This window comes from Poecilia mexicana, unplaced genomic scaffold (genome assembly GCF_051168715.1).
Source record: "Poecilia mexicana isolate PSO_F unplaced genomic scaffold, ASM5116871v1 scaffold_14, whole genome shotgun sequence".
Classification (NCBI taxonomy): domain Eukaryota; kingdom Metazoa; phylum Chordata; class Actinopteri; order Cyprinodontiformes; family Poeciliidae; genus Poecilia; species Poecilia mexicana.
In genome coordinates, this window is record NW_028263383.1 from 1999184 (window position 1) to 2274871 (window position 275688).

The 275688-nt window shown below is 39.5% G+C and overlaps 24 protein-coding genes and 1 non-coding gene across 35 annotated transcripts; 15 read left to right on the forward strand and 10 right to left on the reverse strand.

Annotated features, from left to right (window-relative positions):
* Positions 1-8103: 8103 nt before the first annotated feature.
* On the reverse strand, positions 8104-20056 carry cchcr1 (coiled-coil alpha-helical rod protein 1). 2 transcript variants are annotated; one of them, XM_088012546.1, is made up of 19 exons: positions 19725-20056; positions 17966-18266; positions 17714-17881; positions 16256-16373; positions 15828-16010; positions 15409-15572; positions 15190-15304; positions 14894-15004; positions 13203-13346; positions 13021-13131; positions 12773-12879; positions 12572-12684; positions 12399-12471; positions 12092-12210; positions 11799-11987; positions 9149-9250; positions 8837-8976; positions 8641-8758; positions 8104-8519 (listed from the first exon to the last, which is right to left on the reverse strand). In XM_088012546.1, exons 1-19 carry the CDS (start codon positions 19783-19785, stop codon positions 8386-8388), a joined length of 2571 nt encoding a protein of 856 aa, XP_087868672.1. In that variant the 5' UTR covers positions 19786-20056; the 3' UTR covers positions 8104-8385. The 2 variants fall into 2 exon arrangements, with proteins under 2 accessions (XP_087868672.1, XP_087868674.1); XM_088012548.1 differs by lacking the exon at positions 15190-15304 and having other exon boundaries at positions 15447-15572.
* Positions 20057-33987: 13931 nt separating this feature from the next.
* nlgn3b (neuroligin 3b) lies at positions 33988-54948 on the forward strand. Its single transcript, XM_014994362.2, has 6 exons — positions 33988-34549; positions 38596-38655; positions 39454-39603; positions 41811-41996; positions 45201-45990; positions 52823-54948. The coding sequence occupies exons 1-6, from the start codon at positions 34069-34071 to the stop codon at positions 53613-53615; spliced, it is 2460 nt and encodes an 819-aa protein (XP_014849848.1). The 5' UTR covers positions 33988-34068; the 3' UTR covers positions 53616-54948.
* Positions 50307-50379, reverse strand: trnav-cac (transfer RNA valine (anticodon CAC)). The gene has a single exon. It is a non-coding gene; the product is annotated as a tRNA-Val (tRNA).
* Positions 54949-60580: 5632 nt separating the features above from the next.
* plp1b (proteolipid protein 1b) lies at positions 60581-66548 on the forward strand. 2 transcript variants are annotated; one of them, XM_014994370.2, is made up of 7 exons: positions 60581-60791; positions 62641-62827; positions 62921-63077; positions 63296-63473; positions 63734-63807; positions 63926-63991; positions 65757-66548. In XM_014994370.2, exons 1-7 carry the CDS (start codon positions 60788-60790, stop codon positions 65826-65828), a joined length of 738 nt encoding a protein of 245 aa, XP_014849856.1. In that variant the 5' UTR covers positions 60581-60787; the 3' UTR covers positions 65829-66548. The 2 variants fall into 2 exon arrangements, with proteins under 2 accessions (XP_014849856.1, XP_087868678.1); XM_088012552.1 differs by lacking the exon at positions 60581-60791 and having other exon boundaries at positions 62018-62827.
* A 9-nt stretch (positions 66549-66557) lies between these two features.
* LOC106922165 (uncharacterized) lies at positions 66558-80412 on the reverse strand. Of its 3 annotated transcripts, none has more exons than XM_014994367.2 (9): positions 80253-80412; positions 79737-79768; positions 79558-79648; positions 79330-79407; positions 69372-69464; positions 68221-69276; positions 68080-68142; positions 67833-67935; positions 66558-66945 (listed from the first exon to the last, which is right to left on the reverse strand). In XM_014994367.2, the coding sequence occupies exons 2-9, from the start codon at positions 79744-79746 to the stop codon at positions 66841-66843; spliced, it is 1599 nt and encodes a 532-aa protein (XP_014849853.2). In that variant the 5' UTR covers positions 79747-79768; positions 80253-80412; the 3' UTR covers positions 66558-66840. The 3 variants fall into 3 exon arrangements, with proteins under 3 accessions (XP_014849853.2, XP_014849852.2, XP_014849851.2); XM_014994366.2 differs by having other exon boundaries at positions 79737-79867; positions 80253-80409; XM_014994365.2 differs by lacking the exon at positions 80253-80412 and adding an exon at positions 79953-80221 and having other exon boundaries at positions 79737-79867.
* LOC106922166 (uncharacterized) lies at positions 72056-78444 on the forward strand. Its single transcript, XM_014994368.2, has 2 exons — positions 72056-72358; positions 74839-78444. The coding sequence occupies exon 2, from the start codon at positions 74845-74847 to the stop codon at positions 76138-76140; it is 1296 nt and encodes a 431-aa protein (XP_014849854.2). The 5' UTR covers positions 72056-72358; positions 74839-74844; the 3' UTR covers positions 76141-78444.
* Positions 80413-82650: 2238 nt separating the features above from the next.
* On the forward strand, positions 82651-85183 carry cwc15 (CWC15 spliceosome associated protein). The gene is made up of 7 exons (XM_014994371.2): positions 82651-82694; positions 83091-83232; positions 83535-83647; positions 83760-83863; positions 84353-84463; positions 84603-84730; positions 84816-85183. Exons 2-7 carry the CDS (start codon positions 83102-83104, stop codon positions 84943-84945), a joined length of 717 nt encoding a protein of 238 aa, XP_014849857.1. The 5' UTR covers positions 82651-82694; positions 83091-83101; the 3' UTR covers positions 84946-85183.
* Positions 85184-85605: 422 nt separating this feature from the next.
* mtmr2 (myotubularin related protein 2) lies at positions 85606-93096 on the forward strand. Of its 2 annotated transcripts, XM_088012550.1 has the most exons (17): positions 85606-85879; positions 86871-86973; positions 87071-87094; positions 87273-87339; positions 87472-87566; positions 87649-87753; positions 87865-87969; positions 88047-88130; positions 88211-88360; positions 88437-88625; positions 89056-89241; positions 89328-89534; positions 89628-89720; positions 89815-89928; positions 91334-91510; positions 91598-91678; positions 91813-93096. In XM_088012550.1, the coding sequence occupies exons 1-17, from the start codon at positions 85803-85805 to the stop codon at positions 92005-92007; spliced, it is 2052 nt and encodes a 683-aa protein (XP_087868676.1). In that variant the 5' UTR covers positions 85606-85802; the 3' UTR covers positions 92008-93096. The 2 variants fall into 2 exon arrangements, with proteins under 2 accessions (XP_087868676.1, XP_087868677.1); XM_088012551.1 differs by having other exon boundaries at positions 91598-91956.
* A 1166-nt stretch (positions 93097-94262) lies between these two features.
* Positions 94263-99976, forward strand: fam76b (family with sequence similarity 76 member B). Its single transcript, XM_014994374.2, has 10 exons — positions 94263-94793; positions 95720-95784; positions 95876-95930; positions 96057-96212; positions 96305-96504; positions 97235-97285; positions 97383-97460; positions 97577-97712; positions 97833-97934; positions 98852-99976. The coding sequence occupies exons 1-10, from the start codon at positions 94707-94709 to the stop codon at positions 98939-98941; spliced, it is 1020 nt and encodes a 339-aa protein (XP_014849860.2). The 5' UTR covers positions 94263-94706; the 3' UTR covers positions 98942-99976.
* A 758-nt stretch (positions 99977-100734) lies between these two features.
* Positions 100735-115946, forward strand: taf1 (TAF1 RNA polymerase II, TATA box binding protein (TBP)-associated factor). Of its 4 annotated transcripts, none has more exons than XM_014994375.2 (41): positions 100735-101065; positions 101240-101354; positions 101466-101589; positions 101680-101796; positions 101979-102098; positions 102238-102479; positions 102603-102818; positions 103137-103379; positions 103448-103688; positions 103827-103934; positions 104021-104188; positions 104280-104407; positions 104874-104981; positions 105083-105256; positions 105551-105724; positions 105825-105929; positions 106024-106224; positions 106302-106443; positions 106620-106750; positions 106846-106926; positions 107010-107159; positions 107250-107369; positions 107568-107743; positions 107842-108074; positions 108154-108361; positions 108463-108634; positions 108789-109000; positions 109116-109224; positions 110213-110311; positions 110395-110572; positions 110674-110741; positions 110821-110943; positions 111056-111148; positions 111265-111349; positions 111431-111498; positions 111950-112066; positions 112371-112478; positions 112660-112755; positions 113284-113494; positions 115073-115238; positions 115351-115946. In XM_014994375.2, exons 2-41 carry the CDS (start codon positions 101241-101243, stop codon positions 115571-115573), a joined length of 5952 nt encoding a protein of 1983 aa, XP_014849861.2. In that variant the 5' UTR covers positions 100735-101065; position 101240; the 3' UTR covers positions 115574-115946. The 4 variants fall into 4 exon arrangements, with proteins under 4 accessions (XP_014849861.2, XP_014849862.2, XP_014849863.2 ...); XM_014994376.2 differs by having other exon boundaries at positions 108463-108628; XM_014994377.2 differs by lacking the exon at positions 112371-112478.
* A 1322-nt stretch (positions 115947-117268) lies between these two features.
* On the reverse strand, positions 117269-122404 carry LOC106922177 (SLAIN motif-containing protein-like). The gene is made up of 7 exons (XM_014994382.2): positions 120128-122404; positions 119683-119816; positions 119471-119590; positions 118567-118665; positions 118142-118429; positions 117808-117924; positions 117269-117711 (listed from the first exon to the last, which is right to left on the reverse strand). The coding sequence occupies exons 1-7, from the start codon at positions 120535-120537 to the stop codon at positions 117461-117463; spliced, it is 1419 nt and encodes a 472-aa protein (XP_014849868.1). The 5' UTR covers positions 120538-122404; the 3' UTR covers positions 117269-117460.
* A 147-nt stretch (positions 122405-122551) lies between these two features.
* On the forward strand, positions 122552-134991 carry slc6a7 (solute carrier family 6 member 7). The gene is made up of 14 exons (XM_014994381.2): positions 122552-122808; positions 125237-125474; positions 125933-126064; positions 128018-128228; positions 128976-129114; positions 129247-129381; positions 130341-130444; positions 130518-130642; positions 130725-130837; positions 130912-131049; positions 131913-132012; positions 132160-132278; positions 132842-133015; positions 133656-134991. The coding sequence occupies exons 1-14, from the start codon at positions 122737-122739 to the stop codon at positions 133824-133826; spliced, it is 1971 nt and encodes a 656-aa protein (XP_014849867.1). The 5' UTR covers positions 122552-122736; the 3' UTR covers positions 133827-134991.
* A 902-nt stretch (positions 134992-135893) lies between these two features.
* rb1 (retinoblastoma 1) lies at positions 135894-160332 on the forward strand. Its single transcript, XM_014994380.2, has 27 exons — positions 135894-136161; positions 136555-136675; positions 136865-136968; positions 137801-137935; positions 138010-138048; positions 138378-138427; positions 138665-138775; positions 138968-139113; positions 139196-139273; positions 140269-140378; positions 140468-140545; positions 141676-141763; positions 142154-142270; positions 142346-142402; positions 142502-142533; positions 144580-144656; positions 144775-144980; positions 156108-156223; positions 156478-156635; positions 156992-157137; positions 157232-157336; positions 157438-157551; positions 157647-157795; positions 157887-157917; positions 158562-158704; positions 158947-158993; positions 159110-160332. Exons 1-27 carry the CDS (start codon positions 136049-136051, stop codon positions 159178-159180), a joined length of 2742 nt encoding a protein of 913 aa, XP_014849866.2. The 5' UTR covers positions 135894-136048; the 3' UTR covers positions 159181-160332.
* LOC106922179 (lysophosphatidic acid receptor 6) lies at positions 146102-147113 on the reverse strand. Its single transcript, XM_014994385.2, has one exon. It carries the CDS (start codon positions 147111-147113, stop codon positions 146112-146114), a length of 1002 nt encoding a protein of 333 aa, XP_014849871.1. The 3' UTR covers positions 146102-146111.
* Positions 152477-154408, reverse strand: lpar6b (lysophosphatidic acid receptor 6b). The gene has a single exon (XM_088012554.1). It carries the CDS (start codon positions 153985-153987, stop codon positions 152935-152937), a length of 1053 nt encoding a protein of 350 aa, XP_087868680.1. The 5' UTR covers positions 153988-154408; the 3' UTR covers positions 152477-152934.
* A 1808-nt stretch (positions 160333-162140) lies between the features above and the next one.
* On the forward strand, positions 162141-170557 carry LOC106922173 (short transient receptor potential channel 2-like; the record flags this gene model as incomplete). Its single annotated transcript, XM_014994379.2, has 12 exons — positions 162141-162848; positions 163654-163854; positions 163944-164108; positions 164210-164384; positions 164459-164659; positions 165328-165490; positions 165574-165666; positions 165835-166027; positions 166101-166228; positions 166344-166416; positions 166495-166609; positions 168721-170557. Coding segments are annotated over 12 exons (3090 nt in total), but the record flags the coding sequence as incomplete, so codon positions are not given.
* Positions 170558-171150: 593 nt separating this feature from the next.
* LOC106922180 (ribonucleoside-diphosphate reductase large subunit-like) lies at positions 171151-178504 on the reverse strand. Its single transcript, XM_014994386.2, has 19 exons — positions 178339-178504; positions 177581-177669; positions 177324-177501; positions 176867-176967; positions 176727-176786; positions 176609-176648; positions 176338-176500; positions 175710-175851; positions 175547-175630; positions 175280-175441; positions 175116-175195; positions 174817-175018; positions 174552-174701; positions 173615-173836; positions 173432-173508; positions 173194-173329; positions 172270-172365; positions 171989-172177; positions 171151-171904 (listed from the first exon to the last, which is right to left on the reverse strand). Exons 1-19 carry the CDS (start codon positions 178355-178357, stop codon positions 171713-171715), a joined length of 2382 nt encoding a protein of 793 aa, XP_014849872.1. The 5' UTR covers positions 178358-178504; the 3' UTR covers positions 171151-171712.
* Positions 178505-179313: 809 nt separating this feature from the next.
* rnf121 (ring finger protein 121) lies at positions 179314-189913 on the forward strand. The gene is made up of 9 exons (XM_014994389.2): positions 179314-179480; positions 181398-181435; positions 181764-181905; positions 182283-182437; positions 182567-182674; positions 186255-186375; positions 186455-186588; positions 188433-188534; positions 189541-189913. Exons 1-9 carry the CDS (start codon positions 179403-179405, stop codon positions 189659-189661), a joined length of 999 nt encoding a protein of 332 aa, XP_014849875.2. The 5' UTR covers positions 179314-179402; the 3' UTR covers positions 189662-189913.
* Positions 189914-191394: 1481 nt separating this feature from the next.
* Positions 191395-193119, forward strand: LOC148155426 (interleukin-1 receptor type 2-like). The gene is made up of 5 exons (XM_088012556.1): positions 191395-191652; positions 191733-191774; positions 191844-191906; positions 192039-192168; positions 192275-193119. Exons 1-5 carry the CDS (start codon positions 191607-191609, stop codon positions 192435-192437), a joined length of 444 nt encoding a protein of 147 aa, XP_087868682.1. The 5' UTR covers positions 191395-191606; the 3' UTR covers positions 192438-193119.
* Positions 192172-200020, reverse strand: nlrc3l1 (NLR family, CARD domain containing 3-like 1). 2 transcript variants are annotated; one of them, XM_014994390.2, is made up of 7 exons: positions 199789-200020; positions 198568-198818; positions 197388-197483; positions 197174-197251; positions 196977-197082; positions 196649-196886; positions 192172-196202 (listed from the first exon to the last, which is right to left on the reverse strand). In XM_014994390.2, the coding sequence occupies exons 2-7, from the start codon at positions 198720-198722 to the stop codon at positions 194653-194655; spliced, it is 2223 nt and encodes a 740-aa protein (XP_014849876.2). In that variant the 5' UTR covers positions 198723-198818; positions 199789-200020; the 3' UTR covers positions 192172-194652. The 2 variants fall into 2 exon arrangements, with proteins under 2 accessions (XP_014849876.2, XP_087868681.1); XM_088012555.1 differs by lacking the exon at positions 199789-200020 and having other exon boundaries at positions 198568-199762.
* A 2970-nt stretch (positions 200021-202990) lies between these two features.
* Positions 202991-240444, forward strand: LOC106922183 (connector enhancer of kinase suppressor of ras 2-like). Its single transcript, XM_088012581.1, has 21 exons — positions 202991-203054; positions 210273-210436; positions 213532-213734; positions 214729-214834; positions 216041-216082; positions 216174-216293; positions 219045-219104; positions 219515-219583; positions 224019-224165; positions 225954-226087; positions 227414-227616; positions 227780-227869; positions 230326-230510; positions 230611-230659; positions 230771-230949; positions 231051-231124; positions 232771-232842; positions 233073-233140; positions 235316-235416; positions 235502-235982; positions 238974-240444. Exons 1-21 carry the CDS (start codon positions 202991-202993, stop codon positions 239234-239236), a joined length of 2874 nt encoding a protein of 957 aa, XP_087868707.1. The 3' UTR covers positions 239237-240444.
* An 856-nt stretch (positions 240445-241300) lies between these two features.
* LOC106922184 (olfactory receptor 52D1-like) lies at positions 241301-242261 on the reverse strand. The gene has a single exon (XM_014994398.2). It carries the CDS (start codon positions 242259-242261, stop codon positions 241341-241343), a length of 921 nt encoding a protein of 306 aa, XP_014849884.1. The 3' UTR covers positions 241301-241340.
* A 7001-nt stretch (positions 242262-249262) lies between these two features.
* On the forward strand, positions 249263-256038 carry rnf167 (ring finger protein 167). The gene is made up of 10 exons (XM_014994399.2): positions 249263-249669; positions 251160-251285; positions 251367-251447; positions 251544-251672; positions 251751-251838; positions 252122-252212; positions 252374-252479; positions 253069-253162; positions 253494-253574; positions 253718-256038. The coding sequence occupies exons 2-10, from the start codon at positions 251181-251183 to the stop codon at positions 254116-254118; spliced, it is 1176 nt and encodes a 391-aa protein (XP_014849885.2). The 5' UTR covers positions 249263-249669; positions 251160-251180; the 3' UTR covers positions 254119-256038.
* A 3544-nt stretch (positions 256039-259582) lies between these two features.
* Positions 259583-269116, forward strand: srrt (serrate RNA effector molecule homolog (Arabidopsis)). 2 transcript variants are annotated; one of them, XM_014994403.2, is made up of 20 exons: positions 259583-259978; positions 260567-260685; positions 260826-260954; positions 261033-261179; positions 261415-261603; positions 263337-263506; positions 264109-264290; positions 264365-264475; positions 264572-264731; positions 264813-264961; positions 265059-265120; positions 265794-265872; positions 266056-266244; positions 266361-266531; positions 266660-266813; positions 267911-268104; positions 268234-268390; positions 268469-268561; positions 268646-268748; positions 268821-269116. In XM_014994403.2, exons 2-20 carry the CDS (start codon positions 260567-260569, stop codon positions 268873-268875), a joined length of 2613 nt encoding a protein of 870 aa, XP_014849889.2. In that variant the 5' UTR covers positions 259583-259978; the 3' UTR covers positions 268876-269116. The 2 variants fall into 2 exon arrangements, with proteins under 2 accessions (XP_014849889.2, XP_014849887.2); XM_014994401.2 differs by having other exon boundaries at positions 259587-259978; positions 268843-269116.
* A 461-nt stretch (positions 269117-269577) lies between these two features.
* Positions 269578-274218, reverse strand: mogat3b (monoacylglycerol O-acyltransferase 3b). Its single transcript, XM_014994408.2, has 8 exons — positions 273823-274218; positions 273287-273377; positions 273032-273139; positions 272648-272718; positions 271605-271809; positions 270773-270947; positions 270492-270676; positions 269578-270418 (listed from the first exon to the last, which is right to left on the reverse strand). The coding sequence occupies exons 2-8, from the start codon at positions 273366-273368 to the stop codon at positions 270264-270266; spliced, it is 981 nt and encodes a 326-aa protein (XP_014849894.1). The 5' UTR covers positions 273369-273377; positions 273823-274218; the 3' UTR covers positions 269578-270263.
* Positions 274219-275688: the final 1470 nt, after the last annotated feature.

A 275688-nucleotide genomic window follows, 5' to 3' on the forward strand; every position in this document is an offset into this window, starting at 1 on the left:
CAGGTCAAATCCAGCAGACAAATCTTTTTGTTATGGACTTAGCCACTGATAAATAAAAAAAGCCTGTTGAGTTTTCTTAACCTTTCTTTGTTTGATTGCCAGTTGATGGAAGGAAAAAGGAGGCATCATCCTTCCCCATAAATGCACACAAACAGCCTTGTTGAAGCAATCTCCCTTTTGCCCCCTTCAAAAAAAAAAAAAAAACAGGAGCATGTTAGATTTGTATTCCTTTGAGAACCGCACAGATCATCTCAAAGTTTCTTCGCACATCTCTGTGCATTCACAAACACTAATCTTATCTTCTGAAAAGCTGATTGCAAGCGCTGTTATAATCATCTACAACAACAACGACTGTTCTGGAAAACACAAAGCAAACCATTTCTGCCGGTAAGTCCTTGACCCGCCGCCGTGATGCGTTCCTATTTCATCTCATGCATCCTTTTGCTGCATTACTACAACAAACAGCAGGATATGCGAAGGGGAGCCTACGGCCACGTTTTTCCTGCGCAAGAGTGAATCACAGTCGCCTGTTATAGCAGAGCTCATTTCTTCAAATCTAATGCTGACAGATATTGTGTGCAGATGGTGGAGACGATCCTCCACATCACCTCGGTTCAGTGTGCGGTAAACTATGTCTGTTATAATAATAATAATAATAATAAAAAGTAATAATGCGCCACTGAAAATGGCAATAACACTCCAAGCTGTAAGTGGCTTCAGAAGACAAAATAGCAGCTTAATAAAAAACAGATACTTTGAAAAAAAAAAAGAAAAAAAGATTTGGAGTAATTTTAAGAGGAATAAATCTGTCAGCATCTGCAGCTGCACTTTAAAGCCTTATTTGAGACATAGAGAGAACTAAGTGGTGAAAAAGAGATACAGATGAAGGATATTATATAACAAATTGACAGAACCACAAGAGAAATTGCTTAGGTACCAAAATATAAAATGACATTTTCTGTTATCAGTGTACTAATCTCTCTTCCTCTTTATTATCTTCAAGGCTCATGAAGCCCGGCAGGAGGTGGGATTTGATTGCTAAGATTCAATTGTACAGCATTCCCATTTTAACGCGCCGGATACATTTGATTGAAATATGTCTTAGGTCTCACGTTTAAAAAGAAGCATTATTTTTACACTCACCTCAAACCCTGATTTCTTGTGCAGGTTTGGGTTGGATGTAAAAGTTTGCGTCCTGCTGTTAAACCCAGATTGGTTTTACTCCCAATATTAAATTTTACACTGAGAGTTTTGTACGGAACATGCCAGATGTTGATTTGGACTATTTTCCTGATCAGAGCAAACACGTCTCTGTTTTTAAGCCCAGATAGGCAGGTGACATAATGAGATAAAAAAATAAATAAATAAATGGGCTATTATTGTGTTATAAACAAATGAAGCTTAGTCATAGTCCTTCAGTTCAGCCTCTTAACAGGGTTGAAGCTCAGACATCTGCAGACTTGCCTGCAGCAAACCAACACAGCAGCGGCAAAAATAAATAACCAGCTAAATAATTAAAAGTCAAACAACCCCAGGAAGGGAGCGGTATTATAAACCTTTGTAGTGACTTGAGATTGGACAGTTCTCCTTACTGTAAATGCCTGAAACAATGCCCCACATTGCCTGGCTGTGTCTATAAATAGGACTCCTTGGCGGCCTTTTCTCACACAGCCACTGAGGCTGCTGTTCTGCCCCGCAGCACAGCCTTCCACGGCAGCACACAAAGCATCCACCGAGGATCTCATGCAGCACGCAGCTCTGGTGGTCTGCGGCCCTGACTCGCTGGATCGCATCAGCTCGGTTTGCCACGACCCCGAGGTCCGGCAGAACTTCACAAGATATTTTGGATTACCAGCGACACTTCGGCAGAGCTAAAAAAAAAAAAAAAAATCAAATCAGAAATCTGTGGCTCAGCTTGCAAATCGCAGATGGATAATAAGCAGCAAATAAGATCAGATGCTTTTAAATTAAACACAGCGGTGTGAAAAAGTGTTTTAAGCCTTTACTGACTTTCTGCTTGGTTTTTTGCATGTTTGTCCAGTAGAAGCAGTGAACTCTGAACTCTGGTGTGATCCGAGGGGCCTTTACTTTGTCGCACAGGGCCTTGTGGGTTTGGATTTTTCTCCTTTCATAATAAACGCCTTCATTTAAAAACTGCATTTTGTCTCTGACTGATATTTAAACTGAATTAAGTTTACAGGCTTTTTCACTCACACATGCCTTCTCTCCCCTGTCTAAACATTTTCTTTGGGGCTGATGCTTTGTGATGGGCAAACATTAACTTTGTCCTTAAGACACTTTGTAACCGATTCAACTAAGTAATCTTGGTTGTTGTCCATTTGGAAGACCGTTTTGTAGTCCAGTTTTAACTTCTTAGCTAATGACTTAAAATGTCTCCTCAATATTTTCCCCCCTGAAAAAAAAATCCTCTTTCAGGCTGTAATGTTGCTGTTGGAACAGTGGCTTCCTCCTGTCTGAGTGGCTAATCTGTACTCACTCCTAATCTGTGCAGAGCCTCATTCGTCGTGAATAACGACACTTTCTTAACAACAAACACATCCAACTCTGGGACATGTCTATTTCCTGAAGGCTGCACATTTCCATGGTGTTTTAACTTCCAGTATTTAAACACATATAGTCATCTGGAAATTGCACAAAAAGGGTGAAGCAGATACACGTTTATCTACCTTGTGTATTAGCTTATGCTGTAAATGTTTTCCAAGGAGGCAGCATGGATGTAAAAAAAAACAAAAACATTTTACAAACCCATCACATTTTCAACTTGGGATTTCCCAAATTGCTAAATGCAGATGAACTTTAATGTTTGTAAACTTATACATGTGTAGAAACTTTTGTATTATTATTATTATTATTTTACATCTCATTATTTTGGCATTTATTGTTTTCATATTCCCAACCAGCCTGACACAGTAAAGATTTAATCTCATTCAACATTAAAAACAGGGAGAATAAAAATGCTGTGTGTCTGTTTTTATACAGTGCAGGCAAATAATTCTGTTTCAGCTGTAGGAGAAGTATGAAATAAAATTTAGAAAACACAATAAGATTTTAATTCCAACATCTACAAGAGCTTGCGGTGGTAAAAGGGAAAAACAGCTCATTTAAAGGCTTGCCAGACTTAAATGAGGACTGCCCCCAAGAGGAGTCTGCTTTGGGGATTTTTGACAAAGTGTGACAAAATGGATCGCAGGTGGTGTCATTTCTGGCTTTCGCTAAAATTAAAGCTCCAAGCGCGACTTTGGGTAAAGTAGCCAGCGTTACGGGAAACATTCGATTTCTGATGAGAAGCCCTGAAAGGTAAAAGTGAAAATCACAAGGAATAAATCCAAAAGACTGACACTCATGTGTATGAACAGAAAATTAAATCAACATTGTCTGTGGGACATCTGGCCTAAATGTTTTCAATATGATCTCCATAGATTTTAAGGTAGCTGGTGATCGTTAACGTTTCACATAGCAAGATAGTTGTTTGTGCAGCAGAAATACAATTTTTATTTATTTTTTTTTTTACAGGAAATATAATGTGATTTATGTGACTGATAGTAAAATCTCCTCCTGGGTGTTGATAACACATGTCCTGATTTTACACTGGTGATTGCAGAAGCAAACACCACTGCAGACAGCACAGCGCTTTCCAATCGTTTGATACCAACATTAGTCAGTCAAGCAGGAATTACACAGCTGGTTTGTTTAACGCCAGAGGGAACACGTCTGCAAGTTCTCCATCACTTCGTTGGACTTTTCTCTTTTGGGCTCCTTGGAGTAATTTCTTCACACCTAAATCACTAACAAAATTTGTCTTTACTTTATTACCTTTACAATCTAATTTTCCCCAGTGGACTGAAATGCTAATAAAGTATTTATGAGTTTCCCCAAACATGATGCACTGCCCCCGTCTCTTCCCTGCTCTCTCTAAAGGCTTATTAATGCGTTTCTCCAGGCTGCTTCATGCAACGTTCGTTTTTGTCCCACTCAGATGCAGAGTTTGAACAAAAAGATAAAATAAAATCAACTTGATTGTAACATGATTCCATAATAAACATGATTTTCCTATTTGTTTGTAAACAAAATCTTTGGCAAACATTTGCATTCCTTGAATCTAACGGCGCCAATTATCTTCAGAAGTTAGCTAATTACTAAATGAGTTCAACTAGACCTAATTTAACCTCAGTGTAAACCCAGTTGTTCCGTGAAGGCTTCAGAAGTTGACTATAAAATATTAGACAGCACCAGCAGGAAGTTCAAGGAACACAGCAGGCAGATCAGGGAGAAAGTTTTAAAGAAGTTTAAAGTTAGGTCATAAATATCTGAAGCTCTGACCATCGTAAAACCCATCATTGCAAAACTGAAAGAGTGTGTTACATCTGAAAACTTACCGAAATAAAACTGACAGCATGGAGAAGGAGAGCATTAATCAGAAAAGTGTCTCATTGCGCCTCCGGAGGAGGTTCAGAAATCTGTTGCCAAGACAACCAGCAGTGACGCTGCTCATCGCTCTGAACACACTTGCAAGAGAAAAGTTGAAACCGATGCAAATACAAATGCCTCTCTTCACGTCTGCCATCGTACCAAAAAAAAACAACACAAGAATTCAGTATATTTTTCTTCTTCTCCCCTATTATTTGCTACTTTAAGCTAGTTTGTTCCATAAAAATCTCAACTTTAAAGTTTGTGGTTGCAATGTAACAAACGTGAAATAATTAGAGGTTTAATTACTTTTACGCGGCCTTTTGTTAAAATCTTTTAATTTTAACATGACTTTGAAAAGGGGTCGCTTATACCACTATAATGTTGTTATATAGCTGAAAAACTAAATGAAAAAGTTTTAACAGAAAACCAGAAGCAGGCTAAATTAAGTTGACACTTCAAAGAGAGAGAGGGAAAAAAAGGACCTCAATAATGGATTTGCAGACATAAAAGCCTTGAAGTTATAAAGCTTTAGTTGAGCTGCAGGCAAGAATAGCAACCAGTAAAAACATACTGGTCCTACTGGAATTCAGATTGAATTTCAATAATATCCAGAATCCTCTCTTCAAACAGGCTTAGACCGCTGTACTGTTTTCGATGCTGACAGTTTTGACGAGACTGCCCTCTGGTGGATTTGAGATGCATAACAGGACAGACGGCGTGGTTGAAGCGTCTCTGCAGGAGCAGCTGCTAACATGACACGGAATTATTAATCTTACTGGGATATTTATGACGCTGCCTAACATGTATGGTACACCGCTGCTCGCAAGATGAGATTTTAAATACAAGCCACAGTATTACCCCGACAAGCAAAGGTTAAATATTAATTTTGGTGACAATAAATTATGCATAATCTGGCACAGGTTTAGACTAAAATTGCTTCACTGTTTTCTCTTACATCTCTCTGATCTTGCAAGTCAAAAGTGAGCAGGACAAAGTTTCTCAAACCAGATTATTCTTCCAAACTATTGCATGTGATGCGTTTGTGCGCTGCTTGAAATGATGAATCACCACCTGAAGTAATAAGTGTCCCAGCAAATTATCTCAGAGAAGAAGAGTCAGGAGTTTATTAGTGCGCTCACTCTCACCGGGATCTCCATTAGCGGGCTTTACCTGAGGCCTGAAACTTTGAACTACTGAGAAATTTACCAGAACCCATGACAACATGACAAATAGCACAATTACCTGGTTTATCATGAAGTTTATCATCATCATTCCGCATGACTGCTCTGTATTAAAGAATTTTGAATAGAGTGTACACACACTCTATTCACACACACATACACACACATTACACCTTTCGGCAATATGTTTCCCTAGAAAATGTTCACAAATCGTCCAAATCTGCTACGAATGGTCAGGAGAAAGGCTGTACATAAATGTACAAAATCTGTACAAACACTCAAAAACGCAGATTAGGGAATAATGTCTGCAGTACGCCGACTTTCAAAGTCCAGTTAAAGTTGGACGTAACTGTTTGTCTGTGAAGGACTTGGTGGGACTTTCTGTAACGCCAAAACTCGATGACCCGTGGCAGAGAGGGCATTTCTTCACTTAGTTCCAGAAGAAAAATAAGCCTTCAGTTGTGGTAGAGGGGGCAAAGCATTAACATTCAGTCTCGAACCAGGATCCTGGAGATTTTTTCAAAGGTCAGTGGTCACGCTGTCCCTGAGGTAGCTTTTTTTCTCCCCAAGGGAATCTGTGTTCACAGCTCACTGATGAACTGGAAGTGTCAAGCACACAGATATAAGCTTACGGAAGTCTAAAAATGCACCTTTTTTTTTTTTTTTCAACAACGTCTGAGTCTTGTTGATGGTACCATCCAGGCACTTATTTGCTTTGCAGCATCTTGGTAACTTGGAGGAACTCTGCCTCCTAGTTCTCCTCGCTGACTACATAGTGATGCAACATGAGCAGCGTGCGTGTTTTGGCAACTTTTTTCTGAAACCTCTCCTTTGAGTCTCAAACAGACATGATGGATGTTTTTGCAGAATCGGTCTTTCTGCCAGTATGTTACCAAGCAGTCCAGCTCTTCCATACACTGGTTAGAAAGGGAGCTGAGGGGATTATATTTAAAATCAAGTTTGTTTATTTTTAGCTTTATATCATGTTATAATGCTATTTCTTCATCTAAAACATAACAGGAGTGCTGCTTTGATTTTCTTTCTGGCATCCCCCTTTCCACACCTTCAGCTCCTCCAGACTAGCGGCAGCAGCAATAAGCAAACACCTGGAGGAACTGAAAGCCTGCTGAGCTCATCATAGGAGCTACTTCTTCTAAGAACAGGTTGCTAATGGCTTAATGGACAAACATTGTGGTGATGATGTGCTGAAGGCAGAATGTCGGAAAGAGCAGGAGCTTCTTAAAGAGACAGAGGCGCGATTTGAAGGCGCCAAATCTCTTCATGTTTGATAAGTCCAGCATTTTTAAAAGTTGATTAATTGTGCTATAAAATCACACTGTGCCTTGAAAATACAAAATACCAGCCTTTTTAGAGGATGTGAAATACAAAGACTCATCAGTTTCCCATTGTCCTTTCCTTTTCGTTTTTAATTCATTTATAATTGACTGTTTATTAGGGGGTGCCACGTCAGATCTAAGGTGAGCTGTAGCACCCCCTAGAGCCGCCACTGATGAAGACCAAGGGACAACACAAGGCAGGTCAGGGAGAAAGAAAAAGGCATTTAATGTGAGATCAGGTTTTAAAATGTCCCAGGCTTCAAACACGGAGCTACTAATCTAAACTGACAGATCAGAAAAGGTGAACAACAATCAGAGAAACACCAAAAAGAACCATGATAAATGTAGAGCGGCTTCAGAGACCCACAAACCAGGAAGGCGAATCCTTTAACAAGACACTTAGACATGCAGACCATGAATCTAGCCTTTAAGAAAGCCATAAGACGTCCAAAGTACAGTTTGCCTCCAACCACGATGTAGGGGACACAGCAAACATGTGGAAGAAGGTGCCGTTTCATTTATACGCAGTCTAGACTCCAGGTTTGACGTAAAACAGCAAAGACAGGGCAATAACGAAACCAGCCAGATGTTGCAAGAGACTTGCATAGTAATGCCAAAAAAATTCACACACATTTTTTCTGATGTGTAAATATGAGATGAAGACAAATCATTCCTTTCTGATTCAATTTAATAATTGCCTTCTTTTGCATCCCATGTAACGGAATGACCGTATCGCCAATGCTTCCGAGCAAAAGTTCTCCACCATCCCCCAAAAGCTTTTGGGGAACTTCAGCCAGAGGTGGATATTTTCTTTGGAAGAAAAGGATTCTCTATTTCAACCCAACTTCTTAGACCAGACATGGAGAATATACGTAGCTGTTGTCACGTGTGGAACTCAACCTGAACCTGAAATCCCTGCTTCTCCTTCAGCATAGCTATCAGACTTCCATGTTTTAATTTGGAAGACTTCTCTTTAGAATAAATTATGGGAAAACATTCAGTGTTACTTACTTTTTCCAATTATTGATGTCTGTCTTATGGTAGCAGTGTGATGAGGCTATTCACCTTTTGATGCCCTTGCTCTGACAGTTACCTTCGACAGTAAGATCGCTTAGATTATTTGGAAACTCTCAAAGAAAAACTCTATCGCAAACTATACTTTACGTAGTTTTATTGAAAAAGGAACTACAAGGATTTAAATACATATATTCGGTAGATAAAAACCCAGTATGTTTTGACAGATTTATAATTTAGCAAAACACATCTACACAGTCCCAGCCCACCTCGGCTGTTGCATCCCTATGCACAGGTTTTCTGATGTCTGGCTCGTCCACCTGCTCCAGTCGGCTTTAAGAGGCATCAACACCACTTCCCACCTTTTTGTACACATGCAATGCGCCTTCTCCTTGGCTTCTTCAGTGACTCATCTCCAGGTATTACTTGTGCAGACTGTCTGCTGATGGTTTCACACCGCCGTCGCTCTGTCCGTCCTCCTCTGCAGAGTCCTCTGAGCTGTTTACCACGGCGGCACTGAGCGTATGGAGCTCCTCCAAAAAGCTCAGCAGTCGCTCTGTGAAGATACAGACAGGCTGCTGGTCAGACCGGAAGCACCTGTGTAAATGTCAGAACTTCAAAAAAAAAAAGAAAAGGTGCCTGTCAGACACATTCAGGATTAGGACATTTATTAATACCTGTAGGTAGATGGGCTCCTGGGGGGTTTTCTTGGTTGAGGTGAGGAGAAGAGTTTTGTCCAGCTGTTGTGTGACCGTGCCTGTAGTCTCCTGTCGGCCATCTTTCAATAACCCTGAACTGGAACAAAGTTAGTTTATATGGTGAAGCAAAAATAAAAACATTTCAAATGTTTTTTTTTATTTTTCTGTTTCTTACAGAAGCTGAGTCGTTGCTCTGCTCCATCTCCTTCGGTTGTTTATTAAACGTTTCAAGCTCGTCAACATCCAAATGTCGGGTTCCTCTCGTCTCGTCACGTCTCCTCGCTGCCTCTCGCTGAAACTCCCGCAAAGTCATAACTGCAACAGACAACGCAGACATCTCATAAACCAAAGGGACAAGCTGGTGTATTAGGCCGCTACGCACTACGCAAACAGATCCAGTCGCGTTATATCGCAGCCTGCATTAAAAAATATAACCTCCTTCTCCTTCGTTGAGGTTTCAGGCGGCACTGGGGGCCGAGTACAATACCTGCTTTGGTGTGTTCTCTCCTGGCCACATTAACTTGGACCTCCATCTCTCTCAGTTTCTCTCCACATCGGCTCTCGACCTCGGACACTCTTTCCAGCAGGGCTGAACGAGAAGAAATAATAAGAAAAAGCATAACCCAAAGCACCGCAGCAAAGAGGTCAAAGAAAGGCACCACTGTTTCATGTATAAATCAAACTGCTTGTGGTTGCAAGCATGTCTCCAGTTGACTCCCTGTGATTCCAGCCTTCCCTTTCCCCTTCCCCTTAAAATCTGTTATTCATGTCAGCTTCCGTGTTATGAGTGCAGCATGGATTCTCGGGTCTGTGCCCCCGTCATTATTTTTTCTTTAGAGCACAAACACCCACGCATTTAAAAGAAATCTAATATGACAGAGCATCACAAAGCAGTGCTTAATTGTGAAAAGAAAAATTGCAAAAAATCTGAAAAGTGTGGGGTGCATTTGCATTCCACCCTCCTAACTCTGACACCCCAAATAAAATACAGTGCAACCAATTGCCAAATCTTACACCATTTAGTCAAGTTGTCAACCTTAATACCTGCAACATAAAATGTATTTAATAGTGAAGAATTAGGTTTTTAAAATTATACTCAGCTTTTAGAAAAGTTACTAAGAGCGTCTTCGCTCTTACAGCCACGTTTCAGGCCTTTGACTTAAACGGACAAATTTGTCAGTGAGAGCATAAATCAGAGCAGCGACCCCATGACAACTGTTTTTACAGCCTCCTTATAAACGTGCAAAGAATGGATTAGTCAAAGTATTTTAATGCGTATTCTGTTTGAAAGGTGAATTGTAATGGCAAGCTGAGACTGCCACCAATAAATGATTCAAACTCATTACAGGTCTGGCCCCACAATAATAAGTACTGGAAAGAGAAGAGCAGGAAAGATTGTTTAAAGAACCCCACGTGGAAACTGAAGAGGGCCTCAGAGAACCAGGAATGTAAGTGATTACTAAAGCAAAATGCACCTAAAGCAGCAGCGCCAACTTTAGTCTCTGTATGTGCCACTTGCTTGCAACAAAAACAGTGCAACACAGTGAGAGAACGTTCATCCTACATTTGGATTTGGTTGTTTTGGGACAGAGGGAGAGTCAGAACTGTGCGCTAGTGTGTGTCGCATGTAGAGATGTTTGTGGTGACGTTTAGCCGGAGCTAACAAGCAGCACGCAGCCATGTGAATGGAGAATGACCGACTCTTTATAAGTTGGTACGACTCAGCAACCCGATTTAACTGCACCAGAATTTGAGAGCATAATCTGATGCTACCCAGTCAACAATCAAACATAATTATTGTTTCATTTAGATTGATCATAGCTGAAAAAAAAAAAAAAGCTGGGTTCCTACAAATTTTTCATTTCCATATTCCAGATTGACTCACCCGAATTTCACTCGGGTTTTCTGTCATTCTGAAGTCCCAGGCGGCTTTTATTGTGTTTATGTGCAAGAGAATCAGTCATAATGACGTTCTTAAGTGTAGCGTGTTGTTGGGTCGTCCTCTGAAGGAAGGTTTGGCAACAACTGCATTAGGTTACTGTTTAAGGCAGTGTGGGTCATCACATGTCTGCCTGCCAAACGGTCATCCAGCCGTGCCTGCACATCTGCGCCTCATCCACAAGAGTCCTACTTATTCAGAAACAAGATTCTGATGCTTTCTACCTTCTGAAGTACAAAATAAACCAGTGAGAAACTAAACATTTAAAAGGTGGTATGATCATGTAGCTTCGGTACATTTACGGCCGTATTAAAGATACTTAGGTTTTTGTGCATTTTTGGATAATTTAGCAATAAAAAACTTTTTTTTTGTCTCAGAATCAAGTGGAAAACAGGACAGAGATGTTGGGACTGTGATATTCAGATATATGTTTTTTGCTTAAAAAGACTAAATTGTAATAAAATATTGTATGTAGCATTTATTTATCATCCTATAAATGACTTAAAATGTTGCTCTTGAACAACTGCATAAAATGGGGAGAGGATAGTTTTTACAAAGATACTAATTGTGTTTCCATCAATATATTTTATTACAGTTTAAGAAACAAAACTGTAATAACGGCTTACATAATTGATAGGCTATATGTATAAATTATGACTTGTTACATTTTACTAGGTTAATTAAGAATAAATTATTAAATTCATTAATAATTAATGCATATATATATTCTGCTGGAAGCATACTACAGTCCCTACAAAATCCTTTTAGTGCAAGTTTTGGCCAATTAAAACAAAAAACACGACGAACAAGACAATTTTACCCTTTTTATGCATCTATAAACAAGACACATTTACATGCATTTTTTCAAGTGTATGTTTACTGGTGGATATTTATTTTTGCTTAGGGGACCGGTTCTTATTTTCCAAATCATTACAGCTGTTTTACAAGAAGCATCTACTCTAAGCTGCTTCTTAACAAAGAAAACAGTTCATTTTCTTTGATTAACTATTTAAATTAACTATTTCTGACTTCTTGAATCCAGTGTGCTTTTAAGATTGTCACAAACCCTCAAATTGTTTCACTACAGCTCCTGATTACCTGGGTCAACATGTGTGACCAGAGGAGGAAAAACAAGGGAGAGAAAAAAGAAAGAAAAAAAAAAGGGCAGTGAAGGATCCTAAAATAGCCGCTGCCTCACCATGCTCGCTTTGCTCTTGCTGGCGAAGCAGTTCACAGCGGAGTCTCTCCAGACCGGCGTTGCTCTCCTCCAGCTGGGCCTGGATCTCCTGCAAGCTTTGCTCAGCCTGCTCCTTAGCAGCCTCAGCCAGCCTGACCTCTGTGCAGCTGTGTTCCCGGTCCTGCTGCTGCTGCCTCACTTTACTCTCATCTGTGAAGGACGTTTAAAAAAAAAAAAAAAAAAAAATCACATTCATTAGCTTAAACATGGATTCACAGTAAATTATAAATGACATTTTATCAAAAGGGTCTCACATTGTTGTTTCAGGTCGGCCAGGGCTTTCTCGATGAGCTCTGGGGTTCTTCTGAGCTCTTGAGCGAGTTTGTCTCTCTCTTCGCACACTGATCTGTGCTCGATCTTCAAGTTACTGATGCTGCCAGGCAACAAGAACCAAGATGGACGAGACAAGGGGTAGAGACTTTAGGCTAAAAGAACCACTGCGAGAAAGTGACTTTCTATATGCATTGCTTTGCAAAAAAAAAAAAAACATCAAAAAATGTTTCACAATTCTTTACAACCATGAAATTCAAGAAAAAAAACCCCTAAAATTTCAAATCCTACCTGTCGTTATCCTGTTCCAAATGTTTGGAAGCTAGCTCTACTTTCTTCAGCGCTGTCCTCCTCATGACCAAACCTGCAAAGCAAAAAGTGTGACGAACTTTCTCTTCCACACAAATGCTACCCACATTGAGCTAATAACAATCAACAACTGCCTGCAGCGGTAGCATCGCTACCTTGGATTATCTCCACTCTCCTATTAGCAAAGCAAAGTCTCTGTGCACAGCTGCTCAGCGTCGCTTTAGCTGCTTCCACTTCCGCCAGCTTGGTTTCAAATTGCTGTTTGAACCTGAAAATCAGGAATTAGCTGCATTAAAAAAAAAAATAAAATCATGTTTGATAAAAACGTTTGAGAAATGCCGATGATGTCATTGTACCTCTGAAGAGCCTCTGTCAGCGTTTTACTGTCAGCCTCCACCTTCATGTTCTGTGACTTCAGTTCTGTGTTTTCTTTGTGAGCCGTGGCGAGGTTCTGTTTTAATGTCTAGTATGAAAAAAAACAAACATTGCGTATCACGATGCTGACCGCGCTCGTGATGAACACACCTTTTCTCATTTCCTAACTAGACCCAAATGTGTGGCGTGTCATCAGGTTTTCAGGCAACAACGTAAATCACGTTCTCACCTCATTTTCCACTCTCTCCAAGTCCAGCTCAGCTGTTCTGTCATGCAGACTGTGCTGAAGCACGCTCGCTCGGTGCTGCTCCTGCTGGAGCTGCAGCTCCGTGGAGCTCACCTGAAACGAGCAACGACTCCCGTTATCCCCCGTTCGAACGTTCTGGATTAGACGGAGAAAGTTTCACGTACTTCTGAAAGAAGTTTGTCCTTCTCTCTTCGTATCTCGATGTTTTTTGAGCGAAGCTGGACGCACAGCTTGAATACTTTCTCCCTCCACAGATGAAGCACCTGAAGGCCCCTGCAGCCACTCTTCATCAGAGGATCTCCTGAGGTCTGCAAGAAACTCAAACATCAGTCACTGTAGCCGAAGCTCAACGCAAATACAATAATTTCAGAGCGTTAAATATTATTTCCAAAGGTAGACATTTATGAAGTTCAAGAAGTTTGTTTTAACGACTGTCTTCTCCACAGATTTATGTAGCATCTTTAAATATATTTATAATGTTGTATAAGTAACCTTAACATTTGATTTAACTGTTTCCCTTTGACTACAGACCTGTAGTTCCTTGAACTTCCACCAGTTTAAAGCTAAACTTTGGTCATTTAAGGCTGTAAGTAAATTGGTTAAACTGCCACTATGTCCTGACAGATAATCTGTAAAAAAAAAAAAAAAAAAAAAAAAAAAAAAAAAAATCCAGCTCCTCTGCCTCCTCTCTGTGGTCCAGCAGCCATCGTCAGAAATACACCGCTTGTTCAGAAACAACCAATCAGAGCCCGGAGGAGGGTCTTAGAAATGTTAATCAACCTCATGTACGCAAAACTCAGACCCTCCCCCTGACTCTCTGCCACAACATAGCCTGCCATGAAAGCTAAGCAGCATAGCATGGCCACTGATAATGGCGAATCAAATGGTTTTCCTGGAACCCTGATGTTTGAATCCATCCACTGACACGTGTTTCCAGGAATTGAGTCTTATGGTCAGTGCTTTTTTTATGCAACAGCGCATCACTGAAGAGCAACTTCCTCTTTAGAAGATGAAAATCTCTTTACACTTAAAATTTTAAGGCATTAAGAAATTTTCAAAGCAATGTTTAGCTTAACTGCCTGTAATGATGGCATTCAAAAGTTAAAATGCTGAAGACGACATATACATAATTTTTACAGCGCCATTCAAGTCAGCTGAGGGAATTGGGGTTTTGTGTTTCTGTCCAACATCGTTCCCACTTAAACCCTCTGTGACCTCCAATGGAAAAATGAGAAAGTGGATGATTTATTTAGCCTCCCTCCACATTTAGTGCCCCCCCCCGATAAGGATGTGTGAAAAGCTCTGGAAATGAATTCATCTTTTATATCACTAGTTTAACCGCACCAAGAAATTTTTAGAAAACTTTTCATTTGAGCATATTTTTTTAGCAGGTAAAAATCTAAAACACAAATAAAATGAACAAATAAAAAGAAAAAAAAAGGATGTTGGTTTTGTTCTGTTTGTTTCATTACAAAAGCATTGCTAGCATAATATTTCAAGGTGGAAGAATACAGAGAAAGGGCTTTTCGAATCTTTTTTTAAGCTTGAAGGGGACTTTTAGAAGAACAACTATTTGTGGCACTTGTAACATGACGTATTGTAAACCAAATCAGTTTAATCAAATGAAATGTCAGGGGGAGATTTTGCTGTTGCAAAAAAATACACGTTTATCTTTAACCTTTTTACCAGGGGTGCCAAAACATTTTCCTTCACACCTGGATGTTCTAGTAAGACTTTCTTTGAAAACATTGCAGATGGCTACAGAGATGCAGCAGATGCTGCTCAAAGTCTTCAGTTAAAAGGCTTCTGACCTGCATTGCTGTGCAGAAGGGGGAGAAAAAAACAAAACACTCACACTTTTCACTATCTCCTCTTCTTGGAGGGCGAGAATCTCATTCACAGAGTTAAGCCTGACTGTCAGAAGCTCTGTGGTCGTCTCAAGAGCTGCTTTCTCTTTGCTCAGCCTCTGCAAAATAGACAAGATTAGAACAGAAAAGCTGCGGATTATTGTGATACAAGCGTTGCTGCATAAATTAGGTTTTCACTTGCTTAGTTACTGCTTCTTTTAATAATGTGAGAAGAGAAAATAAAAGCGTCACGCAGCAACATTGCGGAGGTTCATTCGATCAGTACTGCTTGGATTCTCTTCACCTCAACAGCTTCGTTTAATCGCTCTCTCTCTCCTTTCTCGGGGGCGAGCTGGCCGATGTAATTTCTGAGGCTGTGCAGTGTTGCAGATTGTGTCTCAAAGGCTTGTCCCATTTGGCTGAAATATAAGCAACATTATCAGACAAAGAGGAAAACAAGGGAATCTCTCTACAAAGCGCTTTGGATTCTTTGCTCCATTTAGTTTTAAATTAATTGTGGGACCTTAAATGTTCTCTCAGCCCGTCTCTCTCTGTAGATACCTCCACCAGAGCACTTTTCAGCTGCAGCACTTCAGCGGTCAGTGACTGAAGTCTGTCCTGTAGGTCACTGTTTGCTTTTCTGGCTGCACCCAGCTCTGCACAACGGGATACATTCAACTGCTGAAGCTGAGAAAAAAGAGAGGCAAACATGGAGAATTTCAGGGCACCAACAAATAATGATGCAATAGCTTAAGGTGAAGGTTTCACTCCACTTGCTTCACCGTTTCAGCTCAGCTGAGCTGATGCCACCTAATGAGCATTTGTTAGTCACATAGCATTCGCCTACAAGGAAGATAATTACAATTTGGATATGAAAAAGTTTAGGATTACGACTGTTTATATTCCCTAAACAACAACAAAAAAAGAAGATTAATGTCATACCTCCAGTTCATGTTTCTTCTTCAATTCTTCACTTTGCTCCATCAGTCTGAGACCGTGCTGTTTGGCCTCCTCTTCGGCCAGCAACCGGCTCATTTCGGCCTTAAGAGCGAGCTCCCTGGATAACTCCTCACTCCTCTCTGCGTCTCTCCTTAGCTCACTGGACTCTATTTGCAGTTTTTCAACCTGCAAAAGAGGTTTCAGCCCAAACGACAAAGCAAAAACAACAAAAACACCCTTAATTTCTGAGTCTCATCATGTTTAAAACCTGCTAAATTAAAGGTCACCGTAGGCTATTAGTAAGACTGAAAGCTGTATTAAAGCAGCAGAGTGTCTTGCAAAGATGAGTGTTACAAGAGGAGCGTAACTCTCCGGTGGCTGTTGTCTGCTGGAGTGTCGAAATGAAATGTTTTGTCAGTCAACATCATTACCTGTAAGCTCATTTCCTCCTTCTGCTCACTGCTGAGACTGAGCGCCTCTCTGAGTCGGTCGAGTTCAATCTTAGCCTTTGACAGTTCGTCGTGCATCATTTCCATCTCCTGCCTCTGTCTGCTCCCACATTAGGTTGATTGAAAAGAAAATATGTATTTACGGCTCATAGTTGATAAATGTGGAAGTTCAAAAATGTCACAATCCCCAAAAAAAGAGACTATAATTATAATCATTTTTACAATTAATAATTAAAATAACATTTTGAATAAATGAATATATCAATATTTAATTAAACGTAATTAAAATGAGGAATAAATACCATTTTGAATGCAACTGTAGCTGTACGTAAAAGTGTAGACACTGGCTGGTCAAAAGTAAACACAATGATTGACCATTTTATTAAAGAGGCAGAATAATGTATTTTCCTGACACATAATGTCATTTTATACCACAATCAAGTAACTGTTAAATTCAGTTGTTAAAAAATGTAATATATATATATATATATATATATATATATATATATATATATATATATATATATATATATATATATATATATATATATATATACACACGACTTTTAAAAGATTTGACTTTGAAATTTGAGGCGTTGAAATTGGGGTTGTCTCTTTAAGAAACTCCTACTTTTTCTGAAACTCCGCCTTCAGGAAGTCACAACAGCTCTCCTCTGTTAACCCTTTAAAAAAGTTTTTAACCAGCATTTCACTGAGAAATGGTTGTCTAATTAGCTCAGCAGATGTGCAGTTCCAGCAGGTGTTTGCTAATTACTGCTGGCTAGTCTGAAGGAGCTGAATGGGGGGAGTCACTGCATTGTGATGCGGAACCTCGGAAGGTTGGAAACTGCGGCTCTGAGGAAGAGCTGCATCTCTAAGCTGGCACTAGATCCACCATGGCATTTTGCACAGCACCATGATGCTTTGTGAATGGCTGAACAGCTAACTGTGTAAACATGGAGTAGAACAGGTCTGTGTAATAAGGTAGTAGGTTATTTTATAATTATTTCAGTTTGTACGACTTAGTTTTTTACACGCAACAAACCTACTTTAACTACTATACGGAGGAGCTAATTGGTTAAACGGCATAGCAACCTCACTTTCGATCAATCGTCTTGACTGGAACAGTTTTAGCCCCACCCATTGACTTTAAATGGGCAAGACTGGCAGATTAAATGAACTCTTCACGTGCTGCATGGAATATTTAATTTTCCAGGGATACTATTTGCAAGCTATTAATTTAAATAAATATTTAAATTAATATAAACTTGACACACTATTTTGCAATTACTTTTTACTTATAAACAATTTATGAAACGTAAGAATCTATTGCTTTATTTATTAATTGAATTGTGGCACTTTTGACACTCCCTAAAGTCAAACAAATGTAAAACTAAACTACGACAAAGTTTAATTGCACAACATGAACTGTTCGGATACCTGCTCAAAGTGATGTCCTTGTCTCTCAGTTCTTCCCTGTACCTCTCTGATGTCTCCTTTAGGGCCTCCACTTGACCCTTTGACCTCTCAGCTTCAGCCTTGAGCTTCTCTGCCTCCCGTAGCCACTCTGAGTCCCATCGAGACCACTGGTCACTCCTCTCTCTAGATCTGCATTAGAAGAGAGTATAACATCCAACCCACCTGTGCTTATTTTATGTCTGACAATATTTCAAAGAAACACAATGGAAATACCCAGTTCTAACATCTGACAGGGGATCTGCAGACATCCTTCCTCTTCTGCTGTTTCCTTGTAGCGTCATGATTCTCTGATTTTCCTTCTTCATCTCAAAAGTTTCCTGCTGGGTCTGTGTGATGGCGAGCCATGGTTTGAGAATGCTGGGAGCCCCTGGTGGTGTTCCTGTTATTGCTTGGTTCACCCAGCGCATGTGTGGAGGATGTGGTTGGGATGTTGATCCTGAGGCTCTCTGAGCTTCAGTCGATGGGACAGTCGATGCAAAATGTGATGGAGGCACAAGATCCTCCTGAATATTCCCTAAATTAAGTTACACAAAGTATACATAGACGTGCATTAACAAGCAGGACGAACCATCACTTGTGTTTCAAAGCAAAACCTGATAAAATCCACAGCTGTTCAAGATGCTGTCTCATACTCTCAAATTAACCAGAATATACCAATAGGGTTTTCAAAGAGTACACAGGACAAAAAACTGCTAATTTTGCTTTGTGTGGATTTCAGTAGATGGCATCCTAAGGGGCATCAACATAGTGGATTGAAGCTGTACGAAACATTGGACTCCTAAAAATATCTTAGTAGAATGATTTAACCAGATAAAATGTTTTTATAGCAGCTTGACTTGAAATGATAACTTTTTGGACAATAAAATCTGCCAATTCCTGTCTGAACTTGTTCTCTTCACAAACTGCTCTACTGTAAAGGGCTTCTGCAAAAAGATTAATTTAAGAGTTAAATATAAACACAGAGATGAACCTATGTCAATTAATAATTTATATTTAGCTTACTTGAAAAATTAAACATGATAACTCTAACTTTGTCAACTCAATTGTTTGCTTTTATGTGTGACTTAAATTATTTTAGATCCCAGATATGTAACGTTGACACTAACAATATATGGTAGGGTAAAAAAAAAACTGGATTCAATGTTGAAATTTCCGTTTTCAATTCAAACCTTTCTACATACTTGAATGGATACTTTCCTACGACTAAGCAAATGATAGGGAATAACAGAGGAACATTTTGATTTTAACTGCCTAATGTTACAGTAAGCCAGTTTCAGAAGCAGATTAACAGCATTATTGTGATGCATCATGGGACTTGTAGTTTTGTCACAGAGTAAAACAAGCCACATTTCTAAGCCAAAGCTTAAAACAGCCAAGAAAATAATAGACTGACAGCTAGATCAACAGATATACAGAAGCAATGATTGAGCAAATGTACAAAATTAAGACTAACACAAATATTATTCAAGACATAGTCTTGAAAAAACTGGCCATACTACTAAATTGAGATTTTTAAATTTAAAACCTTCGAAGCTGTTATATTTTCTGAAATCCAAATACCGTTCATAGACTTGGTTCAAAGAGCAGCTGTTGTTCGGAGTACAAATAAATATCTTTAAAGGACGAATGCATACAATATATATATATATATATATATATATATATATATATATATATATATATATATATATATATATATATATATATATATTCTTTTTAAATAACAGCAATTGACTTATCATTTACGTGATGTCACTAGAAGCATGTTTGCACTGAAGCACTTTAAAGGATGGGGTGGGTTTTATCGAGGCTAAATAATTTATGAACAAAACGATACAAAATCTGACTGTGACATGATATTTTTAAGAGATACCTATTAAAAACAGACAACTAGGGTAGATAGGACCCTTCTCCTGGGAGTTAGTAGGACAAGCTAAACCGAGATTAATCTAACATGAAGTACGGAACATACTTGGTGTCGTGAAGTCATTTGGCACTATAAGCCTCTCCTTTCCGAAGATTTGGTTTTCCATGTGCAACAGGAGACTGAAAATCCTACAGAAAACGGGACACTGTTGGAGTTGTTCGGACGAATGTTGCTGTTTTTACTCTCCGTCGTGTTACATCAGTCCTCGTTGCCGTAGTAACGAGTTATAGCATACTAGAGGTGACCGTTAGCATTACATTTTAACTTTAGCTTTACTTCACGCTCAAAACACACTTGACATGAGGACGCTTGTTTTGCTGCATGTCTTAATATTTTAACAACGTTCAAATGCTTCTTCAGCAACAAGCGCAGTGCATCACGGGAAAGTGGAAGGAAGTAACCCAGAAGTAACTTCGGGTGTTCCTTTTCCCTAAGTACTGTCTCGCAGGTTTTAGCCTCTCAGTAGCTGAAGTGCTTGACTGTCATGGTTCTCACAGGTACTGGTAGCACAGTTTGGACTTATTTTACGGGCACTCTTAAGATATTTGCATATTTATTTTGCCCTTGGTAAATATAAAAGTTTACGTAAAGCTTAGCAACATCAGGAGCCAGAAAGCTCAAAACATTGGTGCGTTACGTTATCATACACTTTTAAAGGAATGCAATAAAAGTTATATGTATATATATATATATAGACTGCTCAAAAAAATAAAGGGAACACTCAAATAACACATCCTAGATCTGAATGAATGAAATATTCTCATTGAATACTTTGTTCTGTACAAAGTTGAATGTGCTGACAACAAAATCACACAAAAATCATCAATGGAAATCAAATTTATTAACCAATGGAGGCCTGGATTTGGAGCCACACACAAAATTAAAGTGAAATGTTCCCTTTATTTTTTTGAGCATCCAGATAGTGTATATCGCCAGTTTAACAAACAGCAGATCATTGTTTATATATATATATATGCAGGCCCTAAACACCAGAGCAATAGAGGCTCAGATCTACCACACCAGACAAGACCCAAGGTGTAGGTTGTACAAGGAGGCCCCTGAGACAGTCCAGCACACAGCAGGGTGCGAGATGCTGGCAGGGACAACAGCCTACATGGAACGACATTACCAAGTGGCAGGCATAGTGTACAGAAACATCTGTGCAGAATATGGACTGGAAGCCCCGAGATCAAAGTGGGGAACACCTCCAAAGGTGGTGGAGAATGACCGAGCTAAGATCCTGTGGGACTATTCATTCATTATGCAATTCAAATCAATTCAAAACATTTTATATAATACAATTGAAATGTTGGATAATTTTGAGTAATTCCAATTCAAAAATCACCAAAACTATAAAAGAAATACATTTCCTACAAAAACACAGCTTAGAATGCTGAGCTGAATGTATTTGGTGAAAACTGGTGAATAATCTGAAGTAAATTGCAGAAATGTAAGAATTGGGCAAAAATGCATATAGGAAACCTGTTGAAGAGGAGTGAAAATTTTCAGCAGAACACTGCTTTCAAAACTATACTCAGCTGGGTAAGATAAAATTATCTAAAAAGCTAATCCTGGCTGAAATATTAATGATAGCATGTAGGCTATCTCTAGCAAGTTGACCTACATGTGGTGTGAAAAAAAAAGTAAAAGTTAAAATTAGCTAAAGTGGTAAAACTAGCTAAAATACTGACGACAATATCTAGGCTACACTAGCATGTTGACCTACTGTGACATATTTAATGCTGTGTGAACAAACCCATGTACAATCTGAAACTAGCTGATTGCTAACACTAGCTAAAAAACTAATGATAGCATCTAAGCTAGCAATAGCATGGTGATCTATTCATTTGGTAATTGGCATGTAATCTGGCACATGCCAATTCAGTGACTTACATGGCATAAACATTACCACTCTGGTCTTTGAATCTAGTTATCAGAATTCAAGTCTCAGTAGGATTTTCAGGCATTGCTCCTAAAAGTTTACACAAAGTAACATTTTTCATACAGTAGCTGCTGTTAGACTTAATTTATGGACTCTAGAAACCAGGCAGCAAGAAAGTTTTGACACTGTTACTGTGCTCTGTGAGAGAATCATGTGCCTTATAGCATGCTCTGCAGTATTAAAATTTGGCACTGTCTACAGGCCATAAATAAATTAGCCTTTGACAAAATTTGGAGCCTCTCCCAGGAACTATCTAATTGTCATATAAAATAGGTGATGTCTAGTCTTAAATTTCCTTTGGGTTGTAAGCAATTTACATTTTATGTAGAAACATTTTTGACTTAAGCCGCATGGTTCTCTGAATCTATGCAGCAACAGTCTTTAAGAAATGTAGATTTCTTTGGATCATATTATTACTCCTTTCCTGGGAATGTTCCAACAACCAAACCATTTCTGCTGTACAGACACATAGCAGGAAGGGATAGTAAAAAGCCACATTGTAAAATTTGAATACAAAAACTCATAGAGCTGTTTTCTGTTTCTAATAAGTTTTATGATTCAATCTTGAGTGCTGGTAGGGTGCTATTGATCTCTGAATTTATCTACATCTGTTACCTACACCCATTGATGCCTTAAATTGTAAATACATCTCCCTCTGACTAAAAGATCAAAATCCTAACTTCATATGAACAGGATAAACGTGTTTCTTGTGCTTTATATTTTCCTCTGGCAACAACAGTAGCCATTTCTATCTGCACTTACTAACAGTATATCCTGTTCCCCACCGCTGCCATGACCCACTTTCCCCCTGGGGGTTCATTAAAGTTTAATCAAATCTAATATATTTATGCTTTATTCAAGGGACAAAGAGACATTTTAGTTCAAGTCATTTACATAGCTGATCACATATAGATTCAAGGGAGGGGGAAAGAACAGTTGCAACTAATGAATAATTACCTTTAATAAAAACCAAAGTATTGGGAACCATAAAGAGAGATTAGGGGTGGCATAAAGGCTGTGGATCTTATATGATTTAGTAATGAAGTTCAGCACAAGAGGTGCTTACCGAACACAGTAGGATTGCTGGAAATGTTAATAATGCACCTTTGAACTAAAGCTGTATCCCTCTGGCACAGGGCCTCTGCAGAAGGTCCTGAAGTACAAAGCAGAGGAATAAAAGAATTAGAATGAGCCATCAGGAACAGAATGAATAAGATCTCTCGCTCATCAAAATCAGGCCTTCTGCTGAGGACAAACGATGGCTGATTGGAGCGTCCTGACAAAGCCAAACATCAGATAGTGAACTGTCAACAAAAATATTCACGTCTATAGATCTGAAATCAGAATATCTCATCAGACAGCTGATTGTGAATCACTTCATGTCACCATGAGTCTCTTTCATTTTTATGACAGGTTTTGAGAAAGCAGTGTTTACAGTTCTTTTTTTATTCTATTTTAACTATCAGCTCTACTTATTAGTCTAACAATTAGTGTACAATGGCAAAATAAACGCAATATAAATATGTTCTTACAAAAAAAAGGTTCCATAAATCATGTTGACTGTACATGAAAAATCCCAAATAAAAAGTATTAATAAATAAGTGAATGCTCCAAAATGTGGTGTACTATGGCTCTTAAAGAAAGGTTTCTTGATCGGAAAGTCACACATCTTCCTTTAACTGCACCAAATCAGTGATAAAACTATAAATTAGTATTGGAATACAGCTTTAACTGATACATGTCTTTATTCACATAACAAAAAAATCCTACGTCCTCAATTCAGCTTACATATTTTCTCTCGTTTCTATGTTTCAAAAGAAAAAGGCTGCCAGGAAAACTTGTTATTCCGGTGGAGTCCCACCTTCACTGTGTTCTCTGTGTGGAACCTGGAGACGCCCTCAGCAGATCTCCTAACACCAGGAGGTTGTTTCCAGTTTGATGGAAGAAGTCCTCAACTTCCAAGCTGTGAGCAAAGGAACATCACATTTGAAGAAATGCAAATGTTTTCATGGCACAGTAACACAGCACAGTAGTTCCCTGTTTTGTGACAAAACTACATTTTACGAGGGCAACAGAAAAATTGGAAATAGTGGAAAGGAAAATGGTCTATGAAATTAAAAATAGAAATCTAAATAGAAATCCAAAACCCAACACGTCACTCCACCCCTTCACCACAGCATGCTCCCAGCGCTAGTTTTGATTTATCGTGATTATACGATGAACTCTATTTGATGGCGTTTAATCAGCCTGTTATTGCTGAGAGAAGCGATAAAGATGCTTCTCTCAGCTCCAAGATGAAAGCCTTTCCCCAACAAGAACAACATAAAGGTCTATTTTCTGCTGTTTAGCAATACAATGGAGGTAGCCAAAGTCCCTGCAAGTTATTCTTTTTTTAAGAGCCATATTTGTGTTTGTGGGGCTTTCACTTCAGTGCTTTACAATCTCAGTGTGACGTGACAAAACTTTAACAAGTTCACAGGGTCTCAATAGTTTCACAGAGAAGTCTAAAATGCATGTGAAAACATTGCAACAGTCGTCACGGTTTGATCTGTGTCTGTCATTTTGACCCTTAAAAAGAGTGTTTAAATTATTAACTGCTACTGTGGAGCTTATTTCTTTTCATTAGGAAAGAAAACTTCAAAACAAAGAATACGGGACGTGTTAGCCAACCCTTTGGTCACGGAAGCTGCTTTAGCTTTATCCCCAATCAAGCTGATTCAGCCTACACTATAGGGTGTGTGGAGAAAGTGTCAATGGCTGCAAATATGTGGACCGGAAAGTGTGTCTTTAATTAAAATGTCTCAGTATGCAAATTAACTTGGACCCTTTATATGTGACAGGGGTGCTAACAAGCACCGTGCACACATAAAAAAAACCCCAAAAGGAACAATATGAAACCGCAGGGAACATGTGCCTAACTTGCTTACAATCAGCCTCATGCATTAATCAATGTACTTCAGCCATAGCAGAAATGTTATAGAAACCCATCTTTCAAACAGTGCATCAGATTCTGAGAGTGTACGAAAAAAAATAAAAAAAAATAAAACAACCCAGTTTAGCTTGTGTTAAAAGCTTTTGTACGGTAACTGAGCTTGGAAAAAAATGTTGGCCAGCATTTCTCCCAAGAAGTGTGAAAATCTCTCTTCACTTATGCATCACATCTATGACCACAGGGCATTATTAAAAAAAGAAAAGTATATGGGGAGAATGTCTGCTCTGTCAGCAACTGTGTCTGGCCCACACAGACTACTTACTGTAGGTTAGTGAGTAGTTGCCGTGGATCTTTGATAGCATTTTCTATGTTTATACTGGGAGAAGAGCGGAGGCTTGAACCAAGTGGAGCGCTCTATTCTGGGCACAGTGCAAGAAGCAAAAATCACTTTACTTTCCTCACCTTTACACCTTCTTTTAAAACCCCAACACTGTCATGACAAGGCTAAATTAATACCTGAATATCCTACTGTGCAGATAAAAATAATCCATAATACAGCAAGGGAGTTCAGGTACAGGTAAAACTTATTATTTCTTTAATAGAATCTTGTAAAAGTATTCTCACCCCTTGGACTCCTTTCCATTTTTTTCTTGATATCACCACAGACCTTAGTGGATTGGAAGATTGCAGTGAGATATTAAAAGCTTGGGATATTATTATTATTATGCTTTAAATTTCTCCCTTATCTCGGTCTTCGTGTTGCTTTTTAGGAAATTACGCAGTTGAGCAATATTTACAAATGTGGTTATTTCTGAAGGCAAATGATTGGACTGGATTTTATTATGGGTATCTCATTAAAGAAGAGGAGCAAGCAAACGCTTCCTTCCTTCCTATAAGTTCAAGAGTTATGAATGCTGTCACAAAGTAGCGAACACTTCATCTTCAATATTACCGTCCTTATTTTTCTAGGGTGTATTCATTTTTCTTCATGGTCACAGTAAGCAGAAACGCTGTCTCCAATGCAAACCGTGTATTCCAAATGCACGGCATCATCTCTCCTTGCAGACCTGCTCACCTCTTGAATAGCCTCACTCTTTTATTCTCTCTCTCTCTCTCTCTCTCTCTCTCTCTCTCTCTCTCATTCGGTCAAAGGCAGATGGGTTGCACCCGTCAACAAAGCGCTGGGCTCGCATGAGTGCTGTCCGAGGTCGAAGGTGTTTAGTTGATGGTTTGTAAATTGGAAATGAGTCGGGTTTTTTTTCTCTCTCTCTCTCTCTCCCTCCCATACTGTTTTATTTATTTTATTATTATTATTATTAGTTTTTGGGGATGGGGGGGGATTTAATGCACTGGCGTATCCCGGTGGTTGCCTGGTAACGCGCTGGCAGTGGGCGCCGTAGAGAGATCTGTGTGGTGGGCGCTCCATTAAAACCGTTGGCGCTCCTGACCTTGGCGTCGTGAATGCGCAAAGCACACAGGCTGTGCGAAGCGGCAGATAAGAGCGAAGATCCGTGTGTTTGATATCCTAAAACCGGAGGAATATTCTATACAGATCCCCCACCACCACCGCCACTTCCACCGTCACCCCCTTCTCCCCTTTCTCCAGCTCCTCGTCTTGCATCCTGACTGACGGGAATGGTATGGAGGAAAATGTTGGGATGGAGCGCGTTTCAGCTGGTGTAGAAGCAGGTGAGTTAACCTAATGATGCTGTTTTTTTCTCTCTCTCTCTCTTCCGAAAGACGAATCTGTGTCCTGATTGATAGCTGACATCTGGGCTGATTGTTCCACAAACCCATTGCTCTCTGTTATGTATTGGTTTCCTTATCACTCTCGATATTTTCCTTCCACGTTGTCCGATTTTTTTTTTCCACCGTCCTAGACCTAGATTAAACAAGCTTCCCAGTCACACCGTGAGACACCGCGCACACACACTACAGCAGTTTTGTCGATGCTACGTGGGCTGTGGCTTGGTTTTCTCTGTGGGTTTGGATCCTTGCGTTAATTTATGAAGCAGTGATTATTATGCTGAGTGCTCCCTACATGCTCCCCTTATCCAATGCATCCATCCCCACTCCTGTCTAGTCCACTGGCAAATTCAGGGGGTGGTGGTGGGGGGGAGAAAAAAGATTTGGGGACACCGTTTGTTCCAAGCCAGTTGGATTACAAGGACATTGTGCAGCCTGGTCCCGTTGTTTGAAATCATCTCAGCTGCTTTCATTTCTAGCCTCCCCCTCAAAGGCATCAAAACCCCAACAATCGATGAGATGTCCCACAAATTTGTATTTGCACTGAATAGGTGCTGAACTGTGTGCTTGTCGTCGATGCTGTAGGTGTAGAAATGGCATTGGTAGAGTGAAACATGATTATAGCAATCCCTCTAATAGGTTTGTAACCCTGGATCGAGTCAGCTAAATTGGAGTTTAAGGGTTTAAGGATTTTCCTATATGAAACAGGGGCGCCTCCAGAAAGTTTACAAAGGGGTTGCTCGTACATTCATTTACCGACCGACCTCCACCTTTCCGGCCCCCCCAGAAAAAACAAAAAAACAAAAAACAAATCCAACAGACTTTCAGAAGCTTTATTATGTTGTTATTAAATGTTGGCTGTGAGGGGGCTGGTAAGTGATTAGCAGACATTCAAGTGAGCTGCTAAGTAAGTAATGAATAAATATTACATTAATGAAAGCATTAATACGTTAATAAATAAAGAGTTGTTGAAGACAATTGCTCCAGCCATCGCTCTCCTTATCCCGCTCCCTGTGGGCACCACTGTGGGAAGTAATTCCCCAAACTAACATGGCATAATTATAAACATCTGGCTGTAAAACATTAAGATCTAGTTTTTTTGGGGGCGGGGTATGCTGTTCATTCAATTCTGGGCATAATGTCTGTCTAAACCCAGTCAACTTAACCCGTGCAATGGTCGCCATAAAGCTTTTTAACCTTCTTTCCCATTATAGATGAGTAAAGTGCTTCTTTCAGCGTGTGCTGTGGTACATGTGAATAACGTCAGAATGCTTTATAATAGATGTACTGATAAAGCAAACCATTTGAACTTAACTAAAGCAATTGGTAAATTGGTACACCTTAAAAAATATGTCCGTCCATGTACTATAACGAATGGAGGATGCAAATCTTCAGTGGTCAAAGAGGTGGGGTACACCCTGGACAGATCTAGTTCAGCTACAATCATTTAAAAATGAAAAAAGAAAATGACAAAAACAAAAAGAAAAATGTCCAAGAGCCACATGGTAACTGGAGGAGCTGCGGAAATTGGCAGCATCGTGCTGCGGGAATGTGCTCATTTAGCATGGACAGGGAAACTGGTCAGTGTGACACCAGAGGAACACAACACACACACACACACACACACACACACACACACACGCACACACACACACACACACACACGCGCACACACACACACACACACACACACACACACACAAAGCTTTAATAGAATGGCTTAGATCTATTTTGGAATGACCTAGTCAAAGTCCAGGCCCAAATCTAATTGAGAATCTGAGGCAAGACTTAAAGATCACTCTTCATCTAATCAAACTGAGCTGGAGAAAGTTTGCAGAGATAAATATGCAAGCAAGTCTCTACCTCTAAACATGCAGTGTTGCTAGTTACATACCTAAAAGTAATTGCTGCTATAATTGCAGCGAAAGGAGGTTGTAAAAGATTATTGAGTCTGTGGGATCTAATGTCTTTGCATGTTTTGATTTTCAGATGTGAATTTGTAAAACATTTAAACATATTTCTTCCATTTGTGTCACTTTGTGTTGGTAGATCACGCAAAAACCCCTCAGCCGTTTACAACCAGTTTTCAAAATGTCAACAAAATTCTAACTTAAGATAAAGTAGGTCTATTTCAATAAAGTTTGAAGTTTAATGATCCAAAAATTTTCATTTTTTTTATGTTTGTATTTTCTGACATGGAGAACACAGCAGATATGACAGAAACGGAAAACATGCTTGTTGGTCACAGTTTTTCTGCCAAGTCGCACCAAACAGAGGTTTATGTTGATTCTTTATTGTCTTACACGTTTTGAAGCCTTACTTTAATATCCGCTTGTATTGTTGTTCTGTATGCAACTTTTTATGATTTTATTTTCCTTTGAAAATGAGAATTTATTTCTCTAAATAAAATTAAAAATTCACGACTGCAGTTGTGAAACTGGATCTTTGGGATTATTTGGTGCAGATCGATCTGATCGCGGAGGCTTTAGATGTCTGCTATATTTTGTAAGGTGATTCGGGGTGGAGAATATTATAAACATGCTGTCACTCTTTTTTTTTTAATTCACAGTTGACTGGAAAATATTTGTATCTGGATTTATTTTATAAAATATAAATAGACAGATAATGCATGTCAATGATTCTTGAATGATATTGAAATCTATTTGTGTAAAAGGACTTAATGTTAGTTATAGTTTTCAGATCTATTTTAACACGATGTCTTAGCCTGCTAGCATAATAGCTGGATTAGCACACTTGCTAATGTAGCTCAAACTGGACACAAGTTTAAATTCTTACTCCAAAATACAAACTTTTGGAACATTTGGTGAGAGTAGTTAACTTGTACTGTGTTTTTTTCACAATAAGACCAATTTTAGCGTGTATATTAGTAAGCCTCAGCATTTTCTATTGGAAACTGGATTTGACAAACGGGAATATTGGTGGCAGACAAACCAACATCGTGTTGTAGGTTTCAATCAGACATATGATTTAACAAAACAAAGCAGTTAAAGTTGTCAGAATTTAACCTTAATTAAATATTCCATTTACAAACTAATAAGTTTCATTAAAATTTAAATAACTCCACTCTAAAAAAAAATCCTGTTTTACAGCGTATGCCTCTGAAGTAATCCACAATAGCTTTGCACGGCGAGTTAGATGTTTATTTTGAAGTCAGTTTGAAGAAAGGCGCATGCTGACTGATACTTGCACCACGTCTGTGTAATTTAAAGGGAAATCATTTTAGGAATTCATTTAAATTTTCTGGACCTCCAGTTGTTTTTAATCTCTTCTGTCGCCGCTTCCTCATAAACTTCAGGCAACTTACCATTACAACATCTTTTCCTAATAAAGCAATTGTCCACAACGACTAAAAATGAATCCTTTTGGGGCACATTACCCACGTTACCTACAGAAGACAAGTCCCTGTCTACACAGGACGAAACCAGGTTCTCTGCTACTTCCTTGTTAGTGTCGTAGGAGCTTTACATCATTGTCATGGCAGATAGATGACAAAGGAAAGCCTTGTCCTTTTCTCTCTCTTTTTTTTTTTATTGGCCGTAGGGAACATTCATGACTGTTAATTAATACAGACAAAGCTGGACCCGGAGCAGACGAGTCCAACTCCTCTCACATGAACCTCTGTGATAGCGAGAGAGGGAAAGTGATCTGATTTGTCTCATCGCTCACAAATTGGCAGGCAGTAATGATGTTGTTGTTAGCTGATACACAGCACCTGTGAAAGATAGACAGAGCCACCTTTTTTTTTAAATGAATGTGTGTGTGCGTGTGTGTGTGTGTGTGTTTACACTCCCCATAGTGCATACAAAATGGTGCAGAGGCAGAGGAAAGCTGGGTGCATCAGAAATATGGTTAATTACTTTAGCGAGTTAGTCGGGGAAAATTGTCCCCTCTGTTGGTAGGTTCATCAGATTAAAAATTGAGCTTGTAGTAGCAGTCTTTTTGACGAAACTCATCAATAAATCTGATTAGGTTAACAAGCTTGTTTTGCTTTGTTCATTGACAGGCTGGCATAAGGCAGGACGCAGGTTTCTTTCATCACAAACCAGCTAAATGGAAGACAAGCAACGCAGCTGTTCCTTTCAAGCTTGTTTTAATGTCCAGCTTGTTAACAGTTTGGGTTTAGGGTTGTGGTGGTGATGGGGGTTCATTGTCACAAAGAAAAAAGCAAAAATAAAGAAAGTCAGTTGTTAAGGGCAAGCAGATATAGATGATGGGTGGATGATTTTAAAGCAAACTGTCTGTCCAGGTAGATCCCAGTGTTGGCTGCTCACCAGATTTGCTGTGTTTTCTTGCAAACTGTGGTTTTAAAACATCATTATTTGAAAAATATTGTTATAAAATTCTTTAATTTACACACTAAGGTTTTCCATGTTTCTCACGACTGGAATAATCTCCAAGTTGCCAAATTTGTTTTGGATGTAAGCAAAGAAAAAGTATATCTTTTTTAAGCCATCTGACCAGCAGTGTGCAGGAGCAGGTGTTGAAGGACAGTGCTGGATCACTTTATGTGCCATACAGCTGCAGAAACTGACCATCTGTAGAAATGGCTCGGCGAAAGTTTTAGCAGGTTTTAAAGTAACTTTCTAAAACCTTGTTATTCCCCAATACTGGTAACCAGATCATAATCTTTCTTAAAGTCTTCAATAAGTTAAAGTTTTATTGCAACATTTTAATATGATGTGGATCTTTTAAACTCCCTAACTCTTCACAATCTTGGTTGTTTCTACTTAAGCATTATTCATACTTCAGATGCGGGCAAGTTTAAGCAGTTTTGATTTCTTTTAGTCATTTCCTGACTTTTATAAATCAATACATGGAACATAAATAGCATGGTCTCTTGTCTTTCCCATTTTGAAGAGCAGTTAAGCGTCATAGTGCCCTATAAAGTTTATGTGAAGACCAACTAAAAAAGTTATGCTATATTTATTTTGTAAGAAATGTAGGAATTTGCTCTTGCATTTGCATCTAAACATTGGATTTTTTTTTTCACCCAATGAATAAATGCTCTCAGATTAAAAGTTGGATTTTACAGAAAAAGCAAAAACAAATGCATAATCAGTGACATCTATTCATGTGTTTGACTTAATAATGTTATAAGGTGTTATGTTTGAAACCGGAAAATGATTAGATTCATAGATAAATAAAATCTTTCTCTTTGGCAATCAGTTTGTTGTTGCTGAAACGGGGACAAATCGGAGAAAAGTAAAACAAAACCACATATATTTTTTTAAATCCACCACAAAGAGACCTTCAGCACAGATTGTTTCAGCTTTCTGGAAGATTTCATCGAATCTTTCAGCAAGCCTAAATTTACTCTGCTGTATGTGGAGGGTTCGGTGCCTGTGTGGTCCCATCAGACATGTTTATTCTGGGAATGTGCAACACTTCCATTATGCATCTCCATGTCAGCCTCTAACAGCTGCATAGATCTACAGAAAGATACACGAAAGATACAAATAATCTATTTATCATGCAGAGGTTTTGAAAATTAAACAGTGAAAGCATCGGCAGGTCAGAAGCTTTTTTCTTTTTTTTTATTCCTGGAGAGTGTGCCTTTTATATCTGAAAGAATTTTATTTCATTTGCCGTTTGTCTTGTTCCTTTTACCAAAAAATCAAAAGGAGCTTTTAACGCCTTTTATCTTGAGAAGTGCTTTTCAGATTTCGGTTCGACTGATAAGATAGATCAGCGGAGATTAGTATTCTGCAGTACATTTGGACGTGTTTTTTTTTTTTTTTCATTTAAGGGTAAAAGTGTGTGTATATAGCTTTGGATGCTGGGAAACATTAGGTTCTCAAACTCAAACAATTCTCAATTATCTCCCCTTTTCCCTCGTATTAAACAAAGACAGAATTGTGTGCATAATGTGATTAAATTAAAATGCATTGATTTGCAACTTGGCCAAACGATGTGTTTACATTTAGAAAGAACAAGCTGAAAGCTGGAGCTGAAAAATGTAAACTTTTAACAAAATACGTGCTCGTTCCAAATTGGATTCCCACAGCAAAGCTTTGAATCACTTTTGACGAGGATTCATCTGTCGCCGCGTGGCTTCGCCTCTTCCTGTAAAAACACTCGGTGCGCTTTTGAGAAAAGCCGATGTTAATTGCTGTAAGTTGGAAAGTAAATCACACTGCTTGATACGCGGATCCTGTTGCTGATAATACATAGTACCGTGGATTTTATTTTTATTTTTTTACAAAGGTTAGGCACACAAAGTTTGAATTAATAGTGGATTTTTTTTTTAAATCCACACTGGATCAAAGTTTTTCCAATGCATCCATGCCACACCAATGAATTAGATGTTAAGCGTAGTACCACGAAACTTCACAGTAGGTGCCGCCTTCTCAGGTTTGAAAGTCTTACCTTCTCCAAACATACTTTTTTTCATTGTTTCCAAAGAAGCTCAATATCTGCCTCGTCTGGCCTCAAGAAGTCTCTCTATTAGGCACCAGAGGTGTAGTTATTTAGAGCAGAGACGTCTTTCTTCCGAGTCGTAGCTATAAATTATATCAACACACACGCTACTTTAATAAAGCCAGCCAGCAACAACGCTGCAACCAGCGACTTTAACTTGAGCGTAGTATATCAGAGTACGATTTTACACCACTTAATCTGCAGTTTAAATTTGTGATGACTCAGCACCGGCTGCGGTTCAGCCTCTCCAAAGACAGCCGCTCTGCATCCGCTATGCGCCTCCTCCGGTTCACACAAACACGCTCTCCCCACCTCCGCGCCCTTGACATAAGTCTCCACCTTCGCTGTGTCATAAGCCATCCAGGTCAGCTGCCCTGATATGTTCTAAACACCCTCAATTATCCTCTCGAAATCCTTGCTTGGCTCAAACATGTCGGCGCCGTGGCACGAGACAAATCCTCCATCGTCGCGGAGTTCAAAGCTCAGAAGGAAAGTTCTTGCAAAAAGTACAACTGAAATGCAGAAGCAAAAGCTGAAAAATCTAAACGATCTCACTCGGACCAATGAGAGTCCGTCACTGCATGCTTGTGCTGTGAACTGTCCTTCTGACGTAAAGACAAGGCTTCCGGAATAAAATCGTCATACTTTGGAAGCCAAACCAATGTATCATAATAATGATTATCGCTTGTAAAGTGTGTAGCTTACTCGTCCCATGAGCAGCAGAGCACCTTGTTATAGCTGCAGGTTATTGTTTCTTGCGCCGTTGCATTGATGACATCCTGTCCTCCTCTTTAACTGAGAGGGAAACAGACCATAATTTAAAAACAGAATCCCAGAGTTCAATTTGTCACAGGATATTTTTTCTGCCTCAGTCAAAGAGCATCTCAGACATCGGTCTTCCCTTTTTATTATGCTCACATTTGCAATAAAACACATACAATATGAATTGTAAATTGTAGACTCTCTTCTCGCTTTAGAGAATTTTTCCCGCATTAGCGTATTCATTTTTGCTGGAGATTCAAACTAAGTGCTCAGTTTTCTAAGCAAAAGTTTTCACTTCAATTTCTTCACTGCAAAGATTGCAAACGATTATTAAATGCTGTGTGATCTAATTATATTACTGATCTCTTCTAATTTTCAGATCTATACGCACTGCCATGAAAACACGCAACAGGGCAGATCCATTCCTGACCGAGGCGCATCCGCATTCGATAACTATTGGATTTCAAGACGAATCGAGTGATGCCTGTTTGACTGGGTCAGTGCAGCGGGTCTAATCAGACACTAGAGTGTGCATTTGTGTTGTGTAACAGCACTGTCCTGCCCAGACCATGTGGCTGGCTACACTCAAAGGCCATCTGGCGCCTGCACACCTGCTCCATCAGCAAGGGACTGCAACCGTCGCTCACTGTGCTCTTCTTTGGTGGATGTTATGCTCCTCCTGGTCTTTGACCAAAGCCACAAGCCAGAAATTCTACCCGACTGTGACCACCCAGTTTGGGAAACTGCGGGGCCTCCGGGTGCCCGTGCCCAGCGAGGTCCTCAGACCCGTCGATCAGTACCTCGGGGTCCCCTACGCCGCTCCGCCCGTCGGCGAGAAGCGCTTCATGCCCCCCGAGCAGCCCTCGCCGTGGTCCGGGGTCAAGAATGCGACCCACTTCATGCCCGTGTGCCCGCAGAACATCCACAACACGGCGCCGGAGATTATGATGCCCATATGGTTCACCTATAACCTGGACACAGTAGCCACGTACATTCAAGATCAGAGCGAGGACTGTTTGTACCTGAACATCTACGCGCCGACGGAGGATGGTGAGTGGGTGGGGTAAAAAAAACCCGAGAGCCGTGACGGCCCATGTCTGCCGCTCGCCGCCGCTGCTGCTGCTCGTTGTTCTGTGATCACCATGACCTCTGCGACCACTGCTCATGCCACTGCTGCCACCGAAAGGCTGGTTTATCATTCTAAGCAATGCTGCCATTTTTCTACATGATGCCATCATCTCACAAGCAGAAATGTTTGGTTTGTGAGTTAACATGATGCTCTAAAACCGACACCTAACGTGTTGTTATAGAAAGTAAACAAAGCTGCTTTTATGGATTTGAAAATAATTTTTAAAAGATCACAGCCTCAGCATCAAAAGTGTTCAGAAGGAACAGGAGCTGACCGGTTGCCGGCAGGTTATAAAAAGTTATATTTTGAAAACTTCCTGCAGTTTAGAAACCTCTTAATGAGATGTCAGAGAAAGAGCCCGAGTGACAGCTGGGGTTTTTTTCGTCCTGTGCAAAACAGAGAGTAATGTAGCTTTCAAACCAAAAGCATCATAAAGCTGAGCTTGCTGTGGGAGTCAGTGGTGGACCCTGTTTTCCACACAGCAGAGTTTTATGTAGTAGAGCACAAAAGAGACAGGGTGCTCAATATAAAAAGAGTAGATAATGGATGTGGGGGGGTTTTGTGCAAAACTGCAGTTTTATCAGCTATGATGGTGCATTTGTTTCGTGTTAAATTTAACAATAGGAGGACCAGTTTTAGTGAGGCAGAGGCTCATCTTGATGATCAAACCGAGAACATTTGTCCACGGGGACGTATTTTCCTAAAACTTCCATTTATCCTGGTTGTTTTTCTTTTGTGAGAAGTTCCCGCTGTGGAGGCAGGAACAGGACCATTATCTCCAGAGAGTTTAAGTGGTGACTCCTTACAATTCAGCAGTTTTTTATATATATATCCAGTTCAGCCACTGAGCATGGGTGAGCTGTTCCAGGCCTCATACTGCAACCAATGATTGTGTCACAACTTTAAAACTTTAATACAGTCACTACAAAATCCAACCTAACACTGCCCTTCCCTTACATTTTGCTGCACACTGCCTGTCAGCCAGCAGAATGAAGGCTACTAAAAAAAAGGGGGAAAAAAAAGAAAAAATGTGGCTGTATGGAAAAGCAATTGTGAAAAACACAGACAGTCATTGTGCAAAAAAAAGCAACATGCATCAGTCTTATTAAAGGCCAGCAAGCTGTGAATGGCTGGCCTGCTTAGTCGTGCATTGCTGACTTGCTGCCAGAGCAGATAGCCTGACTAATCAACCAGCTTGTAGTTGTGCTTCTCAGGCGCAGTATGTTACTTTGATAAACAATCTTTTGTTACTTTTACATATTTGTTAAAACTTGTCATTATATGATGACAGTGTAACATGAAACAATCTGTGAAAAAAAAATCAAGCTCCTATGTCTCCTCCCTATGGCCCTACAGCCATCTGCAAAAATATGCTGCTTCTGATCAAAAACAAACTATCAGAGCCAGAAGGAAGGTCTTAGTGCTGTCAATGATGCCCGTGTATGTGTTGGCGGAGAAACAACTCACCGTCACAGGAAAACTGGTTATCCACCATCATCAGTAGCCATGCTTACTAACCTGTGTATTCTTGACAGACTCTGTTGTGGGAGGGTGTGAGCAGTGCATACACATGCATGATTGACAGTGCTAAGTCCATCCTCCTGGCTTTGATTGGTTGTTTTTTAACCAATTTCTAGAGATGACTGTAGAACCACATGGAGAAGACAGAGAACCTTTATTTATTTTCCGTCTCATGTTACACTGTCATGGTAAAGTGATGGTTTCAACAAATATGTAAAAAAAAAAAAAATCTTTATAAAAGTTACATACTGCAACTTTAAAACTCCACAAAATATGTAGCAGGTGTTAATTTTATATTTTCTTTTATCTAAGACTAAATACCAAAATAACAACAACAACAAAAAAAATACACGTTGTCAGTCAGATAATCATTTTCCCCAGTTTACAACCAACAACAGCAACTTGTTCTAAACATATTATAATAGATATTACAGAACAATAGCAAGGCTGGCATTTCATCAGAATCTCATTCCAGCCCTTGCCTTGTAAGGGCTGCTTAGAAATAACTTTCCTTTATTCAAATCCATTTCTTTTTGCCAAAATCGTCTTCTTATTAATGAGTCACTGCTTTGTTCAGACAGTGTGTCTGCTGGGGGCCAATTAAAGAAGCGCAGGAGTCAACTGACTATTGCATGCTGAATCCTTTCCTATTTCTGAGCTGTGAAATGAACCGGCGAGGGAACACTTTGTGTGTCTGCTGTGAATCTGTAGATTAACAGAACATTGTAATACGGCTGCAACGCTGTGTGATTCGGAAATCCTTCGCTGACTAACAGTTTTCTCCTAATTCCCGTTACTTCAAGGTGCTAATTAAGCACAATTTCTGAGAGGCTTTCACCTCCCCTCGCAGGCTCTCGGTGCAAAACATTCAACATTCAGAGCTGAACTGGGTTCTGTTTGTGTTATTTGCCACACCGCTCTTTGAGACAGGTTTTTTTTTTTTTTTTTTTTTTTTTTTTTTGCCCGTGGTAGCATAGCAACAGCCGATAAACAGCCTGCTTGAAAGGTAGCTGTCCAAAATGGTGCAGGCTATGCATTTCATAAATCCCCTCGCCTGAGATCCCTACGGGCCTGGCCACCTGGCACAAAAGCAGGTCAATTAAATTTCTCCTTTTCAAATGCATTAGAAAAGCAACATGACCCTTTTGGTCCTCTGGTTTTTTTGTTCATTTGAAATGCACCTCATGCATTTTGTGATTCAATATTTATTCGCTTTTGCTCAGATGTTTTCTCTAAGACTAGTCTCCAGCACTTCCAAACGAGGTATTTTCCCGATTACTGTTCTTTTTAAAATGCGCTTTCTGTCTTAATTATTCATTATGCTGAACAATAATACACTTTGTTTTTTTTATAATGTATTCTGCAGTGATTTACTTGAGCAATCGACATGGCAGTTGCAGGAATAATGAAGGATTCACCTTCAGTCACTCCTGTCTAAAGAATCATTTCTGTGTGTAATCCCGTCACCTGCAGCAAAGATGTGAAGATGCTTCTCACAGATTTCTAACATTTTTGAATATTTTTGTCACACTTAGATGTTTCAGATCATCAGCAAATTTCAATATTAGACATGAAAGATCAGCTTTTAGGTCTTTATTTAATTGATTCATTTTTAAAATGCTGTCCAAACCAGCCTGTCTAAATGAGTTATAATTTTTTTTCTTTTATAGAAAGCTGAATTCAGTTTCACCAGACCCAATTACTGTCAGACCTGTAGAATCAGGGAATCACTTAAACAGAACTTCCTTGAATTAGGCTGAAACATCTCAAAACAGACGAATGTGGCGTCAAGGCTAAAGTAAAGCTTGTCTGTCTGTTGCCTGATTAATAGACATTTGTGGAATTAATAATATAATTACTCATTTGGGGGAATTAAAAAATGATCTCATTAACATGCAAATTATGCTCTGGATGGAAAATCGTCTTGGAATTCATATTTAAAACGCAGAAGAATTACCAAATCACATCGACTTGACATGTATAGCCTGTAGGGGATTTATTTACAAATGCAGCTGTGCTTGACAGTGTTATGAAAACGATTTCCTGACATTTAGAGTGAAATTATGTTGAAAAGTCATTAAATAGGGAATCAAAGTTTGTAAAAGCTTGGAGAAAATAATGCAAAAGTGACCAAATTAACATCTTGGAATTGATGTTGAGTTTTAAATTGTTTGAATCTATGACTATCAAACGTGATGGAGATCTATTTTTGTACATAAAAAACAAACTTTTCCTTGTTTAAAGCACCAGTTTGTCCATTTTTTTAAACTGCCTTACTTAAAACTGTCTGATGGTTTTCTTTTGCCAGAAAGAGATTCTGGCTCTTTCCTCTTCATGCTGCCTCTTTGATTGGAGCGGTAAATTAAATAAGAGGCGCAGTCAAATCTACATTGCTTTTTTTGAATTTTGTACTTCTTTTTTTTTTTTCCTCCTTTCTGAATCCCAGGAAGCCAACACAAGAAAAGGGGGGCGGCTTTCTCACACGCTGAGATTCATGTATCTGAAGGTATTTTTTCTACCAGCTCAAAACTTTTGATGCATGGATTCTTCTTGTTCAAATCTCTTTTTTTTCCTTTTCCAAACAACTGTGTTCTCTTTTTTTTTCTTTCTCTCTCTTTGAGTGAAATAAAAATAAGGCCATCTGATTTATGACTGCATAGGTTTTCTATTAGTGCATCTCCTGTCCTGAATTGAGAATTGTTGCAGTCTTTTCAGTAAGTGCACCGTCTCTATTGTTCCACGCATTGATCCGCAGACTGAAATATCTGCTTATCTCCCTTAAAGGTCCGTCTAAAGAAACTCATTTGTCAATATAGTGAACTGAATTTTTTCCTTTTCTGGTTCATACAACCAGAGAACGTTTAATGTTACCTTGTGCTTATAAGTTCAAATATGGATAAAAAAAAAAAAATCATGTGTAATTCTTTGATCAAAGCCTTCTTCTCTCTTTATGTCTAATAGAGAGAACTTTAGATTTAGTGCATATGGCAAGTCTGCTTGGGCCGACACATCCATGCCTCATAAAAAAATGTTGATTAGTTTCATAACTCTTGTCAGAGTGTATTTACCATGCATTTTTTGATTGTCATTACAGCTTTTATGCCACAGGCCTACCACTCTGGCTTGCTTCCAAGCACATTTTCCTAGCAGACCTCTCTCATACCTCATACTGGGCAGTTGTGATATAAAGTTTCAGCAACAGTTCTCGATTAATTCTCCACTTCAGCGCTGTTGTCCCTGCACTTGTTTGCTGAGCATGTGTGTGTGTGGGTTGTGCGTGTGCGTGTGTGTGTCAACTTTGCAGATATAAGGGACTCTGAAGCCCGACCTGTTATGGTTTACATCCACGGAGGCTCCTATATGGAGGGCACTGGGAACATGATGGATGGCAGCATTCTGGCCAGTTATGGGAACGTCGTTGTCGTCACTCTCAACTACAGGATTGGAATATTAGGTAACTATACCGTGGGTGTGTGTGTGTGTGTGTGTGTTTGTGCGTTTGTTTGTAATACCTTGTGGGGACGATTTTCCTGACATATGCTACGTTGTGGGGACCAGTCGCTCCTCGTGGGGACCTGAGCCTGGTCCCCACGAGGGGAAACCCTGTTTTTGGGTCAGGGGTCAGAGTTAGGGCTAAGGTATGAATTGAGTTTTGGTTAGGGTTAGGGTTAGGTATGTGATGGTTAGGGTTAGGAAAAGGGTAAAGGTAAGGTTTAGGCTGTAGAAATGAGTAGAAATGAATGGAAGTCAATGGAAAGTCCCCACAAAGATAGCAAAACAAACGTGTGTGTGTGTGTGTGTGTGTGTGTGTGTGTGTGGGGGGGGGTGTGTGTGTGGTAACTTCAAAAACGCAGTTTAACCCTCTTTAGTCTTATTAACGCCTCAGTTTCCAAGCAGGGCCGATCCGAAGCACAGTTTAATCCCGTCCTAAACGGAGCGCCGGTGTTTTGTTTATCTGTGCTACCCGTAAATCCGTCCTACCAAATCTGACGAGGTAGCACTGACAGAACACCGGCGATCCAGCCTAATTTGCTGTACCGTAACTCCACCACACGTTGCGCTATCTGAAGAATTCCAACGGTTTATGAAAGAGGAGACGTTGCGCTTTCCAGCCAATATTGAGTTATTACGGTAATTTCTTTCCCGCCGTTGCAGGGAGTGAAATTAATCTGAGGGGCGCTCTTTTAATACGGTAAATTGCGAAAATAACTCGCTAGATATTGAAAGTTTCAGTTGTTATGGATAAACGCGCAAATATATATCTACTCACAGGACACTTAAAGAACTGTGTACAATTAAAATAAGCAAAAATATCCTGGCAGAAATTTTAACACAAACTCAGAAAAGTCAGGAGTTTTGGCTACGTTTAATTAGCTGTGCTTGCATATGTATGTAAACGCATTAGTAAAGAAAATAAAAGAAAGAATCTTACAAGGTTACAAATTTGCTAACAATTTCTGTCAGTGTAAAGAGTTTAAAGTTTCTTTCACCAGATGCCAAAGAATTAGCTGGAATGAGTATAGATTTCCCTGCAGGTATATTTAGTATAGGGAAACACTGGCCATAAACACCAACAATAAACTGGTTGAAAGGAAGCTATTGCACTTTCTTCTCCACCTGAAAGAAAAGCTAATTTTGTCTGTCTAGACATATTTCCTGCTGTGAAAACCCTTAAACATCATGGTATGAAACCTGAAAGGAAGCAGCATCCATTAGACATAATTAATGCTGTTTTCAAAATTTAGTTTTTAAGCTTAGAGCAGCATTCTCTCAGGCAGTCTACCTGAACTTGACCTACTAACAAGCTAATATTACGACACCTGTGTTTCTTTATAAACAGCAGATTGTCAAAAAAAAAAAAAGCTATAATATCCTACTAAGACTCAATGTCAAAATCAAAACGCCTAATATCTGAAATAATGAATGTTATGGTATTTTATCAGGAGTACAGCTTTACCTCTCCACAGGAACCACAGAATTACCTGCCAAAGTGGTCTTTATTTTCCACTTTTCACTATAAAATAACACGCAAATGCATGGGAAAATCTAACTAAGGTAGAAATGCTTTCTGTCATTTTATTTGTGGAATAACAATGCAAATCCTCATAAATGCTTTTTGCACAAAGTCCTTGTTACCCCCAATTATTTCTGTTCACCGTATATTTATCTAATCGGGACAAAATTATCAACCTGTATCGTTCTTGGGAGTGAAAATGCTTTAAATAATAAATGCTGCAGCATTCACAAGGTCAGTGCTGCTGTCGCTGTTGCTTAGTCTGCTTCCTATCTGGGAGTTTTGGATGCAACTAGACAGGGAGAACAAGCAGAGGGATCAAGAGCACCTCTGAATTTGATGTTATTTTATCAACTTAATTCATGCACATTACATGGGATAAAGTGACTATTCTGAGAGGAGATTTCAGGTTTGATGAGTAGCTCATTCACAAAGAGGGGTGCGGTGCTGAGGGACTACCATGAGGAGCTGACTAAAGCAGAGAAACAATGAGGGAGAGCGTAAAAGCATATTTACCCCTGAGGGGAACCTGTCTCTGTTCACTGGGATTCCCTGCAGGGCAACAGACTTGGATCAAAGATGTGACTACCCTGTAGTACATAGCCTTAATCTTGGCTTTGCCTTTGTTGCCTCCTCGTATACATCAGGATTCCTCAGTACCGGTGACCAGGCGGCGAAGGGAAACTATGGCCTCCTGGATCAGATTCAGGCTCTGCGCTGGATCAGTAAAAACATCGGTTACTTCGGAGGAGATCCAGGCCGCATAACCGTCTTTGGGTCTGGGATCGGAGCTTCGTGTGTCAGTCTGCTGACGCTGTCCCACCACTCAGAGGGTAAGAATGTGCAATTCACCACGTAAGCTTCATCAGTCAATATCTGGGTCATTCATTTCAATATGCTCCGACTGTGCTTTCCCATGTTTTTTGTTTTTGTATTTTTAAAAATAATAATCATATTCAAACCAAGTACTTTTATTTTATAACTTTCTTCATGTTTTATGCATAGCTCTACATGCTCCGGCGGGGAGATGAAGTGTTATGATGACAGGGGTGGGGTAAATGGGTATTTGTTAAGTAAGTGATTGCTTTTGTCCCTCTCCACACAAACTAATCAGTCTGAAAGCTCTCCCTTCCCCTAAAATGTGAATCTCTTAAAGAAGCCTGTTGTTTTTATAAAGTTCTCAGCATGCCGTTGGGTCCATCTGAGAGTTTTTTTGTTTTTTTACCAATATAGCTGATTTGCTTTTCAGATGCGCTGCAATGGAGTTGTTTACAATTGTGTGCATGTCAGCAAAGTTGAATAGTTACCAAAAACAGCAGTGACTTTTCACAAATCGGTTTAACTTTATTGCAAAACTTTAAAGTAAGGAGTATGCTTCACCTAACAGATAGCACTGAAATAAAAAATAAAAAGTCTTTAACTGTTTGAATGGCTTGTAAAGGTATTCATATAATATTTTGTCACTTTGTAGCCACAAAGTGTAACTTGTTGGGATTTTACGTAATAAACCAACACAAAGAAGTATATTGCATGGAAATTAAAATTATAAATTGTTTTAAAAATGCAGAAATAAAAATCTGAAAAGTGTGGTGTGGATTTTTTTTCTGTCCCCATAAAATAATAAAATAATAAAAAAATAAAAAAAACATTAGCTTAATTTAGAGCAGCAAATCTTCTGGGCTACATCCAGCTTTGCTCATTTGGAGACAATAATTTTTTTTACCTTTCTGATCACAAATTAGCTCAAGACTAGTCAGACTGGATGGCTCTGGACATCACGTTTTTAAACCTGGACACAGATTCTCAATTGGATTTAGTGTTTTACTTTGACTGGGCCATTAAAACAGCTGAACATGCTTTAATCTAACCCAGTTATTTGTAGCTCAGGTTACAAGATATATTAAGACAGTTTTTCTGGACACTGCAAAACTGCCATGTTGTCTCGAAAACGGCCCGTTTTGGTCATTTAATGATATTACCCAACGAGACAGCAGATACAACCCACCGCACTCGGTGATTGAAACTCCTTGAAATGCCGGTAGCACACTGCCGTTGCGTTTGACAGATGCCCTCTCAAAGCCTCCCTGCGAGTCTCAGATGTCTGTATTTCAGCATCTGAGACTTGAACCCTCTTATTGTTGCTTTACTAATCTTCCAGCACACTCAATGATGCTGCACAAAATCAGAAGAAGGGCAGAGATTGTGTTTTCATCAGTGCCAGAGAGGTTGCAGCAGCTGTCCTTTGTAGGAATTTGTATTGGATGTGCTCTCTCTCTCTCGCTACAGCCAATGCACAAAGACCTCCAGCTGTCTTTGAAGTAGACCCACTCACTGCTGCCCTGAAATTGAGAAAAATTTATTTAAAAAAAACCCTGCAAGAACACTACTGCTGCAAGATTCTTCTGTTGAATGTACAGGAGATTCAAGCACCTAGGTAGAGTCGTGTCACTTTCCATGCAAACTCCCCAGAGACGGAGGTGATGCACCACATGTAAACAATTCAAAAGAGCAGCTTGTTTCCTGTATCAACATTGAAGGATCAGGGTTACTGCATATTCAGCTCTCTGCACACACCCGCCCCCTGTACAGTTGGCGTCAGCAGTCTGTGTAAGCCCCGCAGCTTGTTAGAGACACCATATTAACGATTCTACAATTACAGTATGTTTGCAAAGAACTGGTGGAGTAAAAACGCAACGCCTACTCGCTGACACAGTGTTCCAAATTGACCATTAGTTTGACATGCCCAGACGTGATCTGCATAGAGAGGCACACGCATGAAAGACATGAAAGGAAGAGCAGACTAAATGTTGGACATTTTTATCATTACATTTAAAAAAATAAAGAGAGATAAGTTCTGCACACTTCTATACTTACCAACCTTCCATTTGCTCTGCTTTCATCACTCTTTGCTCCTCTATGCCTTTCTGACCAGTTATCAAAGCACATCACAAATTTCCTTATTTGCTTTCATCTGTCAATCCCCCAATCTCCTTGCTGTATATAAATTTGGGGTTTGCTTTGGCCAGATTCTTTTTTTTCCGGGGTGAATTTTATCTTTTTTTTTTCTTCAACTTCATTTGTTCAATATGCCTGTTCAATTAAATACAATATTCGGTTTACCTTTCTGCTCTTTTTTGTGTGATGAACTCCCCTTCAAAACACATTTTTAAATGCACCACAATTGCATTTTGATTTCCCCACATTTTTAAAAAATTTCCACTGTTGAAATCCCTTTAACATTTCTTGTTTTTAACAAGGTCAAAATATTTTTTCACATATTACCAATCTACTAATTTGCATACACTGACTAGATGGAAGAATAAGAAGTGCAATAATAAAAACAAACAAAAAAAAAAACAACAAAGGACTTTAATTATTAAAATGAGGATTTTACATTTAAAAAATTCACAAATATTTTGTTTGCATGGTGAGGACATTAGTTCAAGGTTTCCCCCAGTAAACTTGCTAAGCCCGGTGGTTGGAGGCTAAGGCAGTCCATTCATCCAGCGGCCATTGTGTTTTTGAGTTAAAAATGTTTAAAGTTGACAGGAAGTTTTAAAATATCACTTGATAATTATGTGTTATTGAAAGACTGGAAGATCAATATCTGAACACCAACTATAAAATCTTTAAAAAAAAAAAAAGCAAACATTTTAAAAAGACTTAAATAAATAAGCAATGATTAGCCTGGTGGGGGCACAAGTAAAGCCTGGTGGCCCGCCAGGCTTATAATGTACTGGGGGAAACCCTGTAGTTAATACTCATTCATGAAAAAAGATGGAGAAGCTTACAACTATACACATAAATTAAATTGAACAGAATCAGTATGATGTCAGTCACCATATGTGCAAACCGTATTTATGGAATGTATTACCAAAAACAATCATAACTCTGAATCTACATCAGTGTGACATGAATCAGGATTTTACTGAGGACTCTTCTGAATGAATCAGAAAACATTTATTAGGTTAAACACAAGCTGTTATCCTGTGTTTTCTTTTTTTGTTTCTTTGTAATTTTGAATTTTCTCTTCCCAGGTCTGTTCCACAGAGCCATCATCCAAAGCGGTTCAGCGCTCTCCAGCTGGGCTGTCAACTACCACCCAGTCAAGTACACTCGCATGCTTGCAGAGAGGGTTGGCTGCAATGTGTTGGACACCGTGGACATGGTGTCCTGCCTGCAGAAGAAGAGCGCCAAGGAGCTGGTGGAGCAGGACATCCAGGCCGACCGCTACCGCGTGGCTTTCGGCCCCGTCATTGACGGCGACGTGATCCCGGACGACCCAGAGATCCTGATGGAGCAGGGCGAGTTCCTTAACTACGACATCATGCTGGGCGTGAACCAGGGCGAAGGGCTGCGCTTCGTGGAGAACGTGATGGACCTGGAGGACGGGGTCTCCGGCAGCGACTTTGACTTTGCCGTGTCAGATTTTGTGGACAGCTTGTACGGCTACCCGGAGGGTAAGGACACCCTGAGGGAGACTATTAAATTCATGTACACGGACTGGGCCGACAAGGACAATCCGGAAACCAGGAGGAAGACGCTGGTCGCCCTCTTCACTGACCACCAGTGGGTGGAGCCGTCAGTGGTGACAGCCGACCTCCACGCCCGCTACGGCTCGCCCACGTACTTCTACGCCTTCTACCACCACTGCCAGAGCCTCATGAAGCCCGTGTGGTCCGACTCGGCGCACGGAGACGAGGTGCCGTATGTGTTTGGCATCCCGATGGTGGGCCCCACGGATCTGTTCCCCTGCAACTTCTCCAGGAATGACATCATGCTCAGCGCCGTGGTCATGACGTACTGGACCAACTTCGCAAAGAGCGGGTGAGTTACATCAGCACCTGTGATTTGCTTATTTGTTGTAGTTGACCTTCTGATTCCCATCCAATATCTAATTTAACCTTCCCGGTGTGACTGAGAAGTGGCGTCAGCGCTGGTTTCTCTCTGAAGTGGAGTCCACTAATTAAGTTCAGCCTGAATTCCCACTTACGCCTCTCTCACTCTTATCTCGTTTTTTTTTTTCTTTGTTATTAAGCTGAAATTCTCTCGTGGAAAAAATAAAGCTTCACTTTTTATTAAATTTCTTAAAGCCTAAAAACTGAAACGAGGGTCTGCTTCCTGTGTTGTAACTAATTTTAATTAGGATACATGTCAACAAGCTCTTTAATTTTATTCGGTTTTCATTTTTTTCATGTCACTATTCATGTTGTACACAACCAAGTGTGAGATTTTTTTGTATTTAGACGTCAAGCAGATGCAGGATTTTACTTATCTAATTTATTTTCCAATTCAATGCAGTTCTAATGTCAGTGCATTGTTGATGGATGGATGGATGGATGGATGGATGGATGGATGGATGGACCTTCCTGGTTCCATTTATGCACTAAGTTTGCATTAAATGTAACACAAACTTAAGCTTTATTAAATATTTAATAAAATGTAACGATTTAACCATAAAATGTATAAATTTCTAACTTTACAGAAGATTTTCTCTTTCATATTGTTTTCATGATGCTGATGTAGAATCATAATTCACTGATATCAGTTTAATACCCAAGTGCAGAAGCAAAGGATCTCATAATGTTTCCCTTTGGGATCTTTAATTTGTTATGAAGATCAATTATTTCTTTTGATATGACTAAAAAGCAACAAACATTTATCTGTCTGTCTCAATGTTTTTGTAGATTCCTTCCCATTTCATCTTGGGGAGATTTGAAATCGCATCAAAAATTAAATTTCAAAAAGTTGTCCATGGAGTGCAAAATGATGCTTATTATTCGAGACAAGTTTCAATTTGATGCTGACGGTTTAAAAGGAAAAATCTTGTTTCTCAACAGTGCGAAGCTCTGCAGGCCTTTTTCTAAAGCAAAGCCTTGCTGGGTCTTTTTTTTCTTCTTCTTTCTTCTTTTTTTCCACTGAGCCAAGAGACACTTAAGTGAGTTTCACTTTAGTGGAGGACTCCTCTGCTGCTTTGCTGGAAGCACTCTACAGCTGTAATAAATCTTTGTGTAGGTTGACCCCGGCAGAAGGCAAAAGCACGGCGCGGGTCACCGTGGGCTGCTAATGCTGCTGTGTAGGAAAAACTAAAAGCTGTTTCTTTGAGGAGAGATGGGAGTATCACACTGTGTGCACCAATTTGGCTCTTTCATTTGTAGAAATCTGTCTTCTGTTTTGGTAGAATTTCATAAAGGCCTTCCTTAAATTAACATGGCACCACAGCAGTGCCTTACAAATGTATCAACGCTCCACGGATGGAGTTCTGCCTTCAGAGATCATATTGTTTGTGAATGGCATCCAACTGATCTAAAAGACCCCTAGATATATGTTGGAGAGTATTTGTGAACATTGAGCAGTTCGTGGAGCACTCTTCGATTCGTCATTTTCAAACAAACTATGGCGCAAAACAAAATCAACAAAACATGGCCTCTAGGAATGGTGGAAAACGTAGTGGTGGCAGCATCATGCTGTGGAGATCCCTTACTCCTGTTCAGCAGGACAGCAACCATAAACACGCTGTCAAAGCTGCAGTTTAGGGATTTAGATCCTAAATTAAATCCATTTGTGAATCTGTAAAAAGGTAAGATAATTTCCCTTACCCACACTCTCTATTTACTCTGAGATTTTTTTTTTTTTTTTTTGCAAAGAAGAATGGGGGAAAAAACATTTCCCTAAAGACTCGAAGCTGTAATTACTACAAAATCTAATTCTACAAAGTGTTGACTGAGAGGTTGAATAAAATGCACACCCACTCTTTTCAAATGGTATCGCTAAAATTAGGTCTACTTCTTCTTATTCTTCACAATTATGCTCTACTTTGTGATCTATCAAATACATTCTCAATCAAAACATTGAGAATTGTTGTAGCATGACATTATGTAAGAACACTCAAAATGTATGAATACATTTTGCAAAGTCGTGTAAAAATTATTATGTTTTTCCTAATGCAGCTAAAATCACTATCAAGGATCATATTTCAGGAATAGTTCATAATGTGGGAATTAAAATCATTATTTTCTCTTTTAGATGTTTTAATATGCTATAAAAGGATGACATCAGAATTCCTTCTGTATTTTATTACTTTATTCTGACTGATCATGTCATCTATGCTGTGCATAATGTGCTTGCTGTTCTTTGCAGAACTGCTAAGACGCTAAACTGTATTTTGCCACGTTGTATTTATAGATGTGTAATGACAATAATCTTTAAAAACTGAAATGTAATCTTTGTCAATGTCAGCTTTCTTTATATAGCACATTTAAAAACAACATTTAAAGTGATTCTGCAATCATAAAAGAGCAACTAGAATAAGCCGTAATAAAAGTTTATGAGACACAGAATTAGGATTTCAAATAACTAGTTAGCATCTCATGCATACATAATCTAATCTAATTAGTGACAATTACATTTTTATTGAGTTTATTGCAGGATCTGTAATTAATTAAAGCAGCAGTATTGTCCAAAATCATCTTTTTTAGCTTTACATCATGTTATAATGTTATTCCCTAATCAACAACACACCTATAGTGCTGCTTTGCTTCTTTTATGCATGTTTGAGAATCCTTTAATCTCCATGGCAACCATTCAGCCGTGCAAAACACCTATGTGGACCGAGAGCCACCTCTGAGGTGCAGCTCCTCTTCGAAGCTTCCAGACTTTCGCTTCACAGAAATCCCATATGTAAATGGAGAATATATGAGATTTCTGGGATTTTTATAACAACTGATGGTAAGATAGCTACTGGATTGTGCTATAAAACAGCCCCATGTGCCTGAAAAAGATATAACGCTGCCCTAAAAGCAAAATTAATAGCATTTTCATCAAAAAACATGTATCCACAAAATAAATATTTTCAATTCAAAAACTGATGAATATGAGCTCAACAACAAAGATTTAATTGTTTTAATCTGCACTTGCAATCATCATATTGATGCAAAGTGTTATTAGGTCTATTCAGCTTCCAAGTGTCTCCAGAACCTCTAATACAGGGGTGTCAAACTCAATTTCACTGAGGGCCACTTTAGCATATTGGCCACCCTCAACGGGCCACATTGACGGTACAAATCAGGAGTGCATCCCTGCTAAAACACACCCCAGACAAAAGGTTGACTTCCCTCATTCAGTCCTGTAGAGGCTTATAATGAGTCAATGGTCCAGGTGTGTTAGAGAAGGAATCCATCTAAAGTTGCAGATGGTAGCTCTGGAAAACTAAACTTGGGCACCTCTAGCATAAATGTATAAAAATACAATGTTAAAAATGAATTAAACACCACCTCATATTGTTAAATAACTGATTTTATGTATTGAAGTTTTAAATATTACATTTGAGTTTCCATGGATGTAAAATTACTGCTCAGTTTAAAAATTACAATATTTAAATCAGTGTTTAAAGGTGAGCAAACAAATAATAAAAACAAGTCACATGGGCAGACATGATAGACTTTATGCAAAGATTTAGTCTCAGAGGCAACTGAAATCAATTAATTTAAAAAATCCTTTCTGAATATCATCTCATGGTCTCTGAACTAAATGCGTCTTTCTGACCGGGAGCTGACAGCGTGTTGAAGAGTTATGGACCGGACGCTTTGGAGCGTCTGGTTAGGAAGCGCATTGCAAACCTTTGGTTGAAATGTAGTTTGTAGTCAATTCGTGCTCAAAACCTATATTAAGTCAATCATTGGCCTATAAAATGCTGGGGGGCCACATGTGGCCCGCGGGCCTTGAGTTTGACACATGTGCATTACGCCATAGAGCTGCCAATTGGTAATTGAAGTAAAGTAGCTTCGATTTCAAAGAAGCCTACATTGAAGTCGATTGGCAAATGAACCATCACAAAAGAGGAAGGCTCTTGTTGTCTCACTGCACCCCAAGAGATGCATAACCTACAAAAACCATTTCTGGCTGGTTTTGAACCAGAGACCTTTTGCGTGTAAAGCAAACGTGATAACCACTACACTACAAGAACTGAACTTCTCTGCTTTGTTTCAGTTTGAGGTTCCAAAGTTGATGATGTGAGATGCAACGCATGAAAATTTCAACTGAGGCTTGCACTCAGATGCCTGGATTCAGAGTACAGACCATGACACCACAGTACCCTTGTTGACCTTTAGTAAACACCTGTGATGAATAGAACATGCAAAATCTGTTTCTGTCTGGTTTCGAACCAGAGACCTTTTGCATGTGAAGCAAACGTGATAACCACTACACTACAGAAACTCATGGTCTTTGGGGTGTTCCTGGTAGATGATCCACATTTTGTTAGAGACTAATGTCAACGATGGGCATGGAACAATGTCAAATACTTATACCACAGATCCTCTCAGAGAGCACAGTAACTTAACTGTCAGACTTATACTTGTGCCTAATTTCACATTACAGTCCATAAACTAAGCCTGGGATCAAAAAATTGTATTGAAGATGTCATTAGCAGAAACAAATGGTTCTACAGAGACTTGGCTAAATGGCTATGAAATAAAATCAATACTTACAAATAAAAGAATAAAAAATAAACACATTAAATTAAAAAATATCTGTGAAATACAATCAACACTTAAAAATACAAAATCTCTGGAAAATAAAATATTATGTATGTTGTTTTGAAAAACATTGGAATATAAGCACTTTTACCAAATCTCCATTGTGGTAAGATCATGTAAGTTCTTAAACCCATGGAAACTCAACACTTTGTAAGGTAGGTGAGTTAGCTCAGCAGGTTAGAGCACCGTGCTGGTAATGCTGAGGTTGTCGGTTCAAACCCTGTATGGGGTAATTCATGTGTAAGGTCTTTCAGACATCAACACTTCAAAAATAAATAAGGGTTCAAAAATAAAATCAACACTTCAAAATAAATAAGGTTTAAAAATAACATCAACACTTTACAATTAAAAAAATGGTTCAAAAATAAAATCAACACTTTGAAATAAAAAATGGTTCAAAAATAAAATCAACACTTTACAATAAAAAAATTGTTCAAAAATAAAATCAACACATTACAATAAAAAAAATGGTTCAAAAATAAAATCAACATTTTACAATTAAAAAAAATGGTTCAAAAATAAAATCAACAGTTAAAAATGTATAATGGTAACTGTTTCTGTCTGTTCAGTCCATAAACTAAGCCTGGGATCAAAAAATGTATTGAATTTGTCATTAGCAGAGACAGAGGCTTGGCTAAAAAATAAAATCAATACTTACAAATTAAAAAATGGTTAGGAAACGCATTACAAACCTTTGGTTGAAATGGCGTGTTAAATTCAAGTCTCCATTACAGACCAGAGAAAACTAAAGAGAATGCAACGTTGTGTTAATCCATTTGAGGAGCCGGCAGTTTATCTGGAGGAAATAAATGACGATGCAAAAGTTAATTAGACTGTAACATGCGCAGTCCGCTGCTCAACCACTGCGGACGAGGCTCCGCCGCTGCAAAGACTTAGAAACCGCTGGGAGAAACTCATCCAGCGGATTTAACAAATGGAGCCTTCTGGGTTCACGTTACCCAGTTAGAGCGGCGGTCTGGAGGAGCTGCAGCGAAACCACGCAAAATAAATAAATAAATAAATAATCCTGGTAAAAGCGCACAGACAGATTCAACTGACTGATGAATTAGCGCAGATTTTTCTGCAGATGGGAACCAGGAGGAAGTGCGTTCAGACCCCAGCGGGTGAAGTGATGCTAATTTAAGTGAAGTCGCTTAATTTAATTTATTAAAAGTTATTGGGGTGGTTTTTTTCACTACGAGAAAAATGTAGATGCATTTATCTGCTTAATTTGTGATGGGATCTGGATTCACGGTAAATATTAACTAAAATGCGACTAAATAGCCGATGTTAATATGATTGTAATTTCACGGATAAAATAGTACAGGACCGATTTTTTTTTTATGTTGTCGGTCAAGATAACGTCTAGCGCGACCTGCCGCCCTGACACCAACTCACACACATCTTCATTCACAGTCTTACTTGTAAATCGATGTTTCTTTTCTTGGACGTTTTGATGTTAGCTTGTCGATGTCTCAGTTTTATTCGCTGGGAAAATCAATAAGCTTGAGGTGACTCTGCTGCTCTCTAGTGGCGAGAAGCCGTAATGTTTGGCTGGTAACAATCGGAATGCATTGTGGGAGATGTAGTTTGTAGTCAATTCGTGCTCAAAACCTATTGTAAGTCAATGTCGCCTATAAAATGCTGCGGGGGCCACATAAAATGACATGGCGGGCCACATGTGGCCCGCGGGCCTTGAGTTTGACACATGTGCTCTAATAGGTCTAATACATCTGTAGAAATGTGGACACTGACATTAGCATTGGAGGACGTTTTGTTGGGGATGATGTCTTTTGTTTTGAGGTAGTACTTTAGGCTTTAATAACTGCAGTAATTGACTAACTCCTTTTTTGCACAAAAAGTACAGAACGATAGTCTTTTTCGAAGCAAAAATGAACCTCCATCGGGCCAGGAAAAGCAACTACTACCACTGTTGTTTGTGGATGTATATACAAAAGTTTCAGTTCAGGGCTTTTGTACGTGGAAAACAAAAGTGTGATTAAGTGCACTGAAAATTTTTCACACATAAATCTAGGTTCCGATCCTAAATCTAATCTAATCTGATCTAATCATGAATCTACTGTTTATATCGTGCGCTAAAGTTCTCTGTGTTGTATTTACAGGGATCCTAACAAGCCAGTGCCGCAGGACACCAAGTTCATCCACACCAAGGCCAATCGCTTCGAGGAGGTGGCCTGGTCCAAGTATGACCCCTACGACCAACTGTACTTGCACATTGGCCTGAAGCCTCGGATCCGCGACCACTACAGAGCCACAAAAGTAGCTTTCTGGAAACACCTGGTGCCCCATCTCTACAACCTCCACGACGTTTTCCACTACTCCTCAACGACCACCAAAGTCACCCCTCTGGACCCCACCCAGTCCAGCGGCAAGAGGTCCGGCAGCACCGGCCGGCCTCCCGTGTCCACGTCTCATGGTGACGGTGAGGCCGGTAGAGAGATGGGCCCCCTGATCATGCCCAACCCCAGGGATTACTCCACAGAGCTCAGTGTCACCATCGCCGTGGGAGCATCGTTGCTTTTCCTCAACGTCTTGGCCTTTGCCGCCCTATACTACCGCAAGGACAAGCGCAGTCGCCAGGAGACGTCCCAGCAGCCCAGCCCCCAGCGCGAGAGCAAAGGCAACAATGCCAGCCACACCAACACGGTGGACGAGACCCTGTCGTCCCAGCAGAGGAGCCCATGTGAAGCCCTCCACAATCCTCTTCACGCCTCACCCAGCTACTCTCTAAGCCAGCGCCGCTCCCCCGATGACATCCCCCTGATGACGCCCAACAACATCACCATGATCCCCAACTCTCTGATGGGCCTGTCCAACATGAGTCCGTACAGCACCTTTCCCGCTGGCTACAGCTCCACAGGCTTGCCCAGCACCCACTCGACCACTCGGGTATAGCCTGGCACGAGGGCGGATGTGACAAAACGCGAAATGCGAACATTTACAGCTGTCTTTAGAATGTGTACGTAAATTAGGATCGAATATGTTTGTTTCGTCTTTTTCCAAAGGTGTGCAGCCAACAACATCCTGCCTTTGCTCTCTCATAGTAGGAAGTCTTACTTGCAGAGTCATTTTATAATAACCATTGTCGAAGGCAGTCTAAAAGAGAAAAGAAGTGCATTTCATTTTCCACTTTCTGGAACTTTACCTAGCAGGAACTTAGTATAATGTTTATACAGTTGGATTTGTATGGGAAGCTTTTTCTTACTCTGTGATATCTATTTTGCTCTCGTGGAACAAAGTGACATTACGACTCACGGCGGCCGGAGGGGAGTTCTTGGAAAAGCGGAGAAGCATTACTACTGTTGCTATTATCAAGCTATTTTATACGCATTTCTCATGTCATATTGCTTATTATGAAAAAGTATTTTTACTGTAATTACTTTCAAAAATGCCTTGTAAATCGCTTAAACACTGATTTACTGTGGAATCTTAGCTGCAGTGAATGAATGATGGCCACACTTGATGAAAATGTCCAACTTTAGCCAAAATGTTCCGATCCGGTGGTGCAAATATGGCATCCGCATGTGTGTGTGTGTGTGTGTGTGTGTGTGTGTGTGTGTGTGTGTGTGTGTGTGTGTGTGTGTGTGTGTGTGTGTGTGTTTGAATGTGTGGGTTGGCGTGGGCGTGTGGATGTGCTGGAAATCTGTGCTACAGAAATGTAAATTAGGCATTGGTTAAAATTAACCTCTCAGTTTTGCATATGTAGTGTTGTGTATTTTATTGTAGTCCACTTGAGTATCCTTGCTATATTTTGGCTCTATGTGATTTTCATTTCTTTTCAGCAAAGTACACTGTAGGGATATAACTTCTGCTTCACTATAAACAAAAAATATTGCTTAAGATGTGTTTTCCTACTCTAACTAACTCATGGTTTTGGCTTTGGCTTGGCTTGTTTGTACAGAATAAACTTAGACTGATATTTGATTTGTTGTTTGTTTATGAATACTGTAAGCCCTTCAGAGAGATGACTGTAATTACTTTGTAGCTGTATGTATACCACTTCAGTTATCCATCATTTGAAAAGAAAAGAAAGAGGAGCTCTTTGACTCTTTATGGCAGAACACTGCTCCTTCTCCAAGTGGTTTGGACCCACGCTCTTGTTAAATACAGGAGTTTTCCAACGCTGAATGGACTTGATGGACATGAAGAATTGAGCTTTGATTTCTTTGAACCTACTATAACATTGTTTAACCTAAATGAGACAGCTATTAAAAGATTTTTGAAACTACATGCGAGTTTTGTCAAACATTGATATTTGACTGTAGATGGTCGTTACTCTGTCCTTATATCATCATTCTGTGATGGATCTGCATTGGGATCTTAACGTCAAACACCTGTGAAAGGATGAATTATGAAGGAGGTTGAATTAAATTTTATGAAACAGGAGTGTATAAAGGCTTAAAGGTTTTGAGGTTTAAGAGCATATTGATGTGATTTTTTTCAACGTTCTTCCAGAAACACATTTATGAGGTCAGGCACTGATGTTGGATGAGAGTGGCTAGATTCACAGTCACTAAATCGTCCCAAAAATGTCCCGTCAGACGCTTTTTTTTGTGAACATTCATGTTGGAGCACAAAGGGGACATCCCCAAGCTGTGCAAAATTGGGAGCATGAAATTGTTCAAATGTGTTGGTATGTTGAAGCATTAATGATTTCTTTCTTTCACTTAAATTAAGGGTTTGAGCCCACACTCCTGATGAAGAGCGCCACAATTATTTCAACTCCTCTATCTCCGTCAGACAGGTGCTGTTCTCCTGGACACTCGCAAATCCAGATTCATCCATTATGTTGCTCAGTCATGAACCTATTCAATGAAGATCTCTGTGCATTAACCTTGAAATAATCTGACAGCCACATAAAGTTTGGAGGTCTGTAGTCACTGATGCTGTAGAACTTTGAAGACTTTTGCACATTTACACAGCTCAGCTTTCATTGACCTCACTTCTTGATTTGACTGACCTAACAATTTGTTTCTAAGTTGCTGTAGTTCCCAATTGCTTTCACTTCGCTTTAACCCCACTATTCCAGCTACTGGTGGAATATCTAGTTGCAAGATCATTCCACAACTGGACTCACGACTGGATTTCACACATTTGTGGACATGGAAGTGACAATCTTTTGCTTTCTCGTCGAAAACACGAGCGTCGACGTCCGGAGCGAACAAACAGCGAAGTGAACCCGTTTCATACTTACAGGACGAGGAACGAGTTGAGGCAGAACCGGGAACCTTTCACTCGCAGTGATCAATGATTTAGAGGGGTGAATAAAAAGCAAAAAAGTATTCGACACCTCCACCAGACTTCAATAAACATCTTCCACTGGATGAAATAAGAAATAGTAAAATAGTAAAATGGTGCTGTATAGTGAGCTTAAGCTTTTAGCTCAAGCCAGTGCTAGCTATGTTCAGCATTGACACTTTCACCAAAGTATTAGTTATAAGTCAATACAGACAATATTTTTATCCAGATTCAGTTGCACATAAATGTGTAATGTCAAAAGGATAGTATTATGTACTTTCCAGACACCATAAAGCCATTTTATAGCACAATCAAATAATGATGTTATCTTCAGTTTTTATAAAAATGCTGTATTAGAAACTTGACTTAAAAAAATGTGACTTTGCAATTCAACACCTTGAAATTGGGCCTCTGTCTCTTTAAGAAGCTCCTGTTCTTTCTGACACTCCGCCTTCAGAATGTCATCACAACAACCTTTCTCCATTAAGCATTTATAACTATATTGCTAAGTTTATAATAATAATAAGCTGTATTGAGCTCAGTGGCACTTTAACCAGGTGTTTCCTAGTTGGCGCTGCCGCTAGTCTGAAGGAGCTGAATGGGAGAGTCATGTGGGAGGGCTGCTCTGTGGGACAGAAAGCTGGTCTTGGAGACTGGAGGAAAAGGCAGCGTTTGCTGAGAAGAAGCATTTATGCACAGCTAAATGGCAGTCACGTGAGATTTAAGGATTACTCAGACATGCATGAAAGACTCAAAGCAACACTCCTGGTATGTTTTTGATGAGGGAATATCATTGTAGCATGATATAAAACTGAAAAAAAAAATCTATTTTTCATAATACCTCTTCTTTGACCCAAAGCAAAATGGTATGTGTGATGGAAGACTAACACTCTCCCTGAACATATCACCACCATGAAACATGGTGTGGAAATTTAAGTGGATAGGCAAATCGTGTAAGAAAACTTTTTTTAGAAGCTGCAATGACTTGAGATTAAGGGACAGATTCTCCTTCCAGCACAACAATATCCCTAAACATAGAACCAGAGAATCTGTAGCAAAACTCGATTTCCATAGACTCTCTCAACCCTTCAGTCTTTACATGTGCAAAGCTGCCGGAGATATACCTCAAATTCATGTCACGTTTTTCATTTGTTTTGTTTGGCAAAACATTTTTGAAAACCATGTATCATTTTTCTTACACTACACAATTTATTCTGTGATAGTCTACCAGATGAAATATCAGTACAATACATGGAAGTCTTTGGTCATAACGTGACAAAATGCAAAAAAAAAATTTTTAAAAAGCATAAGAGATATGAATACTTTTGCAAGCACTGCTCTGAAGTGGCAACCAGTCATTTCTTTGACAGACTCCAGAAAATTGCATGGTCTCACTGTCAGACTACCAGACTACACGTCTGATAGTGCAAGCAAAACGTGAAGATTTTTTTCAAACTGTGTGACTACTTGCATACCCTGCAGGCTTCAAACACACAGCCACACACAGAGCCTGTAATAATCACAAAAGACAATCAAACACGCAGGCATATAGACACCCAGCTGGAAAACAGCTCCGCCTGAACTTTCCTTCATCACTCAGCAAACCAAATAATTTCAACTCTCAACACGGGAGGTCATCACAGCTGAATTATCAAGGGTTTGTTTGTTTGTCTGATGGGTGTTTGTCTGGTTTGCCACAAAAAGATAACATAAGAAGCATATAGGCCATGATCACAGGGTGAAAAGGAGGGTGCAAACACAGCGAGAGCCCATGCATATTGCTGCATTTAGTGTGCAAATATTAGCAAGTGCATCTGCCTCACGGCAAACATCCACAAAGACAACTCACAGAGATCCCACGACCTCTACACGCTGTCCCATGCATGCTATTGACGTGTGGAAACGCATTTACATAGCTGCTTATGCAATCAAACCCAAATTTGCTGTGTAGCTCATATGAAAATTCTCTCTTTTTTTTGTCAAGCAAGTGAGCAGTTTTTTCGATAATCAAAGCTAATGCTAATTTCTCACATGCAAAGTCGACAGCCAATGAACTTCCTCTCGGAAAGAACAGAGGTTAATTGATGCTCCAGGTCTCTCCTCTGTTTTATTGCTCCATGCTTTTCTCTGGTATTTCAAAGGCATCATTCCCACTACAGCATGTTTCATTAATGCTCTCTTCTTGATCTATAACCACTCTGTTTTTTTCTTAGGACATAAAAGGATTGAGAATGGGGAAAATAGAAACCACTGATATCTTTTTTTCTTTTTTCCTCCCTTTTCTTTTCTTTTCTTTTCCTTTCTTTTTTTTTTTTTTGAAGATACCATCATAAAATAAGTCAGTTAATGTTGGTGAGCATGTCAGTCCCCAAAAGAGTTAATCAAACAGCGTTGCATCAGCGGCAGTCTGAGATAATTGTGGTGCCTTGCAAAGAGTTAGATTGTTTAAAGAGTGATGACATGCAATTAAGATTAAATTTAAGTGAATTCAATTTTAATTGCATAGAGCCTTCTTTTGCAAAGCATTGTACATTTATAGTTTGTCGCTAAAGTTCAAATAGCCCTTGAACCTTTTGTGTTACGGGGATTTGATGAAATACAAAAATACACACAGTAGCACAAAATTCTTAAGTGGAAGGAAAATTATGGGTGGCTTTTCAAAATGGTTTACATGAACAAATCTGCATGCGTTTGTATCCCCCTGCCTGAGTCAACGCTTTGTTCATGCAATTGCTACTGAAAGTCTCTACCTGCTTTGCACATCTACTGTGAAGGTTTTGACAAGTTTAGTCTGAACATCAGTTTTTAGTCCTTACACAAATTGGATGAATGTGTGGACTTGGACTGGGTCATTCATTCACATTTCAATCTAAAGCATTTCATTGTAGGTAATCATCCTGCTGGAAGGTAAACTCTCCACCTCAGTCTCAAGTCTTTCAGAGCCTCTAACAGGTTTTTCCCCCAGGACTGTGCCGTATTTAGCTCCATTCATCTTCCCATCGACTCAGGCGGCGCTCCTGTCACTGCCAATTAAAAACACCCTCACAGCATGATGCTGCTCCTGTGCGTCAGTGCGGGAATGGTGTGTTCAGAGTTATGAGCAACGCTCGATTACCAACACACATGCGGTTTTACATGTAGGCCAGAAAGTTCAGTTTTGGGCTCACTTGATCAGATGGTAATTTCCACATGTCTGCTGTGGCCCTGACATGTGACCAACTGGAAAATCCAACTCTGCACAGCCTTCGTTCAACATCGGCTGCCTTCTTGCCTCTCTTTCATAGGGTAAATGTATGTCATTCTGTTTTTTAGCTCAACTTCCAGGTCCCTCCTGAAAATGAGATGTGGCTCTCTCAATGGGGTTTTACCTGGTTAAATAAAAGAAAGAAAGAAAAAATTAAACAATAAAAGTTTCTCTGCCTCTTCACCCCTGAGTTCTGTCTCCACTGCTGTGTTCTTTGCTCTTCATGATGCTGTTTGATCACCAATCTTCTCTAACAACCCTCTGAAGCCCTCATGCAACAGGAATCAAATTGCACGCAGATTCACTGCATTTACTTTACTCAAAGTGACTTCTGAGGGCAATTAACCAAACTGGAGTTTATTAAAGGTTACCAGTGCTCACCATTTCTTAACACTTTTTTTTATTTATTTATTTATTTTTTTACATTTTTGAAAACTATTAATCCTTAGTCTCCCCCTTGACAATTCGGTGCTACTTTTTGTTGAGCTGTGGTATAAAACCTTCCAAAAATACAGCATTTGATCCTAACGTGACAAAACATGTAACGCTATAAAGGTATCTGATTGCTTCTGATACAGTTGAATACTTTTTGCTTCAGCAGAAAATAAAAAACAGGATGAAGACTTTCTCTCTAATAAAGGATAGTGCACTGTTTTCTCCTGTCCCACACTGGCTCCTTTGTGTCGAACTAAGCTTTGACATCAACTGGGTCAAAGTGGAGGGAGGGAAGGAGCACAGCAGCTGGACCAAACCATCAATGTCAGCCTTGTTAGCCAACTTCATCAATGTCAGCCACCGTTGCGATTTATTTCACTATTTTCACTCCACGTACCTCTTATCTCTTTGTCTATGAACACGCTGTTTAGAGGAGCATTAAATTGTTCGACTGCGTATTGCTGACATCTCGCATGTGGAGCTCGCAGAGAGACGGCACTGGCATGCTGACAACAAACACATTTAGAAGTGAAAGTTAATTGGATGCATCCTGCAAACTACTGTGCACAAAGTTAAACAAGTCTGTGATGTAAGAAAGTTAAACGAACAGGGACGACAATGTATTTTGTACCTAGAATATTAAATAAAACAGAAGAGGAAAGAGGGAGAAGGAGAGGACTCATCAAATAGAGTTAAATATTCTTTATTTTGAACAGGTGAGTAGGTTTAAATAGACTGAAACGTTATGGTTTAAATATCATTAAAAATTGCAGCTTCAAAAACTATCTCTGCTTTAAAATTTGTGTTGCAGTGTAAAACCACCTTTTATGAAATACTATAGAGGAAAAAACTTATAGTCGGAAGAGATACTACGTAAACTAAAACAAGTAATAAAGTTTTGATTAGGACTTTGGCCTCGCTTCTCGTCCCCCTTCCTGAACCCAGCGGCTACACAAATAATGACTGGCAGCTGAAATGGGACTTTGTGACTTTAAGATGTGACTCGGGGAGATGTGCTCTATCTATTGTTGATGAGACAAAAGCTCGAGTCAGATTCATATAAGGGTGGCGGGGAATAACTTCTCATATCCTCATATCAGTCACAAAGCCGTCCAGCTAAACCTCAATATCCCCGCTCTTCTTTCTGGACATGGGTGAGTGCACAGAATTTTTAATAACTCTTATCATCTCTTATTAATGGGATTTGAAAACTGTGAATTTCAATAACTTGCTAATGTTGCCTTTTAATATGTCTTTGGACACCGTGTTGACCTTTTGTTGCACTTTGGGCAGAGCGTGCTCACAAATCATCCCTGCAATTTTCACCTATGTAAACGCATTTTTAGGTTCAAATATTCATTTACAGCTGGATCACCTTTCAAGCTCAGTAAGCAAAGATGACTTCAGACTTAATGGAAAACACCACAAGTGCTCAGTGGGGACTATCTCTCAGTGCAGAAAGTGGTCCTCATCTCCTCCAGTGATCTTATGAAGCATAATTCAAAGTCAAATCAGAGAGTCTGAGATTGAGGGGGAGTAAATCTGATCTTGCTTAGTCCATGCCTGGTCACCCATGGGAAGGAGATCTCTTGCATTTACTTCCAGAAAAGTTGTGTGCTTATTTTAGCATGCTGTTTTCAACAACCTTTGCATATTTATTGCAACTAATGTGAGATCCAGTTGAATGAAATCTAAGCAGAGGCAATGGTGGCATTCTTTGCCAAACTCCTTTGCAGTAGCTTGTGTGAGACTACATGCCGCCACTATTATTTTTTGGAAACTATTGCGCTTCCTTCTGTTACGATTCGTAATTTGGGAAAACATTAGCTCGACATGTGGCTTCTTTTTCTGCATTAAAAACACAGATGCTTTGAGGACCCTTTAAAGACTTTTATGAAACCACACATACAAATTTAAGAATCTGCAGGATTTCCTGTGTAATTGTTGTAAAGCTGAATCTTGTTGTTGTTGTTGTTGTTGTTGTTGGGAAACTGTTTGGATTGCCCCCCTTTCTGCTCATTTTCCTGCCACCCACTCTTTGAACCTTTGAGCCCAGCCCCCTGCCCACACTGACACTCGGTGCCAGCCTCAGCCAGCTGTGGATAGCCGGAGTAGTCACACGCAGCCAGTGGTGCTGAAACGGTCCCGGTGACCCCTTCTGCCATCACGTACGACACCATTTCTGGTGTCACGATGGCCTTTTGTTTGTTTGACATCACTGCCCTTTGTTCATCTCCGATCTCTCCGAACACAATGGATATTGTACCCGCGAACCACAAAGAGAAGCTCTTTCTTCGGGCCCCCCGGTGAAGCCAGCGTTTCACCACCATCCCTGAATGGCCCGGTGACGCCTGTGACCATCGCAGGGAGAGGGGCCGGGCCAGATTTAGTTGGGACTAAGCTGTGAGGAGTTGGCACAAGCAGAAGAGCCGTCACATACGTATGAAATCAGCGCAGAAGCGTCGCAATATTTGTACAGTAGCGTAACCTCGTAGGCAGCGTTGTACATCACTGCTTGGTACTGGACCTTTTCTTGTTGCAGAGCACGGCATCACAGGCAGCAAATGTTTCCGGTCAGACAACACTGGCTTTGCAAAGCCTTAGGTGCTTTTCTCTATCCAATTTCTGGCAATGCATTTATTATTAACCCCTTGGATATTTGCTAAACGCTTCAACACGACTGCTTAACCCGGAAGACGTGCACAAGTCTGTTTGTGAGGGCGGCGGCGGCGGCGACTGCTTTAGTTTGGACGCTTTGTTGGAAGACGCTGCTTGAACTCTTGTTTGTTATTGCTGTCTAATTGTATGTTTCTTTTTCCTTGTTTTCTGTTGCTTTTTTTGTGGGGGTTTTGACACGTGCTCATGGATGTGCAGCCAGAGAGAGACCTTCCTCATAGCTCCCCAACGGGGTGAAAGAGCCCCCCGCTGCAGTGACGTTGATGTGTTGTGTGGTTATATGTGCGGTATGTGCCGCCTGTGTGCTGATATATTATGCCCCCTCAGGTTGTTATGATTGCTGTATCCGGTGCATTGGGGCAGTGCCCTACCCGTCCCTGGTGGCCACCTTGCTGTGCTACGCCGGCATGGCCCTGTTTTGTGGCTGTGGGCATGAGGCGCTGGCCCAGACGGAGGAACTCGTCGAGACTTACTTTGCCCGTGACCCTAAGGACTTTGAGGTCATGGCATCTTTGTGAGTTATACTTGAAAAAGTTCGTAAGAGCTCTCAAATGTTGCTTTCGTTTTCCATTTGACTGACTTTCCCCAACCCCTGTAACTTTCCCAGTATCAAATACTTCCAGTTCGTGATCTATGGGCTGGCATCATTTTTCTTCCTCTATGGTATCCTGCTTCTGGCTGAGGGTTTCTACACCACAAGTGCAGTCAAGCAAACCTTTGGGGAGTTCAGGAGCACCCAGTGTGGCCGCTGCCTCAGTCTGACGGTGAGTCGGGGGAGGCGGGGCGTAGGGGAGGAACATGACGTCAGGTTGAGATGCTGAATGCTGGTTTGTGTTAATGAAACCCTCTTTGTTCCTGTATCTCCCCCCTCCCATCAGAATGATTAATTATGGTTGATGACCAATTTGAACGAAAACACATTTTTCATGCCGACACCTGAGCGCCTGAAGGCAACTAATCTATAACCTTCTTGTTTCAACAGTTCATTATAGTCACATACATCTTGGCCTTCATCTGGCTGGCGGTGTTTGCCTTCTCGGCCATCCCGGTCTTCTTTCTGTTCAACATGGAGCACACCTGCCACAACATCAACATCCTGGCTGAAACCACCCCCAGCATTAATCAGCATAGCTGGATCTGCATGGATGCAAGGCAGTATGGTGGGTTTCTCCTACAATGACTGGCTGCATCCCCCCTCCCACCAACGAGCGTGTTAATGTGTCCTTGGGAGCAAGGGGGATTAATCGACGGGGAGTGGCCATGAGACTGATGGTTGAATTTGCTATGAAACGATGGAGATAATTCTTCATCGCTGTGTCTCTGACTTGCTGCGTGTAAAACGGAGCGTTCATGCATCACGGCCCTGTCATGATTCAGCATTAGCTGGAGAGCCCTCGCTCACGTCATGTTTTCATTTCAGGTCTGCTTCCTTGGGATGCGATGCCGGGCAAGTCCTGTGGAATGACCTTGGCGGCTATTTGCAAAACCAGCGAAGTGAGTTATTGTCAAGGGATCACTCATGTTTGTTTGATGCTGCATGCTTGGAATGCATTTGTGAGAAAGTCTTTATTTAAATATAAGCCAAACCAATTGTTTTTGTTGCTTCTTACAGTTCCATACCACCTATGACTTGTACATAGCCACATTTGCAGGGGCTGGAGTCACCCTTTTGGCGCTGGTAAGGACTCACTATGTTACTGATTTTGCTTAAAATGTAAAGCAGAGTCTCTCTTTTTTAAAGAGTGGCGTATTGTACAGACATTAAGAGTAATCTGTATCTTACTAGGGGTATTAGCATTTTCATTTTGATGAATCAAAGATATACTTTCAAGCAAATGCTATCAAGAGAGGGCAAAGACAATAATACTCACTTGATTTGCTGCAACGTTTTTGTTGTTACACATATTTAGCCTTGAGAGACAGTTAACCCGTTTGCTCCATGCCTCCTGTTTTGAAGTGTTTCATCTGGGCTGGTCACTGTTATGATTTGTGGACCACAGCTGTCTTCATAGAAACCTCTATGTAAATGGCAGGGTTGTAACTAAATCTGGAACGAACTTCCAGAAAACTGCAAAACAGCTGAAACACTGACTTCCTTTAAATCAAGACTAAAACGCACCTGTTTGGAGTTGCTGGAGTTGTTTTTGAACAATAATAAGTAGAACATTAACCAACATATTTGATGTGTATTGAAGATTTTGATGATGGCATTTTTTTGGAAACGTAAATGTTTCTCACTGGTTTCTGCTGTTTTTATGATTTTTTTTTTGTGTTTTTATGATGTAAAGCCCTTTGAACTGCCTTGTTGCTGAATGGTGCTATACAGATCGACTTGATTGATTGATGAAAATGAACAAAATTCAGGGGGAAACTAATAATTCCAATTTCTTTAATCACTCCAGAAAGTTATTGCACATTTATAGCTGGTTTATATGTTTTGTTTTTTATAATCATCAAATGCCATAGAGTTATGCTGATAAAAAAAAATCTCTGAGGATGCTTATATTTTATGTTTTTACAAATGTAACACAGGTTTCATCGTAATCTCACTCTTAATCTCAACAGACTTATACAGTTCTTGTTTTTGATCAGTATTTTAGATTTAAATGGGATTTAAATCTATTTAAATCTGATGTCTGAAGCAGATGCTGACTTTGGCTTCATTACCAGCTGTTAGTCCATTATCACAGTGCTTAAAAATCAGTCATATCTTGTCTTTCTGTTACTGTTTAGATGGAGCGCCGGGCTTCTTTATTGTTTTATAGCAAAGTCTGGTCAGGCAGAGTTTGCCAGACAGTCTTTGTTAGTTGATTCTGTCAACAGAACCTGACAATTCAAGAAGTGTTTCCATATGACTTCAAATATCACTAAGAGTTTTGAGTTTGAAGCACTCACTTTTAGGCCCAGGAACTATAAATGTATCTTGGACCTACTTCAGTAAACAAGGTCATATACCCTGCAGCATGAAGGTCTGAGCGCTTGAATCCAGGCCAGCGCCTTTCTGCATGGAGTTTGAATGTCTTCCCCATTCATGCGTGGGATCTTTCTAGGTACTCACTCTTCCTCTCGCAGACATAAAACATGCATTTTAGGTTAGTCGACCTCTCTAAATTGCGCTGCTGTTTCCCCTGCGTGTCTTTGCTTTTAGTTGGAAACCTGTTCTCTAATTCATCTGGTTCCTGTTTTAGATTTTTTCCAACTATGTAAAATAACAAGGAAGCTTTAAACCTGATTATTGCCGCAGGCATCAAGAACAAATACTCCAATCAATTTTTGAAGTTTTGAGTAGAAAGCATCCACATTTCTTTTTCTAACCATCTGGAACCAAAGATTGCAGTGTCTCTGTTTCGCTCAGTTTCTCTTTACTGAACCCTATACACTCTCAGTATGTAGAATATGAATGCTGTTTCATGTCTGTCCTTGCCTTGCCTTTCTTCTTTCAGATTCTGTATCTGGTTCCCACCACCTACAACTACGCAGTCTTGCGGTTCCTGGGCAGGAAAGGAATTCGCTAAGTGCTTCACATCTGGCTATGAGATACTCGTCCAACTCCAGGTTTTAGTCCTGCCTTCTTGAAACAGAAACTTTTCAAACCTGGATCATCTGCCGTCCTTTTTCTTTTCTTTGTTCTTTTTTCCAGATAACAGACAAATGTTTCTCTTTACTGTTATGTATGAACATCAGACAAAGAGAGGAAGATAATTCACCCACCGTAATGAGCCCCAACCTGTTTCACAAGTCATCCTCTCAGATGATTCTCTTAGCTTTGTTGTTCATTCTGCCTCTCTTTCTCTTTCTCTCTCTCTCTTAATTCGCTCTGTGAGGCTTTGCTGGAGCTGATTGTGACGGATGATGTTTCATGAATAATTAAGAGCAACAACAGCTTTGCTTTGCAAGTCATAACTGTGTGCTTCCTGTACAGTGTTTACTGGTGCAGATATTGGTTTCTGAATATAATTTTTGCTGCTGCCTTATTATCTCCAACTCGCCCATGAGCGTCACGAGTCTAAAGCAGGTGAAGCTGAATGTACCAAAGTTTCTCTTGGAGCTTCTCTCTTCAGAAGAAATCTGCTGTGCGTTTTATTTTTATTTTTGTTTCTCTTAAACGTGAGGAATTGTCTTCACGATGACCTAAAATTAGCAACAGAGAGGTCGATATTTAAGTAACTGCTCCGAAGCTGACCAGTGTTGTGTGTGCTTATTTGTAATTGAGGCTAATTAAATGATTGATTTGATCCAAGGGATTTGATTGTAATTTTATTTTAATCACATCCTGTACATGGCATTAAAATAATTTATGCTGATTATGGAGCAATTTCATTCAAACATCGGCGGTAATTAGCAGTGTGTACATTTCTTTTTATTTGCTCGGTTTTTAAACGTCACATCACACCATGTCCTCCTTTTCAGTGAAAGGAAACATTCGGTAGAACAGTGTACAGATCAAGGGCAAAACCGGGGAGGTTCTCAGAGAGCACATTATTCACTGTGAGCTTGGTGACAGGAAGTATTTTTCGCAAGCAGAATTCAAAAGTTAAGCGCGTTTGCGAAGCAGTCTAGGCAGTGGATCACTTTGCCAAGCGAGAACATGGTGATCGGCATTTCTCCCAGGGCCTTAGCACAAACGTCGCACTGCAGAACACACAAACATTAGTTAACATTAAGTAATGATAAGCGTTATTATTTCAATCACACACTGCCTTGAAAACCGTATCAATGCCTTTTCCTCTTTTAAACATTTTGTCCTTTTCTAGCCACAAATCTCAACGTATTTTATGGTGATTTTATGCTGCAGATCAACACAAAGTAAGTGTTTAATTGAGCGTGGAGGGAAGAAGATGAATGGTTCAAAAATGTTTTGCAAGTAAAAGTCGGATATGTGTGGCATGCATTGCAACCGGTTTTAATCAGAGGTCACCTAATTAACCACTGGGTTAGTAAACGTGTGTCAGATGGCCTCCTGGTTTGATTACAACAAAATTTTAACTTTTTGGAATGACAGGAAATCTTTGAGAGTACTAACAGTAAAACGACACCCTACGGCATGCATGGTGAAGCGTGGTGACTGCTGTAGTAATGCTGTAGTAATGCTTTGCTTTAGCAAGGACAAGTAAGTTTGTCAGGTGTGCTGCTCAGAGCTACGATGGAATATCTCTCACCGAAACATATTATGTAAAAATGAGGACCTAAATTGGTTTGAGAATCTGCAGCAAGACTCAAAAAATTATATTTAGACACCCTTTACCCAAAATAGCTTACTATTTTGAAAATAGAAATGAGCCCAAACTAGTTTTTAGATGTTTAAAGCAAGTAAAGAAATACCCCCAAAATACTTGCGGTTGTAATTACATCAAAAATTGTGTGGAGAATGTTTTAGCTTACTTTGTGCAGCCTATGAAATAAAATCACGATAAAATACGTTAAAGTTTGTGGTTATAACCCTATGACATATTTTAAAAAGTCTATGGATATGAATACTTTGTATTTTAAGAAAATCAAATATGCAAAGAAATGCAAACCTTGAGGCATTCTTCATGGCATACCACAGGCGGTTCGTTCAAAATGATCTTCACTTTCCCATCAATTATTTTGTTGCAGTAAGAGCAGAAAGGGGTTCCATCGCTAAAATAAATGTGGAAACATTGAATTACCTCACAATGTAAAGCTTCTAGTGTTAATTATAACTTTAACACCTCATATTTTTCTATAAAGAATGCCAAGTCATGCTAAAGCTTAGAGATGCAACATGAGCTATTGAAAACCCACCTGGATATTTTAGGAAGCTGGGTTGAATTTAGTTCTTCTGCAGGCTTCTGAAGGCCTTCAGAACTATTTAAAAAAAAAAATCATCAATAAATATGAAGTGTTTTATTGTCATGTTCCTACTATTTGTGAAAGCATGCTTACACTCTGGCATCGTCAGGCTGGGGATCAGGTTCCTCTCGACGAGGCTGTTCTTCAGCTTCAGTTTTAGGAACAGATTCTTTTTGGGGTGCCTCCACATGCAGGGCATCTGTCAAATCAATGGGTCTGAAATCTGAACTATCCTGGACAGCTTCAGGATCTGCAGACGGTACAGGTTTAAGAGCATCTTCAATGTTCAAATCCAAGGAATGTACTTCATCTCCAAATGACGGCTCGACACTTTGCTCAACAACATTACTGTCAGCTGCTTGGATTTCATCGTGTGACTCGGGAAGAGAACAGGCGACTGGTTGCACGCTGTTAAGCGGAGGAGCCTCCTCACGGGGTGTTGCATTATCAACATCGGGGGTTTCCACCTCCGGCTCAGCCTCAGCTTCAACAGTTTCATTGTCAACTTGCTCTGGGGGATGTTTTTCACAACTGGCCTCTGCAGGTGTTTCATTTCTAGGCTGAGCAGGTGACTTGCTTACAGATTCACACTGCACGTTAGGTTCCACGCTGGCTTGAGGAGGAATGTCTTCGTCCGGCGTAGCAGTGTTCTCCGACAACTCCTTCACAATAAACGGAGAGGCAGCGGGTACAATTTCTTCTGCAGGTAGCGGGGATTTCTCTCCACTTTCCTCTGTAGTTTGCGTGGATGCTGTCTCCCCTCCATCCTCCAAACTACTTGTGTCTGTTTCAGTCAAAGCTTCTTGAGGTGTAGCGGGAATCTCTGCAGTGCCTGTTGCACCTGATTTCACCCAAAGATCACTGGAAACCTGATCATCTACATTTGTAGGGTCAGTGTCAGGGTTTTGTTCTTTGACTTCTGCAGTTTTATGGGCAGATGGTGGTTCTGCTGCATCAACGTTACCATTTGTTGAAGAAGCTGGTTGGATTTGTTCTTCATTTTTTACATCTGCAGAGACCTTAACATCCCCCCCGTTCTGCTCCACATTGGACTCGCCAGCTGGCGCTTTTAATTCCACCTCCTTCTTTTCATTGTTTGTGTTTATGACTGGCTGTTGCTCTTGTGCCTGTTTGGATGGTGATTGGCATCTGTAACATAGCATGATATTTGTTGATAATTAAGAATACAGTAGATATGCAGCATTTTTGCAAACACAGTTAAAAAGAGGATATTCTATACTAACTTTGTATTTCTCGTGGTATTTTTTCTTGTTTCCTCAGTCGAATCATCGGGTTTAATAGAATCAGCTTCATTGTTTGTCTGATTAGCTGGAAGCCTACAACAAAGAGGTGAAAGACAACGTTCAGAAAAATTCCTCTGATAGCATCAATGACAATTTACAGTAAAAGTAAAAGCTGAGAAACCTGGAACCTTATTTTAAAGTTCAGTACACTGGGAGTTTGGATTACAGCTCACTGGAGAGAAGCAAAGATGAAAGCAGAATTTCATCATCTTAACTCAAGATGATGATCTGAAAAAACATCATGGAGGTTTATGGAAAAGCAATATAGCAAATCTAATTCATTTTCACATCTACATTTGGTGATTATCTTTAAAGAAATGAATAACTATGTAAACAGAAAGTTATGAAAGGAGGCAAATTATCAAGCATCTTCCTTTGTGATATCTATCTATATATATATATATCTATATATAGGTTTATCTGATCATTCACTACATGTAGACTTTATAAGAGTCATCTGCTGTATACTGATGGCTTAAAGGTTCATCTTTTCTTCCAGCATAAATCCAGATTACATGAATCTAGAGGCTAAAGCTAATGGCTAATCCACAAGGAGCTAAGACCAAAGCAGACTTCAGTCATTTAAAACACTTCATATCTATTTATGCTGTTGTATGAACCTGAGTTGTTTTCATGGTTCATTTATCTTTGCCTAGATGCCAAATATGTTTACACAGGAAACGGAGCTTGGAGGTGGTGCACCACCAATCATTTTCTTGTGTGAAACACAAACTGAAAACAGAATTATAAGTAAAACGGAATTGAAAGCAAAAATATCATAGATCTTTGTTTGGTATTTAGTTGTTTTTTGTTTTTTTTGTGTGTTTTTTTTGCTTTATTTTAATTTTATACAAGAGAGTTACTCCATTTGGAAATGCTTGACCACGTTCTGTTTTCAGTATGTGATTTTACACAAGAAGACCTTGGAGGGCACACTGCCTTCTACCTCCCATGAATGACAGTAATAATTGTCTTCTTAATAAATAACCACCTAATGCAAAATAAAGAGAGCTTAAAGGCCAATAAAATAATGTTTGTGTAAGCTTCTACAACAAAACCATAGTTGTTTTCAATCTTTAGAAATCTGTTTTGCTTCATCACTCCTTCTGAACACGTCAAGTAGGACCAACAAATCTGGATTATGCAGAAAGATCTCTACTGCAAGTAATATATGACTATACAACATCTTTACTAGAACTTCATCAACGAATTCTCATCATCCCTTAAAACGGGATTTTGCAGATGCACAAAGGGAACCGACTCACATTGCACAGCTTGTTCTGAATTAAAATTCAATGCATATGCTACGCTGTCTGATGTTAAAAGGTCAGAGTAAAAAACACAACCGAAGGTGAACTTTGTCACTTCAAACCTCATATTACGAATCTCTGGAACATTTCCATGAGGTCCAAACCAACTCAAAACTGCAATCACATTTATAGGCTCTACTGCCAGACACAGTCGACGTTTTTGTGTATTTGTTGGGGTTTCAGGACATAATGTTGTCTCTTTTACAATATAAGCCAAGTAGTGATGTATATTTGCAAAAGAAATATGCACAAAGAATCTGCTCTGGGAGATAAACACAGTGAGTATATGAGCTCCATAACTAATAAATTCTGCTTTAAATATCATCACAGTGTTTGTTCACAGCTTAATTCTCACAGGACATGTTGTTGTGGAACAGGAGAGGAGAGTGGTAAATGAGTAGCGGCTACCCACTATGGATATAAAGCTTGAATGAAACGCGGACAAAGCATCATAAAGCCACAGGAGCAAATGGCTTACTCTTTATGTAACAATATATCAGAAGACAGTGGAAAAATGTCTCATTTGATGATGCTTTTTAACAGTCAACTGAGACATGCAAACATGGGGAATCAATAAATCAATATGCTGGACACTATATAGAGCATATATAATAAGACAAGTCTCCAACACAATGCAAAGCTGTACAGAAAGTTATTCCTGCCAAAAAAAATACACCAAACTAAATTATTTATTTACAGCAAAAAGAAACAGAGTAAAACTTGGATTTCACCCAAGAATTTCAATCGCCATACTGCTTATCAGCAGTTTTCCATCATTGGAAAACTGCTGATATGTTCACTTTTTGGTGTACATATAGAAACCATTTTATCACCTGCTCAAGTTTAACTAGCTTGTTTGCTTTAATGTTCTATGTTAACTATAAATGAATTTAAACTACAATTGTTTAAGTTTTATTTCAAAAATATAAGCAATACATAAACAAACAAAGACAGACATTAAATATTTTTTTTCATGTGACAAAGTACATGTGAGAAAAGCTTAATTAATAAAATAATGGTTTAAAAGCATCAGAAATAAAAACACAATTAAACAATTTTTGAAAATAAGTAGGAGAACGCAAATATGTATTAAATCTAAAGTATTGTGTTAATTCTTCTAAATAATTACATATTACATAATAATTACATAAAATATAATCAATATCCAACCTAATTATATAGGTTAAATAAAAGGTAACAAAATAAACTCTGAATTTGAAAATATTTCCCTATTGATTTTACTTTTTAATTTCTGAAGTTTTGGGCACTTATTTTGGTAATGGTCGCTTTAGTACTTTTGTTTTGAAAATAACCCAACTTTATTTCCGGTTGCGCTCCTTGCTGTAGCAGTCTTAAGCTAGGGGAAGAAGAAATGGCTCTACTCCTGCTATATAATATATTATTTATTGTGTCTCTGGAGCTGGGAGATGAAGTAGCGGTCAGTATTGAATGAACAAACTGTAACTATTATGTTGTCAACTTCAAAACTACCTCAGAAGCCTTCAGACTGCACAGCATCGTACTTAACGAACAGCAGCGTTCACGTTTCATCACGGAGAAACCAACACAGGAGAAATTTTCTTCAGATAACAATATTACGAGGATCTTTCCTGGCCCGTAAGTACGCTTTGACAATTTTAGAGTCGCAAGAAGACGTCTTTGTTGCAGAAAATATATATAAGAAAAAGTATAATTTCAAATGTTGAACGTCTCCATCATGAATCTCACTGGAGTCTCTGCATGTGTATTTTGATGCTTTCGGGCTCTTAAAAGTTAAGGAGAATCGATTTTGTCGCTACTGCTTTATGCAGTGTATATTGTCAAAAAAAAACAACATACAAATAAAGCACATTTAAATATTTTTCAAACCAAATTTAGAACGTATAAAATTCTATTTAGGTCTTGAAAACAGAAGATAAGAAAAACGAAGCGTTTGAAATTTCCGTCTTCCGATGTCCGTGAAGTAGTCAGCAACCCTTTTAGTTCAGAGCCAGTTTTGCCTCAGCTGCTACAAAATAAAATGTGTAGTGCCAGAAAAAAGGAGATATTTCATAAACATGAACTAAATTAAACGTTTTAGTTTAAAAACTAAAGAAATTACACTAACGTGTATTTCTGTTTGATTTTTTTAAACTAAATAAATCTTATAAATGTTACAAAAGGAAACTATTTTGTAGAATGAGGCCATCTGAGTGAGCCCTTTCCATAAATGTGGAACATGTACTATTGGTCCCCTGTTGTAAATATTATATTTAGACACAGCACTGATCAAACCAGCCTTTCTTATAGCTTTTATGACTAAAAACATTTGGTGTTATAAAAGACTAAAGATATTGAACAGGAGAGGTGTGCAGGGGAAACTGTTGCTGTCTTTAAGAAAGCAAAGTCCTGCCTGAAATTTAGATGCAGACCAGGGTTTCTGTAAAAAATAAAAATTCTCTGGATGAGTCTAAACCTGAATTATTTGGGCACCAGAACGGAGGACAGGTTTGGCATAAACCAGTTAAAGCTTAGAAGTATGCTTTTCTGCAGTAATTGCCATCACGTAGTTAACCATAAGTTCTTCATTGTATCACTGGGTCCTTTCAAGAATCTGTCAAAAACTTTAGGAAGAAGCAGATCTGGACCTTGGAACATGACAATAACCCAAAACGTATTGCAACTCCTCCAAGGTTTAGTTCAGAGTCAGGAAATGAAAAGTCCTGGGCAAAATCGAACTCGGATATTAATCTCAGAGAGAAGCTGATGGGTGACTGTAACAAGCCAGAACCCCCCAAACTAATCACTGAAAGTGAGGAATGGAGCAAACTTTCCACAGACTGATGTCAGAGACTGATAGGTGGTTACAAGAAGCATCTCAATGAAGTTATTTCAAACTGAAGGGGGGGAAAACATCAACTGTTAGGTGGGTGGGTGTCCTAACATTTATACTGTTCCAGAAAATATATTTTTTCCTTTTGTTCAATCAGTGCTACAAGGTTAATTGTGATGTTCGCCTATTTAAATCGCTCTCTTTTGCAGAAATAAAGAATAACAATAAAAAAAAAACAGATAAGACATCGATCGGTATGTGAATATTTCTGTGGAATTGAATATTTTATGGATTGTCCTACTTTATTGTGGAAGTAACTGAGTTACTGAAGCAGATGAAAAGTGACAGAAAATTATTATGGGAAGAGAAGGAGGATAAGTGCAATGGATATTCTTTGCTTTTTTCAGCAATATTACCATAATATTTTCCTAATTTTGTGCAGCCCTAGTTTGTTTGGTGAGTCACTTAGCTCTCACCTATGAATTATTCAGACATAAAAAGGCTCCTGAACTCAAGAGATGAAGTGTTCTGTCAACACACAATAAAATAATTAGTCAAGAAGAATAGGTTTGAAATTGGACCTTAAGCCACTTTGTTACCCTCAGTCAAAACCTGTTCCTGTTTCTTAAAAAGGTTTGTGAAAATAGTAAGAGAGGTTGACAGACTTAAAATAATCTTCTCGCTTCAAGAAAGTGCTTTCATCACCAGTTAAATACTTTTATTATTCTTACGTTTGTCATTTTTCATTTTTAAAATGTTAAGTTTCATCATTACTGTTATTTATGGAAATGATAATGATTAGAGAAAGAATGAAAGTATTTAAATATGAATCATCTTAAACAAGGTTCCCCCCAGAAAACTTAAGTCCAGTGGTTGGGTGCGAGGGCAGTCAATCATCCAGCGGCCCGTCGTCTTTTTAAGTTAAAAAATGTTTAAATTTGACAGGAAATTTGAAAACATCACTTGATCATTATGTGTTATTGAAAGATTGGAAGATTAATACCTGAACTTCAATGATAAATCCTTAAAAAATGCAAACGTTTTAAAAAGTCTTTAATTAAGCAATGCTTAGCCTGGTGGGGGCACAAGTAAAGCCTGGTGGCCCGCCAGGCTTATTGTACACCGGGAAAATCCCTGCTTAAATACCAAAAGTATAAATGACCATATATTTTTATTTTATTACTCACTTGTATGTACTTAGTACATTAAATGATGTTTATGTTGGTTAATTCACAGTTTTGAAGTGAATCTTTAAAGCCTGAATTTCCTCTGCCTGTCTGTTTAGAAGAAAATGCCGTCCAGAAACCATCTTGACAAAGTTGGGCGCAAGAAAAAGAAGAAATGGACGGAGGAGGCCATGGAGCGAGCGCTGATAGAGGTGAAGTCTGGGAGGTGCACGGTGAGGCGGGCGGCCAAGGAGTTTGGCGTCCCTAAGTCCTCGCTAGGAGACAGAGTGAGTGGACGGGTGACACCGGGGAGCCGCAGCGGGCCGGCTCGGCTCATCACCTCCGCAGACGAGAAGCTGCTGGTGGAGTTCTCCTTATACATGTCCGAGCATGGATTCCCACTTACCAAGCAGCAGGTAGTGTCCTTCGCATCGTCCATTTATAAGCGGCAGCACCGGAGGGTGGCATTTTCCAAACTGGGCCAGACGTGGTGGCTCAATTTTCGAAAGAGGCAAGAAAAGAACATTACTATTCAGCCAGCAGACAATGTTGTGCGTGGGAGGACAGTGTGTGTCAGGAAGGAAGCGGTGGATCAGTTCTTTCGTCTGTTGAGCACGGTCGAAGACACACACGGGCTCAGAGACTCGCCGAGCCAGATCTACAACTGTAGCGAGACGGGCTACCAGTTGGGCAGGAGGAAGGCTGTCCTCTCCAAGCCCACGAGTCTGGGCTACAAGCCAGCGCCAAGCCCCAGGGACCACGTCTCTGTCCTGGCTTGCTTCAACGCAGCTGGAGAAGACATTCCTCCGTTTGTTATCTACTCCAAGGCCTATCCAGGAGGAGTGTGCTACAAGACGCAAGGCCCACCTAACGCCCTCTATGGGTGGTCAGAATCTGGTTACGTCAACTCAGAGCTCTTTAAGAAGTGGTTCCTCAAACATTTTCTCCTCCATGCGGCAAAGGAGCGTCCTCTGCTGCTGATCTTTGACGGCCACAAGTCGCCGGTGAGCCTGGAGGTGGTGGAGTCGGCCCAGAAAGAGGGCGTCATCCTCCTTTGCCTGCCTCCCCACTGCTCGCACATCCTGCAGCCGCTCGACACCAGCCTCTTCGTGGTCCTGAAGCAGCGTTTCGCTTCGCTCACCGGGGACGGCGACGCCGACGGCCACTTCGCCGTCAGCAAGAAGGAGTTCTCGGGAGTGTTGAACAGAACGTATCAGATAGCAAAGGAAGAGGAAGGTGTCCGGATTGTGAAGGAAGGTTTTAGGAAATGTGGCATTTTTCCGCTTAACCACTACGCGCTTAATGAGGTTCATTTAATGCCTTCACACAGCATCGACCCCGCTGCTGGCGAGTCCTTGTTAAAATCGGCAGAAGGCATGCACTCTGTAGCGGAGCACGCAGCACCTGGACCCTCCTCCTAGCTCATTACCAATTCATCAAACTGTCTGTACCTTTGAGGTGAGCGGGGTCGGTCCTCCTGAGGAAACCGTGACTGGTCGCATAATTCAGCCAAACCCAATCAACTCAGACTAGTCCCGCTCATTAAGATGCCGAGTGGGTTTGCGGTCCTGTGGGGGCGTCACGCCGCACCACCCCCCTGCTTCCGTGCAGGACGCTCTGTTTATCCACCGGCCAGAATAAAGGGATGTGTTGATATTTAATTAGTTTCCTGCGTTGTGTTCAATGCCAATGTTACAATGCTTCACTACTTTACCTCCCAGCCAGTTAAGGTAAATTGGGACAATTCAGTGCGGCCACATTTATTGGCACCTCTTGGAAAACTATAAAAACAAAACACCTTTAATAGATACATTTTTGCTGCAGTGGCTAAGAACTAAGAAAATCACCATTTAAATTGGAATACATTTCTTTACGCCATCAAGAATTGGCCATTCTCAACAAAATGTTTTTTTTAATGTATTTTACATTTTTATTTAGGTTTTGTTGCTTGTATGTGACACAATGCAACAGACGAGATAGCATTCTTCATAAGCCAAGAAACACTGCAGCTTACAGTGTTACTGTAAGAAAACTGCGGCAGAGTGACATTTTAAGGTCACAGAGTCTCCATGACAACAATTACAGACTATCTGCAAGCCAATTGCTTGCATGCTTGCCAGAAAAAGCCTTTTCTGTCCTTTTATCTAAAACATAAACTCTGCTGGGAGTTGTGCTTTTTTTTTTCAGATGAGACTAAGACTGAGCCTACACGGCAGAGGATCTGTCATGCTGTGGGTCATTTTCACTGTCAAAAGGCTTGGAAACCTTGTCAGAGTGCGTAGCATCAAAGAAACTGAAAATGGGTCCAAAAATACAACACCTAGTCTTTTTTTTAATTGCAAATATTCTAATACAATTGAAATAAGACAAAACTAACTTACAATTAACTTTTCAGCAAGAAATAGGAGCTTTTTAAAAGTAAATAATTCCTTAATATTGGTGAAAAAGTACTAGCTATAAGTGAAATTATCTGCCAGTGGAATAAGACTTTTTTCCCATATCATAAGTTACAATGTCTTGCTCCACCAGCAGATTATTTAACTTCTCACTAGTACTTTTAAATGAATCTTAAGGATTTATTGACTTAAAACAAGCTCCTATTTTGTGCTGAAAAGTTATTGCTAGTGAGTTTCGTCTTATTTCAAGAGTATTTGGAAACCAGATCAAGAATTCTTGTTTTTGCAGTGTAAAACCAAACCAACACAAAAACTGTTCAGCACAAACTACGTCATTTCTTTTCCATCTCTCTTCCTAAAATTGAATCCTATGCATGATGCGAGTTTAAGGGGAGATGTTGTGGTAGAAAGCTCAGTGTTGGTAAAAGATGAGGTAAAGAGTTAACAGCAGGGGTGCCAGTAATTGTGGCCCTATGTGATTTTTCTCTCTCTCTCACTGAATGGATGCGGTCACATTAAATATTTGTTTGTTTTTTATAATATTTTCCTATTGCGTGAATCCAATTTAAGGGTTTTTATCCATCTGTACCAATAAATGTGGCCTCCACTATACGTCTAAAGAGCAGAGAAACTCTAGTTTTCTAACGTTTTTCTACCTATGGTCCCCGATTCTTCAGGGTTTTTGATTTGACTATTATTTAAATTTAAAACGCACAAACACACACAGCCTCCAACACGTTTCAAAAGCTTCTAAACAAAGCGACACGAGGTCAAACGTCCACTGCAGAAACTTAACTGTCGGCTGTTTCATATCGCAACCGGCGCAAACGTAACGTGTCACAGCCAGTTATTTAGCAGCTAAAACTCTGCAGCCGCGCTGACAGATGTGCCATCCCACGTCTGCAGTCATAATTACAGATGCAGCCTCTTCAGCTGTCAGTGGGCGGGCTGGTCAAGCAGATCTTCAAGTCTCCTCTCTCTGAATGCAGCCGCTCAGGCTGGCGCTGCCACGGCTCAGGCTGCTCGGATGCTGTGGCAACAACACGACACATGATGCGGTATAATAATCCAGCTCATCCTCATCACCAGAGGAAGAGCAGACCCAACTGAGGGGTTATTTGAGAGTTAGCAAATGTGTGTTTGCAACTTTTCAGAGTTTTTATTTTTTCTCCAATTGAAATCTACCACAGTATTTTGTTCTTAATTTAAGTGTTTTAAGTGAATGTATCCGAACACTGCATGCTCCATTTGCTATTACCACAGAAGGATGGACCCAATAGCATGTTCTCAGGGAGATGATTTAAATAAAATGTTTTTTTTAAAAATGTACTTACGTGTGTATGTATGTGTGTGTGCGTGTGTGAAAAAAATTGCACCTTTTACAAGTTCTATGAAAGGCCTCGTTAGCCGTTGCCATAAATAAAAATAGTACTGTGCAGCTTTCTACATGTATACGCTCTCTATACATAAACCTTGTAGGGGCTCTGTGGATCACATCTTGACACAAGGATTGGTGCTAAAATAATTGATCTTATTCACACACACACACACACACACACATCAAAAACTCGTCATTTCTGTTGTGAATTTCTGTATTGTAAACGCACAATCACTTACTTTGAATTGAAGCTTTTCGGTTTACCATTTAAAATGCAGTGCTCATTCAGTGTTCAAGGTTGGTAAACCATTGACAATTACAGTGATTTATCATTTAGGCTTTAAGAAGAATTATTTTGTTGTTCATTCTGCTGCAAATGGGTTTTCCCTAAGGGCAGAAAATGGTTCAGTATATATTTAGCCCAATGTGAAGTAATTAAAGTCCAGGTCACTTTCACACTGTAGGTCTGTAGGGAAGCAGCTGATGGACAAAGTTAATGTTTATGTACGTTAAAGTCTGAGACGGTGAGTTGGGCCTGAAGCACTGGAATACTTTAATTACTTCAGGGTGATGCAACACTTGGAACAACGTCAACTTGAGCAACACAACAAGAAGCAGGTTTTTTTGCAAAGTGCAGTATCTAGAAATAATAATGAAACATTAAGAGGAAGAAAAGGTGCTAGAAAAAATGACTAATTTACTGCACATACAACCTAATACTTTGAGTAACTTTGGTTAATCAAGTTGGTTAGATGTTATACATGTGGTATTATTTTTAAAATAAGCAGATAGGATCAGATCTTTAGCTATAGCTGAGCGGCTTTTGTGTTACTCACTGGAATCTTTTGATCCTCGACTGGACCAGTGAATCATTTGTCGCTGGCGCAGGTTCCTGTTTCGTTTCAGAAACTACCCTAAGGGACAGGAGATGTTTTTGTTATCACTTCTAACGTATCATTTCTACAACTTGTATTTCTGTTACAAAGTTGGACAAATGAACCATCTTGCTGCCTGCTTAGTTATCCTGCAGCCTAGCAGCAAATTACTGGTTTAACGTTACTCACTTGTCATTGTTAGAACTGTGGATCCACCAGCCGTCCTTCCTGGTTGCTTTTCGCACCCTGATGTTTTGCAGCACCTGATTTCTGTCAATGTCTAAAAGATACAAAGCATGATACTCGATAATGGGAAATATTTATAATTTGTCTAAAAAAAAAACATTCCTAAACGTTGAGCGACTTGCCTTTTGACATGATGTTTCTCCCGACGTTTGACCTGAGGAGATTTTCTTATGAGATTAAATGAACTCAGCCTGATGTACTCTGTACGTTTGTCCTGAGCTGATTAATGAGCCGCGACTTGTAAATCGTCAACCTGCATCGAAAGAAATGACGAATTGCTATTTAACAAGTTTCACCCTGACCACAACTTGACATCAACAAGTGTATGATCTGTTTACCATCTCCTCTCAGATGTCTACCTTGACCTTTATTTACATTGTCAGATCTTGTCGCATCTTCTCTGTCTTCCCTCTGAGGCGCTGTTAACATTTTGACCTGTGCTTCGTTTTTAATCTCTCATAATGAATCTAAATAAGGATCTGCCAGCACCAATTAACCAGGTCAAATTTGCTATGCATTGAAAACGAAGCCAATTTAGACTTTCTAATGAGGCCTGGCTGCACAAACAAGTCAGAGAGACAAGATCAAATCCACTGTGGGGAAAAAAAAGGCCAGTCTTCGTTAGACTGTGCTCTCACCTGTTTGAGTCAGCTGGGTCGTCGAGTCTCCTCTGTGTCCTTGTGGCAGATTGGTAGTGATACTTTAACTCCCACCTCCCCACCCACAACCTGTCATTTCAGATTCCACCCCCTGTGAGCGTCTAGGGTTGGATGTTGGAGAGGTGTATCTTTTTTTTTTTTTTTTTTTTTTTTTTTTACTCTTTCTAGTTCGTGTTTGGAAAGCCACATTCCAAAGTTATCCATTAAAATTTTTTTGCTGCAGCTCTTTCTTGATAAGAAAAGGTAAGCACTGCTTATCATTCATCACCTCAGCTGTGGGAGAATCTGAAAATGTTTTAAATCACTGCAGAGATGTAGTTCTGGTTTACTTTACCTTTACTCACTGACTTTATTGCGGAAAAATAAACAGCAAGTTGTAAACCTGTCATCGCTGTATTACGTTCAATCAGGAAGCTGTTTGCTTTTGTTTTTCTTCTGGTTTTACAGCAAAACCTTTGTGTCAAAACATACCGTTCCACTTACCAAGATTTCAGGAATCAGAAAAAACCTGATTTGGAACTACTGAAACTGTGATCAGTTTCCTTATTGGACACTTGCGTTATCATTTTCACTCAACGGCATTCGAGTGAAGATAACTCGCAGGGATCTTTGTTGCCAAGCATCTTACTAAACTTGAATGAACCTGCTATGCCAATTTATATCCAAAAAGAGCTCACAGCCTGGTTTAATCTCCTATTTCAATGTTTTCCAGGTGTGGATATTAGTAGAAGTAGAAGAATATTTGTAACTTCATATCTTACTCCCTGTTACATTTTCTTAATGTTGTGTCCTTCCTCTCCTACCTTCCATTTTATCTTTCCATTTTGATACTGCATTATGTCAATAATTTATTTTTTAAATTTAATTCACCCTTTCATTAGACAGTATAAAGAATAAGGTAACACTATTTGAAGGGGGGGGTGAATAAGACTGTCATGACACTGTCATAAACATGTCATAACACCTGTCATGAACATGAATAAGTCTTCATGAATATTTATGACTGTTGTCATAAAGCGTCATTCGGTAAATTATGACACTTTTAATACAAAGTTGACATTATTCAAAATGTCTTTGTTATGACAACTTGACATTAACCAAGAAATTATTACTGTTTAAACTTTACCTTTAATAACATAAAGTTACCTAATTTTTAAAGTGCAATCAGTAATTCTTTTATAACAAATTTATATCAGTAATGATTTCTTGGTTAATGTCAAGTTGTCATAACAAAGACATTTTGAATAATGTCAACTTTGTATTAAAAGTGTCATAATTTACCGAATGACACTTTATGACAACAGTCATAAATATTCATGAAGGCTTATTCATGTTCATGACAGGTGTTATGTCATGTTCATGAAAGTGTCATGACAGTCTTATTCACCCCCCTTCAAATAAAGTGTTACCAAGAATAATTTACATTTTCCTGGGATCCACATTGTCTAAACCATTTTGTCATAATCATGGAAAACCCTCACCTGATAAACTGCACAGCCAGAAACACATGTTCAGCTCAACAAATGTAAAAGATTAGTTAGAAACTTTTGTAGTGGGAAAACATGTAAACCGTAATAAATAAAGTTTGTGTTTTTTAAGAGGTACTACAAAGGCGGTCAAAAAAGAGAAAAAAACAATTGAATTATTATTGCATTTTAGATTCCCACATAGCAATTTAATTATAAATTGAAAAGTTCTACAGCATTTCCTTTTTGAAGAATAATTTTGGGTTAATAAAGATAGAAATCTTACTATGTGCCTAAAATACTACATTGATGGTTGACAGGGCAATGGTTACAATATGCATAACCTTTGTATGAATCACAGGTTTTACTTAAACGCTTCCAAATTTCAGTTCTTTCATTTAAAAAATTATGTTTTCTCAAAATAAGTGGCAGCTTTTGTGCTGTACGTCTAAGAATTAAATTTTGATCTAGAAAGACCTGCTTTCTGGCATTGCATAATGATTATGTCTTAGTATTCAAGTACGTTTTGGTTCTTTAGGCTCGATCTTTCAAAATTTAGCTTTTGTGCCAGACGAACATTTACATACGAACACTAAAAACAGTTTGGCAGTAAATGACAACACAGGTTTAAGGGTTTATTATCTGATAATACCTGCCCTCTACCGTCTCTTCCATAACACTGCAAGTGTTTCTAAAGAAAAAAAATTGGAGTAGACAGACAAGTGGCTCGTTTTTATCTGTTGACACCCGTTCAAATTTTAAAAATAAAATTGTTTATAAATACAAATATATTTCACAAAGTTATGATGATACAATTTTGTGCCAAGATCAAAATATATGTTTTGTCCGAGGTCTATAAACGCATCTTTTCCCTTTTTTTTTTTTAATATGTTTATTCCGGAAATGACGCCACACAGATTCGAGAAGCTGTCTTTTGTCGTGTGCTAGCAGCCTGGTAAGTATTCACCCTTTGGAAAAAGCCTTTTTATAACCATGTGTTTCATATAGAGAGTAAAAATGTACACAGCTTACCATTTAAAAGAATATTATACTTTCACTCCCTTTGAGCGGAACATTTATGATACACATTTCACGAGACAACCGTTGTTGAACCATGTTAACCTGTAGGTATGTCTTTAGCATTTCTAGCTAACATGCTAACTTTGTCTTTAAAGTCTGTTGATAATTTAGTAGGATTGTCTAATTACAGTTAGATTAATCCTAACAAACATTGCAGATTTTTTTGTTGCGTTGAATATTGTAACGATGATGTGAAATACTTTAAGACAAAACTAATACCTTGTTTTGCCACCAGATGTATTATTTAATGTGTTATGTTTTAATAAAACAGAGCCGTCCAAGATGACTACAGCTGCAAGACCCACGTTTGAGCCTGCGAGAGGAGGCAGGGGGAAAGGAGAGGGAGATCTGAGTGCTCTTTCCAAGCAGTATTCCAGCCGAGATCTTCCAGGTCATACAAAGATCAAGTACAGGTCTGTAGATCGAATATAAGGGCTAATTAAAATTTTCCATGAGTAGATTTTATGGTTTTTCAAAGGAGATCGACTGGTAGAGCTCTGAATTAATTCATTCTACCTCCCAACCTATGCCCTCGATCATGACAGCTAGAGCAAAATCCTCTGGGATAATGATCTAATATTTGCTTTCTCTGTTGGGTGTTCATTTGGAGGAGGTTACAGTAAAGAAACTGCTTTGTGTCATCGTAAGTTATTTTTAGGTGGTGTTTTTTTTTTTCTTTTCTTTTGTTCTACAATAAATTCTGCCCGCTGCTCAGGCAACCCACCCAGGATGCCCCCGAGGAGGTGCGTGCCCGTGACTTCCGCAGGGAGCTGGAGGAGAGGGAACGTGTTGTTTCCCGTGACAAGACCAGAGAGAGGGGACCCAGAGGTTATTGTTTTTAAAAAATAATAATAATCTTAGGTTATATTTCTGATACAGTTCCTAATTATTCAATTGTTTTTTATACACGGGATCAATTATTAGTATTTGTGTTTTCCAGAACACACCACATCCTCATCATCATCCTCTTCATCATCTTCAAAGAGGCCCAGACTGGATCAAATCCCAGCAGCAAACCTTGATGCCGATGACCCTCTGACTGACGTAAGTACAAAAAGTTTCTCTTGATGTTTTGTTGTATTTATCCAATAAAATTGATTATAAATCGTATTTAGACGTCTTTGGTAATATATTTGTATCTCAGTCTAGTTAAAGCTGCTCTCCTAAAACAAAAGTTCACTAAAGATAGCTTACTGATTATTAAATGGGCTACAATGGGTCATCGCTCATACAATTGTCAAAAAACAGCACAACATAACTGCATTAAATCATAGTTTTGAAGGTCTTGTTACTTTTTGTACTACTTGTGTAATCACCCCTTGAAAATATAGCAAAAACAATCCTAACAATACTTGTTGTTTGTGGGGTTTGAAGTTTATTGATTTCACAACAAATCAAAATTCTTCTGACAATAAACAAAGTTCACTTTAACAATAAATGGTGTTATATTTGTGAACCTCACTGCTAACTTTAAACGTCCTGTTTAAAACTCTCATTGGACTCCCTTTCTCATTCTCTCTTCATCCTTCTAAGGATGATGAAGATGAAGACTCTGAGGAAGACAGTGATGATGATGACACTGCTGCCCTCCTGGCTGAACTGGACAAGATCAAGAAAGAGCGAGCTGAGGAGCAAGAACGCAAAGTAACGACTGAACGCTCGTGTTTCTGCTTATTGTTGAAATGGATGTACAGTCATTAAATGTTAGAAAGGAGCTGAATGACATCTCTTTGGGCTTAGTTCCTTTATTTTATTTTATTTTATTGTTTGTTTTCCACTTCAGGAGCGAGAGCAGAAGGCAGAAGAAGAGAGGATTCGAATGGAAAATATCTTGAGTGGCAATCCCCTGATTAACTTGGCCGGCCAGCAGCAACAGAACCAAGCTCAAAATACATTTAGAGTCAAAAGGAGGTACATTTCTCAGACAGAAAACATTTGTGTGTGTGTGCGTGTTGTTTATTACCACCAGTAACCTTCTCATGCATCATCTCTTTAGGTGGGACGACGATGTTGTGTTTAAAAATTGTGCCAAAGGAGTGGATGAGGCACGGAAAGAGAAACGCTTTGTCAACGATACGCTGCGCTCAGAGTTCCACAAGAAGTTTATGGAAAAATATGTAAAGTAAAAGACTTGCTCTGTACTTTATTGGATCATTTGTATCATCTTTGGTCTACAACCCTCAAATGGTAGATGGCATCTGCTGCCATTGAAATTCATTAGACCTTGCAGAGTTAACAGGTAAATGGCTGTATATAAATGAGGTGCATCCTTTGTTTAAATTTTGTGAAAACATTTTAAAATGTGATCTAGCATTTATTTCTGTGGTTTATTTTTTATTTCAATAAACAATGACTTGGCTCACAGTATGTTTCCTGTGAAATGTCTCTTCAAATATAGTTCTGTTGAATGTCAAACAGAAGTGAAATTTAAAATATTTCCCTTAGGAAATAATTTTATGTCTTTTTATAAAAAGACATTATGTCCCTTGATAAAAAATAAATAAATACGCTCGGGGTATCTGAATAAAGAGGGATTAATTTAAATGCATGCCACACTTTTCAAATTTTAATTTGTAAAAAATATATTTCATGACCTATCATCATTAAACTACCAGAAAAAGTTGTAATGTGACAACTTCACCATATTATTTATAAAAGTTTGATACAATCTCTCAATGAGTGTCCTTAACCTTTTATTTCTGTCTAGTTACATAAAATAAAAATAATTTTTTGTAATGACATCTAAATATCAAGTGGGCTGTTAATATCTCAGACAACCGGCAGAGGGCGCCATCCTTCACAATGTCCTGCTTGTGACAGGGATTGGGAGGCTTCTGGGAAAAAATGGCAGCTTCCTTTTGTTTGTGAGGATTCGCTATGCTGGGAGTAAGCATTTAAAGGCGGTGTTCAGCGGAAACTCCGGTCTACATCACGTTTTCGGAGCTCGTCCTGCCCTTTACTTAGACTTTTGAAGCAGGAGAAGATGGAGAAGAGCGGCAGCGTCGATAGTTTGGGCTCGAAACCCTCTTCCCGACAGCCAAGTGTTGATTCATTGTCCAGGTAGCTAAACCATTCACATCTTATTGCTTTTAAATGTGGGTAAAAGTCTGAAAATTCATGCACTAATGAATATAGGGGCTTCTTAAACGTGTTTAATGTTTTCGTCCTCCTGTGTCATGGGTGTAATTTTAGTAGCGAGTGTTTAAACTCCAATAATTAAGTCCGCTTCCTAAATTGTCACAAGACGATCAGATGTCATTGCAATAGGACAAGAGCTTGGCTTGCATGTGTCAGTTCTTCTTAATGTTTCTGAGTTCAGTTGGTTGTCTGATATAAAAGCTCATGGAAGCAATAAAACCTCTGTAAAACATTTAATTTAAAATTAAAACTGTGTGTAAGACAGACATGGGCGTTGTGCATTCTGTGATACCACCTGCCTTTTTATTCAGCTCAGTTTCGTGTACATTATATTCAAATACATAAAGTTCAAAATTATCCTAATTACAATTCAATACATTATAATGTGGTGACAGTGGAAAGGAACCGCTCGATTTTTGCAAGAAGAAACCTCCAGCAAAATCAGGCTTAGTTTGAGAATACAGGAAAAGTTGACTTGCTAGATAGAAATGGACATTTAATGTATTATCTCAGAACATTTCTCCCTGTCCTGATAAGAATATTGATTTGTAGTGACATTGATAAATTCACAATAACAGCATTGCACAGACATACAGTTAAATATTTTTAAGAACTTTTAAAGTAATTACAATAGATAACACTGAATATCATGATCAGGAAAGCAATCCATAAATATTAATTGAAGTTCATGGTTATGTGACAATACGTGAAAGACTCGTATGGGTGTAGAAGCTTTTAACTGTGCGCTACAGATCTATAGTAACTCGATGAATCTGATGCAAAAGGGGTATTGGCTGCAGAAGGCTGGTTGCATTCATACAGCCAGCAATTTATCGTCAAACATAAATCTAAGTTAAAGGAAGAAAGATTAAATCATGTTCTCGTCGTCTGTTTTTGTTTTATCCGTTCTCAGCACTTCCACCTCTCGCTCCGACCGCTCCGCCCAGGCCAAACCTCCGTCTGTTTTGTCCTCCGACTCTGTGTCGACGTCTGCAGAGTTTTCCCCTGAGCTCCGGGTTAGTTGCCTTCGTGCAGCTCATTGATATTCTGCAGCTTGATAAAAATGAGTTTTCATAACTAAAGCATCACTCTCCTCATTTATGCATCCCCCAGGTGAAGCCCAAAGCCACTGCCAAGGTATGTTATCGTATAAGTTTCTGAGCCAAAATCAGCAACTTTTCAAACCTCTGAGTGAAACTTGTAAAGTTAACGTTGCATTAGTTCTTCATGATTTATTTGGGTATTTTAAAATTTTTCTATAAATCTGTGGATATTTGAGATGGAATGACTGCTTTGCATGTTGGATGTTTTGTAGAAGGCACATAGGGACTCAGATAAAGAAGAACCACAGTTGCTTCCGAACGAAACCGTGCAAGATATGGGTAATTTATTTCCTTTTTTTGCTTGGGATTTAAAGGGCTAGCACCGAAAGTAAACTATTATCTTGAAATTACTTTAAAAAAAAAATTCTTGAATAATTGAGCTTAAACTTGTTTTTTTTTTTTTCCCAATAGCACCTGACATTACCTACTTCTGTCCTTTCACTGGAGCGCTGAGGGGAACAGTGATGGTCACCAACTACAGGCTTTTCTTTAAGTCCATGGACAAGGTGCGTGTGGACCATGTTAAAGATGGAAACGCTGTTAAGTAGTTTGAAGAATAATTCTTGTTCTTTTGTTGCTCGTATCTAGGATCCGGCGTTTATGCTGGATTTGCCTCTCGGAGTTGTAAGTCGAGTGGAAAAAATTGGAAATACTTCGAGCCGTGCCGACTCGTCATATGGAGTAGTTTGCAAGGTGAATACCTGGTGTTGTTTCATACTTAGAGAAAACTGGATGATTCATCACGCGTCACTTATTTAAAACCTACATTTCTACTGTTGCTAATTTTTTTTTGCTACTTTGCAGGACATGCGCATTCTGCGATTTTCACACAAGCAGGTGGATGACACTCTCAAGAAGTCAATTTTTGAAGTTCTGATGAAATTTGCATTTCCTGTTTCAAACGGACTGGTGAGTCGCTCTCCAACTCACGGCTGCTGATGCATTGACGCAGCACAACCGCTTCATTTCTCCTCCTCACTACACAGCAAATCTTTGCCTTTGAATACGGGCAAGTTTTCCCTGAAAACGGATGGAAGGTGTACGATCCCATATCGGAGTATAAAAGACAGGTAATTCCAGGAGCACCGAGCTTTCATGTTTTGCTGAATCTTATTAGAAGCATTCTTACAGATGTTTTTTTCGTTCTCAGGGTATACCCAATGAAAGCTGGAGGATAACGAAGGTAAACGACCACTTTGAGCTCTGCGACACATACCCATCCACTCTGGTGGTTCCGGTCAACATACCAGACGAAGAGCTGAAGAGAGTGGCAGCTTTTAGAGCAAAAGGCAGGATACCTGTGAGTAATCCATCCCGAACGTCCACGACTTCGTCTCGCCGACGGTGCCAATGTTCTCCTGACCTTCATGTGGCAGGTGCTGTCATGGATCCACCCAGAGAGCCAGGCCACAGTGACGCGCTGCAGCCAGCCGACGGTCGGAGTGAACGGGAAGCGCAGCAAAGAGGATGAGAAATACCTGCAGGCGATCATGGATGCCAATGCTCAGTCCCATAAGCTTTTCATTTTCGATGCCAGACCGAGCGTCAACGCCGCTGCCAACAAGGTTGATATTATGAATCTTTAAAAAGCAGCTTTTACTTGAATTTTATAGAAGGATATAATTAGAGCTGCTAGAACCTATTACAAAAACGGCAGAATGAATTTAGAGGTATGACTGTTTTTATATCGAGAGAGTAATTTTATCAGCTCCTAAGCAGATCAAAAGTGATTTCATGCACTCTTTCATTAGCAGAAAAGATTATGCGGACATACATTATACTCCTGTGTGAAAAGTCTTAAAATAATTGCCTTTTATTGTGTTTTCATTTCTACACCGCAAACTGAAAATATCACCTTTTAATGTGAGAAAATCTGTTCTTTTGCTATTTTTAATCTCTGCTACGCACAGAGTTTCCATGTTTTTAATGAAGCTTGAATCGATTGTTAAGAGCTAGGGGGGAAAAAACCTTTTTTTCCTCGCTTCCTCTCTGCAGATGAAAGGCGGTGGATATGAAAGTGAGGACGCATATCAGAACGCCGAGCTCGTGTTCTTGGACATCCACAACATCCACGTCATGCGGGAGTCGCTGCGCAAACTCAAAGACTTAGTTTACCCCAACATCGAGGACTCCCATTGGCTGTCCAACCTGGAGTCCACTCACTGGCTCGAACACATCAAGGTGGGCAGGATTAACTACGAAAACGAGCCGCCCGCACGACATTTCTTAGCTACTTTGTGTTCATTTTTCTGCTGCCGTGTTTTCAGCTGATCCTGGCCGGAGCGCTGAGGATCGCGGACAAGGTGGAGTCTGGGAAAACGTCCGTGGTGGTCCACTGCAGCGACGGCTGGGACCGGACCGCCCAGCTCACCTCTCTGTCCCTGCTTATGCTGGACGGTTACTACAGAACCATCCGCGGCTTCGAAGTGCTGCTCGAGAAAGAGTGGCTGAGTTTTGGACATCGCTTCCAGCAGGTAAACTGAAACGTTTTTATCCCTTAAAAGATGAAATTTGTATGTTGTAGTTTAAAAATACATAACCGACTTTCCTCATCGTGGGTTTGTCAGCGTATCGGTCACGGCGATAAAAACCACAGCGATGCAGACCGCTCACCTGTCTTTATCCAGTTCATTGACTGTGTGTGGCAGTTGACTCGACAGGTAAGTGAAGGATGACCGTGCGAGACATTTCTGTGTGGAGAAAGTGACGCTTGGAAGATAATATGTATCTTTTTGTTTTTTTTTACTATTGAAGTTTCCTGCAGCTTTTGAGTTTAACGAATACTTCCTGGTAACAATCCTGGATCATCTCTACAGCTGCCTGTTTGGGACATTCCTGTGTAACAGTGAACAGCAAAGGTTGAAGGAAGTAAGGGCCCTTTTGATTCTGCATTTAGTCACTTTTACTGCTAGACGTTGCTGTCACACTCCTTGCCACATATATTATGAAATCTAAAAACACGCTTCACATTTTGTGGAACATCAAATCCTGTTGTATTTATTTGTGTGTGTTGCTCAATATTTGTATGAATGTTTTTGGGGGTGAAAAGTGTAAAATGTTCAGATTGTATTGTGTTAGGACAGAGTAAGGCCTTTTTTTTCTCCAGTTTTTCCTCTCTGCTTCTTGTGTGGGATTAAAGTTTAATGCTTTTCGCAAAATTCAAACCTCCGAGTTGTAAAAAATGTATTAGTTGAGATCAGTGCAAACTCGGGTTTAGAGTTCACCTCATCAACATTCTAAACTAAATTTAGTCTCCACTTTATGCTCATCATTCCCTAATTAGCATGTTAACTATTATCACCTGGCCTTTGCCACTGTTTTTACATCTTTTTAATCCGCCTTTGCTTTTATTACTCACTTAAACTGTAATTTAATGTGGCTTAAGTCTCTATAAAAGGGATCCTATTTACATATTTTCCTGCCTTAGTTGTCACAAATTACGATGAGTGAGATTTTTAACTGGAAAACGGTCGATTAAACCTCCTTCGGTCATTGCATCCATTGTCAAAGCTCATTGATATTATAGGTGACCTTCTTAAATTATATCATGGTTAAGTTTGAGCCCATGTTTTACTTTTACAATGGTCAAAGAAAAAAGCTAGAAGTTGCCAGCATACAGCATGCTGTATCTCTGCTGTACCTGCAAACTGGAACTGTGCAATATATCGAATTGCTGTCAGCATCTCTAACTGCTTTATGTCTATTTCTTTGTGGTTGAGATGCTGACATTGACAGAAAATGGTGGCAAATAATACAAAAGGAAGAAGTGACGCAAGTGGCAGCAAAACCAGGTTAAGAGAAAGTGGGAGGGGGGACAATCCACTGGTTTAGATAAAAGCTTTACGTCATCATCATATATCTATTCCATACACATAAAAAGGTCAATAGTAAAAAGATAAACAAGATTTCACTTCTTAAACGTTCATATTTAAGATGTTTCCATGGAGAACAAAGCGGACTTGTAGGCAGATTTCTTGTTTTTGCACACAAACTTGGAGAATAAAACAGATTCTGATTGTTTTTAGTTGACTTTAAAGTGAATTATATTATATGCACATGCAACCTGTCCAAAACCTACGCATTTAAATAAATTGTAAATAAAGTAGTTTTATTAAGTTGGAAGCTTTCAGCAAATTCACGTATATTTTTTTAATAGAATCATAACGCGGATTCACAATAGTGCGACGGGGACAGGATCTTTTAAACAAATAATAAAAACAGTCAAGATGATGCAGAAACATTAATGCGGTTGTTTTTTCTTCTTAACTTAAAGGAGATTCCCAAGAGGACGGTCTCGGTGTGGTCCTACATCAACAGCCAGCTGGAGGAGTTCACCAATCCAATGTACGTAAACTACTCAAACCAGGTGCTGTTCCCCGTTGTCAGCTTGCGCCACCTGGAGCTTTGGTCTGGCTACTACATCCGCTGGAACCCTCGCATGAAACCGCAGGTATATCAGGAAATCTTCTCTCTGTTAGTTGTTTCTTAAGTGCTCCAAAGCTGAAAATGTAGGCTTCTTTTGTCCATCTTCGACAAGGAACCTATTCACCAGCGCCACAAAGAGCTGCTGGCGAAGCGAGCCGAGCTTCAGAAGAGAGTGAACGAGCTCCAGAGGGAGGTGACGAACCGCTCTGCTTCATCGTCTTCGGAGAGGGCAGGCTCACCCACTCGCTCCATCACTCCCGTGCAAACCTTTGTTTGACACTCAATGTCTTTATGAAAGCGTGAAAGTGGTTTTTTTTTTTATGCCAGGGAGAACATTGGAAAACTAGGAATCAGTGTCATAACTGGATCCAAGAAGAGCCTCTGTGTCGATCCGCCTCTTTAGGGGACGAATGCACCACCACCACAAGTTTGAACAGGCAGAGATGTGTGACTATTCGGGTAGAGTGTGTTTACGTTGGAGATCACTGGACTGCAGCCATATATAAAATACTAGTCCTGTGAGGTAGGAGGGCATGTAAAAAAAAAAAAATAATAAAGAAGGACTTTAATGCCTGTTAACCCACCCACAATCAGTGTTTGTTTTAATTACACTAGTTATCATTTTGGTTATTTTTTTATGCCTTATGCTTCATAGGAACACTCACTCCACCACTTCATGTTCATTTCAAAGCACAACAGCACAATTTGTAAACAAATAGTGCTGCAAAAAAACCAGAAGAAAACCCAAGTGTTCTTTGAGTTTGTACATATGTGTTTCAACCAATAACTAAAAAGAAATGATGCTAACATTTTTAACACTTGCTGTGTCTTCATAAATCAATCCTGTTAGACTGTTGCGACCAAATATCTGTTTTAATTTGAGAAGGGATACTACGTATGACTTTCCTTTTACTGAGCAATTCAACTTTTGTAAGTTTAATTTCTCTAAGAAGCTAACATTATTTATTATCCTGTACTATGGACTTGTTATGAACTCTAAGCTTCCTCTTTCTCTTAGTCTCATAATCTAATTTTTTTTTGGGTGATATCAGTAAGTTGCAGTGGATATGCAATAATTTGGGTTTGTTTTGGTTATTAAATGTAGTGTAATAATTAGAATCTGTGCCTTTCGTACAAATCAAGAGTAAAAACACAAATGTGCACAATGATGATAAAAACACTCGCATGAAACACTAATCAGCCTCATGATGTTTTCCTCATATGTAAGCTGTTGAAATGTTTGGTAACTTCCCTAATAGCACTATCAGTAATGATCTCTAGTTTATAAAAAGTGCCTTTCATGGTTAAAAAAAAAAAAAGAAAGAAAGGTTGACTCTATTGGTGGGAACTCTGACGTTATGTTTCTACATTGTAGCTTTTAAATATCTAATGCCCACTAACAAACTAATTGTTCTTTAATTATTATTCCACTACATCTTTCTCTGTGTACATGTCTGTCACTGATATTGTTCCTTTAAAATGTAGAACTATTAGTCATAAACGTCCACACCATTCCTTATGCTGTGCTCCCTACCTTTATTGGTCTGTTTCCTGCAATGTCAAGTGTACTGTCAGATGTCAAACCGTATTAAACTATTTAATAAAAAGGGACACTGTGGAGTCATTTTTAATGTTTGTGAGTGGATAATGTTGAATTCTTTAGATTGGCACATAATTAAATTGGTAGGTGAGTAGTTGTGTCATACAGTTTATGCACGTGTTTTGATTTTCTGAAGATTAAACTGTGACCAGTGAGATATGCAAAGGTTGGGATATTGTTGTAAACTTTACACCAACTTTCTCCCTGATCTGTCTGCAGTGTTACTTGGTTTTCATGATGCTGTTTAATCACTAATGACCTCTCACAAAACTCTTGAGGAACATTGGATGGTAACACTTTATTTGAAGGGGGGTGAATAAGACTGACATGACACTGTCATAAACATGACATAACACCTGTCATGAACATCAATAAGTCTTCATAAATATTTATGACTGTTGTCATAAAGCGTCATTCGGTAAATTATTAAAATACAAAGTTGACATTATTCAAAATGTCTTTGTTATGACAACTTGACATTAACCAAGAAATCATTACTGATATAAATTTGTTATAAAAGAATTACTGATTGCACTTTAAAAATTAGGTAACTTTATGTTATTAAAGGTAAAGTTTAAACAGTAATGATTTCTTGGTTAATGTCAAGTTGTCATAACAAAGACATTTTGAATAATGTCAACTTTGCATTAAAAGTGTCATAATTTACCGAATGACGCTTTATGACAACAGTCATAAATATTCATGAAGGCTTATTCATGTTCATGACAGGTGTTATGTCATGTTTATGACAGTGTCATAACAGTCTTATTCACCCCCCTTCAAATAAAGTGTTACCCATTGGATTTTATTTAGGGGTATAAAATGTTCACCACACTTTTCTGTTTTTATTGGTCACATACAATCACGAAGAAATACATTTAACTCTATAGTTGTAACTTGCCAGGATTCCCCTGAATGGATAACTTCAGATTCAGGTTAAATTGAAATGTATTTATGTATCCACCGGAGCCTCTGTGTTATCACTTTTTTGCTTGCAAAAGGGCTTCCAGTCATATAAACACCTTAAAGCGTTTTAAAATACTCAAGCCAACTTGCTGTTAACGCAAGTGTAGGGGATATTGAAAACTGTTAACATTTGTGCGGGCCCCTGATTGGCTGAGCTAATTTCAAACTGCAAATCCCGCGGACGGATGTTGTGTCGCGATAGGTTTCCTTCCTTCTTCGGGAGCTGTCGGCCTCTTCCGGTTACATGACACAAAAAGAGACAAGGAAAATACATTTCTCGGCGAGAACAGCAGAAACTTGAGCCCCGCGGAGTTCATTGTTGATGAGGATTAATTCCGAGGCGACGCTATTAAAAGCCAAGGAGAAGCCACTGCGGCGGGACGACGCAGCGAGAGAGTCTGGAGATCAGGACTTTATTGTTCTTCGCCGCTCGCTCCCTCCAGCTGAGCTATTTCTGTATTTGCCCTGCGCTACGTAGCCGAGCGGGCTAACGTCGGCCAGCGCTGGATGCCAACGCGGTGTGTTTTTCCCAGCTCTCAGTTGAGCAACAGCGAGCGGCTCCGACGGTGAAAACAGCGCGGCTAATCCGTTCGGTTCGCAGCTGGACCTCGGTGTTCCTCGGCTAGGTCGGACGACTGCTCAGGTTGGGGCGAGAATGGCAACGTCGGCTCTGTACGCCTGCACGAAGTGTAACCAGCGGTACCCCTTCGAGGAGCTGTCGCAGGGCCAGCAGCTTTGCAAGGTTGGAGAGCATGAGAGGGAGGACGACCCAAACAATCACGACCTTAGGAGTGTAGTTGTGTGCGGATTGTTTGGTTGTGGCCACCTTGGAGAGATTTAGCAAGGGCTCAGATTATGTAACAAGTTGGAAAACGTCCACATGAACGTAATGTTCATTTTATTGTAGAGTTAATAGCGGTGTTACCACACCCTGACCTGCTGAACACTTGTTATACTGGTCACTTATTGTACATGTTATTCAGACGTGTTGCTCCTGTGGTGCTGCTTGTATGGTGGTACAGCTGATAATTAAAGGCCTTTTAAGTCACATTTAAGCCTTATAATTTCCACATGCCTTTAATTAGCTTCTACAAATTAATTTTTCAGACTAAAAAAAAAAGTCCCCTAATCACCTCTGAATTAACTGCTCTTAAAGTTTCTAACTGAATTAAATCATTAATTGACTGCCATACTGTCTTTATAAAGTTGAAGGATACCAACTTAAAACAAGTAAACAATTTCTCCTGTGATAATGAGTCACAAAAGAAAAAAGGGAGGGGGAAATTAACTGTGTATGAGATAAAAAAAAAATATTGGCATTCCCAGTACAGATGTTAAATAAAATAAATTTATATTGTAATGTGCATTAGCAGAATCTCACATTTAAAAAAGTTAAATTAAAAACTCTGTGCCTCCTTGCAATTCTCTAAAATGGGGAAAACAAGAGAGCATGCCATTCATCTAAGGTTGACTTGTCGATCTGGATTAATAAATAAGAAAATGGATACGATCAAGAATCTATGAGACATTCTCCATCAGATTGAAAATATAAATGCATCTCGACATAAAAACAATCTGAATTTATTTTAAAGCTTTTTACACGTATTTATACCAAGTGTGCCAATAACTGGATGCTTCTGTACTTATTTTTTTATTTTTCTTTTGCAGGAGTGTCGTATTGCACACCCAATAGTGAAGTGTACATACTGCAGATCTGAGTTTCAGCAGGAGAGGTGAGAAGGGCTCCACTATTTTCTATTATCTCTTATTTGGGATGTTTTTATTTTTTTTTTGTGGATTCAAACTCTGTTTGTTCCTCTACAGTAAAACAAATACAATTTGCAAGAAATGTGCCCAGAACGTCAAACAGTTCGGAACGGTGAGTAGTAGAATCTTACAAATTAGTTTTCACACAAATTAGTGCTCCCAAACCATCTGAAATTGCCTGTGACTGTTTCGTGTCCACATCCTGTTTTCAAAAGTTCTTCTTCATCTGTTTTTGCAGCCCAAACCCTGCCAGTACTGTAACATAATTGCAGCTTTCATCGGGACAAAATGCCAGCGGTGTACTAACTCGGAGAAGAAATATGGACCCCCACAGACCTGCGAACAGTGCAAGCAGCAGTGCGCTTTCGACCGCAAGGAGGAAGGCAGAAGAAAGGTGAAAACCAGAGCAGATATCCAGTCTTGAGCTTGCGGCACGTTCGTCACGGGCGGAGTCTCACCGCCTGCTCTCTCTTGCTTGCGCTACAGGTGGACGGGAAGCTGCTCTGCTGGCTCTGCACGCTGTCCTACCGCCGCGTCCTGCAGAAGACTAAAGAACAGAGGAAGGGCTTCGGCTCCTCCAACTCCTCATCCCTGAACGAGAAAGACCACCACTCCAGATCGCATCACCACCATCATCACCACCACCACCAGCACCACCAGCACAGACACAGCAGCTCCCACCACAAGTATGTCTGCCACAAGTTGTCGCTTCCAGTCAGTAGAGATTCACCAATCTGAACTTTGTGTCCAGTCCTCGCAAATGTTTTCACCTGCAAGATTTCGATTGTGTGTGATTCTGATTTCTCCCCAAACGTAGGAAAACATAAGAGTAGCATTTAAAAAAGTGTTATTTTCTGGTCTTTCTTCAGTACTTATGAAGACCGGAGTCGATGTTGCACCACTTTGTTTATGAGAGTGTGGACTTGAAAACAGATTTACTAATATTTTAAAATAAATACGATGACTACAGAGACAAAAACAAAATTATAAGGCAGTAATTCATATTATGTTAGAGATTAGCGTGGCTAGCCTTCCAATCTCCTTGTGTATTTGCTAGCGAATGTAGATCTTTATCTCAACTATGATGCTTTTCCAAAACCGGCGTGCTTCATGACACGTGGAAACCTCAATTGAAAAATTAGAGCAACTTTGTAGACTTCCTGTTATCTGCTTTAGATTTTTTTTTTTTTTACTTATTCACTTTCAACCTGAATTAATGGCAGAACGTTTTCTTTTAAATAGGTTGTTTTTTTTTTACATATCTGTGCTTCACTTTAAGACATCTCGCCAGTCCTGAAAATGGCTAACTTTCAGCCATCGTCAGTATTTTTGTCTGAAAATTGTTCTTTTACTATAGTTGGAGTAAAATGTTTATACCATGAAGTGCAGTTTGCTAAGTTTACCCATCTTTCACAGACTGAGTGGGAGCTTGAGTCCTGAACAGGAGCCGGGACTGTGGAAACAGAGGTACAGCAACTTCAAGTTTGTTAAGTTTACACAACAGCCATTAAAATAATGTTTAAATATTCACAGTTCAGTTTTCCTCTTTGCTTTTCTTTTGCAGCCATAAATCGTCTTCAATCCAGAAGGAGACTCCAAAGAAGAAACCAAAACTGGAGCTGAAGCCATCCAACGGGGACAGGTAGCCCCAGCGTTGTCATTTAAGCTCCACTTTATAGCTGCATAATATTTCTCCCACATGTTCAGGAGCTTTTTTTTTTTTATTGTTATTATTTGTTTGCTTGTTCATCCCAACAGTAGTTCAATCACCCAGTCCATGGACTCTGGTGGAACAGACAACTTCATTCTCATCAGCCAGCTGAAAGAGGAAGTTATGTCGCTAAAGAGGCTTCTTCAGCAGAGGGATCAGACCATCCTGGAGAAGGATCGAAAGGCGAGTCGTCTTCCATAGATGAACTCCAGCACTAATTATTCAGTCAAAGCTCTGAGTTTCTGCTCTTTCTTTTTTTTTTAATCTGCTAATTAAATGTTGCATTTTTTTCCCCCCCTCTAGCTCACAGAGCTTAAAGCAGACTTTCAGTACCAGGAGTCAAATATGAGAGTTAAGATGAACCAAATGGAGAAATCACACAAAGAGGCCATGGAGCAGCAGCAGGTGGGGTAGTTGGTGTACGACCGCGCTCTGGAATGATTTGATCTTAAGCTGCTGTTTCGGTTGTTTTTAACGTTATTTTTCACATGTTCCAAGAAAACTTGGAACATGGTTTTTAGTAACTGAACTCGGTACAATTACCAACTTGCTGGTGTACATGATTTTTAAGCTTTGCGTCTCAAATCCACATGTGCAACAAAGGGGTTTACATTTTCAACATTGTGTTGCCCTTTATTCTCACACTTTGACAAATGTCTAAGGTTTTTTTGTCATTTTATCATAGATTATAGGCATTAATAGTTTAAAAATTCAGCTGTACTTTATTAGTTTTTATAAAGAAACTTTTTCTTTTTTGTCTGTGAGGGAGTGATGTTTACACCAGATCAGACTTGGAGGGGAGGAAGAGGTGAAGAAACATAGTTTGAAATTCTTCTCATCAGTTGGATAACATAAATCTTATTTCTGTCACCATCTATCAGTTTGCATTATTTAATATAAAATAAAAATCTGAATGTTGTTAGGGTTGGACACAGCGATCAGGTTTTAATTTTCCATAGAAATTTGACCAGACAAAATGCAAACTAAGTTTAGCTTTTTGATGGAGATAAACTTAAATTCAACAAAACACTAAGGAAGTAGAAAATTATCTGGATTCCCAAACTTTGACAGATTTATGGAATGGAAAATTATTTAATTGTCTTTATCAGAGCCGACTTGTACGTGTTGCGATACATCGTTAAATTATTGTTGACGATATATTTTTTATGAATACAATGAGGAAAGCAATGAGCAGTTTGTTCTTATAACTGAATTTGCACATCACATCTTAGAAACGGTCAATGTGTTTGGTTATTTGAGTCACATCCAGATTTGGAAAGAAATGTATCCACTCTGATTTCACCGTTTGTGTCTTTCCACAGTCCAAGAACAGGGAGCTGATGAAACAAGTGGCCGCCCTCTCGAAGGGCAAAAAGTTTGACCGGACAGGAAGCTCACTGCTGTTGCCCTAACAATAGGCCGGTCTGCGGCTAACGACAAAGAGCCGCTTCATTCTCGCAACACTGTGAGAGTCTCCCTCCTGTGTTTCCTCATTGCCATCTACTTTGATTGCTTCCTGCGATGCCGAAGCCAGAAGCCATGCTGTAAAAGGAAACCAGCTGTTACATTCAAGAAACCATTCTCTAAAAAGCAGCGTATTTTAGGTGTGTCGCGGCAACAATTGCCTCGAGGGCTTCGACTTTAGATGCCGTGGAGGATGAAGCCCTTGTTTCTAACACTGCCGGGCCAAAACAAAACAAGCTTGGTGTGCTAATGTGGAGAGCATTCTGGTGACTCTTGATTTTATAGATGTCATGCATTTATTTATTCAGCTGTATTTCTTAGCGGGGTTTTTTGTTTTGTTTTGTTTTGTTTTTCCTCAGCATACTGGGACAAAAGCCCACATTCTGGGGGTTTCTTCAATATCAATCATCAGTTATATTTTTCTAAGTGGATGCAAGATGAGCTCTCATTAACAGAAATTATGTGCAACTTTACAATGTATGCAAATGCCGACTGGGTGACCGTCAAACGGCAGAGAACTCCCTGGACTGACTAAGAAAAGCAACCAGTGAGCGCTCTGAATGGCTGTCTGAGGCCTTTTGGTCTCCCGTTTTCTCACTGTGTGACAGCTGTAGTGCTTTACTGGTCCTCTGTACTGGAACGGTTGTAACACTGCATGATTTTACTGCCAGAGACCAGAATGATGTTGTGGTGAGACTTCTTTCTCCTCTTTATTTTTAATTACTTTTTTTTTTAAGGATAACTTTTAAATGTATTTCTGGGCTCAGCCATTGTATTTAAACCATTGCTTCTATCTGTTTTAGTGAGTACATTATGTGTATAGTATGGCCAGTTGAAATACACTTGTCTGTAGAAAATGCTTTTTAAAGGAACACACCTATCACCCTACATTACTGGGTTGGTTTCATACTGTGGCGTTCAGGATCACTTTTGTACTTTTTTCAAACTCAAGTGTTTGAAACTATTAAACTGGCTAAACTGTTGCTGTATGCTTGTTTTCTTGACCTTCAGCTAGCTAACTTTCTATTAGCTATCTAACTTCATAGATAATATGAAGCTATCCGATGACAGTTGGATTTAAAACAGTCATTTTTTATTATTTGTACGACTATACCTGACATTTCAAATTATTTAGAGGTGTACAGATATTTACACCTAAATGTATATAAAATAAATTAAGTTGAAGCATTTTTGATAACAGTATCTACTCAAAACCTCTAGAAACGCTTTGTTAACCATGCTTCATATACCATATGACAAATATGTGTTATCGTTTGGGAAGAAGACGAGTTCTGTGGTCCAGAGATGAACATGTTAAGTTTGAAAAGCATACTGACCCCAGAACAAAAGCAAAAGTCTTGTAAAGATGCTGGTAAGGGTGTCACTGAGCTAGTCCTCCACCGCCACTCAGAGAGGCGGAAGCCATTTCTCGAAAATCAACCTAAAACTGATTGCAGAAGGTTAAAATTTGGGCACAAACGGACAATGTTTCCAAGAATACCATTAACTTAGTTGCAAAGTGGCATGAAAACGGTAAAGAAGCTGCTTTGGGGTGGACGTCACATACCAAAATGGCCCACAAACCAGACTCAAATACACAATTTCTGACAGGCGAAATGGGTCGAGTCCATCAAACATTTTTTATTTATTTAACTTTATTGATCATATTCTTTACTTCAGTAGTTTACTCTTTGAGTTTCAACAGAAATTTTAGCTGTCGACAAATTTCCGAGTAGCCCGTAAACGCGTCACGCTGTTCATCCGGGTCGCGGCAAGGTTTCCGCTCGTTTACGGATAGCTTCACTGTGTTGCAAAAATAAAAACAAAACTTCATATTTAATCGGGTTGTGTCGCGGTTTTGTTAAATACATTAACATTATTTATCATAACCTGGCCAATTTAACCTAAGCACGGGGGGAAATATGCAAAGTAACATAGCTTTTAGCTTACGTATTACTGCTTTTTGAGTTTAACCATCGTTAGCTAAATCTTTTAGCGCTTAGCTGCCTGTGTTAGCATGCAGTGAAAATACCAAAACAAAACATACACAATCTCAAGAAGAACCAGAGAAGGTAAGTACAACATAATTCCCTTCACTAAATACAGTATAGGTCTTGTAACGTGAACATTTACTTGTAAAACGTAGTCATTGTTGCATAGCTTACGTACCATCGGTTTAGCTGTGTACCTGATAGAGTTTGAGGAGGTTTGATAGCGTGTTTACAATGTCATTACTCTTATTGCAGGATGTCTGATTCAGACAGCGATGAAGACCAGGACCGACCCTTTTCCCTCACTGGCTTTCTGTTTGGAAACATCAATGAAGATGGGCAGTTAGAGGGAGACAGTGTTCTGGACAATGTGAGCCTTTTCAAGACTTCTTGTTACAATATTATATATACTCTGTGTGTGAGTATTTTTTCCAGTTTTTAGGGAATATTTGTCTCTGATTTGCTTATGGTCATGCTCCAGGAGTCCAAGAAGCATCTTGCTGGTTTGGGGACTTTGGGTCTGGGCTCTCTCATCACCGAGATCACGGCCAATGAGAGCGAGAATAAGGAGGAAAACAGAGAATCTGTAAGCGTGGATTCAGAGGGTGAGTATGTATGATGGTAGCGCTTGGCAAGACTATGACAGCAACCACATGTGGTATATTTACCATATATTTTTGTATCTCCTATTGCAGGTTGGGTGAAAAGCACAGATGATGCAGTGGACTACTCTGACATCAGTGAGGTTGCTGAGGATGAGACTAAAAAGTACCACCAGGCGATGGGGTCTTTGCAGCCCAGCAGGAAAACAGGTGACTCCTAATTTAGGATTTAGGATTGTGTTTCAGCAGACATTCTGCTCTGACATGTCATTTTTTGGCATTAAAAACCAAATTTCCGGTTGTACGATACCCTTGTTGTTTGTTTTCTTAACCTTATCTTTTACTTTCTATTTTTTGGTGTGTAACCGCGTCTTTAATCTCCTTCCTCCTAGATGATGAGGATGATTATGATGCCGACTGTGAGGATATTGACTCAAAGCTTATGCCTCCTCCACCACCACCTAGTCTTCTTACTTCAGCTAAGAAAGAAGAATCGCCCACCGGTACAAATGGTAAAAAGAAATTGTAAAATATATTTTTAAAGGCTGCCTGTTAAAAAAAAAAACAAACAAAAAACCTGTGCTTGTCTTTCACCTATTGAACACTGGATTACTACTTTACTCCGGCTTCAATTTTCCTCTGTATTGGCAGTTGGGGAAGAGGGCGATGGCATCATCTTGCCCTCCATTATTGCACCGTCTTCCGCTGCCGATAAGGTAGACTTCAGCAGCTCCTCAGACTCTGAGTCGGAGACGGAGCGGCCCTGCCAGGGTTTGGGAGTTCTAGGGCCTCCGGACAGACTCACCCTTCCTCTTGCGGGCATCATGCAGAAGGATGCTGCCAAGGCGTTACCGAGTGTCACACAACTCTTTCCAGAGTTTAAGCCTGGCAAGGTAAATCAGTTTTCAAACATAAAATTAATCTGATGCTGTTTGAGAGTCTTTTTTTTTTTTAAGGTAGATTTAAATGAAACGCATAGTCTTAAGAGTTTTTTTTGTTGTTTTTTTTAATGTCAGGTTCTTAGGTTTTTACGGCTGTTCGGTCCTGGTAAGAACATGCCTTCAGTTTGGAGGAGCGCCCGCAGGAAGAAGAAGCGGAAACACAGAGACCCTCAGCCAGGGACTCCTCCGCCAGAGGAAGATGCCTCAGAATCAAGTCAGGAGAAAAAGTCCGGATGGATTTATGAGTACGCACTCCCTCCACCCCCAGAACACTGTCTCTCTGACGACGAGGTAAAGCTTTCGAGTTACAAGGTCTTGTAGTTTATTCTTAGTTTTTGAGCGCTTTTATGATTTTTGAAGTTATTTTAAGGATGGAAAAAATGTTTTTTTTTTTTTTTATGTTTCAAGAGTTATTTTGAATCTTAAAGGATAAAAACCTGAATTAAAATGTCTAAGTATTATTCTTAACTTCCAGTTGCATCGGTTGTTTTTGATTATAGATAGATGCGCACACATTCAAAAATAAAGAAAGATGCATTTCACTGTGGTTTGTCACTTCTTTCTAAGTGTTTAAAACATGTTTTTCGCATATTTTCTACCCGTTGTTAGATAACCATGATGGCTCCAGTGGAGTCAAAGTTCTCGCAGACGTCCGGAGACGCGGACAAAGAGACAGAGTCTCGACCTAAAGTAGCAGAATGGAGATACGGTCCGGCGCAGCTCTGGTACGACATGCTGGGAGTACCTGAGGACGGAAGCAACTTCAACTACGGGTTCAAACTCAGAGAAGATGAGCCCAGTGAGGCTGAAGAGCAAGATCTGCCCAAAAAAGTAGCAGAACCTCCTGAAGAGGTTTGTTTCCACCGACGAGGATGACATTTACGCGGCTCGTGGTGACTCTCCATTTTACATTTCCTCAGGCTCAGAAGGAAGACGACAGCATGGATGTCGATGATGACGACGGTGGCGACGGAGATAAAGTGAGGCGGGTTCTGGAGAACGAACTGTTCCTAATGGTCACTCAGCTCCAGTGGGAGGACGACATCATCTGGAACGGAGAAGACGTGAAACACAAGGGGACCAAGACTCAGAGGGCCAGCTTGGCAGGATGGCTCCCCTCCAGCATGACCCGGAATGCTAACGCTTATAATGCCCAGCAGGGTGAGAATAGACGCCTGGATGCACAAATAAACCTCGTAATCTTACAAAAAAAGTAGCTTTTTTTTATTTTTGCTGAAAATCTCTCAACACCACGTTCCATGAAAAGGGAATAAAATCATAAACTTTATAATCCTTCAGGTCTGACCCGGAGCAATTCCCAGCTGGTCCCACCGACACCGCCACCTATTCCAAAAGCTTCCTCGATCTCTGCCTCGAAGCGGGAAAAAAGCAGCCACGACAATCAAGGTGTCCTTTTAGTTTCCTCTGCACAGTCATTCTGTCAAGTGCAGTTTCCACGTTAATGTTTATTGTTTATTTCTGCCTCCTTGCAGCCTCTCTAGAAGAAGACTGTTCGTGGTTTTCCATTTTCCCCATTGACAACGAGGAGTTGGTGTACGGCCGCTGGGAAGACAACATCATCTGGGACGACCAGGAGATGGACCGCTTCCTCATGCCGCCGGTTCTCACACTGGATCCCAACGATGAGAATATAATACTAGGTGAATTAGAAACCGTGACCTCACCGATCTCAGCTTCTGCGAAACATGCTTAACTTTGGTTGGATACTTACCGAGCTCCTGTGTCATCTAGAAATCCCCGACGAAAAGGAGGAGGCGACGTCTCATTCGCCGTCAAAGGAGAATAAGAAGGAGACGGCAATCAAGAAGAGTCGGATTCTGTTGGGGAAGACCGGCGTGATTAAAGACGAGCCACAGCAGGTATATCACTCCATCACAGCAGACAGAAATTGTACAACCTAAAATTACCGTATTTGCCACACCACACATTTTGTAATATCAGAACAGATGGGACTATACATATCTATGGTAAAGGTGTCGGATTTAAGGAAAAACACTAGTTACCCCTATAAATGAGCATTAGCTAGGATTTTTCTATGCTGTGTTAACTTGGACCAGCTTGTGGAAGATGACACACTTATACTGAATAAGTTTTGTCACACTTGGTGCGATGTTGCATCAAACTTCCTCATAGTTTTGGGGAATTTTCTGAACCAGATTGGAACAAGTACATGGCTTTCAATGTCTTTTATAAACATCTGGAAAGCATTGAGTTTATTTCCATTTATCTACTTTTTACGCTAACGCCGCTGAGTAAATTCCAGTGTAATAAAGTCAGTAGTTGTAACATGACATTTTTTAATTTTATTTTATTTATTTATCACAGAACATGTCCCAACCTGAAGTTAAAGATCCCTGGAACCTCTCCAACGACGAGTTCTACTATCCCAAACAGCAAGGCCTGAGAGGAACGTTTGGTGGCAACATCATTCAGGTAGCTAACAGAGACCAAACGGGCTTTAGACCGTATGCTGCCAAATCTTTCTTTGTTTCTTTCTTTTTTTTTTTAATGAGTTCTTTCTCTGTCCTCCACAGCACTCTATTCCAGCACTAGAGCTGAGGCAGCCCTTCTTCCCCACTCACATGGGTCCAATGAAGCTTCGGCAGTTCCATCGACCGGCCCTGAAGAAATACTCGTTCGGAGCTTTAGCGCAGCCGGGTCCGCACGCTGTTCAGCCGCTGCTCAAACACATCAAGAAGAAAGCCAAGGTAAAGAAAGCTCACCCACCGCTTAAAACGAAACGTGAATTTATCCTTTTGTTTTGCGTGAAGCTAATTTATTCCAGCTGCTGTGGGACGGCAGGTCTCTGGGACCATTCAGCAGATTAGTGAACACAGATGGAACAGGAATGAATAAAAATACAAAACCAGAGAGAAATTCAGCAGCTCCCCCTCACCGTCTTCTGCAGGGACTTCTACGACGAGGCTGTGTAGTGTTAGCTGTTTTTCCTTTCTCTCTCTTGTTAATAAACGCGACGCATATGCTGTGCGTTTGGGGAACAGATGCGAGAGCAGGAGCGCCAGGCGTCGGGCGGCGGAGACATGTTCTTCATGCGAACGCCGCAGGACTTGACCGGCAAAGACGGGGATCTGATCCTGGCGGAGTACAGCGAGGAATACCCACCTCTCATCATGCAGGTTGGCATGGCGAGCAAGATCAAAAACTACTACAAGAGGGTGAGTAGTGTCTTTGTTTTTCAGCTGTGACTTTATGTCCGTTCGTACCCGGTCGTCGTATAAACGCGTTTGTAAATGGCAACGTTCCTGTGTCCCGCAGAAACCCGGAAAGGATCCGGGAGCGCCTGACTGTAAATACGGAGAGACAGTTTATTGCCATACCTCCCCTTTCCTCGGTTCTCTTCATCCTGGTCAGCTTCTTCAGGTCTGCATCTCCGTGTTTTTGATTATGTATAAACAGTTGGATAAAATCTCTCTGACCTACTGACACACCGCGATTTTTGTCGTTTTCCTTAAAGGCGTTTGAAAACAACCTCTTCCGGGCTCCAATATACCTGCACAAGATGCCGGAGACGGATTTCCTCGTCATACGAACTCGACACGGCTACTACATCAGGGAGCTCGTGGACATTTTCGTCGTCGGTCAGGAGTGCCCGTTGTTTGAGGTTCCAGGTCCAAATTCCAAGCGCGCCAACACTCACATCAGAGACTTCCTGCAGGTCGGTGCATTCGTCTCGCCGCGGCGCATTGACCTCACCTCTTGATGTCGCTGAAGGTTCATCTGTGTTCCCTGCAGGTGTTCATTTACCGCTTGTTCTGGAAGAGCAAAGACCGGCCTCGGAGAATCCGCATGGAGGATATAAAGAAAGCTTTTCCCTCGCACTCGGAGAGCAGCATCAGGAAGCGGCTCAAGCTCTGCGCTGACTTCAAGCGTACAGGTAACACACACACACACACACACACAGAATTTGGGAGGAAAACATTAGACAGTCACACATGGTTTCAACATGTGTTTTTATCTAGTGTTGATCAGAAATGGTAGAGAGAGACGGGGATTTTTATTTTTTTTTTACTTGGCTCACATAAAACTCCAAGTGTCTTGTGTTCGTGTCAGGGATGGACTCAAACTGGTGGGTGCTGAAGCCTGACTTCAGGTTGCCCACAGAAGAAGAAATCAGAGCCATGGTTTCTCCAGAGCAGTGCTGCTCTTACTACAGCATGCTGGTCGCAGAGCAGAGGCTTAAGGTGACGATGGTTACCTCATCTTAGGGAGTGGGGGGGATAAAACAGAACAAAAGTAAATGTGTTCTGTTTAACTTTGTGTTTTCCATCCATTGCAGGATGCTGGATACGGCGAGAAGTCTTTCTTTGCTCCAGAAGAGGAGAACGAAGAGGATTTTCAAATGAAGATCGACGACGAGGTGCTTGACGACGTGAACGCGGTTTTGAGACAAGAGGGAAGCAAAGCGTCGTTTTCACACTAACTCTGTGTCACGGACCGCAGGTGCGGACGGCGCCCTGGAACACAACCAGAGCCTTCATCTCCGCCATGAAGGGGAAGTGTCTGCTGGAGGTCACGGGAGTGGCAGATCCCACCGGCTGTGGAGAAGGCTTCTCGTACGTGAAAGTGCCAAACAAGCCCACTCAACAAAAGGTCCGTTTTGTTAAGTAGATCCCCGTCATCCCGGTATAATTTTTTCCCCAAGTTTTTCTTCCATATATTTGTCTTTGTTTATTTTGTCAGGACGACAAAGAGCCTCAGCCTGTGAAGAAGACGGTGACGGGGACGGACGCTGACCTGAGGAGGCTCTCTCTGAAGAACGCCAAGCAGCTCCTTCGCAAATTTGGCGTGCCAGAGGAAGAGGTAAAAACCAAACTATGTCTGGTTTGTTGGCAGGTATTCACTCAAAACATACAGTTACTCATACAGAGCTGGAACTGCTGAATGCCATGTCCAGCTTTATAGATCCTCTCATCGCGATGCTGCCGCCCTGCTGTTTTCTCTGGGAATGGTGTTTTTTGCTCCATTTTTCGGCAATTCTTTTTGTTGCTCTCGTGTCAGATCAAGAAGCTTTCCCGTTGGGAGGTGATCGACGTGGTGAGGACCATGTCCACGGAGCAGGCACGGTCAGGCGAAGGCCCGATGAGCAAGTTCGCCCGAGGCTCTCGCTTCTCTGTCGCCGAACACCAGGAGCGCTACAAGGAGGAGTGCCAGAGGATCTTTGACTTGCAGAACAAGTGGGGCTTATTCCGTAGCGTCATATTTGTTACCCTGAAATCACCCTGTGCGAGTTTTAAGTTATTTTTTTCTTATTATCTTCACCCCTCGATGGCAGAGTGTTGGAGTCCACGGAGGTGTTGTCCACAGACACAGACAGCAGCTCAGCTGAAGATAGCGACTTTGAGGAGATGGGTAAGAACATCGAGAACATGCTGCAGAACAAAAAGACCAGCTCGCAGCTTTCCCGCGAGAGGGAGGAGCAGGAGAGGAAAGAACTGCAGAGGATGCTGATGGGCGAGGAGAGCGACCGCGACAACAAGGGACGCAAGGAGCGCCGCAAAGGCTTGTGTAAGCAAACGAGCTCTTCGGCGGAACAAGGACAAACGTGCGTCTCTGACCCCTCGTGCGACCGTCCTTCCCTTTACAGCCAGCGCCTTGTCCACCAGCTCCCACAAAGACGACGACACGTCCTCCGTCACCAGCCTGAACTCGTCGGCCACGGGGCGACGACTCAAGATCTACCGCACCTTCAGGGACGAGGACGGCAAAGAGTACGTGCGCTGCGAGACGGTTCGCAAAGCCGCCGTCATCGACGCCTACACCCGGATCAGAACCACCAAGGACGATGAGTTTATGTGAGTTTCGGCTTTCGGTCCCAGAGTTTTAGGTCAGTTTAAGGAGGAGATGGATCCCTCTCACCCTTCATTCTGTCTTTTTTTTTTTTTTGTGGTTTCAGACGAAAGTTTGCCCTCTTCGATGAGCAGCACAGGGAGGAGATGAGGAAGGAGCGCCGGCGTATTCAAGAGCAGCTCAGGAGGCTGAAGAGAAACCAAGAGAAAGACAAGATCAAAGGACCGCCGGAGAAGAAGTCCAAGAAGGTCAAGGAGAGACCAGACCTCAAGGTAAAAGTAAGCTTGCTGATTCAGTTCTATAGACATTTTCTTTCCCTTTTACGAGCTCACTTTGAGTTTATGTAGTTTCAGTTTGCAGCACATACTGATCACGATTATCATCGTGTTCCTCAGTGTTTGCTCCTGTGTCTTTTGTTTTTTGCTTTTCTAGCTGAAGTGCGGCGCGTGTGGAGCCATTGGTCACATGAGGACCAACAAATTCTGCCCGCTGTACTACCAAACCAACGCCCCGCCCTCCAACCCGGTCGCCATGACGGAGGAGCAGGAGGAGGAGCTGGAAAAGACCGTGATCCACAACGACAACGAGGAACTCATCAAGGTGGAGGGCACTAAGATTGTACTGGGCAAGCAGCTCATTGAAAGGTAGCAGATTGTTGTTTATTTCATTTCTAATCTATTCTCATAACATGTGCATGCTTTATGCATTATGTTTTATCCTGTTTGACACACGTGAGCTGCTGCTGCTTCTTTTTAACAGTGCTGATGAGGTGCGCAGGAAGTCTTTGGTGCTCAAGTTTCCCAAACAGCAGCTGCCACCAAAGAAGAAGAGACGCGTTGGCAGTGCGGTCCATTGTGATTACCTCAATGTGAGCACGATTGTCAAACATTCAGCACTGGCCAAAACTATAAAAGAATCAAAACAGTAAATTAAAACAGAAGAATTTAAAGGTTAACACGCAGACAGGAAAGTGATACGCAAAAAGGTTAAAGGGTTAAAAGACCACAAAATACGCAAGTGGAACACAGTGCAAAATGTGATTGAACTCATTTTTATGAACTTTGCTACTAATTGCAGTTTATCTAACCGCTCTTCAGGGCAACAGAGGCTCTATTAGAAACCGAAACTGTAAAGTTTATGAAAAACTGTTGCTCTGCAAACTTTTGACCACGACTCTGTATCCGAGTTAAAAGAAAGGTTTTGGTCAACAATGGTGGAGTTAAAACGTTTTTGCACACTGAGTTGAAGTTGTCAAGTTTAAAGTTCCCTTTAGCTGCAATTCTTTTTGGGTTTTTTTACTTAAAAGTCCAAAAAATGTTCATTTCAAAGTTTTCTACCTGCTCAAGAATAATGTGAATACAATATTTTGATTAAACAGTAAAAAAAGTCATATTTCTGTAAAAAAAAAAAAAGCCATTTTTAAATAGGAATGTCCTGTTATAACATATTATGTCCTGTATTTTTGGAGTTTATCAATTTCTCAATAAAAAATGTTCATTCCTCTCATTCAACAAAAACAGGACGCATGTTTCATACGTTCTTTATTTCACTAGGTTAAATGTACGCACGTATCCTTTTGACATAATCACACGATATTAAAATGAAAGCAAAAAACCTGGTTAGAGAAAAAGACACCGAGTGTAGTACGTATCATTTTCCTTTGAAGCAAATTTTTAATTAGCTGCCTTCAGTTTTCCTGTCGTGGCAGGTTTAAGGTTGTACAGGTTTTGATTTCTTGCTATGAGCCAGACAAAACCATTTGACCCCCTATGTGGATAAATGTTGAAAGTTATGTTTCCTGGTAATAAGGCGCTCTGACGTGTTTTCCTTTTCTTTTCTTTTTTTTCTTGTAACAGAAACCACACAAGGCGATCCACCGCAGACGCACTGACCCCATGGTCACCCTGTCCTCGGTGCTGGAGGGAATCATCAACGACATGCGGGATCACCCCAACGTAAGATCTCAGAAACATGCTCCAGTTTGTGCTTCTTCCTGCCCAGTCTCATCAAAACCACCCCCACCCCTCTCCAAATCTAGACGTACCCTTTCCACACCCCGGTCAACGCCAAGGTGGTCAAGGACTACTACAAGATAATCAGTCGGCCCATGGACCTGCAGACGCTGAGGGAGAACGTGCGGAAGCGGATGTACCCGTCGAGGGAGGAGTTCCGGGAGGCCGTGGAGCTCATCGTCAAGAACAGCGCCACGTACAACGGTGACTTTGGATCCAAAGCTCTCTTCGCGTGCCTTCGAATTTTCCCCATCAGTGTTTTGAGAATGATCTGTGTTTTTTTTTTTTTTCTTCACCCACACCAGGAGCCAAACATCCCATTACACAAGTGGCCCAGTCCATGCTTGACCTGTGTGACGCTAAGCTGAAAGAGGTGAGTTAAAAGAAGCAGTATGTCCTTCTAGTTTTAGTAGTTTCGGTCATAACCGTCGCATTTCTGCCTGCGGCGGCAGAAAGAGGATCGGCTGGTGAGGCTGGAGAAAGCGATCAACCCCCTTCTGGATGACGACGACCAGGTGGCGTTTTCCTTCATCCTGGACAACATTGTGACTCAGAAAATGATGGTGGTTCCCGACGTGAGTCTGCTCCGCCCTTTCTCACTGGAAACAACATGCAGAGTGTTTGATCCGTGATGGGATCGATTCTCGCTCATTCACTCCTCTCCTCTCACACCGTTTCCTTCAACAGTCGTGGCCGTTTCACCATCCTGTCAACAAAAAGTTTGTGCCGGATTACTATAAGGTTATTGTGAATCCTATGGATCTGGAGTCTATCCGGAAGGTGAGACACTAACGAAAAGGCTGTGATTTTTAAAAAGTGTCAACATTATAAAGAAATCAGGCTGAGACTACTAAAATGCTGCCGTCTTTTTTTTTTTTTTTTTTTTTGCTCTGCAGAACATCTCCAAGCATAAATACCAGAATCGGGAAATATTCCTTTCAGATGTCAGCCTCATCCACGCCAACAGCATCAAATACAATGGTGCTTGTTTTGGGGTTTTTTTTGTATGTTTTTTTTTACTTTGTGTGGAACAACATGTAACAGAATGTGCCTTTTGAACAGGTCCAGACAGCCCGTACACCAAGACCGCCCTGGAGATTGTAAATGTGTGCAAAGGGACCTTAGCAGAGGTAAGTTTTATTTGTTATACAGATTATCATTATGTAGAAACCGGGGACAATATCTTTTAGGGATCTTTTTAAAGTAAAACAGTTAAGATTCTTTAAAAGTCTGGATTTTAATGAAAACGTATCGGATCCCCAAACTTTATTCCCTCTGCCAGTGTTCAAGTCTTTTCTGTGCATTCATTTATCCATCAATCCATCCTTTTTTATTTATCCGTCCACCAGTTCTCTTCTGTATTTTCTGGGGGAGGGGTTTGTGACGTAAAAAGAAAAATTTTTGACACATACAATGTGATTGAATTCTGTTTTTTTTTTTTTTTCTTGTCACGCAAGTATCACTTTAGAGGAAATTGAAATGTGATTTTAACTCTGACATTTTTATTTTTTTTTATTTTCTCGAAACGTTTCACACTAGAGGGTAGACGTTTCGCTGAAATAACGTTTCGTTTCTTTTCAGTACGATGAGCACCTGACCCAGCTGGAGAAGGACATCTCCACAGCCAAGGAAGCAGCTCTGGACGCAGCAGACTTGGAGAGCCTGGACCCAATGACGCCCGGGCCGTACACGCCGCAGGTGAGCGCGTCCGCGGCCCGGTCCGGCTGCCGGCATACAGGATAGAAGCGTATGTTGTTGTACACGCAGTAGATTCGTTGCTGCATCGTTCACTGTTATTCCTGCCCCTTTTTTCTGACTTCTTTGCTCTACTAGCGCTCCCCTCCAGATTGTTATGTTGTATTTGCGCAGTCTGGTTTCTTCACCACAGTGTCTCCTTGTTTTTTTCCCCTCCCCCACTTTCCAACGTGTTTCCTGTGCTTCACTCCTGCCTTCATTTCCTTTCTCTTTGTTTGTGTATGCCACTGTGTGTGGTGTTGGCCAGCCTGCTGATCTGTTTGACAGCGTGGCTTCAGGGAGTCTACCCAGAGAGCCCAGCAGCCTTTTCTCTGAGGGACCCCTGTTGGTTGCTCCAGAGAAGAGAGGGGGGCAGGTACGGAGGGAGACACATGCCACCTCTCCTCAGACTTTCCTCAGAGCATTGGGCAATTTATTTTACCTGCTTACCAAAAGAGTTGTCCAGTACAAAGCTTTTTTTATATATATATAATATGCTTTCATTTCAGTAAAAACTGGACTGTTTGTGATTATTTTTGTTTCGTTCTGGCTCTCAGGGACGGCACATGAGGAGACCAGGAGAGGAGGACTCGGACGTGGACATCGAGGGCTTCGAGGAGGAAGATGACGGGAAACCCAAGACTCCTGCTCCTGTAAGAAAGATCAATTACTTATAGGTGAAAACGAAAACATGGGGATTAATCGTGCTGAAAGAAAACTTATTTAGTAGTTGATTAATTGTAAGTGGGGTATAAAAAAAGGCAAATTACTGAAAGGACAACATACTCAGAGGAGTAAAGAAGCCTAAAATGTAATATATATATATATATATATATATATATATATATATATATATATATATATATATAGCACCTTTTGCTATCTAATTATTAATCCAAAAAATAATCACAGATCAGTCCCTACACTGTATTGATAAGTCAATGTTTTTCCAAATTATTTGTCTCTTTGCATCTTTTAATTTATTTCTAATATTGTATAAAAAAATATCTTAAATAAATAAAAAAAAAACGTCAGAATGAGCCAATTTTTTTAATCCAGCTGTCAGATTGATACTCTGAATCAATAGAGTATTCAGTCGCTAACATAATCGTTAGTTCTGTTGTTAGTCACGAAATCTTAATTTTACCTTTCACGCTTTCATTTCCTTGTTTGCTTTCCAGGCAGAGGATGCCGATGGAGATCTGGAGGACGAAGACGACGAAGAGATGTTGCTGCCGCCTCGCAGGCGGCTGCACGACGTCGAGGACGATGACGAGCGAGGACATGTGCGGTCGAACCACCCGGCCCAGTCCAGTGTGCTGTACCAGGACCTGCTCATGTCCGACGTGGAGGATGACGCCAGCGACGAAGAAGGGGACAACCCGTTCTCTGGTGAGGTCATCGGAAACAACATCAAAATACTTGAACTGGACTGGATTTTAAGGAGCATCCAGAATGTATATATTTGTAGTTGTCCTCCTACTAAGCATTTGAGTACTTTTGCAAGGCTCTGGATTTTAACTCTTCCCACGGCTTAAATCCATTGCCTTTCAACAGCTGCATCTTAAATTTAGGATTTCACTTGTGACCTTAAAGCATCTCTTCCTGTGTGTTGATGTATTGCGTTTCTCTTCCTGTGTGTTGATGCGTTGCGTTTCTCTTCCTGTGTGTTGATGTGTTGCGCTTCCCTTCCTGTGTGTTGATGTGTTGCGTTTCTCTTCCTGTGTGTTGATGTGTTGCGTTTCCCTTCCTGTGTGTTGATGCATTGCGTTTCTCTTCCTGTGTGTTGATGTGTTGCGTTTCTCTTCCTGTGTGTTGATGTGTTGCGTTTCTCTTCCTGTGTGTTGATGTGTTGCGCTTCCCTTCCTGTGTGTTGATGTGTTGCGTTTCCCTTCCTGTGTGTTGATGCATTGCGTTTCTCTTCCTGTGTGTTGATGTGTTGCGTTTCTCTTCCTGTGTGTTGATGTGTTGCGTTTCTCTTCCTGTGTGTTGATGTGTTGCGCTTCCCTTCCTGTGTGTTGATGCATTGCGTTTCTCTTCCTGTGTGTTGATGTGTTGCGCTTCCCTTCCTGTGTGTTGATGTGTTGCGTTTCCCTTCCTGTGTGTTGATGCGTTGCGTTTCTCTTCCTGTGTGTTGATGTGTTGCGTTTCTCTTCCTGTGTGTTGATGTGTTGTGTTTCTCTTCCTGTGTGTTGATGTGTTGCGTTTCTCTTCCTGTGTGGTGATGTGTTGCGTTTCTCTTCCTGTGTGTTGATGTGTTGTGTTTCTCTTCCTGTGTGTTGATGTGTTGTGTTTCTCTTCCTGTGTGTTGATGTGTTGTGTTTCTCTTCCTGTGTGTTGATGTGTTGCGTTTCTCTTCCTGTGTGTTGATGCGTTGCGTTTCCCTTCCTGTGTGTTGATGTGTTGCGTTTCCCTTCCTGTGTGTTGATGCGTTGCGTTTCCCTTCCTGTGTGTTGATGCGTTGCGTTTCCCTTCCTGTGTGTTGATGCGTTGCGTTTCCCTTCCTGTGTGTTGATGCGTTGCGTTTCCCTTCCTGTGTGTTGATGTGTTGCGCTTCCCTTCCTGTGTGTTGATGCGTTGCGTTTCCCTTCCTGTGTGTTGATGCGTTGCGTTTCCCTTCCTGTGTGTTGATGTGTTGCGCTTCCCTTCCTGTGTGTTGATGTGTTGCGCTTCCCTTCCTGTGTGTTGATGTGTTGCGCTTCCCTTCCTGTGTGTTGATGTGTTGCGCTTCCCTTCCTGTGTGTTGATGTGTTGCGTTTCCCTTCCTGTGTGTTGATGTGTTGCGCTTCCCTTCCTGTGTGTTGATGTGTTGCGCTTCCCTTCCTGTGTGTTGATGTGTTGCGCTTCCCTTCCTGTGTGTTGATGCGTTGCGTTTCCCTTCCTGTGTGTTGATGCGTTGCGTTTCTCTTCCTGTGTGTTGATGTGTTGCGTTTCCCTTCCTGTGTGTTGATGCGTTGCGTTTCCCTGCAGGCATTCAGCTGTCAGAGAGCGGCAGCGACTCTGAGAGGGAGGTGGACATCCGACCCGCGCCTCCGCGGAGAGCTCAGGATACGGCCCGCATGGGCATGGAGCAGGATGAGAGCATGATGTCGTATGAAGGGGTTGGTAATGAGCACATGGAAGACAGCAACATCAGGTAGAACAATAACTAGATGTCTTTTCTCACATTTCTCACTTTTGAAAGCTTAACATCCATTAAAGTCATTTTAAAATGTTTGCGTTTTTCTCTCCCCCGTCGTTTCTCTCAGCTACGGCAGCTACGAGGAGACGGAGAGTCGCAGCCAGATGCAGCCGTCCAGCATGGGAAACGGCGAAGAGTACGGCGTCAGCGAGGAAGAGGAGGAAGACGAGGAAGATGAGGCTCGGCGAAGAGGCCCGGCTGTCCTGTCCCAAGTCCAGCTCAGCGAAGACGAAGACAGCGAGGAGTTCCGATCCATCGGAGGAGACAGTGACATGGACTCTGATAATTAGCCGGATTTCATTTTCCTGACTGGACTTGATCAACTTCAGCACTGTTGGAATTCCAGTTTCAAAACAGAGAAATCAGATTTCTCAGGTAAATACTGTATGTACAAACATTTTGTAAATGGTGATCGCCGCTACTGTGGAACCTTTAGAGAGCAGAGCATTGTAAATTATAGCTTGTTCCTTTTTATATAAACTGAATAATATCCAACATGGTGGATTCCAACATGGAGGTCTGAGCTCGCTTGTTTCTTTTTTTTACTGTTTTAACTGAATTTAGTATGCAATAATTGTTGGCTGTTTCTTGGCTACCATCAAAGTAAAATAAAACTGAAGAACTATAAAAATGCAGTCAAAAATAAAACTCCAGTTACAAGTTTGTTTGATAAAATATTTTTTGCAGAAAAGTTCAGGTATTCAATTATTTTAAAACAAGGAAAAAGGTTGGATATATATGAAAAACAAACTAAAACTACAAATTATTATTATTATTATTTTGTTTGTTTGTTTTTATGGGGACTCTAAAGAATACTTTTCAGTTCTTTTTAAATGTATGTTTTGTCCAGCTGAAGTAAGTGTGTCGTTTGGAGATCATTTGTAGAAAATAGTAGATTCTCCAATTCAGGCTTTGAACAGCAGATGGCGCTTTCAAGAACAAGTCAAATGTGATCCTTACTACTTGTCTCTCCACTGAAATAGAAGAAGTCAAAGGTACAGACTGGTAGAAATGTTATGAATAAAAGTGAGTGAACAAGCTTGAAATGAGAAAAAGACTAAATCTGAAGGACATCCTCTTTAAATGCTAACCTGCTCTTGGCCTCTGTTTCCGGCTGCTGACACTTCGTTTCACACGTTGTTTACTTGTATGACGTTTTTGGCATGGTGATGGTAAATTGCACACTTCCTGTTGCAATCATTCTGCTCACAGCAGACCGTTCTGTTGTCAGCCGCCCTGAAGAGAAGTTTCACTGCCACTTCCACTTTCATATCAACCTTCAATCTGCATAAATAAGATTTCTGCACAGTGCATCTCAACATAATCACTCTTGTTGCAGATTATAGCTTTTCAGGTGTCTTATCAGGTTCAGCATATGAGCAAAGTTTATCGTGTTCATGTTCTTTAACGTTACATTCAGAGTTTAACCAATCAGAAACTTCACCTAAAGAAACCACATGATGATTTTGATTTCACCTCGAGCAGCCAACGTCTTTGTGGCAAACAAGTGTTGCCCCCGTCTGAGTTTCCTTCAGCAATACCTTTCCTATCCTAAGCTGCAGCCTATGGTTGTCCTGTAAACAGATTATTTGAACAGAACAGACAAAAAGTAAAAAAAAAAAAGAAAAAAAAAAAAGACAAATAATCATGCCAACTTTTATGCAATTTTACACAATTTGTTTGAAAAGGAGCAGGTAGACAATCAAAGATCTGGTGATTTCCTGCCATATTTTTACGTTGGTTTATATTTGTACTTTGCTCGATTTCATCATTTAGTCTTTTCCACACATTTACCGCGCACGTACTGATACACAAAAACTGATGGGCAACCACGAGCATCTCGGCTGCTTCTCTCCATTCAGCTTAGTCTGTCGGCCAGGTCTTGGAGAATCAACAAACCTCTGTGAGAGGGTGAACGTTTAGGATATTGGATCAATAGTTGTCCTGTAAACAGTTGGGACAACAACAAAAAAAAAAGCACGCCACACATTACAGATTTTTATTTTAAAAACAATCGCTTGCTTTCTACTTCCCAGCTACGCACTACTTTGTGTTAGTCACATAAAACAAATTGAGGTTTTCAAGTTACAGTGTGACAAATGTGATGAAGTTAAAAAGCCACTTTTACTGTTCTTCCTCATTAGTTTGTCTAACGGGGATTTCCCAGTGACAATTTTTCACCTTTGAACGGATGAGGCATGCCTGCCCCAGGCCGCGGTGGACACCCTGTCTGGCGAGGCAAAAACTCGCCCACGAACAGACAGGTATCCCTTGGAAGGGTGAGCAATCCTGCTGGGACTGAGGGACTGGGATCTCTGCAGTCTTTTCACCGCCGTTACTCTGTCTGGGAATTCTCTCGCCAAGCAGGCGACGTCGCTGGAGTTCAGATATGCTGCACGGCTTGACGCTGTTCCAGAAGACGGGACAACTGCGACGCAGGGTTAAGTGGTTAGATGTAATGAGAGACGTGGAAACAGATCAAACTTATTTCTGTAGTCTGTCGACGGCGGGGAATGATAGAAACCTGGGGGATGGCGGTCGCTTTGGCCAGCAGGTTGGCTGACATCAACCTCTAAACTTCTGCTGTTCCTGACAGCCTGGAGAGAGCGCAGGCTTGTCTGCAGAGGTGACCTCATCCTGCCTGGGGATGATGCAGGCGGGAAAGGATCAGATTTACTACCACTTTTCACCCCTGAAGAAAGCAGTGGAAAATCCTAACCAATAACTAAAACAGAAAGTTCTGCAGATCAATATGAAAACATTGGTTTAAAATCTGTAATAACTCTCTCCATAGCCTACTGCATGAGTTGTGCATTGTGGTACAATTTAGTTGTGATTGTGTGTGTGTGTGTGTGTACCTTTATTCTGGGCAAGCCTCAGCAGCTTGAACTGGGTTACTTGCTGGTGAAGTTTGGTCAGTTTTGGGTTTTGGCCGCCCTGCTTAGCTGCTGGCATTGGTAACTTGCAGCTGAACGAGCCTGCAGCTGTCAGACCGGGCTCGCAGGCAGAGTCTGGAGCAGTGCTTTTATTTCTGGAACTGACGTCACCAGCATGGTCAGCCTCGGTGTTTAAAAATGAGGAAAACACGTCTGAGTTGCTCCTCAAGAGAGCTGCAGCAGGCATGGAAATATAGTCCTGTCTTAAACCTGAAAAGTGAGAGCAACAAGTCTTATAGTCCGACCTTGTTTAGGCGCAAGGGGTAATCTAGAAAAAGTCATGGGTTACCCAGTTGAAAGATAATTGAAACACATGCCACCAGGTCCCTTATGTTCTTTATACTCACTGTCTTCCTGTATTCTGGCCATTATGTGGACATCTGTTATATCCTGTAGTCTGTAGCTTGTGGTCATGATGTCATCAGGGTGGGTCACCTTAATATGATCTATGCAAAGTAAGAAATGGAAACCTTTTTGTGATAACTGTGCTACAGTGTCAGATCTAGGCCGTGGGAAACATATTCATTTCAAAAAAAGTTATTTAGAGTTCTTACTGTTAAATAGACATGTATTTTGTAACTTTTTGCATAACATTTTTAATGAAAAGCTTCAAAGCCACTGCAAAGAGATGTGTCATCTCTCTGCAGTAAGTCTGACCTTTTGAGATGCACGGCATCTCTGCCTTGTTATGGTCCACGTCCCGCTAACACAACATGTTGGGAGGTTTTTAATAAACTCAACTGTGTCATTTCCACAATATCATAGTAAATGACATACTGGAAGACTGCGTAGGTCGACTTCCTTGTTTTCTGTCTACTTCCTTTTTACCTTACCTCTGTCAGGACAGAGCTTGTCTTTTTTGTTTGCTTTATCATTCTGCAGGGTTTTCTGCATATTTATTTAGGGTGTAATAGGAACTCTTAAAGAGTTCTGATGTGTTCTCCTAACTAGTGTTTATCTTGAAACTAATACACCCAACTATGTGCTTCTATAGATCATACCAATGTGATTGATGTTCTCGATCTTATTATCTTATTATTATAGTTCAACTCTTTTGCAAAACTAGACCACCTTTGGACTATTTTCTGTAGAACCACCATAGCTGTGGAAGAAACATGTTGCAGTCCCGCCCACATTGTGTCCTAAACTTGACCTTTTGACATATTGCTCAGCGCTTCTCTGAGTAAGAAAGTTTTGCATTTCTGCAAATTGTCTAAAGAGAATATGCCGGCGCTTAACTGCAGCTTTTACCTAAGCTGTCAGAGTCACTGAATGACGTGTTGACTGATGTTTTGTCCAGAGCGAAACCCCAGGAGACACTCGGGGAATGAGTGGAAACTGCTGCATGTCTGCAGAAGTAATATCTTGATCCTGGCGATAGTAGAAATAAAGCAAACCAATGACCATACCACATTTCAGATTAACATTTGTAAGATCCTAAGTGTGTGAGGCTGATTTCTAACTTGGATCCAGCTTGTTCATCAGCCCACGACGGGCAGCCTCCATCTCGGGGCTGGGGTTATCCAGAACGTGTCGACACCACCTGAGAGCAGGCTCCCTCTCTTCGAACGACGGCCTGTTTGGAGGCTCATATAACCTGTGAGAAAAACAATGTGGGCTATTTATACGCCTCGGACATTTTCTGCTCAGGGTGTTCGGGGTGATGCAGAGTGTTTGTTTTCTGCCACATCTAGTCCAGCATGAAATCCAAAAGAGTCTAAAACAAATAAATGAATGCTTGTGGGTGTAACTTGACAAAATGTAAAAAAAACTTTTGCAAACTTCACCAAAGTGATAAATCAAAGATTTGAACATGCCTTCTGAAGTTCATAATTTAGACAAGATTGGTGTAAATACATAAATAACCACAAGGCCAGCTCAAGGAAACTCCCTCCTAGCAGAACCTACCAGCTCTCTTCATCTCCTATGCTTTCCTCCATGTCAAGGATCTCCACCTCGTCCAAAGCAGACTGCTCTTCCTCTACGTGTCCGCCGTTCCAGAGGTCTTTTTCACTGTCATAGTAGTAGAAAGAGTCATCTGAGTTACCCCAGGGCTGCGGTGACTTACACCCAGACTTCAGACTATCAAGTCTTATTCTAGCATCCATGGCAAATGATCTGTTCTTGTTCTTGACTCTTGCTGGCTCAGAATCAGTCCAGACATTGCGGTACGGATGCACCTGTTCGTCCAGATGTGCATTGCTGCATTTCACTTCGCCACCGATCTCGGGCCAGTTCGCCTTGGCACCAAGCTCTGCCTGGGTTTGACTGCACAAATATTCTCTCCAGCTGCTTTTCGTGTGGTCCTGATGCTCCATTTTCCGTGCAAAATCCTCAAACCTCCTTGTGGCTCCAAGCTCCCATCTGGGAACATTGATAAAATCTTCAGTTGCTCTCGTTAAAACAGCGATTTATAGATGGGAAATTCTGCTGGTATTGTTCATCACACACAGCAGCGGTAACGTCTATTGACCCAGATTTATTGAGTGAGGTTGTTAAATGAGGGACTCAACAGATTGGATGGATTTAGAGAAGCATCATGAGCTTAAGTGGATTACCACAGGTAGCCGCTAAGAAAGAGCGACCCAGTCGACATCACACAGTCACGGCTCATATTGACACTAAATTTAGGCAGCAGAAATAGCCAGTAGCACACATCACCATGTTCCACGTCTTTGTCTTTATGTTGCCTTCCCTCTGTTAAGTGTTAGACGCTGCTGAGGATTTGTTGTGGTTCTTATGCCAAGTTCTGTTGCATTCTGATCCCTGATGACCTCGATTGTCCAAAGACCATCGATGAGATTATGAAGTGGGACCCGCAGAGGCTCCCCCACATTGTAGTAAGACAAACAACAGAACCCTACTGTGGACAGTGACGGGAGCTGAGAAGGTCAAAACATTAATTTGACTTGGTTTGACTTGAGAAAGGCCAGACTGAGAGGTGTGGTTTTCATCCACAGGCGGATTAGCGGACTTACTTACAGCTTTCCTTACTACCAAGTTAAACTCAAGATTCTTCTTCTTCACTCACAAAGTGTGAAGATCAAAACCTTCTTTGGGTTAAACGCCAGCTAAGAAAAGAGTTCAGATAAATGTAACGACATGAAAATGATACATTTGTACAGGTACAGAACAGATGACGTGGGATAGAAAGCAGCAGAAAAACAAGGTCTTTAATTTAGTACACATTCATTTCACCACATAAATCCACTCTATCAGATCGTAGGAGGAATAAGGTGTTGGCGTGAAAAGGTGAAGGCCTTTCGAACCTTTGAATGCCCCAGGCGTGGTTCAGTGCATAAACAAACGTGTATGTCGTAAAGGCGCAGAAGACAATGGTCTGCTTTGACATGGCTCCGAAGATTAACACCTTCATCTGTTGATGTGTTTATCCATGACTCTCATTGTGTGGACATCATGAAATAGAAAAAAAAAAACAACCCTTCAGTTTTAAATCTCAGCAGCTGTGTACCTTGTCTTTAAATGCCCTTGTCTTCAAATGTATTAGGCTTTATAAGAACTTATTTTTCTATTTTTATTGAGCCTTTACTAGAAATTTCACCCATAAAGTTGATAAGTTGAATAGAGTTAGCATAACGGTGCTAAAACCAGAGTTGTAATTAAGCTATGCTAAGCTAAACAGGCTAATCATGTAACTAGAAAAAATAGTCTGTGCCCTGCCACTGTAACAACCAAATCTACTGCATAGTTTTTGCATGCTAAACATATTTATGTGTTTGGGTTAATAAATAGTTTTGTAATCTAAGACTGCAGAGCATTTAGATGAAATTGCAATTGTAGTGTGCCACACGTCTACAGTTTGCATACAACTGTAGACACGCCTCTGGTAACAAGAAACACACACACTTTATAACAGCCTCTCCGCACACACACACACACACACGCGCGCGCGCGCGCGCGCGCACACACACACAAGCAACAGGCAGAAAAAGAACCATTGATATACACAAAGTTGTATCAGCTTCGGGTGTTATATGTGTTGAATTATGTTCTTTACAGAAAGTAGCCCAAAGCCAATGAGTGAGTTTGAAAAAAAGTAATTACTTCCATAGGTTTACCAATAATAATAATAAAAAAAGACCCGAACAGCTTGCATGGCTTAAACTTACAGCACACCACAAACTGGTTGCCGCTGATTGGTACTGTAAGAATAAAAAACTTCAAAGCATCATTCTGCTACGTCAAATTGCCTTAGTTACTGTGTACACATCCTATAAACAGTCGCCGCCTCATTTTAAAGTGGTAGGTGGAGGTTTTCTCTTGAATGATGCAGCACCTGCGTCTCCTCTCCCCGCCCCTCACCTCACCCTCCGCCGGGCTCGGTTCCTCGTCGTCACCGCTGATGTCCACCTGCCTGGTCTGACTCTCTAACCGGTCCACTCCATCGACAGCCACCGAAAAACTTCAGCAGCTCGGTGTTCCTACAGTCTGTTGCGTAAAATGAGGTGCAGCGACGTTGAATTTAGACAGTGAAGCGCCACCTCTGCCGGGTGGAAATGCACGACAAAAGCGGCAAAGGAGCCGCCGACGGAAGCTCCGCCGGTGGAGGCACAGCAGCCGCAGCGCAGGTAAGAGCGGCGCTTTGTTTTGTTTTTATTTTATTATTTAGTAATTTATTTTTGTTCGTTTGTTTTGAGCTCCCAAGACGCCACTCTATAAGTGTGTGAAATGTACAAGTTTTTTTCCGCTTTAAATTTCGAGCTGATACCGTCTGGTAAACTTCACCGTCATCAGATGAAGCAGTCCAACCTGTCCGTCGACATTACTTTACAGATGTACTAGACGCTCCTGAGATAAAACTGAGATAAAACTACTCACTCAACACATGTGTGCAAACAAACTGTTCTCAAGATATTACAACAATGATACAGGTGATCCGCGCAGGAAACCGTCTTTTGTTCCGTCTCTATTATGACCTAAAATAGTTTCTTCCCAGGTGCAGCTTGGCGTGAACTTATTTGACTTTTATGCTTCTTCTTGAATTCAGTTGCAATAATTTAAAATCTCGAATTAGCTAAAGATTACAAAGGGGAAAAAAAGGCATTTGTTGTATTTTCTGCTGTCAGATGAAGATAATTGTAAATCTTTCTTATCTCTGCATAGTTTTGGTGATCACTTCCTAAATGTTTTTGCAACAATTATTTATATAATTTATTTGTGTCTGCAATACAATTACAGGCCTTCATATTTACTATACTTTACCAGTGTTTTTTTTTAAAGTATGTAAAACTTTTGAAGTAGGTAACTGATGATACCTTTCAGACTCAAACGTAAAATGTTCCAACAATAAAACTGAACTCATATAAATAATTCATCTTTAAACTCTGAACAAATAGTGTGACAGCACATAAAGCAGAAGCTCTGCTCTTATCTCCATTGAAGTTCCTCCTTGTGGCCTGGCATAACTTCCTCTGTAGTTCAGATGTTGACTGCTTTTGTAGGAAGAACTAAATAGTACGCTATTATTCTGTAGTTTTGAAAAAGTGTTGAGTTTCATACATGTCATACAAAGTGTCCTTAGGTCTACAAAGTGCCCTGTAAAAGTATTAACACCTTTTGAAATGTTTGACATAATGCTTATTGAATAAAGCAACAGTTTTTGTTATTTACTCTTAATATAAAAGCATACAGAAATATCATTCACACTGTGAAGCATGGTAGTGGCAGAATAATGCCATTACTATGTTTCTACTCAGCAGGGAGAGAGAAGCTATAGTGTTGATGGAAAGACGCATAGTAAAAAATTCAGGACAATCTTAAAAGAAAACATGTTAGAAGCTACCGGTTTGTTTGTTTATTTTGTGTTTGTTTTCATTTGTTTTGTTTTTGTTTGGTTATTTGATTTCTATTGCTGTTATTCGCTCTATTATCTGGTTAATTATTTTGTAGCTCAATACCCCCTTTATGCTTTTTCTCACTCTATAATGTTTGTTGTATATACACCTGCTGGTGAATAATAAATATGTAAAAAACAAAAGAAAAAAAAGAAACTACCTAAAGCAAGGTTTCTCCCAGAAAACTTGCTAGGCCTGGTGGCTGGGCAGTCATTCATCCAGCAGCCCGTCGTGTTTTTGAGTTAAAAAATGTTTAAAGTTGACAGGAAATTTGAAAATACCACTTGAAAACCATGTGTTGTTGAAAGATGAGAAGATTAATACCTGAACACCAAAGTATTAAAAAATGCAAACATTTTAAAAGGACTTAAATAAATAAGCAATGCTTAGCCTGGTGGAGCCACAAGTAAAGCCTGGTGGCCCGCCAGGCTTATAATACACTTGCGGAAACCCTGTAAAGACCTGAGACTTTACTGGAGATTCACCTTCCAGAAGGACAAAGCACGACAGCCGAAGACGTAATGAAGTGGTTTAAATAAACACATATTTGTGTGTATTAAAATGGTCAGCTCAAAGCCTAAACACACATCTAGCTGAATAAGTGAAACTTTCTACTAATAGATGTGTAAAGCTCTGTTTGACTTTGTTTCTTTTCTGGACAAACACTTTAAAGGAACTGCTGTTGCAACTAATGCATTACGCTTTTCCTCCTATAGCATCACATCACTGCTGCCGTTAACCATGTAGTTTTCTTTCTGTTAAAAGGGAGTTGTTCCTTTCTATTGTTGCAAAATGCTTGCTCCGTGTGACGAGATTGCTGTAAACTTAATGACCCAATACAATTTCCCAAACTTGTTTAGATAGAAGAAAACTTTCACCAGTTGGCGTTATTTACAGAATTCAATTATCAGTTAAATGTATTTAATTGGATTTAAATTGGTCTATGACTGAACTGGATACTTATCTGTATTAAATCAAAACCACAAACAAAATATGAATTAAGAGGAGTTAACAATATAAAGAAATTCTTATAGTATTACATCGACTACATTTTCTTATAGTCACGAACAGCTTTACATTTCTGATTGTCAGTAACAATCAGAAACTGCAATGCATTTCTACTAATGTCATCATCTGCGCAATGTAATTTTATATCTTTTAGAACTCATCACATTTGAATGGGCATAGTGTTTCTCCAAATGGCTTCAACCCAGCAATTACACCAGCCCCACCGCAGCAGTCCGACACCCGGGTCCCCAGTCCCGTTCCCGATCCGGCTGCGATTATCCCGAGGGATCAGTGGGGAGGGAAGTACGAGTTCCTCCTGTCCTGCATCGGTTACTGCGTGGGCCTGGGCAACGTGTGGAGGTTCCCGTACCTGTGTTACCGCAATGGAGGAGGTGAGCTACTGTAAAGCATGCTGCATATCCTGATTTTAAAACCGAGGCCTGTGTGCTCAATGGTTCCCGGCACTGATTTGGATTAGAGGTTGTCTTCGCGTAACTCCATGGGTGTTGGCTTTGTTCCTCAGCACGCTGGCTTATTTGGCAGATTCTCTGTAAAATCGAGTGTCTCACAGCACTCGCATACCGTCTGAGCAGAAATAGTATTTTCCCTTGATTACACACCAGACTTGAAGTCTATTTTCTCTCATCTGAGATTAAACATGTTAAAGCTTGACTGACTATACAACAGATTAACGTCTTTCTATGAAGCTGTCTCCTAAAATTGATGGTCTTTTAATCAAACCTGCCTTCACAAGCAGCTTATAATTCCAGAATATTACTGTATGATTTAAATTTTTTTTTCATTATCAGCTTTGGTTTTCCTCATCTTGGCCTGTTTCCTTTCTTCGCAGGCGTGTTTCTCATCCCGTATTTCATCATGCTGTTTGTGACGGGAGTTCCTCTCTTCCTCATGGAGCTGAGTTTAGGCCAGTATGGCTCAGCTGGCCCAATCATGGTGTGGAAATGCTGCCCTCTGCTTAAAGGTAATGACCTCCATCATCAAGTTTTTTTTTGGCTAGTTAGTATGCACATTTATGGAGACCTAATGTCCCCAAATTCACCATGGTCTGCAGTATTAATTCCTCAGAAATCTCCATGTCGTCTGTTTTGCTTCATGTCACATTGCTCCAACCCAACAGCATAATCCGGTAAAATTACAGGTTGCTGACTCATGTTAGCGTGCCACCTCATTGCTTATATGCCGTGCAGTTCAAGCTAAACATGCTTGACTGCTTTAGTTGCCAAAAGTGAAACATATTTGATTTTAAACAAATATATAATCTGGATAAAAGAAGCTAACTATTTCAAGAAGTTCAACTATTTTTTTTTTTAAATTTATGGTTCAGGTTGTGTTAAAGTTCACAATACAAGATGCTGAGTCACTAAGTTGTCCACATCACTAATTACACAGTGACTCTTAGAAGTGTAAACACCGCTGTTAAAAACGCCAGTTTTTTTCTTGTGACGCACATTTCAACTGAAAAACATGTGTCACATTTAACATAAAAAGAACACTGCAAAACACAAAAATCTTACCAAGTATTTTTGGTCTAGTTTCTAATGCAATTATCTTAGTTTTATCTTATTTCAAGTATACTAAATAGGTAAATTTTCAGCAAGACACAGTAGCTTGTTTTATGTAAATAATTCCTTAATATTGATAAATGATAGTTTCATTTGGCAAATTATTTCACTTATAACAAGACATTTTTCCCATGTGATAAGAGAAATAATCTGCCAATGGAACTAGTACTTTTTATCAATACTAATGTACTTAAAACAAACTACTTTATCTTGCTGAGAAGTTACTTATAAGTCTTATTTCAAGTATACCAAGGTTTTTGCAGTGTAAAAACTTACAATAATTTGTGTGAGTGTACCCATTCATGCTGTATTAAATCACCTTTTTATACAGTTTCAACATTTAGTCTACTTGTGTTCACAACTCCAATCGATTGCTGTGAGACGAATCTGATGAATGTGAAATAAAGATGAGCTGGTCTAGCAGGATTTTCCTCATTCCCTTTTTTTCCATCTTTTAACAAAAGCTTCAGTCTTACAGCAGGTTAGAAAATGTGAAAATGATCTTATTGTACAAAGGTATCAGTCAGCTGAAGGGTACAAAAAAACATGCATTATTTATATGCAGTGACTCTAAGGGCCAAGCTAGCATTCAGTACTAAATGTGACAAAAAAAAAGTGATGTTCTCAAAAAGCTTTTATTTAAAGTTATGTGCGCTCTTATGCAGTTGAGTTCCAGCTTTTTTTCTTTTTATTTTCTTCCTTGTAACACATTTCCTTGTTTTCTGTTAATTGTTCTGGATAAATGTGACATTATTTGTGGGGGAAAAGTTTGAAATGATTAAAAACGATCTCATTTTGTTTGCCAAAATGATATGTTTTTGTAAAAGTTGTGAAGACTTTTGAGAGCAGCTGTAGTTAAAGCTACCTAAAAATGCCTACAAGAAACAAAAGACATCCAGTTCAACTTTATTTAATAATCAGGTCAAGTGGTCAGTCCAGGAAAGGTTCTGGTTTGCTGACTCAAGTTGACTCACCGTCTCACCATATACATTGTGTAGCTAATGCTAATGCTAAAATCCTGATACATCTGCAATTTAAAAGTTCAATATATGTGTTTAATTCAAAAAGCAAATGGCATAAATGTTGTTTTACAAGAAGCAAAAATAAATCAAACTCGAGTTGGTTTTACAAAGGTAAAAAATTTGTTCAAGTTAAAATGCCAGAATCAGATTAGCATGTTGAAGCTAAAGAACAAAAAAAAAAAAAATCACTTTTATACAGTACTACCCAAAGTTTTCTGAATATTGCAATTCAGTTTATTCAACATAAACTTTTTTTCTTTACACATTTTTACATAATAGTGTCTGTTTTTTTTTTTTTTCTTACTCTCATACTTGTGTCTCTTTCTGTAGGCATTGGGATTGGGATGCTGTGTGTGTCCACGCTGGTGTGTCTCTACTACAACGTGATCATCGCGTGGACGTTTTACTACCTGGGCAGCTCTTTCCAGAGCCCCTTGCCCTGGTCATGTGATGCCATCGCCAATGTCGCCATCTGTGCTAATCGCACCGTTGGTAATAGCTCCTCGGAAAGACCCCGAACCCCGACAGAGATTTTCTGGAAGTAAGTGCATTGTTTCCCCCACAATTCATACTCGAAATGCAAATTGTGTTTCTCTCTAATATGACTAAACTAACAATGTAATCGACGACATCCTCCATACTTATGAGCCCCCATTGCAAAGAAAAGCATTAAAATAAATACATTTTCTAACAATGTAATAATATATGGAGGGAATCCTATGTTAAGAATTTTCTTTAGAAAATAGTCTTCCTTTATTTTCCCACCTTGTAAAATGTTCTTATATAATACTGAGGTCATTTTGGCAAAAGGCGGATGAAAAAGGTGTACAATTTCAAATTTATTTGATGTAATGTAACTTCATTTGGCTATTTTAAACGAAGGTTTCAGCAAATTTAAAGGTAGATTAGTTTTTAAAAATATTAAATAGATTTATATCCTCTTTTTCAGCTAAAACGTGCACATTGCATACATTCCAATCATTATTTATTATCAAAGCTTATTTCCACTCTTGCAATTCATTTTAAATTTGGCAAGCCAGGAGTGAATTTTAATAAATATTATTTAAACTTTTCAGAAAATATTAATACCATTACTAGAATATGGAAAAAAAAAATTTTTATGGACATAAAATGATAAAAAAAAAATACATCTAAAGATCAAATATAAATGGCATTAGCTTCATATAAATATCTTAACTCTTAAGAGCCAAACCTTGATTTTTTTATTTTTTCAGCTAACAGGTATGATCTAAAATGCTTCCATAATTAACGTTTGCTTATCTTTCAGCGAGAAAGTACTGGGCGTAGTGAACAGTGAGGGTCTTCACGACCCGGGCCCCGTGCGGTGGCCCCTGGCTCTGTGCCTGCTGGCTGCCTGGATCATCATCTTCCTCTGTATGCTGAAAGGCATCCGCAGCTCTGGCAAGGTGAACCACCTCAAATGTTTTCCACCAAAAAAATAAATAAATAAAAAATCAATTTTGAAACGCCTGACTCAATCTGTTCCCCATACTTCTCTATTTTCTGAGTTTAACATTTGTGACGTCTGTTTTCTTTAGGTGGTTTATGTAACGGCCACCTTCCCATACTTTGTCCTCGTTGTTTTGATCATCAGAGGTGCGACACTGGAGGGATCTCTTCAGGGCGTCGCTTTCTACCTCACGCCAGACTGGAGCCGTTTAGCGAACGCACAGGTACGTCAGAGCGCAATGCACGTTGCTTCGTATCCACGCCTCTTCAACTTTTTCATTTTTTGTGACTTTACAACCACAGACCACTGTATTTTCTCTGTTTTCTCTGATAGACCAATGCACAGTGCATAATTGTGAACGGAAAAGAATATTATTTGATTTTCAGATTTATTCACCCGTAAGCATTCAGCAATAGTTTTCGAACATTTCTTTGCGATTATAGCTACAGCTGTTTCTGGCAGCTTTGCACATTTAGTGACTTAATTTTTTGCGCATTGTTCTTGCAGAATGCTGAAATTTTAACTCGTTCAGATTGAAAATTGAGCATTTGTGAACATTGACGCTCAAGTCTCATCACAGGTTCTCTATCAGATTCATGATGAGTTGAACAGTGCTTCATGAGATGTTCAAATCTTGTTTACACTGAATTTTCTGTAGGGGTTTCAAAGTTAAAGGAACCAAATACAAATGCAAGCTAAAAACCCTGTTTTTTTTTGTTGTTGTTTTTTTTAAACTTTAATAATGCACAAATACACACTGCTTTATGTTGGTATGTCACATAAAATCCCATAAAATACTATGAAGTTTGGATACAGTGTGACAAACTGTGGAATTGAAATAGCTGACAAAGCATGTAACTTGTAAAGTCGCAGTTTTCGAATATTTCAAAAACCTAAACATAAAAAAACCCCATCCAGCATAGACAAATCAATAAAATATTTATTAGATAAGAGTTTAAATTCATAACTTAATTAAATAACCACACTGAATGTGCTTAATGCAAACCTCCCAGACATTGACCAAGGCAGACACACAAACTCGTAAAAAAACAATCAAATTAAAACTGTGTAAGCTACACTACAAACTCTCTCCATGACCCAATTCGGCTGAGAGGCTTTAAAAAAAACTTGCATATTTTTTTTCCCCATGATCCACACAGAATTTTCCCTGAAACATTTCAGGTCTGGAATGACGCAGCCTCTCAGATCTTCTACTCTTTGGGCATTGGGGTTGGTGGGCTGCTTTCTATGGCATCTTACAATAAATTCGACAACAACGTCATCAGGTAGGTGGGCTGTATTATGCGCTCAATCAATGCTGTCATCCCTGATTGCGATAACATTTGCTGCTGATTTCAGGGACACTATTGTCATCACAATCGGGAACTGTGGCACCAGCTTCTTTGCGGGATTCGCTATATTCTCCATCCTGGGTCACATGGCGTGGAGGAAGGGAGTGCCTGTAGGAGAGGTGGCAGACAGAGGTAGCTGCCATGCTTCTTTCCTTTTGTCCACATGTTTTGTGTTGCGGCAGAAATCCTGAACTTAATCCGTTTGCGTCCTCAGGTCCTGGTTTGGCTTTCGTTGCTTATCCAGAAGCGCTTGCTCTGCTGCCTGGCTCAGTGTTTTGGTCCATTATGTTCTTCCTCATGCTCTTCATGCTTGGGGTCGATACTCTGGTAAGATTGACTGATCAGGAAGAATGGGAATCTGTTTGTCAGTGGTTGACATGACGCCTATTTTCTCCTGGCAGTTCGGTAACATGGAGGGCATCACCACAGCCGTACTGGATGAGTTCCCAAACCTCCGAAGGAACACCTTCCACAAGTCCTTGTTCCTGGGAGGCCTATGTTTCACCTTCTACCTGATGGGCCTCCTGTTAGTGACGGACGTGAGTCATTTGTGAATAATGTGGATTTCTTTCCCGTTATGACGATGGATTACTGTGACAGAGTGAAAAAAGCTGCTAGAGGCTGCAGAAGACATAAGGTCAAGGCAGAGTTTCACATTCCAGCACAACAATGGGCCTTAACAAACAAAGGAACAATAGAAGGGTCTGAATAGATGCACATGTCTGTGTTAGAATGGCCTAGTCAAAGTCTAAACCAAAAATCCAACTGAGAATCTGAGGCAAAATTTGAAAACTAAGGTTGACAGATTTACAGACCCGTTCAATAAATGAAAATATTATTGGAAAGTTTGTTCATTTCAGTTGCGAGAAACACATTATATAAATTAATTACACGCAGATTGATGTTTTTATGTCTTTATTTCTGTTACTTCTATCTGTGACGTTTTTTGATTTGAAGATAAGGAAAACACAAGTCAAATCAAAATAAATTAGACAGAAATACGAGCTTAATGAAAAGTATATTTTAATATCTGCCTAGATTGTTTTCAAAAGGTACTTTTAAGCTGATAAGTGAGCCTAATTGGATTGTATATTAGGATTTATTGAATATGACTGCATATGATATATTTTGCAAATATTCTATAAAAATAAATCTAGATGTACTAAGCTGGTTGATGCATACACGAACGACTTGAAACTGTAATTGCAAAAAAAAACAAAAAAACTGTGCTTCTGCAAAGCATTGACTGACAGTTTAATAAGAGTGCTTACCACAATGTTTAGATTCTTGCTTATAAAAATTAAATCAATCATGATAAAGTTTGACAATCATAAAATGCTTCTGCAGTGCACCGTTAAGTTTTGACATTCATATTCCCTCCCTGTTGTTCGTGTCTCAATAGGGAGGGATTTACTGGTTCACTCTCATCGACTCCTTCAGCACCAGCTTCGGCCTCATCATCATCACCCTATTCATGTGCATTGGCATCTCCTTCTTCTATGGTATCCCATTTCACATTCCTTGCCGTCACTTGTCATCCCTAACTAATCCCATCATTCCACTGAACGAGTTTCAGGGCAGCGAGTCTCCGTTGTCCTGGCGATAATTCAGTTTCCAACGCGCATCTCTTCGCTGACTTTTTTTGACAGGAATCAATCAGTTTTGTCAGGACATTATTGACATGATCTGCCACTGCCCTCCGTGGTGCAGCAAAGTGCTGATCTACTTCAAGGCCTGCTGGGTTTTCTGCACACCGTTTCTCCTCCTGGTGAGTGCAAACAAATGTGTATGAAATCAGTTATTTCCCACTCTTTACAGGAAAACATCAAATTTACTATAAATATTTCAACATAAACTGTTTTAGGTTAAGATAACTTGTTAAGCTAACTCCCCAAATCCTAGTTTTTGCGAGTTGTGCTCAAAACGACCAACATCTTCTTGTGTTAATCCTCAACTGAGTTATACTTAATTCACTCTCAGCATTGTTCTTTGATATTGTTAACCTGTATTACATCACTCGCGCTATTATTACAGCTCTTTATTGTGCGTTACCTGAAGCACTTCAAGTGAGAAGGTAACATGATCAGAGCTCAAACGCTGAATGAAGTAAAGAGCTGAAAGAGAGGAAATGATTACAGAATCCCAAGCTACCAAATAAAACTAAATTGTAGTTGCTATTTGTCCTGGAATCTGTACCCAGGTTGAATATTTAGGGCAGAGACTCAATCTGATCTCTTTCCCCATCTACAGCATTTGTGTTGTCTTTTTCTCCGCTGCCATCGATTCTCTCACCAGAATCGTTTCTCGTTCTCTGTGCCTCGCCCACCACAGTTCATCCTGATCTACATCTTTTTGGAGATGTACAACACACCCCTCCATTACGGCTCGTATGTGTACCCACGGTGGGGTAAAGGTTTGGGCGTGTGCATGGGCGCGACCTGCTGCTTGCAGATCCTCATTTGGGCCGTCGTGGCCATCAGCAAGGAAACTGGTTCTCTACAAGAAGTGAGTATGCTGCTGGGTTGGCACTGTGAGGTCCGGTTACAAGACTTTGCAAAAGTAGTCATGTTCTTTAAAGTTTTTTTTTTTTTCATGTTTGACCACATTACAACCACAACGAAGGTGTATTTTATTGGCATTTAATGTTATAGACCAACGCAAAGTAATGGGCGACTGAAGAGTAGAAGGAAAATCAATTAGGCTTTGTAGGAGTTGATGGACAGAGCTAATCCGTTTTAGAATGTGAGACAGGAAAATGAAGTCCGCAGTTGTTTTATATCCAGTAAAACTGAGCCTAAACTATTTTGCAAACAAGAAAAATAAAACATGCTGGTCTCTAGATCTGTGATGCTGCCAGAGACTTCACAGTTACATAAGAGTTGCAGCTTTAATTGCTGTAAAAGGCGATTCTACAAGGAATGACCCTGAGGGGGCTGAATCCTTAAAAGGAATGGATGCATGAGTTAAAAAATTTTTTTTTAGTATTCTTCCTCTTTATACTTATACAAAACTTTATGGTGTAAGATCCCAAGGCTTGTGGCTGTAAAACATCAAAACATTGACCCTCTTCACCTCTGTCGCGGTCATACAAACAGTTCAAATCTCACTGGATTAATCTGGTGTGACTCTGACTTCTCCTTCGCAGCGCTTCAAGAAAGCAATCCGACCTCTGAACTCCTGGAGGGTAAATAACTTGAACAGTGCGGCAAGAAGCCAGGAGCACGTGGAGCCGGAGCGAGTGGAGGCTCCGTACACCGTCACGCTCACAGACCAGGACTTCACAGCAATGACATGGGAAATGGGAAGCAGTGCATGAGGCGGCGGCAGGGAGGAATCGACAGCAATGAGCAAACTGTGTTTTTAAGAGACCTTTTTTTTTATTATTTGTTTTTATTATTATTATTTTGCTACCTGCTCCAGCAAGGCTCTGGTGGCAGATCAGACTGTGTCCTGCAGGCCAGTGGGGAATGAAATATTTATTTATAATACTGTGTGTGTATGAATGGTATTTTTAAGCAATTTATCTTGGATTGATTATGTTATACAAAGGTTAAAGTTAAAAATTAGTTTAATTTATTTGTTATGTTGTTTTACAAACCACATATTAATTGAAAAACCAAGAAGGAAAACTATTTATGCCAATTTACCTGGAGAAATGACTGCTTTTCATTATCCTGCCAGACTAAACTACTTAGTCCTAAATATATTTTAACCCTGTGTCTTATTTAAACTGAATGAAAAGTATGTATTGAGAAGAAGTGCTTTTAAAATAACTTGCTAAATCAAGTATTAAAGAGGAGTCTGTAGTTTCTCATATGCAACAAATTATTTTTGATTTTTGTTTTAAACTTTGCCTTACATGGATATGCGTGGAGGGAAAATCCCCACTATGAAACATGGTGGTGGCAGCATCATGCTTTGGGAATGTTCTTTTTTTAACTTTTTGTTGAGTAGCTGTAGGAAGGCCAATCCTGAAAACATGCAGGCTGGAAAAAGCAATGCATTTATTTTTATTAGCATTACTGTCCTATATGCAAATATGACAATATATTAGTAAAACTGTGGCGGTATTGTTGCCATGTCCTTAAGTATCAGAAATAGATATTTTTGTTTGTGGTCGTCTGTGGTGACGGGATGAACATAAACCTGCATATTTGTTTCCACTCTGGTTGCACTTTTGACCCCCGTGTCCATGGAGACGCAGTTTGATTTAAGAGAGCGTCTTGACTGCTGTGTTGCTGCTTGTGTTCAACAATCCGAGACGTCCACACTGTTGCTATTCAAACTGTTTCAGTTTTATTTTGATTTCATTGTTCCATGTTAACTTCGGACTCAGAGCTCCAATTTTTGTGAAACATTTCTGACTTGTAATGTACTGAAAGTCTCTCCTTCTCGCCTGGTGACAGTTTGATTAGACTCCAGCTCCCACATGACCTTGAATAAAGCTGAAAAATCTGGAAACGTGAGAATGAAATCAAAAATGTTTATTCTGTTTTTACTGTGATGCTATGAACTGTATGGTGCAAATTCATTTTTCTAAATATCATGGTTTCAACAAACGCATTTATAGCTGCATGAATGTAAAAATACAGCCTACACCACGACTAGGTTATATTTGCATAGTATTTTGAAGACAATCACATAGTGGTTGTAATAACACTGACTTCGATAATCGTCTGTCAGTACATTAGATGTCAGTAAGTAGACTTATAAAATCAAGATGTAAGTTATAAGATGATTCTGCCACAAGAGGGCAGTACTAATACTAAAGAAATGGGAAATGTAATTTTGAGTGTGTTGTGTGTTTTACATTAAAACAGGATTCACAGTAATAATCTGCACTAACACTAAAAGTACATGCTTCCAGAGATGAGACGGAAACAGGCTAATCATACATGTATAACATTAAAACGTTAAACAACAATAATGCGTGGTATGTTATTACTATTTACACCTTTGCTGTACAGCGTGCTCTACTGAAAACAGAAACTGAAAACAAATCAGATGCTAAGGCGTTACAAGTGCAAATAAAAACACAGACGTTCACGTTCTCGCTCTCTGTGGCGGGACAAATGCAAATAAGCGGATGTTGCGTAAATAGTTTTCCCGCGTTTTTGTCTCGTGAGTTTGGGTGCACTTGATTTTCTTCTTCTGTCACAATTCTAATGAGGTCACAATATGTCGTCTGAAGAGCTGTAGATAAATTAAAAGGTTTTACCGAGATATATAAGTATAAATTGTCTCTATTTGGTTAAAAAAAGAGGTAAAAGAAGTAAAGAAAAACGGCTTTTGTCTGGCTTTTTCTTGGATCTGGAACCACAACTTGGCATCCCCGCCCTTCCGTCGTGTGCTCCGGTTCAGAAAACAAACACACGTTCTAACTGTGTTTCAGGAAATAGGGCAGAGTTTGGCGTATTGTTGTGACGCGAACTTGCTCGCTGGGTTTTAAATTTACCCGACGTTAGCTGCGGTCTACAAAGCCACCTGTCTGTGTTTTGTTTATTTAATTTGCTCTTTCGTAAAGCAGAGGCTGTAAGAATGCCGCCTAAAAAACGCCACTCTGGGATGACACAAAACAAGGAGCCGAAGCCCAGCGCTGACAGCGCTTCTTCTCCAGACAAGCAGGATAGCCCAGAGTTATCTGAGAAAAAGTAAGACAAGTAATTCGGAAAATAAAAGAGAAGGCAGCATTTCATCACCAAGCTGTTCGGTTTCTTTATAAACACGTAGCCCTGTGTTTAATTTATTAGCCAATATGTCATATTATTCAACCCATTCTTGTTAGCTTGACTAACGATCTATCAGGCCAGCTGTTTAGCTAATTTCAACAGTAAGGCCTGCTTTTAGGATAACACCAGTGAGTTTACAACCTTTAATATAAAACAAACATTTCCCCAGGATATTAGCTTGGAAGTAGCATGAATTATAACACTGTCATAAAGCAGGAAAATGACCTGTGTTTGGACTATATAGCGCTGATTCTCTGGGATGCTACTGCTGTCAAATGACCTGAATGTTTTGCTCTTCTTATTCTTCACCTTTAGACACAGAGAAAAGCACGCTGAGTTTGTGAGTCTGTGTAAGAGCCTTCATGTTTCAGACCTGGTGTGTGACCGAGCCTGGACCCTGTGGGAATCTGTTCGGGAATCCATGGATAAAGTCCCTGTATGTATTTGTTACATACACAGCTGTTTCTGCACATGTTTAGCTTAAAAAGTACCACAAAACCTGAGGAGCTCTATAAACCTTGATAATGCTAATAATATAAAAGTAATTTTACTTTATCCTTTATAAAATGACTGGAAAGTTTCCATTTTCTTTCACTGTTCTGAATATGTTTTTTTTCTCATTTAGGGCAGTCAGCAAAGACTTTGGGGAGCTTGTCTGTTTGTGATCGTAACAGACATGGATGTTGGTAGCTTTACTGTAACTCAAGTTTTGAAAGCTATCAGTCTGAAGTAAGTGCTAGAAGATTTATTAGTATTCCTGTCTGCATCCAGAGACACTCGTTTCTATTCCTCAAAATACACTGCCACGTGTTATCCATAACACCTCAAATTAATATAAAGTTGGCAGTGGAAATAAACTAAACAGGATGTAGAGTTTGTCTGAAAAAAGCAGGAAGTTAAGAAGACGGTACATCTAACATGACATAAGATCAAGAAGACTGATTGTAGTGAAATTATCAAAAAATCACTTCCTAATGAAGTGATTTTGGAGCCGCCCAGTGATTTTTCCTTCTTTAAAGGGGCGAATTATGAATTTTCCTGACACATGGTGCAATTTTATAGCTCTATTAAATACCTTCATATGTTGTACCAATATCTCACATAACTTGAAATAAATTTGATGTAATAATTTGACACCTTGAAATTGGCCTCTGTCTCTTTAAGAAGCTCCTGCTTTTTCTGACACTGCCTTCATCACAACAATGCCTTTCTCCATTACGCCCTTTCCAAACATTCTTATTAGCGTTAAACTGAGAAGTAGTAAGTAGTAAAAGTGTATTGGCAATAAATGTTGGTGTGCTTCACTACATGCAGTGTTTTTTTTTTTGTTTTTTGTTTTTTGTTACTTCCAGTTAGCAAAACAGCTAACTGCTCCTCTAAATGGATTTTCTCTGTGAAAACTTAGATCCTCATTTACTAGTAAAGTTTCTTAAAATGCATAATTCAAGAAGATTGTTGATTGTACTGCACAAATGTTTATATACGCTGGATTCACCATAAAAACCTTTGTAGTCTTTAGTAGGAAATGCGTTCCCAATCTTATGTTTCTGTTTTGTTTTAGTTTGAAGCAGTTTTTGGCTCTGGTGAGACAACTGGATGTTAACCTGGATACAATAAGCATGAAGGTCAACTCGGCGCTGACGCGACTGGAGAAGAAGTACGACGTAATGCTGGCTCTTTACCAAAGATTTGAGAAGTGAGTGAGCACGACAACGGAGAGTAGAAATGTGACGCGAATGTAGCTGAATGCTGAATCTGTTTTTGTTTCAGAACGTGCAAGAATATCTTTGTTCTGACATCGGATGGCAAGTAAGTTGGGTTTAACAGTTGTCGACCATCATTGGCGGCACAGCTCTATGAAAAAGTATTCAGTCCTCTAAATGTTTTTCCACTTTGTCGTAGTGCGAGGACAAGCTTCAGTCAAATTTTCTAATAAAATCTGAAAAGTGTGGCATACATTTCTATTTAGGGGCATCTGTGTAAATTGGCATACCACACAATTAAAGGTGTAATGATAAAATAAAATTCCAAAAAAAGTTTGAATACATACTGCTGTAATTCTTCTAACTTTTTACAGTCTTCTTTAAGGATTGGATTAAAAAAAAAGACTGTTCATCCTTTCTTGTCTCTCTTTCAAGGGAGAGAGAGACCATGCGGACCTGCTGGACAATGTTTCTTTTGGCAAAAGGTAGTTTTATTTCTTTTAGGAAGTCAAAAAAAATAAAACAAGATCAGTAGAATCATTTTCAAGTTAAGCCATCCAATGTTTTTTTTTATTTTTTCATGACTTCCCGCTCTGTGCTCTGCTGTAGCTCTCGGTTTAATTCAAACATCAAGATTGTCACGGCAAATGCCGCCTTGTTTTGATCAGTTTGGGTGTTTTGGTGACGGAGCTTCTCATGTGTTTCTCCTCGGCTGTTTGCAGGAAGAGCTTTGCAGATGGAGGATGACCTGGTCATATCCTTCCAGTTGCTGCTTTGTACACTGGAGCTGTTTATCAAGCGCTGCTCTTCAGACCAGTTACAGCCTTTATATCGTAAGCCTCGGCAACGTTTCATTCAGATTTCTTCGATTTAGATATTTGAGTCACCTTTTCAATAGGAAAGCAAATAATTATAACTTTAAAAAAAATCACTATTTAAGGTTATGTGCTTAAATGATAACCATCTCTTTAGTAATTTAACATCTTTAAGTATTGGATATTAAATTTTTTTCTTTTGTTTGGCAGAATCGGCCATTAGCAAGGTCCTGAGCCCACCGACACGAACATCTCGCCGCAGTCAGAGCAAAGCCAAGTCCAGACCTTCAGAACCAGAGGTTGATGTGCAGCTTCTTGAAACCTTGTGCAAAGACAACGAATGCAATTTCGAAGAGGTTTCACAATTCTCTTCCTTGTTTGAGCATGTTGCCATATGAGAACATTTGACTTTTGCTCAGCTGTCCCCTTTGTTTGCAGGTGAAGAACGTGTACCAGACCAGCTTCTTGGCTTTTCTGGACTCGATGGATCTTTCGAGATCCACCGACTTTCCTCAGGTGAGTGCCTGTTCCCAGAACACCTGCTGTACTGTTTAGTTTTACTCTATCCCCACGGCACTCACAGTTTCCATCATCTCTGCTGCAGCCGATGGCATCTGTTCGTTCTCATCCTTAAGTATTTGTTCGCACATAGAGTCACTAAAAGGACGTCCGGGTCTTTTATTGCAGAGGCAGAAGCGAAAGTGTTGAGGCAGGAGGTTTCTGTTTACCGACACTGACACACTTCTGTGAAGAACGATACGGGAGATATTGCCCCAGTAAAGGCCAGATGGTCAACATTATAGACCTTAGTGGTATATGTGTGAATGTTTGTCCAACCTTATTTATGCTATCGTGTATTGGCCTGAATGAACAGCTTGAAAACATGAAGCTCTTGGTAAGATTCAAGGGTATATAGGCACATATTTTGCTTTCTTTCAGGGGCAGCAGGAGAAAGTTTGGAGCTTTTTCTACAGAATTATTTTCTGTACTAGTTTTGCATCTGAAATCTGAACAGAGAGAAACAAAATGTAATGGCTTGTTAAAGTATTCATTATTTATTGAAAGGTATCAAAGAGGGCTGAATACAAATGTACATCATCCTTTCAATATTATTTATTCATGATTTTCCACTGCAAGCTCAAATCCCTTACTGATAATACATTTTTCTCTTTACCTGTTATGATACACAAAGCGACAACGTTAGGCTGGGTTTTTCCATTGTGAGTGCAACTCTGTTATTTTGACCAAAATAGTCCAGCTGAAAGAACTCTGTCCGAACAGGCTCATTAACCTATACAGAAATCAATCATAATAAAAATTCAAGAATTATTATTTTTCTTGTTCACTCTGAGCAATGAGAACAGGTTAAGGAAGAAGCTTTCAAATTATTTACGGTATTTTGCGAGGTTTAATAAACAGGAATGCCCAAGTCTGCGTTTGGATTTTGTCTTTCTCCATAAAAGCTCCTTTCACAAACATCATGTCCACCTGTGGTGCAATCTTCTCCTCAGGTGAATGATGTCAACCAGCAGTATGAAGAGCACTACCTCAAGAGCAGAGACATCGATGGGCGTCTGTTTTTCGACGGGGATGAGAGCGTTCTTCCTCCTAAAATCGAGATGTAAGTTCCAAGCTTCTCTCCTTTAGTGGCTGCGGTTGTGCTTTAGCGAAAAGAGAGAAGGAAAAACAGATGCGATATTCTTTGTTCAGATCACAGGTGGAGAGAACTCCAAAGAAGAACCAGCCGGAGGAAGACGGGCCGACGATCCCTCCTCAGACTCCGATCAGGTGAGCGTCACTTTGACCGGCCTCCTTCCTTCCTCTGCGTTCAGGAAGGAGGCAAGGCAAGAAGTCAAGGTCACAGTTACACTGACCCCCATTTTCACAGTGAGAGCGAGAAGCTGGCATTTATACCTGAGGGAAGTTGACCACTTATGCCAAGTAAAGGGGTGATCAAAACAGAACAAACAACAAACACTGCTTACACAAACCTAACACCAAAACAATAAATGGTGCCACCACATATTCACATGCATGCAAATCATTAGAACTAACGAAGGTCAAGCGAAGAATAAATTTAACTTAATATAATTCCTCAGAGTATTACCCCTCCTAACTGAAAGTGGTATGCTCTAGGAGCTTTTTAACAGCACCTGGAGCTCTTGTCTCCCTTTGCTGCTCCACCCTGCTGATGAGACACACCCAGAAAGGTAAGGACTCAAACGATTAGCTAACTCAAATTAAACCAATCTAAATCAGAGCCGATATTCTCCCCCACATTCTCCCTGAACAGGACAGATGGCCAGTCTCTCTACCCATAAAGCTTGTTCAACCAAATGTCACAATGCAACTGAAATAAAGAACTGAAACAAAACACATTTGGTCTGTAAATAAATTCAACATAATGTAACATCAATCATCATTTATTGGGGATGGAACCCCTGGTCTCCATCACAGTGAGTAGTTGGATGTCGTTCACCTGGTTGGTGCCGTGGAGAATTTATCCATTCTCCATGCTAAGTTCTTCATGTATGAGGTTGAAAAAGAGTCAGTGAGTTGAATTCATGAATTCCATGTATTAATACCAAAATACAGCTGGTCCTTTTCTCATGGTGCCTTTGGAGTTAGCAGGACAAAATGGCATCAAACAAAAATTCCTTTTGTTAGCCTCTATCTAAACTACGCCCTAAAGAGGGCGTTCCCTAGCACGTCATATCCTTTAACCCTCACTCTCATTTGCATTTCCTAACATGTCATTTCCTTTAGCTTTAGCTTAGCCTTAGGGAGTTAATAAAGTTTCATCATAATACGGGGAAACAATCTTGTATTAAAAAAAACTTTGTCATGACAGTCATTATTAAATAATTTTTCCTTCTGGGTTAATCCAGTCACCACATTACATTCTGTTTTCTCCTCAGAGCTGCCATGACATCTATTCGGATGCTCAGAGGAGACCTTCCCTCCAACGGGGATCAACCTTCTACTACACTGGCCACATATTTCAAAGTGAGTCTCTTTCATGCATGAATTATGATCCTTTGTGTCAGGATTTTTTCCCATTTTTTTAATTTATTTATTTTCTTAAGGCATTAAAAAAAGGTAGAAAAAAATTTGGGGGGAAAAAAAAATTTATTTTGGTGATCAATTGTAATTTTCTCCAAATACAAAGTTGTTTTTTGAAAATGCATCAGTAGTATTGTTCATCAGGGGTTATCTGATGTCACAATATTTCTTTTTACTGGAGAAGGAGGGACCGGGTCGGTCGGCGTGCTTTTTTGTCTGTCGGCCATACTATAGTGACCACTATGCATGAAAGGGTTAGCCTGTTATTAAACTTGAGTTCTTCTAGTTTGATTAATTTAAGATGTTTCTGTGTGTCCTATTTGCTATGATCAGAATTGCACTGTGGACCCGACGCAGGATGTACAGAAACGTTTAGAGACACTTGGTCAGGCGTTTAGCCAGAAGTTTGGCGAGGCGGTGGGGCCTCACTGTGTCGTGTACGGCAGGCAGGTATGAAGCTTAAAAGCACCACATCCTGTCCTGACCTGATCTTATCTCTTGCTAAAAGTTCTCTTTGTCTTTCAGAGATTTGCCCTTGGCGTCAGATTATACTACAAAGTAATGGAGGCTATGCTGAAATCGGTATAGTAACTTGTTTCTTTGTGCTTGGAAATTTTCAGTGTTAAAATGTATCAAAATGGCTGAACTCATTGTAATCATTTGTTATGTTTTATGTTCTAGGAAGAGAAGCGTCTCTCTGTGCAAAATTTCAGGTATTTATAAAGTTCTTTCTGCAGTGCAGTATAAAAAATTTACTCTCGTTGCCATTAACTCTGAATTCTTAATAATAGATGCATAACTTGTGCAGTAGGAAAAAGAAAGTATAACTTTGTTCAAATCTAGAACATATTAAAATAGTTTGGGGTCCCATTTGCAAAACACTGTGCAGGATCTGTACTAAAAGAGTACGTATGCCAAAAAGAAAAAAATATATTTAAAAAAACTATTCACACAAACATCAGAAATAAATTTCCCCTCTAGTAGTCATTTCTGCATTTCAAAGTTTTCTTACCACTTTCCGACCGCCTCATGTTTTGTCCTCTACACACCCACGTTCAACCATAAATGGCCAACGCAAAGTACGTCATGAAGGCTGTGGCGCTTTTAAGACTGCTGATCATCATTTCGTGGTCACCAATGGCAACCACAGAGAAAAATATAGAAACACAATTTCACAGAAGCAGAAATTTCTATATACACCTTAAGTACATCAGGTCCACATAGTTTGAATTTGTATAGCTGTGGCTCACCAGCAGAAGCATAAAATACAGTATTGTGTTGAATGCTGACAACAAAGCTGATTAAAGTTTGATATGGAGACGAATGTCTGAGACGAATCGTGATGCAGCGATGCTTCAATTCCTCACCATCCGTGTCGCCGGTTTCCTCAGTTTCCACAACGAGCGAACGTCCGGGTCAGAGTTGGCGTGGGAGAGCTCACATTCTCCCGTCAAGTTTTTTTTTTTTTTTTTATAGTTCACAACCTTTATGTAGAAAGCGACACATGCCAGTTTCAGGCCCTGTTTTGTGCCTGCTCCAGCTTTATAAATGAGACTCCTGGTCTTGATTAGATTAGAAAATAATTTCAACATAACCAATAAAGTCAAAATGGAAAAGCAAAACTAAGTAAAATGGTTGATTCGACGGCTTGTGGAAGTAACTGTGGTGAATCAAACTACTTATTATTATGAAGCTTTGTGGTCTTTTATATCGGTGTGCTGTAATTTTATCTTGCTCATCTATAGAAACATGTTCCGGCATTTTGAGGTTTCTGAGCGTTCTCGGTCTCATCACAACATTTTATTACTCTTAACCTCTGGTCTTTGACTGGGTCATTGCTCAATTTTTTTTCATTATTAAAAACCTATTAAATCAAACCATTATGTCCATCTATCAACCAATCCATCCAGAGTTGCTGCTGTGTTTTGAACCTTTGCCCTGTTGACGATGTTATCTTTTGGTTCACACTCAGTACTTTCTTAAAACAACCCCAAATCTCACCTTGGCGCCACTATGTTTATAATCAGATGTCTCTAGTTTGGTCTTATCTGTTCAAAGGACTTAGTCTTGCACTTTGCAAATGTACGATTCTTTTTGTAGAATAGGGGCTTTCTCCCGGCTACCACAGAAAACGAACCATAACTTCTCCCTGTTTGATTCTTAACATATAACTTTAAGCATTTAGAGTTTGGCAAAACAAACTGTGCTGTACTGACAGTGTAATGAATTTGTCAGGATGTTCTTATCTGGTGCCTTAAAAACTTTCCTCTTGTGAATAATGTTTTGGTCGACTCGTTTAAAAATGGACTTCTAACCCTTGATGTCTGGCAATAACTGCTTCTCTGACCTCAGTGAGGTTGTCTCATCTTCCTGACATTGGGTCAATACTCATCTGTATTCTCCAGACTAGCAAATTTCTAAAGCTCTTTGGTTTATAGAAGTGGTCACATCTGCTAATGAAAACAAGGTCTCTACAGACTCTAGAGAAGTATGGATTTTAATTTGTGTCGTAAGACTTTGTTCCCATTTTCATCAGAAGTTATTCTGATGAATCTGAAGTAACTCCACCTTTGTCTGTTTTTCCTTTCTGGCTTGGACTCTTATAAGAAAGTTGATCATGTGAAATATGTTGTTGATTTCTGTAACATTGAGGCCAGAAGTAAATAAATGCCAAACCAAATGATTTCTGTTTCTGGTATGTTTTTGTATTTGCATTATCCATCTTTTAATTGAACCAAATCCTGTCGTCTGCTTTCTAGTAAACTCCTCAATGACTCCACATTTCACACATCACTCCTGGCCTGTTCTTTGGAGGTCGTCATGGCAACATATGAAGGTGCTCCTCTATAATCTCCTACTTTGTTCAGTTCAGTTATATTTTAAGTTACACCCTTCACTGCAGGAGACAAATAAACTATTGCTTGTCTTTAACTTCTGCTCGTTTCTGTGACCAGAGAGCAGTTTCAAGAACGGAGGAAGCGACCAAACTGGAACGAACTTGTGCTTCCCCTGGATCCTGAACGTCCTCAACCTCTCCGCCTTTGACTTCTACAAAGTGATCGAGAGCTTCATCAAGGCTGAGCCGACGCTGAGCAAAGACATCATCAAACATCTGGAGACCTGCGAGAACCTCATCATGGAGAGGATCGCGTGGCGGACGGTCAGTCTCACCACCACAGAACACACGAGCTGGAGGTGTGATTACATGGTGTTTATTAGTCGGTGAGCAGAAGAAAAACAGTAGCCTAACAGAGTATCATGTTACAAAGTGCAAATTCAACATTTTATACTGCCGTATTTGAGTTAATTTACCATTTCAGAGAAATGCTGTCGGCTTTGAATGCAATTGAGACATCGTGAGTCCAGACAGCTGCAGATGTTCTGACAGTAGCATCCAGCTGAGGCCCGGTCCTCTGCTGGACACCTGAGAAATGTAGTGCAGTGTGTTTATGCAGGGCTTCCCACCAGTGCATTATAAGCCTGGTGGGCCACAGAAACTCTCTCACCCCTGGTCTTCATGCTAACAACTTCAGCAAACAAAGAGACAAATATTTTAGACACTTTGATTAGAATGAAAGAACTGAAGTGCAAAAAATGTTATTGCATTTTTTATGTTTGTCTTTTGGTGTTTAGGTTTTGCTAATGATGTCTTCCAATAACACATAATTAACTACTTGCATTTTTAAATTTCCTGTTTTGACTTTTAAATAGAAATTTAACTCAAAAACACACAGTAGGCGGCTGAATGGCTGCCCACACCGCAGCGCTTAGCAAGTTTTCTGGGGGAAACCCTGTTATGTAATAAATCGCTTTACTCAAATGTACTCCTTCACTAATCGGAAAGAAGTTCTTTTATTTAGTTTTAATAATTATTTTATTATCTCTTTACTGGTATTTTTACTGGTTAGAAGTTGTTGTTCAGCATTTATAAATCCACTTGTGTTTTTTTTTTTTTTTTAAAGCTGCCTATATTTACAAATTAGTTTAACAGCTGAAAACAATGCAACAGAGCTTTACAGCTAAAGTATTTGCTGTAAGTCTTGCTCTCGCTCTCTGTTTTGCAGCCTGAATGAACCACATACTCGCTCTTTAACATTATAGAAAAAATAAAGTTTGGTTCCTCTGACCATCCTGAATTAACAGATGAGACAAAACATTTTAAGCAGTTTCCTAAAGCTTTTATGTTTCCTCTTACTAATACAGAAAAAAGGCAACTTTGAGTTCACTTTACTCACCAAAAACCAGTTGTGTTTAGCATTAAAACGTTTCAAATACGCTGCAATCATTGGTGTTATCCTCCTTGGCATTGAATGCTACTGCCTCCACCTCCCGAAGTTTCCCTGTGCACCAGGCTGCTGGAGAAATAATAGATGAGTGGATTGAGGCAGCAGTTAAAGCTGGCCAGTGAGAGCACCACTGGGTGCACAGTCTTGGTCAGCTTGGCCAGGCCACAGTGTGGCAGCAGCTTCATGTGTGTCAGGGTGTAGCCCAGCAGATTGACATGATAGGGCAGGAAGCACAGCAAGTAGACGCCCAAAACCCAGTAAATAATTTTAAGGGTCTGCCGACGATTGCGGCGCTGGCTGCGGCAGCGATGCCTCGACTTGCGGAGCACGCTCAGCACTCTGCAGTAGCTGTAGAGGAGAATCAGAGTGGGCAGCAGAAACGACCCCAAAACTAAACTCAGAGAGACCAGAATGAAAGTTCTGTGGCGCAGGGAGGACGGGTCGAGCAGACACGGCCGGTTTTGGTGAGAAGCTGCCAAACGCAACAGCGGCAGACTCACGCTGAGTCCCAGCACCACACACCATATCCCCCCGCTCACAATCCGCGCAACACGCTGCCTGCGGAGGTTCGGCGACAGAGGGTGCACGACGGCAAAGTATCGGTCCACCGCGATGCACACGAGGAAGAAGATCCCGCCGTACAAGCTGATGTATTTGAGGATGAAGGTGACCTGGCAGAAAGCCGCTCCAGGAATCCAGCTGGTCAGGTCCTCAGTCCTCGACCAAGCTCGAGCCTTTTGGTGGTAGTAGTAGATCCTCATGGGCAGAGAGATCACAAAGAACATGTCGGCGAAGGACAGGCTGGCCATGTAGACGGCCGTGCTGCTCACGGAGCAAGAGGACGTGCAGAGTCTGCGCAGAGCCAGGCTGTTGGTGGCCAGTCCCAGCAGGAAGATGACGCTGTAGGACACCTGATAGAAGGTGAAGCGGTAGCTCGTATCCACAGTGCAGTTAGACGAAGGCCAGCTTGGTTTTCCCTCCAAATCTGTTGCGTTCCACAGCTCCATGTCTCAAACGTTTTCTAAGTCGCTCGCATGTCCAGAGGGGAGCGTTCCGCGTTGCTTCTGCTGGAGATATTACGCCTGTCACAAGATGGGACAGATTAAAACAGGGTTTTTATGAAGGTCATTTAGCTGAAGTGACTCTTAAATAGTCCTGTAACTGGCATGGTCAAATGCATCCAGCCAATGAAGTTTTAATGCCGGCTTTTCCTTATAAAACATGTAAACATTGATTTCATTACATTGAGAAAGCAGCACTTCTCTGTGGATCACTATTGACACATTAAATAACTCGTAAAGTTTATGCTTGATTGAGATGGTCAGACGGTTTAATTTTGGATGCTGGCACGTAAGCAAACATGTCGTTAAGGATTTTTCTGACAGCGTTATGGTAGACTTTGACTGTAACCACTTTTTATTAATGTTTACTCTGTGTTATGAGACATTTTTTTATTATTTACACAGTTGATCAGCTTCTCTATTCTGTCAAAACCACTTAAACCACAGCTCGTGACGGCTTATGGTGAGGATGCACGACACAGTGAAAGTTTATCATCATCATATTACTGTGCACAATTTGGTTAAGAACTTTCTTGGCCAGTGAGTAAATATTTATTTTTATTTATTTAGGTGCCTTGCATTCGGATGCTCCAAGGCTGTATTTTATTTAATGGCACTTTTATTCAGTATAAAAAGTTCAGAAAGTGAAGAGGTGGTAAGGTTATTATTAAGAAACTACAGCTGAATTGTTTTACTGCCAAAACAGACAGAAAAACTTCTTCAATAAAACATTTTTAGGTGATATATATGATATAATGGATTCATTTTTTCTCTTAATAGCTACATGATCTACTTATGTGGTTTTTGTTTTCTGTAAGCCCAAAGCAGAAAGAGGTTAACGCGGTCGAGAAGTCGTTTTTCTCTAACATTGTAGGTTCAAAGCTATTTTAGCAGCATTCATTTATTTTAAATAATTCATCATCATCATTGTTATGTATAGTAAGGTATTAGATTGCTCAGCTTTTCATTGTATTAATTAAACATCTTGACTGTAAAAGCACTTCAGGTTTTTAAAGGTGTTGTGTAAATACATGCAACAATCTTTATTTGGGACTTTAACGCACTTATTTGGATTAATTAATTACAAAAACACTAATATTAAAAGAAAATTCTGCATTTATTCCACTGTGAAGTATTAACTCATAGTATTAATGCTTAAATGAGGAAAACTTAGATGTTTGAGTGAAGTGGATGCGGTGCAGGATGATCTAGGTGTTGCGTAACAAACCTTTTCCCTCGTATGTTTTACCGGTGGTGGGGAGAAGTATTCAGGGATTTAGTGACGGGATTATATAAATATGAACAGCAAAGCATCAATATGTATGACATCCCAAACTTGTGGTTTATTTCCCCCCCAGGACATTTTGCCTGAAAACAAAACCACAGTTTTCAAATTTCCACGAGATCACAGTAGAACCTGTTTTAAATGACCACAACCCAAAATCTCAGTGAAATTTGTTTATCCTGTCAAATGCTGCTGTTCCATAGAAATGCAAATAACTAATAACAAAGCCTCTAATTGATTACAAGCATTTTTCTACTACTAATCTTTTTAAGATGTTATTATTCTTATAAAATGCATATGAATAATTAGTAAAATTACCTTACAGGGAACCTGAAATTAAACAAGATTTGCAAAATGTGTCAGTTTTCATATATTTGATCAAGTTTATATTGAGATGCAGAAACTTCATATCCAATTTTTGCCACCATCTGATTTAAATAATGTAGAAAACATATAAAATATATATTGTACACATTGTTCTGTTTTTTGCAAAAGCAGAGCTGCCGTAGCTGCGTAATATGGGTAAATCAGTAGAACTCACCGATATTTTGGCCGGCAGTGTGATAAATAGCGAGCTGGAAATGGGCACTTATTCCTCCATCCTGCTTCACCTGCATCCTACTGATCTGCGCTACAGACAAGGATCTCTACCTTTCTCTCTCCTCTTGGTCCTGCTCTGCTCCCACCCTCCATCCCTGCACACTTCAACATTTCCACTGCTCAGTTTAAATATTTGTCATTTAGAAAGCTTTAAATATCCTGATCAACAGGTTATTTGTCTGATAAGGTAGCTTTCTTACTAAACTGTAAAGTCATTAGCCTTTTGTTAAAGCTAATTTGCTTTATTAACTCATGGATGCAGTTATATTTACAGCTTTTTTTTTTAAAGCCTTTAGAAATGATTAAGGGTTCTTATCAACCATATTTCTGTCTATTTGATAAATGAGTAACAGGAAGTTGCTGCTATTATACATCCTTATAAGCCAATGATGGGGTAGATGCTCTGTCAGCTTTTCTTTATACCATTTGATCCAGATCATGAAGCCGTCAATCAGAACTTTTGTGTTTCTGTTTACCCAAAGGATTTCACACTAATATTTATGATGAAATTTTGCTTGGCAAAGTATTTCCTTTATTTCAAATGCAGTATTCTTACAAATTTTCAATTTGTTTGAGGATCTAACATGTTGTATTTACTGTGTAAAGAAGTAAATACAATGATACCATTTTTTTTTTGTGGGAAAGCCCAAACAGAAAAAAGTAATCGCCTACCTTAAGTAATTAAAGTTAACAAGGAAGTAAAAGTAAAAGATTACTTCCTGTTTGTAGAAATATTTGGTCATTGAAGTAGAACCTTTCTGGCAACATGATGGGCAAAAAAAAAAATCTCAAAAGCAGAATATCATGTCTGGATCCCCCCAAAAAAATCAAGAAAAGAGAAGAAACAAAACAAAAACATTTCAAACCATTGTTCCACAATAAATGTGCGAACAGAAACCTGTTACAGATTAACCTTGTACTTTCACATTATGCAAACGATCCGGCGTTGTGTGTGTTAAAGCAGGAGATTACAGGACCGAGGCTTCCATCATTTACTAAACAATATCCAAGGCACAAAGCTAAACTCTTTCACTGTCTGTCCTCTGGCAGGATTTTCAAATGCTCTTAGTTCACTTCAAACACAAGCAAGGTTGTTGTGCACCATTCTCAACATGTTATCAACTTGGCCTTTTGGTGATGAATATTTATCAGATGAGACGGACAGGAAAACCATGCGGCGCATCTGCTCTGTGTACACAGCAGCCCCCCGGCAGCAGCTGCAGATTGTATCATAATCAGTACAGTACTTATGTTATACAAGCCCATCTTACCCCTTATAGTTTATAGTTTGTGACTTCCGTTGTCTCAGTTACGGTCAGTGTTGATTACGGTGTCTAATCATTAGAGAGAGACTTGGTCAGGAAGACCTCAGTGGGAGTAATCCCAGGTAAAAAAATAAAAAAATAAATAAAATGATGGACTGGGGCCGCTCTACCGGTTCAGGACCTGAATATAAGGTGTTATAATTGACGAAACCATGTGTGGCGCTCTCTAGAAGACGTCACGTCCCACAAGTTATGACGATAAACGATAATGTTGTCTCGAGACCAATTTTCAAGTAATGCAAGAACACATTCTCAAAAATCGAGAAACTTTAAATTCTAATGCACATTTAACACTGTAACTGGAAGACATTCAAAATATCCAAAATAAACAAACAAAACGGCAAACAAAAGGAATTATGAAGGTTCTGTAAACAAAACTGTCCTAGTTTAAACCAGTGCACAAAGACTGGAGACCTTTGTTATCCAGTCTTTGGTAGAAGTAAAAAAGAAAAGGAGAAAAATGATAAACCATACTAATGGAAAATATTGAGCTATTTTTAATGTATCATGTGATTAATTGATTTATTGCTCATTGCAACAGGCCTAACCATCAGTTTATGATCTTGGGTTATCTGGCGGTAGTAGCTCAAGTGGTTGGAGTTCCTCCCATGACAGTGGGTTGCCAGGTTGGACCCTTGCTCTGTCGGTCTGTTGTGGTGTCCTTGGGCAAGGCACTACTAGTGTTTACACAGTGCAGCCAATTGCATGGATTCTGCCAGTCTGCTAGACATGCAAACTCTTTGCAGAAAAGACCCCTGACTGAGATTTTAACCTGATTGCTGCTGGTCAGCAGCGCTACCAACTGTGTCGCCATGCAGTTCACACTCTGGTTACACCACAGGATAATGGTGCAAAGTACACATGCAAGTCATAATGAATGTTTTAGAGAGTCCTAGTCAAAGTCTGGACTTGATTGAGACACTGTGGCAAAACCTTAAACAAGCTGTTCTTATTCAAAACCATAATTTGCAGCTAAATTCAAGAAACTATGCAAAAACAGAGTGGGTCAACAGTGATCATTGCTGGTCATCAAAAACGCTTGTTGGCAGTTGTGGCACAACTGTAATTAGGTTTAATTTTTTGTATTTACTCAAGTTTATTTCATTCAATTTTAAAAGTTGTTTGATTTAAGAAAAAAAAAAGCTGTTAAGAAGACAACAATACGAATCTGTAAACAAATAATTGTATGTCAACAGGTTCATTCTACCAGCAGACTTTAACCTTAACCCAGTTTTTATTTATATTTCACCCATGGATTTTATGCTCATTGCTTGTGGCTCAGCTGCTTCCTCCCTCACCGTGCTTTGTGAACGTTTTCACCTCAAGAGCTATGCTTTTGCTCGCATGCTTTGGTTTCTCTGTCACTGGAGAAGTCGAGTCTATTCTTGTTAGCATAGACCCTCAGGCCAAGCCGTTCCACAAAAAATGCAGCAATGCTCCGTCTTGCTGTGCACAGCTTTTACAAGGTGGAGCAAATATTTCACAAGCTCCACAGTACTCTGTTTGCAAAGAGCCATGGTTTCATTGGCAGGCGGCCCAAATCACTTCACACCACATTCAGTCATTTTCACGCTGAATTAAATGCAAGCTAAGAACATTTTCTTGTGACTTATTTAGAATTTAGTTTCTGCATGCTCCTTTCTATATGGCCACCTGGAAGTGTAATTAGGCAGGTACAATTTAATCACGTTCACATTGTTTGTAAAGGCTTCAGCCAAAGGCCACGCCTGAAATGTTCCTTCAGAATCATTAGCACTGCTGTGACTAAACTCTGACTGCACAGACAGAATGTGAATTTTAATTTCAGCTATTTCTGAGTATAGAAAAAAAATGCATGAAAAGACTACATGTTTCCTGATTTTATGTTTTTGTTCCATTGTCTGAATGTATTAATGCATTATAAAGCCTGGCTATGACAGAAATCGCTGCCATAAATTAATCATTCTCTTCTGTAATTGCAGTTGGTCTGCAAAAGTATGGGATTTTCACTAGAATTATGTTTGGACCCTAGATACACAATGTGGTATTAACCAGTAAGACAAATATGCTCACTTTACCCCGCCTTATTTAGTTAAAAAAAATCAAGTTCAACTCAAATCTTAAAAAACAAAAACAAACAAAAAAAAAAGTTTTATTTACTCAATTTGTAGTTCTTTACAAAGCTATGGTGTAAGGTGCACATTGTGGCTACAGAATACACAAATGACTACAAATGTCGTACTACAGCACCTTAAAAGAACAATAATTCTGGTTCAGCTCTTATAAATAAAATTACAGACACAACATCACATGTGCAACAATTATTTCGAGCATGTAAAATGGTCCATGTCCCAGGTGTAGGCTGTTATAAAAAGTTGCAACACAGTGTTCTTCTGCTTTATTGCCTCCTAGGAATCATCATCCTTAATCTGAGTCTAAAGTCTGGTGTATCCTATGTAGAGTAACTCCTTATTAATACATTTGTTTGGACTTCAAAGTCACTGTGCTTCAATTCAAGTTTTACCAATACCAACCCTACTTGTTTGGGTCACTGCTCACATCGACAGTATAACTGTCATCAAACGGATGACTCCAAAATTTTGGATCTGTTGCTCTTCGGTGGGAGGCTCTTTATTGTCGTATTTGAAGTGGTCTGTGAGCTGTCTGTTTGCAGTTTGTGAAATAGTCTGGTCCCGTGGTGCCAAGCTGTCGACTTTCGCTTGAAGGAGCTTTGAATTGTCTCTGAAGTGAAGTAGTAAACCACCGGATCGAAGCAGCAGTTGGTCACTGCTATGCAGAGAGCTATGGGGTAAATAGTCCTGACCACATCCTCTGCATTGCACCCCTGTAAGACTTTGGTGCGCACCATCGCGTAGAAGATGAGATTAACGTTGTACGGAATGAAACAGAAGCAGAATATGAGCAGATGCACGACGACCATCCTCAAGATCTTCGCCTTGTTGAGGCTCCCCCCGCGGTTGATGGTTTGAGGATTCTTCAGTGTCCGTAACACCATCACCGAGCAAAATATGTTGAGCATCAGTGGTAGGATGAAACCCACGGTCTCAATAAAAACCACCACCTTCCACAATTCAGCCTTCCACTGTTTTTTCGAGTAGTTTTCGAAGCAGAACTTTGACTCGTTAGAAGTGGTGTTTTTATCTTCGGTGGTGTCCAGGAGTAGCCCAGTGGGTATACTTCCAGAGAGAACCACTACCCACACCCCTAAGCAGGCCAGCTTGGCATTCCTCTTTGTGCGGATGCTCTGGGATCGGAATGGGTGCACAATGGCTAGAAAGCGGTCCATGCTGATGCAGGTGAGGAAGAGGATGCTGCCGTACATGTTGGTATAGAACAGGGAAACGGAGATCTTGCAGAGGACGTCGCCAAACACCCAGTTTTGTTTGATGAAGTACACAATCCGAAAAGGCAGGCTTAGGACGAAGAGGGTGTCCGAGACCACGAGGTTCATCATGTATGTGGTGGTCTCATTCCGTACTTTCAGTGTACAAAGAAAGATGTAGGACGCTATTATGTTGAATAAAAGTCCCACTGCAAACACCAGGCTGAAGACCACGCTGTACAGAGGGTACTTGAAGTCATCATTTTTCTCACAGCTGCTGTTGTTCATGTTTAGATCCTGCTTGTCAGTTTAAAATCTTCAAAAAAAATAATTCTGTCTTTGCCCTTAATTTTTTCTCTTAATCATATGTTCAAAAAAGCAGGAAAAAGCTTCAGCTATGCAAATTACCTTCTTTTGTCTTCCAGAGTCTTTTATTTTCTCTTTGTGAAATTGTCCACTTGGAAAAAAGAAAAAATAATAAGTTTGGTGTCCTCTTCACCGTCTCTCTCAGTACACTGGTTTAATCCCTTTAGAAAGAAGAATCATATGTTTCTCGTCAGCTCTGAACAGTCGAGTGGCTCTTCCCCTCTCGTGTTCTTCCGTCTGTTCCTGCAGCCGCCCTGAGGGCACATGGCGATTGTTCACTCTGCTCTTGGTTTACTGTAAATCAGAAAATCGCACAGCTGTCTGCACACATGTAGCTCATATGAGGAACTGGTTGGACGGTTGAGTTAGGGTGGGGAGGAGCCTTCACCTGGAGCCAAAGTCCACCCTCTGGGTTTTGCATGACGCTAATAAGCGCCGACACATTTGGAAACTTAACATTTGAATCTATCACAATCAGTTGTGTCTGTGTTATCAGGTCGTGCTTTAGTTTTTTTTTATCAGAAGGAAAATATACAAATGTGTTGTCTGAAGACATTTTAACCAAATTACTTACTCAGCCTGCTGAAAGTTTGACTGTACTGGTATAGAAATGCATCACTTCATGTTACTGAAGCCACAAAACACTCTGTGCTTTTGAAATTTAAGTGATGTCAGCAAGGCGTGACATGTACCAGTGGCATGTCGGTGCTGGTTGGAGCCATTTCTGTTACCACATGCTAAACCTCGACTTCCTTTTTATGATGCTCTAGTTTTATTCTGTAGTGGTGCATAATAATAATACCATAATTCTCTAACTAAACTAATGTTCTTAATGAAATTACCAAGTGTTAAAGCTCGGCTGTGGGTGGACATGGACTTACCTGTGTCAATGCACACACAGTTGGGAGTGTCTTGTGTCAACATGGTAGGAGAAGCAGATGTTTTTCAGGATTTTCCCCCAGAAAACTTGCTAAGCCCGGTGGTTGGAGCGCTCGGCGGTCATTCATCCAGCGGCCCGTCGCATTGAGTTAAAAAAATGTGGCAGGAAATTTGAAAATATCTCTTGATAATTATGTGTTATTGGAAGATTAATACCTAAACACCAACTATAAAGTCTTAAAAAGTGCAAACGTTTAAAAAAAAAAACTTAAATAAGCAATGCTAAGCCTGGCGGGGGCACAAGTAAAGCCTGGTGGCCCGCCAGGCTTATAGAACCCTGAGGGAAACCCTGTTTTCTATTCATAGATATCTATGAGCTGTTTTTTTTTTAAATAAAAATTTTGCAAGGGAAATTTGTTTTTGTCCAACTTATCATGACTGATATTGAACTAAGGTGCAAATAAAAATACATGCTACATCAAATCTGAAGGGTTGAGTGTAGCTTTTTGTTCAGGTAAGTCCACTTGTAACACTTTGTGAATTAAGTAGAATATGGTAGCATCATGCTTGTGGGGTATTTAACTAAAGTTGGTGGAACGACAAAGAAAGACTTCCTCCAAAATCTTAAAAATCACTTCAGATCATTGCTTAGGACTAAAACTAGGACACTTTAGATATGTCCTAGTTTAGGACTAGTTTTACTTATAAAATATTTATATAACTTACCTAAGTTATAAAATATTTGTGAACTTTGTGGCAAATAAACCAACTAATTTAAATAAACTACCATTTCTTTCCGTAACAGTAGTCCAGCATCCTACCAGCATCATACCACAGGTATTGTTGCCAGCACCAACACCCATTAAAGGTTTGGTTGCTTTGAAGATCTTGAACTCTATCAAAGTACATGGAGACACAAAGCTTTTGCTTGTGGTGCGCTTTGTTCCCCAAACAATTTATCAGGTCATTACATAACACTTATACAGAGAGCAGAGCTTTAACAGACGGTGAGTAAATATTCTTTGATCACATGCAGGAAAATTTTAGAGCAGCACTGACTTTCTCCTTTAGATGAACTGGTGTGAGATGCATTAATCAGTATGGAGAGCAGTGAACAAGATGCACATGCACAAAGTCTGAGGTAAATGTCTGTGTCTTTGCAGGGCTCTCCGCTGTTTGAGCTTCTGAATCAGGAGCATGCGAGCGCAGCAGCGGAGCCGGTGGAGACTCCAGCCAGTTTCAGCCAGCCGCTGCAGCATAGCCACACCGCCGCTGACCTGTACGTTGTCACGCTACCCATCTCATTTTGACTTCTTGTGAAACGTAGAGAACGTTTCAGCTATTACAAAACCACTATGAGTCACAAACGTCATTGTAGGGGTTGGTCGATTCCATGAATCATAATGAGATTCCTCTCCACATTGCGTTGAAGCTTTATCAGTGTTTAGATTATCATTAAAGTGGAAAGTTCCTGGACTCCGTGTTGCTAGTTTGACAGACTCCTCCCTCTGCTCTCTGTATTGCATGTTGCAGATATCTCACACCAACACGCCCAGGCTCGCGGGTCTTGCCTCCTGATTCCCCGGCCACGCCTCCCCGGCAGCCCGCTGCTTCTCAGTCCACCTCCCAGGCGCCCTGCCAAGCTCCGAGGCAGCCAAAGTCGAACTCCCTCAGTCTGTTCTATAAAAAATGTAAGATGCTTTTCAGTCGTTCTGATCGTTCTTTTATAGGGATGGCTGTGGTACTGGCTCCTTGACAAATGCTAACATATCACCTGAGTTCATGTAGGAAAGGGGTGATTCCAGAATCCATCCATTAAAACTGATCAATAGATATGAACTTACGCTCATCTCAAATCTTTTTATAAAGAAAATTTTAAAAGGCGATACCCCATTCAATTCTTTGGTTGTATTATGACTTGATGTAAAAAGTTGAATACAAATCGTTTATTTGTTAAACACTGTAGCTGCTAATTTAACACACTGATTGCCTCCTATCACCCACTTTTCTCTTATCTCTTATTTATTAATTTTACTTTTATTTGTAGTGTACCGCCTGGCCTATACAAGGCTAAAGACTCTCTGCTCATATCTGCTGTCCTCTCACCCTGAGCTGGAGCCCATAATATGGACCCTGTTTCAGTACACCCTGCAGCATGAGTATGAGCTGATGAGAGACCGCCACCTGGACCAGGTACTAAAACAAACTGAAGTTCCCATTATTTCGCTTTCCTAGGTGCTTTCATCTTTCTCCAACTTCTGTGTTTCTTTTTTTTTTTCTTTGTCAGCTGATGATGTCGGCCATGTACGCCATATGCAAAGTGAAGAGTGTCGACCTGCGCTTCAAGTCCATCGTCTCGGCCTACAAGAACATGACTAACACCAACCAGGAGGTGACGCAGCCTGACAAAACATTCCACGCTGCTGACGCAAACTGGTTTCAAGTTCAAATTACGACACACTAAACCCGCCACCGTTTCTCCGACTTCTGCAGACCTTCAAGAACGTGCTGATCGCCGAGGGCCACTACGACTCCATCATTGTCTTCTACAACCAAGTGTTCATGCAGAAGTTGAAAACGAATATCCTGCAACACGCGTCCATCAGGGTGAGGCGTCGCAAGTTACAATTACAGCAGTTTTTATAAAAATAATTTCAGAAACGTCGGTGCTTATTAAATGTCACTACTTTCACTTTTCGCAGCCGCCTCCCCTTTCTCCAATACCTCAAATTCCTCGCAGCCCATACAAGTTACCCAACTCTCCTCTGCGTGTGCCTGGGAGCAACAACGTCTACATCTCCCCTCTGAGAAACTCCCGCATGTCCCCGGGTATCATGACTCCTCGCTCCAGGTCAGTCCTACCCTTTTGTCTGTTAATTTAATACGACCCACTCTAAATACAGACAGCGCTTTTAACGCATTTCTGTATTTTGCCTTTGCAGAATGTTGGTGTCCATCGGTGAATCATTTGGAGTGAGTACTAGTAGTTATCAGATTTAGAGGCTGCAAAAAGCAAATACTCGGGTGGAGATTTAGCTTCAAGTTGATGAAATCTGACTGAACCTTAGGTGTATTGGGGAAAAGAATGGGCAGACATTACAGTCTGTAGATGTGCTGTAAGAGCAGTGGAAGTCCTTTCTACAAAGAACTGACTCTTAAGGTTTAACCTAAAGAAAGACGCCCTTTGAAGATTAATAAAAAAGTTTGAAAAACTGTGTCCTTTTCCTTTACAATGATGTACTACTTTGTGTTGGCCTATAAGATAAAATGTCAACGCAAAAGTTTGTGATAAGATGTGAAAAGTTTCAAAGTATCTTTTGTAAGGCACTGCAATATTCACTGTAAACCAGTGAAAGAAAAATTACCCCACCAGTTATTTTCTATCAGCTCCATTAAGATGATATTAAGGTACGCAGGAAGCATTGTGCAAAAGGTTAACAATGTTTGTTTGTGAGGTTTGAGTGTGTCCAGTAATTGATTAATTTCTACAAATACCGTTTGAATTTGTCGCAATGAACACCCGGACATATCGTGATGAGATTTCAAGTCCATATCGCCCAGATCTTGATGACAACTGTGCAGTCGGTTGAATTTCCCGGTCTCTTCCGTTCCTGCAGCTGGGCAATCGCTTCCAGAAGATCAACCAGATGGTCAACAGCAGCGAACGCTCCCACAAGAGAGCGATGGACCAAAGCGCCGCCATCAAGCCTCTGAAGAAGCTGCGCTTTGACGTGGACGGGCAGGACGAAGCAGACGGCAGGTTGGTGTCGAATACTTTAGCCAGGGCTTTCCTAATGAGACGCTGTCATGTTTTATAATTCCTAACCAAAACGTATTGTTGTACATTTGTGAATAAAATAAGAAAGGATTTTTTTTTTTCCAGTCTAAATGTTTTGTGTTAGAGCATGAAATGACAATTCCTGTGTTTTGGAACCAATTAAATATCAAGTTTGTCAAAGGATTCAAAGTGCATTTCAGCTGAGTTTGTTTGTTTTTATGCAGCAAACCTGGAGGGGATTCGACCCTGATACAGAAACTTACAGAGATGAGTGAGTGAAAGTGGCTACCGGTTTCCATTTCTGCTTTTGTTTGTTAAAGCCTGTGTGTTTTTGTAGCACTTTGGTTTGGTTTGTTTGTTCATGAAGTGTGCTTTCCACTTCCTCAGGCTCCACTTGGAGTCGCATGCATGAGCAGAAGATGAAGGAGGAGCCCGAAACGAGGGATGAGCCACAGTAAAGCCTGCCAGGCCCACCTGCACTGTTTGTCACTAACACTTCTGTTAGTTCACACATTAAGTGGAACATGCAGTTTCTCTGTACATTTAATAATGTGTTTTAGTTTTTATTTAACTTTGAGGATGCAGAAGACTTCCTTTGCTCTTTGTGTTTAGGCTTTAAGTAATTTTTATTACAGGATTTTTATTGTTGCTCTTTTGGACTTTGATATTTCCAAAGAACACTTTTGGTTTTAGGAGTGTTGTTAGTTATTTGCCGTTGAGGAAGTCATTGTTTCCCCTCATGGATCTTCAGTATATCAACACAACATGATGCTTTTTTTTATAGCAAAAGCCTTAATTATGATTCAACATTTCTAGTGTTAAATTATGGCTATTGTCTGCACAGTAGGAGTAAATGTTTTGGCTGTGCTTTTTTTTTTGCCAATCAAATCCTGACATGAGAAAACTGGACACAGCAGGGGGCGGGGGTTTCACATGGCTAATATGGATCACTGGCCGGGGTGGTTTTCTGTCACGGGGTAGCACAAACAGAAATAAAAAAAAAGGATAATTTTGATCTAAAGTTTTGCACCAAACAAGTTTCTACATTCAGATTTTCTAAGACACTGGTTTTTGATTTTTGATTTTTTTTTTTGGCATTCATGTCATACACAACAGGAAGTCAGCCATGATGAACAAAGGACACAAAATATTTATTTGTGGCCTGAAATGTAAAATTTTCTAATGATGGTTTTTTGTTTTTTTTAATTCTTAGAACAATACAGATCAAATGCAAAAATCTCCAATATGATTTAAACTCTTGTATTAGTCTTTACACTTGTAATTTTTGGAAATAGAAGTAAAAGCTCCAGAAAAGGTGAGAAGTTCATCACTGATCATGTGTAGCGAGAGCATAGAGCAGAATGTTGTGTAAAGATAAATGTGTTTATAGTTTAATCTATTTAGTAGATTCCAGTAAACCAAACGGAAGAAAACAACCTTCAAGTTCTGACTCCATCTGTTTTTCATTTGTCGAAAGCAGTTTTTTTTTCTTCTGCTGTTGCAAGATGGTTAAACTGATTATTGGGGGGAAAATATGTTGCTCATCTGATTTGATTTGATTTCTGTTCTTTGTTTTTTTCTTGAAATACAAAATCTTTCAAACTTTTAAAGGCTTTTTCTTTTCTTTTGTCAATGTACCTTATTTTAAAGTTTTCCAAGAGTCTTTACCTCCTTCAAACTGAAACATTTTACCTTTTTTTTTTTTTCTTTGATAAAGTCTCTTCCTGTAAGACCTCAGACACGGTTTTGACCTTTAAGAGTATTCATTTAAAATAATTTCATTTATTTAGACTTTAGCTTCTTTATGCTTTTCTCACTTTAACTCTGTATCTTATTTTACATTTAAACCCCCAAAGTTATGGATTGGATTAGGAGCTCATTATGTAATTTCTGCTGCATGAATTTATATTTGCAGGTGGCAGGAGTCCATCAGGCTTCCCTTTTCGATAAAACTGTAGTGTCATCAGTTGAACGATAAACCACTTCCTCCTTTACTAACCGTACTTAGATTGAAATGTATCGCTTTAAATTTAGAGTGGAGAGAAAACTGACTCTTAGCTGATTATTATTTAAACCCCAATCAATGCATCAATAATTGATCATTATTATTACAACTGCATGAGACACAAATTTCAGGTTGTTTTGTTTTATGGACTGATGCAATTTTATTTCCTAACTAAACTACCAGAGTCAATACCAGGTAGAATCCACTGCTGCTGTGTTTTGGGGCAGCTCTCTTCCTGTTCTCTTCACTTATAGACCACAATTGTTGCCTATCCATCTTTGGATTCAGATTCAGATGGGCAACAATTCCCCCTCATAGCTTCTCCTGCGCTGACGTGTCCCTTCTGGTTGCTTCTCTGGACTTGCCAGTTTAGGTGGTCCTGACTTGTGTCTCCATCTTCTTTCCATTTTGGAATGGTAAAGTGAATGAAGGCTCGATCAGTTGGCATATGGCGAAACCTCAATTTGCTTCATCTTTCTCCACAATGTTTTCGAAACATTTAATGACTTTATAGTAGAGCTATGTTTTTTTACAGGAAGAAGAGTAGACAAAGAGTGACTATGATGGGTAACTTCCAAAGCCAATTGGTTGCACCAGATATTTTTAGGGATATCGGAGTAAATGGGGACGAATTCACAATAAAAGTATCCATAATAAGAAAAATGTTTGCTTTTTCTTAACCTGTTTGACCTTTCATAAAGTGGACTGAATGTTGAGAAAACGGGCAAATTAATTAGTGAATCTTCAACTGTGAGGTGCTTGTTTATCCAGGGTGCTTTGCGCTTCCTGCTCCTCATCTGGGGAGCAACAGTGACAGCCGCTTTAATTGTCCTGTGGCGCTGTTACTAATGGGGAGACCAGGGATAATTCCTGTTTGAAACAGTTTGCTTTCAGCCCAGCCAAGCATGAAACACTTTAACCAGGTTACATTTTAATTGGCCCTGGCCCCGGGGACATTCAGTTTTGTTATTGAGTTTATGGAAGATGATGAATCCATCTAGTCAGGCGGTAGCACATGATCGCCACAGTGCTCAGTTCGCTGATTGAAAGTGAACATACCAGTCTATTGGTATCTTTCACCTCCATCTCTGAAGCTCAAAATAGTTGGTGGATGTCTGCTTCATGTCTCCAAAGACTGGTCAGGATTTCGCTTTAGGATCACAACGTTAAAGAGTGGATTGGTTTGTCATCAAGAATGGAAAACCTCACGGTGAGTCCCTTTATATTTATGTGCTTTACAGAATGGGCAATCGCAAGGAGAAAAGGGTAGATTCCTGTCTCGTTTTCCTTTTTAAGAAGCAACACGTCAATCGATTCTAACTTTATCAAGGCTAATCGGAAAACTTTGCTTCACTTGCATGAAATATTAGCTGTTGAATTCACTGTTCATTTGTGACTAGATGGTAACTCGCTTGTGTTGTTCCACAGCCAGAGCAATGGCGAGAGATCATGAACAAGAAGATGCGCTTCCCTCCGGAGCTGCTCAACGCCATTCAGGAGGGAAAAATAGAGCTGTTGTGTGGGCTGCTGAGGACTGGGGATGGCATCATTCGCCAGCTGGATGAGTCAGAGGACCGCCAGTGGAGGGAGGCTCTCAACCTCTCCATCCGCCTGGGCAATGAGGATGCCATGGATGCCCTTCTGCAGGGAGTCAAGTTTGACTTCCGGCAGATTCACGAGGCTCTGCTGGTGGCTGTGGACACAAACCAGCCCAAGGTGGTGAAACGCCTGTTGGACCGCCTGGACCAGGAGAAAGGCAACAAGATGGACGTACGATCCTTCTCTCAAGCCATCTTTGACCGGTCCATTGACAACTCACAGTTTGCCCCTGGTGTCACACCTCTGACCCTTGCCTGTCAGAAAGATCTTTATGAAATAGTCACCATGCTCACTCAGAAAGGCCATGGCATCCCCTGGCCTCATAAGATATCCTGTGCCTGTCTGGAGTGTCGCAACGGCCGGCAGTACGACCTGCTGAAGTTCTCCTTGTCTCGCATCAACACCTACCGTGGCATCGCCAGCCGGGCCTATCTGTCCGTCACCTCCAGCGACGCCATGCTCAGCGCCTTCAGTCTCAGCAGAGAGCTCCGCAAGCTGTCCCAAAAAGAGCCTGAATTTAAGGTGCCCTCTTAAAAATGTCCTCTTGTATTTTTGGTTTGTCACACATAAATGCATCACATCAGACAAATATAATCCTAGTAAATAAAAAAGCATTTTACAAATTAGGATTTTGCATACTGTGGAAAATGTGGGTATAGCAACGATGGCAGGAACTCGCAATCAGTCTGTAAGATTGTTGTGGCAAAATTTTGTCCCAGTTGATTTTGGCATGTTAGTCATGCCAAAGAATCTTAATTGGATTTAAGTCTGGACTTTGAATAAACCATCCTAAAACATTCATTTTGGAGCCATTCAGGGTTGGACTTGAGACTGTGCTTTGGCCCTGCTGCGTAACCCAGATAGGCTTGAGCTTATGGTCACAAACTGACCATAAGCTCAGTCAGCTTATGGTCGATGGTTGACCGTTGGTCCCAAAATGTTATAAATGGTTTCACAACCCGTTCCAGACTGTTTGGTGCCTGCATGTCTTCAGATCTGAACATCATGTCTTGCCTTTTAGTTTTGATTACAGGTTGTATTTAAGTGGCTTCTTGGTTCAACATGTCTTTCTGTAATTAGGCCTGGGTGTGGCTTGTGGTATAAACACAGCATGGTTAATTAATAATTTATCAAGGTTGACTATCCCTTTTCCACATAGAGCCATCTCATCGTTTGAAAACTTACAAGATTAATATTTTTGTCTCTCATTCTCTCTTTATTTGAGCTTAAAAAAAAAGCAAAACAAAAATACTACAAGACCCAAATACTTCTTGCATATCACTGTTTGTCTCTGTTTGGTTGGAAAAACAAATTGTTTCTCCTGCAGCCTCAGTACCTGGGCCTGGAGCAGCTCTGTCAGGAGTTTGCCGTCGAGTTACTGGGCATGTGCCGTAACCAGAGCGAAGTCACCACGATCCTGAACAGCTGTGGAGACGAGAGCCAGGACGCTTTGGACGAGGAAGCCTTTGAGGAGGGAATCCCCAACCTGTCACGGCTGAGGCTCGCAGTCAACTACAGCCAGAAGCAGGTGGGCAGATTGGGACCCACAGTTAGCTCCATGTGGAAAAAAACTCTTATTTACCTTAATAACCTTAATTCTCTCTCTGTGTTTGTTAGTTTGTGGCCCATCCGATCTGCCAGCAGGTTCTTTCTTCCATCTGGTGTGGAAACCTGGCAGGGTGGAGGGGCAGCAGGACGGTCTGGAAGCTCCTCGTCTCTGTTGGGATCTTCTTAACCATGCCTTTTCTTTGCCTCGTCTACTGGATAGCCCCAAAGTCGAAGGTCGGATAAAAATCGCTAACATATCTTGCAGAGTCTTAAGACTAGAAGTGACAGATATTATATGTGGTTTACGCTCAACAGTCCTCTTGTTTTTCCTGCAGGCGGGAAAAATGATTAGAATCCCTGTGATCAAGTTTCTGCTTCATTCTGCGTCGTACCTGTGGTTTCTCATCACGTTACTCGGAGAATCCATAACTATGGAGATGTATCGAGACAAATTTGCGTCCCGTCAGCAGAATATTTTGCACAGCTCATTCCACATGGTGTGGGTGGTTGGTAGGTCCAGTCTGTCAGGTTTAACATTGAACTAACACCGCCAGACTAACTGGAACATCATTTCTGTCACACAGGATTCTTCTGGTACGAGTGTAAGGAAGTCTGGATTGAGGGCTTGCGAAGCTACTTCCTGGACTGGTGGAACTGCTTGGACATGATGGTGTTGAGCATGTACTTGGCATCCTTTGCCTTACGCGTGCTCATCATGCTCAAAGGTCACTTCCTGTGCCACGATCAGAGCAACAGTGACGAGTGCATCTACTTTACTCAGACTGGTGAGGAAATGGCGCCAAGTTACTCATCTAAAGTGCTTTGGGGAAAAATATTTCAAGTTGTAAAACTTTTTCGCATTTTGGAACGTCACAACAAACCCCAATGCATTTAAAAAATAAATAACATAATTGTGCACATGGAAATGTAAAAAGTGTGAGGTGTATTCATATTCACCTTGCGTGAATCACCTTTGAGTGTAATTATAGCTGGAAGTCTCTCGGCTTGTTTATCAGTTTTGCTAAAGTAGATAGTGAATGTTTTGCTAATCTTAGATCTTCAAAATAGCTCAGGCTCTGTCAGATCGTAACTGGCTTTCACAGAGCAACTTTATCTTTGATTAGATTTTGCTTAAATTGTCTCTTATTTAATAATTTGGTGACTTCTAAAGGGATTGTCATGCATGCACTGGATTTTAATTAGAGGTTTTAGACTAAAGAAAACCAAATAGAAATGATCAGACGTGTTTTATTTGTTTTTGAAATATGTTTAAAACAGCATAATCGTCCTCTCATAATCATCTGTGCCAACGGATCACATCAAATCACAATAAGAAGCATTGAAATACAATTGTAACGTAAAGTTTTAGAGGTATAAATACTTTTACAAGGCACCGCGAAACGATTCTAAAAGGTTTTTTGTCATCCTCGACCTCTTTGTGATTATGTACAAGTCCGTGACGACTGGCGCCAGGAGGACCCTCAGCTCATCTCCGAGGTGCTGTTTGCAGTAACCAGCATGCTGAGCTTCACCCGGTTGGCCTACATCCTGCCGGCCCACGAGTCGCTGGGAACGCTGCAGATCTCCATAGGGAAGATGATTGACGACATGATGAGGTGACGGCATTGCCACATCTGGATATTCGCACAGCTCAGAGGGGGGAACTCGAATCACATGAACAAGCTTCGCTCTTTCACAGATTCATGTTTATACTGATGATCATCGGGACGGCCTTCCTCTGTGGCATCAACAATGTCTACGTTCCTTACGTCATCTCTCCACATCTCGGCAGGTGAGAACATGATCTGATCAGGTTTACTATTGAAGTAGTGATGATATGAACACAGTAGCATGAGCCTGATTTGCATCGTATCTGCTGCGGTTTTCTTGCAAACATTTCCAAAGCAATGTTGTCATAAAAACAATCTCATTTTGATGATGCTTCCCAACTTTACCGCAGGTTTAACGAGACCTTCAACTTCTTGTTCTGGACCATGTTTGGTGTGGCCAACCAGGACTACGTGGATATGCCGCAGTTTGTTTTAGCGGAGTTTGTAGGACGGATCCTGTACGGCATCTTCACCCTCGTTATCGTCATTGTCCTGCTCAACATGCTGATTGCCATGATTACGAACTCCTTTCAGAAGATCGAGGTGCGGAGCAACAGGCCTTCTGTGGCTGTGTTTTGTAGAAGACGAAGGTCAAAGGTCCTTTGTGTGATTTCAGGACGATGCAGATGTGGAGTGGAAATTTGCCCGGTCTAAACTGTACCTGAGCTACTTCAGAGAGGGCCTCACCATGCCTGTGCCTTTCAATATCATCCCTTCTCCCAAAGCTGTGTTTTACGTCCTGAGGTGAGCTCACATCTTCCACAACATTTTACGTGTTTTTGTTTTGCTTTTAATGCTGGATTTTTTTTTTGTGTTTTTTTTTTTTTTTGTTTTGTAATTTTCTGAAATTGTATTCAAGGGGGATTTTTAAACGTCTCTGCTGTTGCTGCAACTTTAACTCCGAGCAAAAATACCCTCCTATAGCCTCTATGGTAAGAGTGTGTTTGGTGCTAATCGCTTTCTACGTTGCTTTAAGAATGCGTTAGACTAAATGTTTTCTTTGGAAAAAGTCTAACGACAAAGGAACGGAGGACAACCTGCCTTACCGACAGCAGGTGATCAGAGCTCTGGTGCAGCGCTACATCGAGTCAGCGCGCAGGGAGTTTGAGGAGACCAAGAGGAAAGGTAACAAACTCATTATGTAAACACAGTTAAGTTGCTATAATATGGTCTGTGAGACGTAGAATAATACCAGTGTTTTACAGTACGAAAAGCAAAGTGTCACACTTTCTGCAAGTTGCATATGTTATGACAGTAGGTTGCATCTTCTGATTGGTTTAAGTAGAGAGGAGGACTGTGCCAATTTGCTAATGTAATGTTTTAGAAACGAAACGAAAGGGGGAAGACGCATAGTGCAATATTTTTCATACATAAATCTCTGATGTGGTCATTAGTTAATAAAAACAGCAAGCACTTTGATATAACATAATCAAAGAAACTTGAAAAATAAATGGAAAGAAACACAGCAGATAGCAGCGAGTGGTAGAAATAATTAAGACTTAAAGAGCAAACATTGGTAATGTTAATTTTTTTTTTATCTTTCTTTTGGGTTTGGCATCGTAGTTCATGATAGTTAATTCTTGTGCTCAAATTCAAGAAATTGGGAGAAAGTGTTAATTAAAAGAGAAAAAAACCCACAAAACTAATGTTATTGTTAGGATTCTGGGAGATCCAATCTCTGATCTAGTCCTGACCAGCATCGTTTCCAACACCAGTATATTTATCTCAACAAAGTCAGAAACTCAAGAAAGTCAGCAGAATACTTTATAAAGGTGCCCTAGTTTCAACATGTTATTCAGATTGAATAAGTTGTACTAAGCTAATGCTTCACATGTGGTGGGAGAAGTAAAAACACTGACGACCAATCAGACGGTAGCCGCAGTCAAACACAATATTGTGTATTTGGCATAGACTGGAAGGACAGTTAGATGCCTCATGCCTTTTTTTTAATTGGAAATCAAGATTGCTCACTCCAGTTTCTGTTTTCCAATAAGTGATGACACATCAGTGGTGAAATTTAACTGCCTTTCTGTTCAACCTATTTCCGTTTGGTCTTTAATATTTTCAGTTCAGATTAAGCTAAAAACTCTTTGCTCTAGATTTTAATGAACTGATAATTAATTTCAGATATCGAAAAGTTTCCCTGTCAACACTCCAACCAGGAGCTTAGACTATAAATTGTTCCATGAATATAGTTTGTAACAAGGCAGACTGTTCCCATCCTCCTCAGCCTGGAGGAGGCAGTGTCCACGATTTCCGCCAACATCTCCACACTTTTAATTCATCAAACCATCACGTAGTTTTTCCGCTTCAGCTCAATTCAGTGCATCCCATATTTAGGCCTGGGAACAATGAGCTTATTTAAGACGAATGTTAAAACATTAACATGCATTCGTGGATGCTCTGAAACCCGTGTCCGTTAACAAGGAGGTTATTCTGAGTCTGTGCTGGGATTTTAACTCGGGGAAAATGTTCTGTTCTAACGTGGGGACTCATGAGAGCCCAAAGATCACATCAGTTTTTTGCTTTATCTTGTGTGTAGAAATTAATTAGGATTCCCAGAATCCGCCAAGATGTTTTGTTCCAAGAAACCAACCAGTTCTGTGCCGTTTTGTAACTGGATTTTTCTGTTGTTTTTTAATTGTCCACATGATGTCTTGTAAAACATTGCGACGTCCCGCCTGCAGCTTCCTTCGACTGTAAACAACTTCTCTAATAATGTTTATAACATTGCTGTGACCATCTTTAAAATAATTTATATTCGGCAAAAAACATGTTCTTAGTGTATTTAGAGATTGCTTTTGTACATCATAGATCTGACAAAGAACTGACAACTTTGATTTGCCACATCATAAGTTGATTTAAACTGTTTACTCGTCATTATTTTAGGTTTTAAATAAAACAAAATTAAATGTTTTATGGTTGGTGGATCCCGTATATGAGGCTAGACTGCCATTTAAGCTGCTAAACCTTCTGTTTTCTGAAACCTCCCAAAACAAATCTAGAGGTTTGAATCTGGAAAAGTATCAAATTCGTAAATTAAAGATGTGTTGGAACCTTGAAATTAAATCACAGTGATCAACAGCAACCTTAATTTGCGATGCTTACAGTGTGAAGCCTGCATAATCAAATATCCATAGTGTTAGCCTTTCCTATTAAAGGAGAGTTTCCCACTAAACTTAATTGCCGCTAGCAAACCCAATTACTGTGATGTGATTTGTGTTTTCTCCCATTAGATATCGGTAACCGAATCACAGAGCTGAACAAGGCGGTCTCCAGGATGCATCTGGAAATGAAAGGGATCCAGCAGCTTCTGATGACCGACGGACACGCTGCAAACGACGCGCTGACCAAGGACGGTTCTTCTGTGCTGGGGAAATACATCATCGGTGCCAAGAATAACTTCAGAGGTTTTAACACCAGGCAAGATGACAAAAGCACATCGCTTCAAGTGACAGTTCACCAGAAAGAGGAAGGGGCCGATGAAAGGAAGGCCGATTCGGAGGCGCGGCAGGACACAGATGCACAATTGGATCAGGTGGATGAAAGTGAAGAAGAATTGGATAAGGCGGCAGACTGCGAGGTGGTGAAAATGGAAGAGGGAAGAGCGAAAACAGAGCCGGGGGATTGGAAAGAAACTGAACATGCAGAGCTTTTAGAAGTAAACAAAGATGATGATGGAGTGAAAGAGGACTTCTCAGAAGGGACGGGTCTTATTAGAGTAGAAGAAACGGTGAAAGTCGAGAGTGTACAGGGCAAGGAGGATAAAAGGGAAGGAGAGATTGAGCCCCAGGTGACAGAAAATCCCACAGAGATCAGACCTGAACACACAGAGAGCAGCAAAAGCAGTTTTGAAACAACGGATGCGAAGAAAATGATAAACAAGTTCAATAACATGGAGCTGAAAGAAAAACCAGACGAGGCAGGATGGATGAAGGGAAAGAAGTGCGAGGGTAATGTTGTGGAAAGATCTCGCGTAACCAAGGGGGACGAGAAAACCGGAAACAAGAAAGCGATTCAGTCTCCAACAGGGAGCAGCGGCTCCAACGACACCGGCTTTGGTTCACAGGAAGGGGAAGGATCGATTGACGGCACACCAGTAAAACCATGACGGGTCTCTGATAACCGGAAAATTTGAGAAGTTTAAAAAGAAAAAAGGCTCAATAGATAAATATCACTGTACATACAGATATTTTCAGCTGTAAGACTGTACATAGCCTACATTTGTATAGACTAATGCATAAAAAAGTAACCTGAAGTGCAGCTAAGCAGGGATTTGACCCAAAAGAGGACACAGGTTCACACAGAAAGCAAATTAATATCCTATTTATCACTAACATTTTATATTCTGGGCAGAAATTTTTTTTTTATTTACAATATTGTTGCTGAAAACTGTAATATTGACTGAACATTATTTTTGAAATGTCTCTTCTTTTGTTAGCATTTCATAATCCTCCCCACCGCTTCCCATGAGCCTCAGCTTCTCAGCCGCTGCGGAAAGAAACCTGCTCTGGGCATTAAAGGAAGTCAGATCTGTTCAACATTCAACATATTTTCAGTGTCAACGCACAACACTAAAAATATTAACTGCGATCTGATAAATCCCTGGTTTCTGTACATTTGAGGTTAGATTTACATTACTGGTAAATACAAACCATTAACACTTTGAAACCCTAAAACTAATATAAGGAGTACTTTCTTTTTATTAGGACTTCTTCTTATAAGCATTCAATTAAGATGCTAAGGCTAATCTGCCAATGACGTCTGAACAGTAAGTTGTTTCTCTGCCATTAGCAAATTTATCAGCACGTCCACAGGGTTGAAAATCCAACTAAATCATTTCGTTTTTGGTTTCTGGAACAAATTGTTGAATGATTTTTACACTAGTTGCACTGAATTGGTTTACAGCTTTTTTTGTTATAAACGACAACCTTGTTAAAACTTTACTACATGTAGATTTTCTATTGTGAAGTCTGTTTACCTGCTGAATTAACAGTAACAGCAGATTAGTGTTGAATAAAGATTGAAATGTACCAGTTAGGCCAATAAAAGTCGTCACCATTTCAACTGTAAGATGGCATGATGTTTTTGTTTTTTTTCCTAAAGACCGTTCCCTTAAAGGTTCCTTATTGGTGAAAGATTTGAATATAATTGGTTTCTGGTTTTATTTGAAATGAAATGAAATTTGTTTCTTTCCCGTTAACTGGGCTGTAACTTATCAGATGACTGGGTTCACAGATATGTTCCTTCACTTTCTTTTCATTAAGCGGGTTTTCTGTAGTTTTTGCAACAGTGTGAAAGATGCAGGTCCCTGCTTGTTTAGCACCGTTTTCCCCTCCGGGGCATGAACCAGCAAACGGAGTCATTAATCTCTCACCTGCTGCGTCATTTGTCCCAGGGCACATTACGTTCTCCTTCACTGGAAAAACACTTGCGATATTACCTTATATATTTTCGTTGGATAAGAAACATATTCTGTTTCCATTCGATTTGTTTCATGTCAGCCTTGGTTTAGTCGGTTCAAACCAACTCAAAATGTTTTTAACATTGTGTTTTTATAATCATTGGATCAGGAGGCATCCTGGTGTAGAGCAGCTGCCAAAAATATCTGAACAAAGATGGAAGAAAATATGCTTAAAGTACAGAACATACACATTACTCACACCTTTTTTCCACCATTTTCATTTGTTTTTTTTTATTGTCATACAAATAAAAAAATGATCAATGTTTTAATAAATAAAAGCAAAGCATTTTAATAAAAAAAGACCCAAACTTACAAGTTTATTTTGAAAATAGAAAACCCTACATATTTATTTCCACCCCTATTGTAAGTGTATAAAAAAAAACCCAAAAAGCTAAAATATGTTTTATTGCAGTAGTAAAAAAAATGTGCTGCAGGTCAGGGAGCTTTGGATTTAAAAAAAAAAATCTTCATCAGAGTCCATAACATTTAATGCTAGATGGCTGATTTCATTTAAAACGAATATCAACCTGAAATTCATAAAAAATAAAACAGCATTGATGACTCTAAGTAAAATATTAATTCATGAAATCCTATTAATTGTACACAATATGAAAACACAATATAAAATTTATGATTTAAAAAAAAATACTGTAAACATTAAATAACTATTTTAATGTTTAAAAAGAAAACATTAAAAACACCACGCATTTTCCAAAAATATAAATCTGCAATGATTATGGCGTTGGAGAGACTCGTTCCTCGTCTTAGGAGCCGCACATCAGGCATTCATCCTTGTTGGCTAAGGAGCAGACCATGGCCGCTGTGTTGCGCTCTCTGGATTCCTCCTCCAGGCTCTTTGCTGACTGGCTCTCCTTCAGTTTCTCCTTGTTCAGGGTGAACTGAATCGGGTTGGCAGCGGGCTTCGTTCGGAGGTAGTACATGCCGGTTTTCAGGCCCTGCAGGCAAGAAAGGACGGGGATTATTAGGAGTTCCTGCTGATGCTCTGAGGTCGCGTATTTGTCCTTTGGTTCCGGACGTACCAACTTCCATCCGTAAAAGTGCATGCTGGTGAGTTTGCCGTAGTTTGGCTCAGCGATGTGAATGTTCAGAGACTGACTCTGATCGATGTAGGTGCCACGATCTGCTGCCATCTTCAGGACGGTTTTCTGGGAGATTTCCCAAACTGTTTTATAGAGCTGCTTCAGATCTTCTGGGATCTCTTCGATGTCCTAAGCAAGAAGTGAGAGCATATTTTAAAAATCGGCTTCTTGAAGAATACATCCCATTTTCTTGCTGATTTTTTTAAAATATTTTGTTTTACCTGGATGGAGCCGTTCTGAGCAATCAGCTGGTTCTTCATGTCCTCATTCCACAGTCCTCGTTCAGTGAGGTCCTTCAGCAGGTGGGGATTCACAATCTATACGACAAATTTAAAAGATCATGAGGCAATCTTTTCTTCCTTTATGGATGTCTTAAATATCAGTCACGTTTCCAATCCCAGCAAATGTTTTCCAGGACTAAATTCAACTCCTGATGTAGATTTAATCTGTGATTTTATCCATTACACAGTGCAGTGATTCGTGCATCTGCAATTTTTACAACCGATAAAAACTTGCAAACACATAAAATCACAGTAAGAGAGAGAGATGGCACTGCCTCTGTGAAACCCAGACAACTGTTTATGCAGTTGCACAGAAAGCAGTTGAAACATTGATGAATTTTATGACATTAAAAGCAAATTTATGTTTATAAAACTGGAGAATAACCTTTTTTTATGTAGGTCTTGTCTCTACTGTTTAGGTGTAACCACATGACAGACTATCAAGAGCAGCTAATAAACATGCTAGCATGTTTATTAGCTTGCAGGAGCAAGATTTAAGTTTCTTTATGACTGTAGCTGGATTTGTCGTGTCAGATGCAGATCTTCGGCTCTTAAGAAACTTCTGCCTGGACAAAATATTTGTCATTGCCGAGATTCTGCAGAATCCAGAGCAACACTGAATGCAAATAAATTAAATGGGACACATTAAATACAGTTCAAACTACTTATCTAAATGGAACAGATTTTAATACACTGATTCTTGAACAAGTCTGACACACTGACTACTTGTGTACTGGACAAGTACACAGACTGCAAATCACTACTATATGAACAAGATTTGGATCATGACTAAAACTAAATCCTGATGTTTGTTTCTTTTTTTTTTTTTAGAGATTTAAAGCAGCAAATGCATTCTGCGCTGACCTGAAACTCTCCTGAGAGCACCCTGCGAGTGTAAAAGTTGCTTGTGTACGCCTCAATGGACTCATTGTTACCCAGGATCTGGGCAGTGGAAGCTGTGGGCATCGGGGCCAAAAGCAGACTGTTCCTTACACCGTGCCTAAGAACAAAACATGTAATGTATAAAGGGTTAATAAAGGATCTGCTTCAGGAAAGCGGATGTTTAAAACAAGAGGAAGTGAAGATTTCACGTAAGACTTACTTGGCAATTTTCTCCTTCAGTGCCTTCCAGTCCCACAGGTCTGTTGGTGTTTTTTCCCACATGTCGTACTGAAGGATCTAAAAAAAAAAAGAAAGGCAGACCAGCATGATGAGCACATAACATAAGCTCTAATCTGCAGATTAGACAGATGTTTCTCCAGATGGATGTGTGAAGACTACTCACTCCCTTGCTGACAGGAGAGCCGGCGTAGGTTTCATACGGGCCAAATTCTGCTGCCAGCTCACAACTGGCCTCCAGGGCGGCGTAGTAGATGGTTTCAAAGATGTGAATGTTGAGTAACTGGGCCTCTGGGCTTTCAAATGGGTAGCGCATGAGGATAAAGGCATCAGCCAGACCCTGCACACCGATTCCAATAGGCCTGTGACGCTTGTTGGACTTTTCAGCCTGTAATGCAGGAAGCAGGAGGTGTTTTAAAGGAAAAATTTATTGTTTCAAGCAGTTGTTTACGTACATTTACTGCTGATGAATCAATTATTGGAATAAATGTTTCAGCTCATTTACTTGATGACTCATTGTTGGAGCATACAAACTCAAAAGAAGCCAAATGGAGAAAGAACAGATTCAGAGCTGTAATTGTACAAATAAAAATATACGGATTTTGAATAAAAAAAAAACAAAAAAAAAAACTATTTGTCTATCCAAAACTACTCAAGTAGCAGTTTTAGCATCGCCTAGTTCAAATTCAGTAAAACAATCCTTTTAAGCACCTTCTGCTATCCAATTATTAATTGATTAATAAAAGAAAAATCTACTTATTATTCCTAAACTTTATAGATTTTAAGTCGATGCATTAATTATATTTTATCTTCAGATGCACACCTTACTACAAATAATCATGCGTGCACTAAAGGAAAGCTATATTTTAGTCAATAAAATGTTTTTTTTTTATTATTTAAAAAGGAACTTAGTTATTTTTTATGCATTTCAATTTTTTTTGTAAAATAATCTTCAGGGGTTAAATTAAATATCTGCAGAATTTGCACATTTCTGATCTGATTAATCTATTAGTCATCATAATATTCGATTACGTAAACATCTGACTGGAACTGCAGCTGCAGGGAGGTCAGCTTCCCCGGAGCCATTAGCGCTGGAGTCACACCTCAGGCACTGGGTAGTAGTTGATATCGATGATCTTGTTGAGGTTCCTGACAATCACTTTGGTTACAGATGCAAGCTTGTTAAAGTCGAAGCTCCTTTCTGGGGTGACATACATGTTGAGGGCGAGGGAAGCCAGGTTACACACTGCAACCTGAGTTAGAGACAGAGCAGAGCTGGTTGAAAATACCCATCATCGACGCGCTGCAGAAGGCTAGTCGTGGTGCCATGCAGGAACAATCTCAACCTGTAGGGGTCAGCATGTTCACCTCATCTCTACTTGTGTATTCGACGATCTCTGTGCAGAGATTGCTGGACTTGATGGTGCCCAGATTTTGCTGGTTGGTCTTCCTGTTGCAGGCGTCCTTGTAGAGCATGTACGGTGTACCCGTCTCTGTCTGCGACTCGATGATGGCGTACCAGAGCTGCTGAGCCTTCACCACACGCTTCACCCTGCCCTCCTTCTCGTAACTGGAAATGGATGTGATCAACAAGGAGGCGTTAGCCCTGAAAAACACACTGGAAAAAACAAACAAACAAAAAAAACTGTTTGCCGTGTTGTGTTTACCGAGTGTAGAGCTCCTCAAACTCCTCTCCCCAGCACTCATCCAACCCAGGACATTCGCTTGGACACATCAGAGACCAGTCCTACAGGGGACAGAGGAGTGGACACAAGGTTAGTGATAAATCCACTGCAGATCTACGAGACAGAAAATTTCTCTCGGGATTCACCTGATTGCTTTCCACTCGCTTCATAAAGAGGTCTGGAATCCACAAGGCAAAGAACAGGTCTCTGGCTCTCTGCTCTTCTTTACCCGTGTTCTTCTTCAGCTCCAAAAACTCAAACACGTCAGCATGCCACGGCTCCAGGTACACAGAGAAGGCCCCTGGTCTCTGTAAACACAATGGCCCGTGCGGCTAAGGGTTTAGGAAGCCCTTCAACTACCGTTTTATGCGTCATTGTTAGACTCCTTCAACGTCTTTGGCACGGATTCTCACCTTGTTGCCGCCCTGGTCCACATAACGTGCTGTGTTGTTGTACACTCGCAGCATGGGAACCAGCCCGTTAGAAGTGCCGTTAGTCTGAAAAACATAACAAATACGTTACATCTGGTTGTTCAAAAGAACAAGTTAATTTGAGTTTAGCCGTGGCTGTATTTACCCCAGCAATGTAGCTGCCTGTTGCTCTGATACAGCTGACCGCCAGGCCGATGCCTCCTGCTGATTTGGAAATGAGCGCGCACTGCTTCAGTGTGTCGTAGATACCGTTGATGCTGTCCTCACTCATAGCTAGCAGGAAACAACTGCAAAAGTCATCCAAGCGGTTGAATTAGGAAAAAGATGAGCTTCAAAGTTTAGGTTATGCTTTCTCTGAGTACAGTACACTTGTCAGGAACAGTCCTGAAAGTCATTTTCATTTTAGACTTCTAATGCTACATTTGAGTTTTTCGTTTTCGTAAAGGACTGACGAGACAAAAAGCATAGCTTCAATGAATTAATTAAGCACATGTTTAAAATTATTTTTAATTTTTTTCTCATTGGTCCAGAATTATACCAGCATACACACCATTAATGTTTGCGTAACATCCCTTAGTAAGCTATTGACTTCTTAAAGCTATCAGTAAACCTATGGATGGATATCTGAGACTTCTGCACCCAATTCATTAAAGTCATTTCTTGATCAACTGCCCAAAACATGGTTCACAGGCATCATTGACTTGAGTCATTCATTCCCATGAGGAGAGAATTTAAATTTCTCACAGCAAGTGTGCAGTGTTCACCTTATTTACCTGGACAGCTGAGGCCTGGTGGTGCCGGCGTTGAACAGGGTAGGAGAGGCGTGAGTGAACCACTTCTCTGAAAGCAGGTTGTATGTTTCAACAGCTGCATCAATGTCTTCTTTGTGAATCCCGACTGCCACTCTCATCAGCATGTGCTGGGGTCTCTCAGCAACTATGAAAAGCGGTGAATAATAATAATTTAGGGACTTAAAATGATAAATAATTTGATGGGGACATTTACAGTCATGAAAGTAAATTCTGAATAAATAAGGAAACATACCTTTGCCGTTGATCTTCAGCAAATACGATCGCTCAAGAGTCTATAAGAGCAAAATAAAGTCTGTCAGTGTGCTTGCTAATTGTTAAAATTTTATACCAAAAACAAAGCAAAGTCCTACCTTAAAACCAAAGAAGTTGTAAGAAAAGTCTCTGTCGTAAATGATGGCTGAGTTGAGGAGCTGCAAGAGTCGAGATTGCCATGTTAATACGAAAAAAAACGAAAGTACAAGCGTATGTTACTTCCCTCATGCTTACTTACGTCCTTGTTTTCGAGGACAATGTCCAGTGTCTCCCTGGAGATCATAGGGGAGTGACGTTTGTTAAAGGGGTTGACATAGTTGTACAGGTCTTCCATCACGTCTGTGTGAGAAGCAGACAGGCTGTTGATTTTAACATCGAGTCATGGCAGAGGTAAGTAGCATCTTACAGGAAGCACTGGACGTCATTATGAAGCTGCATAGACTGCAATACTCATTTGAATGCAAAACTATCAAGTTTGCTCTGATTACTAATTATGTAACTTATTAAATAAATAAGTTGCTCTTCCTTCCTCTTTACCATTGTGCACTATTTTGTATTGATCTGCAATGTTTAATCTTAGCAGAATACATGGAAATTTGTGGGTGTAATTTGACAAAATGTGCAAATCTTTAGAGAGTGTTAATGCTTTTCAGAGCCACTTGCACTTATTATGAAACAATCAACAGCAAACATACCACTGAAAACCTTCTTGGTCTCTCGGTGCAGGTTGGACACAGCGATCCGAGCAGCCAGGATTGCATAGTCGGGATGTTTGGTGGTGAGAGTGGCAGCAGTCTCTGCAGCCAGAGTGTCCAGCTCCACAGTGGTGACCCCGCTGTACAGACCCTGAATCACCTTCATTGTAATCTGGGTCTGCGTAAATAGAGAGGCGAGGTCATGACAGAATAAAGTGCACATTCCTGTTTGATTATTTTTTGTTGTTTGAACTTACAGGGTCCACAAAGTCACTGTTGAGCCCATAGCAGAGTTTCTGAATGCGGGATGTGATTTTATCAAAACTAACTGCCTCCTCCCGCCCATCTAAAAGAAAAACACAAAAGAGAGGGTTTTTTTTTAATATATATTTATTTAACCAGGTTCTGAAATAAATCACTAGAGAAGCTTAATGATATTAAATGTCAAACGGAGTTTTATTTTATTTTATGCCACTCAAGCAACATCAAACAGCTTCCTGATCCAGATGATCAGGAAGCTCACAGTGCAGCGCCAAGACAGGAGCGCGCCAACACAACACTATAAGCTTATTTTTGACATTTATACAGTCTTAGTTTGTAAATCGATTTTGTAAAAAAAATCAAAGTGAATACTCAAAATAAACAACTAAACAAGGTACATTTGTTCGTTTAAAGTTTCGGTTCAGATGCGACTGTTTGAGCAAAAAACATATTCTGATTGCAGAATATATATGTATTCTTTTTAAAAGGAGAAAATCTTAGAACACATATAGAAATCGCCAACTCTGTCGTTTCATAATTGGATTCTTTGTTCTGTTTCGGCGCAAACTGAAACTGTACACAAAGAAACTACAACACGCCACAACGTCTATAATATGGCATGAAACTGGAAAATAAAACACGTTATCCTTCAATGTGCAAACACGCATACTGCCTTTGAGTCATTGGACAACGTTTGCAGAACAATAACTTCATGTTTTCTGACAAGGAGGAAAAGACAAAAACCTGATAATACCTCGTTTAATCACGTGCATGTTGACCGAAGATCAGCTGTTTATTCCTAGAATGAAGGTTTTAGTACTTTCTTCTCGGCCGGAGACAGAAAAAGAGTAAAACTATTAAACGATTGTTGCTGCTTGTTATCCTCTGCAACATTGAATCTCAAAGTAAGAGCGCCAACCAAGTCAAACACTGCTTGAAAGGCTGTCGCTCTGGACATGCCGGTGTTTTCAGCCAATCAGCGTTGACTTTGGAAGACCGCTAACCAATCACAAGCAGAGCACAGTCCATTAATATCCTGCTCTGAATAATCTGGCGGGATGTCATGTTTATAATGTTATTATAGCAGACTTCCCTTTTTATATTAATGCTTGATCATTTTTTAGTTTTTAATTAACACATTGTTTACAGGTAAGTAAACAATAAAGTTAGATAATTATGTTGTGTTTTCTTTGACAGTCAAAACTAACATTATTTAGTAAATTACCACTGATATTATGCTAATTTTTAATAGTTTCACTTTCATATTAGAAATTCAGGCTACTTTTAATTCTAGTTATAATTTTAGCTTTTAAAATATGTTCCCGTAGTTTCTTTTCACTTTCACAGTTCAGTTTAAGGGAAAAGTGCATAAAGCTAACAATATCACAATTGATATTTCTGTTAGAAATTAGAACCACAAGGGACAGAAAGTTTTATGCAATGGTTGTAACAAATCCACACAGTTTTCTGTGTGGACTGTTGATAGAGTCGTGAACATTTTTCTTTCTACATGAAATATAACAGCTTTAAAAGAGAGAATAGTAACAATATGCTTCAAGAGTTAAGCAAACAGGACATTTTACAATTTTATAAGCTAAATACATCTGATTTATTGTATTCTAACCCATTTAAAACATTCTAAATATTAGCTATAATGTGGTACATTGATTTTTTTTTTTCTTTTTGGGGGGGCGGGTTACAAATTGACCTACATTTAATCTGGAACTTTATTTTGAAGGTGTTTGAAACAGGAAGTGACTCTCCTAAGCTGCTCCGCTAATGCTAATGGCCCCGGAACGTTAAAGAAGCTCTCTGAAGATGGCTGGCGTGTTTGAGGTGGAGGTTGACGGTGTGGAGCACGACCACGGGCTGGAGCAGCATAATGAACCGAACCAGGTTAGACTAATGAGAATAAACAGGAAGTCTTAGGTTAGTCTGGGAAGGAGCTAGCTTCTGAGTTAGCTCCTGCTGCCAGATTTAGCTAACTACTAACTACCACGATTAACTTACCAACCATGACCAGGCAGAGTGTCTGGGAGGAAGGAGGTTGTCAAGTGAACTAACAGCTAAACTTGTGGAACCAGGACACAAGTTTAGCTGTATGGCAAGTACAAACAAAAATAAAATTACAGCCTTGCTAAGACCATAAGCATCACCTGCTATTACTCAATCAAAGCTACTTGTGTTCTTCCCTTTCTCTCTCGATTATAAATGGTTTCCTCCTTTGTAATTTTGCTGAGCTGTGAGTGACATTTTAAAGCAATCTTTAGTATAAGATGATGTGGCTGGTGGGGCTCAAAGGTCAGGTAATTTCAGTGGAAGTAACTTTAGCACTTCCTGTGATATTTCAGTGTTTGAATTAAACTCAGCTTTTTGAAAGGCACAATGATGAGACTGTGTGTAAGTCTGTTAGGTTGTGTCATTGTTTCAACTTTGTGTATATGAATAGAAATAATTTTGAAATACTCCTAAAATTCAGATGTTGATCATTTTGTAACCTTTGGCCTGGTTGTCCTTCATCTCGTTGAGGAAAGTGAAATAACAGTATAATAACAAATAGGATCCAAGATTGTACTAAACTGATCACATTCAATTAAGAATGGTTGCCTTATTCAGTATTACTACACAGAAATTAATACAAAATATTACATACTAGCAGTACATCTCACTCACATGCTGTGCTACAAGGGTGATCGCCTCTGCAGTAATGATGCAGTAATTCATGCAAGAGGATTCCCAGCCAAGTATTGAGTGCATAGAAATGTACATACTTTTCAGAAGGTTGACATTTGTGCATTTGACATCAATTTTTGATTGGTCTAATATGATATTCTAATTTTCTAATTTTCTTTTTACCGGTAGACTATAATCATTAAAATAGTTTAAAAAAAATAAAAATAAAGCTTGAAATATTTTACTCCATGTGTAATGAATTTCTGTAAAATTATGTTTCACTTTCTGAGATGACTGGCAAGAAATATTGAACTTTTACACTATATTCTTAATTTTTTTTGAGATGTGCGAGTACATCTGAACCTTCACTTGGACTCCTGCGTAGGATGACGATTAATATTTCTCTGTTGTTCCAGGTAATTATAACGAGACAGGCATACGTCAGTGATTCCTACCAGCCTCTAAATTAATTTCAGGTTGTTAAACAAGCTCAACAACCTGGGAGGGACAGCAACTGTTAAGTCCAGAGAACAATGTTACTCCAGAATGCTTTATTTGATGTAGCTGTCAGAGGTGCACCTCTTTGGCTTTTAGTCGACCAATGTTTTTATTTACTTTGTTTTGGTATTTTTAGATCTGACCAACTTATCCCATAAAAGGTTCTACATGTATCTTGATGGAAATTAGCATTTTGAATTAATCAGAAAAGGAAACGGTTACAAAAAATTTCCATTTGAGCATCAAAGGGTCTTTAATTGACAAAAAATGTAATCATTAATTTACCCACCAGGCCCAGAATTAATGATTAAAATAAAATTGATTGTTGCGTGGTGATAACCGCAACTAGAAAAGGTTTTTTAAAAATACAGGTTTAGTTTTAACCGAGAACTAGTTGTCAGTTGTCTCACCTCTTTAAATAAAATGAAACTAACCTCAAGTGATACAGAGATTAGGCTTTTTAAAATAGAAAATTATGACTGATTCAAATTTTTGGTTTTAGCAATACAACAAAAATGACCAAAAAAATGTGTTGCAGGTTTGGGATCTTACACAGAATTAAGGAATTACAAAATTGACAATTTACAAACTTCCGCTTTGCAATTTTATTCACTTTCTACCCTTTCTTCTGTGTTTTTATAGTTTGATGTGTCCAAGCTTTCACCAGAAGAGAAATGGAGGTCAGTGTATGCATCACACTCGGACTTATCTGTACAGTTAATTGTTGCACGTCAGTGGGTTTTCAGCTGATAATGCACAAGGTTTTTGCATAATACATCAATAATAAATCACTATCTGTTTCTGTCTCTTTAATGCATTTATCTGAAACATATTCTAATCTTACCAAGGTCAAAATACAAACCATTTTACTCCTGTTTTTAAAGATGACACCATTTACAGTATTTCTATCAGCCCATGTGCCAGCACGAGCACACACATTTGGTGTAAATCTTCCGATCACGCGGTTGCTTGTTAACCTACATAGCTCATTTATATCTCTATCAACAGAGTGGAGCATGCAAAAATGCATGCCAAACACAAAGGTCATGAGGCCATGCACGCAGAAATGGTGCTGATCCTCATCGTCACCCTGGTCGTTGCCCAGCTGGTACTCGTGCAGTGGAAACAGAGACACCCAAAGTCGTACAACGTAAGGCACAAAAGACACAAGCTCTGAGTGTGAATTTGGAAATATCATCATGTAACGGTTTGCATACTGAGTCTCAAAATCTTTTCAAGTGGGACAAGAGGTATGTGTGTCTGCATCGGCGTGAAAAGTACTTTTGTGAAATCTCCAGTAAAGGAACATGCATCTTTACGTTTAGATTATACGTGTGGCAGCGCACTGCTGCAATGTCGTTTACTAATACAGAGAAATAAAAACTGATATTCATTCTTGTTCTTAGTTCGATTCAAATGGACTTTCAGTTTTCCTCGTCTCTGATAGCATTGACAGCTTAGTTTTTTTTTTTTTTTTTTTCTTTTGCTCAAATTCGCTATTGATTCTGCACATGTCGTGTCTCGTAGCTGGTGACACTGTTTCAGATGTGGGTAGTTCCGCTCTACTTCACTACCAAACTCCACTGGTGGAGGTTTCTGTCCACGTGGTTCATCTTCTCCGTCATCACAGCGTACATCTCCTTCCGTGCCACTCGCAAACCACTGGCCTGCACCACGCCGAGGTGAATCTCATTTTTAGAAAAGCTTCACTTACAAATATCCACATAAAAAAGAGAGATGACAGATTAGTGCTGCGATAATTGTAAAACAGTCTCAAGTCAAACACATTTACTGTCTGTTTGTATTTGTAGGTTGGTGTACAAGTGGTTCCTCCTCCTGTACAAGATCAGCTATGCCATAGGAATATTTGGCTACAGCGTTGTCATGTTTACACTTTTTGGTATAAACCTTATATTCAGGTATGTATAGTTGCACAAAATTATTTTCTCTCTTTTTTTTCTCTTTTTAATATTGTCAAATTTTCCAGTGGGTGATGTATATTGTGTTCATGAAAGCTTTACAACTCAACCAATTTTTTTTTAGCTTTTAGGGCTCCTTGATGTGTTGCACTTTCTCACCGCTAGATGGTGCTGTTTTCAAATTCTGTGTAACAACTACTTTAAAAATCCATCTACCACTTCACATAAAAAAACTAGAAGGCTATCAAAAAGTTTTTTACTTTAATAGTTTAATTAACAAAACTTAAACGTGTGATATATAGAAAAATTTAAGCATGACAAAAATTACTTCACAAATGCCAATCTTTTGAATTTTCTTCATGTACTGTACAGGATTGACATTAAGTAAGAAGTCTTGGCTGCATAGCCAAGACTCAGAATTTCTGAGTTAATGTAATGTGGCATGAATGTCACCAATCTGTGATTTTAAGGAAGCCCAGGATCATTTAATGGTGTTAATGGGTTTGGTGTCTCCTCTTGCTTTATTTTCTATGGCAGTGGTCCCCAACCTTTTTATTACCGCGGACCAGTCAAGACTTGGAAATTTTGCAGCGGCCCGGGGGAGGGGGCGGACGAAACGTCAGATAAGGCTTCTACATCCTGCTAAAGCCTGAATAGATTTGGGTTGTCTTGGTCTTTTATCGGTTGTCTTGGTCTTTTTATCTTTTATTTTTCCCTGACTGGGAACAAGAATACAACCTGCTGAATGTGACCATAAGCCAATCAGAAAGCGTGGTGACATAAGAACAGAGGGGAATCCCAAACAGCTGACATATCGCGCAACTGAGAGTCCGGTGGATATCAGATCTCATATCAGATATCATATGTGGAAATGTTTATTATTATATGTAAAGGTCATTATTATATTCATTCATTTAAAAATGTTAACTATGAAAAAACATTCATCTCCAAATCATAGTGCAGCAAATAGAGCGGCTGCTCCCGTCGTCTTTCATCCACCGCCTTTTCTTTTCGTTACGTCTTTTATCTCTTAAAATGAGTCCACAAACTGTCACTATTGCTTCTACATCGTCATCCGTGTTTGGTTATTCTAAATTCTTGCTATGTTGGGGGTCTTACTGAATTATCCTCTGGACTTGGGATGTTTGTGACTGAATCGGTTCGTGTTGCTCCTGCCTTGGAGACACGAACCGATCGAACCTGTTGTACTTTTTTCAGCTCTGTGGTCACAGAGGTTTGGAGAATCGGCTGTCAATCCTTAAATCTTGCCGTCTAAACCAGACTTAAGACTCACAAGCTCTACTCATCTCCTCTCAACCACTGCCCAAACGCTCTGACTCTGGTCGCTATGGTAACGTTTACATATCCCTTCAAAATAAGATACAGATGCGCCACAAAAACGAACATTTTACTTTCGTGAAAGTTTTAACTCACGATAAAGACTAACGGGAGTCCTGAGCTTGTTTCTCTGACGGTCCCATCTGGGAGTGATGGGAGACAATGACACCCGAAGTGTTGCTTATATCCACACCCTGCTTGGTCTCTACGTGGCGAAGCAGTTTGAAGCTTCATTGCCTCATTAGCAGCCGGTCGCCGCATGTTACGCAGAGCGGGCTTGTAATGTTTGACTCACCTACCGGTCCGGGATAAATCCATCCCCCTGTCTCTTCTCTGGGCCTTTTTCCCTTTGCAAAGAAACTTTCCAAAGACATCTGATCTGTTTCTTACTCATTTTGCTGCTTGTGGGCTCAGTGTTGGCGCGCAAGTAACCGAGAGAATCTGGTTAAAGGATTTTCAAAATAAAAGATCCTATAATACATAAAACAGAAATATTTAATTATTTCTTGCACAGCCCGGTACCAATTGGCCCGGGGGTTGGGGACCACTGGTCTATGGGGTTTGTTGGTCAGACATGTTTCCTTTGCCAATCAAGCACAGTCACTATGAGCAAGTTCCAAGTGCAGAGGCAACCATGAAGTGGTACATGGCTCCAAAGGTGAACGACCTGCCAGCTGCTCGTTCACCTTTTCTATCATTTCTTATTCAACAATTTTACCGAAGAAAGCGTTAATATAATATCTGTAGAGGTCCCCGATATGTTTTTGTTCTAGACTGAGTACAAGTGCTTCAATTTAGGTACTCACTGATACCAAGTACTGATACCACACGATAACTTCTGAAAATAAATGTATTTAGTTTAGTCTTTGAGTTGCACAGCTGCACAGCACAGGAGGAAAATCCAGCAGAACTGTGGAATCGGTTTGGAGTATTGGGTACGAGTACTTGACGCTGGTGTCGGGTATTAATATTCAGTTTCTTTATTGGTCATATGTAATATTCCAGTTTTCTGAGTCACTTTATTTGAGTTAGCTGTACACATAGCAACCAAAAAGTCTCTGTGGTTGAGGTTTAGTGGTGGCACGAGATTATAAATGGACGCCGTTGTAGCTAACCCTCTCACTTGCAGGGATTTCTTTAGCAAATCCTGAATATATCTGCGGCTTCTTTTCTTGTGAACAGGCTCCCTGACACAGGACTATTTCATTTCCTCATTGTTGCGGTTAAACCGACTGACACATTTGCCCTTTAATATGTCAGGACATATTAAAGGGCAAAGGCTAATAATCCTGTTTATGTAATTATTGTTCCATTTGCTAATTCATCTGGTTTTGTAATTTCCCAAGTATTTGTATCTTTTTACTAATGTGGATTTTAACTGAACTTGTCTGGATTACTTTAGAACTAGGATTGAATTGGAGTAAACTGTGCATCTAGTCCTTTGTTGTAGTTTTTTTCTACATTTCTCAGCTGAACTAAAAAATAAAATTCACATTGTCATAATTGGGTATTTGGGAGAATTTTGAGGGAAAATATATATTTTAAAACAATTATGGATAAGGCTGTAGAAAATATGGGAAAAGTGAAACACTGTGAACACTCTCCAGATGCGCTGTATGTAACTGAATTTGAATCAATTTTTAATTTCTGTACTCAAATTAGATTTCTGTCTCGGAAAATGTCCTGTCATCCTTACATACGTAAACTGAATTGAAATGAACGACAACCAAGCCGACTGGAAATCATTTTACTAGCTTTGCTTGGATAAAGAGTGGAATGACCTCGGTCCAGAAAAATGTAGCCTATAAGAATCAGTCTGTTTCTAAAATTGCAAAGGTTAATGTAAACATTATGTAAAAAGCTTAAGCTTTCATGACAAGTGATGCATATGATCTGCACGTAAAAAAATGTCTGCCTTCCTCTTTTTTTTTTTCCATAGAGATGGTTGCCAAGGAGAAGATTGCTATTGTTTTCAGTTTCATTGTTTATAAGATTAAGCAGTTGTTTTGTTTATATATATTTAAAACATGGTTACAGCTATTTTAAGGTTTATTGATTCTAAAATAAGTCTTGAGATCAAGGTTTTCTATTTGAAATGATTAGGAAGTCCTAAATAATTTAAAGCAAAGTTTGTAAAACAATGAAAAATGGATCATTTGGGTGCAGTGTTAAGTCTTTTTATTAGTTCACTTTTCTTTATTGGTCTTTTGCAGCTCTTGTTTATCACTGATTATCCCTGCAGGATAAAACCAGAGGATGCTATGGACTTTGGCGTTTCGCTGCTGTTCTATGGGCTGTACTATGGAGTCCTTGGTAGAGACTTTGCCGAGATGTGTGCAGACTTCATGGCCTCAACCGTTGGAGTAAGTAGCTACATTGCATATTTTAGAGGTGGCGACTGACTCTAAATGTTACTTGAACCCTTTGTGCTTTTCATTTCAGTATTACAGTGCATCGGGGATGCCAACCAAGCACCTCTCGGACAACATCTGCGCCGTCTGTGGTCAGCCCATTCTCGTAGATGTCAGTGAGGAAGGAATAATCGAGAACACCTACAGATTGTCCTGCAATCACGTGTATCCTACCTGTCACTTATACAGACGTGCTTTTTGGTTTGGTCTTATCAGTGAATAGAGAAGTTTTGGTGCATCATGGGTTGTTTTCCAGATTTGTTTTAGAAACCATGGCGTACAGCCTCACAATGTAAAGAGGAAGTAGCTTGATCTTTATCCCAGAATGTTTTGTCTGTTGGTTTAAATTACCCCATGTACTTCCTCAGTGCTGATTGGAATTTGCTGAACGTTATAAACCGCACGTTTCCATGTGTAGGCCTTTTTCAAACTCTGCATTTCCATTTTAAAACCTGGCACTAACATGTTTTTCCATGTTGGCGTCCGCAGCAGTGGTCTGCAACCTTAACATCTGAAGAGTCATTTTTCCAGCTAAAATTTAGTTTAGGTTTGCAAATGTTACACGGGCTCTTAAACACAACTTAATGAGGAAATCTGATGTTTTTAAATAACTGACATTTTATTTCTATTTTTAGGTTTTAATAAAGGGGGAAAAAAAGAGGATGGATGCAATTTTTTAATATGGGATTTGTGTATAAATGCTAAAAAAAAAAGCACATTGTTTCCAACAAAATGACACGACAAATGGATCTAAAAAACACTGTCGTTATCTTAAGAGACACATTGTTGTGGAAATTCTATGTAATTATTTCATGAAAAAATTGACATAAACCTTCATTTATGTCCTTATTTTAAAATATTTCCTATTCCTTTTTTAAGTTAGAGCAGCACAAAGTAGGGTCTCATAAGATATATGGTTTTCATAATCTTCTACTAATTTATCTTATTGAAATTACAGCGGCACTGTCTGTACAAGTTTTGCACCAAGAGAAATTCTTGCCCATTGTTTGCAAATTCTGCAAACAAACCTCATCAAAACTCAGATCTTAAGTTGCATATTGTTGACTTTGACTGAGCCATTATTGTGGCTGAATTTTTAGGGCCATTGTCCTGTCTAAAGAGGAATTTCCCTGTATTTTGCTCCATTTATCTTCCCGTCAACTCTAACCAGCTTCCCTGTCCCTGCTGAAGAAAAGCAACCCCCACAGCATGATGCTGCCGTCACCATACGATATGTAGGAGTATCAGAGGAGAACGGGGACTTATAAACAAACTCAATTTGTAGCTACGTGATTTTATGAGCAGAAATGCACCATAGCAGTGAAAATGATTCAAGCCATAAACCAGCTTACTAAATTATTATTGCAGTTAGATTATGATTAGAAAAACAACAGAGAAATTATTGGATGTTCAAGACAAAAAGAAATTGGTCCATAATCAAGAGAAAACAATTTGCATATTGAACATTAATGTAATGGGATGTAATTTAAAGAATTTACATCTCTGAGTAAAACATTTTACACATAGAATATCCATTACAAATCCTTAATGTTTTGCTGCATTGGTGTTTTAGATAGAAATAGCATTTTGATACAATTTCAAAACCAAACTAACAACCAAACTGTTTCTTTCAAACTCAAGTGAAAGAAACGGTATACAAATCATATTCAATTGTCTGTTACATTTGATATATTTAAAATTGAATGTTTTGAAGGGTTTTTAACAGAAATATAACTCGCTTGAATTGTGAGAATATCTCCATCACTGCCACCTAGTGGTATGTTTGTTCCTTTGACCTGTCAGCCTCCAAATATGGGCTCTTTCATGTTTTCATGTCCATTTTTTCCGCATGAACTCCTGGAATTATCCAATCTGGTGGGATATGAATCACCTGGTTGCAATCAGCGTTTTCACTGCCACCTTTCTGTTGTTGATGCTGTTGAAACGTTCATATCAACACTTTCCCATGTTCAAGCTGGTGACACATGAAGCCTTAACTCCACGTCCAGCTTCCATGAGTTCTGCATAAGAGGCTGGTGCATCGTGGGGAAGAAGCAGATGTGTCCGTACTGCAAAGAGAAGGTGGATCTGAAGAGGATGTTCAGCAATCCGTATCCTTCCTGTTGTTCCAGCCATTTAAACAACTACTTTTTGAGCTGAATGATGAATCTTGCAGTTGCGTATTATAAAAAGTCAAGCTAAATAATATGTTGTTGGAAGTTTAAATTGAGTGGAACAAAGTGACTAGATGTTAATTAACGTACTAGAAATTTCCAACTTGCATATCAACTTCTTGTTCCTTTTCATGGATCAGTTAAAGACACATTAGAGGCGCGTGACAGCAGTTTCCTACAACAGAAATGGGATTCTTCTAAATTAGAAGGTCATTAAAAAGTTTACCTTAAGCATTTCTGATCAGGGAAAGCTATATTCAGTTATATATCTTAAATGTTTATTTTAAATTAGAGGATTGTGAGTGACAGATAACAGAATCCTAAAAATATTTCATATCTTGTATAAGGCCAAACAGAAATATTTTAACATAAAAGTGTTGTGGCCCATCCAGTCTAGTCTAAAGAAGCACAGACTGCTGTTCCAAGGATATCAGTTAAAAGTTGAGTGGAAGGAAGAAATGGTTTGGAAGGGGGAATTGTACATGAAGCAGGCATACACATAAATGTTCACTAGGTGTGGTTTGTGCGTCAATACTGTGCACCTGCAGGTCTTTAGTGACATGGTTTTTTTTGCAGAATCACTCACAGGCTGATCCATGTCATGCTGCATTGATGCAGTAAGTCATGTTAAAGGAGACCTAACCCAAATATTCAGTGCATATGCTGCACTGTACATGCATATAGGTTTTCAGTATGCTGTTTAAATAGTAGTTTTTTATTTTATTTTATTGTGGAGTTCTCTGAATTTAGCTTGGTTTTCATTTTCTAGAAGCCATAATTATCAAAATTAACAAAAAAAAAAACTTGAAATGTATCAATCTGTCTATTTTTTATTAGCTTAACATCTTGCATTAGGTGAGTTTCAATGATATTCTAATTGAGTTCCTGATTGTTGTATCTCTTCTGATTACTTTGAGTTGTTCTCCTTCACTGCTTTGTTCAGCTGGGAGAGGCCACATGTCATGTATGGACAACTTTTAGACTGGCTTCGATACCTGGTAGCCTGGCAACCCGTCATCATCGGGTTTGTCCAAGGTATCAATTACGTCCTGGGTCTGGAGTGATCCCGGACTAAAGACCTCAATGGACTGAGAAGATATGCACTGGCTCCAAAAAGACTGTGGGCCTAACATTAAACTAAAACACCAACAAAAGTGTCTCTACTTTTTGTAAATATTTCTAGGCGCATATCTGTATTTACGGTTTATTTGAATTTTATTAGTGTTCTCTCTCCGGAGGTCTGTTAATTTCCTGGGGTTTGTTTCACACCCATGTGATTTGTTATTTGGTTGAACTAGTAAATTGGTTTGAAAGAGGTGCTTTTTACTGATTCGTCTTAAATATTTGAAGGTATCGTTCTTGAACCATGTTTATGTCTGAAAGTTATGAGTCATAAATTTTTTTTGCAGAAAACGTCAACAATTCGTTACTTCCTCAAATTGATACATTTTCTTCTTTCAGCTTAATCACTCATCTCGCTGCTTCACATTTGTCGACGTATTTTTAACTCAAAGTTGCGTAGGTTTCTTAAAGCTGATGTCATTCGTCTTCTGACTGAAAGCATCCAGTCAATGGGGAAAACCTTTTAATCATACAAAACCTACTATTTTATGAAACTTTCTGAAACATAAAGGTTACTTTCAGGGTATTTTTAGCAATATCCTTATTTTAACATTTTGTAGCTCTGGGGTAATAGAGGTTATTTAGTTGGTCTCACCATTATAAGACCAAGGGAAACTCTTTTTTTTCCAAAGCTATGGTACTCAGAGGCATCATACTGGTTAATTAAGAAACAAAACATAATGATCCTGGTCAAACTGGCCTAATCAGGGTCTCCTCTTTAATGTACAATATTAAATATATATAAAAAAGCAAACGCAGACTTTAGCAGTTTTTTCATGGATTGTTTTGAAGTACCACAACAGAATGAAACTAAAGTTTGAGTGTTATTTTTTTAAAACATCTGTTTTCCTTCTTAGGTTGGAAGTGGTACCTTTTTTTTGTTTTCATAATTTCCCACAAATTGCATCCAAGGTTTCCCCCAGAAAACTTGCTAAGCCCGGTGGTTGGGTGCGAAGGCAGTCATTTATCCAGCGGCCCGCCGTGTTTTTGAGTTAAAAAATGTTTAAAGTTGACCAACTGTAAAATCTTAAAAATGCTAACATTTTAAAAAGACAAATACACATGAGCAATATTTAGCCTGGTGGAGCACAAGTAAAGCCTGGTGGCCCACCAGGCTTATAATGCACTGGCGGAAGCCCTGTACATCTCAGAGAAAATTCATCCATCCTCTTTTTGCTGATATTTTATGTATTTTATGTTAAAGCTTTAAAAAAATACATTTCTTTAAAAATGAAAAATATTCTATAGTAGATATTAACCACCAAGTTGTTTTTCTTCAAAAAGTCATGTAAAATTTGCAGTTCTCAAGTTTTGAAGTACCACAACTGTTAAAAGTTGTGGGGTAACATTTTAGTAAAAGTTACACCACAAAGTCGAAATAATTTGCATTTGCTTTCAGCTTGTTCCGGCTGCAGTGAAGGCAAAAACAGCTCTATGGTTTGTAAAGGCTGCACACCCCTGGTAAAGCCTGGTGGCCCGCCAGGCTTATAATGCACTGGTGGGCCACAAATAAAATATTTTTTTTTAATTTTTGGCTGTCATTTTCAAAAAGTCAAAGCTCTAAAGAGGTTGTTTTATGGCTAAACTCTTCAAATCAAAACTGATCAGGTCTGTATAGCACATCTCAAGCAACAAATCAGTCAGTACCCTTTAATAATTGTCACATGACAATGATTGTGTGACTGTATAGTGTATGAACCGCACGTTTGCAGGGTTTCCACTGAATCACCGTGCGTAACAACTTGAAGTCAACCGTAAGTCACACACAATTTTTGACCTCAAGCAACACAAATGCACAAAACTGAGGAAATCCCCATACTGAGTGGGAGGAGGGGAAGTGTGTACAGCTATATAATGGGATCCCTATTTGCAGATACTGCAGACTAGATGTTAACTGGACAGATCAATATGAAGCTGCAATCTACTATCAAAGGTAATTGTGCGTACTGATGAAAATACATTGTTTTATTTTTTTGTTGCATTTTTGTGATCATTTTGTGGTCTATGCAACAGCTTTTGGATGTCTGTGCCTGCTGTTTGCTCATGGATTTCCAGGTAAGGAGCAATTAAATATGACGGGTTTATGTTTTATGTTTATTATATTGGCTCATTTCAGCTGTTCAGTTTCAGAGTATGACTCTCCAAAGATTATCGGGCCTCTACACAGCCAAATAAGGGCGGATCCAGGTAACTCATGTTATCCTTTTATTTGTATCCTGACATTCATGTCTAAGAGTATCTGTTGTTTCTTACGCTGCGTTCAAGTAACGTCTACTGAAGGCAATATTTCAACCCTGGACTGTGGATCTTTCCTTCCAGGTGAGCATCTGATTCTCCACTGTGACGCATTACCGAACTGCGACGAGGACGAGGCTCTCATCTACTGGCTCGTCAACGGCACTTTCCCCGAAGAATCACACAGCCATGACAGAATAATCGAATCAAACGAGTAAGGATCATTTCAACACTTTAATAGAAGTTACACCGCCACATCTAAATCATTTGCATCTTTGCTTTCAACTTGGTTCTGATTGCAGCGACAAATCTCGTTTTAGATCATCTTCGATGGAGGGATTGGTCCTGCAGAAGAGTTTGCTCTTGAAAAATGTCGCATTGGAGGACTTTAGTTCCAACTTTAGCTGTGTTGTAACAAATGCAGTTGGAATGGCACAGAAGTTTATAAAGTTAGCAGACACTGATTGTAGTGGTAAACAATAGAGGCACTCAAGGCACCTGCTGAACAATGTTCATCTTGCAACATGCACATTTAACATGAATTGTACCCTTCATCTACGATTCATGGTAGAAAAGTCTCTTTAGCTACAGAAGTAGTGTGGAGAAGAAAAAAAAAGGCACAAAGCAAAACACTGGCTGGAAGCTAAGAGAAATATCTAGAGTACTTTGAAACGTAAACAAGCGCTCATCTAAATGCAGCACTGAGGCACTTTACATTGTAAAAACAAAATATTACAAAAATAAATTACTAAGCTTTTCGCTCTTTTGTTTTGTTTGCCGATATGCTCTTTTGAATTAAAAACTTAAATAAATATGTGTGAGGTGGAGACTTGGGTAATATAAAACATGCTTTTGTCTCCAACAAGTTATTTCTTTATTGCATTTAAGCTGACATTTTTGCAATGCTTGTGCATAATTAGGCCAGAGTAGTCACGCACTCTAGGAAACAAAAGAACCAAATTTGCACCGTCACAACAAGCCTGATTTTTTTCCTACATGTACCAAAAAGGAGGAAGAAATGGCTGTACATACATGTGTTTACTCATCATTTTATTTCCTCTAAAGTGTATATATTTATACTTTTTTGTTTGTATGCTGTGAGTGCTTTAAACCAAAGTCAAATTCTTTGTGCACACACTTTTGACCAATAAATTCTGATTCTGGATATTTGTCCTATTATTTCTGAACAACTACATACTATATCTATATGTATTTTGTCACTAAATGTGCCACAGATTATAAGAAATCTAGATATTTCTCATAAACTTAATAAAGATTTGAGATAAAATTTCTTTTCAGTATCATTGTTTTCAGACAAACACAAATATAGAAAATATACATTAAAAAAAACTTTCAGACAGCAAAGGAACATACAATTTAAGACTGTATGTGTACATGCATGTAATAATGAGTGTTGAATCAGTTTCCTAATGGAGCATTTTATTTCTTAATGCAAAGAGGAAAAAATTACCCTAAAACACAGAATTCCACTTTAGTCTTCAAAACTTTTTCAAATTTCATCTGTCATTAGCTCCTCCTTCAAGGTCAATCTTTAATCTAACAGGTAATTATGTTATTACAAAACAATGATAGTGAATCAAAACTTAGAAACTGTCCAGATCAAGTTTTCTGAAAATGTAAATACTTTTTTGCCTGAAGGACTAAACTCTTACATATTCTGAGCTTTAATTTAACAGCATGCTTTTAGATGTATGCCAAGATTCGTGTCCAAAATCCATCCCTGTGTGACTCAAGTTGTTTACCATTTTTACAATTACTCCCTATGTGATTTTGCAGAGATACCAAAACACTAATGCATCTCAAAAACCTATAAATGGCAGCAAGATAGATTGGATGCACAACTCTGCCACAGCCTTTAGATGAGAAAACTCACAGGGCTGCCTTCTCCAGACTTTTAACTTGGTCTGGAAATTTCTGCTCATTGATGCTGGGAGTTTCTGCAGATTAATCAAATATAGCACCTTGCAAAAACTGTCATTTCACCTTCAACTTGATCACATTTTGTCACATTGCAACCTGAAACCTGAAAGCATTTTATTGGGATTTTGTGTGATAAACACTGAGCACAACATAACTGTGAAGCTAAAGTATTTTTTTTTATATATAAAAATAAGGAAAGTGTGTATTTGCATTCAGCCCACCTTCAGAAATTCCCTGGTTAGAAAGTGACGTTATTTTATTTTTTTGTACGTAAAACCAGGGCTCTGATGGGATGACTTGGTTTAAGTCATATTAACAAATGATAAAGGATCAAAACCCAAGCCTAGATGAAGCTGGGAGTTTAAAATAATTTCTAAAAAAAAAAAAAAAAAAAAGAAAAGGTCAACAATGATTAATCAATTTTCTTTCCGCTCACAGTTACTCCTGTTTTGTTGAGCAACACAAAATCCAAATAAAAAGCCCTGGGGTTTGATCATGAAGCTACTGAAACCACTGAAGATGGGAGAAAACATGGAGATCTGATCACTTGGACTGTATCCTGATAGTGTCTCACATAAATTAGCAGCTTTTCCTCATATGCTCCCAAACTAAATGAATAGGCTTCCCATTCAAACATAAACTGCCACTCTAAATGTGGCTTCCTCATGCATGCGCTGATACTAAAGTGCACTACTTTGCTTTCTTGTGTAGTGATCGGCCATTTTATTCACTCTGACTTGGAGCCAAAGTCAAAGGCTCACATCTCCAACTCCTCCAGGCAGCACTTCAAGTTCTTACTCCGATCTGGATGCGGAGATCCTTGGTTCTTTTTGATTAGAGCCGCACAGTCTTTAACTAAGTCTAGGACCTTCGCAGAAGGCTTGTGAAACGGCAGGAGAAGTTCTTGGTTGGTTTTGCATCCCATCCCAAAGAGGAAACGCAAGAACAAGTCCAGTTTGCCATCTGGGCATTGCAGGCTTTTTTCCACTGCTGCCTTGTACAGCTCCATTATTCTGTGTCCCTTGTGGCTCAATTTCAATTTGTTTTTCACCGATTGATCAAAAATGTTCTTGTCGTGGTTCCTAAAGGAGAGATATGCATAGAGAGCAGCCATGTACTCCTGCACGGTGGGGTGGAGGAAACACACCACGTCCTCGTGGCACAGGACGAATGGAGTCGTCGTGTACTGCATGCAGATGCCACTTCTGTTCACTGCCTCTATGTGAGAGAAGTCAGGACATTTCGACCTGTTCATATGAAACTGACCCTTTTCCAGCAAGGTAAAGGCAAATTTCCCAAGATCCATAAGCAACTTCAACTCGTCCTCTGGACTGAAAGCCGGCTTTCTTGTTCTACGAATGTGAACAAGCTTCAGCAGGAGCTTCGTGTACATGTACGTCATGTTGGTGGGGAGTTTTCCTTCCGGTGACTCTCTGAAGACGCGCTGGTACTCATCTGCCAACAACATGCAGAACAAGGGCAGGCAGCACATGATATGGAGAGTTTTCAACGACTTGACGTGCTCGATGACTCTGGCTGCCTGATTTGGGTCCTTGAACCTCTTCCTGAAATACTCCTCTTTGTTTGCGTCGGAGAAACTGCCCATTTCGATCTCGTCGTAATGCCCATCCCACGGGGCGCAGCGATCAGCATGAGGCCGGGACGTTATCACGAATCGGGAGCGGCTGAGAAACCGGCCTCTGAGGAGGTTGACCAGGAGGACCCTCATGGTCATGGGAGAACTGGCGTCGGAGTGAATCTCTGTTCGCATAAAGTTAAACTCCTCAGGGTACTCGTCTAGACCGTCAAAGATGAATAAGGCTTCATTTTCTTCATACCTCAAGCCCTCCGTTTTTATCCTCTTTGCCATCGGGTACAGTTTGTTCACTATATCCATCAGAGAGATCTTAGTTTCTAAATACTCGTTCATCTCTCTGATTGTTATGACATAGACAAAGGAGAAATGCTGGTGTGATCGCCCCCGAGCCCAGTCAAGGGCAAGCTTTTTGACAAACATGGACTTCCCCGATCCTGCCAGTCCATAGAGATACACCTGCCTTGCATAAGTCTTGGTTATCCACTCCTGAGAGAGAGTTTCTGCTAACGAAAGCCGATCGCCTGGCTTCTTCTTGGTGGGCGCCTTGGTTATTTGCAAGACCTCATGTTCAACATTCGGCCCATTGTCAGAACGTGAGAAAGTATTGACGTCTACGTAGATGTCATCCAGTGGCATCGTTTGTCCTTCGGTGATCGACACTTCGCTATACTTCTGTATCATCAATTCACACAATTCATGACGTATTTGATCTGGAAGAAAAAAAATAATCCGGTTAAGATCAAAACATGATCTGTAGAGCTGCGAAAAAAGAATTTGCATCCTTCAAGATTTCTTGTCTATTTTTAATAGAGGAATATGTTAATACAGAAATACGTCATTTTTGTTTAAACAACTTTGTTTCCCATCTGTTCTTGGATTTCTTAAGATGCGTTGCTTTTTGAGTTCTTTTAGCGTATTTCATGCTGTCAGATTCGTTCTGTTAAAATTATTAAACAAACCTGTTTATGACTAACGCAACTGAACCAAAAAAATGTGATCATTTGAAAACTGTCCTTTGCATTTGTTCAGGTTTTCTAATATCAACATTTGTTCCATCTAAGAAGAGAAGAAACCTGGAAGGCATCAAATACTTTTTCACAGCGATGAATCATTCGTGTTACTTTTAAATGGAAATGAACACGGTGAACGCTCTCACTTTTGATGTACAACATCCGCAGATGTTCAGCAACATTTTTTTTACTGATGCTGACGAGAATGGTTCTGGTGATCTGCACAGACATTTCACAGGTGAAGCTCTCCAGCAGTCGGTCCACGAGGTCCACGATGTCCATGCTTTGAGAGGCGCTGAAAGGCTGCGGGTAATGAGTCCACAGCTTCCACTTGAACATCCTGAAATCATCTTCAGGCAGCTTCTTCAGGGTCTCACACAAAGCCTAGGAGGAAATGGAGCAAATAAATGAATCACTTCCAGCTTGAGCTTGAGTTTTGAAGGCCTGGTGAAGGTGAATGCCACATAAGCACACCTTAAAAGTGAATTGTAGGGTCAAAGATGGATGCTTGATTTCCTCTGGCTCTTGGATTAATTCGAGCTGGTTCGAGGGCTCTGTGACTTCCTCTTTGGTTTTTTCCCTGGTGAAACACACAGGTTTTATTACATCTTAGGGCCACGTATCAAACAGCTGCATTCGTTAAAATCTAACACTGCGGTCACATTTCTTACTTAGGAATGATCTTTTCACAGTCGTTGCTGTCAACGGAGTAGCAGCTGGAAAATGATTCTGCTCTCTCCAGCCGGACGCTAAAACCAGGAAGACAATGACGCTTTAACATTATAGCAAGGTAATGAAGATCAGCGTAACTCTCTGATATGAATGCGAGCGCCTCAAGTGATCATCATGCTTAAGCTTTTTGTGAGTCTTTAATGCTGCTTCTACCTTGTAGAGGGCCCCTCCTGGTCTGCCACACCTTCATCTTCACTAGTCAATTTTTCATAGCTCTGAGCCGGAGTCAAGGCCTGATCCACAAAATGCCTGTAGGGAGCAGAGTTAGAGTTTTTTAGATAAAGTGATCCACAAATCAGTCATCCAATAGTTGAAAAAAGACAACTGGTCATTGGTTAGTCATTGGTGGGTGATCACCAGGTAAAAGTAGAATAGAAATCTGGAGACAGAAATCAAGCAGTTTCCAACTTCAGCTGCCCAGAGTATTGACCAGCCAGATTCGAGATGTGGGCAGATGACCCAAAAGTCAGAATTGTACTACTTCAGCATCAAAACCTCACAGGACCATCTGAAGGTGTTACAGCAGTGTGACGTTGCCTCTAATGGCAGCAGGAATACACATTTTCAAACCGGAATCAGTGGAATGATCCTTCATAAAAAGCAGAGATTGGAAAATACTTTACATTTGTTTTTATTCCCAAGAAATAAAATCTTAATTAGTAGGTCAGAAAAAACTGGAAATCTGTGTTTATCAGTAAAAGCTCATCTGTGCGTCTCGAGTTAGTTTCTTGGTTTTCACAGAGCAATACGCACAGGATCAGCAGTCCACTCTGACCTCAATGAACGCCTACAAGCAGCATCAAGTCAGGCATTTTAACTGAAATGCCTTAAAGTTGATAGACGAGTACAAGTTTGAGCTCCATGTGAAGATTTTTCTTTTTGAGGGGAACTTGCACTAACTCCACTTTCCTCCAGGAGGCGTATTTTTGTTACAATTGAACATTTGTAATTGCATTTATATAGCCTAATAATTCCCTTTTTCTTACAGATTTCTTTTATGCATTCTGCTAAAGTTATGCACAGTGCTTTTGTAATTAAACTGAATTCAAGTGTAAGTTATAAGTTATAAGGCTATGAAACTTTGTCTTAAAGCAGATAACGGTAATCCTAAAAACTCTTGTGCTTTATTTTGTCCACAAGTAAAGGCTGCTTTCATTACATTTTAAGTTAGACTTATTTTGGTGAAGAGGAACCTTAGAATGTTCAGTGATGACCTTTGCCCTTCTCCACCAACGGCACACATTCTTTCCATCTCTGTATTATTCAAAGTGACTGCATTGTATGAATCTTTAGCTCGTTTGGAAAGGCTAAAAAGTCACAGATCTCAACATACCATTGACTGGTGTCCATAGGAGACGGTCCAAGGTCAAGAGACGGTCTCCTCTCAGGAATGTAGTAAAGATCCTCATCCTCAATGAATTCAACATCTTCTCTACTAGACACTGCATCCCCAATGGAAGAGTTGTCCGACAACATCGATTCAGCCATTATATCATGCAGAAATATACTCAGCGACCAACTCGGCAAGAACTACCAGTGAACGTTTTTTCGTCCCAGTGTGAACACAGGCTAACCTGCCTGAACCTGTGCAGCAGCAAGAAAGAAAAAAAAAAATCAGAAATAGTTGTGAGGACCAGATATTCAGGTTTTTCAGAACCATTCTGCTCAAAGGCATATCGTCTTGCTTTCTTTAAAAAAAACCTTGAGCATTCAAAAGAAATTAAGTAGTTAGAGATAAAGTGAATTTAGATGAAAAGGCAAAACAATGGTAGAAAAGACCTTAAATGCAAAGGGCATACATAAATCAATACCTGGTTTTAACTTTAAATATATACGTGTTATTTGCATTTATGGATGGACAAATTATGATCAAATGAGTATGGAGTAATCAGTACTCATCTGATCATCTCCTTAGTTATGGGGTGGTGTAAAGAAAATAATTTTTCCGATAATCTATTTTGAATTTCAATAATCATCCAGATCTAAAAGAAAGAAGAAAAAAAAAACAATTATGCAATTCCAAACATTTCCAGACTGTCAGCGGTGGGACACAACACATAAGGTGTAAATTCACACGCCACGTCATGAATCTAACTTATTTAAATTATCTGAGAGGTTTATATGTTTAGGATACTTCGGATTTATGATTCTAAATGTGGACAAAGCGGCATGTCGTAAAACACTAGTTTTAAAAAAGAAAACCGCTTCTTTTTTTCATAAATTGAGAGCTTCTGTCTATCTAGAGCAAATTCATGGCTTGTCATATTATATCGGTTATGTGATCTACAATTAAAAGCCATGTGTTTGAAGCTTGACTTCACTATTCTACATACCAGAGATAAAGAACGTGTTCTCCTTTCACTGAAGCTAAATTAGGTGTAGCATTTAGCTAACTTACCCGGCGTCCCAAAGACGACTTTAAGAACGCTAGTGTTGTCAAAACTTTCACTAATACGTTCATAAACGATGTAACCAATGTCAATGAGTTGGCTAGGATATACCATATTATTATTAAGACATAATTACCGATCTTTTGACAGAATAGTTACCTTACCTCAGAAAACCTTTACTACGAGGAAGTTTCTTTTCTTGTTCGCTGTCAAACTATAATGGAGGCTTGATAAACTCGACTGCCCCCTTGAGGATGAAGCCATTAAACGCACACTCCCGTCAGCTAAAGATCACCTACTGAACGTTTTTGGTTGTTAAGAAATTTAATCTCAAACCTGCTTATTTCTGTAATTCTTTGGAAGAACAGCTAACAAATCTTAATGTTCTTTTCATGTTAAAAACAGTTAGCACTTGAAAAAAATAACATGTTTTAAATAATAAATCAATTCAGGCACATGTAAAGGTTTTCAAAATGCTTTCTTTGTGATAAAAAGCTACTATTGTAAATTAAAATGTATGGAAAATTTTAATATTACATTATAGATGTTCCCAATTGCATTAAATGTATTCTTTTTGTCTGTGTGCATAAAGATAATAAATTGTTTCAACATATTTTACTCCACAGTTGTGTAGAAAGACTTTCATGGCTAACACACATTTCTAATGGTTTAATAAGACTTAATTCACAGCACATTTGGAGCTTCCCTATGAAAAGACAAATCATTCAGTTTTAGTCTATATCATGATGCTGCTGTTATGTAAGGCTGGGACTGAATGTCAATCCCCTGCATCAGAGTTTTCCTTGGACTGAAAGTATGATTCACAGAGATAAAAAAAGAATCATGATTTATAGATGCTGTATCAAGTCACATTCTCACATTTCCCACTGTTCCTCTCTTTGCATCTATGATTATTGATCTTTTTGACGGTCACTGCTAACAGACTTGGGTTTCAATCTGCTGCACTGGCTTTTATGTAGATGATTGTGAATAAACATTTAAAGACCTTTGAGTGTGTGAAAATCCATCCCTCTTTTTCCCCATTATTACATTTTATTGAACACTATTGTTCCAGCATACTGTGGAACTTGGCTGAAAAAGTATATTATGTTATGGTAAAAAAGAGGATGTTTAAAATTTATTATAGTCTTATTTCTTATTATTAGTAAACCCAGTATTATTGAGCCTTTGTTACTAGATGCTATAGGTTTTCTTGACATGTTTCTGACCATTTCTGCCATTTCAGCTCTGTTTCTGTTTGATTCATGCATGTTACATTATCTCCCTTCCTCTACATATAAGCTCACCATTAACTTTTTTAAATTATCATATGTCAAACCATGGATTTTAGGATTTTTTAAAGCTCAGTTCCACATTGATGTGCTCTGTTCTTGCAACGTATAGCCTTTATAATCTGCATTAGGAATACACTTATTATATGACTGTTTCTAAATGCAAATTCATCACATGAAAACAAAAACTGACCAATTTCCTGCTTGATTAACGAGCAAAACAGGAATGCAGCCTCCCTCACCTGGCCACAAAGCAGCTTTTAAGTTAATGCTCAATTACATCTCTTGAAAAATGGTTTGTAAATAATATAGTCCTGATTTCAATACTCTTTTGACAATTTTGGATGTAAAGTTCCTTAAGACAGAGCTGAATGTTTGCAATTAAAGCCCAACTCATCATTATTTGTAAAATTATATTTTTTTGAAATGCCTTTTAAGAAAAGGCCTCTTCACTACAACTTAAAAATAAAATAAATTCAAATTTAATTATAAGGTAATTTAAAACCCCTCAAATGTAATATTTATTTACTTAATTACAGTGTACTGTAAATATGGCTTAATACTGAGCAATGCATGAGTAAGGAAAGGTTTAAACCCTGAAGCTGTTGTACATATAAAGATCACGGCATGTCAGCATCCTCTTTCCCTTGGTGACCACTGTTCCACTACAGTGCGCTTTGTGTGATGGAGGCGAGCAGCGACAAAGACAGCAGGAGAAAACAGTGGCTTGTATGGAGGGCGATCAGTGCCAGCAGGCTTGGAGAAGATGTAAAGGAATTAACATCAGAATACACCACAGTATTTCTATTTATTGGAGACATACGATCAAAGTATAATTTTATATTGTTTCTTTTAACCAAATGTCAGCGATCTTTGTTTTAGCAGCATGTGTCATTATTTGTGCAGTCTGTGCATCTGAACCAAGTTGACCTAGACACAAAAGGCCCTGAGGTGATGAAACAGGAAGGTAAACAAACACTCAATTCATGATTGCATTGTCTCCTACTCACTTTTGTTGTTTTTTTCCCCACTGGCAATGAATAAGTTTGTTTTAATGCAAATAATGATCATGTTTTTTCAGTCACTAAGCACATATGTAATTTGTTGTTGTTAGGTTACACACTTTGGATTATTATACAGTTGGCAGACTTAGACTTAACCCTACTTTTGTTCAACCTGGGTTGTTTTTCATAATGAAGTACGAAGTAGGCGTCTCTCAAATTTGTAGATTTTAATCTAGCTGACTTGGCAATGGCTAGGCTAGCCTCTATTTCAATTTATCACCATTAAAGATGGCTTGAAATAAAGCCCACAGATTTTTTTTAAAAAAAAGGAACATGCTAAGAGATCCAGCTAAAGATATTAATGCCGTATAAAGTTTAATTGAATTCCACGTCAAATATCCTGAACCAAACTCTTAAAAAAAAAAAAAAAAAAAAAAAAATTCTCAAGAAATATTAAGCTTGAAAGTGTTCACAGACAAATGACCAACAAACATAACAATACTACATGCTGAGTCTTCGCGGTTGTCGCGCCTGTGGCATTAATCACCCGTCATACAGAAAGACCTCGCCTGCTGAAGGCAGCGAGGGCTGTGACTCCATGTCTGGGGAAGGGGAGGGAGGATGCTTAGAGCGAATGCTACCTCTCCAGACGGCAGGATGAAGTGAACAGTCTGCGTGTTGTTCGCTGCTCTGGACGGTACTAGGATGTATTTAGGCAGAAGAGCCGGGCAGCAGAGACCCAGCAGCATCACCGCCGCTGAGCCTGACATGAATGATAATTGAAAGACCTCATTCAAAGGACTGAGCAGCGCTGGAATCTGCAGAAGCCTGCCGGGCTTTACTCAGTCTCCGCTCCACGACAAAAAAATTTAGACATCTTAGACCAATGCCTACCTCCATTGATGTTTAAAGCCAGTTAAAGCCAGTGGGTATCTTCTTTTTTGGGGGGAAGAGGAATTTTTAGTACATTTTGTGTGCTTATTTATTTATTTTCCCCCCTAATTTTGAGAAGGGAGTTGGTTGAGTTGGGTGTGTTTTTCTTTTGTGAAGCTTGAAGACAAACTTCTACCATGGCACTGATTATGGAGCCCGTGAGCAAGTGGAGCCCAAGTCAAGTGGTAGACTGGATGAAAGGTGGGTTTTATTGCCTGTATAAATTTAACATTTTTCACAAAACTGCTCAAGTGAATCAAGTGTTGCGCAGCGATTCAACACATTCCGACACAAACTGATCCGAGATGTCGGAAAGAAAGCAAAACACCTGCTGATTCCTCGCCTTTAAACGTCGTCGTTTGGGTTTATGCAAACCCGATTTGTTATCATTGATTATTGTTATTATTATTACTATTATTATTGAACAACAGCGACGTGAATGTGGATGTTCTCCAGAAGAGAGCGCATCCAAACATCTCCAAGCGCTTTGAAACCCATTGTGTCCATTGTTAAATCAGAGCTTCCTCCTCTGGGAGTCTGGGGCAGAGATTTAGTAATTATACCCAGATGACACGGGCTCATGGGGTCAGATTCTGGGTTCAGATGAAAACGGGGTAAAGTGATCTGGGAAGTGTGTGTGCTTAGCAATCATTGCAGCATCACCTGCTAAATGTTCATCCACAGATGTTTGGAAGGACTCTCCAAGTGAGCTGACAGAGAGGGACACCAAGACTGACTGGAGTTAAAGCCTAAAGCTATTCCTCATCACTTTTCAGTGAAATTAATGTACTTTAATTATAGTTTGTTATATATATGACAACATATTTTGGTCAGTTTTTCTATTTGTTTTGGTATTTTTTTTGCTATGATGAAAGCAAAAACAAAACAAACAAACAAAAGAAAAACAATAACGAGCTTCAGATGCTCATACTTCCTGGTGACATCACAAAAGGCGCAGCTGATCAGCGCTCTTGCAACATCCTTTCCTGTTTCCCTTTTTATTCACGTTTTACTTTCCTTCGAATAAATTTACTTGGATTCTGAGAGCACACAGCAAGGAGTTCAGGAAAATTTGGACACGAGAAACACAGAAGTGGTTTGTGAAGATGAGCAGATGAGTCAAACCAAGTTATAAAAAACTGGTCTAGTCTCTGTGTTAATTTCCTCCATCACCTGTGACATCCACCAAAACAAACAAAAAAATAATTGTTCTATTACTTCCTCTTGTCGTGTTAACAGAAATCCACATGCAGCAAAATTTAGTGTTTGCTTCAGTCTGTTTTTGTGAAGTCTTCTTCTTCTTCTTCTTCTTTACCCTGCTGTGTTTTTACTGTTAGTGTCTCACTAACATTTGTTGGTGGAAAAGTACACCAGTGGATAATATTTTTAAAACTAGTACATGACAGACAGAGCTTATATGTGGTTCCAAAGTTTATTCCTAAAGCTTTTGTTATCATGACGGGGGAATCCTCCGCCTTAGCAGAAGCTAACGCACATAGAGAGAGATCCTTTTCAGACGAGTAGTAGAGCCCTCCTGAGGCCATTTTCCATCTAAGAAATGTTTGTGCTTAAACTAATCTGACGTGCCATTACTAAAAGCCTGGAAATTCAGAAACGTTGAAGTTGTTGTGATTAATTTGTCTCCGTCTACCCAGCTTTGGTAGCTGTGTCAGATTAGCGTTTGCTTGCTTTGATCTAGAGATCTGTAAATGTCCCCAAACAGCTGTTGGGGCTTTTTTTTTTTTTTTTTTTTTTTACATCCTCAGCCCACTCCCACTCTCTTCACAGATTCCTCATAAGCTATGCTTATTTTTGTCTGTTTGCATTACACAAATATTCTAGAATTCAAATGTGATAGGAATGTAAGTGGAGATGTTTGTTCCAGTTGGAGGGAATTCTCTGCCTATTCAGATTTGTCTTTTTTTTTTTTCCAGTTCTTTAAATAGTAATTGTCTCGGTAATGTGTTGTTTTGTGCTCACGTGTCAGACCAGGGGCCTTCACATCCACATCCATACATCTGTACCGCTTCAGTACACATACACGTGTAAATATAGCATCGTAATTCGCAGCCTGTTGGTCGCTGCTGCTGCTACATGGAGCTGCGTGAGATGCTCATAGTATTATAAACATTAGTCTTCAATGTCTATTAAAAACTAAAGACAAAATTGTGAAACATTGTACGATTACGTTGAAATTTGGAATTCAAAAAACGACGTTTTAATTATCACAGTTGAGGTATTTTCCCCCTCAAAGATGCATTCTGTTTTGGGCTTTGTGTCACATTGAAATGTTTCACATCATCAAATTTTAAAACCAGACAAACGTAAATACAATAATCAGTTTTCAAACAATATTTCTCATTCATTAAGGGGGAAAAACTATCCAAGCCAACTGGCACCATGTGGAAAAAGTAAGTGCCCCCTAAACCTAGTATTGCTTGTGCCAGCCTTGGCAGCAGAGGGGGACGTCAGGGTTTAGTGATAACTGGCAATTGGTCTGTTAAATCCCCGTGGAGGAATTTTGTTCCCTTGTTGCAGAAGTGTTTTAATTCTGCCACATTTTTAGGGTTTGGGACGTGAACGGCCTGTTTCAGGTCAAACATCGGCTTTCGGTTGCACGTGGCTCTTCATCTGACGTTGATGGGCTGACGTATTGAAGTGAACGAAAAATAAAAAAGAAGAAGAAATCCCCAGGAGGGAGTCGTTTCTTACCAACATTTAAGTTCTATTTTTGTGGGATACTTTGATTTGACACACAAAAATTTGGAATAAAAATCATCCGGTAAATAATATATTGAAGTAAACATTTTATCTACTGCTGTGTAAGCAAATAAAATGTAGGAGGTTAGCTATCCTTCAGCCAGCTGACTGGCAGTGTGGAGCATATGAAGGACAGGGCGCGTTGTTTTAATTTATGCTTGAGATGATCATAAAAAACTTCAGCTCCTCCTTTGGTATTGTGCGTTAGCCGTCCTTCATTCAACTTGTGGCACTTTGGTGAAGTAGCTCAGCGTTTTACCCAGCCAGCAACAGGTGGAGAAGGGGGAGTTCTGGGCTTATTGTAATGTCCATACAGCTGGACGAATCTCTGTTCAGTTCGCCGCTTTCTTTGTTATCGGATGCTGGCGTTTTTATGCAAGGTGACTGGCAGCTCGCAGCAACCTGCGGGGGAGGGGGACTGCGCCGTTACTTCATTGTTCTTTTGCTGGCATCTCATTAAAATTAGTTTAAAGCAAATGAACTTCATGATGGAAAACTGCAGCCGCTGGAAACATTTTAAAGCCTCGGGTTGCCTTGGTGTCGGTCAGCAGCTTGCGGTGACGACAAGGACCCCCTTGAAAATGAGATGAAACATCTCAATGGGTTATCCTTGAAACAAACAAATAAGTAAATCATCAGATCGCTCCTAGTACGAGTGGTATAACTAGCTGCACTTGAGTCGGTTGAATATGTGTTTAACGAATCACATTGGAGAAATAGGAGCTTGTAAGCAAAAAAAAAAAAAAAGATGCAGAATGAAGCAGAAAGGCGGCGATGCTAGCTGCTCAGTGAAGATTTAAGTCTGTGAAAAGACTCAGAGCAAATGAAAAAAGTAGGAAGAACGACTGTATTGAACTCCTCTGTGTCCCACATCTGACAAGTGGAGCAAAGAGCATTTCTGTGGCCGGCGCTCCGTAGTGGTAATGTGAAGTGAGGGACAAAAGTGACTTTGAGAGACACTGAGGAAGAAGAAACGGCTGCAGGGGGTGGGGAGTCCTGTTAAATAACCATCTCCGAGCCTTCTTGGCGACTGGCACTGTTTTATTTTCAGGATTCCCAGGTTCCTTTATTTCTTTGTGCCCCCGTGATGTCGCAGGAGGCCAGAGAAGGGGGGGACCCCTGTGACCTTCCCACAGCCCTATACTCCCGTCTCCCGTCAGCTTTGTTTGAGCGAGGCGCTTTGTTCCCAGCTGCGATGGAGCTGTTGAAGCACTCAACTTTAGAGGGAAACGACGCACACCTTATCCTCCAAGTTTGTTCTCAACGTGAGCAGCATCTTCTGCCGCAGCAGCGTGTTGTTTTTATGCTGCAGAAAAATTCAAGCTCACAGTCTGAACATTGTCGAACCTTCCATATTTACAAAGGGAACCACTTTTGATTTTCCTCCTCTTGTGTTCCCCCTCACCCAAATTGTCTGACTCAGCCACTCAAACTGTCGTATATCTGTTTCAAATTGCTCTTTCCCCCGGACATTAAAAGTGGATTATCCATAATGGAGATCAGCGCGTGTCGGCACTGTGCTTTTAATTTCTCCTCTAGGTGCTTAATAATCTGACCCATACATGGAAAACCGATGTGGCGGAAACTATCATGTGCACTCAGTGAATGGTGTCCTATTTAAATGTGGACTAAATGCCAAACGGAACAGGAAAAATATCTGTGTTTAATATGTAGCGACTAATCAGGATTCCAGTGTCTGTGACTAATTAAATCTAAAAATCAAATCAGTTACATCACTTTCAACTGAAGATGACCTATTCAGAGAGTTTAAATAAAACTTCAAAGGAAGAAGAGATTGCTTAATTTTTTAGAGATTCCTTCTAAAATGAATGCAGGAAGTATAACAGTTTAGAAGACGAAAGGGAGAAATGTCACCTAAAACCAATGAAAAAAAAAAGTTATCTATATTTCAGTGTTGTTCAAACTATTTTTGGGCCAAAATCGTCAAGTCAAAAGGATTCGCAGGTCAAAAACATACATTTTATTTATTTTTATTTGTATGTTCAAAAATAAAAAGGGAAGTGTAAGTTATTCCAAAACTTAAAAAGGGTTTACACTTTATTAAAACAAAAAAAAAAAAAAAAAAATTGAAGCGTCCACTTTTCCAGTTTTTAAGGTGAATGAAAACAGTTGCTGTGTTCGGCCATGTTTAATGAGTTCATAAAAAGCAGTAAAACCAAAAACAGCGCCATCTAAAGACAAACAATTTGTGTTGTACCAAATATTTTCCATTATAAGGAGAGTTACATTTGTTTGCAATAATTAAAAAGTTTCCATCTACTAGGGGAGGGGGGAATGCATCATTCTTTAATTGCAATGGAAGGCCACACAAAACTAAACCAGGGATCCACACCCCTGATCTATTCCAAAACCAACTACTCTCTTAATCTGGGATCATAATGAAAAAACCCCCACAAATTTCAATCATCAGATCCTCACTTTGACCCTCATATGAAAGAATGAAAAGAAATTATTAAAACGAAAACAACATAAAATTGTTACCCTTCATAATTTATTGTTTTGTCTCGACGCATGCAGGAGCTCAGCGTATTAACAAAGCGATACGAGAACAGTTTAAAACGGCCAGAAGACTTCATTATTTTGAGAGATTAGCTTAACATTTAGACAGACGATTTGTTTGACTGGCATAGATGCCCACACACAAAAATCTAACAGGTCATTGGAAGTGGGCAGGAGAGCCAAAAAGTCAAAGTTCAAAGGTCGGTTCGTGCTACATTTGATTTTCATTATTAGCCTCCTGCACCCACCAACACGGTTCTACGCAAAGCTATCAAATATTTAGCATAATTTATTTAATAGGAGAATACAGAGAGATTGGTTGCATACTTCACCGTCACAGTTATAGAGATTGATTAGTAAAGCTTTAAAGTGTTGAGCTCTCTATGGCCTTCCACTCACACACACACACACACACACCTCCCCGCCACACACACACAATTAGCTGCTAGCTGAACCCATCTTGAACGCTTGATCAAGTCTGTGCTTCAAGTCCCGTGTGTATGATTCGTCCACCACAGCAGAGAGACGAGCTGAGGGGGGAGTTGCATGTGAATGGGGAAGGAAAAAGAAGAGAAAGTCGCTACATAAGCTGTACAAAAGCTGACTTCCCTGTCCGGACTGCTGAAAAGGAAAGAGGATACTTTCTAGTCACACAGTGTTGGTAAAGGCTGTGTGAAAAGCATTAAGGTGAAATGCAGTAAAATAAAGTAACATTTCGTTTCCGTAGAACAATCTAACAATGAATCTTCCTGGGCCTTTATAGACAGTTTTAGTGTTAATCTGACTGTAGATGGGGGAAATTTACTTCAAGCCAGACATATGATCAACATCGTCCTTACTTGAATGTTCATGTTCTCCTGTCTCTCCCATTTTGAAGAGTAACTCCTCTACCACGTTATAGTTATAGCCAAAGGAAACAGGAAGTCATGGGTCGCTAGATATTCCCAGACAATATGATCCATAGATATAGAACAATAGACACTGCATTGGCTCCGTTGCAAAGTAGAAATGAGACGTTAGCATGCCACCATATTGTGAGTGGCACTTTGAAAAATAAAACATGTATCCTAGTAAGCTGAGGTTTTTATGCTCATCACTATAAGCTAATTTGTGTGCTAGTAATAGAATAAAACACAATATAATAAAACACAAGGTCTTAAAATGGTTGGATCGTTATTTATCCTCATACCAAAGCATTATATTAAGCTTTATTTATTTGCATTATTTGATCTGGAGAAATTTAGCTACATTTTAAAGTAAAAAGTATCACTGAAGAGAAACGTGGAACTCTTTATTAATCTACTACTATCCTTATTATAAATATAAAGAAGTAGTGTCTTGATCTGTTCTGCTTAAAATAAAAAGCTGCCTCAGTCGAAAATCCAATTCACAGGGAAAAGAGGGCATATAGTCAAAATCAAAATCATTTATAGGACAAATAACAAGTGCCTTTGATTCTTTTCAAGAAAGTCCGGTGAATTTGGTTGCTTTAGATTTTGTATTTTTATAGCAGCGTGAGTCATAAAACTGCAGTCTATGCCTAAGCGCTCCATCAGTGTCCCATCAGAATGCAATTGTGTTGACTTCTGCGCCAGAGAGATTCTTAATCCTGCCTGAGAAACGATTCTGAAGGTTTCTGTGATACAATAGCAATAGATTGAGTTCCTTATGAAACCTGTTTATTGCGTGAACGACATAGAAGCAAGAGTTCTTTGTGATTTCAGATGTAAAGCACAAGCCGTCGGCACAAACGAGTGTTCGGTTTGTTTTAGTTTGCTGCCTTTCACCAAGTATTTTCTTCCACAAGGATTTCACACCTGCTGCGGTGCTAAAACATGTAAAACAAGTCGCGCGCAGACTCATAACCCTGTTAAATTAAACGCTTCTTTTCAGGCTCGGCGCTGAAAATGTAGCTGGAATCATGTTGTGGAGGGGGGGAATGTGTCACATTTCTTGTGTCACACAGACTGTTATCATGCTTGAATGCGGCAGAACGCGACCTGTGATCACACGAATAGCAGATTTACAGCACATACTCTGGTATGGAAGGCAACGTCGAGCCCACTTAGCATGTAGAAAGCAAAAGCAGATTTCGCAAGAACTCACAAAATCGGACTCAACTGTGTTGTGTCGTCTCAGGCCTGGACGACTGCCTGCAGCAGTACATCAAGACTTTTGAGAAGGAGAAAGTAGGGGGAGACCAGCTGCTGCGCATCACCCACCAGGAGCTGGAGGATCTGGGCGTGTCCAGGATCGGCCACCAGGAGCTCATACTGGAAGCTGTGGACTTACTGTGTGCGCTGGTGAGTCCAAGGCTTCGCTTACATCTCTCTACTCACTGCTGCTACCTTTGAGTCACAGATTGAGCTTTCAGACAAATAATGTGTGTCTCTGTGAATCACGAAGTAGGAAAACTAACTTATTTGTTGTAAGATCAACAGAAACGTAAGAAAATATTGTGTCCCTGCAAAAGCTTTTCTATGCTTTGAACTTTTCCCACATTGTGTAGTGACTCTTATGAAGGTCGCTGGGAACTCCACATGCTCTGGCCTTTATGGAACAGAGGCAATAAGAAGTCATTGTTGATCCAAGATGTCCTACTTTATGTTAGCTATTTATGTATAGAGGACACCGCAAACTTGGGAAGCAGCTGCTCTGGTCAAGTGAGATCAGATTAACTTCTTGACCTGCCTGTAAAATGCTTTCTTGGGTGGAAAACACTGAATATCCCCCCAACCCCCTAAACATAACTTCCCAGGCTTGAAACACGGTGGTGGCAGCATCAGCTGAAAGGACTAACACAAGAGAAAACTTTACTTTTGGTTCAACAATCCTTCTGAGAAGAAGCTACATCTTATTTCACATTGGTCCAAAACGTGTGGCCTTTACAGTCTGACTTTGTTGTCTCCTTGTTCTTAAAGGGGCTAGCTCAATTTGCTTTTGTATCCTACAGGATTGCTCAGGTGGAGGTTGTTGTATTTACTGGATGTAGCTCCAGTAAGTTCACTTCCTTGTATCCATTTGTGCACTGAGGGTAAAGCTAGAGCCGCAGGTATTAGAATTAAAATGTTGGAAATGTGAAACCGCTTTGGGTTCCAGTTTAAAAATTTCCCATGAGATAAAGTTATCAATCTAAGCAGAATGTTTTCTTAAAGCAGGCAGATATTTCTGTTGTCATCCTTTACTGGCTCGTTTTGAGGTAGTTTATGCACTTACTGTCAGAGATACAGACGTTTGCTGTGTGTCAGTGTGAAACACCGTCGCTCTGCTGATTTGACTAATGAGCTGCTACAGTGTGAGAATGTATCCCCCTCATAGCCCTAACTCCTTCCTTGAGCATCCATTGTTGCTCTTTAAACGATGCTGGTGGGATTACATCAGTAACGATAAGAAATAACATCATAAAACAAAGTTTTCTGCTCAGAAGAGGAGGATCATAAATGTAACATTCTGTGCAGTAAAATGAGTTTGTAGACACACACTGTTTGGTTCAGGCTGGAGGGATTTTACAACAGGCGACTTCAATGAATTTTAAATACCAGAACTAGCTGAGATCGTTTGAATTTATGGAGGATTTTCTCAAAAACTGTGTAAATTATGTGCACACACCCCCTAGTGACAGTTGGATAAATGTCACATAACCAAGTTGCAGAGAAGCCACACACGTTGTGCAGCCATCAACAAGCTTAGACTGAATATTTGATGTCATTAAAACTGGTTGGTTTCCAGACATGGTTTTATCCTGTAAGTAATGATGAAAGTTTGGTTTTCGGGAGGCCATTGAACGAACCGTCTAGAACCACTTCTGTGTTTTTTGTGCCTTTGTCCAGTTGGAGCATCCGTTTATGTCCACGTTTCAACCATCTAAGCTGTTGATTTGAGGTTGAAATGAAACATTTAGAGGCCGCCCTCACTCTTCATATCTCTACTCCTTTTGGTTGTTCTGAAACATCCCGACCAGCTTCCGATTCACCAGTTTGGGTCAGATGCTTCAAGCTCCCAAACACACATCAGAGCAGATTTTAGACGGATAAAACAGACTAACATTAAGCTTCTGGGGTGGCCCTTATCCCAACCCTAAAGAAGATTTCAGCAGTATGTTTAAAAGCAAGAACTATGCCAGGAAGTTACTTTTAAGGAGCTTATCGATGAAAACATTTAGGCAGAGAGGAAAAGGTTTGTGTTAGCGAATCAGCTAACAGATACAACTTGGTTACAGCAGATCTGTCAGGAGGAATAGGCCAAACTTCCTGCAAACCTCTATGAGAAGCTTGAAGAGAGATATCCAAAACACTGTACATAAATAAACTTTATTATGTCATTTTATCAGTTAGGAAATGTATGTTAACTTCCCAGTTTGAAGAATGTTTTAAAAATATTTATATTTTGTCAAAATTCTGGTATTTAGCAAATAGACTTTATATTGGTAGCCCCAACTGATGTAAACAGGAAATGTTTAATTTAATATTAAACAGTGAGGACAAGTCTCTCTCTCTCTCTCTCTCTCTCTCTCTCTCTCTCTCTCTCTCTCTCTCTCTCTCTCTCTCTCTCTCTCTCTCTCTCTCTCTCTCTATATATATATATATATATATATATATATATATATATATATATATATATATATATATATATATATATATATATATATATATATATATATATATATATATATATATATATATATATGCTGTTTGTAATTTAGCATTTTAAAGCACTAAGAAATATGGAAACTGTAATTACTCCAAGCAACACATTTCCATTTTCGTTCTTTTGCAAGTTCTGCAGGATAAAACACAAATTTATCGATGAGCTGACATATGAATTATGAATTTGGCTGTTGGGTGGAGTAAAAGAAATGCACATCGGTGTGAGTTAATCCCAGAGATCAGTGGAGAAACTGGATGCAGATTTAGTGGGCTGAGGTCGTAGATGCTATCAGAATGTGAACTCCTCTCATCCTTCATCCCTGCCGGGAGGGGGCCACTCGCCGGCTCCAAAGCCCCTTACGTAACCGGGATTTAGTTTTAAGTCTGTCAGGCTCTCCTGTATTAAATATGATTAGCAGCCCTCCTGCTGTCCCCTCTCCTCCTAAGAAACCCTGACAGGAGAGACTCCACAGTTCCTGCACGTGCAATTTGCACCAAAAATGAGCATTAGCTTATCTGTATAAAATCAAAGCGACAGCTAGTTTAGATTGTTTTGTGTTCATTTCTGCAGCGTTTTTCTTGGGGACCCAATCCGCCCGAGGCTTTTATAGAGTTGTATCAGAGCGACAATAAGTTTGAGTCTGATGTGTGAAAAAAAAATAAAAAATGGCCGGAATGCGTCATCATTGGTGAAACAAACTCTGAAGAACTGGGTGAACGCAGAAGGTTTTACTCTCCCCTCTCTCCTCTAGAATTACGGTTTGGAGACTGAGAACTTGAAGACGCTTTCTCACAAGCTCAGCGCGTCTGCAAAAAACCTGCAGAACTTCATCACGGGCCGGCGGCGCAGCGGCCATTACGACGGCAGAGCCACTCACAAGCTGCCCAACGACTTCCTCACCTCTGTGGTAGACCTGATCGCTGCTGCCAAGAGCCTGCTGGCGTGGCTGGACAGGTGAGACTTGCAAAATGATGCTGCTGGATAAAGTCATCCATCCATCCATCCATCCATCCATCCATCCATCCATCCATCCATCCATCCATCCATCCATCCATCCATCCATCCATCCAGTTTTACAAAATCATGCTTTTGCTAAACGTAAGAGACAAGATTTAGAAAGCAAAACTACGGTCAGGTGTTTCTGCACATTTATGTTCTCCTGAAATTATTCAACCCCAATTGCAAATTACATCTACTGGCACAACAAACAAGCTATAGCAGCTGCTGCTGCTTTAAATAAATGTGTCAACAGTAATTGAAATAATTTAGCACAGTTAAGATTACAAGTATTTTCTAAAAACCAAACCAGTCTTTATATTGACAACTGAAGTCATGTACATTATTCACCCACACCCTGACAAGCATTCTTAGCATTTCAGAACATTCTTTTGCTTTTATGACCTGCTGCATACGTGATTTATAGCCCAACTTTTGGCATCGTTCTTCAGGAATCGGCCAACCCCTAATGGGGAAATACCTTCAGTTCCTTAATTAATTTTCCTGGGCTTGTTTGCTGCAAACCTTTATTCCAGCCAAAGTCCAAACCTCAGGGACTTTTTGTGTCTGACAACTTTTAGATCTGGATCTGCCAGGAAGACCTTACATTAGTCAATTCAGCCAACAGGTTGATATAAAAAACCCAAAACTGAACAAGTCTGTTTTTATGTGGCTTAATGTCTTGTTTCTCCATGTGCACATGCATAATTGTGGACAAAATTAGACAGAATAAATGCAGAAAACTCATCTAGCTTTTAAATCCTATGCAAATACGTTGGTTTAAAAGCATAGAAACTGAAGAACATCTACATATTTACTCATTCTGTGCGTATTTGTTGATAGCAAGGCCGTTTCTCCCACCGTCGTGCGCATCGTCGAGTCTCTGAAATGTCTCCACCATGTTAGCAGTGATTCAATCTGTGATGAAGAACGGTCTAATGGTTCATTTCAGGTGCTCTTTCTTTTTCAGGTCACCGTTTGCTGCAGTGGCGGATTACTCTGTGACCAGAAACAATGTGATCCAGCTATGTCTCGAACTCACCACGATCGTGCAGCAGGTGAATGAACTGTGCAACATCACATTGCGACGTACGTCTCATGCCCTCGACGCAACTTGACCCACATGTTACGCTTCAAGCGACATGAAGCTGTAGGACCTATTCCTACCATTTTCACTGTATTTAGCTATTTATTATGTACAATATACAAAGTTGAAAACGATTATCCTATCTTTTTTGAAAAAGCACTATAGTTAAGCAGGGGTGAAAGCTCAATATAAACAATTTGCTGCTTTTAGACTTTTAATCTAAATTACAAAAAGTAGATCCAAAGATTTAAGATCTTTATTTATTGTCAGAGACTTACTAATGCTGTACTATCAGCTTTATTCAGGTACTGAATATTCATAAAACTTGAGACTGAAGTGGAGGTTCACCTTCCAGTTGGGCAAGAAAATGATTTAGATCATCCAAACATATTTAAATGTAGAAAAAGTTTAAACCAAATAATGTGTGACAAAGCTTATAGATGCTCCCTACCTGATCTGCCTGACTTGGAGAACCAACTTGGACTGAAAAGGTCCAAGTTGGTTCTACAACATCTTGATTTGGTGCTGAAAAAAAGAAGAAAAAAAAAAACGCACATCACACTTTTCACATTTTCAGTAATGTTGAAGGCATTTTCCCTCCACTTTATGCACTTCTTTGTGTTGATGTATCGCAAGAAAACACATCTATAGGTTTGTAGCTCTAATGCCATATTATTGGAAATTAGTTCACAGGGAGGAAATCATTTTGAAGGCTCTGCATTCGGTTGTTTATGTCACCGTTTCTGCTTCTGCTCTCGGACGGCGAGGGATGGCAGTCACTCATCTCCGTCTTGGTAACTAATGAGAGAAGTGACAGTTAATGGTCTCTGTGGAGGATAATGTTTATCTGGAGAAAAATTAAAGCGATAGAACAAATTGAAAGGAGGGGCGGGTGGGGGGAGTTAAAGAGGCCAAATTAGATGGAGCCGAAGACTGATAGAGAGGAAGGCTAGCAGAGAGCAAGAGAGAGACCTGCCTCCGCATTGGTGACTCATTTGTTTGGTGTTTGTGCATGCCTGTGTGGGAGGGTTGGTTGGGGAGGGGGGTTATGGTGTAGGTGCCAAGCTGCTCAATTTCTTCTTATATCCACCTACAGCAGAAAGGCCAATAACTCCATTTTAGTCTAATTCTCTTGAGGTAACAGATTTTTTTCCCTCTCTCTCTGAATATTCCCCAGGACTGCTCTGTGTATGAAACTGAAAACAAGATCCTGCATGTGGTGAGTTTCTAACTTTGTCCCGCTGCACTGAACGTGAAGTCACCTTACGTGGGTTTAAAGAACGCGCTCGTCCCTCGTTTGTCGTCCTCAGTGTAAAACTTTGTCCGAAGTGTGCGACCAGATTATCTCCCTGTCCTCGGACCCCATGGTGTCTCAGTCCGCACACCTGGAGGTGGTGCAGCTGGCCAACATAAAGTCCGCCGAAGGCTTGGTAAGACTCACCCGCAGCCACGCTGTCACTGTAAAATGCTTTTGTGCTATAAAACGGCACTGTGTCCCTGGAAAACACTCCATGTAATGTTATATTTCCATACCAACTTCAACCTTTCATGCTTTGAATATATCAAGGTTTCAAAAAATTAGGCCGAGGTTGTAACAAGCAGTGCGAGAGCATTTTTACCAATGTTTGCGAAATACCCTCGGTTTCCTGAAGAACCCTTCTAGAGGCTAGTAATCGTCTTCTAGAGGCTAGTAATCATCTTCCGTTCAATATAGAGATGAACCAATGTGACCGAAAGGATCCAGGTCTCAGTCCTTTCCACTCCACCCTGACTGCCGATTCGTCTGGCTTCAGGGTTTTTATTCGAATAAACAGCAAGCGCCACAGAAGGACTAACAATTAGCCGGTCAGCAGCAGACTAATGCCTCTGTCAAGCTGTGTTCAAGTGGATGCATTTGTTTTTAATGATTAGTGGAGGGGTACCGAATCCCCTCCCCCACTGAAATGAATTGTGGGGGGTTCACTGGCAAACATAAGTCATGCAGTGAGGCAGAGTGGGTTGATTTCAGCTTTGGTACTCTTACAGCAAGTTAATACGCAAGTTTTTTTTTTTTTTTTTGCAGAAGTGCAGCTTGCAGACTGCAGCAACTGTCTTAACAGTCTGTAAATATGAAGGTTACATAGCCGAGAAACTGGTAGACATCAAAGATGGCACCTTGAGCTCTCAGTCTGTGATTTTGTGCATTCAGTCACTACCAAGGAGACACACACGTCCCAAATCATGAAACAATCCGTAAATATATATATGCCAAGATTTTCGCCATGCATCTGCTCAAACTTTATTCCATCAGCTTGTATGGAAATGAACATGAATTGAGATATAGAGTAATTTAACATTTCTGTTCTAGTTTGTTAAAAGGTTTTTTAGCTGTTCATATTTGACCTGCAGTAGATAACTCCTTCTTTTAATAACCAGATTATCTCGTCATTATGGGGTGGGCATTATGGGGTTGAGGGTTCAATAACAGAGCAGACTGCTGTGTCAGAAACACCATAGCAGTTTATGTTAAAGTTGTTTTACAGCTTACATTGGACTGTTATTTAAAAATAAATATATGGTTTTGACTAGGAAATTATAGATAGGAGTCAGTGCATCAAAAATAAACACGCCTGGCTTCATTTAAATAATCATTATTTTCTATGCAAGTAAATGTGACAGCAGTTTAAACATAAGGAAAGTTTGCAGAAACCGCAATGATTTTGTTGAGATTTAAATTGTTTTAAGAGAGTAGGAAACTGCTGTGGTTTCTTGGAGATTCTTCACCTTATGGGACCAACTGGTCTGGATTTAAACTAAATGAAGACACCAAGAGCGTTTTCTACTGTGGGTAAGATAATAACTACTACACTATAACATTTCTGAATCATCCCTTTAATATCTAAAGTTATGTTGAATTGTTTTCTAGGTTGGTGTAAGTCAGGAAAAGACTTCAAAAAAATGTAAAGTACAACAAACAGACTACAATCAATGCTGGATGATCATATCTACTAATTATAAATATTGTAACAGCATGACTCTCAGCAATATCTTTTTGCTTTGATTCAAATTTAGCATGATTGTCTTTCAGCGTCTCTGACTCAGTGAAGGTATTCCCGTTCTGAACAACAGTACTAACTCTACCCTTTTATAAAAAAAAATAAAAAAGCATAGGCATTGCTGAATAAAAAAACAAACAAGCTAGTTATTCCTTATTAGCTATTCCAAAGCAAAGAAATGTCTCAGTCTGTTGGTTATTTCCTCCAAAAAAGGAAGAGACATTTTTTAATTTGTAAAATAAATTTGATTTTGAAATTTAAACTTAACTTCTAGGTGGTTTGAATCACAGAAACCGTTTTTTTTTTTTAAACCTGCAGAAACGTAGCTTTACTGGTTAGCTTGGTCCTCTGCAGCCTGGGGTTTTCAGACAGGAGAAAAGTGCAGGTTGAAATATTGAGGTCAGTTAGAAACGCTTTACTGTCCAGTGTCCGATGCAGCTCACTGTAGTGGCTCCAAAACTGGGTTTTGCTCAGCTGATGGGCATGTGAGTAATCTGTTAATATGAAACAAAAAAAACAAAAAAAACATGCATGTTGGGCGCTTTGAAATTAGACAGAGAGTGTACTGCAGCTGCAACACTTGGCAAACATGCGTGTCTTTATTGTGGATAATTATTTAGCAAAACAGAAAAAAAAAAGGAAAGAAAGAATCCGTTCTTCCACTGCGTAGCCATGAGCAGTTTGTTGGACTTTATCTTTGCATTGACCTACACTCAGACACAAGCTCCCTGCTCGGGGCCACAATAAAAGCCCTGCCCCCACACAAATGCCGGGACTGGGCATGAAAGTTCTCTCATCCATTCAGTGAACCCTGAACACAACAGCGGGCCAAGTGGCCTAAAAAACAAATCTCTTCCACTCATCTTGAAGCCTGGCATGCCGCTTCTGTGCGTTTATGTGTGTTTCTTAATCTCTGTTCTTGCCCCTTTCCTTCGTAAAAGCTTGGAGTTTCAGCACTTTTGCAAACGGTGTTTTTGCAGATTGATGATCTTTCGTGCTTGTCTTTTGCACGTCAAGCAGATTATTTCAAATTCACAAGAACAAATTGCTCCACTGTTTTGCAGATATCCGTGAGGCTACACATTATTTTGAGTTCCTATGGTTCTCATATGTTCATTAATCCATATTGGTGTTATATTCTTTCAGGGTATGTACATCAAATCAACATACGACGGCTTACACGTGATCACCGGGACGACAGAAGGAGTGAGTGCTCGCCTCTTTGTTTTTACTTTCGTCCATTTCATCGTCGGTACACATGTAGCGGATGTGCAGACTTAAGTGTGCCTTTTTTTAACTCCTTCTTCTCCGGATAAGAATTGCTCTTTTGAAATCAAGTCAGATTGAAGGCGGAGCCTAATTTGACCAAAATGGTTGTAGCTTTTTTGTGATTTGTCTTTGCAGTAGTTTTGATTATTATGAAGCTGTTATTACTTCCCTGATTGATTGGCATTTCTGACAAAGACTATGATCCATAACTGATCGAGTAAAGTGAACACTTTTCTGCTGTTATGAACTAATAGTGAGGGATTTTATTTTGTTGTTATTTTAAACAAGTAGTGTGTGGTTCTCTATAAAGATGCATGCAACAACAATGACCTCTGTCTCCTCATTAGTCTCTGGCTGATCGTTGTAAGAAGATCCACGCTGGAGACGAAGTCATTCAGGTCAACCATCAGACAGTCGTAAGTCCAGGCTGGTTTATTTTATTTTCCTGTCTCCTGTCTGAATTTGCATACAATTTGTATTTTTTCTTTTCTCAATCTGGAAAAAGTTTGCATATAATTAATAGTTGTTGTTTTTTTTTTCAATCTGCACACCATTTATGAGTTGAAACATAAAGCAATCATCTCTTCTGACTGTGTCTTTGCAGTCCTTTTAATAACATTTATAGGTCTTTGTATCCATAGTGGTGAAGCGCTGCTATCAAGTTATTTGATGATTATTGGGAATAAACAAGTGAACTGGATGGATCTGTTTTGCTTGCTGCATTGCCCATTACAGATTACTTTGCAATATCCAATATACAACACTTTACAAGAGCATTCATAGCCCTAGAACTTTTCCACATTTTAATATATTTTATTAGGAATTTATGTGACATAGCATATAACTGCCTGTGCTGGTGGGTAACTTTAAAATGACAAATCAAGCTTTTGGGGGTTTTATGGAAAGATTGAACTGCAAACAGGGCAATCGTGGAATAATACGTGTAAAATGCTAGATGACCTTTATAACCTCTCACATACAGAAACCCATGTGTCATTTTCACACTCTTCTTTGGTCTGTCCCATAAAACTGCAATAAAACACAATAAGGTGGAAAAATCCAGTGTTCAAGTCACCGTGCTTAGTGGTGTTTCTTCTTAAGCAACTCTCTGTCCGCCCACGCAGCTAATTTACATAACAGTGAAATGTCTCGGTTTGCTTGTGATACACCTTAGAGTGATGACATAAACTGCATCCCCCCAGCCCCCTTTTGCTGCACGCAACCGTGGAAAGTAAAAGAAAAACAGAGGAAGAAGGAGAAGCACAAGCTTTAGAAATATTCTTTCCTGGATTCAACATAGGAGAAACATTCTGGCATCTGAGTATTTTCCTGAGGAAAACAGAATTATACACTTGGTCAGAAGAGGACATGTAGAAGTTGAATTTATTATATTAAAAATGACAAGAGTTAAGGTTTTATGAGTTACTCAGGTAATTAAAGAAACTGAGCCATTACAAGTAAAAATGCCTTGTTAGTTCTCTTGCTGTAACACTACCTAATCTTTTCTGAATTTGTCCTTTGACATGACTGTAAAAAAGTGCAGCCTCGCGACAAAATACGCAGTTTATTTGTGAATGAAAAAGGCCTCCTGCAGTGCAGAGTTTAAATATAGCCCCTTTTGTGGAAAAAAATAATTGCTGCCTGTGTGTGCAACAGCAAGATATGTAATAATTCCACAGCTGCTCATTTCAGTCAGCTCATCCACCAAATAGAGGCTTTCTTATTATTAAGAATGTGGAGAGAAGCAGCGCCGATTTGGGTGTCAGGACTCTTTCATGTCACTGAGGCATACAGACGTTCAAAGCATCTAAAAGTTCAGAGGAGGAAACTGTTAGATCCTCATTATCAAGAATCAACAGAAGTACCCAAACATTCAGTTTTTTAACCCGTCAGTGTTTTTAGCTGTTAGCTTCATGCTAACCGATAGTCTGTAAAAGCGGAAAAAACGTCTAATGTTGTCATGAATAGCGGTTGTAGAGGCAGACGAAATGGGCCCAGGTAGTGATGAGAAATTATTAATTTAATGGTGAATCAGTCAGTACAGTAATCCAGGCAGCACAAAACTGGTAGCAACTAGTAACAATCACATAGACAGCGAACAACTTGACGAAGACCCAGCAAGGAACACAGGTGGGATTAAATACACAGAGGGTAATCAGGGAAACGAGACACAGCTGGGAGCAATCAAGGCTTAGACAGGACAACAGAGACTCACATAGAAACCGAAATAAGCCTCAAATGTAGGTTGTATAGATTACGGTTTCCCTCAAATAGAATATCTGACATATCTTTTATGATTTCTATGGTATAGTAATGGTGTATACATGGCAGCATTGTATGTCCTGATGGAGAGGTTGATGAGAGAGGAGCAGTTCAGTGGGTTTTGACAGCTGAGGCGATACTGTTGGTAAACACATTTGACATGTCCGATGATCCAAAACAGCATTGTCACTCAGAATGAATGTTATAACAGCATTCATATTGTTACTGCCTTTAATTTGCTGTGGCATGCAGCTATGAACAAATAGAGGTGATGCTGATTGATCCTGAACGTGGCAAGAAACCGTTGATTTAGCTGGATTGATTTTGATGTGTTTAGGTATGCCTCAGTTCATAGCAGGGCAGAAAGATCACAAAACAAAATACAGAGGAGTTGGAGAAAGCTCTTTTGGTCAATTAAATGCACCCCCCCCCCCTTGAAAGGCAAATTAATAAATTTCAAATTTTTATGAAAAAAGGTTTTAGAAATGGTTGTGGGATTTTGTCTTAGCGAGGCACCGTGAGGTTGAACGGTTTTGAGAGTTTGAGAATAAGTAAGAGCTGGTCACTAATATCAAACCATTTAAAGATTTTAAAAAGTTATGTGTCAAACTCAAGGCCCGGGGGCCACATCTGGCCCGCTGTAGCTTTTTATGTGGCCATTTAAACTCCAAATTACAACAATAAGTTCTTCCAGTTTTCGCAAATCTGCAAAATTCAATTCATGTTATTGATATGGCGGGTAATAAAAATTCACATTTAACATCAGCGCAAATATTGTAACAATGTCTTACAAACATTTCTAAATTGGCACCACAAAATCTGTAATTTTGATTGCAAAAAAAACAACAACACTAAAACAATCACAAAATCCTAGAGGAACAGCTATTTATTTATATTTTAACAATTTAATGGGTCTTATCAATATATTCTGGAACAACTGGCTGATATGAATTAATATTAAAACAAACTTTATGACAACAGAATAATGAGGAACATCTGTGAAATCTGTTCAGAGGGAAGCTGATATTTTATAAAATTAAAACCACAGGACCAAGCCTGGAAGCATGAAAACAGCAAACCAACCAAAATATAGCATTTACAGTGGATAATAAAAACACTGTCAAGCAATCGAACCAAACAAAACTCCCAAAACAATAGTTTAATTTCCTTAGAGATATATTTTACATTAAGGCATAATAAAACAACAGCAGAAGTAAAAGAAATCTGCTTTACTTATGCTTTGTAAGGAAAGCATAAGTAAAGCTTTTTCCACTCTCTGGAACAAATGTGTGAAGTAGCTGTCGAGATAAAAAATGACTTTCAGAGAAACACAGTGATCTCTAGGTCAGAGCCTGAAAAATGTTTGGTATCTCAGGCTAGTTTGAAATATGGACCCAAGACGCACTAAGCTTTAGCGCAGGCATCCAGCAGGCGAAGATTTCTCTCCCCAAACTGGATCTGGCATATTTAGTTCAGCAGCAGGGAGTGTTTGTCTGGGCAGGGTCTTTCGGTTGTACTAAATATTATAAGGAACCGCTTAAAGACGACTTACAACTAGGCATGTAGCTGCTAGCATCACACAGCAGGAGACAAAACCACTGCAGAGGACGAGGCGGACTGGTTTGGTCTTTAATTTCCGTTTTAACATCAAAATCTACATGGAGCTTAAAGATTGCTTCGTTCTTCTGCATGTCTTAACCATAGGGACCCAAAAAGTGCTATTAAAAATACAGAAGCATGCAAAACAAAATGGCTTCCTTCCAAGTTAATTTCCCCATAAGTCCGATTAGACTTTCAAACATAAAAAAGTTTTCACACCTGTTAACTTTAACCACATTTTACTACATATTTGAGCTATTTTGGTGGGATTTAATGTTACAAACTAACACAAAGTACCATACATTCAAAGTGGAAGGAAAATGAAACATTGCTTTTTCACTGTTTGGTAAAAATCATCATTTGTTTTCAGTAATTACTAAATTGCTAAATTGACAAATGGTAAGTTAGCATGGATCTATTTATGATCTATTCACTGAATCAAGTTATGTTTTTCTTTGGGGATGCTCTTTCTTCATCATGTTGAGACAATGGAAGTACAGGGCAATCCTTGAGGAAAAAAACTGTTAGAAGCTGCAAAAGACTTGAGAGATCGACAGTGAAATTGTGTGGATCAAAATATAGTCTTATGCTAGTATGGCCTAGTCAAAATCCATTGGGAATGTCAGATTCTGAGATTTTTTTCTGTCTGGATCTTAAAAGCTGGTTGAGACATACCACAGAAACTGTTGCACTTGTCTTTGCAGCAAAAGTATTTAGTCAATGTCCAGATTTAAGTCAGTGACTATATAAAAATAATACGTCAAAGTATGTTACTTTGTTTTGATCTGTCAACATGAAGTCCATCTAAAATAGGCAGAAGTTTGTGGCTGCAGTGAACAAACGTCAAGCAATACGAGTAATTCTTCAAGGCACTTTAGCATCTTTAAACTGAATTAAATCCCTTCCACTAATTGGCTGACTACACTCAAATATGGATAAATCTGACACATGCAGATGCTGGTGTGTTTCAAGGCTATTCTTGTTTGCTAGGTGGGCTGGCAGCTGAAGAACCTGGTGAACCTGCTGCGTGGGGACCCTGCAGGTGTCACCCTAACGCTGAAGAAACGCCCACAGAGCACGCTCACATCCACTCCTGCTCTGCTCAAAAACATGAGATGGAAACCATTAGCTCTGCAGGTACAACGGCAGCTTTCGCTCAGTCCTGTGTGATTATCTCTGTCGTTTACGTGTGCTTACTTCTGTGCATCCGTCTTATTTGTCCTTAAAATGAGAGTCGCCTCTAAAATGGACAAATTAGAAAACAAGGAGAGGGTTGTGGGAACAGGAGAGACAAAGGTCGTGCAGGAAGAGTTTTCCTGGAAACCCCCCTAGTGTTTGCCTTGGGGATCGTTTTAGATATTAAAATTGTACTCTGTCATTCAGATATGTGCTATATTTAACACTCACAAAGCATGAACAAAACAGATTGTTGTTGCTAAATTTATACTTGTGACTAATTAGTTGAGTGCTGTGGCATCATTCATTTAGATGTCATCATTTCATCCCTAAGTGGCATCTGTTGTCCTACTTCAGCCAATCTAGTTACATTATTAGGACAGTGTGCCAGCACCAGAATGGGTGGAAAAGAGAGGAATGAGCATTAAAGTGGTCCAGGCTTTCTTTGAGTCGCTTTCCAGAGAAAATGTTTTCTCTCCCCTGAGGCCACAAAGTACAGCCGTTCTCCTCCTCCTCCCTCTTAATGTCCTCCCTCCTCTTTTCCTCCAAAATTGATTTTTTTTTCTCCTCCTGCTGGCAGCATTAAAGACAGAAATGAGAAAAAAATAAAGTCTGTCGGAGATTAAACAGGACTACAGTGTAGAAGTTAATCGGCTGGGCTTCCTTCTATTGCAAAAACACTGCAGAAATGTTATCTCAGCTTTATAACAGAACAGATCATTAATGGCAGATTAAGATGCAAACCATGATAGTTCAGTTTGAGCAATGGGATATCTTCTGTTTTAAATAGGTAAATAAAAAGGCTAAGTTGTCTAGAAGTGACAAAAATTGTGTTTTGTAGCGTTAGTAAAAAATGTATCATATTCAAAGTCAAATATATTCATACATACATCTGAATTGATGTGAAAAAGAAACCTTTTGACTCCTATTAACCTGCTGTGTGTCTTATTTTTGAGGAGTCGATCCAGAAAGTTGGACTGAAGTTGCCACTATTAATACTGAAGTTGCACACCAACACCAAAAACCACAGCAGAATTACAGTAGTTTTACTGAAAAATTTTGTTTTTTTATGGGAGAACTTAAAATTAGGATTGTTAGAAAGACAAGAAAAAACTTTATTTTCGTTAAAATTCTTTTAAACACTATAACAGTCTACAAATTTTATTACTAATCTACCAAAAATTCATCTGTTCAGAACTAGATGTTTTTTTTTTCTTGCAAAACTGAAATTGAAATACTGAAATCTTCCTAATTTTTTAGCTGAATTCCGTGAAGAATTTATCCTCTTTAAGTTAACCAATCTGCAGATTGTTTTGTCACATTGATAAAAGAAAATAAGGGGATAGTAACAAAAACGAAATAAGAAAAGATACGGTCTATTAATTTAGAGTTCAGTTACAGTACTAACCAGACTGTTTAACCTGTAATCCATGAGAGCGGTGACTAGGCCGCTCTCCAAACTGCCTCCTTCGGTGAACCGGTTTAAAGTGGAGCTCTGCAAACGTCCTCTGCTCATTTCACAGCTGAGCTCCGCCGCCTCACTGTCTGACTAAAGTGAACAGTCACAGACTTACTCAGCTGTTGTGAGGTCCACATTTTCATTGTGCCATTTTCCGTAACTGTCTGTGTCTCCTTTTCCTCTCTGTCCGCCTGTCTCTCTGTCTTTTGCACATATTTAAACACATCCTCTCTCTCTCACACACACACACACACACACACGCACACACACACACATTCACTCACACACAGCCTGTCTTTCCTCAGAGTCCCAGCAGCAGCGTCGCTACGCCCACCAGCACATTAAGCACTCCCTCCAGGCGAAGTAGCTGCGCCCTGCAGGATCTGTACATCCCGCCTCCTCCGGCGGAGCCTTACGCCCCCAGGTGAGCATGCGAAAGAATCCATCGATTACTGCCGTACAAAATTCAAGGTTCAGTGTTTCAGAGTCAAACATTGTGGTGTTGATTTTAATTTGCAGTAACACAAACACAGCTCGCCCTCTCCCCTCCCCCACTGACAGTTTTCTTTTTGTTAAAGTAAGAAACAAATCACAACAGGAGGAAAACAATGGAAGAAAAGCAGCACAGAACTTTACTACAGTGCAAAAAATAACAAAACATGAAGAGAAATACAGATTTCTGTTGCGATCCTTTACAGCGAGGCATAAAAATATTCATATCCACAGACAGATTAAATTAAAAGCTATTTTTTGCCAAAATGTTTGTTCTGAATGGAAGTAATTTTAATATTTTTAAACAGTCCAGTCAGAATCTGGTCAGTATTTGGTTGCTGTAAAGCCAAAAAAGCGGTTTTCCAGATATTAATGAGAAAGGCAAAAGCTGTTTTTGACATGCAATTATTTTTCTTCAACTATAAATTAAAATATCTTCGAGAAAAAATCTGTTAATTTCTCATCAGAATGAACTTCTTGGTTGAATAATAATAATAATAAAAAAATTAAATCTGTATGAATAAGAACTCAATAGAGTATTTGATGTCTCTAATTTGCAACCAAAGCCAATAAAAGAACTAAGCTGATTAATCAATTATTTTTGTTTATTTGCTGGTTAATAAATACAAAAGTAACCAAGTGAGAAAGGAACCTGAAAAACCCATCAACTTGTTACATGTCCGCAGAAGCAGGAGTGAAAGTGATGCTTCATCTTCAAGGAGTCGGTCTAATCTTTGCACCCAAGAATCATTAAGAACGGAAACATTTTCACTTTCTTTGAGATGCTCCGACCATTTTCACCTTTTGCCACTGTGAAAATTAGCATTTTTATTGTTTTCTGAACCAAAAGAAATCCGTCTTCCACCGGACGTTTTGCATAAATTGCTGCCCACCTTGGGGACATTTTGTTTCTGCTGTGACAACTGATCACTTAAAATTCGCCGTATTGAAATGCAATTGCGAAATGCTTGCCACCGGTATGAGGGAGGGTGCTTCTGGTGAGAACGTCCCATTACTGAAGCACAAACTGAATTAACGAGCAGTCAAAGCCCGGTGGCTCCCCTGGGCAAAAACGTGTGAAAGTAAAATATAAATACATCTGTGAGTCACAGCTGGAGACTTGTTCCTTCCCCCCTGCTGAATATTAAGACGTCCCTGTTTCTAATTAAAACCCACAACAAACGCCGACTGCGATCCACCTGTTTGCTCTACCTGGAAGCTTATTTGACCTTCTCTGAAGTTTTGCTTTCTTTAAAAGAGACGAGAAGGAAAATCTGACCGACGAGGATCCTCAGTCGGACGCCCAGGCCGCGGAGCGATCCGAGTCGCCCAACTCCTACCTGGACCAGGAGTGTCAGCGGCGATTCCCTCTGGTGGAGGAAGACTCCATACTCTATTGCTACGAGTACGACCAGAACCAGGAGGCCTCGTCGGCCCGCAGGGGGAGCACTCCCACCTACGGTAGGAAATCGTGACCGATAGCAGCTTAATGTCGTGGCAATGAGCGGCGTGTGGGTTTCTGGGTTGTTGTTTTTTTTTTTTTGAGACATCTGCAGCTGTTTGATGTCTATGTGTGTGGACGGCTGTGTAATATTGACATCCCCCCTGCGCCTACTTGCTGCAGGCAGGCTCAGGCCCATCTCAATGCCCGTGGAATACAACTGGGTGGGAGATGACGAAGACCTGGCGAAGCTGAGGAGAGAGAGCAGGAGAGGTGAGTGGGAGGCAGTGGGAGAGAGAGAGACACAGAGAGAGAGAGAAGGACAGAGGGAAGCTGGGGCGAGGGGGTGGAAATCTTATAATACCCGCACCCTCTCAGATCTCTGAGCCAAGAAGTTGAAGCATGAGCTGGCCTGTCAACGCCGATAACATGCCGGATATCTGCTCCTGCCTCTTTCTCCTCCATATGTTCAGAATCTATAGCTGCTCCTTTTTTTTTTTTTCCTCCTTCATCCCCGTCTCTCTCGGCCCCGCTGTTCTCTGTTTGGATATAAAAAGTACACTGTTGCTCTGGCAACGGTATAAATATATTTTCTTGAGGTGCTCACATTTCATTGGTGGCAGCTAAGTTAGGTGGTAAACGCGCCGGGAGGGGGCCGCGTTTCCTTTAAAATTTGACCCAAGAAAGGCTTGAGTGATGCGTTTGTGTCCTCTGGGAGGGATGCTTGCTTCTCTAGGCTTTTCAAAAAAATAAAAAAAAAAGAAGAAAGAAAGTGATGGGTCTATATTTATCTGCTTGAGACCTTTCATGGGTGTTTGGAGGCTTTTCTTTTTCTTGACAATTGCTTCCTCTGTAGATTGTGTAATGATTTTTCAGACATTGCAGTGGATTTCTTTGCTGCACAGACAGCGTGCTGCTGTGGATTTGGTAACGTCGTCGTGCCTCACTAATCTACTTGTTACAGGTTGTTTGAAGTAAACTTTGTTTTATTCTTTTGTAAATCACTCGTCCAGTCATGGCTAAAGGCTGAGGAATAACAAGGATTTTCACATTTTGCGGCAATACAGCCACAAACTTCAACATATTTTAATTGTATTTTATTCCATATAACTACATCAAATAATTGGAAAGAAGGAATCTGATTTATGTTTCTTTTTTTTTTTTTAATAAACCCTAAAACCTTTTGTGTGTATATTTACCTTTCAGAGTCACTTTTCGTTGACTTGCACATCTGGAGGTTGACTTTGACTGGACCATACTGAAATATGACTATACTTTCATCTGACCCCTTTCATTCGACTTTTGGTTTTATTTTTAAGGACGTTGTTGAAGGTGAACCTCCGCTCTGCTCTGGCCTGAAGTTTTTAGCAGGCTAATAATTGCTCTGTTTGTAGAAAGGAGAAAGAGACTGGAAAAAACTGGATTGTCAGACATACAAAGACTTTTAACAGGTGAATCAGTAACATATCAGCTGAACTGTAGCTGCTTCTATAGTGTTAACTGTCCTTGTGTCCTGGATCTGTGCTGTAAATCACAAGGCCTGCTGTGTGTTGCGGTTGTCCTCAACTGTGTGTTCTTGTATAAAAATAAACTTATGTACGTAAAAAATGCTCTGGTTTTAGCTCCATCATCAGATCTCATCAGATCTGACCAGCTTCCTTGTCCCTGCTGAAGACCAGCATTCCCACAGCATTATGCTGCCTTTAATATGTTTCATCATGGGGATGCAGTGTTCAGGGTGGTGGCTCTTTGTGTTAATCATTAAGTTCAACATTGATCCTATCACCTTCTTTCATGTGTTTGTTGTATCCCCTACATGATTTCAGTTCAATTTTATTTTACTTAATCCAAAAATACTTTCCTGATTCCAAAGGGAACGTTTTAATTTAATCTAAAAATACTTTATTTATCCCAAATTGAAAGTTTTGTGGCAAACCGAAGAACTGAGGACTCAACAGTTACTTTCTTCCTGCCAGTAAGTGAGAATGGGCGACATTTCCAGCCCCTGAATGTGCACAGCTTGTAGAGGAACCCTCTGCAGGACGTGCAGCTCTAATTGCAGAAACATGCGGTTCTACAAGGTTCTGACTCAGAGGAGCTGAAAACAAGGACACCCGTAAGGAAAACGATGGTGGATTTTTCTCCCGCTTCACAGACGTGCTGCTTTGTGTTTCTCTGTCCTTTAAAATGAAAATGATATGCACACAACATGTTAAAATAAAGGTAAAGTCATGAATGCTTTGGCAGCTATTTTTTCAGGATAAATAATAATTGGGAAGTGGACTGGGTGCAGCTTCTGTTTATCACCCTAATAAGCAATCCTCAGCTTCGTGTCCCACTGAGACCAGCTGAGACTGAGTCTGTGAAATGGATCTGTCACTGCAGCTGCAGCACCATCTAAAACCTGTCTGCAGCTGACTGTGGACTGCTTAAAATCTGTGTGCCTTCATTCACATCAGGACTGCTCAGAGTCGGCCTGGCAGATTGTGTCATTTTATCCCCACACAAATAAATTATACCCCAAAATGGAGCCCACTGGGTATTTCCAAAGGTAAATTCGAAAACTGTGACTGCATTTAACCACGTTCCTCGCAGGCAGACATCCATCTCTTTCTTTCAGAGAGACGTGTAGCTAAAATGGCCCCCAAACTTTTAATTATTCATTCCTGAAGCGTATAGTAGATTCAGGTGTGTTCAGTCCTGAGCTGGCTTCTTTCTTGTCCCTGCAGAAAACTCCCTCCTGCGTTTCCCCAGTGAGGACAAACCCTCCGGGGAGAACTTCTTGCTGGGCCGCAGTCTGAGTCAGAACAGGAGGAAGATGGAGCGAGGAAGCAGCCCCACCCACTACACGCTTGTTCCCGCCCTGGAAGTCGCCATGTCCACGTCCAGCTCAGACTCTGCGTCGCTTTACCACGTCAGTCCCTCCAAGAAGCAAAAAGTTGAACACAAGTCACAACTGTGATCCGTTGACGTCGTTTTTATGATTCGTTTCTTCTTCTTTTTTCAATTTTCAGGTGTTTGAGCGCTCCTCAATGCTGTCTAGATCTAAGAAGAAAAAGCAAGGTAGAAGCACTTGCTTTGCCTCATTTTTATTCACGTGTACTCAAACATGAGCAAGGGTGTTTTTTGTTTTTTTTTCTCATGAGGTGTTTTCTTCTTTTCTGCCACCTGCAGCTGCAAGCCCCATGTCCTCCATCAGTAAACGAAGGATTTCCTGCCGGGACCTGGGTCAGGGCGACTGCCAGGGCTGGCTGTGGAAGAAGAAAGATGCTAAAACCTATTTTTCGCAGAAGTGGAAGAAATACTGGTTTATCCTGAAAGACACGTGTCTTTACTGGTACATGAACGAAGAGGTGAATATGATTTTGATTTTTTTTTTTTGTTTTTAAACATAGACAGTATTAATAACACAAATGAGATTCCATGGATGTAACTTTACCTTTGCTTGTGTCAGGATGAGAAGGCAGAGGGCTTTGTGAGTCTCCCAGAATTCAGGATTGATCGTGCCACTGAATGCAGAAGAAAATAGTGAGTATAAATTTATATTGCTGCTCTGAGATTTGAAGATTTAAAAAAAAAAATTATTATACAGATTGCACTTCGTAAAGCTGAGTAGGGAGATGTAACAGGTATCCTAAAATATTTAAATAAAGGTCAGACATTACCAATATACTGTAAAAGTGTCTCAAAAAAGTATATATACTTACATGTACGTATAAATATGTAATTTTTTAAAAAATGATTGAAAGCAGAAGCCCAAATTTGTGATTAAAAAACAAACAAACTGTGCACGTAGCGCACATTGTCCGACAACGTTGTGGCCAAAGTCTCCAGCAGTTGTGTCGGTCTTTGAGCAGAGATTTTAGATGACAGATGGGAACTGAATAATTTAGGACTCAAGTCTGTCTCCATAGTAAAGCTTCCTTCAACAGGTCTCTGTATTCCTATCGGCTGCGCGGCTTCATGTCACGACTCACTTTGGCTCAAACTGAGCGGATTGTGGTGCCAGAGGTGGAAGCGAAGCAGAACAAAAGAAGAGTTTGAATTCATAATTCATAATTCAGTGTGTTTATTTTAATTATTAAACAGATCATTGTAGCAATACTTACAGGATGTGTGCGACCTCAAACCGCTTTTACAACAATAAATACTTATATGAGATCAAAGTTCAAAGTGTAGTAAGTTACTGTAAAGATTTTTTCTGCATGTGGTCTCAAAGTTGTGTTCATCAATACTCTCACAATCATCGTCATCAGAATCTTTACTGTCAGGCTTGTCATGTCTTCTTCAGATGCTGTATTTTGTCGTGGGGATAAAATTCTTATCTGCGTTGTTTAAATTACAGTCTATGTGCATGTTAAAGGTCACCACAATACTCTCTGCAGCATGCGAATCTGTTGTTTAAAAAACGTCCTGCCTCAGACAATCCCGTGGCAGATGTTGCTCAGAAGTTGCGTGAACGCTGTCATGCGTTGTCGTTTTCTATTTTTGTTTTTCTAGTTTCCTTAAATTCTTAAAACTCACATTTGGGTTTGTTTCTCATAGTTGTAATGATTTCTTTCTGTCAAGTGGAGAAAGATGTATGAAAGTAGTTAAAGAAAGCAAGGAAGCACAAGGGACAACACACAAGCGACAGCTGCAGAAGATATTACTGAAGTTACGAGGGACGCACCGATATAAAAATCTGGGCCAAAATCGATAGCTGATATTAATATCGCTGTTATTTACCAAAAATATAGATTTCAGGATTACAAGATGGATTTTCTGTTTTATAGGATTTTATTTATCCTTTAAAATGTAAGTAAAGTTTATTTATAAAGCGCTTTTCAGAGAAATAAAATCACAAAGCGCTGTATAGTAGAAATCAACCTTAAATCTACACAAAGCATAAAACTAACATAAGTTTTATGCTAGTAAAACTTATGTTAGCATTGACATAATCTACAATGTCAATGTAGATTATTTTTGCTTCAGTGTATATATGTAAAAATTTATTTTGAGTTATTAGCCAGTACATATTTAACAAATAATAAAAACAAAAACAAAAATGTGAAAAAGTCTGTTTGAACTTCTTTAAATGTAGCCATGATGTAGTCTTGTATTCATATGTTAATCTGCACTATACTGCTTGCCCTTGTTTGTACTCACATATAATTAAACTCCTTCTCTTTCAGTGCTTTCAAAGCTTGCCATCCCAAGATAAAGACCTTCTACTTTGCTGCGGAAAATGTAGATGACATGTCCCGGTGAGTATCCGAGGTTTTGATAGCTGTGCTGCAAACTCCTCCAGTGCCGCATTTCAAACCGCCTATTGTCCAAGAGCTGAACTGCCTTATTAAACCTCCCACTCTCTTCAAAACTGGGTAGTTTTGCAAAGTAAATTGGTCAAAGAGAGAAATATAAGCTTTCAAAAAAAACAAAAAAACATCACAAAATCATTAACGTTATGCGTCATCAGTGTTATTCTCCCCCACAGGTGGCTGAGTCGGCTCAGTATGGCTGTTGCAGGCTACTCTGAGCAGGAGAAAATGCGCCAGGAACAAGGTGAGATTAGTCACAGAGCCTTTTCACGAAGCTGTAGAAAAAGATGTCAGCTAGGGGTCAAGAGCTGCTAAATGGCGCAGCGGGACATCGGGTTGTGATGATGCGAACCTCCTTCGAGAATCACAGATGAAGTCTGTGTTCTTTACACTTTATTCACATCGTTCAGTACCGAGCGATGCTATCTTTGCACATAAAGACGCCGAAGACTTTAAATCAACTCGCCGGTGCTGCTGCAAAATGTTCTCTGCTACGTGGATATCACATCTAGTAAAGTTATGAACTCCAGGGATATGTCTAGTTTGGTTGTTATGGTAACATAGTGACCCCCCCAAGATGTCAGTTTCTGCTGCAGGTTTCCCTAACAGTGTCACAGCACCATAAATGTTGTTGTCAAGCGTAAGGGTTAGCACGTTATCGTAATTATTTTTAATAAAATTATGTTTATTTTACATGATTTCACATAGATGCTTTCATCGGCACACTGACTGCGTTTCTGTTTTTATATTTTTTGCTTAAGTTTGAGACTCTGTGTATACAAACAAAGCTTAAACTTAAAATATAAATCAGTAATATAGATAGTATTGCAATGATTAATTATGCAATATTATAAACGTATAGAGTAGTAGAATGTTTATATTATTGTTTTTAAGATAGTGTGTGATTCAAGTTAAATTAAGCAGGGCTTGCACAAGAGAGATTAGTTCAAACTGCAACGAATTCATGTGAAATTGAGTGATTAATGAGAGCCAAAGTGTACAACATTAAGATTTTCTGTAGTGTTTTTACAAGCTGTGATTAATTAAATTAACAGTCACAAATAAATTAGGTCTTCGACCTGTGTTGTGCTTTCACGAGCGGAGATGATGCTCCAAGCAATTTTAATTAGGTTATCCCAGTGCCAGAGGGAACAAAGGGCCCTGGGGTATCACTAAGCCACTGCCATGCTTCATTGTAGGCAGCGGGATCTTTTCAGTGTTTATGTCATTCTTCCTCCTCCGTACATTCTCCCTATCCAACTAATTAGCATTCGCTGCTAAGCAGCTAGTGACAGCCAGAGGCCGAGCAAAACTCGTGTACTTCACTTCCGCATGGAGTGAGGACTCCAACATGTTCGAAAAGCCTTCTGCGCACAGTTATGAAGTCCAAAAAGCGGCTATATTTAACTCTTGAGGTTCCCTGTGGGTTGAAATATCCCAGCTTTACTTTCAGTGCCTCTGCTTGTATCTGGGGAAACCTGACAAACTGTATTTGATGGAGAACCTGGAGTTTTATAAAGTGTGCTAATCAAATATTTAAATGGCTTTTTCAGTTTTGGAACAACACCAACCAAGGGGAATTTTTTCATAGCAATAAAAAAATTTGGTAATTGTTTAAAAAGAAATGAGCAAAATTTTCCTTTCATTCTGAAGATTAACACACATCGAGTGGACTGCTGCCTTAACTTTCTTATTCTGAGGAAGAAATGAAATTAGCTTCTGTGTCAGACAAAAACAAGGTAAAAAAATGTATCCACTCAATGAAAATAATAATTAAATATAATGTTGAACCTTTCTCTCCGGTTTTCTAATTGTACAACCAATTTGGGGGAACACTCTTTAGCTAAAGTAAAATATTTATATCATTACACTTGTAGAGGAGCTGCCTTTATCTGCTTTTCTGAGTTAATTTGGGAAAATAAGATCACATTTATACGTTTCAGTTAAGACATTTTTGATTTCTTGGCCAGCAGCTGGTGCATTTGATTTTTCCTTCCAGAAGAGCATTTCTGCTCCAAGCTGAGGCAGGCTGGATATTTTTGTTATTCATATAGCTTAATGTTCTTTGGCTTCTAACAAACTGACAGGAAGTAACGCAGCTAACCCTTCTGCTATTTGGAGGTGCCTACGTACAAACCCTGCCAAGGTGGGTGTGTGAGAACAATTTTATCCTTGGAGAGGGGGCTTTTTTTTTTCCATTATGGCCAAGTTTTTTTTGTTGTTGTTTTTTTTTATTAGCTCCATAACACCTCCAGAAGATTTCACAGGAAGTTCTCACACCTTATATCTGTCCATCTTCATATTCAACTTCAACCCGATACAGTCAGAGCACTTTTTCACGACTACAGCTTTCTGGTGTATGAATATCTTGCATAGCTTTCCTTGAATTTTGTTGCTATAAATGTGTGATTTACTGCAGATTACTGGAGCGAGAGTGATCACGAGGACATGGAGATGCCCCCAGTGCCCAAACGGGACAGTCCACCGCCCCCTTATGACACCTATCCCAGAGCAGCCTCAGTGAGTTTTCAGTTAGTCTAAAAGATGCAGCAGGTATCACTCTGTGACCCTGTTTTCTAGCCACAGCTGTCTGTTTTTTATGTAGGTAAGTCCCTACCTGGAGCCAAAGCGTAGCCATCTCTCCTCTTCGGACACATTCCAGTCCCGTTCCTCACATGAGGAGTTCCACTCGGAGCCTCAGGAAAGCAGCAGCAACAACAGCGTCTCCCCTGGGCAGAAGGCGAGCAGCCACCGAAACTCGTGGCAGGACCAGATGGAAGGCAAATCCAGGATGCACTACCTGCAGACGTATCCAGTGGAAGAATCCATGCAGTCTGAAGACAGGGAGCAGCTGGCCATTGAGTACCGCAGGCAGTCAACTCTGCCTGCACAGCGCAGCCTGCTGCAGGAGCAGTACAGGGCCCTGCCGCTGCCCCTCAGGGCCAGCATAGATTCTGACGCCGGAGGAAAACCTCGCAGCTTTACGCTTCCAAGAGACAGCGGGCTCCATGCCATCCTGGCGGCCACCGCTGCATCGGACCAGAGAGAGACCCAGAACTACCAGCTGGACCGGGCCAGAGACACAGGTCAGAAAACCTAAACAATTCATTTTGCATTCATGTATACTGCTGAGGAAGCTGCTTCTTAATTAAACCATTTCACAAAATCTGCTGAAAGCTGTTGTTCTTGACAAAAAGAATAGAGAAAAGTTAGTTTTTCTCCTACTTCAGACTGGTTGCTTTAAGAGAAAAGGCAAGAAGATGATTGAACAGTTAATGTAGCCATTATTTTAATCAAATTAGTTTCAGAAAAGATTTTCAGAGTAGGAAGATGTATCTTTAGAAACTGCATAAAAGAGTGCAAAACATACAGCTCTGTAATGCACACAATTTATTTTTAATGTCCTTTACCTTTGACGTGGAAACATCAAACATTATTATTTTTGCTCAGTAAAAACAAAAGTCATGACTGATGACACCGGGGCAGAAATTCAGTCTCTGTCACAGGGTGACAGAGACTGAGCGAAAAAAAAAAAAAAGAAAAAAAAAGTCTGGGTTCTGGGACATTGTATGGCCCAGTATTTTAACACTCAAGGCCAAAGTAGCATTAATAGCATTTTAAACCTCACCATTTTGTCTTATTGGAAAAAACCCATTAAAACTTCTTGATTAGCCAAAAACTGACTCACCCTGTGACAGAGACTGGGATATTCATTTTGGGATATTCATGAATATCAAGATCATGAATATCTTGATATTCATGATCTTGAATATCAAGATATTCAAGATTATTACATCCTGGTTGTGGCAGGATGTAATAATAAAACTACCCATTAGCAAACTGGGGAAATATTAATAAATAGCTGTATCTGCATTTGATGAGAACTTCTTGACATTAAATATTATTTAACATCTTTACACATTGGTGCAATTTGACAGTATGCAGAAAAAAACTTGTAGAGTGGCCCAATTAAAGTCCAGGAATAAATTTACCTAAGCTAAGGCATGACAAAACCACTTGCATGATTTAATAAGACTGTCCTTTCATTCTGTGTACACAAAAGCACTAAAGTGTTGCAGTTTTCGTCAAACGCCAGCGCCATCTTGTGACGTAATCAGGGTAAATCGATCTGTCAACATCTAGGCTGAGTACACAGAAGCGGAGGAAGTTGTGAGCGATTTCAGCGAAGACTTGAGTATTAAGTGATGACGAAGATGAAGCTGGTTCTACTGAAGGACCACAAACCCATTTTTTAAGCCATATTGTCCAGGAATCAACAATGACTCCATCATTTTTTCGCTGAAATCGCACACGACTTCCTCTGCTTCTGCACGCTCACCCTAGATGTTTATGGTTTGATTTACCCTGATTACGTCACAAGATGGCGGTGGCGCTTGACCCAGTTACTACAGACTAAAACATCGACACTGCATTTATAGTATTCTCTGAGAAATATTTATTATTAAAAGCTTTCACAGAATGAGAATGAAAGCACAGTAGTTCATCTTTTTAAATCATATAAGTGGTTTTATTGTGTCAGTGCCACTTAAAATAACGCAGAACTGAAAGACAATCCAAAGCTTTACATTTATAGCATATTTGATCCCCGTGCTAGCGTTACGTTGGTTCTAGAGAGCAAAGAGCTTTGAAGTCGACCTTTATAGTAGATCAGAGAACTAAACAATAGATGTTGATGAAAATGTCTTTCATCTGGATTGGAGCGCACAATTGCCCCTATTTGTCATCAGGGATGTTTTCAAATCCCAAATATTCAGCCAGAGCCAGCAAATGTCAAAAGTTTAATGCTCACTGTTGTTTCTTTACAGGGTTAGATTGGAAGTCGGCCTATTTGCCGTTCCCCCCTAAACCTTGAGGGCGTTTGTGTGTGGAAGATCAAATTCTGTGTCCTGTTTGATGCTGATTGATTTCGGCTCTTCTTTTTCTGTCTTTTTCTCCCCCCTTTTATTTTGCTTTCTCTCATGCTCAGTCCAGATGCCATTGTAGCCTCTCGGCTCTGTTTGGACAGAGAAGCAAAGAGTAATCCTTTCAGTCAATGTTAATATTTTATTTTGAACAAAATAAAGAAACACACCGGAGGGGGCCTGTCTTCAATTATCTTTCGCATTTCCCACAAAGAAAAGAGGAGCGGTAAACAACCATTAAAGTGATATGCATTTCAAAGCCCAGGCAGCAGCCAAAGCTTCAGGATGCTACTTTCCAAATGCAAAACAGGCATCTCACAGGATAGGCCTTAATGTAGTGTGCCTATCCTACCAGAAGGGGGTGCTGTATGTTAATAGAAGGTAAATAAACGTCTCCCGTTTATTTCTACCCCTAACCATGGCCTATCACACTTTAAGTGCTCTCTTTTCACACATGAAAAGCAAATTCAACTTAATGTGTGTTTCATTTGTGTTTCAACAAATAAGTGTACTTATTACTTAGTAAAAGCAGCACTATTTCTACATATTTTTAGTTAATTAAAATTAAAAGTTAGCAATTTAAGAAATTACTGAAGCCAAAATGGAACAAAGATTGTCTACAAACAGGTAAAAGTAGCAATACTTTGTGATATTACTGAAGTAAAAGTAAAATGTATGGTTTTGTAAAAATTCTTCTACAAGCTTTTCTTCCAAAAGTTACTGAAATAACATAGTAAATGTAACTTGATACTACCCAACTCTGCAAATAAATATTACTAAAACATGGTTGCTTCGGTTCCATAATCTACGTTGCATCTGCTTGGCCAACCGACTTAAAATGTAGCCTCACACAGAGCATCCACATCATGGTGCATAATTATTAAGTTGAAGGAAAATCTTAATAGATTACAAACTCCTAAACCCTTCGCAGAAGACGTGGATCTATACTGAGTTTAAATTACACACAGCTGGATTCAGATTACTAATGAAGTGACTTCTGAAGGCATTGGGTTCCATTAAATTTTATTTAGGGGATCAGAGTAATGCCACACTTTGATTTTCATCAAAACTTCACACAGGTGTGTGAACTCTTTGCTCTGCAGATTTTATTTAGATGTAAACATTCTGCTTTTATTTGCTGATCTGCTTACCGAGGCCGTGGACGTGACTGTCGAATGCAGACGGACTCACTGGTGGACCTGTACCGGGCCCTGGAGCAGACCAGTCTGTCCACCTCTGCTGACCACAGATCAGCCGGTCGCCTCGAGTACAAACGCTCCTTTGTCCGCAGAGTTAACGACCCCCTCCTAAATGACAAGCTCCACCGCCTGCGGATTCTTCACAGCTCACTGAAGGTATGGAAACGACTTCCAAGAACCAATTTGTTTCCATCTGCGCCGCATTTTGCTGATCACTAATCAGTACTTTTGTCTTCCGGCAGAATGTTCCTCTTCAAGACACAAACCGGTCGCTGGGGTTTTTAGATTAGCCCCGCTGAGCGCCATCCCCCCCCCCGCCACCCGCAGCTTGGCTTCTGCTTGTGCCTCACATTTGGAGTCAAAGGCACCAAAACACATCTTTTACCTCCTCAACCATCCATCCATCCATCCATCCATCCTTTCATTTCTTTCTGCTGCTTCTCTCAAAAGCAGAAACAAAAACTACTGATGTCACTTTTTGCCTCATCTCATCCTCAAGCAGGGCAGGGATCCAAACAAAGATTGGATTAATAAAGCAACTGAACGCACTTTGTGTCCATTTCAAAGATTCATCTGAAAGCTTTTAAAAATCATCACTTCCATGCATGGCAACCTCCCCCCGCTCTTCCGTTGAATTGTTTTTATACCTTTACGCTGGAGTCGTGTACAGCTGCTCTTCAAAAAGAAGCCTCTTTTTGGTTGTACGCCACTTTTCATTGTGCATGTACATTCGATCCATGGGTATGTTTGTTTTGTGACTGTACAGGGTGTTAAGCATATTAACATATGTTGTATATTTAATATTACATTCCTACAACAGTGACCACACCACGTTTCTTTTTTTTTTGTTTGTTTGTTTGGCTACCTATTTAATCTGTACATCAAGTGCTGTGCCTCAGTGATAGTGAATGTACATTGTACCTTTTTAAAGAGGGAGAGAAGAGAGAAGATTTAGAGAGAAAGCTATTTCCTCAGAGCAGAGGCATAAAAATGTAACGCCTGGCAATAATGAACTACTGTATATTACAATGGAGCGATAAGAATAGTTGTCTATTTTTGTATGCATGCTGTCTACCTGATTGTTTGTACGGCAGTTTTGTAATTCTAAGTGCATTCGGTTCAGAGGATACTGGTGTTATCGCTCCCACCCTTCCACCCACATCTCATGCACACAACCAGCACAGCGTGTTTTCTGTACTTATTATAGACACTGGCCCAGAAATGTGATTTTTTTTTTTTCTCTTAATGTTAACCATAAAAATAAAATAAAAAATTGTATTTAGTAAGTGTTTAATGGAGAAGCATGCTCTGTAAGACTAAAGTACATTACCATGCCATTTGAAGCTGACTCATATTGCACACCTGTGCCATATTGTAGCTACATATTTTTTTTTCTATTGATTAAAATATGGTACAGGCATAAACAAGGCTTGTTGTTTTATCTCATTCAGGTCAAAGAGAAACTGACAAAAATCCTGTTGCTTAACAGATGTAGAATAAAATAACCAGGAATGAGAGAAATACACAGTATTATAAAAGTATTCTTAGAATCCCAATATTGACCCTTAAATGTAAAATAAATGATAATATTGGAATCAGTTATCACAGTTAGGCCTGCACAATATTGAAAAATCTTGCAATTGCCATAATATTGGTAAATATTGTGACGATAAACATAAGCCTGTTATGTTTCTGCTCTGTGACCTTTAACATTTTCGATGATGTCAGGACGCTTAAGCGAATTTTCTAACTTGGAGGACAGAAAATAAAAATTTAAGACTGAATAAACTTGAAACAGACTTTAGTTTTGATAGAGACACTCGGATTTCTCCGCAAAATAAAGTACCCTGTAGTTTTTAATTATAGCAAACTTTGCTAATTATTAGAGAAATTTTTTTTAATAGGTTTTAGGTGGTTCTGTGATAATATCTATAAAAAGTCAAAAGGAGAAGGGCAGAAACTGTGAAATAACATTTCAAGCATGGAAAAAATTTCAACTTTATTGTTAAATAATCCCAGGAAATACTTTGCAAACGTAAACATATATATGCATTGTGTTATTTTTGATACAAGCTTCTTGAGGTAAAAATGACAAAAAAAGAGAGAAAACTTTGTTAATTATGAATAGGATGTAAAAATTTGGCTAAATATCAGAGGGGATATTATGTTTTTAAAAGCATTTGTGCATCTACTAACATAAAACTAAATTGTGGATAAATATTTAAAAACTGGCAAGATTAGCAGCACTCAAAAAGAAACAAACAGCATTTAGAGGACTTCTGAACACCATGTCGGATGCACATTTAATGAAACCAAATCTACGTCACTTGGACTTGGTGAAAAGCTTGATGAGTCGGACTCTTATTATTTGTGTGCCCAAGCCGTATATTAGGGCGTTTAGGAGCGGTGGGAATATCAAAAAGTACAGGGACAAAAACAGCTTAGTGTGGTAAGACATGTGCCTGTTGTCAAGACGACCTTGTGCCAGCTCAAAGAAACACCCAGTGGCGTAGTTGATTACAGCCAGTAGATGGGGAATGCAAGTACGGAGGGCCTTGAATTTGGATTTGCTGAACGACATTATGCAAATCTTCAGGATGTGTGAGTACGAGTAAAAGATCATGATCAGCTGAGGAGCCGTGTAGAGAGCCGCAGAGAGCAGACCGATGATGTTCACTATGAACGTATTTGTGCATGCAAGTTGCACAAGCAAGTAGTTGAGGCAGTAAAGCTTCTCTATGGTCTGGCCACAATACGGCAGCTGAAGAGTAAAAACGAAAACCACGCTCAGTGCCAGCATGGGGTAAAGCCACATAAAAACAATCAGCTTCACTATCCTCTGAGACATGATCACATGGTAGGACAATGGATGACAAATGGCCACGTATCTGTCGTAGCTCATCACCGCGAGAATAGTGAATTCGGTGATGGCGTACGTGTGTAGGACAAAGACCTGCGTCTGGCAAAAAGAAACAGAAATCTGGTGTGTGTGTGAGAGAATGTTGATCAGCGTCGCCGGCAGCAAGGCGGTGCTCCCTACCAGCTCATTCACGGCCAAGTTACACAAAAGCACACACATTGGCTGATGCAGGGATTTTTCACAATAAACCACCCTGATCAGCAAGACGTTCTCGGTGATGATGGTGAGGTACACGATGAGGAAAATGCAGAAATACATGGACCTCAGCTCTTCCATTCCATAGTAAGCAGACAGATAAATCGATGTAACAAGAGAGAAATTCATGTTGAAACAACTTGATGTGAGTTGGTGACCTAAATGTGTTTACGTGTCTGAGTCTGAATGGCATTTAACTGCACTGAGCGGTAAAACCGCAGCTTTATATTTGTTCTTCTGTGAGATAAAGTCACATCCTCTTCACCTGCACGCCAATAACTTCACAGCACGTAAGCACCAGTTTTGTTCCTCCGAGATCAAAACATAAAACATTACATCATCTATGTACAAGTAATTTATCGAACTGGTTACCCTAAACTGAGACTCGATAATTATCTACATGTTATAAATTAGCTAACATTAATACATCAAAACGACAAATTTGTTATTTTTGTGAAGCATGCTTGTTTTTAAAACAAGAGTTGTATAAAAAAATCAAAGCAATGATGATAAAAAAATCAAGAATTGTTTTTTTATTATTTGACTATTTAAATATAATAAAATTACACACTTTTTGTGTGAAATCACACCACTGCAATGAAAGACACATTTATTTATAGGTGTTTTACACAACTTTGCCTGGAGTGCCACACACTTTGACTGATTTTGATTTTGGGTTTTGCTTTAATTTGGTGTTAGATTAACGTGCTGTTCCCTCTTTGCTCTACCTTTGTCCTGTTTCCTCAGTTCAACTTTGGGTTTCTGCTTTTCCTCACAGCTGCAACCAGTTTCTATTCAGCCACCAGCTCATTGTTTTGTAATCATTTCCCCTTAGCTTAAGAGCTAAGGTAGTTAGCTGCTGGTCAGACCATTTTGTTATTCCCATAATTTTTGGCTCCTTCTGAGGTCTTCTTGCGGGTTATTATTTTGGAACCCTTGGTGGACATTAGTTGTTTTTATTATTATTCTTTCATAAGTAAAATAGTTTATTTTCACCTGCCAGTCTCCTTGCTGAATTTGTCACACTATTATATGACATTTACTCAAAAAAAAAAAAAAAAAAAAAAAGTTGCAGCTTTTTGGGAGTCAACATGCTGGGGTGTTGTATGCAGGGTTTCCCCTAGAGGATTATAAGCCTGGCGGGCCACCAGGCTTTACTACCCCTGTCTGATTGAGGCTGAAACAAATGACAGTCTGTTGGTCCTGTGGCACCTTCAGCCTCCTTCCTAATGGCAGTGCTTCCTATTCAGAGAGCAGTAGGTGTCTGGATATGATTTCTGCTGTTCTTATCATTGCTTGTTCATATGTACTCTGTACGGGTTCGTAATCTCTTAAGCTGATTATTTTCAGAGCTGCTGCATAAATGTGGGCCAGCTTGTTCCTGAGTTGGACAGTTAAGCTTCGATTCTGTATTGTTTAATGCTTTCCAGGGCTTTTAATTAGTACATAATATTGAACAAAACACTCCTAACACATTCAGTTAAGTTGCCTTTATTTTGGTCAATTACAATTATCCGATCTGTAAAAGAGAGAAATTTTCAAAGTTCAAGATCATACAGAATCCTCTAATCTAACGGATCACATGATCAAAATCAATTTCTATGTCGTTTCTTTCATTTAAAGATCCAGGTTTTAGTCAAAATATTACGACCACATCAGATTGAAAGTTCAATAAAAACTGATTCTGCATTGTTGCCCCTTGACTTTTTATTGCAGGGAAATTTGATGAATATAACCTTATTGTTAATGACAATAAGGTCATTAACAATAACCTTATTGTTAATGACCTTAACAATAAGGTTAAGGTCATTGGAGTAAAAAAAAATCTTTGAAACTTTCCAATTGTTTGCTGTTTGTCAGGATGAAGTTGTACTTTCCCACCAAAAACCCTTCAGTGGATACAGAGCAAAAGTAACCATGTTAAATCACAAATGAGTTAGTGACCAATTAGTCTCTGTGTGTCTTTGTTCCTCTTGAAAGTAATTAAGACAAATGATTTACAACAAGGGACGCTTGTTTGGACAGCACCTGGAGAATAGAGATAAAAGTCAGGAGACAACCATTAATGACTTCCCTTTGGAAAAATACTGATGCAACACTGATGAAACTGTCCAAGGCGCTTGACCCTTTGGTAATGTCGGTCACTGCAGTATTGTTTTTGTTATTCTTATTAAGCTGGATTTCACAAATCAGACTGTTTTGACAACACCTTTGTAATGATATCCAGTTTCTTAAAGTATCAAAATTAATCTGAAGCAACCATATATGGTCTGATATCGACTGTTTAGTTCTTGTGGGATAGTTGGACTAACCCGACAATAAACACTTTAGTCACATTAAGACTGGCATTCAGTGGTGATCCCTTCTGACCTTGGATGCCCGAAGAGGTGCTTTTAGATCATTACAGAATCAAATAACAATATTTAAGGGAAACAATCCTCTTGATCAGTTCGCTGGGTCAAGTTGATGGAGTCTTTATGGTGTGTCCATAGGAAGAACACAAGATCCTGCAAGAATTGTAAACAAAAATCCCTAACATGTGATGGAAACAAAAATGCATGTAACCCATCTGGAATTTTGAGTTCTTATTAAATTCAGCTTCTTGGAAACATTCACCTCCATGATTAGGGTTGGCGTGTGGAACTAATCAGCCAATCAGAAGCAAACACAAAGACATAAACAGACTAAACTCATATGACACTTTAGTAGTCCCACTTACAATTTGACTTATTTATGTGGAAGTCTTAATTGAACCCACTAATTTGTAGCCACCATACACTAAGTCAGAGCTGTCACATTTGACAAATTTAAAGAAAGAAAAAAAACAAGAATCTAGTTATCTTAAGCTTTTATTAACAGTCTGACATGCTGACAAAGAAAAAGAAATCAATAGAATTTGGATATTAGGACAATTTTGGAAACAATTGCAGAGATGTGCTCTCCTTCTTTGAAACTCAAGCTCCGGTGACAGTTTTGGAGGCCGCGCTCATTTATCACAAAGAAGGCATCCTCGATTCCTCCAGGGAGCGGGAGCCAGGAAGAATGTGCAAAATCTGATTTAAAACAGGCTCTTCTTCTTTTGGGAGATTTCAGTGACTTGTCCTACGATGACACTTGGATCACGGGTTTAAAAACGCTGAATTCGTTTTCGTGATGTAATTAGGAAAGGCATGTTCTCTTAAGGCTTCTTGTGCCCAGTTAATATTAACGTCTGGTGACCAGCCTGCTGCTTCATATTAACCTCACTCCTCCTTGCTGACCAAAACTACGCAGATCCACACCAAACCATCACTCTGGAGCGTCACTGTCAGGCTCAGCCATGTTTTCATATCGTACAGCAGCTTTCCTTATCTTAATGCTCTTTCTTCTCCATGGTGAGTCTTGCTTTTTGAAGTTCTGCGTGGTTTTCTGCAAATGGTAGAACTTAAAGACACTTTTCCACACACACTGCTGTTTTTTTTTCAGTTGTTGAAAACGAAGCCGTATCGTTTCCTTGGTCCTGCCCCACCCTCAGTGGAGTGTGCAGGAAGGTTTGCCTTCCATCAGAAATGTTCTTTGGACCTCTCGGCTGCGGCAAAGGCTTCCTGTGAGTAGAATTGTGAAAATGCTTTATCTGGTCATGTTGAGCATGTGTGATAGCAGAAGAAATTCAATTGCTTTTTCATTCCTAGGTGCTGCGTTTCTCATTTTCTATGAGGTGGACGTTTCTGATCAGTGTCTGCAGAAATCCAGCAGTGCTAAGAGACGCTCCGTTCATCAAAGATAAAGAGAAGCAGACATCATGTTTGGCTTTTGAAACAGGATGCACTTTGTGACATTTTAACTGCTCACATGTTTATTCTTGTTTGCTAATTTTAAAATGGCATACATGTTTTGAATAAAAGATGCAGATTATATTTTCTTTTATTACTTTTTAAAAATATATATATTTGTTTTGTTTAAGTACAGATTTTGCTTTTGCTTGTTTTGTTTTTTTTGTTTTTGTTTTTTGCTTAATGGCAAAACAGTGTTTTTATCTGGTAATAAATATCCAAAAGTAAATTTTCCAAATCCTTTAATTAGGGATTTGGTCTGGTGTTCTGTGTCCAGCAATCATTGAGCATAGGCTAGACTCTAAAGGTCACCAGTCCATTACAAAGAAACACAGAGATGCACAACTACACATTTCTGTTCTGGTCGGAGGGCCCAGATAAAAATGAAGACTCACACAGAAAGACTCCAGTCAGGATTTAACCTTTCAGACTTTCTTGTTGTGAAGTAATAGTGTTTAACAACTGCCCCATGGTGCAGTCCAGTTCTAAATATGCACAAATATGAGTAGAAATTCTTCCAAAAGACAGTTTTGTGTTTTATAAAGATCATATCTGACAGAAAAAAAGCATGCCTTCAAAATTCAGCATTTGTTTATTATGAGTTGCAAAAAAAAGTAATGAAATATAAAAAGCTTTATTTCTTATTTAAGGATTATGGTACTTCCACAAAATGCAGCTGGGAAATTATAAAAACATAATAACCCTAACTTTTCGCCTTTTTTTCCCCCCAGATTGAGGATATGTGCCATATTAAATGAATATCTTAAATATAAAAAAATGAGATTACAAGAACTGAAACATTGTCAGCTTTGTATGCACACATTGTCATAGAAAGTATGTAGGAAACAGACAAACTGGTGCCAGAGACTCTGATAGAGAACTTATCTGAAATCAGGAGGAAGTGAATGTTTTGCTCACAGAAGCTTGTTTCTGTCGTTGCAGTGCCAACTCATAATTAATTTATAAATGTCAAAAACTCCATTCATATAAGGCACCGTTATTTTCACAATGACAGGGGAAAAAAAGAAAATGCTATATCTACGTCTTAAACAATTAGACTTTGTGACTGATACTCTAAGAACTATTTTTCTTTGTTTGCATTGCATTACATTGAAGCTGAAGTTCAGCTTGAACAGGGCTGTCAGATCTGCATCTAATTGTTGCATTAAGTTACCTCTAAAGTGTTTTAAATGTAAGTTTCACAAATGTGCAGCCAATTCCTGAAGGCTAAGAAGAATGAAATGATTTTGTTTTTCTGTAATCATAATGACCTTCAGCCTCGACTGGTGACTCAGCTTTTACAAAGGCAGTAAACGTGGCGTTTTCAGGAGGACGCCACGATAAGCCTCATGCAGGAATAACTACATCTGTTTACACAGGCTTTATTGGACATAGATCATATATGTAACTTTCTTCCTTCCTATTATTTTCCTGTTAGCTACATTTGTAGATTTGGATGTCGTATAACACTGAGAAAACATGCAGAAGTTTCTATTAGACATTTTCTTTCCATCCCTAATTCTAAGAGGGTTTCTCTCACACTGTTCCAATTTTGTTGCCATCTGAACTTCCATTCCTTGGTTTCTAAATAAAGAAGAAGTTTTCTAATAAAATTGTGGAGACAAACACTCCAGGTGGTTTGGTGGTACCTCCAACAGGACAGTGATTGAAAATGTTTTATATGATTAAACCTCCAATTGGATTGTGCCTCCTTTTATCTCAAACCTATAAGAAGCTTTGAAAGTCGTGACATCATCATCTGGGCTTGCCCTCCTTGTTTAAAGAGATAGTAATCTACATGTAAACTTCTGATTTTGAAGACATCTATACATAAATATCTGATATATTCTTTCTCTCATTATTATGGCATTTAGTAAATCAAAAATATCTTTGGTCTTTCTAACTGAAATTAAACAAACATGTTAAACTATTAGCTCAAACCTGTCAAAATATGATGTTTTTTCTGCATTTCTTTAAGACTCTTTCCTAATAATGTCTCCGAAAGCACAGTTCTTTCAGTTTATTTGATGCATTTCCCAAAACAATTAGTACAAACTAATCTGGAAGTGTTTTCCATTGCACAAAAGTCAGATCATAATAACAGTTCCTGAAATTGCTCAAGACAACTCTATGCTTTATTAGCATAGCCATTTTAATTAAATCTACAGTTACAGTAAGTTCAGTTTTGCTGTATTTAGTGAGTGCCAGACACAAACATATGCTCCACATTTTTACTGCATATGATCTTTCCAATTCAAAGTTATTATAGTATCGTGCAAAGGTAAAGTTATTTAAAACAAACACACTTTGGGTAAAGCTGTGCACAACTGTAAACAATATCATCAATGAAAACTGAGAGAAAGTGTTGTGAAATTATGATTTTTCAGGAAGGAATGGTAAAGAAATACATAAGACTGACAGATCTGTAGAACTAGTTCAACATTTTTTGATTGCCTCAAGCAAATGAAATGAAGGCCATTTGTTTTATAGGAAATGACTATTCAGCCTTCATCCATACACTGACATGACAAAATCAAACGATGTTATAAAACACCAAAGAATTGCATGGAAGCAATTGATGCACGTCCAAAAGTATGCAATTTGTTGGAAGGAAGCCTGCTACTACAAGGCACTAATGTTGTTGATGATGGACTAATATACGCCAGAGAAATACACTAATACGAAAAAACCCCCCAGTAAAACAGTATTTTACGTAGGTCTAACGCCAGAGGGCACTGTCTGTTGATTGTTGAGTTCAGCGTTTGGGAATTTGACAAAAAGTGCTTTATTATTTCAAGGTTGTGTTTTTTTCCTGCATTGAATTTCCCTGCAAAAAAAGCGAGTTTTTTCACATGCCATGCCTGTATAAGTTGAAAAAGATAAATGTCTGAAACGCCTCATGACCACTGAATGCAGTGCAACTAGTCTTTCTGCCCGTGCTTGTTGAAACCTTCATTTCCTCCGCATTTGCTCTGACTTTCACTGTTTTTCTTACTTACAACACGGAATTATGTTATGTTATGCTGTTCTCTTAATGCCTACTTACTTTAGAATAAATCTGAATTTCATGCTGGCTCCTGTAATTGGAGGTGCCAGCATATTTTTTTCCTCATATCTTTTTGTAGGTGTTATAGAAATAGGCAAATAATCAGTTGTCCGCTCCCGGGTTTTTCTTTGAACGTGAGTACTTTTCGTAAGCAAGACAATGACCGAGGATTTATTTATTTACTTGAATTCAAAGAACTCAAAACAATGCATTCTCATTTCACACCAATTGGTGGCGGTAGTGAACATTTAAGTTGACAGACAACTAAACAAAAGCAACAAAGACCACGAAGAAGAAAATGACAAACAGTAGCAAACAAACCTTAGCAGTAAGCGGCTAATTTAGCTTGTGGAAACTTTAGGTTTTAGTTTCGTCGGTTTTACGTTGGATAGATTAATTATTTTTGTTAATCTGACTCGGTATAAACTATGTGCACGGGCTCCGGGAGGGAGACGAAAATAGAGCCTGTTATCTAACATTTGCTAACTCTAGCCAAACATCGGCAAACCTCAAGTTAATCCTTTCCGTTTGTGGTGTTTTCTACTGGAAAATATATACTGGTGGCGATAAAGCAGTTAAATTGTCCAGGAAGAAAGGTCTGACTCACTTAAGGATTTTCTGTTAGACGGTTTGAGTTTCGATACACCCCTCGGTGTGGAGGCGTAAACAAGGAAATACGGTGAGTGCCTTATTAAAATATGACATGTACTGTATTGCTTTTGAAATCTTAGTTATGTACTTCTGTCTCATTCAGCGATTCTCTGATTTGTTTTTGCGAGGCTAGCAGCTCATGTTGATATAAAAAAATATATTTATTTCCCTAGATAGCATTATTACCTAAATTACTTGGTCTATTAAAACATATCTGTTAACTTCTAAGTAGCTTTAGTTCGGCATAAACCGCATCTTTTGCAGGTCAACATATCCATACTAACCTGTATTTATGTTATTTTTGCTAACAAAATGCTTGTAAAGTAGACTGAAAATGCTATACTCTGAGAACCACAATTTGAGCAGCTACTGATACGTATTGGTATGTCTCTATCAATCTTGTACATCTATATAAATCAAGGTTTGCTCATTGTCATTTAATTAAACCAACATATCGCTAAAAAATGTTTTATGTAAGTCAGTGCATTGTAGATCTGGCTGCTGTATGTTTAGTGTTATTGTCCTGCTGGAAGGCAAACTTCCGGTTTTCTTTCAGTATTGCTGTATGGATGCCATGTAGCAGTTTCCATTTTCTGTTCAGACCAACTTTCCTGTTTCTGCAAGCGCACACATCCCCATGGCATGATGCTGCTACCACCATATAACTGTGTGTTCAAGGAGATGTGCAGTAGAAGTTCCCATTTTGGTCAAAGTGATCACTGTGATCCATGTTTTTGCTCTTTCTCCTGTATAGTTTTTGGTCAAGAATGTGCACACCACTCAGATATTGTATTTGTAAAGTGCTCTAAATGCCCTACCACTACTACTAATATGGACTCTTTTCTATTGGACTATAAAATACTTTTAGGTGGGCATGTTGAAAAGTGTAATGTAGTAGGTTGTCTCCATAAGTCATCCTTAAGATATAAGTACCTGATCTCACTGCAACAATCGTCTCAGAAATTTGTTTTTTTGTGTGTGTGCAAAACACAGAATAGAATATATTTACATACTGAAAAGCAGAATGTCAATACTGTCTAGATGACAGTTGGTTCAAACTTCATTATTATTAAGGCCTGCTGTCCACCCACTTCACAGTTCATTGTTTGCATATCTGTGTTTATTTCCATCGCTAATTAACCTGAATTGTCTGTTTGCCTTCAAATGTTAATGCTGACTGCAAGCACTTCAGTCTTCTTCCTTCCACCAGAAGAATCCTTAAAGGTTTTTATCCTGTGTTGGATTTTGTTTTGGATTTGATAGAATCATTTTAATCTATGTCACAGCTTGTACAAGTGAAAAACAAGTGTACAAGAAGAAGATAATCTCTTGGCACTAAATATCTTGACAGTATCAATCTCATTCTACCTTAAGTTCTGTAAACAATATCCACTCTTGGCTTCTTAAACCAAGAGTGGAACTTGAGCCTTAAAATTAAGGCTCAAGTTATTTGATGCCAGATGTTTTATTTCATTCTCTTTGTTTATGATCCTGTTGTTCTTATTTCTTGCATTTTAGTGCCGCTGAAAACAACCGAGGATGGCCCACCTTGCTGTGTGGTGGAAGCGCACTCAGCTGAGTGTCTTTTTACTCGCTTTCAGCTGCATGTGTTTCCCCTCACCAACACATGCATATATATTTGTTGTAAGTAAAATCAAAGCTTTACATTTCACTTCCTGCAATGATGTATGTATATTCCACTCATGTTGTGTGTTCGCTTGGCAGCATTATAAAAACCAGACCGACCTGATGTTTGAGGACCTACCTGCTTTTTTTGGACCTCCTCTTCCTAAGCAGGGATTGATGGTGAGGAGAGAGATTTTATTTATTACTGCTTCCGGATGAATATTGTTGATGTTTTTTTCTTTTTTCCTGACTTCCTGCTCCTTTCATCCTAAAAAGGGAGTTTTGGTGGTCTCCCATCCACTCAATGGTTGTACAACAATGGATCCTCCTCCTCCGAGCTACGACACCAACACCACTAAATTTATTGCTCTCATCAGGCGCTATGATTGCAATTTTGACATAAAGGTGAGCCACGTTCTACAAAGAACAATTAGTGATGTTTGTGATAGAATCTAATCCTACGTATTTGTGATATTGTTCCAGGTTTTAAATGCACAGCAGGCTGGATACAGCGCGGCAATCGTTCACAACGTGAACTCTGACCTGCTTCTCAACATGAACTTTAGCAATGGTAAGTGTTTATCTCGCTGTGTTCCCTCTTACCCTGGAAGCTGAAACTTGGATAGGATAACAGTTGATCTCTATGAACTCTTTGATTTAAATGCAAAAAGAACATGCTAACAAATGGATCTCACACTTTATTTTGTGTGACTAATTTAATGATAAGCAAGGAAACAAGTGTTTAATTTCAAGTCAAGTTGATTCTCTGACTGCATTTAAAAATATGTGCAATCTACCACACTTGCATTATTCTAAGCGATTAAATCTTTTTATTTTCTTTTTTTCCTTTTCAGAGACTATTGCAGATCAGATTGAAATTCCCTCTGTGTTCACCAGCTCCTACGCTGCAAGGAGGCTTAAGGAGGAAGTAATTCCAGAACACGGGTGAGGAAAAAAAAATAAAACCTTTAAGACGTTCTCTAGGTAATCAGAAAAATGCCAAAGCAGGCGCATAATAGCCAGCATTAGATTTAGACATGATAACAGTTACAGACTGTGGTCATGTTGTTGTATTTAACAGATTGTTTTTCTCCGTTTCTCATCAGGGCCTATGTGATACTCAAGCCGGAGTTAGTTTTTCCACTTTCGTACTACCTTATTCCATTCACTGGGGTACTTGGGATGATTATTATTGTGATGTGTGTAGTCCTAGTAAGTATGCACGGTTCCTTCTTTGAAATAGGTTATCTTACAGATCTTAAAGCATGTTTCTCTTATTGAATAGAGTTTGGCAGTTGGTGTTGTTTATGTGAAATGCCTCTCATACTTGTTTCTCCACCCACTGCTTACTGACGAATAATGTTTAGTGTCTGAGGCGTAAAAGAAACACTTCCCTCGTAAAAGCAATAACACTGTAACTGATTAATCTTTCACTGCATTTTCTCTCTGAAAATCATGTTCAGTCACTTCAAGCTTTGCGATTTATTGACAAAGCTTCATGTTTCAGGGCTGGGCAGTAAATCAATAACTTTATATAACATGATAGACGTTTGATCAATATCTGTAGAAAATGCATCTGATTTTCCTGATTTAATGCATTAATAGATGTTTGGTAAATCAGCTGCAGACTTGCACCTTGTTTCTTTAAGCTCAAACATGTACTTAAAGTTACTAAATTAATTTTTGTTTTGCTGTCTTAATAAGCTTTTGTGAATGAGGTACGAGTTCGGTGTGAGTCGGGTAACGGTTAGGTTGTTAAATTTTAGTGTGTGTAATAATGTCTCCTGTCTGTGTTGCTCAGGTTATACGGTGTGTGCAGCACAGAAAACGTCTGAGGAAAAATCGTTTGACCAAGGAGCAACTGAAGCGCATTCCAACTCACAAGTTCAGGAAAGGTAACACCTCTGTAGTCTTTGTACCGTCACTGAGATGCATTGATTTTTTTAATTTTTTTTTTTGTATTATGTACATTTTGTGCAACTTTAATATAAGGAATTTTATCCTTTGGGCCTTTTTAAAGGTGTTATTTATTTATTTTAAGTCTGACAAATCAATTTAATTAGACTTTGTCAGTGCTGTTTAATTAAAGTTACATTTCTACCTCAATTGGCTACTTTTTCATTGATATTTTCTTTGAGAAAAGTTCTTGAAGTCAGTGACGTTATTAATTTCTTCTTTTCAAGGCGCAAGTCCATTTACCAGCTCCTTACTTTCCTTTAATTTCAGGAGATGACTATGATTTGTGTGCCATCTGTCTTGAGGAGTATGAAGAAGGAGACAAGCTGAGAGTTTTACCTTGCTCACATGGTAAATAATTTGTGTGATGTTATGTTAACCATCATGTTGTTTAAGAGATTACCAAGAAATCCTCTTAAAGTTTTTTTATTAGCTTAAAATTTTATTGAGTCACCATATTGTTTTCTTTCTTGAATGTTCCATTTTTCTTTTAGCGTATCACTGCAAGTGCGTCGACCCGTGGCTCACCCTGACCAAGAAGACCTGTCCCGTGTGTAAACAACGCGTGACCCGAAACAACCCGGAGCATTCCGAGTCCGACTCTGAGGAGGAAGCCGGAGGCCGGGGAGAGGAGGAAGCAGCACAGGGCGAAGGAGACTCTGAGCGCACCCCTCTGCTGCGCCCGTCCAACCCCGGGTCTCCGTCTAGGAACCCGTCGGCCTACTCGGCCACCACCACTACTGCTCAGTGCCTTGTCTCTCCAGCCCAACGCGACTCCCCCGTCCTGGGCTATGATGGCTACTACTCCCCACAGGAGGACACTGACTCAGAAAGTGGTGACGGAAGAGAGGACGACACAGCTCGGCTCATTGGTAGGAACGGAGTGGTGGTCTGAACTTACCCGCCAGATTGTTAGCCCAATTTTAAACCCAAAAGACGAAAAGCGAACGGGGAGGAAAGTTTCGCCTGAGCATTCTGCTTCAGCATGCTTAGTTAGCTGGAAGATTTATAGTCGGCTAAAAGTTTAGTATTATTTCCACATTTGTTGATTTCCAACAAATCTTTTATCCAAACGTCGACAGGAAACTTTTTAAGTGTCAAAGCGCAAATCTGTTTCACCAAAGTCAAACGTTAGGAGCCGCTCCCCTTCGATGCACACAATGAGTCTCGCTGAACTTCTGCTTGTATTCTGTGGCTTTATCACATATGACCTAAACTCTGGTGTCGCCACAGTGTAACAGAAATCTGTGTGGTCAAAGTTACTTTGGTTGAAGTCGTTTATGAAGGAAAGTTCCCCGTTTTAAATCATCTCCTTTAGATGGTTGTTCTACGAGGAGGTGGGTGTAGAGGGTTGTTTATCTTTATAATTTGACTTTTTTTTTCAGAGGACTGGATTTTTCTGTTTTGATGATGGATTATACTATAACATTGGAAACACTTTAATATCGCTCTGCTGCTTTTACATTGTTGCTCATGTAGCTATGTGGGCGGTTAAGATTTTTAGCTTTATCCCATTTATTCAGTCGAGTGAACTCAGGTTTTTTTTTCCCCACAATTAAAGGTCAGTTGGATTTGTAGGTGAAAGAGCAAGTGCAAAAAAAAAAAAAAAAAAAATTACAATTGGGTTTGGTCATGTAAATGTTAGGTTTTTGCTTCACTTTTAAGCTTTGGAAAAGCTTAAAAGCCAATTAACTTTTTTTTTTTTTTTTACTTATTTTTAAATAATTACAGATTAAAATTTGTGATATTGAATAGCGTCTTAGGGAAAAAGTGCATTGCCTTTCATCGGCCTTGTTTTACGTGTGTGTTGTTTCTAACCCGAGTGGTCGAGATAGACACTCCTTTCTCAGTTTTTATTTTATTCTTGTGTCTTGTTCTGTAATCTAATATGTTGTTCCCTACCTTTGTGTCTCTTGGTGTATCTTTACTTGTAGCCTAACATCAGGACAGGACTAATCAAATTAAAGTTGGTGAAAGACGGCCTTTTTGGAGTTTTTACTGCTCATTTATGTAAAACACATCACAAGAGGAAGTCTTAAGTGATTTTGGCCATAGTGTTTTTATTCCTAAAATTAAAAAATATGAATCATGAAGATTAGTTCTAAAGTTAAAACTATTGAGTCCTTTTGTAATAAGTTGTTCTGTTTGACTCTAAAAACATGTAAACAGGGTTTTTGTGATTGTTTTTGCTTTATTTCTAACATAGTCGCACAGATATGCTTTACGAGTTTTGATTTTTCAATAAAGAATTAGTGCAATTTTTGTAACATTTGATACTGCAAGTCCATCAATCTTAAGGCAGAGGAAACGCTACATATGATGGACATAAATTGTGGGGATTAGCTTTCAGTGGGTAGAGCATGAAGGGGCAACAACAGAACTGTGGATTACTAACATTCCTTCACATTGTACGGCCCAATGATCCTGCACTGCTAAGGATTGACTTGGATCTGTTTTAAGAATCACAATATGCTTCAAATTTTCTTTTGTACTGTACTTTTTTTTCTATGTCTGTTTATGGAAACAAATGGAAATGGCTGATCTTCAAATGTTAATTATTACACTAATACATTTTGTTTTATTTTAGAATGTGCCTAGGTTGTCAGACTGTACATGCACAGTGTACAAAATAAGAATGAGAATCCATAAATTCTCTAAAGGTCTGTGAGGAGAAACATTAAATGTTTATGACAGAGTAAAAGGAATAGAGATGGGACTGCTGCCATAATTTGTTGTAATAAGGAAGGTTGAGTAATTTCTCTTTACAAATCCTCATTGACACAATTCTTGATAATAAAGCCACTTTGGAAAATAATTCTTTGGAGAGTGTTATTATTCAGGGAGTGGAGCTAGTGAGCTCCACTAAAGTCGTGAAGCCAAAGTATGACTTTAGTAGTCTTGAACTTTTTCACTTCTTGTTTCCTGCCTCAAAAGCACTTCTCCGTCTTCTACATTTTCTACCTTTTAGTTGCTGCTGATTGGCAACAAGTAAAAGTCACTACAGTCCATAACCAAGAAACTTTCAGCAGCAAAACAGGAGTCACAGATCAATGAACCAGCCTGACACTGTGAGAAACGGTAATTAGTAACAGTAGTATGCATTAACTCGATACCGTGCTGCAAATTAAAACATTTTCATTATCCCTGTGCAGGTCTGAATCAGCTGAACCTGAATGACTCACAGGTGGCTTCAAGAAAAGTAATAAAAACGCTAAAGCTTTGTAAAGCACAGCTCACCTAAGAGAATATTCCAATTAATTAATGGCCTTTGAGAGGAACTAATTAGAGCTTGGCACCTAGCTGAATGAAGTCTGCTCCAAGTTATGAAATTCTCACCCGTGAACACCGGACAAACAGAAACAATATCAAACCATGGGAGCTAAAAATATGTATGTGTGAGTGTAAAACATATTGACATACATGTTCTTGAATTTGTCATATTGTGATTACAAGTAATTTACATATTTATCGTGGTTTAAAAAGACTGAATATTTTGCAAATAGTTCTATGATAGAGCAACACTTAGTTGTACTTTTTTTTCTAAAGAAATGACTCCCCTCCCCACCAGGCTAGCCTGTAAGCTAACTCTCCGCCTAGCTTACAGGCTAGGCAGAGAGAGCTTTATTCAGAAAAGCACTAATGAGAAAAAGGATTATGATAATTTTGGAAAGCTTCAAATATTCACAGCTCACATGAGTATCTATCAAAAGGATAACTATTTATTTTACTAATTTGTAATTTGACCTTTAGGGAAGAGTAGCCAGAAGTCAAAGTGTGAAAATTGCTGTTGTGACAGAAGACCAATCCAATCTGAATTAGCTTGAACTATTTTTCAAAGAAAAACAAGATGGATTTCAGTCACTTTTTAGATTTCCATTAGTAAAGATTACTAATTGAATCTCTACTGATGGAAACCTCATTACTTTGTGTTTGCCTTTAAATCTCAGCAAAATACATTGAAGTTCATGGTTGTGGCGTGACAAAATGTGAAAAGGTTCAATGCTTTTGCAAAACTATTTTATTTTGTGAATGTTATCTCAGCTATATTTTGGTATTAAGGCTGACTGTTATTAATATATCTTTGCTTTAAAGAGCTATACAAAGTTTCTTGTTTTACAGAAATTGTAATTCATCAAGACTTTCTGCACTCAAGAACCAACTCATTTTAATCCTTTTTCATTTTAGCATTTCCTGCACCTTTAATGACCTCCTGGTGCGTTGAAGAAAAGATAATTCATATTAAATCTGAATAAATGTGTTAATACTCATAATACTTCTCATATCAAGCAGCTAAGTATAGCATTCTAGCTTCATGACCCCCAGGTTGGTTTTTCTGAGTTTTGTTCCATATGAACTTAGAAACAAAAGCACAGCAGCACAGTGGACTGTGTCGTCATGCTACTTAACCATAAAAGCCTATAAAGTAATGCTTTGAGAGGACATCTCACCATTGTGTTTTTGAATTTTCTCCTGCTAACACCAGATGCAATGTCTTCATATTCAGCCTCCTCGATGAGATTTTTCTGTCTGCTCTTTACTGTAATGTCATTTCTGTCGTGGGATTCAAGAGCAATTCCTCTACAACATAACAAGGTAAATAACGAGATTTTTTTTATTTATTGATTTGGTTTTAGTGTTTGTGTTCTTTCACACTGCCTTGCTCTAATTACAATTTGTATTATAAAGTGAACATCTCAATCTGGCATTGATTTTGCATAAATTACAGTTTTCCCTGCTTATTGTTTTGACATTTCTTCAAATGTTCAACTCAGTTAAAAACATAATTTCCATCACCAAAAGATAAATGACAAGATATGAACTACTGCTGCACTTCACCATTGATGTGCTGCATTTTTACAGGGTTATTTGGATAGTGCTGACCCTAAGCAAATGAGCTCCACTCCCTGGGACGTCAACCTGGCAGTCGGAGACGACTTCACATTTGGCTCGAAAGATGGGCAGGAATTCCCAGACATGAAACCTGAATTCTTCCTGGACGATGATGCACAGGCGACCCGAGTGTGGCCACGCACTTTGCAGGACCACATGAGGCAGCAGCTGAGGTTCCGAGGAAGGACAAAGAAACAGGATATTTAGCAATTTAATGCATAATGAACGTGATGTGGTTAGTAATGATTACCCATTAAACTGTTGCTTGAAAAAATATTATATTCCTACTGGCTTTTTTGACCCTTATTTGAAAACAAATTGATGGTTGACTACAAAGGGTCAGTAAAGATATGATGTGCTACACTGTCAGCCATATTTATTGGCACCATTAATTAAAATGCCATAAAATCCCTTCACCTTTCTATCCAGTAGCGCAATCTCACACTGTTAATTTAGATAGATTATGTATTTGAGTGGTTTGATCCATTTTAATAATTTATTTCATAGCAAATTTTTTTAATGTTTGTTGCCAAAAGTCTCAAGTTTAGCCTGACTTGACCAGATTACAGTATATGGCTCCAGGTAAAATCCCTGTAAATTTTAGCAAACTTTGTATGTTTATCTTTTTTGTGGGTTGACAGAAGCTATTTTGACCTAACTCTAAAATGCCACTTCTTACTACAGTTCTCTAATAGTGAGCTTTTCCTTACCATACTGGTCACTCACCTGAGCGGGTCTTTGTCCAGCGATGAATGGCTGTGTAATGTCACATTTATAACCAGGCCAAGAGAAAATCCTTGATTGCCACATAGATGTTACCAGAAACTCTGAGAAATAATAATAAATTAAAAACTTCCACAGTTACTTTTATTTTTAAGAGATTTGTTATGAGAACTAAAGATTATTTATTCTTGTATCTACTTCCCTGCCTAAAGCATTTATCTTTTAAGTTTCTGAAAAAAAGAGAAAAGGATGGGGTGCATAATTGTGAATGTTATTAATTACTCAGGTAAGACAACAGGAAGCTAAAATTTTCAAGAACTTAGCGCATTTTGATTTAAGTCCACCATTCTCAGTGAAGCAAAACATTTAATTTACACAAATGTCCTACCATAAAAGATATTTTTAAAAAAGGGCATATTTATCAACAATGTTAAGATGCAAAATGGAAAAACATCATAATCAAAATCTAAAAATAAATAAAAAAAATCTTAAATAAATGTTATATTGTGATATATATTTTTTATAATTTCAGTTTTATCACACATGTCAAGCTTGTATGTCTTGTAATTGTGATGATGATGTCTTATGAACACTGAATACTCAAATTATTATTAATTAAAAAAAATTAAAAGAAATGAAGACTTGAAATATTCCTATGAATCTGTAACATACACATTTCACTTTCTGAAATATGTGACAAAAAAATACTGAACTTTTTTATGATATTAAAACTTTTGGAGATGTGTCTGTACAGTCTTTAAAGTTGTATTATGAATTACATTAACTTGCTCATATTGAAGCTTGTGAATTATGCAAACAAAATTAACTTTAGACATTTGAACTTCAGTTTTCACCTATTTAATTACTAAAAACTAAAATGTGTCAGCTAGCTTTATCATTTTGTCTACAATAAATAGAAACATAATTTTTGACATGTATAAAAAAATCTGTACAGATTGATTTGGACGGTATGGTAAAATTGTTAACAGACTCAATGAAAGTAAGAAAAGTAAAAAAAAAAAAAAAAAAAAGAGTAAGAAAAAACAGTAGCACTCCAAAACACTAGATGGCGATATTTTTACTGGTATCGTCGAAAGTGAGTTCCTGTTGCACAAGACGGCGAGACCGAGCAGGGAAAAGAGGTGAATATCATTCAAACAAATGCATTGCAGTATATTATTATGTTTTGGTGTGTTTGATTATTTTCACGAATTTCGTAATGATGGTTAGACAGCAAGCTGTTTATTCAATTGAAAATCGAGCTAAGGTTGTATTTTTATAGCTAAGTTTGAGCATGTAGCATGTTAGCATTTTAAGCTAAAGTAGCCTGGATAGCGTTAGCCTCAAGAAATTACTTTTTATCTAGCTTTTTATTTTTAGGATATTTGCTACATTTTATTCTATGCCGTATTATTATCCAGAATTATCTATGTGTTTTTCAACGTATACGTTTGTATTTATTCAAGGAGAACTTTGCGCCAGTTTGGCTTTAGCTGTCGGCTTTGTGTAACCAGCTTCCTTTGCACCAGTTAGACTCGAGATCAAAGAAAGGAACAAGAGTTTTAGTGTTTGCTTCCCAAATCTTTTTTGTAATTTGAGGCCCCAGTTAATAAATGATTGGGCTGGATAAGCTTGTGCGCGCTTCTGACGTTAGAGCTTATTGTCAGAAATGTCATTCATTCCCGCCGCTGTGTATGTTGAGGGGTTAATTTGTACTCCTTTCCTACGAGATGGGAGACAGCGACGATGAATACGATCGCAGGAGAAGAGACAAATTCAGACGGGAGAGAAGTGATTATGATCGCTCCAGAGAAAGAGAGGATCGACGCAGGGATGACTGGAATGACAGGTATGAAAGTGATGAAGAATAACATCATGTTTTGCTACCAAAGCAGCTTTGGCCTGCATCATACTATGAGGAGCGTTTTGTTTTTGGACGCCTTTAAAAACCAGTGCTACCTTCTCATCTTTTCCTTCTCAATATTCCAGGGAGTGGGACAGGGGCAGGGAGCGTCGGAGCCGTGGTGAATACAGAGATTATGACCGTGGTCGCAGGGAGAGATTTAGCCCGCCCAGACACGACATGAGTCCCCAGCAGAAACGCATGAGAAGAGACTGGTAAGACTGAACATTGACGTGTTGTTGGCATAACATCTTTGTTACCATTTCTTTAGGATGCTTACTGTGAACTTGCAGGGATGATCATGGAGGAGACCCTTACCGTGGGGGATATGACTTGGGCTACGGCGGTGGAGGAGGGCCAAGCTATGGGCCACCGCAGCACTGGGGCCATCCTGATCTGCACCTGATGCAGCCTCATCAGGGCATCCCCATCCAGGCTAGGTAAGAGAAAATCAGGAAATGCCTCAAGAGTTTCATTTTGTTTATTGCTGTCTATTTGAACTATTTGGGTTTATGTCAGAGGAAAGCCAAATTGTAGCTTTGACTTTCCAAAATTAGCTTTATGCAAGGTGCCATTTGGAGGTTTATACTAAAAACACGCGAACAGCTTTAACAATAGTTTCTTCATTGACTGGTGGCCTATCTAACACTCCACCAAACTGCTTTCTTCCAATAGACTTGGGAACATCCATGACATGGATTTGGGTCCACCTCCTCCGATAATGAAAAGTTTTAAAGAGTTCCTGCTGTCCCTGGACGACTCAGTGGACGAGACTGAAGCCGTCAAACGCTACAACGAGTACAAGATCGACTTCCGTCGGCAGCAGATGCAGGACTTCTTTTTGGCTCATAAAGATGAGGAGTGGTACGACCTGAGTTTGCCTAATGATTGATGTCTAGTTTAACTAATCATAATGTAGACTTGCTTTAGACCATTGACCTGAAATGTAATAAAATGTAGCTTCACATTCAATCTATAATCAGGAGAATTTGATGGCACCTCTTGTAAAGATGTGGAGAACATTTTATATCTTTTAATTCATTAGCATAAAAACAATCACATTTAAACCTGAAAAACAAAATCTAATATCAAGAAATAATTGAATGTTTTTAGATAATCCAGGCCTACATTAATAATTAATTAATTAATAGGTTTTCATAAAACTTAGATCTGCAGCCTGAGATGACTATGGGAAATTGTTGATTTTTGTGTCTTAGAAACCATTTCTAATTCGCCCACGGGCCACTAAATGTGCTAGTAGGACAGAAAAACACTCCCAGTCGGTTGAATGTTGATGGTGGCTAATGTTTGATATGGAGTCTTGGTGAGGCCAAAATGACAAAAGTCTGTAGCAGTTAGCTTGGATATTTTTTTTGTTATGCTTATAATCCTGTTCATTGTTGATGGGCAGATAAATCCAGTAGAGAAAGAAATGTGACATCATATTAATACACCAAGAAAACAGAAAATCAAGAATTTGAAGTTCCCTGAGATTTTGATCAAGTCTAAAAAAACAATGTATTTTAAATAGGTGCTTTTGGATTATTCTTCCACTACATTTTTTTAGTGTGAAAAATAAAATGCATTTAAGATTTCACACATCTTCACCAGGGTTGCCATCAAATTTGTACTTTCATCTATATGGAGCATGCATTAAGGATTTTAGCTGTCTTTGTCCTATGAATTTCTTATTTAATGTCATATTTGTTAATGCTTACTCCACAGGTGTGATGCAAAAAATGTTCTGTTTTGACCTAACCCGTTCTTCTTCCCTTCACTTCTACTCCCAAGTTGACGACGATTTTTTTTTTCTCTCCCCCACAAGAAAACTGCGGGATTCCTCTGCCAGAGTCGGTCTTAGATAGCGAGGGCAAGCACTGCGCACAATGCAGATGCTCTTAGACACACAGTACCAGGGATTTTAGATAGACAGCCAATCAGTCCTCCACACAAGGAGGATTTTCTTTTTTTTTTTCTTTTTTTCTGTTTTCGGCGCCGTTTTCTTTTTATATTTGGATCAAATCGAATCCCAAAACCGAATTTGTGTGTGTACAGACACACCACTGGGGTGAAGTGGAGCGCATTTTGACAGAAGAGACCCCGTTCTCCCCCCTCTGTAAATATTTGTTATTATACTGGCAGAGCAAAAGGTAACTGTGGATCACTCAATGATAAACTTTTTTATGTGACATTCTGATTCTGTGATTGATTTTTCATAATCTGTTGTTTTTTTCCTAACATTTTTGGTGAGTTAATTCCATGCTTTTTCCTACTTTTACGATTCTAAAAATCATTTCCAGTCAACATCTGGGCATAAATGAGCAGAATATGTGTAAATGTATGTGCAATTTAGATTTTGTGTTGCTAAATTTGGCTTTTTACCTCTTCCACCAACAAGCCCCAAAAAGTCTGAAATTAAACTGTTCTTAAGAAAGATCCTTTTAAACTCATCTGTGCTTTTTGAAATATTTCTGACCCTTCAGCGAGGACTTAGATTTATAACATCTGTTTCTTTCTGTAACTCTGCCAACCTGTTCATCCCGTCCCCCGTCACTCCCCCCTCTTCTCTTCGGTGGATTCCCCCACTCTGAACGCAGGTTCAGATCCAAATACCACCCGGACGAGGCCAGCCGGCTGAAGGCAGAGGCTCAGAGCGCTCTCTGCAACCGTCTGAACGTCTTTATGTTCCTGATGGAGAACGGCTGGTTTGAGAACGTTTCCCTGGACATTGAGCAGACTCCTGCCATCATCAAGGTGCTGGACGCAGGTGAGGCTTCAGAGGAGAACCGACTGCATTTTTATCCAGAAACTTTCTGGGCACTTTCTTGTAATGTGAACCATTACAAGAAGTTCACAGTTCAGTTTGCTTGTATGTTTTTAGTTTTGTTTACGTTTTTAACTTTTTTTTTTTTTTTTTTTTTTTTTAATGTTAAAAGAAACCTGAATCAGCATTTGATGATCTCCAGTTACAGATTTTATTATATTAGTAGTTCAACAGAAAATCTCAAATGATCGTGGAAAATGTTGAAGGAATGTTTGGCTTTAGTTATATTTCCATCCTTCATTCCTTCCTTCCTTCCTTGCTTCGTTTCCTTCCTTCCTTCCTTGCTTGCTGACTTACTTTCTATTCTTCCATCCTTTCTTTCTAAATAAAAATTCATCAAATCATGGTGAACTGTACTATTTTACATTTTAAATGACTGAAACGCAGTCGATTATGGAATTTAATCATATTTTTTTGCTGCCATGCTGCAGAGACCAACAGTACAAAACTGTGACGTGCATCAAGTCAACATTACTGCCGTTTATGAGCTCTCACATCCCTACTCAGACGAAACGCTCAAATGTTGTTTTTTTTTCCTCCTTCAGCTGTGATAAAGATGGAAGGAGGCACTGACCACGACCTCCGCATTTTGGACATGCCGCCAGAAGAAGAAGAAAGGGAGAAGTCCACGTCTGTTTTAGCTGGAGGGGAAACTCAGAGGAGGGAAGAGCTGAAAACAGCCGACACAGAGCGCAAGCCCTCGGGGGAGAAAAACAAAACTGAGAAGGTGTGTGACGTTTTCTGTTAGCAAGCGGTAGTGATCGCGTAGAGCCGCGGTAACGACGGAGAACTGTGCTGCAGGAGGATGGCGACTCTGCCACCGGAGACCGAGACGCCGCCGCAGACGGGCAGGATAGGAAGCAGGAGGCAGAGAAAGAATCTGTCAGAGAAGAAATGCCTGAACCTAAGAAGGTTGTTCTGACTTCAGTTGCTTAAAATATTCATTTTAAATACAACTGAATCGACCGAACATCTCTGACTTTTTTTTATTTTATTTTTTATTGTCAGGCAAGAAGAAAGAGGAAGCGTAGCGGGGACAGCGACGACGAAGCGAGCGCCTCCGAGAGCGAATCTGACTCCGAGTCCGACTCCAACTCCGACTGCTCTGACAAACCACAGAAGAAGGAGGAAGTGCAAGACAAGGATGACGAAGAAGAGGAGGGAGAAGGTGACGAATCGAAATCGCAGCATGCGGCTCCGAGTTTCAGAATGCCCGAAATCATCCGACGTTGTCCTCCAATGTCTGCAGAAGACAAACCGAAGGAAACCTCTGAGGAGGAGAAGAAGGAAGAGAAGAAACCCAAAGACGACTCGCCCAGACCACGACCGCTGCACAAGACTTTCTCCCTGTTCATGAGGAGCATCGCTCCCTCCATCTCCAAGGCTGAGATTATCGCTGTAAGTCAGAACAGCACAGACGTTGTTTATTGTCTGAGCCCTGATTATTGGTCGTTGTATGAACTCAGGATCTGCATTGTTTATTTTTATCCCAAAGCTTTGCCGGCGATATCCTGGGTTTCTGCGCGTTTGCCTCTCTGACCCTCATCCAGAGCGCAGGTTGGATTAAAGAACTATTCCTTCCTAATTTGTTGTTTGTATACCTTAAGCTTTTCCACGTTCGTTACTTTACATACAATATTTATTGTGTTTTGATGCGATTTAAAGTATTGGACACAAAGTAGCACTTACTTTTAATGTGGTTGGAAAATGATGAATAATTTTTGTTTGATCTTTTTTAATGATAAATCAAAATCTGAAAAGTGTGGTGTGCATTTACTTGGATACCTGTATATGAACAGAAGTCAAATACTAAATGGAGTCGTTCTTTGTGTAATTATTTACGGTTTAAAAAAAAGAGGAGAGAAGTGGAGGCAGGACAACGATCGCTGGATACAATGGAATAGTTTACAGCAAATTTATGAGTTACAATGGTCCAGTCAAAGCAAATACCAGAGAAAGGACCAAATCAGTGGTTAGACTTGATAACAGATATTCACAGATGCTCTTCATCAAGTCTGATTTTGGGCTGTTTTGCAGAGAAAAATACGTTGAAATTCCCCTGTATGTGTTTCACGTTTTCACTTTGTAATTATTCACTCCTTTGTGTTGATCTGTCATATAAAATCTCAGTATAACACATCTGGAAAAACTTCCTGTTGCCTGGCACTTTATGAGGAGAGAAAATGGACACAGTTATGCTCGATGTTTAAATCAGATCTGTGTTTTTCAGGTTTTTCCGGCGTTGTTGGGTGACCTTTGACCGCAGCGTCAACATCAAGGAAATCTGTTGGAACCTCCAGAATATACGCGTAGGTGTTGCCTTAAGTAATTCAAATCGTTTTGTGTTGCAAAATGACTGTATAAAATGACAGATTAGTTGTTTTTATATCATTTTCAAGCGATGTGTACGTCCGTGTCGGCTGTTTTTACTCCTTTACCCAAAAAGCCTTCACTGCTTCTCTAAAGTTTGCTCCACTCTTCTTTCTTAAAAGCTCAGAGACTGCGAACTGGCACCAGGCGTGAACAGGGATCTGGCTCGGAGGGTCCGCAACGTGAACGGCATCACTCAGCACAAGCAGGTGCTCCGCAACGACATCAAGCTGGCTGCCAAGCTCATCCACGCTCTGGACGAAAAGGGCGATCTGTGGAGCAGCAAAACTCAGGGCGCTCAAAGCACCGAGGTTCCTGTTGCAAAGATTTTAATTTCTTTTCATACGCGAGCGAAGTTTAATGCATGATCTTCCCTCTGATGAGCTATTTGGATTTTTTATTTTATTTTATTTTTTTCTACGTGAAGTTGCGGGCTCAGAACCCCATCTTGAAGAATATCACTGATTACCTGATTGAGGAGGTGAGCGCTGAGGAAGAGGAGCTCCTGGGGTCTGGCAGTGGGATGGATCCAGATGAGGGCGCTAAGGAGGGAAATCCTGCTGAGATAACTGTGGAGAAGGATGATAAACTAGCCAAGGTTTGCTCTTTTTACACATTTTATGGTAAAAAAAAAGAAAAAATCTAAACAGATGTTTATTGAGCATACCTAGCTCAAACCGTAACTTAAAGCTTTACATGGATTACTTTTTTTTTTTTTTCCCGTAGGTTTTGGACCGGCTGCTCTTATATCTGCGGATTGTGCACTCAGTTGACTATTACAACACCTGCGAATACCCCAGTGAGGATGAAATGCCTAATCGCTGTGGGATGATCCATGTTCGCGGCCCAGTTCCTCCCAACCGCATAACGCACGGAGAAGGTCAGTGTGAAACCTGAAATGCACAGTTCTTTGTGAAACTGTGAGATAAATTCTTCCAGTGATTATTGTGATAAATGATAATATTGTTGTTTTGAGACCATTTTCAAGTAAAATATTGATAAAGGTACATTGATGATGCAGGTTCTCCCTCCCGAAGACCAATAAATGTTAGCTGTGTGAAAAAAAAAAAAAAAAAAGACGTTTTCTGTGGAACTGGAAGATAAATAAATATCCAAACAAAAACAAAAACAACAGATTAAATGGAAATAAACGTTTACGACTGAAAATATAATCAAAACAAATTCTAACCTTCAAAACACATTAATCATCAGGGTGGAAATGATCAAGTTTATTTCAATTCATCTTTGATTATTGCTTCTTGCCTATATGGAGTTTCACTGTTTTCCAGTTCTGAACGCATAAAGAAAACTGAAGTATAATCATACTTTCAGACTTTCCATCCTTTTTAAAATTATCTACAATTCTCAAAAATATTTGTTCCTTTTTTATTTATTTCGAACATGAAAGAAGTATAAAATCACACATGAGCAAGGAATGAAAAACATATTTTTGTACCACAATAATCTTAACATACTTGAACAGGAGTAGGAAGAAGTCAGAAACTTATGAACTCTGACCTCATAAACTCATACCATATTTTCAGATGTACTTTTACATTTTCAAGCCTGCTAACTGTAAAACATTAGGAGTTTGTGAATTTTTGGATTTATACATACAAAAGGGCTGAAAATTAACCAAGATATTGGGACATTTTGATTCTTGAATGGTGTGAAAATTTTAAATCGATGGAAATCAGGATCAATTGGAGTGCATGTATGATTGAACTGAAATAATTATTTTCTAAAAATCCTTGAGATGACATCTGTTGTGAATCGGCACTAAAATAACAGAAAAGAATTGAAATAAATGCTCTGGAACGACTTTTTATAACTGATGTGGTGTTTTAACCACTAGATGTCGCCACATTCCTCACTGAAGAGCTTTAAAAGCCACAATGAATGTTTTCAGCGCAAAACAATCCAAATTGCTCTAACTAACCTCACATTTCTGCTTTGTCTGGTTATTTCCTTAAACAGTGCAACAGTGGGAAAAAGTGACGGAGGAAAAGTTGATCCCTTTATTTAGTTTAAAGGAAATCCTCTCTGAGGAAGAGGCAGCGAAGATGGGCCGCAAGGATCCCGACGAAGAGGTGGAGAAATTTATATCTGCAAACACTCAGGAGCTGGGAAAGGACAAATGGCTCTGCCCTCTTAGCGGCAAGAAATTCAAGGTGAACACTTGGAAGATTTAGTTAAATGGCTTAAATGTTGCAATTTGATGTGTTGGTTTTTTTTTCACAACACCAATTAGTGTAACCGCTTCGGTTTATGACGTCTGTTTATTGCAAACTCTGCCTCAGGGTCCGGAGTTTGTACGGAAGCACATCCTGAACAAACACGGGGAGAAAATTGAAGAAGTTAAAAAGGAGGTCGTGTTTTTCAACAATTTCCTCATGGATGCTAAAAGACCGTCGCTGCCAGAGATGAAACTTCCACCTCTCCCTGTCCCTGGCCAAGGTCGGCATACATCTTGTTAACCCTTCATACCCGATAAATGAGCTGAGGTTCTAATTTCGTTCTGGTTTTGGTGAACAGGCTTGCTTTCTCCCACGCTGCCATTTCCTCCTCAAGGCCCTCAGGGTCCAATGGGCTTTGGTCAGCCTCGTCCACCTCTGATGGGCTACGGCGGTACGTCCTTACGTCTTCTGGCACTGGGAACGATCCATCAGGGTAAAATTATGATTAATGTTTAAATTTCTTGTTGTTGGACAGGTGCTCCCCCTTACCCTCCTAATCAGTTTGGAGGAGGCAGAGGAAACTATGACAACTTCCGTGGAGGACAAGGTGGCTACCTGGGGAAGCCGCGAAACATCAGGTAAGACCACGACAGAGCTGATGTATGTTTTGTTTTCAGAAAACTGAGGGATTTCCAAACTTTTGATTTAAGATCATGTAATTTTTTTTCGCAGAATGTCCCGGGGAGATCCACGAAATATAATTGAGTATCGTGACCTAGACGCACCAGATGATATGGACTTCTTTTAGAAGGTTAAACTGTTTTTTTTTTTTTTTTTTTTTTTGGTCCTAGCTCTTTACATGTGTTCTGTTCTGCCTGTTTTTTTTTTTTTTTTTTTTTGTAGGAATTACAGTATTTACTTTCTTAAATATTTCATTTTGTGATCATTGTGTAATTCTATGAAACTCCTGTAAACTGATCATCAATAAAAGTGTTCAAACAACTTTTATACGTGCTATAAGTAAATTATCTAATGAGTCTGGAAGGGACGCAGATTCTGTTCCTATAACCGTTCAGAATGGTTGTACTTTCGTAAATAAGTACATCAGAAATGTACAAACTTCAGTTCAGTTATGAAAAATAAAAATTTTCACTGTAACAAAATAGTTTTCACTGTAACATGTGAAACATTTTCACTTGTTATAGTGAAACAAGTGAATAATCTAAATTATTTTGTATTTGTGTTTTTCAAAAATACAAATTATTTTTTTGCATTTTCCAAAAAATATATATTTTAATCTTAATTGCCTGAATTTTGGTGCATAGAAGCATCCACACTGCACAGTGCCACTACTGTTTACATTTTGATTCAATGTAATGATTAAATTAAAATCACTTTTTCAATTTTTGAGCTTAACTTTGCTTTTATCTGCAAATAAAATTGAAAAATAAGGCACAAACCACTGAATTTAAAAGAAAATTTGAACCTTGTGGCTCTTTTTTTATTGTTATTCCAGCTATGTAGGTCAGGAGTAAATATAAGAAGCAAAATGTCAAATCATGTTGTAAATGCCATGCCCTATGCGACATTTCGGTAGGTCTCAGTGGTTTTCAATCTTTTTAAAAAGTAGCACAGCCACATATTATCCTCACACTTTATTCAACATTACGATTTATTCAGATCAAATACCAAAGGAGATGATTTTTCATGATTTCCGAGAACCGTCCTCGTGACCTTTGAGGTAGATTTACGCGTAATGTAAGGCAACTGTTTACATCACATTAAATGAATAAAAGCTGAATTATTTCCCACATTAAAACCAAAACTAGCTTTAATGTGTATGATTATTGGAACAGCAGCATGAGAAGAGCAGGCTGCACATAGAGGGCAGTGTTTAATAAGAACAAAATATTGTAATCACGAGCAGAATGCTAAATAAATTATACCCGGTTCTCTTTCCAAGTGTGCATCTTCTAGTTGTGCATCAACACTTTAAAAAAAAAAACATCCCACTGTTACTCTTAAAAGTGCCTTTTCTCTCATTTCCTTGTAATTATCCTCTGAAGTATTCGTGGTCTCAGCCCAGATCTGATCTCCACGCTCCTTTCTATGAAAAGCAGTGCAAAACATAAAGATGTTTTGGTGCGGAAAGTCTAAATGATTTCAAGCTTGTGGCTCTCAGAAAGTCCACAGCTGACTTTGTGTTCATGAAATAACTTGACCAAGGCCTCCATGTAGAGCGTGTGATAGTGATCAACCTGCTCCTCAGTCGGTGTGACGCACTTTGGCACCGGGATCGGACTTCCAACTGAACAGAAATGGAACAAAAAGAGCTCAGGCTGTGTTGGCATCAGTGCTTATTATTTTGGTGAAACACTCACCGACAGTAGTGACCGGTTTCCTGAAGGGCAGCAGAGCAAAGCGCTCGCCGACGAATAGACACGGAGCAAAACCCATGACGTTTTTAAACAAGTCCTGCAGCCGGCGGCCCAGGCTGCCGTCTGAGAAAATCACCTGCTGAAAGAGTTCGTTCTCCCCAAACGAGTAAACGGGAACCAGATCTGCTCTGTGGAGAGTCGGCAGATATTACAGATGGTTTTCCCACTAAAGAAGTTGTGTTTTCACAGGATTTTTTATTTTTTTTTTCTGTGTGTGTTCTCACCCATGCTCAAGAGCCGTCCTCACAAACCCTTTCCTCTGCTTCATGACCACTCTGTTGATTCCAGGAGAAGATGCTAAAGACTCTGCAGCTCCTCCAACCACAATCACCACTGCGTTTCCTTTCCCACTTTTGGAGAGGAGGTGGACAAGGCTTGGCTTGCTGACCGGACACAGGCCTTCATGCACAAACAAAGCGAGGCCGTCAGCAGGTCATCTAACGGCAGCGAACGATTCAAGGTAAAGTTGAGCAGCATTTTTTTTTTTCCCCACAGTGACTCAAAAATCTACCGGGTTCTTGCAAGAGTATCTTGGCTCCTTGGACATTTGGTACCATAAGATTAAAAATAAGAATTTTATTGATATTTTGTGTGACAGAAAAACAAGTTAGCCTATAATTGTGAAGGGAAGGAAAATGGAAAATCTGAAAAGTGTGGTGTGCATTTGTAATGAGACGATACGTTGTAAAACTACCTTACTTACAACGATTGCTGCAATTCTCTTTAGCTGTGTAAATCTGGAGAACGTTTTTTTTTTTTGTGCCAAGCATTATTGGTTTAATCAATAATTTGAACACTGATTTGAAAGTGTTGCTACAGATTTCCAATTGACTTTGACTGGGCCATTTATGCATGAATATGTTTGGATCCAAGGCACTCCTTTGTAACTCTGGCTGATGGAGAAGGAGGTGGAAAGGTGAATAATGTTCCCTGATCTAGTAAAATTTAATCATCAAACTCCATCCTGGGAAAGAAAACAAATCCCACAGCATGACACTGCCATCTCCTTGTACTACTTTATGCTGCTGGTTGCTGTTATGTAATAGATGTAGATACCTGCGGTCATCAGGTATTCTCTGAAGAGTGGTATCTTGAACAGGCCTGCCAGTATTGCCAGTGTGCTCTTCACTCCGGGAAACGTCTCGGCGAAGCCGCAGCTCTCGGTGCTGAAGCAGGCGAAGGCTCCGGCGCACATGATGCCGTGCGGATGGCTGCCGAGGATGTAGTTTTTATTTGGACTCAGGTCTGCTGTCTTTACCAGCTGGAAACCAAACAAAACAAGACAAAAAAAAAACAACAAAAAATGAAAATGTTTTTTCGTCGTTTCTCCGCAAGACCAAACTCACTTGAGTTGTATGTCTGACTGCATGGAGGTTAGGGGAAGTGATTCAAGCCAACTGGAGAGATTTCACAGTGAGAGTTAATGAAAGTATTATGATTGATGGCCACTGGGATGAATGCTCATTATAGGGACTTTTATCTGATAAATGTATCGTCATGTCTGCTGCGATGGAGAGGCAGATAATCGCCAGGCTGGAGCTTTGTTATCATAATTAATATGCGCAGATTTCTCATCTCATAAAGGGGATTTTTGAGGGAATTTCTCTGAAAGAACTGGCATTTTGTTAAACATGTGCAAACCAACATTATGAAAATCAGGGATGGATTTTTTTTCCAAGTAAAAAAAACAAACAAACAAGTGATTCTTTCAATTTTGGCCCATATGATCTGAAGGTATTTTCTTCTAAATACTTTATTTTGTGGGGATTTTTCCTCAAAAAATACCAAAAGAGAACATTTTTGAAACGAACTCTGTTCCATTTAATTCATCATCCATTCAGAGAAAATAAAAATTTTCTGAGATTTTTATAATTCTTTGAAAAAATATAGAAATCCCTCAGAGATTTAGTTTCCTGTCATGTTGAAACTCATTCAAAAACTGAACACTCTGAGCTTATAGAGTAAAGCTTTGGTGTCTCGACTCTGTTTGAAATGTTTTACACATGCAGACAAGCGTCAACCAAACGTATTCGGTCGGGAAAAGCTTTTTAGACTATATGCTGAACATATTAAACGTGGCATTGCTGAATTAAACTCACCTTAACTGGAAAATACTCTCTGAACTGCAACCAAACCTTCCACTTCCTCACAAATGCTGTTCTTCTGCCCCCTGGTGGACATATGGAAAGTTGTTAGAGGCAGGACCAACGTTATTGAGACATTAGAAGTCTAGGAGTTGTGACAATACATATGTCAGAGTAATTTAAGTGATTTAAAGTGAGCATACAGGCGAAAATGTAAAAAAATAAATAAATCTGGTCTGTCAGTTTAGGTGGACAGCCATGTTTTCAGATCTTACTCTAATTTCACACCCCTGGTGGCTTTTATTAACAATAATCAGGCAAAAAGTTAGTTTTGACCACAGGAGAGAAAACAGAAATTTTTTTTTATAAATTCCACAAACCCACGTCTATGATTTTTACCTCTTTCCGGAGTTTGCCAGTCATTCACCATCCATATGAAGTAAAGAGTGGGCAGCGGCCACAGAGACGTAAACATAAGATACACCATCAAGATAATGCAAGCCAGTCCTGCAGAAGCACAATAATCCAGCCATATTAGCTCCACTTGTTGGGCATTCTTTGTGAATGTCTTCATAAAGAGCCAGTAGCACAGTGCTGCTGCTGCTAGATGCAACAAAGAGTTAAAAAAAAAGAGATTGATTAAGAGGGCCTTACCTAAGAACAGAAAGCTTAGCACCCACTGCAGGACGCTTACAGCCTCTAAAAACTCCTTCAGCTGGGTTTTTTCTTTCACCATTCTTGCGACCTAGAAGGTCAGAGCAATAATTTTCACCAATCGATAGCATTTTAAACTTGGCATGAATTCAATACGGTTTATTGGTCTTGGCACACCATATTTATGCTTGTAGGAATTAATTCAAGATAATAGAAAGTATAACAGATCTCTTTATGATCGAAAAATGATTTTCTTTTTTCTTTTTGGTAAACAGCAGCACAACTTGTGTACCCAGCCCTCCTTGAGGGACGAAATAAACTCCTGAATGGGTATGGCATTCAGCAGCCTGGTCAAATGACTCGCTCATGAATGAGCTAACAGGCAAACTCGCGCACGATTATTCATTTGCTCACAAATAAAGCTTTTACGAGTCGGGCCGGTCCGACCACAGAGGAGCCCTGGCTAGGTGCCAGTGTGGCAACGTAAAATACCTTTTATGAGCATTCTGCTTATAGCATAAAAGCCGGTACTTTACCTTACTGGAGTTTATTCCGAGGGTAATTTAAATGGATGAGTGTGCGGTGCTTCCAACCACAGTTCACCACGCTGCACTTTGACCTGATCACCTACTGTGAGGCTGCTGATAACAAATCCACTCCCCCCGACACTTTGACATGCACGCTGTTTCTGAGATAGAGACATTGCAGGGATTTATAGCTGGGTACTTTGCATTTTGGATCCTCAGAGCATCATCAGAGGCATGCACTGATTTTATGATTAGATTAGTGGTACTTTACTGTGTTTGGTCTCTCTGGCGAACACCCTATAGACCAAACAGGCGATCAAAAAGATTACATGGTAACCTATTCAATCTGAAAGAATTGAATAGTATCCCTGTCAATGTCGACATGCTGTTTTTCTCTAATCTTAAGCTAAGCCTGCTCTTCTTTTAGTATTAGTCTTTACTAACATGTTACAAATAAGGCTTGCTCGGTGTGTCTTTCTTGTCTTTCTGGTTGTTCCTACCTGATTTTTTTCTAACGTAGGTATAATGAAACTCAGACCATCCAGCTGGTGTGTTCACAAATGATCAGGAATTACAGGAAGTGAAAGTTTTCCACCCACTGAAAGAAATTTAAAACTGAATGGAAGCCAACAGCGGGAAAACAAACTACGCCAGCATCATAAACACACTAATAATGTTCCAATAAGATTTATTCTTCAGACACGTGAATGTAGAAAATTGTATGCAAATGTGCTCCTTGTTCACATTTCCTGATATTTGTTCTTCATGTTAAGTTTCATGAATATGTACTTCCTGTTATCCTTACCGCTTAGTATGATCTACAGAAATCCAAAATTCTCCAGCTTTTAAAAGATATATTTTCATTGAGTTGTGCTCTTTGGGTGATATTGTTTTTCATTTCACTCTAAGTAAAGTCGAAATGCTCCTCTGCTCTGCCGCTGAATATCTTAACATCACTCTGTTCTCCTCTAAAGAAGGCTGTGATTATTTGAAGGCTGTGAATATTTTTGCATAAAATTCCTTTAGTTCCTCCACTGGGGTTTTCTTTAATGTTGTACATCATTTTACCTTTCAATGTGTGCAATAATTTTTATTTATCTTTTTGTGTTCAACTGGAGAAGGCTGTGATCATGAGTTTGTCTTGTGAACCATCCCTGATATTTGACAGTTTCTCGATAACGCCAACGCTGTAAACTCTAACTTAAGACGGCTTCTAAGAGCAGAAAGTTGCTGTGAATTTATAGAAATGTTTTACAATCCATTATAAATCATATTCTTAGGCATCATGCTGGACAATATTAAACATGCTTGTGATGGCCAAATCCATGGCCACACTCTGAAGGCAGAAGTCGGTAACTCTTATGCACAATTTAGTTTTCATAATTTATTTTTTTTCATTCAAATACAACACTTTAGTTTCAGTAAAACATTTATTAGTTGATTTGGATGCATTTGTTCTTTATGTTAGCACGCACATTTAGTTAGCACGTGTATTTATATCAACTTTAAAGTTTAATTTGTTTGCAACTAACTTTGTTGGTTTTTTGCCGGTACTTACCTGCCTTGGAGTGGCCAGACAAAAGATGGATGCCAGGGCTCAGCAGGCTTAAATGCTGATTGGACTGCACCACTAGTTCCTGCTGGCAGGGGAAATTTGTAGTTTCTTTATTTAGATAAGTTTTGTATTTACGTAAATATTAGTATTTAAACTTTAATATTTTTGATTTTCATTTTTTGGGTTTTAGTTTAGCCAAACTTAGCTGTACTGTTAGTTGTTTTGTGTTATTTGTAATTGTATTCTGTTTAATTATCCCTATTGTGTCTTAATTGGTCTGACCAGCCAGTATATAAACCCCTGTGTGTGTCGTTTCTTTG

Coding starts and splice junctions, on each gene's coding strand:
- mogat3b (XM_014994408.2), bottom strand. CDS start 273,368: ATGGTGAAAGAAAAAACCCAGCTGAAGGAGTTTTTAGAGGCTGTAAGC. Junction 273,140..273,286: donor GCTAAGCTTTCTGTTCTTAG/GTAAGGCCCTCT, acceptor GTGCTTCTGCAG/GACTGGCTTGCATTATCTTG. Junction 271,810..272,647: donor GAGAGTATTTTCCAGTTAAG/GTGAGTTTAATT, acceptor TTTGGTTTCCAG/CTGGTAAAGACAGCAGACCT.
- slc6a7 (XM_014994381.2), top strand. CDS start 122,737: ATGCACGACAAAAGCGGCAAAGGAGCCGCCGACGGAAGCTCCGCCGGT. Junction 131,050..131,912: donor GCCTCCTGTTAGTGACGGAC/GTGAGTCATTTG, acceptor GTGTCTCAATAG/GGAGGGATTTACTGGTTCAC. Junction 133,016..133,655: donor AAACTGGTTCTCTACAAGAA/GTGAGTATGCTG, acceptor TCTCCTTCGCAG/CGCTTCAAGAAAGCAATCCG.
- LOC106922166 (XM_014994368.2), top strand. CDS start 74,845: ATGCCGTCCAGAAACCATCTTGACAAAGTTGGGCGCAAGAAAAAGAAG.
- rnf121 (XM_014994389.2), top strand. CDS start 179,403: ATGGCTGGCGTGTTTGAGGTGGAGGTTGACGGTGTGGAGCACGACCAC. Junction 181,906..182,282: donor GACACCCAAAGTCGTACAAC/GTAAGGCACAAA, acceptor CGTGTCTCGTAG/CTGGTGACACTGTTTCAGAT. Junction 186,376..186,454: donor TCATGGCCTCAACCGTTGGA/GTAAGTAGCTAC, acceptor TTTTCATTTCAG/TATTACAGTGCATCGGGGAT.
- lpar6b (XM_088012554.1), bottom strand. CDS start 153,987: ATGAACAACAGCAGCTGTGAGAAAAATGATGACTTCAAGTACCCTCTG.
- LOC106922184 (XM_014994398.2), bottom strand. CDS start 242,261: ATGAATTTCTCTCTTGTTACATCGATTTATCTGTCTGCTTACTATGGA.
- nlgn3b (XM_014994362.2), top strand. CDS start 34,069: ATGTGGCTGGCTACACTCAAAGGCCATCTGGCGCCTGCACACCTGCTC. Junction 34,550..38,595: donor CTACGCGCCGACGGAGGATG/GTGAGTGGGTGG, acceptor TCTGAATCCCAG/GAAGCCAACACAAGAAAAGG. Junction 39,604..41,810: donor CTACAGGATTGGAATATTAG/GTAACTATACCG, acceptor CGTATACATCAG/GATTCCTCAGTACCGGTGAC.
- LOC106922177 (XM_014994382.2), bottom strand. CDS start 120,537: ATGGAGCATCAGGACCACACGAAAAGCAGCTGGAGAGAATATTTGTGC. Junction 118,430..118,566: donor GGCCAGAATACAGGAAGACA/GTGAGTATAAAG, acceptor CTCACTTTTCAG/GTTTAAGACAGGACTATATT. Junction 117,925..118,141: donor GAGGCTTGCCCAGAATAAAG/GTACACACACAC, acceptor CATCATCCCCAG/GCAGGATGAGGTCACCTCTG.
- LOC106922165 (XM_014994367.2), bottom strand. Junction 79,408..79,557: donor CACAGTTCTAACAATGACAA/GTGAGTAACGTT, acceptor CCTGTCCCTTAG/GGTAGTTTCTGAAACGAAAC. Junction 68,143..68,220: donor CAGCCTGACGATGCCAGAGT/GTAAGCATGCTT, acceptor TTTTTTAAATAG/TTCTGAAGGCCTTCAGAAGC.
- taf1 (XM_014994375.2), top strand. CDS start 101,241: ATGTCTGATTCAGACAGCGATGAAGACCAGGACCGACCCTTTTCCCTC. Junction 104,189..104,279: donor CGATGAGAATATAATACTAG/GTGAATTAGAAA, acceptor TGTGTCATCTAG/AAATCCCCGACGAAAAGGAG. Junction 111,350..111,430: donor CAACAGCATCAAATACAATG/GTGCTTGTTTTG, acceptor CCTTTTGAACAG/GTCCAGACAGCCCGTACACC.
- LOC106922180 (XM_014994386.2), bottom strand. Junction 177,502..177,580: donor ACAGTGACTTTGTGGACCCT/GTAAGTTCAAAC, acceptor CTATTTACGCAG/ACCCAGATTACAATGAAGGT. Junction 176,649..176,726: donor ACAACTTCTTTGGTTTTAAG/GTAGGACTTTGC, acceptor TTGCTCTTATAG/ACTCTTGAGCGATCGTATTT.
- plp1b (XM_088012552.1), top strand. CDS start 62,577: ATGTGTTGTGTGGTTATATGTGCGGTATGTGCCGCCTGTGTGCTGATA. Junction 62,828..62,920: donor TTTGAGGTCATGGCATCTTT/GTGAGTTATACT, acceptor TAACTTTCCCAG/TATCAAATACTTCCAGTTCG. Junction 63,808..63,925: donor CTATTTGCAAAACCAGCGAA/GTGAGTTATTGT, acceptor TGCTTCTTACAG/TTCCATACCACCTATGACTT.
- fam76b (XM_014994374.2), top strand. CDS start 94,707: ATGGCAACGTCGGCTCTGTACGCCTGCACGAAGTGTAACCAGCGGTAC. Junction 95,785..95,875: donor TCTGAGTTTCAGCAGGAGAG/GTGAGAAGGGCT, acceptor GTTCCTCTACAG/TAAAACAAATACAATTTGCA. Junction 95,931..96,056: donor ACGTCAAACAGTTCGGAACG/GTGAGTAGTAGA, acceptor CTGTTTTTGCAG/CCCAAACCCTGCCAGTACTG.
- LOC106922179 (XM_014994385.2), bottom strand. CDS start 147,113: ATGGAGCTGTGGAACGCAACAGATTTGGAGGGAAAACCAAGCTGGCCT.
- LOC148155426 (XM_088012556.1), top strand. CDS start 191,607: ATGTTAACTGGACAGATCAATATGAAGCTGCAATCTACTATCAAAG. Junction 191,907..192,038: donor CCAAATAAGGGCGGATCCAG/GTAACTCATGTT, acceptor CTTTCCTTCCAG/GTGAGCATCTGATTCTCCAC. Junction 192,169..192,274: donor AGAATAATCGAATCAAACGA/GTAAGGATCATT, acceptor ATCTCGTTTTAG/ATCATCTTCGATGGAGGGAT.
- rb1 (XM_014994380.2), top strand. CDS start 136,049: ATGCCGCCTAAAAAACGCCACTCTGGGATGACACAAAACAAGGAGCCG. Junction 156,224..156,477: donor AGCCACACCGCCGCTGACCT/GTACGTTGTCAC, acceptor TGCATGTTGCAG/ATATCTCACACCAACACGCC. Junction 157,796..157,886: donor ATCATGACTCCTCGCTCCAG/GTCAGTCCTACC, acceptor TTGCCTTTGCAG/AATGTTGGTGTCCATCGGTG.
- mtmr2 (XM_088012550.1), top strand. CDS start 85,803: ATGGAGAAGAGCGGCAGCGTCGATAGTTTGGGCTCGAAACCCTCTTCC. Junction 87,340..87,471: donor CGAAACCGTGCAAGATATGG/GTAATTTATTTC, acceptor TTTTCCCAATAG/CACCTGACATTACCTACTTC. Junction 87,754..87,864: donor CATATGGAGTAGTTTGCAAG/GTGAATACCTGG, acceptor GCTACTTTGCAG/GACATGCGCATTCTGCGATT.
- nlrc3l1 (XM_014994390.2), bottom strand. CDS start 198,722: ATGGCTGAATCGATGTTGTCGGACAACTCTTCCATTGGGGATGCAGTG. Junction 197,484..198,567: donor CCTATGGACACCAGTCAATG/GTATGTTGAGAT, acceptor TGCTCCCTACAG/GCATTTTGTGGATCAGGCCT. Junction 196,203..196,648: donor GCGGATGTTGTACATCAAAA/GTGAGAGCGTTC, acceptor TTTTTCTTCCAG/ATCAAATACGTCATGAATTG.
- srrt (XM_014994401.2), top strand. CDS start 260,567: ATGGGAGACAGCGACGATGAATACGATCGCAGGAGAAGAGACAAATTC. Junction 264,962..265,058: donor CCAAGGCTGAGATTATCGCT/GTAAGTCAGAAC, acceptor TTTATCCCAAAG/CTTTGCCGGCGATATCCTGG. Junction 268,749..268,842: donor GGGAAGCCGCGAAACATCAG/GTAAGACCACGA, acceptor TTTTTTTCGCAG/AATGTCCCGGGGAGATCCAC.
- LOC106922183 (XM_088012581.1), top strand. CDS start 202,991: ATGGCACTGATTATGGAGCCCGTGAGCAAGTGGAGCCCAAGTCAAGTG. Junction 216,083..216,173: donor AAAACAAGATCCTGCATGTG/GTGAGTTTCTAA, acceptor TGTCGTCCTCAG/TGTAAAACTTTGTCCGAAGT. Junction 233,141..235,315: donor GAAAATGCGCCAGGAACAAG/GTGAGATTAGTC, acceptor GATTTACTGCAG/ATTACTGGAGCGAGAGTGAT.
- rnf167 (XM_014994399.2), top strand. CDS start 251,181: ATGGCCCACCTTGCTGTGTGGTGGAAGCGCACTCAGCTGAGTGTCTTT. Junction 251,839..252,121: donor CAACATGAACTTTAGCAATG/GTAAGTGTTTAT, acceptor TTTCCTTTTCAG/AGACTATTGCAGATCAGATT. Junction 252,213..252,373: donor GAAGTAATTCCAGAACACGG/GTGAGGAAAAAA, acceptor GTTTCTCATCAG/GGCCTATGTGATACTCAAGC.
- cwc15 (XM_014994371.2), top strand. CDS start 83,102: ATGACTACAGCTGCAAGACCCACGTTTGAGCCTGCGAGAGGAGGCAGG. Junction 83,648..83,759: donor CAGAGAGAGGGGACCCAGAG/GTTATTGTTTTT, acceptor TGTGTTTTCCAG/AACACACCACATCCTCATCA. Junction 84,731..84,815: donor ACATTTAGAGTCAAAAGGAG/GTACATTTCTCA, acceptor TCATCTCTTTAG/GTGGGACGACGATGTTGTGT.
- cchcr1 (XM_088012546.1), bottom strand. CDS start 19,785: ATGGAAAACCAAATCTTCGGAAAGGAGAGGCTTATAGTGCCAAATGAC. Junction 16,011..16,255: donor AGGAGGAAATGAGCTTACAG/GTAATGATGTTG, acceptor CCTCTTTTGCAG/GTTGAAAAACTGCAAATAGA. Junction 13,132..13,202: donor AGGACAAACTTCTTTCAGAA/GTACGTGAAACT, acceptor TGCTCGTTTCAG/GTGAGCTCCACGGAGCTGCA.